This window comes from Paramormyrops kingsleyae, chromosome 24, assembly GCF_048594095.1.
Source record: "Paramormyrops kingsleyae isolate MSU_618 chromosome 24, PKINGS_0.4, whole genome shotgun sequence".
Lineage (NCBI taxonomy): Eukaryota > Metazoa > Chordata > Actinopteri > Osteoglossiformes > Mormyridae > Paramormyrops > Paramormyrops kingsleyae.
The window spans coordinates 6453850-6713047 of NC_132820.1; the positions used below are offsets into that span (position 1 = coordinate 6453850).

General features: G+C 44.8%; 6 protein-coding genes across 19 annotated transcripts; 3 read left to right on the forward strand and 3 right to left on the reverse strand.

Annotated features, from left to right (window-relative positions):
• Positions 1-60249: 60249 nt before the first annotated feature.
• LOC111839564 (leukocyte cell-derived chemotaxin-2-like) lies at positions 60250-75321 on the forward strand. Of its 2 annotated transcripts, none has more exons than XM_023803610.2 (7): positions 60250-60416; positions 67473-67711; positions 68125-68190; positions 69174-69458; positions 69814-69907; positions 70722-70867; positions 72106-75321. In XM_023803610.2, exons 3-7 carry the CDS (start codon positions 68148-68150, stop codon positions 72270-72272), a joined length of 735 nt encoding a protein of 244 aa, XP_023659378.2. In that variant the 5' UTR covers positions 60250-60416; positions 67473-67711; positions 68125-68147; the 3' UTR covers positions 72273-75321. The 2 variants fall into 2 exon arrangements, with proteins under 2 accessions (XP_023659378.2, XP_023659379.2); XM_023803611.2 differs by having other exon boundaries at positions 67473-67587.
• A 908-nt stretch (positions 75322-76229) lies between these two features.
• Positions 76230-114208, forward strand: sh3pxd2b (SH3 and PX domains 2B). 8 transcript variants are annotated; one of them, XM_023803540.2, is made up of 16 exons: positions 76230-77156; positions 81199-81279; positions 88895-88970; positions 94835-94911; positions 98498-98589; positions 103006-103031; positions 103822-103857; positions 104680-104709; positions 104986-105117; positions 105711-105812; positions 106135-106218; positions 108518-108635; positions 108719-108918; positions 109264-109307; positions 109411-109536; positions 110786-114208. In XM_023803540.2, the coding sequence occupies exons 1-16, from the start codon at positions 77085-77087 to the stop codon at positions 112217-112219; spliced, it is 2730 nt and encodes a 909-aa protein (XP_023659308.2). In that variant the 5' UTR covers positions 76230-77084; the 3' UTR covers positions 112220-114208. The 8 variants fall into 8 exon arrangements, with proteins under 8 accessions (XP_023659308.2, XP_023659310.2, XP_023659307.2 ...); XM_023803539.2 differs by having other exon boundaries at positions 76234-77156; positions 109261-109307; XM_023803542.2 differs by lacking the exon at positions 104680-104709 and having other exon boundaries at positions 76231-77156.
• A 1708-nt stretch (positions 114209-115916) lies between these two features.
• On the reverse strand, positions 115917-145627 carry stk10 (serine/threonine kinase 10). The gene is made up of 19 exons (XM_023803569.2): positions 145103-145627; positions 137857-138021; positions 131667-131715; positions 131134-131283; positions 128906-128978; positions 127271-127465; positions 126849-126930; positions 125536-125670; positions 123707-124282; positions 121881-122008; positions 121291-121414; positions 120535-120714; positions 120335-120427; positions 119593-119722; positions 119369-119493; positions 118885-119073; positions 118399-118524; positions 118089-118202; positions 115917-117679 (listed from the first exon to the last, which is right to left on the reverse strand). Exons 1-19 carry the CDS (start codon positions 145256-145258, stop codon positions 117539-117541), a joined length of 2931 nt encoding a protein of 976 aa, XP_023659337.2. The 5' UTR covers positions 145259-145627; the 3' UTR covers positions 115917-117538.
• Positions 145628-149359: 3732 nt separating this feature from the next.
• Positions 149360-188535, forward strand: stk32a (serine/threonine kinase 32A). Of its 3 annotated transcripts, XM_023803462.2 has the most exons (14): positions 149360-149495; positions 149816-150010; positions 150839-150954; positions 153853-153908; positions 155682-155833; positions 168718-168891; positions 178384-178421; positions 180360-180449; positions 181231-181334; positions 181789-181905; positions 182029-182154; positions 182261-182392; positions 186216-186280; positions 186738-188535. In XM_023803462.2, the coding sequence occupies exons 3-14, from the start codon at positions 150903-150905 to the stop codon at positions 186853-186855; spliced, it is 1224 nt and encodes a 407-aa protein (XP_023659230.1). In that variant the 5' UTR covers positions 149360-149495; positions 149816-150010; positions 150839-150902; the 3' UTR covers positions 186856-188535. The 3 variants fall into 3 exon arrangements, with proteins under 3 accessions (XP_023659230.1, XP_023659229.1, XP_023659231.1); XM_023803461.2 differs by lacking the exon at positions 149360-149495 and having other exon boundaries at positions 149762-150010; XM_023803463.2 differs by lacking the exons at positions 149360-149495; positions 149816-150010 and adding an exon at positions 150364-150690.
• Positions 188536-192060: 3525 nt separating this feature from the next.
• dpysl3 (dihydropyrimidinase like 3) lies at positions 192061-222535 on the reverse strand. 4 transcript variants are annotated; one of them, XM_023803524.2, is made up of 14 exons: positions 222069-222535; positions 211040-211128; positions 210175-210359; positions 207236-207400; positions 204846-204907; positions 204440-204520; positions 204272-204340; positions 203897-204017; positions 203329-203485; positions 202293-202434; positions 201480-201650; positions 198416-198595; positions 196035-196197; positions 192061-194349 (listed from the first exon to the last, which is right to left on the reverse strand). In XM_023803524.2, exons 1-14 carry the CDS (start codon positions 222423-222425, stop codon positions 194255-194257), a joined length of 2037 nt encoding a protein of 678 aa, XP_023659292.1. In that variant the 5' UTR covers positions 222426-222535; the 3' UTR covers positions 192061-194254. The 4 variants fall into 4 exon arrangements, with proteins under 4 accessions (XP_023659292.1, XP_023659291.1, XP_023659294.1 ...); XM_023803523.2 differs by having other exon boundaries at positions 196017-196197; positions 222069-222534; XM_023803526.2 differs by lacking the exon at positions 222069-222535 and adding an exon at positions 216822-217044.
• Positions 222536-228457: 5922 nt separating this feature from the next.
• jakmip2 (janus kinase and microtubule interacting protein 2) lies at positions 228458-257835 on the reverse strand. Its single transcript, XM_023803457.2, has 22 exons — positions 257437-257835; positions 245847-246101; positions 244632-245129; positions 243147-243359; positions 242740-242838; positions 242081-242227; positions 241578-241718; positions 241200-241256; positions 240982-241104; positions 240745-240873; positions 239180-239263; positions 239007-239069; positions 238822-238920; positions 237217-237315; positions 236772-236825; positions 235357-235422; positions 235006-235074; positions 233908-233985; positions 233075-233278; positions 231698-231763; positions 230668-230742; positions 228458-230255 (listed from the first exon to the last, which is right to left on the reverse strand). Exons 2-21 carry the CDS (start codon positions 245973-245975, stop codon positions 230692-230694), a joined length of 2469 nt encoding a protein of 822 aa, XP_023659225.1. The 5' UTR covers positions 245976-246101; positions 257437-257835; the 3' UTR covers positions 228458-230255; positions 230668-230691.
• Between the last annotated feature and the right edge of the window lie 1363 nt (positions 257836-259198).

Genomic DNA, 259198 nt, shown 5'->3' on the forward strand with positions numbered 1-259198 from the left:
GAAGTGCCTTCAGATATGGATACTTGCAAGCAGAGGCCTGGAGATTATGGTCAATGCAGTCCTGAAGATCTGTGTCCTACAGTATATTTCACCTGATGGGTCTCGATAGGGCTCTATTTTTTGCTTGGCGGAGTCGTGCCGCGCTGAAGGTCGGACAGATCAACGCAGAGGGAGGTTCTCTACACGCATAACAGGTACCTCAAACATTACCTCAGATCATGGTAGCTCAGATAAAACGCAAGCTTTCAAGTGGAATCCGACGAGTGCAATTAGTTACGGTCGTCTTAAAGTCTGACATCAGTTCTCACCCACTGGTTTACGACGTACAGCTGAGAACGTGACGAAACTCAGAAGCAAAGGTTTGATTTTTTGAGAATGATTTTGATTGGCCCTGAGGCAACACATGACCCTTGCCTAATTGGTTGTCCAGGTCCTTTTGCAATGCTTACCTTGACCGATCTCCTAAATTTTATTTTAAAAAATATATTTTTTTTTTTACGATTTACTGAGGTAAAATTATAATTCCTGTGTCTGTGGTTCTCAATTGCAAGGACAATCACCTCAATAAATCTTTAACGGAAGCTACCTACCTGTAATTCTTCTAAATGTATTCCTTCCCCTGTGACAGTTAATTATATATTTATTGTTTGAAGCCCATTTGAAGAACATCAGGGAAATAAATTAATTATTGGCCTTTGACACATCTGGGCGATGCAACTCATTCAGCTCCATACACTCGTCATTTTAACTCCTACAGGAGTTAGTGTAAAAACTTGTTAGGACATGCTAGTAATGAATGTAACATTTGACGGAGCATACATTTAAAATTCCATTATCTAAATTGCATTTCTTCATCATTTGTGAATTGCCCATTGTACTGCATAAAATTACTCCATCTAAAAGAGCTTTTACTCTGAGTGTCCATAAATGTGGCCATTTGAAATTTAAATTATATTAGAGTCACTTTCTAAAAGCAGGAAAAAACAGATAAATACTCTTTTGAAAAGCCTGCTTTGTAATTTAAACTTGCACTATATTTTTGGCTGGGAAATGACTCAGATGTTTGCATTTATGGCACCAAGAAAGACTGTCAGTCTGAATAAGACTATATTTAAAAGCAAAATTTAGGTAAACATTTTCTCTCTACTGCAAAGTCACGTGCAGGAGTTCGTACTGTACGTTCATTGTGAAGAATCCAGGTTATGAAGTAGATGAAAATTAGACTATTATAAACTGCAGGCAAATTCCACTTTCTTTTTCTGCATTGATTAAATAATAAGCATTTCAACCAGTCCATTCAGGATGGCACATTAGCACCATTTGGGGTCCCAGACCACAGGCTGCTAATTGCATCACTAATTGACCAATATGTGTCGCATCTTCACTGAGTGAAAAACAAATTCTATAAAATCTCATATAGCACAGGCAAAATGTCAAGATATACAATTATGCATAATTCATGCTTATTGCTTTGTGTGCCTAATGCAGGCCCACAGAGTTCCACAGGCACAGAATGACTGAGTCAGGAAACTCAACTGTTTGTTTGGATTGCTGGCAGAAGGCGCGAGGCAGCAGGACCCCAGCCTACGAGATTTAAGAACAGTTTCGACTCCATTGCGGTAACCAGGCTGACCCCGGTACTTAATAAGGACTGTCACACGTAACCACACACACCACACCAGCTCATACTATTTATCCATTCGTACATTTGTACCTATTGTTTATATATCACACGTCTTGTCTTGTTTCTTGCAGCACTCAGGGAGTCCTTAATGCAATCTCATTGTGCTGTCATGTACGATGTCAACAGAGAATTGAGTCTTGAGGTTAATGAGAACATCCACAGATGCTACGTGTCATCAGCGGTGGGGAAGAACTGGTTACGTGTAATGGCGTTGTGCGATTAAATTACAAAATAAATGTAAATGCAATCCATTACAGTTACTAAGAAAAAATATGTAATTCAATAACAGTTACTAGTCAAAATTCTGGTGATTACAAAGGGGTTATATCTGAATATATTCTTTTTGGTAATAAAAAAAAAAAAGCTTATTTGTAAAATATAACATTCATGTTGTTACTTTGCACTTTGCATCTTCCCACCATGCAGAAATACAGTATTCTGGCATATTTTCAGACAACACGGGTCAGCAAAGCCATTATGGCTTTCCCAGTTTATTGCCCAGTTTAAAACATTTGTTAGTAATCAGAAACTAATTAAATGTAATAAGTTATATCACTTTGATAAAGGAATCAAAATAGTCACGTTACTTACAAAATAGTTACATTTTTAACAGGGTAACTATTCCTCTGTAACCTATTACATGTCAAAAGTAACCCTCCCAAAAGCGTGTGTCGTTTTCGATGTGTGACACGTGTATCATCACGTTACTTCCAGCTTCCCGCAATGTTAGCCTGCCCCCATTCTGCTCTATACTCCAGTTCACCTGAATAAAACCATACCCTGCACCCTCCAGTAAGCACAGGGAACCACTGAGACCCACGACGGGCTGTTCTTGTGAGATATAACTGGAACGCAGCGGGTGAGGAGGCGGCCGGGTCGAAAGTTCACTCCATCTCCTAAAGCTCCGTAGACCTAAAAAAAGACCTTTCGCTTCGGGTCACGTAAGTGTGTTATGACAATTATTTTTCGCACAGCTCATCATAACCAGGCCACCAGTGAGATGAACTGCAAGCAAAGAGCACGGGAGAGCCTTCATAAAAAGCTTAGCGATCACAGCCAAAAGGTGCTAACGGAGATTAGCCGGCCGGGCCCCGTCGATGCGATTTCCCAAGGAGCGAAAATGCGACGGCCCGCAGCGAGACGAACAGCTGTCAGAGAGTGAAGGAGCCCCATAGAAGGACAGATCCGTTCTTCCAGAAATAACACGGGTTCACAGCAACGGCGCAAGCTTGCAGGAGGCGTGCCTGGACGGAGACCAGGCGTTAGCTTGGATCGCTAACGGGCGCTCCCTCCAACACCCATAGCGGTCTCCCGAAGACAAAAACAAGGCTCTCGTGCAACAATGTCATTCCTCTCCCTTCTCTTATTCCCCGTATGGGTACGCCGAAGTTCTCTTTGGCAAAGCGATCTGCTGGTTTTCAGCCAGTACTGGGCTGGCGTGCGAAACTCAGTGACTGACACGAGTCTCTTAGAGCACCAGTGCCTTATTACACACATATATAATACATATTGTGGGTATTGAATCATACTGTATGCCATTTAATTTGCACGTTGCACTAATACATGTAAATACATGTACATATATCCATACATCATATTGTTTTGTACCTAGAGTGTATGCATATAAACGTGCAACATATGCGTGCATATAGATAGATAGATAAAATCACAAAAAATCCACTGTGAAAAATCACAGTTACACACACAAATATAATAAGTACTTATTTTATGTGCATTTGCACTGCTGTGACAAGAAAATACCTCGCATTTTAACCTGTATATCGCAAATGAAGCAGAGTTAGCATATAAAGATTAAAATGCATTATATTTTGTTTACATATCAGCACAATTGCACATAAAATAAGTACTTATTTACACTGTTACCACTATTGATTGTCGCACGTAACGTTTTACCATATTATCCTTGGTAATGCTACATTATTTGTGTTACCCAGTCTGCGTATAGAGCTGCATTTTACTGTATACCCTGTAGACATGTGACTCATAAAACTCTTCATTTGACTTAAGCCATAGAAGAAGCAAAAGCATCAACATCAATTAACATTCTCGGGAATTCTTAGCGTCCCGTCATGTTTAGACTTGCTGGGCATGTCGGCTTGGCACCTTCATCCTCCTCCTCCTTATTCCTCGCCGTCATGGCGGCCGCGGAGTTGACGAAACGCAACGCACGGGTTGAGGAACCATGGAGAATGTTTCGCGGGAGAACTAGGCCAGGAAGGGGAAGGAGGGACAGCTTTGTCGGCCTTCGTGGTAGGATGGGACAGAGATGAATCACGCTGCCCACCCCCAGCTGGCCTTCAAGGAGTCACCGTCCTGAAATAAGCCCCGTTTGTCTCATTCATTCCTGCTCCCCATAAAGCATTCTCACCCCGTCCTCGCCGCTGTCAGGCTTGAACATTTCCGCAGCCAGGCATCAGCTGACTTTAAATAGACTCTGATGTTAAGAACGTGAAAAAAAATCAGCTCTATCTATAGATTATTAGACTCAACCGTTATTTATCATGAAGTACTCAAAGTACAAAGCAGCATAACAGAACTTTCAGAAAGGGAAAAACAGGCAGATCTTTGGGTAAAATCGACACTCGCCTGAATCTGATCATGTGACTGCACTATCACTGCATTTCTGCTACCAATACAGAAAATGTGGTCCCCGCAAACTCTTAATCTCAGCTGGCTTCCTGCTTCCTGACCAGGATCACCAAGCATAACAGCCCAGCTGTGGCTCTTTAATGCAACACAGGAAGTAAGGCGGGGCTTGGTGTCATGTGACAGGAAGGAGCACTAGCTTGTCTGCTAGCTTTGTCCACAGACATGCCAAATGTCTGGCTTTTCGCTCATACTTGGTATAGCTAGGGACTGCCCTCAGATAGATGCAAGGGATAAAATGGAGCTTTATCTGCCATTTGTACATTGGAAAGTGTTTTTTTTCCACATCACATTTTGCTCCCCTTTTTTAAAGTTACATATAGAGGTGAGACTGAAGCTAGGGGTCTGAGTGCAGGATCAGTTACCTTCCCAGCACCCCTGGAGTAATTTTCTGGGGGTGTTAAGGGCCCTGCTCGATGGCCCGGCAGAGATGTGGCTACCAGTACACTTCCAATCACAGGCACAGAGGCCTAACAAACACCGCGCTCACAGAAGTGAAAAACGCTAGCATGAAGTGAAAAACTTCAAAGCTCGCTTGTTTAATTCCCAGAAGGGACCATTGTTGGACCCTGAAATTGCTTTAGTAAAATAACCTGCAATTTAAATTGAGAGAATAAAAGGATTACCTTAGAAAATTATTATTAAATGAACAACCTAAGTCAGTCTCTACCATTGTTCTCTGATTCATGATTTCTTTCACTCAAATTAAATTGTATTTTTGGCTTTCTGCTCTCCCATGTTGAAAGCTCTATATAGCACAAAATACAAAATAATCACATAAACTCAGCGGTCAAATAAATCAGAGATTTAATTTCTCAGGGGTTTGATGCATTATTACATTATTACATTTTATAGATTGTTTTATAGATTGTTTCACAGATAAATTATTCATAATGCTTTAGTTTTAGTTGTTTCATACAGTTCTGCGGATAAACCATCGCTGCTTCAGCAAACTTTGTGATTAATTATAATTGATTACTTGGGAATGGTACATCGTACCAGTTTTCATCTATGGAGCCACATCACCATCACCCGCACCAGGAGATGTGGAGCGAAATGCGAATAATACTAATATATTATAAATAATCGCAGAACACTTCAGAGAAACCAGAAATAGCAACGTGTGTACAGAACTCTTCAGCGTTTTATAAAACGATTTATGGCGGAACACTTTCAGCAAAAGGGGAGATTTTAGGGTGAGTTTTCTGTATATATCTGTGACATGGCTGTAACTCACACAGGCCGGCAAGGAGAACCAACTCATCCATGGATTTTGACTTTGACCTTGGTCACAGTTTACACCTTGCTTTTAGCAAGAAGACCCACTCTTTCTATTTCTATAATGTTAGCTTATCTGGGGGGGGGGGGGGGGGGGTTGGACAGCCAGCTGACCTTTGACCCACGGAGGTTCATTTTTCGGTTCCTCTCCACCGTTGTCATCTGGCTTTCTTTACTTCGTTCTTCCTTTCTTTGTCTTTCCTTTCCCCTGTTTTTGCATCATTCTTTGTTTAACGTTGGTCTTATGCCTTGATACCTTGCTGTGATTGAATGATCTATGTCAGGGGTCTCCAACTCCGGTCCTGGAGAGCTACTATCCAGTAGGTTTTCTATCCTACCTGGCTTCTGATGAGCCACACCTGCTCCTGGTATTTACCTGAGAACTAGTGTGGCTCATCAGAAGCCAGGTAGGATAGAAAACCTACTGGATAGTAGCTCTCCAGGACCGGAGTTGGAGACCCTTGATCTATGTAAAGCACTTTGGTCAGCAAGGGCTGTTGTTAAAGTGCTATATGCATAAAGCTGACTTGACGTGACATATTCTGTATAAATAACGTGGTAATGTATTGCCACACACCCATGTAATGCGCCTTGGGACAACTCTATTGTGAAAGGTGCTATATAAAAATAAATTGAATTCAGTTAAATTGAATATATAGCACAATTTTATTATAATTTGTATTAGATTAGATTTTTTTATCAGTACTGCTTCTTCTTCTCCAAATCCCCTGGAGAGCTGAGACGGAGCAAAAATGTCTGGGAGTACCTGGGGGCTGGATTGAGAAACAGTATGTTAGATGTTCAATTTTGCCATGAGAGTTTGAACTGTCTCTGAGCGGTTGTGACGGCTCAAGGCACGCTGGCATCTTGAATCGAAACCACAGGAAGTACCGGATCCAATTTGGGAAGCCCTGTAGTTCATTTAGGCCAGTGCTTCCCAACCCAGTCTTCAGTGACCGCCAGACAGTCCATATTTTTGCTCCCTCCCAGCTCCCAAAATGTGGCTTGGCTGCATGTCCCCGAGGACTGAGTTGAGAAACGCACTCTAAACCAGTGTTTCCCAATCCGGTCCTTGAGGGGACCCACAGCCAGTCCACGTTTTTGCTCTCTTCGAGCCCCCTGCCAGACAGTCCAGATTTTTTGCTCCCTCTACTGGGAGCTGGGAGGGAGCAAAAACGTGGGCCGTCTGTGTGTCGCAGAGGACCGGGTCGGGAAACGGCGCTCTAAACCTTTCAGCAGTGGCACACAGAACAAACTCCAGTGCTGACACGAGTCTGGAGTGATGCGAGAAGCTCCCCGTGGATTTCACGCCTCGCAGCAGGCAAGCAGAACACACTCCTCCCCGATGCCTAGGGATGAGTCCGGAAGGCAGCATCAAACACGCGCTGCAATGTGCTGCATTCCCAGTGCACTAGGAACGGCCCAGAAGCATCTGGAAAACCACCACTGTAACATCGGTGATGCCATTCCACCTCATTACTGTTTCATGCATTGCATTACAAAAATGTCCTATTAAACATGGATGATAGAGTAGAATATAGAATGAATAGAGTAGAATGTGTATGAGTCGTATCTGTTGGCGTAATGTGTGTCTAAAAACAGAGTGCTGTGATTTCACAGCTTTGGCATATTTTAAATATTAATTCTGTGTTATTTTAATTTAAGTTTATGTAACACATATTGAGAAACACTGTTAAGAGTTTTTTTTTAATTCAGTAATAATAACAATAGTTGAAAATCATTCCCTGAACCCTGCAAAGGAAGCAGGAATAGTTTATGGTAAAAAAATAATGTATAAACCTTTATAAACATAGAAATTGCAGATTAAAAATACATTTATAAAGTACTTATACTGTAAAGCTCTTGATAATGATATAAAGCAGTACCTTAGTTCTGAGTGTTTTGCATTATATTAAATATAATGGGCCTTTTTACATATTTCATATCTCATAAGATATATGAGTATGTGAAATATAGCGGTGAGTGCACCATGCCTCTGGCAGGGGGGAAAACAGCATATAATTGTTTTAATATGCAGAATGTGAAGAGTGATGGTAGCAGTTACACCCAGAAAAAAAGGGTAAAAATTTGTACCTTTGTTTGTCACTGGGGCTCAACCCTGATTGGTCTGTCAATTGTACCATAGCGGTAGGTAACTCTACCTATAAGGTACAGAAATGGACTCTGAGGAACATTTCTGTACTATTAATGGCACATTAATGCTGTTTGTACCTTTGGGGTGTTCCTCAGAGTCCATTTTTGTACCTTAAAAGGTACAATTACAAGGTTACAGCCAGAGTTGGGTAATTCAGGTCCAGGGAGTAAAAGTCCAGACCAGGATTTTGTTTCAACAAACCAGTTGAGTACTCTGTGACTGTGACTCTTTATGCTCAATTGGTTGGTTGAAACAAAATCCCAGTCTGGCATTTTACTCTCTGGACCTGAATTACCCAACTCTGGTTATAGTCCAGTGGCAAGCAAAGGTACAAATTTTTACCCTTTTTTTCTGAGAGAGTCATCAGAGTCAATCAGCCATGTCAGTGGCACCTTAAGAATGTGTAGAAGTTCTGTTGAGCTTGGAGTTTGCAGTAATACTGAGCTACGGTTTGCCCATGAAGGCCGCATCTGTTCAGCCTGCGATGGCATGGAAACCTTCAGAAATGCCATACCTTGCTTGAGGTGCGAGCGTAACACACCTGTGTCGCGTGGAACCGCGAGTCTTCACCTTAAGTCCAGCCCGCCATACGCTGTGCTACCCGGCCCAGTAGTCGTGGAGAGTTTATCGTTCAGATCAGACACCCACAAATCAGAATCGATGGCGACCTCAAACCACACCATCAATAATTCAGAACAGGTAGTGCTTTGTGATGGAAGGGCCTGTCACCGGCTTCCTAATGCTGCTTTGGGCCTTGAGAACGTGTCCCCTGAACTCCGCGGTCTTCATTTTGCTCTTGTGCAGGCATTTTATGGCACTTCTGCAGTGGCATACAGGAACCGAGCCATACGGCGATGACACGCTACTTACAGCTCGGTTCCGGCTCACTTTGGTTTTCCACTGAAGGGTCGGCTTGCTAAAGGTAGAGTTGCCATATGTCCAGGTTTGTCTTCTTTCTGGGCCCATGCCTGGACATCCGGGCAGTTTTTGAAAAATTGGCGGTTTGTCCTGGTTTAGCGCCGCAACCCATATGACTCTGTGTTGCAAATTACAGTGGAGAACCGAGTGAAGGAAAAGGCACCAATTTTCAAAACACGGCAGCCGCTCAAGTATCGTCACACGGCGTTTGCAAGGCGCGAGCACATGATCTCTGTAAAAGTGAATTGATATGCACAGCCCTACATGACATGCTGCTCATGAGTGACATCAGCTTCCTGAAACCATTGGCACCCTGACACGTTATATTTGCTTTTGTGTGAACAGTGATTCGTGTTGTTTGCTTGAAGTTTAACCAACGTTAGCTTAGCATTTTATAGCTTGTGTTGAAAAAGACTTGCATACACGTACATTGCGTCAATGGTGTGTAGATATTGTAAGACAAGAGTTAACTGTAGGGTTATCATACATCTGGGTCTCCCCGAACACAAATTCATTTCATAGGGTGGTTCGGGAAAACTCATTAATTCATGGGTATGGGTAGCTTGGGTATGTCTCGGGTACGGCTTGGATAATTTGGATGGTACAGCTCAGATCTTGGTGACCCTTCATCACCAGCACCCTACGGGACAGTACTGCTGGTTCACACCTCCTAGGTGGTGAGCTTGAGTCTGTGTGTGCTGAGTTTGCACGTACAGCCCGTTGCGTGAGGCTCCCTCCTGCAGTTATGAAGGACAGCATCTCGAACTTCCCAGTATGTATGCATGTGCTGTGCCCTGGACCTGCATACCGTCCAGGGTGGTCCCATGCCACGTACCCTTTACTGCCTAAGACATGCCTCCTGTGACCCTGTTCTGGAGAAGTGTTTGGAAGACGGGTAGATCCTCATTAGCTGGTGTGCTGCTGACAGTGAAGTTCTGCCTCGCAGGGTTAGTGCTCCCTCTAAGGCCTCCAGCTCCCACAGAAGAGCCATCCTTACACTGCCCTATCTCTTCCCTCTCATTCCCAGCCATTCTTACACCACAGATTAAATCAGGGGTCTGTTTAATTGTTTTTAAGAAGAGGTCCATCACACCTTATCCTATTTTCATTGGGAAGGACCAGAGCTCTCCGGTTTCTCCACCACCTCGCTACAGCAAAAGGTACAGTATTTGGAACATGGGGAACTGCTGTCACACTGTGTCTTATGGATCTGTACAATGTGCGCTAAGCAATATAGTTGGCACAGAAACACACGTCGGAAGGTTCTAGGTTTTTGCGGCCATGGATTCCAGGTGCTCGTCCGTACAGAAGCACACATGCGTCATATAACACAATTACACAGACGAGGTGAAAATGGTTTTCCATAAACAAGTCACAGGACAGAAATGATTTGTCGGATATTTTAAATTAAGGTGAATGCCATGTGTTTTGGTTTGGTACTAACTGGGACGCTACTGCAGATTTTGGGCTCCATTCATGCGTGTCATATTGGGCCCCCAACACAGACTAGTCCAATTATGTTCCAAATTTTTTTAGGAAACCATCCTAACTCCCGCCCCCCCCCCCCCCTTTACAGCGCCCCAGGGTACTGACTATGCACATACTTGAAAAAGTGGACTGATTCTAAAAATATAATTTTTTCCCTCCTTGTTCTTTATTTTATTGTTAAGCTAATTCTTTTGCTGTCCTTAGGGCATCCTTAACAGAATCAAGAAATTAAGAAACCTAATTCTGAATGTGTTCATGCATCTACTGTCTGCAAACGCGGTTCGTCAAAGATTTTTTTCGCTCAGAAGTTTTGGTCTTCACTGTCAAAGGAAACTTTATTTATTTACGAGGTCAAAAATAAAGGGTTAGTAATATACTATTTTTATGTGGGCTGTAGAACTGATTTTTTCAGTCTGTGACCATCTATTACCCCTCCCCCCCCCCCCCCCATTGAAACTGAAGGATGGAGAGCAACTGAAGTGGTGTCTGTCCTTTAAAATTCGAGCAAATGCAGCCACAGCATCAGAAAATGTAAAAATCAACCTTGTGCAACTCATTTTTTTATATGAGGTGAATTTCAACTATTCTGTATGGTCCGTAAAAGATCAGATATACTCCGCTAAAAATTAACATTGCAAATTCCGTGTTTGGTGACAGCATAACTTTACTACAGCTACATGTTGACAGAATAAAATAGAAGAAATTGTCTGATTAAAAGTGTGCATAAGCATATGTGCATTGGACAGGAACAGCTGTAACAACAATTTTAAAAACATGCAAGGGAGAAGTCCTCGTATTTCACTGCTCACGTATAAGTCACTGATCCCTTTCAGATATTTCAGCAGATGTTAAAATAATTACACAAGGCGTTGCTACAGCACAGCAAATGATATCACTGTTAAAAGAGCTTAAGTCGTATCGCACTTTTTGTAATTACCTCTGTGGAATTAATAATTTACTAACGCATCAGCATTATCCTGAGGCCATTTTGACTGACTGTAGACAAACCTATCCGAACTGCAAGGTTTCATTGTGACTGACACAATTTTTTCCGGGCCAAAAGACCTTCAAAGATCTAGTTAGTTGAATGATTCGCCACTACTTTGTTATCATTTGTAATTATCAGGTACTGAGCCAACCCATTAGGCGACAAAAGGCCACCCAGGGAGCCATATTCTGGGGGGGGGGCTGACTTAGGCGAACGGGAAGCTGAGCTGGGGCACCGTGCGAGATTCTGAACAGGCGCTGACGGGCACTATATCTCAGCTACGTACAACGTTAACGAAATTAACTTTCCATGAATTTTCCATGAACTAGCGGCAGTCTGGCCACAAAGACCTGCCCAGGAATTTGATATTTTGCCACTGACCGGGGGGGCGGTCTCTCTTGGTATATTTACCCCCGATCTCAAAGTGGGGGGGCACCCAAGAGGTCGATTTAGTCCCCCGAGGGTAGGACCCCATGATCAATTTCATATTTCATCACTGACTGGGGGGGGTGGGGGTTCTCCTTGGGTTATTTAGCCACGGATCTTGGGATGGGGGGGGGGGGGGGGTCCACTTTGTAGAGGTAAGAGACAAGTCCCGACCTGAAATTCCCAAAACTTCCCAACGTCCATTGTAATGCGTGTGTCACAAACTGAAATGTTCGGAATTCTCATATTTTGCACAGACATTTAATAATTAATCCTTCACATAAAGAGAAAATGTGAGGTGAATAGTGATGGCAGTTTTATTTGGCCCTGTTGGAGAGCGGTTGCCTGCATCGTCTGGGGAAGAGATCGCTTGTCACCAAACTGCTTTTTCTTGGCATGTCAGCACAGTGTACAATCTCTCCGTTACGGGCCAGCTTGTCAGTAGCTGAAGACGTACGTCCGTCCGTCCGTCCCCCCCCCAAATGTGAAAGCCTTCAAAAGTGTTAGACCTGAATTTCAACATTTTCTCTGCAAGAGACAAAGTTTTGGACTGCGACGGACGTAGGTTTAAGATTCTCGTTCTTCGGGGATCAGCCAATCGGAAGTGCCGCCCGGGTTTAGCGATGATGCGATGGCTCTCAGCCGGTGGCTGAACGACTGGGCCTGCTTCGGTGAGCAGCCCAGAGTCTGACGCTGAAGTATATGGACTGGCATTAACGACACTGGGTCAGGTCTCAGGAGGGAACCTCCTGTCATACCTAATGAGGCATTTAACTTGAAATGATCCAGTAAATTGTGCATAACTGGAAAATAGTGCGCAGTAAAAAAAAAAAAATATCAAAGCTGAAAGCTGCGTCTCCTTGTTCTTGAACTGAAAAGACATCAAATCCATATTTCCATCAAAGTGGGCAGAATCTGGGAAAAAACAGGTAAAAAACCAGAGGCGAGTGGTTTACCTTGCCGGGTCTGATGGAATGCCACAGGGCGTCTGTTCCAGATGTGCGCGGAATCGCCACTGTTAAAGTATTACGTTTATCCAAAAGAGGGGTCATTAGCCATGATCGGTTTAGCCGTGATACTTGATGACATGCCTGAGTGCCATTTTTCCCATGATGCAACAGATCATGGTGTCGCTTAACGTTTCTTTACACGTGCGGAGGGGGGGGGTACAGCTGTTTGACTCTGTGTAAGTGGCTGTGTCAGTACCTGTCATTCAGAAACAATAGTGGCACAGTTTTATAATGAAGACGTCATGGTTGACTGCTTGTGCTTCTCAGGGCATTAATTTAAAGGCTTTTACTTGTTCATTATATAGCATTATCTGCTAGTTGGTGCTTTCAGCGAAACATTAGGACCATTCCGGCAATTTCTCTTTTAGCACGTAGCCTTTGATGGCTTGGGAGTGAGCTCCAACCGAGTGTAACGTTAAAAGTGAAACTGCAGAAGAAAACATACAAGAAACAAGGACAGAGCAGAAGGAGTCAGTCATGACTTAGTTGATCTCCCTCATTCCAGTGATACGTGTCTCATCTTCTCCATTACTTGGTCCATCTTCATAGTGTGAGGAGGCACATCTTTCTCCGTTTATTTTTCCCATCAGTTTTATAATAAAAGCATTATCATCAAAGCTCAAGAACAATGTTTTGATCGATGCACAACAACAGTCCTTTCTATTATCATGGCTTCTGTGTGTTTTATCAAAATACTGTCTTGGGACCAAAAATAGTACTTATAAAATCAGGTCCAACCACATAAAAGTAATTATATGCTGTATGTTGATTTGGTTCTGGCAAAAAAAAAGCAGCAATCCCTCATATCTAACATTGTTTGTTGTTACAACACATCTATGTAAAGCACTTTGGGACGACTCTGTTGTGAAAGGTGCTTTATAAAAATGAATTCAATTGAATTGAACTGAATTGAATTGAATTATTAGTCACAAAGGTTTAATTATGGCTTGTTTTATATCAGCGTTTCCCAATCAGGTCCTTGGGGACCCGCAGCCAGTCCATGTTTTTGCTCCCTCCCAGCTCCCTGCCACACAGCTCACATTTTTGCTCCTTCCCACCTTCTTGGGAGGGAGCATAAACACGGACTGGCTGTGGGTCCCCAAGGACCGGATTGCAAAACTTTTACATGGTTTCCTTCATTTATGAAATATGAATAACAGATATCTAGTTTTGTTATGTTTAACCTATTATAACAGTTGGCATTTACTTGATATAGCAGATATTATTTAAATAATAATACTGCTGAAGATATTTCATGTAAAGTATGAAGTAAACTTAAAATATGTAAATCCAAGAGGCATAATCAGGTTTACCTTGAGAGGATTAGGGATTATTAGGATTAATCATAAATAAATCCTATAACAATACAATAACATATCTATGATCAACTTGTCCTAGAATCATTCTGGTAAACTTTAACACTAAGCCCTCCTGCATCTAAATCATTTATGTTTAAAAGAATTAAATTAAGAAGAATTCAAAGAAACTGAAATTCCATGTGGTTCTATAGTTACTCCAGTAAATCCAGAATTGTGGCACTTAGTAACGTTATTGGATTTGCCCTTATGTATCTCTTCCTGTTTGCAGAACAACCACATGACTTTGAACTATTGACGTGTAACGCTGATGTTTGAAATCAGCCGTTTAAACGATTCAGGAAAATCAAACCATTGTAATTTTAGTAAAATGATCAATAATGTTATATGAAGTTAGGGTGCACATTTTTTGGTTACAATCCCTGGTTATATGAATAGAATTATCAAATATGAAGAAACATTCATTTTCTGTCCTTCAAACAACGTCAATCTACCAGAGAAACACTGGGAATTCTATGTCGCATTCTGTAACCATTATATAATCAAATGCCAAAAATATTGTTGGAAAAGTGTAGTCCGTGGGATTGTGATTTTTCAGAAATGAGTCCTCTGGATGCGCTTAAAATAAAAGGAGAAAGCCATCCAATTCACCGTCCTCAGAGTTAACTTCGGTAGCCAGAAGCTGTCTCTAAAAATACGTCGTAATAAGCAGCAAAATACAAAATGTAATATACGGGTCAGACGGATAACATCTAAATGCACTGCCTGGAAGACTTTATTACAAACTTTAAGCTGTACCAAAAATATTACATTTGGAAAAAAACAAAAGTTTTGGGGGTGATTGAGGTTGCGGTAGGAAAGACAAAACAAGTGAGCAAAATCTTTTATTGCAGACACCCGACGGCCAACTTCACAAAGCCCCCCCCCCCCCCAGAAGCCATATTTGGAAGGAGTTGTGACTATCAGCACCCAGATCTGCATTTCTCCGTTTTCATGTGTCCCTCTTCCTCTCTATCGCCACCCCCTGTTTGCAGCCTACCCTCCATTGGCGTGTAGCAGGCAAACCTGCTGAACAACTTTCTATTCAGATTGTGTACATAATACAGTATGTATTTACTTTATTTATAAAGCACATTTAAAGCGACAATTGTTGATCAAAGTGATGTACACCTCTCAGGGTAATATACCAACAAATAACCCCCCTCCCAAGATCCACAGAAAAATAAGCCAGGATGAACCCCCCTGGTCAGCATCAAAATTGACCATGAGGTCCCGCCCTTGGAGGGACTACCTCTTGGGGAGCCCCCCCCCCCCAGATAAACAGCAAATGTACCAGCCCCAGTCGGTGCCAAAATATCAAACTGGGGCTGCTTGATGGCAAATTCCTGGGCTGGTTTTGTGGCCAGTCCGCCCCCAGTTCATGAAAGATGACCGGTCGTTAAAAGTCAAACTATACATGAGACGGAAATTAACACCAATAATACGTGCAATTACAATCAAACTGAAAGGTCTACAAAACACATAACAACATAGAAACGTAAAGCAAGAAAAATCGTGATGTCGAGCAAAATATTTAGCTACGATCAAAAGCTCGTCTGAAGGAGCTGGTATTCAATCTGGATGTGAAGGTACTGAGGGATCAATCCTGCTAGAGGAACAGATATTAGAAGATTGTTATTGGACCTTAGCTGCCTAGGAGCATTGTGGATATGGAGGACGATTGAGGAGGATTTACCCATAAACCATCCATCCACCCCCCCCCCCCCCCCTGCTTTCAGGGTCACATACTGTAGGCAGAGTTCCCAACTTAAGGTCAGCTGGCTGGAGTGTGGAGTGCACACGCATTTACATGTATGTATCAGTTTTATTTATATATTATTTATGGTAAATAGTCTGTAGGATTTGCAAATTGCCTCAACGCTTTTGATGTAGCTAGTTTTAGGTTTATAATGCAATGATATAGATTTGCCGTAAGATTTCTTGCGTGAGAGTCTGAGAGTGTGAGTCTGAGAGTGTGAGTCTCACGCCGGATGCAGATGAGTTGGCATCCCTACCTTCAGTGCTGAGCACGAGGCTGGGCTGCACCATCACACACACACACACACACACACACACATCAGTTAGCCTGACTGCATGTCTTTGAACTGCAGGAGGAAAGCAGTGGCACCCAGAGGAGGTCTGTGCTAATGGAAGGAACATGCAGACTGCCCATACACAGAGCGGAGGCAGTATGCAAACCCCCACAGGTATGAGTCACCATTCTGCCCATGTAAGAAAAATTAGGTCTATTACAAAATTAGCTCTCCTATAGTACAGAATAAATATGGTTAATGTGAGACTGTGGCCTGATGGTGACTTGGCAAGAATACAAATTAGTGTAGTTATATAATTGTGTATCTAACATATGTTTAGTCCCGTGTGCAATGTTGATCAGCTTTTTCCATGACTGTTTTGCCTTCAACCCCTTTTTCTTCTACGAGGTCTTGGGTTAAAAGAGCTTTTTATAATCTTCAGTAATGCAGTTCGCCAAAAGAACATTATTATTATTATTATTGTAACAATTTCTATAAAGCCCCCTTATATAATGTGTGGTACATACCTTCATAATGCATTATAATGCATTCATAAAGTATTATAAGCACTAGCTACAAATATTTATAAAAGGCATAACACATTATAGCCATGATTATTATGCACTATGAATGCACTATGAAACTTTCATCTGTAATGCACTATAGATACTTTCATAATGCATTATAATGGTTGGTACTGTATAAACATTAAGGATGCTTTGTGCTACATTATAAAGGTATCTATAGTGCATTATAGATGAGAGCTTTATTGAGCATTCATAATGCATAATAAACATGACTATAATGTGTTTTTCGTTATATATATATGTATAATACTTTATTAATGCATTATAATGCATTATGCTGATTGCTCTAAGTAAAATGTTACCATTATCATTTTATCAATCCACAGCATTTAAATTTACGGAGCTTTTAATACGTGACACGGAAGTGTACGAATGACCATATCGTAGCTGGAGGGCTGTTAGTACTGTAAGTCACTGTACGTGACTAATTTACTAAATGGGCCTTGACCTCAGTAGCTTGCTGGCAGGACAGCAAGAATGTCCAGCGAAAACTGTGTGAGTTGAGTTTAATTGGGGAATTCGATGTGGCCTGTTTTGGCATACTTACTTATTCATAACCTTTTAAAATGGTATTTTCAGAAAGTCTCTTAGTCTCTGCTTTCAGCATCACATTTTCAAATTCACGCCAACACCCCTCCCCCACCCCCACCCAGTCTTACATTCCAAGCCTGACAAGTCTCTCTCGCTGGCAGGTCATCTTTTTACGGTTATGACATTTTTTCTTCTTCTATATACCTCCTGTAATTACTGCGAAGGAATGCTCCGAATGTGAAATGTTAAATGTCAGCTTGAATACAGTCATAAAACTTAAAAGGAGGGCAAATCATGGTAATTTTCCTCTGAAGTAACCCTATGTCCAGGAGCACCTGTATGAAAACACCGAGAATATAGTGTGTTCAAAAAGTCCAGCCCATCGAGGTGTTGTGTTCTCTCCTCTGTGTCGTACGTCTTTGCTTAAATCGCCGTGGAGAGTGATCCCCAGGGACTGAGGTAGGTTCTTTTTTCCTGTCAAGAATTTCCAAACGTCTTTATTTACGGAGTTGACATAGGAAGCAAGGTGGTCTTCAGGAGAGTGACTGATGCTCCTTCACCATATTATGAACCATTTCCAGACATTGTCGGCCATATCTGCTTGTTCTGTGCAGGGGCATGCTGGTCCATAGCCTATCCCAGACGCTACAGAGACAAGGCAGGGATTAACCCAGGACCGGGTGACTTGAACCCTGGTCTCCAGAGGTGTGAGGCAACTGCACCAGCCACTATCCCACCCACACCTCCCTTACCACGCTATTAGCTGCGTTTCACAGACGGTGTTCAGAACACAGCAGTCCGTTGTGGTTGACTTGATGAACATCCATGGCGTTTCCCTCAGCCTTAGACTACAGCAGCTTGGCATTGGCTGCTGGAGGGTTTGTTGACGTCCTTCATTTTACGACGTCCTTCAAAAACCTACAGCTGCGGGTCAGGTGGCGCCGTGTCGCACTTCCTAAATTCACATTCCCTCTCCCTGAAGCAGAGTCCTGTACCGGGTCGAGTACCCGACAGGTACCCGCAGATAGTTGCTGAAACGGGCGGATTTTAATGTTCTGGAATTTTATGGCCGGGTAATTCATTACACACGGGCGGGTAGCAGGTCAATCAAAACAGTATTGAAGCCTGCAAAAATAACATATAAGCGAAAATATCTATGTATTAGACTATCATGCACATCACAACTCGGAATTTCCAAGTTCCGAGAGGAAAACGAACGCACCATTGGATAACCGCCTCGACAAACATTCACATACACGTCTGAATCCTTGCTGAAGCGTGTCGTCGTGCTCTCTCTTTCACGCTCGTCACAGTATGGATAGCTTAGATCTATCTGATTTGATTTTGTGTTAAACGGACTTTTTCGGTTCAATTCAAAATTCATGTAGGCCTAGCGCTTGTCACGTTGAGAGGTGCATAGAAAAAATTATTGTGTGTAATTTATCACGGGTACGGGCGGGTAACGGGCGGAATGTTAACGGGCCCGGGCAGGTGTGGTACTGTACTGTGCAGGTGCAGGTCTCCAAAAGTGGACCCGCGCAGGACTCTGCCCTGAAGATATACTGTGCATTTCATTCATTTTCTTCCCTATGTACCCCTGAACTTCTCAAAATGTCTTAAGTTCCTACCCCAGACACCAGATCCTAATGGTCTGTTTGAGGCTTATCCTGTACCTTTTTTCATTGGTAAATATGCTATAGTTACCTGTCTACCTGCTGTTCGATAAAACCTATGATACAAATTGGTCTGGGATAAGATAACACCAAAGCAATGAAGCAGCGTGGTTTTTTTTTGGACACAAAATCTTTGCCGGCCTTAGGGAACAGGTTTTTTATAAGTACAGTACTGGTAGCACCATCATAAGTGGTGAATCCTCTAGATATTTAGTGGTTCCAGATATCTCTAGGTCCCAAACTGGATCCCGTCCCGCTGTTTTAGTAGCGAATTGGATGCCAATTATGACAGCCGTGCAAAGGACACGCAGCATCGTGTTCGTCATAATATCCGGACTCATTAAACCAAACACTCTAGATCCGTGTGAAGTTCAGGTACAAGACAGCAGATTTCCATCACTGAGATATCGGATGCATTTTTTGGGCCGCATTTAGTGAGGATATTGAAAGTGCATGCAAATTTTATGTGGCTTATGTATTACTGCTGACACGACAAGGTAAGATAAAAATATCGGCTGTGTCGTTCTTTCTCCAGTAAAGTATCTCCAAAAAAATAAATAAAAATCAGTCGAAAACATGCATTAATTCAGTTTATCCCTAGAGTGTCTCCAGCTGGTACAGCAAGCAGCCACATAAGTTGTTATTAGGAGAAAAACTGAATTGTGAATGTATTGGACTCGCCCTTGCATTTGATTTCTGTCATATTTAGAAGGGGACATACATACTTTACAGTTTAAAACCCTAAACTGGCTCACACCAAAAGTATATTATTGCAATCTTCTCCCATAAACCACTCCTTTGTAATAAGAATCTGGTTATATTATTGTACACTGGTAGTCAATAGCACAATAGGCTATTGAGAAGATTGAAGCTCTAGTTGTACGAAATGATCTACCTTCTCCTAATAACTATTACAGTTAAACATTTGTTTAGGGCATTCTGTGACTAAGTTGACCAGATGTGGAATGTGTATAGGAAGCTATTACTTCCAGTTCAAGTTCTGTCACTCTGACATCACGCATGATCCTGCGTTTTAGACACACCACAGTGTGGTGTTTACTCTCTCAGGTCCAGCTCTTCACTGCCACATTTATAATTATCTCTCATTGTATCATGGAAGTTCCACAAAGCTGTTTAAAAAAAGACTAAAACATTCAGGCATTTTTTTTGCCCAAATTTTACCCACTGCCCCCACCATTCAAGACTACTGAGAGCATCCATACGTACATCTCGCAATAGTGGTGTTTCGATTAAGTATCCCGATACAGTCCTTACTGTCCAGATGTCAGTTTCCGAAGCCTTCTTAACGCTACGTCGTTCATAAGTTCTATGTTAAACGATAGTACTTACGAACAACGTAGACTTCGGGGCGCTCACCGCAGTTCTCTGACTGAAAACCATTACCTCCAGTGCAGAATCAATTGCCATTGGGTGTTTACAGTTGAATCTCTGGGTTGCGTTTATAGACAGTGTTTTACATTAGTACTATCCAAATGCATTCTTCAAAGAGTATAGGGAATTGAATTCCCCACCAATACTGACAAATCAAAGTTACGACTCCGGGACAGAGTTAGAGAGTATATAGATGAGCATGGCAAAACAGAAAAGGTCTCGTCCCAAACTGCAACACCCCTGTGGGGGGGGGGGGGGGGGGGGGGTCTGCTTCCTGTCAGAATGTATGTAGCTCAGGCGGCTGAGCGGAACTGAAACACAGACTTAAAATGGGTATCGGTGGGGATGAGGTAATAGAGCTAAAGATCAGCCAATCGGCAAACCAGAGCCGAGAAGGTGAGCTGCAAGGGGAGAGCTGACAGAACCAATCCGGAATGCCGGAGACCAGGTCAAGAACCAGACCAAGGTAATCAACCACCGAGCAAGACTGCAATATGAAAAGCAAAATAAGCAATAGTGAAGGGAAAGTCACTGACCAGAGTGAGCAGAAATAGATTAGTACATGGACTGCAAGTATCGGTGATCACAGAGAGAACATCTGGAGGTGGGCGTGGCCATGGATGGTGAGATCATTTGCAGATGTTAACCTGTGTCAGGGTTTCTGGACTGGAGATGGGTGAATACTGGGTATTTTGTAATTTCCAACGAATAATCGACTTTACAGCTGTGAGAACATGCTTGTTTCTATACAACGTAAAAGATATATTATAGGCTGATGTTTTTTGGGGACAAACCCCATTGTTTTTATGAGGATATAATTTTAATTCCTGTGATTTATTTATTTTTAGCTTAAACACACAATTCGATTGTATTCTCAATGCAATAACATTTCAGTTCATCTCCGCAATATTTCAGGCGGTTATGGTATTTTCTGCCACAAAAGTTGGCTGCGTGGCCCACTGAACGGACATTAAATTGAATTAAGACGCAGTCGAAGCTTTCCTGTCCAGACCCCAGGAGGTGCTCTACTGTAATAGCCTTAAGCAAAGAACACAACCTCAATTTCTCTAGAAGAAAATGAGTTTATGCGTAAAAAAAAAACGAGAGCCAAGCTAACTGAACATGTTAATGTACATAAATGAGTTTACATTTAATGGAAAACCAAGCAATACAAAAAGGACCCAAATGCCAACAGGGTCTAAAAGCATTGATATGAGAGACAGTCATCTGAAAGTTTGGGTATAAAGTCACAATCATCACAACGGAACAATGAAAAGGCCACTAATGCAGTGTTTTTAATACAGAAAACAGCGCATGAAGCTTGTCAACCATCTGGATAAATGCGAGCAGTAAACATTTGCAAACCCATTATGAAAGTGCTCAGATGGGCCGCAAATGCGCGCCAGTCAGCGGAGGCCAAGGGCTGATTACCACCTCGCTCGGCGCGGACCAGGAAAGGCATCGGCATCATCGTCACATACTGTAGGATCGACGCGAGGTAATTTGAAACCGATTCAAACGCATAAAGAACGACTCCTAATGGGTCATCGTTTCCAGCTGAGCCACCGAGTATAATTTGAAATTCTTTTTTTTTGTGTGTATTTTTTTCAGGGTACAAATGTGGAGGAAAAAACATAATTAAAATGTAAATTAATGGAACATTACCATTGCACTCAAGGCACTTAAAAAGTCTATTTATTCTAAGATTCTAAACTCTCCTGTTTTGTGGGTAACAGTAATCCAGTTTCTACTAATCTCTTAGTCTCCTGTTGCCCAAGGAATATATTAACAAATGCAGCAATCTTACATTAACGGTGAGATAAGATCAAATAATAACTCATACCACAAACACCATTAGCAACCTTTACTGGCGGATCAGAGACTTTTGTAGATCATATTATATAACACCAGCGTTTTAACTCCGTATTGCTTTGGGAATTTTGGAGAGCTATGAAGTTCAGTTGATGTATCTGTGATGTCATTCCAAAAGTGATTCATGGGATCATAATTTCTAAAACACAATCAACTTCCTGTCAAATAGGTCCTACAAGAATGTTTGCGGTTTTGACTCCGCTCTGTGTCTCGCATCAACTTTACAATTTTTTAATTAATTATATTATTCTTTCAAAGCTGTAGTAATTGTACCTTTGTTTAAGAAGCCCAATGTTGCCCCTCGTGTTCCCAATAAAGACCATTCTCAAGCTTATATTTATCAAGAAAATCCTGCAGAAAATTGCAGAATTCCAACTCAAGACTTATTTAAGTGCCTCAGTATGCCTGACACTGGGTTCTATCCTCTTCTTTATCTGAAGCTTGTGAAGCTGTGGAGATTTGCATCGTCGCCATTCTACACAAAGAAACACATGCTTTTTGTCTATAGTAGATTAAACTACCACAATGGTTTCCTTTCAGAGAGTACAAATGGCACCCAGAACTGTGACCAGGCCCAGAAGTACAACTTTATTACTTCATTGACTTCCCATTAAGATTAATACAGACTATAAGAACTCTTTTTTCCAATATACGACATTGTAAGGTCTTGCCCCTTTCTTATCTAATTGAACTGATTAATAGGTGCAAACGGGAACACATTCTGTACTCTCTGAATGCAGGTATTCTGGTAATCTCTACAAACAACCTTCAGCTGGAGGGTCCCTAATCAGTGAAATGTATTGGAACTGCCCTCAGCCCTTGCAGTGCAAGTGCTGCCACCACAGGCTGACCTAGTTGACCGTTATATAAAGCTCACTTCACAATTCCAGATTACACAACACTAATGTGTTTTTTGATACCGGCATGCGGATGACAGTTTAGTAGGCAGTGGGTCCTGAGTCCCAAGACGTTTTCTCCAGTTTCCCATTTCCAACTTTGTGTCCTAGATTTGCTCTCCGTGCAAAAGTTTGATCTAATGTATCCACTCCGTGCCTGTGTATGAAGTTGACCTTAATTTGTTTGCAATTGACTCGTGTTTTCATTAAACCTTTTTTTAAGCATTTGGGCCATCTGCTGGATATGGCAGCATGTAAAAATTAACCAGACTGAACCTACTTTCAGTGCTAATAAGAAATAAAATGGCCATAAGTTTAAATTTTTTTTTTTGATGTATAATGATATAATGAGTTTGATGTATAACTTAGCTTTACAATAAAGTCACGGAGGTCTTGGAAACATTAGTCAGTTCCTGCTTTGTGTATTTAGCAGGAGGCTGGGATGATTTTAGTCATTTAACAAATTCACATTTAACAAATTCAGATATTTATTATAATTACTGTGTGTACTGAGTGTAAGGCAGGGTTTGAACTAGCAACCTACTGATCGCAGTCACAGAGGCTTAGCTCTTACGAGAACATGAATTACCTCATGCGTATCGGGCTGGACGTCTGGCATCTGCCAAATGAGATCCAGATGCTTGTGGCACCGGCAAACATAAGGTGCTCACATACTTGTCACTTACGGCACTTTCACGCAAAAAGAGGCACGGGAATGGTGCGAAAATCAGTCACCCATTAACCGCCCGGTGTTTTCCATCAGCTCGGAAGAGTCAGAAGCCGCCGCTGATTCCGGGGAGGGAAATTTCAGCTCAGTGCATGACGTATGCGTCATATGTGTCACCGACATGCCGATTGCCCATAAAGCTGTGGAAAGCTGAATGTATTTGTCCTTTATGGAGTGATTTGTGGGAGATGACATCTTTGGAATACACTTCACTGCTCAAGGAAAGGAGATAAAGCTAAATTTTCAGTGTTGCTATATGGGCGCTGTATTCAGGCCCAAGGGCATGATCATGTATACCTTCGAATCTTCGTTATTACGTAAGATTGGGCTCCTCAAAGTACTATCAGTCATCAAGCAACACAAAGATAAAACTCCTTTGCAGATTAGTGTGGAGTGGTCCTGGGTATGTTCGCTTTCATCTCCTGGCGCGTGTGCGCAGTCATCGGGTCCTTCTGGGAATTCACAAGGTGGCTAGGTTTTTTTTCTTCGCGGAATTAGCATGCGGGAATGGTGCCTGAGCTTGACTGTGGAAATGCACGACGTCCTGTTTTCGTGATCTCCAGCGCCGCACGCAGCTCTGAACATTCACGTTAATTTTGCAGACGGCAAAACCGTACACAGGCACCCATACAAATAACAAACGGGCCTGAACTACGAATAACCTGTAATGCATTCCTAAAATCGATGCATTAAAAATATTCCCTGGACCACAGAGGCGACAGATGGTTAAATAACACCCGGATGCTGTCCGCACAGACCATTGGCCTTTCGCAGTCCAAAATGAAGTGCGGGGGGCGGGGGTTGCTTGGAATGCCACACTCATTCCTGATTTCCTACACTGCTGGCTTAGCCTTTTTGGTTTAGCTTTCGCGGGGTAAATTGCACCAGCTCTCATTTCCGCATCAGTGGATGTGGGGCGCTCCGGGGTGCCAGGGGGGGTCAGCCCATAAACAAACGTGGCCCTCGGATCCAGGGCATATTCCCATACGGCGGTCTGGGGAGGCAGAGGGAGAAGTTAATTACAGGTGAATGCAGGCCTGGCGGTTCATAGCTATTCGTCAAAGACGCAATTATCCTGTGCTCTGCATTTGATGGTTTTTTTCTTTCACTTTGTCGATGGAACAGAAACATTTCTCAAAGCAATTAACAAAATCGGGTTAATACATGGAGAATAGACAGTTCCCTATGCATATAGATAGCAGTGAGAAAAGTTAGAGGAGCTTTACTGCATTGGGCATGCTCAGCCATAGCTGGCTTCATTTATTGTTTCTATATATTAGGCTGAAACGCGGTGATTAACTCATAGAATACAGGGAGACCATGCAGAGCTGCTGACAAGCAGGTTGTGTTGCTCCTGGCCAAATTATTGCCCGGAGACACAGTTACTTTTCTGAATGTTAAGCCAGAGTCAGGCTTCAGATGTCTGAATGAAAACGCCGACCTTTCTACACAACTTGAACGTACTAAAGCATTTTGATCAAAGCGAGAAGTGAGATCAAGGAACAAAGGAACAATGTCTTGAATACTTATGAGACACAGGCATGACGTCCTGCATCACTCTCTTGGTTTAAACTGCACAGCTGTCTTATTCCGAGTCTTGAGTGTTGTCGAGAATTTACCGGATTAAAAAAGACTTCAAATGAAATGAAGGATACGGACAAGACCGATGTTTCCAGAAAGTTCTGAAGTCGAGCACGCATGGGGTTGCCCTGAAAGAGGACGGATGTCAGGCGAATGCAATGAAGATTAATGTCATGAGATGAAAACGAAAGCAGCGTCAAGGTCTCCTTGTAACTGGCCGCCCGTTTCCGAGGCTGCAGGTAGATGACAGTTTAAATGAAATGTGTTAGTGCGTAATTGGAGGCAGAGTGGGATTCAACACGCCATTTTTGACACCCTGCCCAGAGGTTGTCTGTTTGCCTCGGAGTCTCACGCCGCGATGTATCAGAGCGGGTATTAGCTGGCGAGAGGAGCTCACTCTTCCTCACCGGCCGCCAGCTCACTTTCGCGGTATTCTTGGCCGAGGCGGCGAAGCAGGTTGTGGCTCGTGGTGCTCGCATATTGTTCTGAATTAGATCCTTGCATCTGACGGAAGCGACCGTGTGACATATTGCCCGGGTTAACGGACTGCGAGATCGATCCCCGGGGCTTACGGTACGGGGATCTGACGATGTATGCTGAGAAATCAACCTGTGAGATGTTTAATGTTTCACCCATCTACTGCCACCCTGCAGAACAGTAACTGAAAACCGAATAATCTTATACCTGGAAATTTTAGCGATTAATCTTCTTCAGCTGATTTAGAGAGCGCTGCTTTACTTCTATGCTAGTTAGCAGTCATCTAGCAGCTAAAAAGTGCGTAACGCACTGAACAGAGCATAGCTTCAGCCACTTACAGTATCTGGTAACCCAAGAGCTATTCTTGCGGTTAAAGGCCTTAATAAGGAGGACAACAGAGGTGTGCCTTCACTTCCAGTCACTGGATTTGAACCAGTGACCTACACAGGTACAGACTGCTACACTGGAGATCAACCCAGTTAGGTACTTATACTGGTATACCTCTCATCCAAATCTGTACAGGAAATTAGTATCTTGACACATTCCAGGCTGCTCCTTATGCAGGCAGAATGTCAGTAGCAGGCTTATAAAAATAACAGGTTTGAACTGCCCCTCCCTGAAAAATTTTATTGCACATAGCCAGGTAGTAAAATTATGAGTCTGAACATCCCTAAAAATGAGCCTCAACGCCCCGATCGCTGAAATGTTCTGAGGGATAATCCCCCCCCGCTCCGCTCGGTACACACAATCACAGTAATCTACCGGGCAGCCCCCCAGTCATTAAAATTCACACTGGGAGACCAATCAGTTGGGTTGTTGAACCACCTATAATTTTTTTTTCTGTCCAAGTCTGTAGCTGAATATCCAGAAAGTATTACTTTCGTTTCTTAAATCAGAGAGAGGAGACCAAAACTATGGATAATTAGACAGTTTTGGATAACTCTGAAAGCAGAGATGTGAGGCCAGCTGTGTATCCGCGTGAAGGTTCTGCAGACTGAAAGACAGAATAATCTTTGTCAGTCTTTCCTCAAACATCTCGACTGAGATCTTATCATGCGGGATCCCGCGTTTAATTGCAATTTTTCCGAGCTGCCGTTTTCTGCGAGATGCGTGGCGGCAAACCGAAGTCATTCATCTGCCGGATCTCGGCAACACATTTCCAGACATGCTGTCCTCTTATGGAATCACAACTGGAGCAGCTGAATGTAGTGTGGGGGGTGGGGTGGAGGGGGGGGGGGGGGGCAATTATCCTGTTAAGAAACAGAACTGCTGGCCTTGCACAGGGGGCTAGTCAATTTCTCTCCCTAAATAAGATAATCACTTGCATTAACTTTTATCCTTAACGAAAGATAAAGGAGTCGTTAAACCGTAACAAACATATTGCCCTTGTCCTGAAAATAAAGGAGATTCACTGCCTTGATTTGCAACTGCTTAACATGTATATTGATGATAATGCATTTAATTCGTGTGCAGGAGGGGACGCTAATTTGAAAAATTACACGCACATGGTATTAGCTAAATTCTGTAAATTCCTTCAATCGAGTGCTTTATAAGGCCGACGTGAAGCAGGGCTCATGGAGCCCGGCCACTCTGTGACATCATAATGGATTCTGGGGATTCTAATATACTTTCAATCAGTCTGGATTTGAGTCTGCTATAGCTCATGCTGTACGGCTGGGAGTCTATTTTCCGTAGCGTCAATTGGCCATTCAGACAATTCCCCAAGGGTAATGCAGGGCTGTTAACCTGATATGCCGCAGTTCTCAAAGATTCAGTGCAACTCGACCTGTGGCACTTTGTTTTAAATTATGGAGAATAATGCCTCGTGGTACCCAATGTCATCTTTCACTGTGTCAGTCCCTGAGTTCCTCGTGGTTCATTGAGATGATTTTAGAACTGGGTGGCACGGTCACCATGGTTTCCTCCCTCAGTCCAAAAACACACAGTCAGGTGTCTCTAAATTGCCCAGTGCATGAGTGTGTGTCCTGCAATGGACCTGTTTGGACTTTTTCTTACTGTCTTTGTCTTTGGGTTCACTGTAGTCCTGGTGCTGCCGTCGTATCCCAAGACGGATACAGAAGCTTCGAAGGACAGTTTCAGGTTTCTCTCAGAGTGACCGATTCTCCCCTTCGTTTTCTCACCTTATGTTTCACCTCAGGGGTCAGAATAGTTGGTAATGCTTTACATTAATACTTTGCGCCTTCATAATGCATTCACAGAACATTCACTGCACCTTCATAATGCATTCACAGAACATTCACTGCACCTTCATAATGCATTCACAGAACATTCACTGCACCTTCATAATGCATTCACAGAACATTCACTGCACCTTCATAATGCATTCATAGAACATTCACTGCACCTTCATAATGCATTCACAGAACATTCACTGCACCTTCATAATGCATTCATAGAACATTCACTGCACCTTCATAATGCATTCATAGAACATTCAGTGTACCTTCATAATGAATTCATAGAACATTCAGTGTACCTTCATAATGAATTCATAGAACATTCACTGCACCTTCATAATGCATTCATAGAACATTCAGTGTACCTTCATAATGAATTCATAGAGCATTCACTGCACCTTCATAATGCCTTCATAGAACAGCCCCTCGCAGTGTGTCTCACCTGAGGAAAACACGTGTCAAACCCGAACGGCCGAGGAAAATAGCGCAATGTCAGAGTGTCCATTTTTCCCCTTGATCCCTTTGGCAATACAACGAGACCCATCTGCCCTGAGTCCCTTCACACACACACACACACACACACACACACACACGCAAGCACACATTTCCTGTCAGAGAAGAACGTTGATCGTTTCTGTGGAACCCTTCCATCTGACCTTGGAGACAGAAAGAAGAAACAACCGTGAAGTAACTGCTTTGTTTTGCCTGCTTTTTCCTGTTGAAAGAGACATTTCATACTGAAATTATAGGCTTGAAATGTAGAGAAAGTCTTTAAATCATGTTATTATTTGACTGGCTCCTTTTGTATCGCCGGTAAGGGGTGTGTCTTAGTTACAATATAAAAGTAGGCATATATACGTACAATGTTGCAAGTGCTGATGGGAAATACCTGAAGAGGAACAACAGGAGAATGAATGGGGGGGGTAGGGAGGTCAGTAGAAAACCAGCTCATTCTCCGGCTATTTGTTTTTGCCCCCGGAGCCAAGGAAATTTGTATGTTTCTCCAGCGGTGAGTGCGGCAGGCATGCGGCAGCGGGCCGCCAGCGGCATCTGCAGAGGCCCGCCTCCGCGAGACGCCTCACTTCCTGTGAGCGGAATGCTAATTGCGCGTTCACGTTCCCATTTGCATTCGCTGCTCGCGAGGCATTTCGACCTTGAAGGGGCTCCTTCTTAACTGTCAAGTCAGCTTAATGAGGAAAAGGCCGCGTCAAGCCTGCACCGAATACAGCAAACATTTGCACAGATCTGACGCTTAGTGGCTTTTAAATGATCGCCGCTCGGCGCTGACGGACGTGCCGGCGGTGGAATTGCACATCACTGACTGCTGCGTCCTTTTTCTCTTTTCGAATCACTAATTTATATATTTGTTTTTTTGTTCCTTTCTTCTCAGATTCAGCCAGCTCTCGTACTCATGTCTTAGCTGAGGAATATTTTTTTGAAAGTGAGGTGTTATTTACTTCAAAATCTGAAATAAGTGTAATTACACAGCTCAAGTTTGAATAAAGGCAGTATTTCCTTTTTGAAAGAAGTGCCGTAATTATCTTCAAGGTGACCCACAAGGTCACCACTCTACTGTTTATCCTGCACTGTCTTGTATTGCATTACTGTTTGTCCTGCACTGTCTTGTCTTATATTGCACTATTGTTTCACCTATCCTAGGTTAGTCTACCCAACTACTGTGGCATAAGAATCTCACTATGTTCCTCAGACCATGTGTGACAATAAAACATGAAACTCGGTAGCCTGAGCAATTTCCAGGTTACCCTGAACTTAATTGGTTACATAACCATTGACATCACTGATGGATTTTATAATACCTTCATTGCTCAACTTCAAAAATAATAACACACAATACACTCACAGTTAGAGGTGTTCTATTCATAGGGTTTAACAGAAACCACTCTCACAAGGCCTGAACTCTGTGTAAAAGCACTGCCCATTCTATCTCAATGCCCGACTTGTTGGCCGAGTCAATCTCCCCATCTCCGAGCTTCATATCTCTTCGCGAAAAACAGTTTCAGACCAGTAGTGACGTGATGTCAGACTGACCGCTGCACAGGTTAACCGTTAATATTCCACGACAACTGACTCACAGAAGGACGTCAAGCAGCTGTAAAGCGTCCGGCAGGACGAGTCAATCTGCCTAAGAGTGTTGCTCGCGCTGATCGGCAGTAATAACCGGAAACAAAAGACCAAAGGGTCACCGTGGCTGAGAGGAAGAGCCCTGGGATCCAGAACGATGGATGCTTAATTACAGATCGTTGCTGGGTATCCAGATCTCAGCAGATACACCCAACAGCTCTTCTGCTGTTCCAAAATAACTATAAATAAATAATAATAATCACTGTTTTATATACACAGTGTTTTTCACACATAGCAATTAAATTTCTTCTTCATAATATTAATAATAATAATTAGAATAATAATAATAATAATCAGAATGAAAACAATAGGGATCCAGCATCGCTGGTGTTTGTGTTGCACCCTGCATTCCTGCCCCCTCGTTCTCTCCCTAGTCGCTCCATAGTAGTTGCTTCTTCGATCTTACCTCTCGTTACAGCCCTCAGGTGCATCACCCCAGGTGTTGTTGTTCGTCCGCTCCCTCACCTGCCCTGTGTAAAGTGTCTGTCAGTCCTGCGCTCCCCAGTGCGGTCATTGGCGTCGCCCTTGCGCCTGCTCCAGTTCGACCCTATGTGGTCTGTTTTGTTGCCCAGTTCCTCGTTTGTTTGCCACAACGCCTGCTCCCACCTCCTTTATTTCTAGACTGCGACAGTTTGGACCCCTAATAATTCATTTTAAATCACTAGTGTGCCCTTAATAATTATTAAAAGATATGTATTGTCATCCCTACATAAATCTTACGCAATGGCTACTTCAAACCCATGATCTCGCATAGCATGCGAAGTTCTGTGATATTTTAGTGTCCTACCATTTTGGACAATCACTTTAAGTAGAAGGTTCCAATAGATGAAACAAAATAGCACAGGAAAAGCTGTTGGGCTCAAGGTGAGATTACCTAACCTGTCATCAACTCCAATTCACACTCCCCTGTAACTTAACTGCAACTGTCACATACTGGCCAGTCGAACAGTACCTCTATCTGGGCGAGTCGGCCATCGCCATGGAAACCAGGGCACGGTTCCTGCATCTATACCGGCTTTTTTGAATCAGATCTCACCCGTCAGGATGGAAATTGGCTCAGAGTTTCCCATGTACGCGACGAGCAGAGATGCGATTGGCTGTTCCTGTGCTCCCCTCACTGCACTCATGTGCAGTCACCGTAACTTCATGAACTTTGGAGACGCTATGGTCAGTGACGGATGCTCCAGTGGTCATCATTTTTAAACTTTGCTTGACTCTGAACTGCGGAAGAGGAGAGTGTATGATGCAAAGAATCTTCATACTCAGCTGTACATTAGAATTCCTGTGTCAATTAAGTAAATCACTGTTTTGTTTTAAGATGCTTGACAGTTTCGACCTGAGGTCCACACCAACACATTTTCCCTCCCTGCAGTCATTCCCTACAGGAACATAAAAGCATATCTATAATGTGAGTCGTGCGTACGTGTGCCAATGTTATTATGCTCATACAGTTTTAATGCCGCAAAGGGGCTGAAATTATAGTCTAACGGAGGGAATGAAGCCTGGTCGACTCCATCGTTTGTAAGGTTAAATATAAACCAGGGATTTCAAACTTGGTCCACGTTCATTACAACTCATTCCCCGGGTCCTCATTGGTCTAACAAGTGGTCAATCATAATTATTACCCCCCCATCGATGTCTTTCCCTAAAATATGGCGAGCATATTGCAAAGTGTGTATAGAGGCCTAGTCATCAGTCAGGCTTTATTATTTCACATAAAATGAGTAACGGGGAACTTACATCGTGGGAGCGGCGTGACTGAAAGCAGGAGGAGAAGATGGGGCAGAGCGAAAAACACTGCAGCATAATGGAAGAGAGATTTACTCGGAGAAGAGAGTAAAATATTGCGAATACAAGTAGCGCAGGCATCTAATCTGAGGTGCCCCCTGCCTCCTCTGTGCCTTCTGGGATGTACTCCGGGTTCATGACTCCGGTTCTAGATAGGCAGTTATGGAAGACAGACAGACTCCGACCAGCGGTGTCCCTTTACAACATGAATGTAATAGTTCCTCATCTTCCGGACGCTTTTCGGTTCATGTCTGTTGGTGATTACAGCTGCCTGGCGCACTCCGTTATGTCTGTAAGCACCATCTCCCCGCAGCGAGTCTGGAGAGCCTTCCAATGACTCTTCTCACCCAGGTCTATGAATCTCTGCTGAAATATTGCACTTTTTCCCCCTTCCTTGTAGCAGATTAGATTCTAGCAATTCTGACTCGGACCACATTCCCGCCACAGCAGGTATCAGTCTGTTCTCTGGGGATCGCTACGGATAACTCGGCATTCCGTGCGCCACGCTGTGTTTTTCCATAATAAAAACCCAAAACGCATAGGTTCTCCTGTAGATGAAGGAGGCTCTTGATTGATTTTTCAAGCCCACGATTTTGCTCTAATCTCGTGAAATTGGGGTCAGGTCTTCTCCTTATTAACAGTATTAGGACAAGTTGCAACAGCAACCCAACAAGCCTACTGTAAACGTAGCGCTTGTTTCACCCGGTTCGGGATTCGCTGGGATCCTATAGGTTTCCACCGATGTGCGTCAGTCACACCATCTTGAGGGGGGTGACGCCACTGTCACGTGCTGTTAGCCACCTGCTTCTTCTACTCGGTGGCCTGCGGGTTTTAATCAAGTGACGTAAAACCACCAGAGATCAGCGCTCCACGATTGCGACCACCCAGCTAAAGGTGGGCACTGCTGATGGACCAGTGAATGAGAGGAGCCAGAATATCTAACCCCCCCTGAGGGACTGTGGGACGTGTCAATGTTTCCTGAGTCTCCTAGGGACAGCTAATGTGACAGAGTGGGGACAGAACCCAGATCCCCATAGTCAATGGTACTTTAGATGTGTGTGTGGCCTGTGAGACACTGGCATCCTGTGACATTGTGCTGGATGAGCAGAATTGGACAGTAAATGAATGAATGTCAGGCCTCATTTTTACATGATATTGTTACAAATATAGTGACTTTCCACAGAGGACAAACACCCTTTCTCTATATATTTTCAGCTCCTTTCGCTCAAGTAAACATATCAGTTTAATTCAAGCAAATTTTACATAATATTATTATTATTTTATATAATACAGCACTTTTTTGCAGCAATTTCCTGGGGGGGGTAAACTCATTGGAAAATGCAGTTAAGCTTTTCTATTCAATCCAAGATGGCAAAGGCAGACTTATTTGCGGGGTATTCTTCGGTGATTTTTTGCCATTGTTGCGAATCCTAGAAATAGACTGTTTCTTTATTGCAAATGCTGGTGTGTCTAATGCATTCTGTGCGTGTGCATGGGTGCGTGGGGGGGGGGGGGTGATCGCCCCCACTTATGTACAAAGCGGGCGAAGGGGAGGGGGGCTCCCGCGTGCCGTGGAGCAGAACACGGATGCCAACCTTGAGCTGATGAGGATCAAGCAGTCGGGGGGGGGGAGGCGTACCAGTGCGCTGCCTGGTCCATTTAATTTTGGCCATAGACCCAGCAGAGACCCAGTTTCCTGACGCGGACCCGATAGCACTCTCAACCCACACCTCAGTCCGTGGTCCATATGGCTGAGCCAACTGGTGTCGCAGGCCGAGGGGGGGTACACCAGTGCGGTCCATGGTTCTGCTTCCAGCACATGGTGCCGACATACGGCCCCGCCGCAGCGACCGAGACTGTGGCCGCAGATGTTGTTCCGAATCGCGGCTCGCGGCGGTACAGTTGGCTTCCCTTCGGACTGCCGCGCTGCCCCAGTTCGTGGATAAAATGCACCTTTGCACATCACCCAGTCACCGCAATTACATGCGAAGCAAAACAAACAAAAAAATGTCCCTTCTCAAGTTATGTCTGTCTTTCAGTTACCCCCCGCGTATCAGAAATCATCTGTTCTCCCTAACGGCCATACAGAGACTGATGGCATCAAAGCTGGTTGAAATCCGACTTGGGATGCTTTGGTCCAATTCCAAGGCTTGCCTCCATAATTGACCAGCTCATTACGTCTTCCACTTGACACAGACATCAATATTGCCACTCCCGGATCGTTGTGAAGCTTCACCCGCTTCGTTCCGGCATAATAAAAGGACAGGAATGGGGAAACCCTGTTCAGTTCCACTGAAAATACAAATGAGCCTGTAACCTTGTTCTAATCCATAACTGTACCCTCATTAAAATGACTTTGGTACCGATCAATTGTCTCACCCATCTGTGTGAGATTGACATCCAGGGATGCACTACATCATCTAGACTGATGCCACTTACTGCTTATTTAATAAACGTAGATTCTATGATTCAACACCCTGTTATCATGTCTTAGTAATTCTGTTAATCACAACGAACTCAGGTTCACAAAACTTTTGCATCGATGGGTAAAATAATAATGAACATCCAGTTTTGGGAATTTAAATGAGCACTTTAAAAAGTGATGGGCTCATATTTATTTAAAAAGCACATCTTCAAGTCAACAAGGAGTCACATCTTGTTTTAAACAGAAAGCAGCAATAGCAGTGCGATTTTTCTTACATGCAGGGGCATAATTAATACAGAGTGGCCAACCTTAACATTAGCCAATAACATGCATCGAATCGGTGAGTGACAAGGGAGGGAGCACTCCCAGGACCAATCAGCTTTCAGCTAGGGCCAGTCTGGGTGACTGTGGGCCAGCCCCTGTACACGCCCTTGTAGGTCACCTAGTAGGTTATTGGTTAATTACCACACAGTGACACCTTGTTTCAGCTGCTCTTCTCCTTCAGCACCATCCAAACAGCCGCCCCCCCCCCCTCCTCCCCAAGGTGTCCCACACGTCACCTCCCTCGGCCCCCACCTTCACGCCCGAAACGTCACTCTGGCATCCCTCCCCGTGACAGCTGTGACAGCAGAAGGCTGTCGGAGTGAAATAAATGACAAACATCTGTACCGAGCAGATTAATTGAGTAAATTACCTGTAAACTAGACCCAGCGGAGTTTGTGTTACCTGTCCGACCGGCACGGAGACGAGTGTCGTCGAGACCCCTTAAGCCGCTAGTTGAAGTGCAGACTGGGAGTCAACTTCTCTGCCGCGGCGTAACAAGCCACATTCTTGTCATTTGTGATGGCGACCAGTGAGACCAGTTCTGGTGATTGAGAGTATGACAATCATGGGATGGCAATAGCAAACAAATCAAATATGCCCAATGCTCACAGGTTTTAAGTGGTATTTTATCAATTATGACAAATGGTTGCTAAGCGATTAACGACGATATAATTATTGTCCGATATTCAGAATAATTTGTCCTGTGAGCAGTGGCAAACACAGAGACACATTTAAGTGGGGCCCCCAAAGTTTAAGGGCCCCCTGTTGACCACAAATGGTCAGTACACTAGGGCGGGCCCCAAAGTGACTTTTTGAGTAGGGAACCAAAAACAACAACAACACCCCCCCTCCCCCCCCCCCCCGCACGTAAGTGCTGTTGTGACTTTCTTTGTTCCATTTTCCAGGACCGTGCTGCCACGATTTGAGTGGCCTAAATCTCAGCTGAACATGCAGGAATGTCTCCAGTCCACCTGCAGCCTGCATGCCAAGCTTCCAAAGTCGCAGTATTCCTTAGAGCTTGCGCTGTTGCATCTGTTAGGCTGGGTTGACTTAACCAAAGCTGGCCGCGAGCTAATGAGGCAAACCCATGGGCCAAACTAAAAAAGGAAGCATGAAAAAAAAAGACAATTACATCTCCCGTCTCTGCACGCCCATCCAGAACTGATGAGATGGTCCCAGCCAAAAGAATGAGGGCATCCTTTAGGAATTAAGAGACTCCTTATATCAAGTCGAATGTGAAAGATGCATCTGGCCGGCAATAAAATAGGTTCTGGCTTAATGTTACTCATTTACTCACCTCCCGTCAGGCTGCCGTACTTTCCAGTGGATTTTAAAGTTGTATAACAAGCTCATCTCAGGATTGGCTTTGATGTTGCGAACATGCGCCGGCAGCGAAGCTAATTCAGGTCATGTTTGAAATGCTAACGACTAAGGTTCGGCACTTCTGCGTTCGTCCGACCGAAGGAAAGATACCCATGCCGCCTTAATGTGATTTATCATTTACTCGGTATAATTTTTTGACTTGAAGATGGTTCTCAGAGCTTGTCAGACCCGCTTACCTTGGCACGGCAGAGTTGCATAACTTGATGTGACTTTGAACACATGCCTTTCGTGTATCGATGGCTTTTTTTTGTCATCCACTTCCCTGAAAAGGCTGCTGACAAGATTTACTTAATTATGCAAGCAACATGATGAGAGGAAAGTGGCACTCTGGGCTCAGGCTTCTTAATGTCAGGTTAAACAATTTGAGATGCTAAAGTAAACATTTTTTTAAAGCTAATCCATTAGCTGTTTGACGGGGGTTGAGCTGCAGATCTTAGGATGCACCTCGCAGGTTACAGTGTTCTCAAATCCGGCTTCGCTCATTGAGCTGAATAGTCTGGTTTGGTTGGGAGGGCGATTTTCCGACTGTCAGTGAGGAGTGTAAAAACCCCAGGATCTCCATTGTGTTGTGATTTAAAAAAAAAAGAAAAAAACATGAGTATGTCACCTTTCCTTAATCTGAAACAAGTCCCTGGAAGAGCTCGTGGGAAAAAAATTTCTTAGGGAAGAACGAAAAATGATTGGTTCAGAGAAATAACCAATAAAGTTGTAGAGGAGGTGGGTTCAAGCAACTAGAGGAGGCGGGGCCAAGACATCTGATTGGTTGGTCCCGCCTCCTCTAGTTACTTGAACCCAGCTCCTCTACCATCTGATTGGTTATCTCTCCGAACCAATAATTTTTCGTTCTGCCCTCAGAACATTTTTGTGTAAGTAAAACTGCCATGAACTTTTGAAGAGGCCCTTCAGTTCTGCTTCAAGGGCATCTTTTTTCATTTTGGGGTTAAGATCCACCACCAACGTGAGGATGTGACTTGTCATCCCACACAGGACTTCCTGTCGAGCCCAGCAGGAAATGCCACAAAAGCATAGGATACGTGCTTTGAGACGATGCTCCACATCCTATTGTGCTTTTATTTTCCTCAGCCACACGTCTTGGCCACATCTCAAGGCTGTTCAGATTCCATTCTTCGGCTATTGATCGCCCGTCCATTACAGTCTACCATATAGTGAAACAGCCCCGTGCTCTCTCTCTCTCTCGCTCTCTCTCCCTCTCTCTCTCTCACACACATCACTGAACTCATCACCACCATTCAGAGGGTGAATCCAGGCCCTCGGCTTCTGGTTGGTTCTGCTTGAAGGGGCACAGGGATTTGCTTTCACCGCATCACCGTCATATACCTTTAGAAATGCCTCAGTGAATTAATTTGAGTTTTGGTACCAGGACCATAGGTACTTACATTACAGCTCTTCACTGACTGGATACTATTCTCAGTGAGTCAACCAATAAAAGTGAAAGTACTATTATTCCATCCATCTACTGTAACCGCTTGTCCTGTTCAGGGTCGTAGGGGGTCTGGAGCGTTTGGGTGCAAGACAGGGAACAACCCAGGATGGGGCGCCAACCCGTCACAAGGCACAATCACACACCATTCATTCATACATGCACACCTATGGGCAATTTGGTAACTCCAATTAACCTCAGCATGTTTTTGGACTGTGGGGGGAAATCAGAGTATCTGGAGGGGAGAACATGCAGACTCCACACACACAGAGCCATGGTGGAGACTCGAACCCTGGCCCCAGAGGTGTGAGGCAACAGTGTTAATCACTGCCCAACCGTGCTGCAATTATTATTATTACTACTACTACTATTCTTTCAGCATTTGTGTCACTTGTATTTAACAGGTCAGCAAATTACATTAGATTCAACTTTATTGTCATTACCAAAATACAAGTACTCAGACAACGAAATGCAGTAGGGGATCTAATCTGAAAGTGCAAAATAGTGCAGAATTCTAACACTGTACAATATATACATGTGTGATAACTGAACAGAAAAATGTGTATATGCAGTGGTATGCATGGTATATGTGCTGTGGTATAAATAAAGAGTATTGGTATCATATTAAACTGGTTATATATGTCAACGTTTCTAAATACATCACCATGTCAAGAAGTGAATTACTTTATGTCGGACAGAAGGTGGTTAAAGCTTTAGATTAAGCTGCTGATTCAGGCCATGGGAGTTACCCTGTTAAAATACACGGTGACATATCCATCTGTTGCAAAAATGCCCCTGTGGGATCGATAAAGTTAATCTAATCAAATCTAAATGGTAAGAATCTAAAGAGGCATTAAACAAAAATGTTGGGGCAGCGGTGGCCTAATGGTTAGGGATGTGTACTTGCAATCAGAAGGTTGCTGGTTTGAATCCTTGACCAGCAAGGTATCACCTCCATACACTGTTCCCCAGGTGCTAAATTATGACTGTCCCCTGTTATGTCACATATGGGTTAAACGCAGAGGACACATTGTGTTGTTGTGTGGTGTGTCAACAATGACAATCACTTTCCGGTCAACAGCGAAATGTCATGTGAATAGCTTGGTTGGACACTCTATTCACCCTCACTTTACCACCTTGATTTGTAATCTGTACTATTTGAGAATCCAGAATGAAAGATTCCTCCATATTGAAGAAACAACTAAGAATGACAAATATGGATTCATCAACTTATTAGCATTGCGAAAATTAAAAGCCTCTTTGTGGTCTTTCTGCTCTCCACTGGTGACATGAGAACATCTCTTAATGATGCACTGTAATAATAGAATATTGATTTCTTTACAGATGGATCTAACACTGGACTATTTAATGGGCAAATGAATGTGTAATGGAAGGTAAATCACTGGGACACATTTGAACGGGGTCTAAATGGTATAATCACCGTTTAGACTCTGCAAATGATTTCATACAACATTAAACCAGAGTAAACGAGATCGGGGCAGGGCTGGCGGCTTTGCCATAATATAGACGCGGCATTTTTAGTTCTGGGAAGCCAACGCGTAGCAAATACAGAAGGGGAATTCCCCCAGAGACGTAAGGCGGGATTTGCGGCCTAACACAAAGATGGAGCACTCAGTTAACACCATTCCTCTTTCCAGAGGGCTGCAAAATCATGTTATAGCAACAAACGACATGGATTTAGGTCATTATTCTGCCTGAATATTATATAAATGAATGAAGGATGCTGCTGTGTTTCGACATCAAAGAAAGTACAGTTCCTTTTTCCTTAATTCTGAGCTCCTGTGCTCTTCCTGGAGCTGAAGGTGCTTTTAGACCTGATCTCCAACCCGCTGACTGAGTCATATCCTTATATGACTTCTACGTCCATTCTCCATCTTCTCAAGTGTTTGCTGCGGCGGTCATGTAATATCTGGTACCAGGCATTCGAGCATGTGATCTATGAGTCTTGTCACAATCGTTTTATTTCTATGTATTCATTCACTAAAGAGTCTCTAAAACTGACAACTGGAAAGAAAACATTTAGTAGTGGACATTTGGATAAAAAACTGATTTTTTTTTTCTGACTGACCCTCTATAGGATTATCCTGTTGTGTGACACATTTATTGCCCCAACTCGATATCTTAATACATTTACTTTCTAACTACACTATTCGAAAATTCTCTCGAAAGCCCTCTATTCTGGCCGCAATTTCCAATCTACTCTGACCTCTGCAGCATCCACACTCCATCATTTGAAGGAACGCTGACTTCATCAGTCGTAGGTTGTTTCTCCAGGTCCCTTGAAAAAACAACAACTGCATTATTTGGAAAGTCATTTCCCGGCCCATTTTCGCAATGATCTGGTAATCTGATTTTTTTTTTCTTTTCTTTTTTTTTCTTTTTTATTTTTTGCTCCGTTTACTCAAACCCAAAGTTAGATTCTCACAAAGGTTGCTACAGTGATGAAGACCACTTCTCACTGAAAGCACCAAGGAAACCCGCCAGTGTCGATGCATGAATAAAGGGTAATGCTTTAGAGCAACTGCCCCTTCATAATGCATTCATAATGCATTCATAGAACATTCAGCGCATTTTCATAATGCATTCACAGAACTTTCAGTGCCCCTTCATAATGCAATCATAGAATATTCAGTTCCCCTTCATAATTCAGTGTACCTTCACAATGCATTCATAGAATACTCAGTGCTCTTTATAATGCTTTCATCATGCATTCATAGAATATTCACTGCACCTTCATAATGCCTTTATAATGCATTCATAGAACAGTGCACCTTCTAATACATTCATAAAACATTCATAAGCAGCATGTAAATGTACCTTAACATCTTAACATACCATAACAACTTTACATTAATATACATAATTAATAAACATTATATGATTATGTGATGTAATGTTTGTTATTACAGTTTTTCTCATTTGCTTTGGCACACACCGATATCTAACGTGAAGACACCGTTATGGGTATGCACCAGCCGAAGGTTCTCAGGAGAAAGGAATCCTCTCGCTCCGACACACAGGCAACGTCCTCGAGGCCTTTTTGAGAATCGTGGCACTGTTTTGTACATTAGCATAAAGCCGTTTGAGCATATTCTTAGCAGGCAGTGATAATCAGAGAGGGGTTTTAGCGCACTCAGTCTCCTCTGCGCATTTAGCCGACGCTGCTTACATGCATACACAATGATGTTTCCATCAGTCACGCCTGGCCGGTCACGCCCATGCCGGCACTTACTACACGGAGCCGAACCGGGCAGAGAACGGAGGCGTCAGCTGGGCCAGCAGATGCGACAGGCGACCGGCGGATCAGGGTTCCACGAGGCGGCGACCCGCTAGAGTCTCTCTGAAGGCTGAGAAGTCAGCATGCGGCGGGTAACTGTCATCACACGTCAGGCTGCCCCCCCCCCCCCCCCCCAGCATCCAGCGCAGAATGTGGGTCTACAGAGACCCGAAATGGCAACGTGTCACATGCGGCAATATTCTCTGACAAAACAAGGATTTTGAGGGATTCCCTGCCAGTATGCATGTCCTTAACAAACCTAAAGTATAGCTTGTCAATGTTATTGTTTGTTTCAATGTTTTATTGTTTTTTATGACGTTTCTTCTCTGAACTTCCTAGATGCAGTACGTCTAGTGCAAATTTATTTTAGGTTTTGGGGATTAATACCATGGAACTACTTAAGGAATACAGTAAAATCAGGAGAGATGCTGGTGGATAAAATTCTCATTTAAATAAAAAAAGTGAAAATTTAATTTATTTTTACTTTAAGGCCTACAGCCTTATAGCATGTATGGTCTGTGCTTGTGTTGCATCTTACTGTATGTTGCTGAATGCAAATGAAAGCATACTCTTCTACAAAACAGGCAGCAGTGTGTGGATCTCCATCCATCTATCCATCAGTCCAAACGCTTATCCCGGTCACATTCAATAGGATGGGTGTGCACATGGGGGGCTGGGGGGGGGGGGGGTGGGTTGGGTGAGAAGCACCATCAATATAGTGTGTGGATTTCCAATGTGTTGAAAAAACAGATTGTTTTGTACAGATATAAAATACTTTCATATGCTTGTTCTTCTATTTAGGAGAGTAATAAATCAGGTTTTTACAGTTTTACCTAAATGAAGCGCAGTGAAATGCAGAGTCGTCCGCATGGCTGCGATCCCTAGTGCACAAGAGTCGGCGCAAGTCAGAGTACAATCAAGAATCTGCAGATGAATCCATTACCACTAAATCATGCATTCATTTGAAGCCTATTAGAAAAGGTGTGTGGATAATATTTTGAGGATTCAGAGTGGAGATGTCTGTAGTGCGTTAAAGAAATGAAAATATACAAATATGGAATGTATAGCATGGAGCGCAGAACATATCTAAACATGGGGGGAGGGGGGCATAAAGTTCCCCCACTTGTCTGTGTGCGTGCGTGTGTGTGTGTATGTGTCTGTGTTTGTGTGTCTGTCTGAGTGTGTATCTGTATCTGTGTGTCTGTCTATGAGTGTGTGCGTGTCTGTCTGAGTGTGTATCTGTGTCTCTGTTAGTGTGTGTGTGTCTGTGTGTTTGTGTGTGTGTGTGTGTCTGTCTGTTTCTGTGTGTGTGTGTGTATGTGTATCTGTATCTGTGTGTCTGTTAGTGTGTGTGTGTGTGTGTGTGTCTGTCTGTTTCTGTGTGTGTGTGTATGTGTATCTGTATCTGTGTGTCTGTTAGTGTGTGTGTGTCTGTCTGTGTGTGCGTGTGTGTCTGTGTGTGTGTGTGTGTGTGCCTGTTAGTGTGTGTCTGTGTGTGTGTGTGTGTGTGTGCGTGTGTGTGTGTGTGCGTGTGTGTCTGTGTGTGTGTGTCCCTGTCGTGCAGCCTTAGGCTCCTGACCCCCCCTGACCCCCCCTGACCCCTGGATAGGACAAGCAGGTACAGAGAAATTTGGCTTTTAATAATAAGGATTTATCACTCTGCATTAAATTATTCATGGGCAGTTTTCCCATGATTGTTCATCACTGATGGTCCAAAAGTTATGCATGCAGCCCCCTCTCACCCCTGGTCCGTGATATATAGCATGCGGCCCCCCTGTCCCCCCCAATCCATGATATATAGCATGTGTATCTTGCCTGTGACTCTCCAGCTGTACAAATGAACATCGAGATTCGGCTGAGAAACGCGTGATCCGGACAGCGGGATCCGGACGCTTCCTCGCCTCCTTCCAGCCCACCGCCTTTGGCGTTGTGGACAGAGATCTTTCAGCTGGAGTGATATTGACCCCCCCCCGCCCCCCCCCCCCAAAGCCTTCTGAGAGCCACCAGGACCCAGATACCGCCCTACCGTGAGGGTTCCCTGGCTGCCCGCCGATGAAGATATCCGGGCTGGGGGCCTGACAGAGTCACGCGCGGTTCAGAGGCCTGCCAGTTAAATACGAAGTTTTTTTCCCCGTAAATCTTCCAAACGAAAACCCCGAAGCCTGACTATGTGCAAGCGTAGCGGGCACCACGAGGGGCCGTGGGGGTGTGGCCCACCCGCTCCTCCACCACCCGTGCATTTCCTGGATCAATTTCATACCCCACTAAGCCCAATCCCCAGTTGGCATGTTGGCACAGAGACAAATTAGTGACTGGGAGGAGAGGGGGGTCGTTAAGGACCCCACATAGTTACAGATGTGGGGGGGGGAGGGCGATCTGGACACCATCAGGTTCAAGTTACGTGGGTAACGGCCCACCAGGAGCCCGGTGGGTGGGATTACTGGGATCTGTGGCACCAAGGGGGATAAGCCAGGCTCTGTAATTGTTCACCATAATAGACTTTAATGGTTATAATGCTGTTAAATTACACATGATATTAACACACAGTATAACTGCAATGCTGATACAAAAGACAGACAGATAGACAGACAGGCAGGCAGGCAGATAGATAGATAGATAGATAGATAGATAGATAGATAGATAGATAGATAGATAGATAGATAGATAGATAGATAGATAGATAGATAGATGGATGGATGGATGGATATTGGACTTTCATTCAGAGGGAATATTACACTGGCCAAAGAAATAAAACTTATGAGTGATACACTGTGATAATGTCAGCCGGCTGTGAGAAGCTCCCTGAACCTGAAAGCAATATATATGCACACAAACACGCACAGACACACATAGAGTCCTGAATTCCTTTATGATCAGTTCATCTTTCTAGTACAAGGATTCCCAACATTCGTATCGTTACAAATCAGAGGTAAATGTCAGCCTCAGCACATCTTCGCAGGAAAATGGATACAAATGCGTTAAATTAACTCAAGCTATGCCTTCTGCAATTTGAATCTGTTCCCATTGTGTTCACTTATTTCATTTCTTCATAATTAAAGTCACCCATCGATCTGAAGGACAGCTAACTTCAGGTAGGAGATAATAAACTTCCGAGCTGCCAGCGCCGTCGTCCGCTTGACCCGGGAGCTCCAATAAAAAGGCATTTTAATAATGTAAACAGCAGCTGGGACAGAGGCAGACGAGCCCTATTAAGTATAGCGAGATCTCTGTATCTAGCGCTTAGGAAGCGTGCAGGTAGTCTGGAGAAGGTCCAGGAGGAACCACAGCAAAGCTGCACATCACCGGGAGGAAGCACAGCCTCCGAAAGCGGGGAGCGGAACCCCGACCCCCAGCCCCGCAGGCGTCCAGCGACAGTGCTGCCCACCGAGCCACCCCCCTGCTAAATACCTCGAGTACGCAGCCGTTCACTTCCCCCCACGGTTACGAATAGACAGCTTAGCTGCCATTTCCGTTATACGCTATATCGGAGCCGTGTGTATTCTTGGAGTCCTTCAGTGCAAAGGCTCATGGGTATTATAGCAATGGCCCAAATGACACTCAAACTGGTCCAGTTACCAGCCCGTGACATTGACCGCTACATTACCTGGGTCCTGAACATTTATTTTTATTTTAAACCACATTCATTTGACCCTGTAGCGATGCATGTTGTCAAACCATGACAGGAAAAACCTATCAAGCATGGTCATATGTAGCAGATGCCTTCTACTCTCACTGTACTATGACCAAAATCACTACTACTTGGTTACTTAGACAATGTCTTTATTCCCCATTGAGAAGACTTACATAATCTGACCCTTCTATAGGACAGGACATTTTACTACAGTCATTGAAAAGATGTCACCACTAGGGTGAGCACCTAATCCATGCCGGGGGGGGGGGGGCACATTAGTGTGTCACTAATGTTAATGCGGAACAGCTGGATGAGTCTTTCAATCAAGGAAACAAACCTGTCAAAGCACATGAAGAACTGAACTATTTCACCGAGCACAGGAACCTCTTAGTTTGTAAGACCTGAAGTAGCTCATAGTGCCCACCCCCGTCATGGATTAAGTAGTCACCCTAGCAGTTACCCATAATTCTCAGCAATGTAAACAAGCACAGATCAGACACAGTTGACCTCATATATTAAGGTCACGACCCCTGGTTGGCGCTCTAGGCATATTGGTGTGCATTTCCAAAATAGGTTACATTGTAACTAATGACAGTACTTCCTGGCTGTTTCCAGCTCCTTAAGCTATAAATAGCTGGGGGAAAAGGTTAATTTCTGTAACGAGTCTGTGCAAAACAAGCACAGTCGTGCTCCATTTCTTAAGCATGCTGTCACGTTAGCTAAAAGCCATGCAGTCAGTCTGTGTGCATTACTGTCCAATGCGGAGTCCTGGAAATGCAGATAAGAGCTATTAGTGCTTTAACACACAATTTTAATCGTAGCATAAATGTGTGCTGTTGTGAGAAAACGTGGGATTTTAAGCCGTGGTCAATTTATTGGTGTATGTGCATGACAAATTCTCAAATCATCCAAAGGCTCTGGGTGTCTCACACTTATACCCAGTAACACAACTGGGACTTTAGTCAAGAAATTGGTTGGGCATGTTGGTTTTAAATATTTACATTTCATTTATTTAACGGGGGGGGGGGGGCTTTTATCCAAAGCATCGTATATTTTTTGTGAGGGAAGGGTCAGTCAGTTAAAGGGGGTTTAAACGGCCTTGCTCAGACGACCAGTGGTGACATCACCCAGCCAATTTGGGGATTTGAACCAATGACCTTCTGATCACATGCACAGCTCCTACAGTACCACAAAATGATTGACCGAAAAATGGGATTTGAACCCAAGGCTCACAGGGAGATTGTATTATAAATGCAGCCACTTAAACTGTTCTGCTATCCCAACTATGGTCCTAAGTCACATGGCTACTTTTTTTCTTTAAGCAGCAGAAAACAACTAAATGAGATAATTAAAATAATTTGAGGGAATTATTAAGGTTGAACAATTGAAACATGTTGATTCAGCCGACAACTTCACCTAAAGTACTCTCACACCTGCCCAATCATTTTTAACTGTCTCACTCCTTCATGTAATACATTGTAACTTTTCATTGCTTCTTTGTGGTACAAACATGTAGGTTCTTCTCTGGCCCTGTGTCCTCAGCAGTCTCACGGCTCAGACGGAGGCACCTTCTGCAGACTGGCCCAGTCACACGCACCGTAAACGGAACCCAGATGGAGCATTTCTGATGTTTCCGCCCGTTAACTAAACCTCGTGGTCTCAAGCAACGCTAAGGCCAGGATTAATTTGCAGCCTGATAATTCAATAGCGAGTAAACATCTCTGGTAAAGACAGCAAGACAAACAAGTTATCAACATGAACACAGGCGGGAGAGAAATATAATAATTTCCTTTTAATAGCTCTCCATCAGTTTTCTGCACAATATGTTTTAAAATGGCTATAAAGTTCCTCAACACATTTCTTTTACAAGCCCTGAAATATCAAAAATATCAAAAAAATATCAAACTAGCCATGAAATGTTAAAATATGGTTGTGGATTATCCAAAAGTGGAAGGCCATCTGTGGTCTAGCCCCGCCCATCCCCGTGTCACATGACTCTGCTCACCAATCCCGGATGGAGTCAGTTTGAAATGTCAGCTTGAACAGCAAAACCTGTCATTAAAGAAATCAGGCACTCATTTGGGGGAATTAGGTGAGTTTAAAAGCAGATTTATGCAACAGTCCCTCCATGAACAACTTCATTAATGAAATGAGTAACGAGTGTGTATTATGTATAGCCTTTGTAACAAGCATTTACTGTATCATCGGGTGTGTAGCTTTTCTTGACAGCAGTTGTCTATATAAGCAGATTGTGGAATTATGAGGTATATAGGGTCAACTAAGCACCAGCTGAACGTCTCAGTTTATGTAAGCAAAACAGAACAGGCTTGCAGTTTGGATCATTTGGAAGGAGCAAAGCAAATATCATTCCCTTAGAAGCTGGTCTTGAATGCCTGTATTAAATTTTCTTTGCGAAATGTGGCTCCACAGAAATCAGATGGAGCTTGGATAATTGTGCCAACAGGAAGCTGATGTCAAATCTGACCATCATTGGCCCAGACGCCTGTTTTGTTTCACTTTCTGATTTGAATTGTAAAGCACTGGATCCCACTAGCCTGGGCGTTTCGATTTATCGACGTTTTCACCCCTTTTAATTTCGTTCAGGTCCACTCATCTCACCCAAACGCGGGGCGACATCGTCCAACGTCTGCACTTTCCTTCTCTAACTTTAATCAGTAATTAAATTCTTAATTCGACCTCAAAAAACTTTTTCATCTACACGTTCTACCGGGTTGCGCATAAAGTAATCATGGCTTGCAGATGTTTATTTAACACTTGCTTTGCGTTTGTATTGTTTTCTTTACCATAAGTTATTTATTGAAGTGCCCTAAAATAACTGTTTTAGAGCTGCTACTTTACTGTTTAAAGTTTTTCTTTCTTTTACTTTTTTATTAATTACTTATAATAATGTGTCTTTTTATAGTTTTTTTCTTAATTGATGTTCTATGTTGTTTGTGATTGTGTGCACCAATACTGCCAAAACAAATTCCGAGTACATGAAGGTGCAATTGGCCAATAAAGTGAATTCCGATTCTGATTCTAATGATACAATGTTGCCATGTATGTATCCCCATCCAATGGACAGCGTGTTACTTCTTAGTAGACAATAAAACATCCATCTTTTCAGATCTTTCCTATGTGGTTACATCAGACAGAGCATACCCAAGCACAGCCTCTTCAGAGAGGAAACCCATGCTTTTCAGTCTGTCAGCAAACAAAGCCGTACTTCCGAAAGCGTTTGATATACTTTTACGGAAAGTCTTTTGTTGTGTGCCTGCATCTTTCTATTTACTTCAGAGGGTCCGGGAACTCCAGAGGGCACGGTGAAAAATGATATACAAGGTAATCAGCATTATGTATCTGCAATAAGTATGTGATGTTTACTTCTCAAGACCTTTCTTCCTAAATTGAAACTAAATTCATGATATATCTACTCACCTTCATATAACCAAAGTAAATGAGGACTGGGCATAATCAGATGGCAAAAAACTTTTCTATTAAATGATAAGAGGAATATTTGAACAGAGAGTGCATTCTAAAGTACTCCGGTGGAAAAAAAAAAGAGAGGCCCATAATCCAATTGCTCAGCGTTGCATCAGTTAAAACAAGCACTCAGTCTGTTGGTTCAGACTATGGGAAAATATCTGCCAGCCAGAAAAATGGATTAATCACAGTGACGTATTTTCCACATTCAAAGAAATATATTTTAGAGAGGGAATGGAAAAATCAAATCCTATTGGTCATCCTCGTGGGAGTGTGTATAAAATATATATACAGCATTTATACACGTTTATGCCAGACTTCAGAAGATTGTTGTGAATATTACTTCAGGCAATGCTAATCCAATGGTCTAGGTATTATGGGTAATTGTCATGTTCTGCTGCTTTTAACGTTTTTGTGTTTTTTCCACACATTGTATCGTTTATCGACTTTCATGGAAGGGTTGCTCATAGCTGGCTGAACACGGCTGAACACACCAGAACAAACCAATCATATGCAACACCCTGATCAGAAAGTAGTTCAATTTTGATTAAAGATTAGACAAGGGTCAGCTTAGGCTGCTAGTCTTTATTATGGGCAGTGCAAACATACTCTGAAATGAGCAGGAGCCGGAAAAGCACTCAGCAGCAGCTTCCGCTCAGTCACACCCGTCAGATCTGAATCAGCTCTAATTTGTCCGCATCTTTGCCTGTACAGACACGTCTTGATCTCGGAGGAGATGCGGCGGAAGATCTCACATCCTTTCATTTTTCATTTCGCCGGGGCCGAATGGCAGCCGAGCGGAAGAACCCAGAGGAACGATTTCATAACAAGCAAACTTCCAAACTCCTTTCATTTTCCCCCACACTGAGTCCGAAGATGGACTGAGGCACACAGACACGTGCATCTCTACCAAGCTCTCACTCTTTCATAGACCTCTTCCGGCCCCCTCCAAGCACACAACTTTAAATTAATTCCACTTTTTTTATAACTCACAAAAAAAGTGGAATTATGTTTCTATGTGCAGACAATATTTCAGTGATTGTCCTCGATTTCCAAAACAAATGATGCCATAGCCTATACTCAGGAATCTTCTGTAATGATTACAGGCTTTCAAAACCACAGTTTCTCTACAGACCCAATTGTTTTTGTTACGTGCCTGGCCATGGCGCATAATAATACAGTCAAGGACAGTTTAAAGTAAAACGGACGTGTTTATTCACAAACAAAAAGTGCACCGATGCACGCGGAGTGGGTCATAAATAAGCCCGGTAAGGATCACCAAGACAACCAAAGTGGGTCGCAAATAAGCCCACTAATTCCAGTACACACATAGGAGTGACCTTCCAAACGTACCTCATTCCAGGTTTAGATGTGATTCACAAGCTCCTGTTGTGTCAGTGGTAGGCGAATGCTTAGGAATGTGTGCTTGTGATTGGAAGGTTGTTGGTTTGAATCCTTGCACTGCTCGTTGGGGGTTGAATTAGCTGTCCAATGCTATGTTGCATGTGGTTTAAATGCAGAGGATACATTTTGTTGTTGTGTGTTGGCAATTAATCACTCTCACTTTTAGAAAGAGGGAGCGTATTACAAGGGAAAAGGGCAGCATGAAAACAGGGAACCGCTCAAAGGTCGTCACACTTTTGTGGGGCCTTTATGTTTCCGTTTTAGAGCCGTTCCTCAGTTTCCAGCCAAACTTTAGATACTCGCTCCAGCCCTTGGACGGTCGACTCAGTCCACGAGGCCTGTTACAGGAGGCCTTCCGCTGTTACAGGAGGCCTTCCGCAGCACAGGAGACACACGAGCAGAGCTTTACCCGTCAGTGACATCTCAGGAGCTCACGGGCAGGTTTAATGTAGAGGACGGACAGCGGTCAAGTTTCCAGCTTTCCTTCAGCAAAACGGAAGGCGGCACAATGAACCCACAACATCTCTGTAAAACCTCCATTTTGACCGTCCTGCTGAAGCAAACAGGAGCATCATTGTTTTTTCTTTGGGGGGTGTTAGCCTGCTGTGGTTTTTTATAAAAACTAAATGTGACAGGAGGGTGTCGTTAGGTACCCTTAGGAAACATCCAGCCGACGTAGTTAATTCTACCCCCATGCTTTTCCAAAAGCGGGGGGGGGGGGGGGGGGGGAGGGGAGAATTTTTATTTTTTGGCACCATGATGGCGTAGTTTGCATCGTCAGCCCCCGCCGCGCTGCTACCGACACCCGAGGCAAGGAGACTCGCGGTTCCACTTCATGCCACAATTATGACAGGACCTGTGGTTTGCCGCCGGACATTTTTCCATCCATCTGACACTAATGGGGTAGGAAAAAACAGGCTGATATCGGGGGCAAGGTCACGTCTGTGGACGGGCTGACGTCGGGCCAGCCTGGGTGCGGAGTCCAGCACGCAACAGAAAGCATCTTTAGATGTTTAAACGGAACCAGTGCGTGCATGACATCCACCTTCCACTCCCTTTAGGTAACATCTTCAATCATATTATCATCATCAGGGCTGGTATATTAAAGATCAAGACAAACTACACGTCACGCTTCATTTTTTTTTTTTAACCGAACTAGCCCACTTGAACTTAAAATTTTTTGCTACTGGCCAAGTCAAAGGCCTGCCTTTTTCTTCACATCCTGTCATGTGTTTCTGCCTGTCTGTCAATCTGATTGGTCGTTATATTCTTTTTTCATGTGTCTGTCTCTTTGTATTTTGATCGAGGCACTATTATGGTGATAGGGTGGGGTGGATGCATTGTGGCTTTACCTAATGCATTGAATTTCAATGGAAATTAAAAATAAAGTTGTCTTAAGTTCCACCCCTGATTATTACTGTTTAGCAAACGCTTTTATCTAAAACATTGTACTTTTTTCGAGAACGCAGGGTCAGGCTGTCCCCTGGGGGTTAGGGGCCTCGCTCAAGGACCCGTCTGTGACATCACCCAGCCAAACCCCATGCCAGTAGCCTGTCACCAAAATAAAATTAAACAATCGCAGAGACGTTTTTTTGAACGTTTCCATCAGGTCTCCCAAATGTCAGCGGGGAGTGAGCCACCAGCACGTATCACGCTCAGATCCCGATGCCCTTTTCACACTACATGTCAAAGGCTTCATTCACCTTAAAATCTAGTGGTGCATCGCAGCACGCACAACAACAGCCGGAGGACACTTGCACTTCGTTGTTATGAAAGTTCAGCGCGAATGACGGCATGGTGCCTTTCTCCCCAGTTCGAGATGGCTGGCTCGGAGGTATGGATGTTGTTTAACAGCACCGACTTAAAGACGTTAGCTGTAAGCCACTCAATTTCCTGTGCATCTGTTTCGGTTGATAATAATGATCAAACGGCGCGCTAATAGATAATGGCTAAATGGGTTCAGTGCTGTAATGGTCGGTCGTGTCTGAGCTCACAGCCATTGCAGTTATTTGTGTCTGTTCAGGCTAATCTCAGATCGCGCGCAGACAGACCCCGCTGCGTTTTAACTGATGATCTCTGGCCGCCGTCTGAATGGTAACGAGAAATCCCTCGCCAGTCACCGAGAGACGCCACGTATACTGGGTTCCCTGATTCGCTTCCTTCTGCGGCGTGAAAGACGAGCATAACTTTTAAATAAAGATTTAAGGCGGCAGCAAACAATAAATTAGACTACAGCGTACCACAGTGCACGATTACGTGCAAGAAAACGAAGAGTGTAAGATAAATTAAAATAGAAAACAGGATCACATAAGTAATTACACAGATAAGTAAAAGGATTTGTAATAAATGTGATGTATAGGTATGACAATGACAATAATGTCTCATCTTTGTGTATTGATGATATATTTTCTGCCACGTTGTGTTCATACTTCATGCATATTAATGTCTGGTCATAAACAAATACAAACAAAACATGGAGCAATCGCACTTTTAATGAAGTATAATATATCAAGCCTTTATAAAGTTTTAAGGTGGCTCCTACTGGTGCAGACATACTTAACTTGATTATAATCTGCACATAATGACCTGGCAGTCGGCATGCAATTATGAAACAGATGTTGAAGTGTTTCAGGGTGAGCTCACTAGGAAAATTTTAATGGAGATAGGCCGGAAATTTTCATGTTCAGCAGAATCAGATATCATTCAGATAAATCGAGAAAAAACCATCTCCTTGTAATATTTTTCATTAATAGCCCGAGTACATCGAGCAAACTAAATGTAGAAGATATTGGAACCTTTTCTGTGACTTATACCGACGCCATAAAGAAATCCCGTTAAGTAAAAATTTATTTTCTTTCTCCATCATCTTCTGTGCCGCTGCGGGATCCCTGTAGAGTATCTTCAGAGGTCGGTGTTCGTAATTTTGTTATTTCATTGTCCATCTCCGAGGACATGCATGACATCAACCCGGGGCCCGTGTGTCTCTGACGGTGGGCGTGGCTTATCAGATAACCCGACTCACTGCGGGTAGGGGTTCTGCAGGGCACCGCATCTGGCTCAGCGGAACCAAATGGGGGGGGTGGGGCATGGTCTCCTGCCACCGCATGCCAGTACAATAAAACAGAGAGGAGGCGCCCCGGCACGGGAGCGGAACGGGAGCGGCAGCGCTGTGTGACTCTGTACAGCTTTTAGCCTTCAGCAGTTAAGTGAAGCCTAATGAAAACGCCAATGCTTTTCACCCTCCTGTCACATGTGCAGGGAGACGGGGAAACAGGGAACCAGGAAGTCACTGACCCACCATTTTTTTTCTGATGCCTTGTTTACTTTCCACTGGTTTTTACCCTGATACGGTACAGTCCAGGGCTGTACTGAAACAGAAATATAGTGTATAGGTTGGAAATAGGGAAGGATTAAACCTTAAATTAAAAAGAGATTAAACAACGAATGTCCTTTCGATGTGATTTATTTACAGATGGCAAAAATCATCAAAACTAGCAAACGTCATACGCCAAAAATCCAAAAGAATGTTACACAGATTGCGAATCACGAAAATGAATGAATACGAATGAATATCTGAGGCCGCACAGGCTGGGCTGCACTGAAAACCGCCGTCTTTTGAAGTCTGCTGGCAAAATAAATCCCCGTCGACTTCGCCGATGAAAATGCGGGCTGAGACGAGCGATGATATCAAGGGGATCCCTGGACCGGAGTTGAACTTCAAACGCGATGACACGTGACCTAAAACAGGCCGACAATACACAAAGTGTATAAAAACACCTAAACACCATAACAACCCACTTATACATACAGATTAGATGTTGGGATTTCCTCCTGGGGACCTCAAAGTTCTTCACAATTAAAATTAATTGATTTGACAGACGCTTTTATCCAAAGCGACGCACAACTGAAACCAGGGTGAGGCAGTCGGGGGTTGGGGGCATGCCAGATGCATTATCCTGATATAATCAGGGGCCCCGGCACTTTTTAGGGGGCCCGAAATCTGCCATCGGGGCCCCCCCTGCTTGGCAAAATCTACCTACCATGGGTGACCTGTATTTCTAACAGGGGGCCCAGGTGACATTTTGAAAGTTTTTCTAGCCACACTCCTGACTGGGGATAAGAGCTGTTTGGGTTAAGGACCCAACTGTGAAATCACTGCAATGACTCTGGGATCTGCGACGATGACCCTCCAGTGACAGGCACTGCATCCTAACCTGCAGTGGCACACACCATAGAGTATAGGGCTCCTATACATTCCCAGTGACTTTATTGATTTGTCTTTTGTAATCCATGATTTATGGCTCCTTGCCCTTTATGCCTGTACAATGTGTCTAGCTACGTTTTCCTTTAAGGATAATGGTTTCTCGTCACTGGCACAGTGATGTTGACAGTACAGTACGTCTATGCCAGGGAAATGTGTAAAATTTTGCATCATAGTATTCAACGCCTCTTGAGAAGCAGGTTGTTTCAGTCCAGGACACAAGAAAACCACCCACAACCATGATGATTTATTTTCTTCAACCAAATGAGATCCCAAGATATTCTGGTCTAATGGGGCGTGGTGACCACCAAGTAGAGATAGGACCAGAGCCGGTTTAAAAGTTGATGATCTTTGAAATAGTCAATAAACACCGCATTCCCAAAAGCATATGTCGAAGTGAAATAGATTTGTCCTCCTCTGACAGTCGCTTTCGCTCTGAGAAGGCAATATTTCTCTCTGGCTTTAAAGTGCGTCAGATTTGATCAAAGGCTTCGGAGACTCGTGATCGTAGGATAGTCACAATGGGTGGGAGTTTAGATGCTGTTTTGGCACTTTCTACGTGGCTTTAATTAGCTGCGGATGGATAAGTGGCGATATCTAAGGGCAAGAGGCAAGAGGTGAGGCAGTAAATATACACAGTGACAATCTGCTCTACGCAGAAATATGGGAAAGAATAGTTACTCTAGGATACGCAAGAGGAAAACTAGACTTAAGGTAAAAGGATTATAACCCTTGTACAGATAAAACCATCTTAGCTTTTCAGACACACTTTACACCACATTTTGCCCACAGTGTTATTGTTCCTGTTTTTACTTGGCTGGTAATGTGGTGGAGCACCAGCGTCAACCAGCAGCCTGTGCAAGCTGTACTCTGCTAGATTTATCGTGTATAAAGCTTGATGAGTCTTGATGTGTCAATGATGTACGACAGACGACCAAAATATAACCCTTCCTACTGAACTAGGAGAGCTACTCAAAGTGCCGTTAGATTTAACTCGAATAGAAATCATCCCACACTGAACTGAATTCAGTTCAATTCAATATATTTTTATATAGCGCCTTTCACAATACATTACAGTATTTATACAGAATAATACAAAAAAGGGAAAACAAGAACGAAAGAAAAACTGGATGATAATGGAGGAGAAGTACAAAAAACTGCCAAGTAGGGAGGAGAAAAAGCTCTGGGGGTCCAAGGTCAACTGGCAGCTTAGCATGTGGCATTGACAGGGACCTAGCGCGTAGCATTGACAGGGACCTAGCGCGTAGCATTGATGGGACCTAGGACGTAACACTGATAGGGACCTAGCGCGGAGCATTGACAGGGACCTAGCATGTAGCATTGATTGGGACCAAGCACGTAGCATTGACACGGACCTAGCGCGTAGCATTGATAGGGACCTAGCACGTAGCATTGATAGGGACCTAGCGCGTACCATTGATTGGGACCTAGCGCATAGCATTGAAAGGGACCTAGCACGTGGCATTGGTGAGGGCTTAGCACGTAGCATTGACAGGGACCTAGCACATAGCATTCATAGGGACCTAGTGCGTAGTATTGAAGCCTAGCACCTCCAGAGCAGTGGGCCTGGATCCTGCCCCAGCCCTGGCTAATGCCTGGGTTTCCACTGGGTTCTCTGGATTCCCCCCATCATCCACAGACGCGTTGTTTTGGCGGATTAGCGTCTCTAAATCACCCATAATGTGGCCTGGAATCCCATCCCAAATGCCTCCTTCTTCATGCTCCGTGCTTCCTGGGAAATACTCCAGGCGTTCTGCAGTCCGGCATTGGCTAAGCGCTCATGGATACTGTATTTCCACAAAATACTTTAGTCAGTTAAGGCTCAGTGGCAGTACCAGTGAGAGGACCACTAAAGAATATGAAATACCAGCTAACAAGTCGATTGTAAACAAACCAGTGCAACTAAATGATGCTCTCCACACAGAGCCAGATCGCAAATTAACTGGTTACCAGCCATATTCATGTGATTTGGGTGCAACTTGCCTCATCAACAGCTAAAAGCTGTAATTATTGCCTGCTTTTCGTAACTTTCTAAACTTACCTTTTTTGGTGCAATTATGACAAGTACAATAACTTTGAATGCTATTGTGACTCCAATATCTACTGCATAATTTACTGCATATTTTAAAATGCAAATAATAATAAATACTAATTATAATAATCATAATAATAATAAGGAACCCTAGACCAGGATGACAATCCATCACATTATAATTATTATTACTATTACTATTATTATTACCCACTTTCAGAAATATAATTATGATGACACAGTTAATTATCATGATAATTATCATGACAAAGATTTGTTTATAGAACTTTTGAAGCCATATTTTATATGTGTATCTTTATAATACACAATGATAGGATGTTGTTGCCATGGTTCTACCATAAGCAAAAAGCAGAGAAGGACTGAGAGCCTTTCACTCAACAGAAATGTTCTCTGTACACAGGAAATGTGGATCGCATTTCCCCCTTTATGTGTGACATCAATCAGAGTCAAATTCCTAAGTCATGTTTCCATCAAAGAAGTGGATCGCTGCCTGCATTCGGCAGATGGTGCTGATGTAGTTGCCGGGAGACGGAGGGGATGTAAAAAGGTAAGACGACACATTACAGCCTGTGGCTTTCAAGCAGCCCACTCGCTTTTTGACGCTAACGCACCGTCAACTGTGGAATTTTCATCTGCGGTGCCGTCGGTCGCTTCTGCCACAAGTGCTGGTACCTGGGAAGTTAAATTTCATACCATGATAATTCCTGGTGGACAGTAAGAGGCCTTGTTTTGACATTTGATGACAGTGGACATGCTTAATAACCCAGTTCCTGGCCTGCAGTGCTGCTTTTACAAACCTATGTTGGGGTTTTGTTGTGGGGATGGGTGTTCCTGTTTTGACCTGCAGGGGGAATATAGGCTAATTCCATCCTGTGCCGATAAAAGGGCTACCTAAAAAGTGTATGACCTCAGTCCTGGGTAAAATGCTTAATTGCAAGGTAGTCTGTCTGAAGTCCTGGAAACACACTTTGTTGTTTGTTTGACTAATAATTGAGCTCTTTGTACATACTAAAAGTTACAGCTGTTGGTCAAATCAGCCTGTCACTCAAAGTTACCAAAAGGAAAAATGCAACTGGAAATAAATCAGCTTTTGTTGCAAATGCACATGTACTGAGGATGTCGGTGTTTGTGGGCTGTTCAGCCATGTTATCACCTGGGGGAAGACAGTTAGGGGCGTATGGGCTTGTAGGCTGTGCCCTTGCAGTAGGTATCGCTACACAATGCTTTAAGTCACTTTAAGAGATGGTAGATGGCAGCGAACAGGCCAATGAACTCGTCATCAGATGTGCGAACACTGAACAATCCCGTCAAAGTAATGGCAATACTGGGATTTTAATTGGTTCTTTGCTGGCCAATTAAATCAGATTAATTTAATGTTTCACCGCTTGTAAACTATTTTTAATTTAGCCTAACCCAATTGACATCTTTCGGCGCCGTTTTCCCTGTTTCCCCTTTTTAATGATAGTGTTCCCTTTTTTACGTTAGTGTTTTTAAGCATTTTCTAAATATAAAAATCAATAATGATCCCAAAAAAAGATGCCAATGGTTCGGGCACGACGGCTTGTTGAATAACCGTAGCCGCTGGTACAGGGATAAACCATTTGGGGTGAGGGAGGGGGGAAACACACTACCTATCTATTGGCCTCCTCAGCGGGAGACACCAGCTTGCCATAGCAACTTTCACTAACCGCGGATGCAACGGGAGTATTATCAGCAATCTCGCATCTTCCTGTTAAAAGTGACCAATGCATTTCACCGAGGGGGAGGGAGAACAGTTTCATTACAGCTGCTTTCGGACACCTTAGTCCGTAGAGACTTTCCCCTCACGCTAAACACGATTAGGGAAGCAGGTGACAGAGCAGTTAAAAGCCCGGACTTGTCGGTGCAAGACTGTTGGGAAATCGCCAGTGTCCACCTATGTGCGGCTCTTAACCTGCGCCGCTTCGCTTAATATGCAGCTGTTTAACTGGGACAAGCCGTACATTTGTAAGCCGTGTAGCATCCCTTGGCACCGTAAGCATTTCCTAAGCAATCTAACCGGGATAGCAAGGCTCCAAGTCCATTAAGATGGATAGACGTTATTTATCACCAATAATGTCCTATTTTGCCTACCGTCCCGGAAAGCCTCCGTCTCAGCGCCTTTATTAGATGAGAAAGGTGTAGGGTTGCATGGATCTGCGTCCAAGCCAACGCTAGAGACTGAGGTCATTACGCCAACCCGCCGGTGCCCTGGGGGCGGCTGCCTTCTGATTGGCTGCCTTGTGGGGAGGGGGGTATCCCGAGGGGGTGCTACGCCAGCAAAGCTGGGCAGATGCGTGCTTCCGCGTGGAAGGAATGGGGGGCGTGGGTGCAGGATGCTGTTTGTCCAAAAATTTCCGTGAGTTTGCAAGTGTTTGGATTACGAGTCGGGCATCTCTCCAGACTTGCTGGGGCCCCTTCAAAAAGAGAAGATATATTCCCAAATTAATATATAATGACGTTTATTTGTTATTGACTCTATGTTAACTGGCCTGATATGATGCAAGCAAAATTAATGAATTATGCTTCGATTACTTACAACATCTGTCAGTGCGTATTATCTACTTGTCGTTGTATTTTACCATAAACATGTGTCGTGTCAGAGTCGAGCGATTTTTCCATAGATTAATGTACAGTCACGCAACGAAAATGTGGCTTCATTCCTGAAATGAGGGTTTGAAATACAGAAAATATTCAACTTTCGAACATATCACGCATGTCATGCAATGTTTTGCATGAAAAATGTGCAAAGCTTTTAATATACGGAATGGGATAATTGAATCAAAATTCTGACTTTTGATGTATTAGAAATGAATCCTTATTGTTAAGCTTTAACTTGAATACTATACAGGTAAAATATGTAGGCACTGACTGTTTTATGGGGGTTTTTAGAGAGATTCGTTACAAACTCTGCTTACTTGATTTTGAAAGAGTACTCATTTTTACTTGAGAGTACTCAATCATTTGTATTTGAGAGCACTCAATAATTTGTAACTAAATTCAAGTTTAAGTTGTGTAGCCATCTCTACCGATGCCATAGTCACTGAGGCACTACTTCTGTAGGGGGGATATGACCTGAAAATATTCATGGAGACTGACTTGAAATGGAGGGGGGGCGGTCTGAAAGCAGATGGAGAAGGGAGGCTTGGTATGCAGGTGCCAGGTAAGAGAAAGGTCTCCCAATGGGGCACCTGTCACATGTCCGCAAGCCTTTACTTCTCCACTACCCCCACATAGGCATGGCAACCCGGCTCGGTCATCGCGTCCTCGGGACGGGAGAGGAAGGACGCTGACACAGAGTCACTGGAGAAGCGTCACATGTGCATATTTGTTGTTTGTAGTTCACGTATGGGGCTGTTAATTTGTCATTTGCGACAGAGTTATTAATCACGGGTGGGGGCGTGCGAGAGGCCTGTGGGGCGGCCCGGCAGGTGGGGCATCTAGAAGATGCTAATGCCCCACACCCCCAGGGCATGGGGAGGGAAACAGCTCCCCTCGCACCCCCTCCATCACTGGCTCGCGTGTTCCACATCCCTGCGAATCTGCTGCTGCCAGTGTTCCCGTTTTCACCATTTTTAACCACCCCCCCCCCCCACATCCCAAACCCTCCACCACTTCCTTGCCGTTTTTTACCCACCAGTTCTGCCGGGTTTGTGAATCTCACGGGGGAAACAGCTGACTGGGCTTGGGTGTTTGAGGGGGTCTCATTAAGTGGGTAAGTCGTAAAGCCCCTGTAGTCACCCCATGGCGTCCATGTACGGCCTATTAACTGTCAGTGTTCAGCATCATTCCTTCCCATTAAAAGATATTGCTGTATGGGCCCCATATATCCACGTTTAATATGCCCATTTGAGTAGTGGTGGTCTAATGGTTAGGGAAGCATGCTTGTGATCCAAAGGTTGAATCCCCAACCAGCAAGGTATCGCCCCCAGGCACTAAAAATATCTGCCTACTGCAATGTCACGTATGAGTTAAATGCAGAGGTCGCACGTCATTGTTGTGCTGTGGCGTGTCAACAATGATTTTTCACTTGACTTAAGTGGTTAAATATGCTAATGCATATCTGCCTAAACATTATTCTCTTTATTTGCGTGACAGTTTTTAGTTTTATGCTCCTATTAATTCCACCTAAACTTAGATGAACTATACGTAACAGAGATTGACCACCAAAGTATCAAACAGTAATGTGTTTTGTGTTGCTGTTCAGTACGACTAATAAATATCTGATTGATATTTAGGCAGAATTTACATTGTTTTTTTGTTTTTTTAAGCAGACGCTCTTTTACCCAAAGCAATGTACATTTTTGAAAAAGCATGAACAGACCCTGGGGCATTAAGGGCATCGCGGAGGGGCTCAACAGTGAAATCACTCTGCCAAACCTGGGATTTGAACTGGCAACCTTCCAATCGCAGGTACAGGGTCCTAACCCACTGAGCCAAGTCTGGAAGAAGGCATCCAGCAGGGGCACAGACAGCGGAACTGGATACGGACGTGTCCGAGTCAGAAAATAAAAGTTTCTTTTTTCGTCTCCGGAGATGGAAGCATTCTGGGACTGCTGGATCTCCGCTCCGAGGAAACTGTGAAAAGATTCCAGCACTTTGTCATTCGGCATCTGGCTTAATTAAAACTGCAAACGGAAAGCCCCGGACCCGCCGAAAAGGGGGCGGGGGCGTCACGGGTTTGAGGCTAGAGCACCCCCCCATCGAGGGGGATGTCGGGCCCCGGCGGCGTGTCGCTGCGTGACTCCCTGAGCATGTGAATGCTGGGATGTGGGAGGATTTATGGCCGCCGGTCACGCGGAGTCAAGGTGAGCAGCCGAGCTGTGTGTGGAGGGCGGCAAACAGCCTGCAGATCCGTGATAAAACACCTATCATAGTCCATAAAAAACACAGCTCTCCATTATGGTCTGCACTGGTGCCCGCCCCCCTACACTCAGCTCCTTTTTAAGAAGTCTTTTATGTCAGAGTGTGGCATGTATGCGGCTGACGTGCAAGGCAATTAGGAGCATCCAGGGGGCGCCCTCCGTCACGTTGGTGCCCATGTGCGCTCTCATCTTTGGGTCCTGCCAGCCAGTTTGCTTGGCATTCGCCAGTGGTAACAGGGCCAGTTACTTAGAGAAAATTCTAGACACAGAAAAGCTTTCTTGTGCTGGCCTCTTTCTGCAGCAAATGAATTTCATCTCAGTAGGTGTGACTGCAGTGATTTTTTTTATTTTTTTGGAAAAAAATACATTCAGCCTGCGCTCTCAAAAGGGACTTCACACATACCTACGATAGGGTTAATCTCTTGGATGGAAAAAAAATGCATGATTTGCTTGTTTTTCATTGAAATGTTTAATATGACTGTTAAGTCTGTTAATGAGCCATCCACGAATTAGTTCAAACGATGCAGGATATGACCTGTAAAGACATGGGTCACTTAGTATTCCACTTACAAAGTATTACAAAGTATTGTAGTACTATATATATCTTAATTCAAGTGCACATACAACATATTCATTGTAAATGACAGTCACTTAAGCATTTTTAACCTGTTGTAGATAAGTTCACAAATTGCACATAAAGTAGGCCTATTTTGTCTATGTAGCCAAGCAATAAATCCTGTAAATCTGTAATCAAAAGATTAGAGAATTTTTTTCATCTTCTCCTCTTCATAGTGAGATGGGAGATGCTGGTTATCTGCAGGAAGAGAGACGTTACGTTTTCATTCAAGTCATGATCGCCTCGACTTGTTTGTTGGACTGAAATTCAATTTAAAGGGAGAAGCAAACAAATACGTAGGAACATCTGGGGGGGAATTGGGGGAGAATTCAAATATTAATAAAGGCATCTTTTTTCTTTATAAGCAAATTTAAATAAGATAGCTCTCTTGTGTGAGAGAGACTCATGGTTAACCTTCGCTTACCAACCTTGCAGCAGAGCGGAGGGCATCGGCTTCTCGTGAATATCGCCTGCCATCTAGTGGCCAACCATGCAATCAGCATTCTAAGTCCGCAGCGTGTGCTCTGTACTGAATAGGGCTTTATGCAAAAGCAAGTTAAATATCAATCGTCTGTTTTGTAACCGCTTATCCCGGTTTGAGTCGCAGGGAAGGAAAACTCCAGCGACCGGCAACCTGCAGTAGACGTGGGGTGTATTAGGCCACGGGTCCAGCGCCACCTGTCTTTCCAACTACACATGACGCTAAAATTATCTCATTAAGAGTGGATGTCATTGTTTGGTGAATTACACCTTCAACAGGGTCATCATCTAAACGCTTTATTATCCCGCAGCAAGTGTCGAAACACTTCATCTGCATCTTGAGTTGATTATGTCTGGGGTTTGTGACCTTTACGCTGTGGATAATTAATAGGCTCTGTTGGAATGAGCTGCATATTTGCTATGATAGTTACGGTGTAAATGGCGGTGATCTCCCGGATCCAGCTGTGCCCCCCCCATCCCCCCCAGCGCTAGACCAGGCTGTCCTCCACAGCAAGACCCACGGATCCTGTCCAACGGCCGGACAAAGAACACTAGGCAGACAATATTGGCGCTTTTCCAAGCCATACCGTGAAGAGAGACTACACTATATAGACAAAAGTATTGGGACACCAGGCCATTACACCTACAGGAACATCACATTCTAAATCCATAGGCATCAATATGGAGCTGGTCCCCACTTTGCAGCTATAACAGCTGCCACTTTTCTGGGGAGGCTTTCCAGAAGATTCTGGAGTGTGTCTGTGGGAATTCAGAAGAGTATTTGTGAGGTCAGGCACTGATGTTGGCTGTGAAGGCCTGGCTCACAATCTCCGTTCTAGTTCATCCCAAAGGTGTTCGATGGGGTTGAGGTCAGGGCTCTGTGTGGGCCAGTAAGGTTCTTCCATATATACCAAACTCACCCAACCATGTCTTTATAGACCTTGCTTTATGCACTGGGGCACAGTCATGCTGGAACAGTAAAGGACCTTCCCCAAACTGTTCCCACAAAGTTGGAAGCATAAAATTGTCCAACATGTCTGGGTTTGCTGAAGCAGTAAGAGTTCTCTTCACTGGAACTAGGGGGCCTAGCGCAACCCTGGAAATACACCCCCATACCATTATCCTTCCTCCACCAAACTGCAGCTCACATTATTCACAGTGAGAAAACATCAGTTCTCAGTATGACTTGGGTACGGCTTGGTTCCCGGTGGCAGTGGAAAACCGGCATAATTTTTTCGGCCCCCTCCCATCAATATCCTGCTTATTCAGCTAAGCATATCATATAGGATACAACCAGACAGTAATCTGTTACTAACCTAGTAGAGTTATCAAAACATTGCTCAATATGATATGGTTTAATTTTTCATTTTGAATTTTGTGTAATTATTCTTATTTATTTTTCTAATGACTTTTGTCTGGCAGCCCTTGCTCCAATCGGGCCCTAGGCCTTGGTTTGCCCCTGCCTGGATCCATCCCCTGAGGGCCTCCTTTCATCCAGGAGTTCGCAGGCTGATCTGTATTGACCCATCACACTCAGACAAGCTGGCAGTAGAGTGATCCATAGACAGCTGATCCTGACACGGCAGTGTATGGAAATCCAGTGGCCTGGGACCACCCTACGCAACTGTGGTAACCTCACGCCTTCCCTGGTCAATCTCATGCCTCATTCAGATTCCATGTTTACTACAGCAAAGTTCAATCGTTTAACGACAGCAGGTAGCAAAATTAGGGTCTGGTGCAATACCTAAAAGGGGCGCATTTCCACTGCCTTACAGGAACCAAGCCGAACCTGAGCCGTACCGCAAAGAGAGACTAGTTACAGTGCAGTTCCAGCTCAATTTGGTTTTTCACTGCAGAAGGGTCAGCTCGGGGTTTCCAGAGCGACAGTGACATAAAACCAAAAAGATGCTTATTTAATGTTCACACAGCGTACATCACGATGTACTGTGTGCTAAATTCCGCTAACGCGTCTAGTAGAATCACTGTGTTACGCTAGGGGAATTAGCATTAGCTTCAGTAAATTTGCTTTAGGAATATTAGGATTTAGGATTTTACTAATATTTAGGATATTACTAATAATGTATAATACATAGAATATGCCCTCTTTTCTGTCAGATAATCCATGCATATCAATGCAGTTCACCAGTATCTCAGTGCATTTCAACCAAACAGATGGTAGCTGACGCGAGCCGCTCGGTTCGGACACGCTTTTGGCCCTGCTAGCAGGGAACGGCTCGGGTACAGCTCGGGTACAGCTCGGGTTCGCTGTTGGCCCTGCTAGCAAGGAACGGCTCGGGTACAGCTCGGGTTCGCTGTTGGCCCTGCTAGCAAGGAACGACTCGGGTACAGCTCGGGTACAGCTCGGGTTCGCTGTTGGCCCTGCTAGCAGGGAACGGCTCGGGTACAGCTCGGGTTCGCTGTTGGCCCTGCTAGCAGGGTACGGCTCGGGTACGTCTAAGATAATTTACAGTGCAAAACTGTCAGTTCTCAGTAAGACTCGGGTACAGCTCAGTTCTTGGTGGCAGTGAGAAACTGCCGAAAGTAACTTTTTTCATTAAAGGCATCAGCTGAGCAATTTGACGCAAATGGCCCCTTAAAGACTTTTCTCTCCTTTATCAGCTGTACTTACAACGCCAAGATAATTAAGAAGTAACAGTGATGTCTGACGTGTTTACCAACAGGGTACCTTACTCTGTACTCTGATAAAGTTCACATGAATTAATTTCCTCTTTTTATTAGCTGATTAGCAATGCAGCATGTGTGCCTCATTTTATTTCTCATTATTTAAAAAATTTACAATAAATAGGAAAATTCAATTTTGCTCAATGAGCTTCCATATCTAGTGTGCGCAGGTATCCTGCAAACAGTGTGACTGATTTTTATTTTTTGATAAGATCGGTGCTGTTGTGGTCCTCTTGATGAGCTTTAATTATGATTAATATAACGCGGTTACGTGCAGCGATTCCTATCGTCTTCTGGTGGAATTTAAGCCACCGTTATTTGTAGGAATTAAAAATGGATTCCTGGGCGGCTGACCTTTCTAACTCCGTGTACGTGAATTTGTGTGTGTGTGTGTGTGTGTGTGTGTGTGTGTGTGCGTGGTCGGCCGCAAGTTTTGCTGCAGGTCAGAATCGGTACAGGGTGGTCACAAAGCCACAGCACACCCACGATCTCAGGAGGGTTCCAAGAGAGGAAAAAAAAGCATAACCAGAATACTTCGCTTGTGCAACGCTGCCCCCTGCTGACAGCTCAGGAGAAACCACACACCCACCCTGCCAGCCCGACAGCGGCCTGACAAATCCCCTTACACAGTCCCCGAAAGATGTTTACAAATAAACCCAGGCCAAGTAGGCATGAATTACTGTCCTGTGGAAGGTACCACCCCGTGCTGGGCCCGGACCGAATCTGTCAGAAATTTTGTTTGTTTTTCTGACAGACTGAGACGCGTCTCATCTTCCAAACAGGGGAAAGTGGCACCTTTCCCAAATACCTGCACAGTTTATAATGCAGTGAAATAGCATAACGTTTCTTTTATCGTTTATCTTTCAGTAGTTCTTGTGGAATTGCTTTGCTTCACCATCAGAGGGTCTCTCTCTCAATCTCTCTCACACTCTCTCTCTCTCTCTCTCTCTCTTTCCCTACCCCCTCCTGCTCTCTGCCCTTTTAAATTTGCGAGCCCTGAATGTCACTTGTCATTGGCTGGTTGTCTGTAAGGGGCGCAGGATGTCGGGAGAATCCGAATGCCTTTCAGCTCCATGGTAAGTGGTGCATTGCTGCAAAACTGCAAACAAGGTGTGGTTAGGGGGTGGGGGGGGGGGGGCGCAACAGCTCCGACTGTTGCTAGGAAACACTTGTGGCATCTTGCCGCTCCCTTACTCTCACTGAACACAGCAGCGCAGAGCTGCATAAGAAAGTGGAAGAGAAGTGAAATGTCATCAGATCCTCGTGGGACTCCTGGAAATGTGCACGCGCCCATTTAAGGGCAAACGAGTCAACACACCCATTTTACCAAAAGGGAAAGATAATATTTCTTTTTTCTCGGTGAAAGTTCCAACTGTGTCCCTTTTTCATGCACATATCTAAGTCCTTGCTCTACGGTTCATCAGTTCAGCAAACATAATCCCTGTAAAAGATGTTCTTTTATCTAAGCTGATGGCTGAAATGTCTGTCTGTCTTTGCCTCCAGACTCGCTCGCACATTAATATTCATAGAGTACCGCATTACCAACCAGTGCCCCGACTTTCCATCCAAACTCCTGGGACTGTAAAAAGCTACACTGTATCCCTGTCAGTTATTCTGTTCACAAACTGCAGGCCAGACCCCTACAAATGGGATTTGTCGATCCACAGCATCTGGCTTCTGTTCCTTACGACGTTTCGAACGGCATCGCTGTCACACTTTGGTGTCATTTCACGTCGCCGTCTGCCCATCGCCATGCTTGCAGTCCGCGGTACACAAAATTGCGTGGACTTAGCCGGCGCTGACACGAACGGGCTCAGAAGCGCAACAGACGAGCACCACATGGTTACCTGAGTGAGAAAACATGGTCTGATGGTGACACTTTTGGGTCACGGTAGGATATTATTAGCGTCGGTTGAATGGTGAGCGATGCTGATTGCCAATCTTTAAAGGTCACTGTAAATTGACAAAACTCAACTCATGCACCCAGCATGAAATCTCTCTAACACAATAGACCAAATTTGATGACTACCTTCCAGTTAGCGCTGACCAGAGAACAGGAACCACAGGTGTGCATGAGTTTAGAACATAAAGAAGACACTTCTTACCATGAACTGTAGGGGTAGGCTTAGGATAATCCCCACAGTCATGGAACTAACACGCAGTCGTTAGGTCCGGCAGTGTTAGATATTTAAACAACGCTTAGATGGTCAGACAGATTTGCTTTACTCATTATGCTGCTGCTGGATTCACGCTGTTGTCCAACAAAAACAAGAACCTGAGTCCGATAAAATTCAAAGTCCTGAGGAAAAGGCAGGTTTTGTCTTGTGCGACGCCCTGTGATTACGGTCAATACCGAGCAAACAGGCTGACATGGCCTGAGAGGAGACAGCCTGCCTCACGCCTGGTTACCAATGTGACAAAAGGGACACACAGACGCCCATCAATTGTCCTTATTGTTCTGTTTTCCTGAGGGTTAGGGTTAGGTTTAGGGTTAGGGTTAGGGTTGCTATTGGAGTTATACAATACAGACGCTCCTCTACTTACGAACGAGATATGTTCTGACCGGCCGTTTGTAACTTGAAATGTTCGTAAGTCATTATTTAACCTCATTTTAAGGGTATACGCAAGTACAAAGAACTAGGATGCTGGGAGTACGCACGCTACGTTGTAGCGCGGCGAGAGTAGCGGCCAGAAGTTGTACTAGGCAGAATTGGTGCGCAGAAAAAAAAATTGATGTTGCGGACAGGAAACGGGAGCCCAATGAACAGAAGTTTGGACTTACAGTCCTCTTCGTTCGTATGTCTGAAAGTTCGTAAGTAGAGGTACTTACATTATGACACTCCTTAGAATGTATGTGCCCTTACAGCGCAATGGCCCATAAAGCATAGCTGCCCTTATAATATAATACTTACAGTATTTAAGTCTTTATAGTTCAGCGATTCTTACAGTATGACTGTCAATACTAAGCATCTATACCATTCTTTTTCAGCTCCATATCACCATTCAGCTTGATTTCAGTTTATCAAGTTGGCGATACATTATTTCACAGTAATTATATTTCTGACGTATCACGTTTCAGTTACACTTAAACAAGAGTACTGTGTGCGCAGAACCAGAATTTTTAGATTTTTTTTTTCTTTTTCTGTGGCCTTTGAAAAGAAGCCTTTTAGTAGAAAACCCTGGATATTTGTCTTGAAACGCCAATATCAATATTGACTCAGGAGAAAGATCCAGCGGCCCAAGGGGGGGGCACATTCAGGCCGGATCGGACCTGGATCCCAACAGCCGGACCATTGTGCTTCTCCACAAGCATTTCTGACTAGACGCTCCGGTCCGGTAAGGAAGCTGTTTCGTTTAACGGCGGCTTTGAAATCGCGGACCGACTGACAGCTCTGTAAGGCCTTGCGACGCTCCCAATCCATCAGCATGCAAATATCTTCTCAGAAATTCTGACATAAAAGCGAGTATTATTAATATTATTACTGCATCATTTTCTAATGCCTATTTGCACTGACATTCCTACCTGTAAGTCAATTTGTATAGTTGCTGAACATATTTATTTAGAATTTCCGCTGCTATTCTCATTTGCATCTTGTGTACACAGCTTTTTCGGGATAATATCTGCACTTTATCCTATAGTCCTGACTTTTTAAGTTTAGCAGTCTTAATATTTTCCTCACTCAGGTTGATGTGATTGACATTCCTGTCTGTCTTTCCATTTCTGTTGCACTGATCATTTCACTGGCACAAGAATTTCCTTCCAGATCAATGAAGCTCTTTCTTATCGTTTTTCTCTCTTTCCTTCTTTCCAGTTGATGGGTAAGCTTTAGGAAGACTGCAAAAAATGTGCCGTTTTGTTTTTACATGTTGCAGGGTGTATCCTTCTGACGGGCAGAATGTCCCTGAAGTTGATTCTAATTTTTATGATTTCAGCCTCCGGTAAGTAAATGTGTCATAGCCAACATTACCATTGTAGGTTTGGTGAATATGCTTATAGTTACATACTAGCTTTACAATGTATAAATGCACCAATTAGTAATATAAACTGGTTATAGTCACAAGTGTGGAAAACTGTATGTAGAAAAAATATTTTAAATGGTTATTAGCAGAGGTGGATGGTCCAGGTCCAGAGAGTATAAATCCAGACCAAGACTTTGTTTCAACTAAACAGTTGAGTACTCTGTGACTTTCACTCTTTATACTCAGCTGGTTAGTTGAAACAAAGTCTTGGTCTGGATTTATACTCTCTGGACCTGGACCATCCACCTCTGTAAGTCTGTAAAGAAATTTGGACAGTTGATGCATGGTAAGTACCGCTCTACCATATTAGCAAATGAACCCTGGTTTTATTTTTTTAAATATCTTGGCTTTGCTTTCAGTTGGGAAAAAAAACGTGCAAGAACGGAATAGCTATCATTATTACAAAGGAGGGCCCTGTGCTGTTGTGTCTACAGAATTTGCTCAGATTAGCCACGCTAAGGTAACTTATTAGGAACAATTCATCCAAATTTTTCGGTCGTCATGGTAATGCAGGTCCCAGGAATAGCCACTGACCGTGAGACGCGATTAATCCACAGTGATACGCAGCTCATTTCAATTATGGCTACCAGCTCCCGGTGAAAAGCACCGTGATTGAAATTCACGAGCCGCACGCGGCGGTAATGTAGTTAATGAAAATCAAACACAACGTTATTTTAGGCAGGACGTGAGCAACCAATCCAAAGCTTATCTAGACCAAGGGGCATGTATGCCCATGTAATTCATACATCCCTCCATCCATACCGCTTAACCAGGTCAGGACAGGAACATGTTTAGATGATTACAGTTCGCCTTATTATTTTAATGGGGTAAATAGATCTTCGTACGCTGCACTTTGCTTAATTTGCCGACACCGAGAGGTGAGACCTTTGGTCTTTCTCCAGCTTTAGGTGTCGCTCTTGAGAGCGAGAGGAAAGACGGCAGCGAACCAAGGAGGCCCCAAAAGGGCAAAGAAGATGAGAAGGTTGGGAAAGAAGTGACCAGGAGCAGCAGTAGCTCCAAGCCGAACCGGGATGGCAGTGGGACATCATCCAGGCAGAGTGGGTGGGGGTATGATGCGGCCTGTACCAGTATCGGAGGAATTTGCCAACTCAGTAGATACATCTGCCAGGGGAGATACCTGAGAAACAAGTGTGCTGGTCCCAGGGTGAGACGTTGCTGTCTGCCAGGTGACGACCTTCAGAGTTCTCCTCTTCGTTGTCCTGTTTTATTGGATGGGAACAGTCTGCATGTGCCTAGATGTCAGTTCTCCCCATTTAGTTCCGTAGCAAGGAGCCTCTGGAACAGGGGTGGAAATTTCAGGTCCAGTAAGTACAAATCCAGACCAATGGTTTTGTTTCAACCAGCCAGTTAAGTATAAAGAGTTACAGTGACAGAGTGCTCAACTGGTTGGTTGGAACAAAATCTTGGTCTGGATTTGTACTTACTGGACCTGAAATTTCCACCTCTGCTCTGGAATCAATTTGCATACATGGGCAGGGTAATCGGCTCTTCGATGTTGACATGTGCCCCCCCCCCACCCAGGTCCCGGTGCCTGGCATCCCCTGTGTGCCAGTCACCATCAGAACAGAATAAGGGGCTGCGACAGGTTCGGCTGTGGAGCTTTCAACTCTGAGAGGTAACCTCCATATACGTGCTGCCCCCTTGTGGGGTGGAGGTCCAAGGTTATATATTTGTCTAGCTAAAAAAGTGCCCCTTTTCTGAGTCTCTAAGTTCCTATTTCCAAAAATTTACCTAGGTGACCCCTCCAAGGTCAGCAAAATTTATCCTCACTGTCCTCAACCCCCCACTTTCAAGCACCTGTCCCTCAAAATGTCTGTGCACAACATTGCCCCTAAAAAGCACTATTCAGAGAGCTGTGCAAGACTCATACATGATTAAGTCCTGGGCATTCTGTCTAAGGACGACTTTATGTTTACAAAAAACATAAGTACTAATATCAGCCTCACTTTCAAGTAAACATACACCACCAGTCAGAAGTGTTTGCACAACACAGGTTTTTAAGCATTTTTCCATTTATTTCATAAACTGCGGATTTTTTATTCTTGTTATGCTTTGTAAAGTTGAGTGAACAACTATAAATGAAAATATAAGTGAAATAAAACAAGTTTCCTTTATAACATGGAAAGAGTATGTAACAGTGCATGTCTGATGTCCTATTAATTTTCTTGCTAATTAAGGTACTCAAATGGAGAACATACCTTAAATTTATTTGTTAGCAAAGAATATTGAGTATATTTTTAGTAAATGTTAAGTGAGTGCCATGCAGGTGTAGGAAATCCCAGTGTGTGCAAAAACTTTTGACTGGTAGCGTACAGGGAGACAGAATGAAGTGTCTGTGATAAGCAGGGAGGCCGGAACATTGTTCCAGGGAGAGGTATGCCCGTCTGCGTCCGGAACACCAGCCGAAACTGCATTCCCCCCTTTCGCAGAGCTGGGAGCACCCACAAGGCCGTGGACGTGGTGTGTGACGACTACGCCGCCATCAACGCCCCCTTCTCTGGCACCCTGGGGGGGCCAGTCAGCCGCAGGCAGGGAGATGCCGTCCACCATGATGGCGTTAAGCTCTATAATTCAGGTCGGAGCTGTGAAATCGGCGCCTGCCATTTGCTCACTGAGCTGTACGGAATAGAGCTTTGCGCTCTTACACTCGCTGTAGCACTTAATAGATTATAGGATATATCTGTTACTTAAAAACCTCACAGCTGTATTCATAGTATTGCCTTTCTATCACTGCTGAATTGGCACTGGGTGGCGTTTAAAGGGATTAAGGTGAATGTATAGGGGAGCGTCGAGGTTAGGATGAACTATGCCAACCACACGTGGACCAAACTGAAGCCGGGCATTTGTCAGGTAGGGCTGTCACTGAGACCATGATCTGCACATTAGCCTCTGTTAGCTTCTGATGTGGACACACGTGAATAAGACAGCATTTGGTAGAGAGCATGCCCAGAACTTTAATGGTGAACCAAGGAGGACCATATGTGGAATCACTAAGCTCCATCTCTGTCTCGGCTTTTAACCTCAAACCGTTAAAAGTTTGAGGTGCCTTGCTGAAGCCAAAGGTTTCGCACCTAAATTAAAAATGCCTTTTCCTTAATGAATAGAGATGGAGCAACAACAAAAAAAGATACAACGGTAGTTATTTGCAGTTTTGGCAAAAGTTTTAATTACTATTTTAATGTGTTGTGAAAAAGTCTCATTAAAAGAAATGCTGCTTGTAGACAGATGTGGCTGTAGAAGGCTTTGAACGGCGTTGTCCTAATTCCACATTCTTATCCACCCCAGCGATGGTCTATTGGGCTCTTTCTTCTCTTATCAGTGTTTTAATGTTCCCTGAAAGCTAAAATATTAGCATATTTCATGCTTATGCCCCTTTGTCATTGTGTCATGTGACTTTTGGTAGGCTAGCGTATAGCCCGACACTTTAAAATACAAAGCAAATTTAACATAAAGTACAAACATTCAGGGTGTTTATCAAGCCGACTTGACCATTCTTGTCTTGTGTCCCTGGATCTCATTCTCGCCCAACCCCAAATATTGAGGATGCATCAGTTGCATCCTTGCCAACAAGAATAATCCCATGATTCATTACGGCCCAAGTTTAGTCTTGGGAGGCAAGTTAGCAAGAACACAAACTGCGTTCTTGGTATTGATAATCACCCTCAGTCTTATGTTCATGACATTAACAAATGATTTCATCCATTTCAAATGATCAGAGATTCCATGTGCAATAAACCACCATAAATACAACTTGTCGTTGACATACCGATGAACGACTAGGTATGTTCTTCCCTGTTTTTCCCTTCACTAAAGAGTCTTGTGTGAAGATCTTCAACATCCGGCCATACCGTTACGTGGGCCACATCTCCAAGGGGGAAGCCATGGGCTACCTACTGCCCCTGCAGGAGCGCTTCTCTGGAATCACCTCCCACCTGGAGCTGCAGATGTGTGACCATTCAAACCCTACACCCTTCATATAGGCCCCTCCCTCACAGCAATGCCCTTACGCTTTAGCTGCGACTCATTGCTGGCTCTCACCTATCAGCTGTGTCCGTCTCCAGTTGCACCAAAGCCTCCAGGAGCCAACCGGGGCTGTAAAATCCGGCCTGAAATTACGGCGCCTGATCGGAATTGCAGCGCTGTACCACAACGTACCACAAGGTGGTGACGGTCCGCAAATTATAAAGCTGGCTTTGTTTGTTAGCTTGAAGGGATGTTCGTCGAACATGTGTTTCCTGTTTATCTGATTACCGTGGCCTGTACTACGAAGGGGGTTTAACCAAATCAGACTTAACCCCGAGGTAATTTGCGAACGCGAGGTTAACAAAATCATGTTGACTCCATCGGGGCTAATCAGTACTACGACACCAGTTAAGAAGTTGATTTGTTAAATCGGTGTTAACTGCATTGGAGTTTGTGCGCGTTAACATATATGGAGCATGTTCGGCAGCGCAAGGCACCGTTTGACTCATAGCGCAACCTCCATATGTTTCACGGAGGAAGACTGCAAGCTAATTATGCAGGGTTATGAGAAGTTTAAATCAACGCTGTAAAGAAAGTCCAATACCACTGCAGCCAACAAAAGCAGGCAGGCTTGTTGGCAACGTATTGACAACGGAGAAAATGCATACGTACATTTTCACGGTCATAAAACGTGGTCTAAAATGTCTCACGACCGAGTATTAGACTATGAAGTACGTGTTTTCTGAAAAGAATTGAAATACTGTTAATAATTACAGAGGCTAATACATGTGACACAATTCAGAAGTTACCTTTTATATGCTGCTAAGTAATGTAATGCTCAGTGAAGTTCCATTACTGTAATGTTACTCATAATGTAAATCTATATGTTAACAATAACTGATCCGATTTCAAATGCAATAGTAAAGCGTACGTGGCAGCAACTCAAGATGAACATCATGTCAAGTGGTAGGGCTATGTATTTATATTTCTACTCATTATGAAAGATTTGTTGTGTCTATAGCCTCCACTTAATAGCGTGTTTCTATGTTTTACAGCTAATAATAAAAAGGTGTCTGTTCATATGACACTTAATAGAAGGTGAGCCACTGTTTAACAAACAATTAAATGATTTACAACAGGACAAAGCAGAAGCAAATGTGTAGTGAGAAAACGACTAGGAACCTGTCACCGCGGTTATGTTAGCCTCATATTCCATATTCAGTTTTCTGGCTTTAATATCTTTACGGAAGTAAAGTCGGCGTTTTTAATGACAGAATTGTGATGTCCAGTACCCAGACATCGATGCACACCGATTATTTTTCCGCTTCAAAACATTTTGTGATTTGTGCCAAATCATGTTAATAGCTAATATAATATAGGTCCTTTCAGCTGTAATGACATGGTGGTTTAGTATTTTGGGCTCATGGCGACTGTTGCACACCCCTTGTTTCCCAGATTGCTTTACATGCGAATTTTAATTATATTTTCAATTTTGAATGTTCGAATGTATCCGTATACTGTGCAGTCGACAATACATGAATGGATTAATAACTTTAAAACTAGACAAGACAGGCACATCTATAGTGAAGTGTGCTTTGATCAGTGGACAACAGGGAACAATGCACACCCCTTGGGTTTTCAGAATAACTTTCTCTGTAACAGTTATTAATTAATACATTGTATGCATATTATATGCCATGGCTCCATTTCATACATATTAACAGAGAGAGCCCCTCGACACGATTCGCGCGCCAATGTCATACGGATCATCCAGGTACGCCGGCATTGTCTTCGGAGAAATTGTAGTTGGAGGGGCGGTGCTCATATAGGGCTGGCTTACGCAGAAACCTCGACTTAACCAAGAACAAAAACTGCTCGGAGCAGTTTTGAGACTTAGCGTAAATTGCCATGGCAACATGCCTCGACTATAACTTACCCACCTTTCGTAGTACGGGTTAATCGCGAAGTTACACCACACGTCATCAAGTTACTCGCAAAGTTACCCCGATAAGCCAGTAAACCCGCTTCGTAGTACAGGCCACCGATTTGTCTTTAGCAGAACCAAACAAAATTAACTAACAAATCTTACTTTCTTCACTTCACAGTATTATCTTTTTCCTTTTACGCTTATGTTCTGACTCATTGAAACTTAGATTATATTGTCATGAAGATCATTCTGCTTCTGGACCCATTAATCAGGCAACCTACTGTTTTATATAAAAATGTTAACCATTATGCGTACACTAGTAACCATCTATCTATCTTCCAATGTCTGATTCTGGACTGGGTTGTGAACGGGAGAGAAGCTGACGCCACGTAGCATTGGGCATAACGCAGAGTCAGACCCTGGATGGGCTGTCAGTTAAAGCAGTGACAATATTAAGCAATAGAAACTTCCAATAAACAGCTTTACGTTACCATAGCATCTGTACAACTAACTAAACATGCGTGTATATTTGTTGTGTGTTGTACTAGCTGTCTTGTTGCTGTTATGCAATTCTTTCTGTAATTAATAAAGATCGACACTTGAAATTTGCCAGAGATTGAAGTTTGAACAATTTGGAGGAATTTTTGTTTTGACTCGCAGTTAATCTGTGATTGAAATTCCTGCAACATTTAATAAACGTATACAATTAAAAACACGACTAAAAATAAATATTTGAAATGGCTTTGTGGGTGGTCTTTTATACGTACGTTAGCATGCAGAAAATCCACATTATTTAATTTAGGATAAAAGCGACAGATTAGTAGTTAAATAATTCAGCGTTTTGTGCATCGGAAGTGAGTCCAAATGGAAAACAAACATTATGAAAATACCAATGAAAAACCATTACAAGCATGTTCAACATTTGCATTTAATTCATCAGAACAAAATACACCTTCTTGTTGTTTTACAAAGGGCCTCTTTCCAAATACCTTTATGACATAATTCCTTTTGTGTACCATTCACTTAAAAGGGGGGTGATGTAATGAATGCTGATAGTTTACCACCCCTCCAGACACAATAATGGGTTGTTCCATGTATGTTATAAATTGTTAATGGTGATTAAACACGGAGTTATATAACACTGTTGTCGCCTCTATCTTATTTTCTTCACAATAAGAACAATAAAGTTTTTTTTGCACTGTATATGTTTGCCAACAGGAGCAAATTCCTTAAAAGGACATTGGTCTATTGCATTATAAATGTGATGGTGGTTTGCTTACAGTCTGGGGGTGAGATAATGGAAGAAGTGGAGATTTACTCCGTCAGGTGAATTATCCCAGAACATCCAGTTAAGGATTCCAGTTACCTGGAAGCATCCAGTACACTAAATGCAGCCACTTCAGTTTCTAATCAAAAATAATATTTTGACACCACTCATCTCCTAAGAGGAGAAATTGTTCTGCATTTTATTGTGCAAAACATCTGTTATTCCCTATATTCCCTAGTCAGTGTTTTCCATTCAGTTTTCCGCCCTTCTGGAAATTTCTGTATGATAGAAGTGATATAAAACCAATCATAAGGAACAGTGGAGTGACTGGAATAAAATCGGCGCAAAGAAACTCATCAAGATAATTAATCACATACAACTTTGGCTCACACAAAAATGTTCAGAGCGGAACGAAAAATGATTGGTTCAGAGAGATAACCAATCAGATTTTAGAATAGCTGGGTCCGAGCGACTAGAGGAGGTGGGGCCAACCAATTACATGTTTTGTTCCCACCTCCTCTACAATCTGATTGGTCATGAACATTTTTGTGTGAGTAAAACTCCCATGATCAAAGGATTGCTGAGCCAGACTGTATGGTTCTAGTATTAGATAAGAAAACAGGAACTACAATGTCCTATCAGATATAGAATACACGGGTGATTTAATACAGCCAGAGGCTATTTGCGGGCGTTTCAGCTGACGGCCAGTATGTCACGCAGAAAAACAAACGGTGGAAGCAGAGCAAACAGATCAACCATTACCACGAGAGGGCTACCTAAACTACTCTTAGTTTAACTGATACCTTGCAGGTCCTCAGAATGGTGTAGAACTGGGCCACATGAAATCAGCATCATTGTGTAAACTGCATGGCTTCTTTGAAGGCTCTGATGGGCTGATGTGCTTGTCGGCAAAGTAACTAACACTTGAAGAGTCACTGGCTGGTCAGGTGGAAACATCCTGAATGAATGACAATCTACTGCAGGGGTCATGCATACAGGAGAGCATATATTATAGGCATTCTAGCCTAACCGCATGCTATTGTAGGATGAAATCGAAGTACCTGGAGGAAACCTAATCGAGCTTAATGAGTATCAAATGCTGAGATTATAAAATCTGGCACCCCCTATCGGTGTTTTAAGGGGGAAAAATAGTTGATCGCACATAACAAAACACAAGATTAAAATTTAATCATTACGTGTTCAAATTAAAAATAGAGTTGACTTCCAGGTTAAAGCGTGACGCATTTCTCGATTGTTGACTTCTGGTTGATTTCGCCGTGCCGCAGTACGTTTCCTTTAAGCCGTCCCGAAATCAGATTTGGAGTCGGTGAGCTGGGATAGGCTGGGAGTTCGGTTCAGGGCAGGCCGATCCACGTACTGCAAAACCGACCTCGGCCGAGGAGAAGAGAAGGAGAAAGAAAAAGGGGGATTCATGTCCGACGCGGACCTCACGGCATGCGCGCGTGCTGACGGGACCATTTCGGGACAGACACTCCGCCGGTACCGATCCAGCCAAGGTCGGACACACCATTGATGACACAGGGGCTGCATGTGCAAAGTTTTGGCAATCGGGCGTGATCTGCGAGAAGCTGGACTCTGGTTTTTAAAGCAGCGAAAGCCCCGAAGGATTGCAGCATGCCCAGGCGGACCGTGCAAGAAGTTACTGTCCAAGATGTCCAAAAGAGACGGACTCCCAACAAGCACTATGTAAGTTTTACTTATTAGTTATGGTAATTAATTAATTAGACCCCAGATGTGTGATCGGCGTGCTTTTCTAACTTATTGTTGCAGTTATTCATGTTCTTGCACTTTCAAATTTCAGCGAAAACGAATGTAATCCATAAAGTCAATGGCATAAAAACAACAAAATGGTAATATTAACAATGTGGACGACGCTTAAAAGATGTATCTACTACATGTAGGCACCAGTGCGATGTAAGACGGAGAATAAAGCGATAAGACGTCGGCGCGCTGTGACACCGCAGAAACAAAGGAAGGTTTAATGTAATAAACGGGATGTTGATTATATAATAAACGGAGCCATGCACTGGTTTTGCTGGCGTGACTGGGGGCGGCTGTTGCCCTAACATGGTGGGGTAGCGTTTTAAGGCATCCATTATCTGGTATCAGGAGGGGCAGGGGGTTAGATGGCGATTTGCTTTGGGCCACATGTGAGTCAACATCTGCAGGGCAAAGCGCCCATGAGGCATTTTATTCTATTTTTCCGGTTTTGGACTTAGTTTTGAAGCAGGAGCAGTATTTGCCTTTGTCATGCAGTGGTTTGGTGGCCAAAACGTTTGTTAAAGTAAATCGGTATTTTTGCTGGGTTTATTAGAATTGATCAAACTAAAAAAATCATCAATCATAATCTAGATTCTAAGCTATTATATTGTAATAGTGGACCCGAGCTGGCCATTTCGACTCAGTGCAGTCTAATAAATCTGTAATTTCAAACAGGATAAATTACTCAAAGTTAAGAAAACTAGGTAAAGTAGTTTCGTGCTGGTTCAGGTTATGGTTGGACAGTACTATTGGGGGGAAAAACTTTTAAGCTAATAAAGAAACTGTAATTTATTACGAACTGAACTGTTATAGGAGTTGTGGAATAATGACCAAACTGTTATATCTTGGCCCACAATGGCAGGGATAGTACCATGCCTGTAAACCTGTACGTATGAAAGTAATCCGCTTCATCTCATGGCGAATCATTAGCTTATGTTAAATGTATTACACTCCGCGATATCGTATTGTAAGATGAGTCTTAGTTAAATGTTTATCCATTAAAGTATTAAGTAAGTTGTGCTGAATTTTTATTTATTGTATTTTATTTTATGGTTAGTGGGCGGCCTGCTCTCCCTGGTTAACAGTGCCGTGTGCTTTTTGAAACTTAGGGTTATTTATCAACACTTCTCACAAACCTCTTTTATGCCCCAGAAATCCCTACGTTTGATGGTACATATTTATTGTATATTTATAATATTGTTACTTTTCACGTCTTTTTTGCTTTCGCTGTTTTTATTATGGCAGTTTACCACCTTGCATTTCACTTTAGGTTATAGTCTGACTCTATGCCTAGCATATGTGATAAATTACACCCTTGAATCCTTGACTGCAGTGCTGTTACTGGTCTGGACGTCTAACCATGTTGACTCGGGAGGGAGAATTCATTTTCGGCTGGCTAGGGTGGTGGTCTACATGGAAGTATAGTCTTTCTATTTAAACTGAAAAATTTTATTTGAGTTAGTTTGACAGTCTCTTCATTTCGCCAAAGAGGTGTGATATAGGGAAGAGAAGGATGTCTTACATTAGCCTCACCATAATCCCAAGGCAGGCCAATGTGTCCAGCTCGTATACACCTCCCCACCCACCCCCCAAAAAAATCCCTGGATGACCTTATTGCCCCCTTCAGCACCGTCTGCCCGGAGCTGGCCGCGATCGGAGACTCGGAAGCCAACAGGAGCTCTCGGCCAGACGCAATCGCCATGCGGTTTCCCGTCGTTCGCTTTTCATCCGCTTCCCTTCTTAACTTTGTGTTTGTCCTACGGCCAGCGGCGCCTAATTTTTTTTTCCAAGACGAGCTGATGAGTTGCTCCCTTTCTGGATCACTGGTGGCTGAAGATTAGGCAAGAGGAAAAGCCGGTATGGAGAGAGAGCCGTGAGATTCAGGGTGGCCTTCGGGATGATGGGCAGTGGCTGTGGGGAACTCCGTCGCCGTAGGCAACTGTGTGAGCTTCCCCGCCTCATCCGTAGCTCTGTGGAAGGACGTCCTCTCCGCCGTCTCCGGTGTCAGAGCGCCTCAAAGAAAAACTGTTAATACTGTTGTCCAGTGATGCAGCCTGCCCGTCGATACATCAATATTGTTTTTAAATGATTGTGGTAAACAATTAATTGTTTATATTTTACAGCAATTCTACCCTTGGAAAAAAGGGCACAGTTTTGTACCCCCAGGTACAAACATTAACATTATTGTACCTCCAATGGTACCAAAACGTTCCTCAGAGTTAATTTCTGTACCTTAAAAGGTACAATTGGTAGACCCTTGAGGGTACAGCCCTAGGGACACACAATTGTACTCCCTAAAGGTACAAATCGGTACTTTTTCTGAAAGTATTTAAAAACATGTTTTGAATATAATTGTTTATTTTTATATAGCGCCTTTCACAACAGTCACCCCAAGGTGCTTGACATGGGTGTGTAATGATACATTATAGCATCATTGAAAGCTTAACCATTTAAATGTGTCTATTTCCTGTGGCTTATTACAGAGTCTTGAAGTTTGTGTTCATTTCCCCTCCCAGCTCAGTGCCCATCTGACTTCTTTGAACAAAGCTGATCGTTTAATTGCACAAGCGGGTTCTACATTTTGTTGAAAGGATCCCATGATTCTGAAGGATGTCTGTCACGGTATCGGGGACAGCGTGACAAGTCTGTATGCACTGATGACACGAGGAGGTCTGCGTTCCGCAGTGATTGACGTTAGAGCTCGTCACATGACCTCCATTTCCTATTTCTGTGCATCAGTGCCACTATTTCGCAACAGTGGTCTTTATAATTTCAAATTGAAATTCCTAGTTCCGTGTTTTGAATATGACAGAAACGTCACTCATTCGTGACATTATAAATAAATATATTTTTGAACAGGAGAATTACTGATACCAGACGCCTGTTTACATCAGAGCTAGTAAAACTAATAATATGTTTGCTTTTATCGTATTTATATCTAAAAGCTCTTGCGTCACCGGTTAAATAATAGCACTTCTTTGAAAACGCAGTGAGGTTGGGTGACAGGGGGGCTGCGCTTGAAGGCGGTCTCTGTGATCTCTGTCCTTTAGCATTCATCACTGTAGCTAAACTGATAGAGGTAAAGAAGGTTTAGACATGCCCTTCCACTTCATCTGGTGATAAATTAGATCGTATGCTACGAGTGTCCTTCTGATGCCAGATTTTTCGGCCTTAATGTGGGAACTCGTTCAGCTGTGACTCGGGTTTCTATCCGATCTCTGAACTGATGTAATTATAATCGTAATTACACTGGAAATTTGTTGTGAAGGCTGTCAGTCTGCCAGGTAAAAATTGGTTAATGTGGGGAAAAAAAAGAATTATTAAGGGGAAAAAAGCAAGTGTATTCCTCAGCTCCTACGTAATGAAGAGCAAGTTTGAAAAACAAAAACTCAGTCCATTTTTTTTTTGTGATCTACAGACCTAGTCAGGCTTCCTCGTCATACAGTGCATCATACAGTTACAGTGCTGGGAACCAAAACTCACTCAGTCCTCCTGTAATCCAAGGAAGAAATTTCATTGAATTTCCAAGAGTGACAGAAGTGCAAGGATATTTTCTTGAAATCATATCCCGTGGACGGAGTGACTTTTGGAAATGTGCTCCTCGTGTAGTCTTAATTACTTCCAACTTGGCGTCCAGTCAGTCTAATGAATAAAATGACTGACAGTTGCCCATTGTCCTACTGGTGTTGCACAGGCCTGGTTGAAACGGAGATGGGAGTTCAGGTTTGGGGCCTGTAATATACATTATCCTTATGGTAGGGTAATGTGACTCCCTGTCTGAGGGTCAGACCAAGTTCTGGAAAGTACGGCGCTGTGCGAACTCGGGCGTCTCACAACCGGCTGTAAATCTCAAACCCCGAAAGGCGTCAGCGGAAACGGCCAGGCCCCGGCACGTTCAGCTACATCCTGCGGCTATTCGCCTCTGGCTTTACCAAACCTAACACTTTGCCCCGCCCACTTTTTCTAGGTTTACATCATCAAGGTCTCCTGGTCCGATGGCAGCACCGAGGTCATCTTCCGCCGTTACAGCAAATTCTTCGACTTGCAGGTGAGCTTTTTGTTTCTGGAAAAACTTAGCGAATAGATCTGGGAAGGTGGGAGGGGAGGGGAGGGGGAAAAAAAAGAAACTTCTGGCACCCCAGGGGAATCCTAAATTCACTTTCCGCTTGCAATTATATTTTAACAAAGGCACTGGCGTAAATGTTCAGCTTGCATTTTTTCGGATCCACATTGTCCCATATGACCTTCTTTTCAGCGAGTAACTGCTGGGATTACGTACGTGGACCCGAACCGCAAGGGCGGAACCGTGGTGACCTTCCTGACATTGAGTTCTAATGCTATAGCTCACTACCACTCCTTTCCTCTTTTAAGATGCAATACGATATCCTATAAGGTAATAAACTCAGAAATGTCACACAGATGTTCTTCTCGGACTTGGGTATATTTGTGCCAGGGAGACACAATGGCAGTTTTAAAGGTATTCTACCTGTTGTATTGTAATTTGGCCAAAGTTGCGAGGCAAGACATACGTTATTCCAAGATGGCGGAAAAGCGTAGCTGCAGCTAGCTAAGCTTCGTATCAGATAGTTGTGCTGTTTCGGCGGTGAGTCGGGCCACGGTTACCTAGTCACACTGACCCATATAAGCGCCGTCCAAAGCTGGATTTTCCTTCTCGTAAATGAAATGCAGGATACCTGCTGGCGCAGCAACTCGTTGGCACCCGAACCTCCGCAGCGGTCCAGCGCGTTCGAGGCTGCCTGCAGCCAGGCTCACATCGTGGCCAGACTCTGATCCCTGGGAGCGAAGCGAGGCCTATGAAAGTCGAACCGGACTGGGAGTTGTTCAGTTTTGGATGCCTTTTGTAACTTGTAATTCCGGGAGAAGCCGGTCGGGCCTCCTGACGGCGCGACCCATTCCGCGGGTGTCGTTTTCCTGTCCGTGGATTTTGGCCCAGTGGCCTAAAGCCGGTGAGATATGAGGTTGCTTCCCCGGACTAGCGCCTCAGATGCTCAGTCGCCCCACACCCCTTCCTGGCAGCTATCCTGAGAGGCAGCCCCCGCTGGGACGACCCAGTCCGACAATTGCGACGGCAGAACTAGCTGTAAACGCAACCCGACACGTCTCACCGTCGCTCCCGGGTCGATACAGGAGCCCTTTTAATCAGTGGATCGAATCTCTTACTGTACCAAATAAATATTTCACATCAGAGGTACTCAGGACGATCTGCTTATTATCGCACATGCATTTTGCTAACGTAGACGTCGCTTGCAGCCTTTGAGACTGGCGTGGTTTAGCGGTAGGCTGGCATATGAAAGGGGGCCTTATTTTGCCTGGTCATGCCGCTAACAGGAATGCGGCTTAAACACTGAGGAAGCTGATGCAGTCTGTTATGTCAATGGCTCCTTGCCAGTGCACATCTTTGCTGACTAAAGATGTTCCCTTTAAGTACATGGAGAGACCGGCACTGTGAACACCACACTGAAAACCACACTTAACATAAGTTCATCTGTTGCCGGTTGTGCTGACGCGTTTTATGCAGTAGGATCCTCCGCCCTGCCCCCCTCGGCTTCAAGAAATGTGTATTTAAGTTTGCCTAAGAGGTCAGTACGAGGGGGGGAACCAAGGAAAATTGGGAGTCAGTGTGTGGCTCAGCATTGTAGCTGTGATCGGAAGGTCGCTGGTTCAAATCCCAGGGTCGGCAGAGTGATGTCACTGCAAGGCCCTTAATTCCCGGTTGTCTGGGGGTTGCCTGACCTTACTTTCTCAAAAGATGTGTCAGTTTAAAGAAAAGCATCTGCTTGATTTAAAAAAAAATGGAAAAAATCAAATGGAAAATTGATTGCTGTAGTGAAGAAAGCAGGTCTGCGTTTGAGAATATTCCAAACTGGAACCTTTGGCTCTCTGACCCTCCTCACGGCTCTGACATACTGTACTTTCCATGTTGGTAATGTTTCCATATTAAGCCTAATAGGCCTAATCCTCGTTATACCGTCCTTAACCGCATTCGAGCGAGCTGGCTATTCATGAGCAGCAGTTTATTTTGATGTGTTAGCAGAATACTGCCCCATATGTTTTTTTATTATTATTTTTTAAATTCTTTTTGTTTCGAAATACACAGCTGTCACATATTTTCCACGTGCAGTAATCGGGGAACGGGGCCCGGATTGAGTATCGCTGGAGGCTGGCTACTGCTTCGGGCTGTTGGGCGCCTCTCTGTATAGGTAAACAAGGCCCAGATCTGGATCCTACGGCCAGCTGCATTGCCTGGCAATATTTTCTGTCTGGAAGCAATTATATATATAATGTACGGCATCTCGAAAAAAGTCTGACTGCCTGCGATCGTGCCGGCAGTGAAGCACGCTTTCCAGGGTGGCGGGACGTGCCCGACACTGGCAGGGATTTTGGGGGTCACTGTTGGGAATTTCGGTGTTCCCCTTTGGGGGCCATCTCAGACCCCGGCGGTGAGTCCGGCGGCCGTCGTCGTCTTTGTGCTTCTCGGCTATTAGAGTAATGTCTGACACCGGCGAACGGAAAGGAATGCTCAGAATTCCCCCGGGGGGGGAGGGTCATAAGTGCTGCCTTCTGTTTTTATAGCCGTCTGCAGAGCCACCAAAGAAAACAACACAAAACATCTCAAACTGATGCATTTTGAACCAGGGGAAGAACTCAAGATTCAGGAGATCATTATTGTTAGTCCATCAACATGCATATATATTTCCCTGGTCCTCGTGGTACTGAACAATATGCCACAACAAAATGTACTAAATTTACACATTATCTAGACATATACATCACACACTACATTCACATGGTCAGGGACGCCACTAGAGATATTGAACCCCATGAAAGCATATTTTATTAGGCCCCCAACCCAAACCAATGCAATTAGGGGCCCTTGGAATTGTCCTAAATCTACCCCTCCCCCCATGGAGCCACTACTCAAAGTAACTAGAAACCATGCTTTACATAATACATTTACACAGTGACTAGGCGATATGCTGGATACGACCCCTGACTCCAGGTGTCATCTGACGGCATGTGAGGATGGGGCATGCAAATAATGGGGACCCCCCCCCCCCTCCCCAGCATCCTGCTGTCTCCAGCCCTTGTTTAGTATCACTGGATGCAATTTCTAGGCATCAGACCCTCACCATAGCTAGGCGACCCATACGTCCCGGTTTGCCAGCACACGTCCTCTCTTTGTGGCCCCGTCTGGGTGGCTTTTCAAAAATCGCCGGTTTGTCCGGGTTTAGCGCTGCAAGCCGTACGTCACGGCGGAGTCCAAAGGCACCAATTTTCAATAGGCAGCAGCGTTTACGAGGCTCGTACACGCGTTTACTTTAAAAATTAAACGTTACACGCATCCCTACGTGTCATGCTGCTCACGAGTGACGTCAACGAGTGACGTGAGCGACAGAGCCTCCTCCTCGCTCTCTCCCCAAATATGGTAACCCCAGCCATGGCGGAGTTAAACAGCAAGGTCAGTTTTCCTTCGCTGCCCCCCCTGTTTGAAAATCAGCTATTTTAAATGCCCCCGCTGACGGGCCACAGAGGTGGCAGAAAGTTCCTGTTCTTAGCTAGTTTATTTTTGGTCCTTATGGTAATCCTTATTGTGTATAACATCATTCGCTCATTGCCAATGGTTTTGTTTGGCAGTTATGTGTAATACATGGTAGAAATCCCCTTTAACCATTAGGCACTTCCAGATAAACTAAAAGCTATTCATAGTATGGGTTGTTTTTAAACAACTCCAGTGAGGGTTGTTGGGTGCGAGCAGTTTTGCGATGGTTTGGTGGCTTGTACATCCTGTGCGCCCTCCCCACCCCCAAACCCAAACCCCTGCTGGAAGCAGCCTTGATATGAGACTGAGTTTTGCAATAACAGCCGTGTGGTTCCCCTGAATTCCTCTAGACTTGCAGTAAAATTGCTGCGTCTTCCCAGAATTCCCCTGGGGTGGGCTATTCATGCATTGTAAGCATGATGGCGCTCTGTGGGTGACACTGTCTGTCCTGGGGGTGAGGTTCGACAGGTCATGTGCAGAAGACTTGACCTTCCTCATTCGCAGAGTAACATTCCCAGATAAGAGCTTTTGGATTCGTTTGTCGGACTCCTTTGCAGTTTTAGTCTCTTGTAAAACGACACCGATATAATTGTCACTTCAGACACGTCTGTCCATACCCGGTACACCGAACTCCAAGGCCTTGGCACACCTTCACTTAAACAAAAGAATCTGTCTGTCTGAAAGAGTTGCTTTTCACAAGGACAGTGGACATAACAGGCATGATTGTGTCTCCGATCCATTCCGCGATGCGATCCAGTTTTTAAAATTCTTGTGGTTTGTCTAGTGTCATCGTTAAGTAATACAGTTCCATTTAAGTTTTAGTGATACAGATACAGTGTCGTAACTACAAGGTTTAATTGTTAAATTAATTGTATGCAGAGTGACAGATTCGTTTCTACGTCTTTTATCAAGGAAAACACATTGTTTTGTATTGTTTCAATTATTTTGTCTGGAACAGCTTATTGTTTTATACACATGGTCTTCCTTAGATATGACTTCATATGTTTTATAAAAACGTGTAGTGCTCTTCAAGCTGGAATTCCATCCGTCCATTTACTTCCGAAGCTGGAATTCCCTTTCTGTAAACAGTCTTAACACACATAAGTGCCCATAGTCCTGTCCTACAATCCTTCATCTATGCAGGATTGGCAAATAATCAGATAGAGTCCCAATGGAAAACCTATGGCTTTTGTTTTGTTTTGTTTTGTTTTGTTTTGTTTTGTTTGTTTTTATATTGCATGTCTGAGAAATAATGTTTGACACATGGACAGGACACAATGGAGGATACAAATGTCAGATTGACAGTAGGCAATAATGAGATTGTTTATGGGCTTTAGAGTAAGTTGGGTTGTTTACTGGTCTGCTCAGACAAAAGGCAGACGGGTCAGCTATAATTAAGAGGCAGGCTTCTAATTTTTTTTCTCTCTGGCACATTGACAGTAAACACTTGGGTATCATTTAGCTTTTATTTAACCCAGTTCTGTAGGAAACAGTTGGCCTCAATTCAAACTTCAAACCAGGTAGATGTGGAGCACTGGTGGGGCGGCGCATAGCAGGCATGTGAGGAGGCTGGATGGGGGATGAGCGGAAGTTGCAGCAATGGATTCTGGGAGCCAGAGGCCAGAGGGAAGCACACTGAGCTCACATTTGCCATAAGCAAAGGGAATACCGTGTGCTCAGCATCTGACTGTAGTTCTCAGGCCTGAGGTGGTATTAGCTAAATGTATATTTTGCGTTCATGTAAGCGCATAGACTTTGAACAGTTGTTACATCTATTATGTGCCCATGAACTGGAATTTTTTTGTTGCTCACCATGGAGACGAACATTTTCGTAACCGGCCACCCCCAAGCCCTTCACCTCATCCCCAGCCTGTGTTAGTGCAGTAGTTTGGGGGGGTTGGTAATGGCATGGAAGTAGGGAAGAAGGCGCCAAAGGCAGTGCTCCCAGTCTCCGGGCCGAATCGCTAAGCAACCGGAGGCCATTTATAGCTCGTAGATGAAATCACTTCCACTCCCCGCTGACTGGCCTTGTGCTCTCTAGCGACGACGACGGCAGCAGCCTCCTTCCTGGCCGCCACACCTCTCGCCTCTGCCTTCTGCTTTTGCGTCGTCCGCAGAGTCACATGGTGGTTGCCACCCTGCCCCTCCTAGCCCCGCCCCTCCCAGCTCCGCCCACACCACCGGCTCCGCCCACCTGGCTCCGGCAAAGTTTTTTTAAGGAGTAAGGCGCACTCGTGCCGCAACCACAGCTGCAGACTCTGCAGTCCCCCCCCCATGCGGATTGCCAGAAACGCCGAGGGGAGAGATCGGCTTTCCACTGGAAGCTCCTCCTTTGTCTACGGCCGGCATTCCCTCGGAATGTTACTACGAATTCTCCCGGGCAGTTTTCCACGCCGGATGGTCATCCTGCTCTTTGACAGCTACCCGCCTTCTGTCTTGTGCCATAGTCACTGCCTCGTAAGCGGGCCACTTCCGACGGAAATCTTTCAAGAACCATAAAACGTATTTGCGTCGCATTTGAAGTTGGAACAATGACACGGCACGGCGGGTTTCGTTTTCCCCGTCAAGATATGTCCTCAAATGTTTTTTGCTATCGCAAGTGATGCGAGTAGAGATTTTTCGGAAGAGTTTCGCCCCCTAATGTCAGCAGGAGGGATTTCTGTTCCGATCTGCACTATACGCCCACGGACAGAGATTTGAGTTCCCTGCAAGTCATTAGCGGACCCCTCTGCGAATGTTCTTGGAATGGTCTCCTCCATCCAGTTCATATTATGATTTTTTTTTTCAGTGAGCACCACCCTCTTTCCGGTCTGTAATTTAATTGCATCCCCTGAGTTCTCCAAGGTATCTTGAGTCCTATGATGGTAAAATTCCGTAGAACCTGCCAGTTAGCAATTTACACAGACAAGAAAATGAAACCAAAGCCATTTCCTGAAGTTGAATGACAACATGATCCCTGTAGCCACACAACAAAATGTTAGTTATTCGTTTTCTAACCACATACTCTAGTTGGGGTGTGGGGGGAGGCCTGGAAATGACCCCAGTTAACTTGGGGCACACACTAGATGGGATGCCATTCCATTGCAAGGCACGCACACCTATGCACTAAGGGCAATTTTGATTGACCTGTTAGCCAAACTGCATTTCTTTGGACTGCAGGATGAGGCCCATCTGACACGGGGAGAACATGCAAACCCCACATGCAGACGAGATTCAAACCAGCAGCCCTAGTGCTGTGACTCAGAAGTGTTAGCCACTGCGCCACCTAGTGGCAGCAATGCCTTTATACAAATTCGGTAAACCCCTGGTTTTCAAAACTGGCCTGCACAGAGCCCTGACCTCAACCTGATAGGACTTTTGGACCTCTTCATATCAAACCAAAGCAGATAAGTACCATACAGGTGGGGAAAAAAAAAATCCGATACCTCAATCACGGTAACAGATTACCACGTTTGTACCACCTGGGAGACAGAGCGCTCTGAGTACCACAGATGGTGCACGTGTCTCCTTTAGAGAACCTCTGCAATAAACCATTAATTAATCAATGTGTTTACAGTTAAAAAGTATATGAATTATTTGCAGATTCTTTGTTCTGTGTCATATTTTGTTAAACTTGCACACTGTATGACATCATACTATGGCCTGGGGGTTATGAATCATTTCTTGGAAGTTTTTCCGACATCCCATACTAAACCCCAACATGCAGAATCCTGAGTGCTGAACATCATTGGCCCTATTAGAGCTTCAGGTTGCGTACTGACAGGTGCGGGTATCTGTTTTGTGCGGGTGGTACGCTTTAGAGATGTGCTTTATAAGTCTGGGCATAGTAAAATAAGCTATGGTGCATTGTGGGACAGCTGCAACCTGGGCTCTGGGAATGAGCTTTTCCACTATGCAAACATTCCTGCAAAAAAAAAATGCTGGTTTGCACATGGACCAGGAATTCCATCTGCAATGTACATTTTTGAATAATTCTTATTATCCACAGCAGATTTTCAAGTGGAACATTTTTAACGGGAGAATGTGACTCGTTGCAGGAGTCTCAGATGAGTCTGGGGGACGTTAGGCTGACCTTTGAACCTTCATCTCTCCCCAATTTCAGATGGAGCTTCTGGATAAGTTCCCCGTGGAAGGAGGACAGAAGGATCCAAAGCGGCGGATAATCCCCTTCCTGCCAGGTACCGAGGAGGGACAAAATGGGGAAAGATGTGAAAAGTTGACTTTTGATTCGATTGCCCGAAAGGTCACAGGTCACTGCTCGCCAATGCGGTTTGGAGGAGAGCTGAGGCTGCTGAGGTCACGGTTAATCGAGCGAGAGCTCTCCGCTGGAACCTCCCGAAGTCGTGATCTCACCGTTTCCAGCGCCCCGGGCCTCCAACGCCGGACCACTGCCAGCTTGGCCCTTCGAGCCGGACTCCTCGCTAGAATGGGCCGCCAGACCTCCTCCTCCTAGGAGACATTTTGAAATGAAATCCGGCAGATATGCGTATCCGTTTCGGCCATGTTTCGGTGAAAATTGATTGTTTTGAAAGCCGTTTTTTATTTCAGAGGTCTCCCCGGTGGATGCTGATCAGTTTTTGAGGTTGTGGAAAAAATGGTTGTGTGTGTGTGTGTGTTTGTGTTTTTGCGTGTGTGTGTGTGTGTGTGTGTGTGTGTGAGAGAGAGAGAGAGAGAGAGAGAGAGAGAGGGAGAGAGAGAGAATCATATTCATTTTTTGACTTGTATGGATGATGCTGATATTTCTTTCAAGCAAAGACGCCCCCCCCCCCCACTCCTGTAACATTGCCTGTTATTGGAGAGTGGATAACCAATAAGGTTGTGAGGTTTTTGGGGGGTGCCATGGGGGTGGATGAGGGGTGCAGGACTGGCAGAACAAGTGGAAAAGGAGGGGGGGTAGGAGGGGTTATTTTTGTGGCGCCGCATGCCAGTATGGTTTGCCAGAGCTCATTAGGGATTATCCCAGTTTGTGCTCCTGGGGCGGCGCAGTGCTTAGCACTGCTGCCTCACTGCAGGAAGGTCCTGGGTTCGGTCCCGGGTGCGGGATAGGTCGATTGGTGAGTCTACATTGGCGCTGTACTTGTGTGAGTGTGCGCCCTTCGGTGTGTTGCCGACTGCCCAGGGTTGGTTCCCGCCTGCGCCCCTTGTTCCCGAGATAGGCTCCGGTCCCCCCCCCCCCCCGCAACCCCAGTTGGGATTAAGCAGTTTCAGAAGATGGATGGACTTCTGCTCAGTGAAAAATGTTCCAAAAAAAAAAAAAAGTACCAGTGAAGAACACTGTGTACATGTTGCTTCACTGGCAGGCTTTAAAGGGCTTAAGTCATTTATGTAGTGAGATGGTGCACAGTCACTGGAAGTCTGACAGCTGGTCACATGTCCTATAACCTCCAATCAGATTTGCTCTTAAGGTCATTGGCTTCCACTACTGATGTACGTCACTTAAATAATTTCTGTTGCAGTGGATTGACTTCATTTTTAAGAATTTCCACTGAAATGCAGTTAATTGAATTGCATTAAATTCTAATACATAATTGATTTTTTTTTGGAATAGAAGATTGCCTCTTTGCAAAGCATCTTTAACAGCTTTCAGTCAGTATTTAAGATCTTCTCTGGAAGAATGTGACCCCACCCTAAAGACCATGTTGTTCTTCAAAGGAGTTAGTGTGGGTGAGGTGCGGGGGGGGGGGTAATGTAGGTGACATTCCTGAGGGGGACCCCGCTCTCAATGTGTGTCTCGTTTTGCTGTTTTTCACTCGGCTGAGACAATGGAAGCCACCTTAAATCTTTTCCTCCAATATTTCCAGTGAGAAGGATCCGGAAGGTCTCACTGGTAGAAATAAAAAATAAATAAATAACCCGAGCTGATTTGGGACTAAAGTTGAGCACACTGGGCACGATTTAAACCTGGTTCATTTCCTTCATACTCACCATACACTGACGCAGTGTCTTGGATAGATGTCAATCAGACGCTGCTTAAGCTCAGTCTATGCAAGAATGACTCACCTGAAATTCAGATCCTTAAATGTAGGCCTTACCTCTTCTACAGCCTATTGCAAACGCAGTGTCAGCTGAAAAAAACTCATCTCTACATTTGAGCCTTTTTTCTTTTTTAATTTGTTGCACATCATGTTTCGCCCATCGTGTGCTTGCAGATCTGCTTAGTTTGCGGCAAAAACTCAATCCGATCCAGTGCCTTGTCTTGTCAGTTGTTGGCCAGCATCTCCCATCGAATGCAGTAATTTTGCCCCGGTCCCTAAAAGAGGCCTGAGCGGTTGTTACTCGCCAGCTACGTAAGTGGGGCTTCGCAAGCGAGTTTAATGAGTGTCCGTAAGTTAATGAGTCAGCAGCCCGACAGCAATTTGAACCGAATCCCTCGTAATTAAAGAAATAATGCCTACTTTCATCCTACGCTTTCCCTCCGTTCGCCGCTAAATTTATTAGCTTAGTTATGGACACAGCAGGGGCACATTAAGTAATGGCAGATGTTCAGTTTAATAAAATGTAACCTGTAAATTTAATTAGTAAGCGGTTAATAATTCCATGACCCTGTACTTGGTTAGGGGGATAGATGGAAGATCATCGCAATCATTCTTAGTTATATTTGACCGTGGAAGTCATCAAAGCTAAAATCTTCCTTTAGGAGAAACTCCAGTGAATTGGCAAAGTCTGATGTGAAGAAACCTGCAGTGATACTGCGTACAGTTTAAGGATGATGAAATCCAGTGCTGTTTTAGTCCGAGATGCACACAGCAGATCAGAATCCAGCATGTATGGATGCTACATGTGAGGATAGCATCTATAAACTTAACGCCATTTTTACCGACTGGCCGTTTTCATTTTGCAAATGGAATCGAGTCGTATTCCACTAGACTGTCGGCTAGTGTCGTGTTTTTCTTCTTGCATTCTGAAAGTGCTTCTTGGACGTCTGTATTCATTACAGCCGGTCGGAACGTTTCGTGACTGGAATGGATGTGGAAAAAAATCGGCCTCAAGTGCTTTCGAAAGCACCGTCAAGAAAATTAGCCCCTCAAAATGATAGCCGTATTAAAGATGAGTTTCCAAATGTTGTAATAAACTTTCTGCTTAAAAATAAGTGCTCTCAGACTCAAATTGACCGATGTTCAGTACAAATACAACATCTTCTTATGCTTTTTAAATTTGTATATTTATTTAAATAGGTATGGTCCTGCCAGGATGCAAGGCGTCTCAACTAAACTCAAGTGAAATGCTATGGAGACAAAATAAACCTAGATATGATGACCATGCCGTGAGAATTTATAACTCTGACGTAATACAGACGCTCCCCGTGTTACAATGATCCGTTTTACGATATTTCGCTAAATGTTTTTCACTTTCAGTATATTATTCAGTAAATCACATGAGATACTTTATTATAAAATAGGCCTTTTCTTAATGAATTTGCTCAACTGCTAATGTATGTGTTCTAATCCTGTTTAAAGTAGGCTAGGCTATGATGTTTCTTAGGTTAGGTGTACTGTATTAAAATGCATTTTTCCAAAGCGATATTTTCACTTTACGATAGGTTTATCGGAACGTAAATCCATCGTAACCTCTGGTGGACTTCCTGTTGAATTAGGGCAGTGCATGGCTCTGTGATCGAAAGGTTGTTGGTTCAAATCCCATAGTCAGCAGGCTGATTCCACCTTTGGGCCCCTGAGCGAGGCCCTTAAAACCCGATTGGCCCAGAGACTGGCTGACACTGCTTTCCCGCTTATACGTCACTGGGTAAAAGCCTCTGCTCAGTAATTAAGTGTAATTTATGGTCAGTTGTATAGCTTTTTTTTCCCCCTAAAGCAAATGATCTGTTATTATTTATTTGTTTTTGGTTGGCTCAAGTAGATTGCTATGGGAAAGGAATCATCTTCTGAGGCTGGAGACTAATCTTCTGATCACTACTCCTTTGTCCTGTAGCTGACATCAGGATCAAATGCAAGTGTGCAGATCATGGTGGCTTTTCAGAGACTGAGAGGTGTTGAGTTAGAGTTTGTTGCAGTGAATTTTAACAATCAATTGTGTCTATATAACAAAAATGCTTAAAATTTGGCAACTGTGTTTCCAAGGCAAAGCGTAGCCCTTGGGCCTTTAAACTTTATCTTTGAGGTGACTGTAACTCAGGCTGTATATTAGTCGACCACTCAGCTCTTGAATGTGTTCAGCCTGGTCTGTCAGACCCACATTTCTGCGTTTTCCAGACCAGCCGAGCTGTCGACTGGAGGCCGAAACGGCGCTGCTCATATGTAGAAAAGCGAAAGGAAACTCTGACAGGATGAGAGAGCACACTGCCGATTTGTGCAGGGCAGCTGATCGACGATGGTGGCTGTGTGGGCAACTGGAGCCTGAACGTGTCGGGCCTCTTGGGGGAGTCTGGTTGTCATCACACTTATCTGGAAAAAATTCCGCCTCAGTTGTCATCCCCTCCTTGCTTTCATTCTCATGCACCCTCCACCCCCAGAGCCCGGCCCGGCCCAGCCCCGCCCAGCCCACCCCCCGGGTTACCATAGTGACCACTGGAAACTGCACTGAAGGATGTCCAGGAAATGAAATCTGTCTTGTAATGTGGGAAATGTAAGCCTTGTGGGTCCTTCACATCTGGAATCGGGGGTGTTTTATGAAGCCTGTAGCTGCATTTGGAGGGGGCAGTGTCCATTCAGCAGTGGGGTGGGGGGGGGGGGGAACTACACATCTTTTTACTGTTTTACTCAATTCTGTAAGCCCCCGATGAGGACACAGTTTTGAATGTATTCCATATCTGGATTGAGTTAGCATTATGTTGGATGAAATTCTATACTCTCTCACTGTCTGCGTTCACTTAAGCTCTTCTGAAACATCATAAAAATCGAGGTTTTAAATATCTCAGAATCCACAGCTGGTTTATTGTAGTTTTAATATCTGTGCATCTGTTTCTTGGCGTTTGGAAGCACCAGAAGCTTCCTCATGTGGCTAAACATACGGCCTTTTGTTTGGTTGAAGTGGTCACCGTTTTTAAACTGATGAACTATTTTCTCATTATTTCCGTAACGATCCCCCAGATGAGCAGCCCACTGACTCATACAGATGGTCACACTGTTTGGGTGTTTTTCTTGACCTCTGCAGTATAATTGTTGGTAAAGTAAACTGCGTTTATTACCATAGAGAAAAGTGTTGCTAATGCTAAATTGCATGCTGCCATCTATTCATGTTATTTCACCAAAACTAGAGATGCAGCAATCCGATATTCGGATCGGTGTCGGCACCGATCGAGTATTATTTGACGGATTGGGTATCGGCCATACGTGACCGATCCATGTCCGATACTTACTTATTTACTTTGGCAGTCTCTAAAAACATAGCTCTTATTTCGTTGTTAAATCTATTTCCACAATCAATCGCACTATAGCTCTTTCCCGTTTTAGATGTGTGTTTGCGGCATTCAAGCTTGAACGCAAACGCTGCCACTCGGTTTTTTTGCCACTCAGTGGGCGTGAGCGCAGTGGCTTCCGCTTCCTGTGATGTCATGCGCAAAGCCTCCGCAGCAGGGGGAGCATAAGAAGATCAGATAAGAGGGCGACGATCTAGAAGTATGTCACACTTGAAACGACAAATAGTAGCACAGCTATTTACAGTCTTTGTAAAAGCAAAACCTTCAGGGGTGGAAGTAGCGTTTAGCGGAAAATCCCAGTAAACAAGGCGCATGCAATTGTGCGAGACACCGCGAGTAATATGAAAAAGGCAAATGCATTCACTACAGCTTGTGATATGGTGGTGGGGGGGGCATAATCAAATTGAACTGCAAAATGCCTCAAAAACGCTTAAAACAAAATGTACTAACGAGGTGGTTCAGTATGTTATGTATGTTACCAGTAGCCTAATTAATGATTCTTAGGTGTACATTATTTTGTATTACATTTTAATGCAAATTTGTCAAGCTAAATCATTTATCTGTTTGGTTTAAATGTCACCTTTTGTTACTCTTGCTACTGTGTCGCCATGGTGACTCGGACATTATGACCTCACATCCTGTGTGTCCCTTTTTGTTCCCTTTTAGGGAAGATCTTGTTCAGAAGGAGCCACGTCAGGGACGTGGCCATGAAGCGTCTGCGGCCCATTAACGACTACTGCAGGGTGAGTCGATGGGGGGGGGTGGGGCTGTCTGAGAAATGACGAGTCATCCTGGGGGGGGGGGGGTTCAACCCCACGGTCGTCCGCTCATTATTTGAAATGGCATTGATATGCTACGTCTCTGAGGCAGTCCAGGTGTTCCTGCTTCCCGCAAAGATGGGCAGATCTCACAGCACTGCTTGGTTAAAGCCCCCCCCCCCCCCCACCCCCCCAGCTATAACCAAGCTCTTTTCAGACTTTCATGTCTGGATTCGGTTTTGGGACCTTGCTGAATAGCTCAGACGGTCCGTCCTGTGAAAATACCATGTTTGTGTGTCTTTCACCGGGCTGTCCTCAGAAACGTCAGTTCTTTGTTTGTCTTGAGCTGGAAAAGGGGCTGAGTGAGCCGTGGGGGTGGGGTGGGGGGGGGGTAAAGCCCACAGCCTGGATTCCTTCGGGGAGCCTCGTTGAGGTTTAAGGAATTTTTGAAGTGCTTACAAGCCTTTTAAATTAAAAGATGCATCCCATGTGAACTGCAGCACCTCTGACACTCGAACCCGGCCGACCCCGACCCTGCGGGCCGACCTCGTATGCTTGACAGTACCTGATGACCTCAAGGCCGGTCACTGGGCTGAAACATTTGGCTCGACGAAAACAGACTCTGCAGATTTCTGCCGCATCACTTGGAACATCCAGCCAGACGGCGGGTGGCCAGAATCAACTTTGCCTCCATTTTTGAAAACTATTTGTTTTTTTTTTTTTGGGGGGGGGTTGGTCACGTTGGAGGTCAAGGATGGTCTGAGCAGTAACCTGGCATCCATTCATTCTCACGTCGTCTTTAATACTGGCCTGGCAGGGGAGATACCGTGATGACAAAGGTGGTCCACTGAGGGCGAGGCTCAGCGGGTGGGACCCTGCGCCTGTGATCGGATGGTCGCCAGTTCGAATCCCAGGTCCCTGAGTGATGTCACTGTTGGACCTTTGAGCGGGGCCCCTAGCCCTAATTGCTGCAGGGACTGGCGTTCCCCCGCCTTCTAAAAAAAATCTATGTGTTTCCAAATGAAAGTGTCTGCTAAATAAATTAAACTCCGTGTTAAGTGCGGTGGTGGGGGGGGGGTAGTTCCTTCTGCATTTTTTCGGGTTCCTATTTATGGAGTGTGTGGGTCATGAATTTATAACATTGTGGAGACCAGATGTCTCCACAAATTTTATATTTAATATTCTACGCACCATGGGGGGGGGGGGGGGCTGGGCAAAACAGCATTTCAATACACTGTATACTATGTATATTATTGTACTGACAATAAATCCCTCTTGAATCTTATGTCCCCTCAATGTGATGAAACCCTGTAATTTTGACATTATGGGGACCATGTTGTTTCCCACAATGGGAAATTCAATTTTAAATTAATGTGTGACTGTGATCAAAAAATCTAAACATACCAAAAGTCTCGTATTTTGTTTGGTTACTTATGGTTAAGGTTAGGGCTGGGTAGGGGTTTAGGTCGTCGTGTTGGGATTAGAGTTATGCCCACAGGAATGAATGCATGGTCCCCACAAAGATACAAAATTTGTGTGTGTGTGTGTATGGCACTCACCAGCCCTTTGAACTCCTAGAGAGCAACTTTTATGGTGGGATCAAAGGCCCAGGTGGTGGGGGGGGTGGCTGTGGACACTTAAAGATGACTCAGCACCGCCCTCCCGTTCCTGAGAAAGCTGTCCTAAGAAAGGCCTGATTTTAAAATAAATATACATTTTGCTTATATGTGTGAAACCCTTTGACCACCAAAGCATCACATCCTGAGTCATCGTTTTTTTCCTGTATGTGGCTGACTCTCTTCCTCTGGACACTGCCTTCTGGTAAACGTGCCTTATTCGGGGGGGGGGGGGAGGGGAACCAGGTGGTTTAACTTATTTTTACTTTGTTACAAAAACACCGGGAGGGGGTAATGACACGCTCTCAGCTCTTTCACTAGCCCTGTAATCTCTGCAATGGAAACTTTCAAGCTGCTATTCATAAGTAAGAGCATGAGCTTCCGGCAAAGGAAGTCCCCCGTGACATCACTTCCTGTGACATCACTTCCTGTGGCCTGTCTAACATGTCCTTGTCTCCTCTTCCTCCTCCTCCACCAGCTTGAATACAATTAGGTTAATGCCTCGCCTTGCAAGGAACGCCAATGAAGTCAATTTGCCGTAATGTGGCTCCTAGCTTTTTGGACATCCGGGGGAATGCTAATGAGTGAAGAGGTTGCTGGCTGCTCCGAGGGGAGCGGGAGGGGCAGAGTTATAAATCTCAGACAAAGCAGCGGCGTCCTGACAGGGCTGTGGCTGCAGCGCTGAAATACAAATGAACTTCTCCAGCCTTTTGACTTTAAAGTCATTCTGTCCTTCACTGCCTTTCCATTTGTTTTTGGTGTCATCAGAAAGGACATTTAGGAAAGCTCCGGAAAGTTTTTGACCCATAGTAGTTTTTTTTCTTTTCTTTTTTTTTTTTTTACATTAAAAAGAATCCATATGTTGATGTACATCTTGAATAAACACAGATATCCTTGCCCATCACTTGTGTATTTAACACTTCAGCTATGAGTGCTGAATGTATCACAGCCATAGACTTGTCAGTTTTACACTATAGTCCGTTCTATTCACTTCATGTAGGGGTAACGTAACAATGTAACAATGGCATATGATGTCATAATGTAACAATGGCATATGATGTCATAATGTAACAATGGCATATAATGTCATAATGTAACAATGTTTTTGGCTCATCAGTGTGTGTCATATATATATATGTGTGTGTGTGTGTGTGTGTGTGTGTGTATATATACATACACACACACTTTATTAGACGATACACATAGTCTGATCTTCCAGAAGGGTAATTGGTGGCTTTTCACTTAGGCTGGGTAAAAAACATTAAAACTAATGAAGGTGTGTGTGTGTTTTGTCATGTATAATGTATCACGCATGCACTGAAATGTTCCACTGTCCTGTCAGACTGGCTCACTGTCGTGATCGCCCCTCTGCCAGCTGTGAGTCTCAGCGTCTGGCATGAAGGCCGGAGCATAATACAAGCCGCCTCTCTGCCACGGGTCACCTTCATCCCCTCCCCCATGTTCGGCTACAATGCCAGTCAGGTTTTATGACATTATTCACTCGGGGGGGGGGGGGGGGTGGATAGATCTGTGCAAGGACGCCACTGGTGCACTTAACCGTATTAGAGGCAGAGTCTCGAAATAGATGGGCGTGAGGAATGGCGCACGTCGCGTCCCTGGGTGCCCGTTTTGCCGCAAAGTGGCACCAATTGCCCCCGCACCTTGATGACATCATTTGCATTCTGTGAGTGGGATTTGTTCCACACCCCCTCTTTAGACGATACAGACACTGATCTCCCAGAAGGGTCATCAATGGTTTTTCAATTAGGGGAAAAACACATTCAAATTAATTAAGATGTGCAGTTCACCTCTCTTGCATGTCTCTGTGAACACAAGAGTCTCCTAAATGGAACATTATCATTTTAATAGGTTTTTGCATTTCTGGGTTGTTGTCTGTGTGCTGCTCTGGTGCAGTGGATCCTGACATTTTTTTCCTGTGTCGTGTTTAAACCCAGGCTCTGATCCAGCTGCCTGTGTACATATCCCAGTGCGAGGAGGTCCGCGTCTTCTTCGAGACCCGTCCCGAGGATCTGAACCCGCCCACAGAGTAAGTCTCAGTCCATTTTCTTCAGCAGAACCAACGCAAAACTCCTGACAGCAGTAAATATCGATCTGGTTGGCTCACAGTTTTCCATTAGTAATCCGGAACAATCCGTCAGGCATTGAAGTGGCTGCCAGACGAGGGGCTGCAGCCTCACAGCAGACTGGGGGCTGCGGCCTCACAGCAGACTGGGACCCGGGTGGCTGGTGTGAGCTTTTGCCAAGGTGCCTCTTTTAGCAGGATTATGGCTCCAAGCGCACCTGGCCTGTTAAGCCTTCTGAGACCGCATGTCACCTCACTTTCACTCCCCCAGTGGTTTCAGCTGCTCCAGTTTGACAGTAGTTAAGCTGTCCTTTACATTTGTCTGCGGTGTCACATCTCCTCGGCTGGGGGTTCGAATCCTACTCCCTGCTCTGTTCGCGGAGTGGCCATGAGTTTTTGCCGGGTACTCCGCTTTCCTCCCACAGTCCAAAAAATCATGATTAGGTGGAGCAGCATCTCTAAATCACCCTTCATCTCTGAGGTATCCCGTCCAGGGAGTCCCCTGCGCTTCCTGTGATTGGCTGAATTGGCTGACAGGTATCCCGTCCAGGGAGTCCCCTGCCTTGCACCCTGCGCTTCCTGTGATTGGCTGAATTGGCTGACAGGTATCCCGTCCAGGGAGTCCCCTTGTCTTGCACCCTGCGCTTCCTGTGATTGGCTGAATTGGCTGACAGGTATCCCGTCCAGGGAGTCCCCTTGTCTTGCACCCTGCGCTTCCTGTGATTGGCTGAATTGGCTGACAGGTATCCCGTCCAGGGAGTCCCCTTGTCTTGCACCCTGTGCTTCCTGTGATTGGCTGAATTGGCTGACAGGTATCCCGTCCAGGGAGTCCCCTTGTCTTGCACCCTGTGCTTCCTGTGATTGGCTGAATTGGCTGACAGGTATCCCGTCCAGGGAGTCCCCTTGTCTTGCACCCTGTGCTTCCTGTGATTGGCTGAATTGGCTGACAGGTATCCCATCCAGGGAGTCCCCTGCCTTGCACCCTGCGCTTCCTGTGATTGGCTGAACTGGCTGACAGGTATCCCGTCCAGGGAGTCCCCTGCCTTGCACCCTGCGCTTCCTGTGATTGGCTGAACTGGCTGACAGGTATCCCGTCCAGGGAGTCCCCTGCCTTGCACCCTGTGTTTCCTGTGATTGGCTGACAGGTGTCCTGTACTCGAATAGTGCCGGAATATGGAAGGCTGAAAGTTGATTTGATGTGTTTATCCTAAGAGGTGTTTAATTTCTACTCTTTTCCGCTGCCAGACATTTCACTGCTGGGCATTGTTCCTAAAAGTGTGCCACTTGGGATTTGAGCCTGGAACCTTTTGGGATTTGAGCCAGGAACCTTTTGAGTTTGCCTTTACAACCTTAACCTCTCCACCACCTGGTAGCCTGGCCAGCCTGCCTAATCCCCCCCCCAGCCTCTCTACACTCAGTCTGCCTAATCCCCCGAGCCCCCGCGGTAATCGACAGAAACGCCCGGTAGGCATTTCCTGACCTCGTCGATTTGGGTGTTGGCCAGACCCCAAGATCCCGGGACGGACCCCGATCTTACGTTAGGTAACACATGAGGTGGACAGACGGTGGACGCCGCCGAGGAAGGGGGGAGGAAGGGACCAGCCCGCCGCTGGGGGCCCAGCATTGAGCTGGGGCTGCCGGTCCCCCCCCCATCTCTCTAGAAGGAGAGGTTTTCTTCTGGCAGCAACCAAGGACAAATTCCTTATTACCTTTTCTCAACATATCCCAAGCATCTGCTGCTTGTCAGAAGTGGGAGATTAATGTGGAAAGGACCTTGGTTTGTTCTTTATTAAAATTGGATTACTGCTTTCTCTTATTTGGGCTTTTTGTGATTTGACGTGGCGCCAGAGGCCCGTTCCGGGCCGTGATAAAGGATGACGTACCGTAAATCCAAGAGGCAAGCAGGGACATCAAGCAGTATGGAGTGAGGGATTGAATTGGCAGGCGAAGGGAGGGGAGGCACCCCCCCCCCCCCCCCCCAGAGGACTGTCCTGTGTACTGGGGGGTCACACTGCATGACAGTGCTTCGGGGCCTGGTCATCTTCAATAAGGGGTCCTCAGTCTCCGCTTCCAGCTGGAGATAGTTATCAACTGGCTGGGCATCTATCGTGAATCCTACTAGATATCAACTAGGTGAACTTTTACGGTGAATCCTACTAGTTATGTACTGGGTGGACTCCTACCATGAATCCTACTAGTTATGAACTGGGTGGACTCCTACCATGAATCCTACTAGTTATGTACTGGGTGGACTCCTACCATGAATCCTACTACTTATGTACTGGGTGGACTCCTACCATGAATCCTACTAGTTATGTACTGGGTGGACTCCTACCATGAATCCTACTAGTTATGAACTGGGTGGACTCCTACCATGAATCCTACTAGTTATGTACTGGGTGGACTCCTACCATGAATCCTACTAGTTATGAACTGGGTGGACTCCTACCATGAATCCTACTAGTTATGTACTGGGTGGACTCCTACCATGAATCCTACTAGTTATGTACTGGGTGGACTCCTACCATGAATCCTACTAGTTATGAACTGGGTGGACTCCTACCATGAATCCTACTAGTTATGTACTGGGTGGACTCCTACCATGAATCCTACTAGTTATGTACTGGGTGGACTCCTACCATGAATCCTACTAGTTATGAACTGGGTGGACTCCTACCATGAATCCTACTAGTTATGAACTGGGTGGACTCCTACCATGAATCCTACTAGTTATGAACTGGGTGGACTCCTACCATGAATCCTACTAGTTATGTACTGGGTCCTTTCTGTGTGTTCTGTCTAGTCACAAGCTCCTTCCAGAACTTCCAGATCTCTCATTATCCTCTAGATACTGTGATGTTTGCTCTTTCTCTGGTAACATTTTCTGCTGCATGGGAGAATAGCGGAAAACCACAATTTGCCATAAAATTTTAAACATGCAATTGTATGAAAATGAAACTGGAGTACACAAGGTCAGCTGTAATGGCGAGTTATAGTCTTATATTAGCGGAACTTAAAGCCGTTTTCTCCAACTTCTCATCCTGATTGGTTGACTATTATTGTTAGGCCTATTGAAACTATGGAGGCTGCATGATGACACACAGTTGGCTCATGATCATGATGTCGGACCAAGGGGAGTGGTGATTGGTCGAGGACAGACGGATTAAGCTGGCCCATTGGCCCTTTAGCCCTTCACAGTGAACAAGAGCATCTGGCTGCTGGATTGACCCAGGCCAATGAAGACTAATGTAGTACTGTAGCCTAAATGAATGCAACGGATCACGGGATTGGCTGCCTGCTTTGTCCATTCATTTCTGTGCCTTTGTATGTCTCTGAGGTCCAGTTTAAAGAAACCAGGTCTTTTCTGGATTCATTTAAGGTGAAGAAGAACAGGAAAGAAAAATTGCAGGAGTACTGAAATCATACTTTATTTGAAGCACATTCACCAGGGTTTGGTGATGCTGGGTGTTTTATCACTTTTGACTTTATCTTCGTCATATTTGTCAGAAAGGCCTCATTTCCTGTTCCTGTGCTTCCCCATGCCCCCTCTGGGTTTCCATGGCATCCCTAAATGCCCATTCACACGACGTCCGGGACACGGTGCTCATGCCGTCTTTCCATATCGGTCATTAATGGGTCTACCCCCTGTACCAGAGGCGGGAATGTTTCTGCCCTCCATCTGTCTGGGTCCTCCGTGGTTCAGGTCACCTCTGCGGTTCAGGTCACCTCCGTGGTTCAGGTCACCTCTGCGGTTCAGGTCACCTCTGCGGTTCAGGTCACTTCTGCACAGAGACCTCACCTGCAGCACTCATTTTGCTTTATAGACAAGGATGTGTACACAGGGGGGTGGGGCTACTGCAGCACCCCCCGCAGCTGAAAGCTGATTGGGCCCCAGAGTTCCCCTTCCCTGTCAATCACAGATTTAAAACATATCATTGGCTCTTGATAAGGCTGGCCCCTCTTCTGCCCCTACCTTAAAAAAAAATCCTAGAATCGTCCGTTTCCTGACCAGGTGTGGAGCCGCAGCATTTTAATCCAATAAAGTAAAATACTGATTTAGGTTAAAGGGACTGACAGTATACCATAATCATCTGTTACTGGCACAAAGAGATATCACTGTGTTTGGCGATTTAAATAAGCCTTTCATTTTTCCTGCGGCCCTGGTACTTGCTGGGGCGCTAGGATGTAGCCAGAGAGCCCTTAGGATTTTTGTTTCAACTGGCTGGCTGAACTGGTCCGGACTTGCACTTTCTGAACCTGAACTTTCCACCTCTGCCAGTGAAATCTATATGCCAAGCAAGTAAGGGAGGTGTGACCTTCTCAAATGTTGTACATCCTGAAATCTGTTTTTACTGACTGTCGTCTGTTTTGTTTTCACAGGGACCCAATCGGAAAGAAGAGATTAGGTAAGTTTTATTACTCTTAAACTAATAACGATTCAGGGTAAGTTCCAAGTGACCTTTGGAGTGTTACATGTCTGTATACATGCCTAGTATTCTTGGGAATTTTGGAATATTTAACATTTTTAAAAATGCTTGTAAGTTACAAGGTCCCTTTGTCCTTACAGGCCAAGTGAAATTTCCAAAGTTAAATCAGGCAGTGGCATCCATCACAGCTGAAATGCTGAGATTGCGTGCTGACGCGAAAGTTAGAGCTCCCTCTAGTGACGGGTCTTCTCACCGACTGCTGTAATTCATGTCTACAAACATGCCGATGCTGTTAGGGTGAATTTAAAAAAAAAAAAAAAAATCGCAGAGAAAGTCCCTAAGCACAGAAAATAACTTAAAGAACTTAGATTAATTTGAGATGTGAATGTTTTCATAAATTGCGCGCAATTTCTTTTAGTGTTTGGTGTCTGAGGTAGGGTCAGCCTTATTTATCTGGACCAGTGAGCATATATTACTAAATTTGCCCACCATATTTCTTATTTAGGAACCTAAACAAATTCATGCAGTTGCCCTCGAATGACTCAGCTTAAATATTGTCTGTTCTTGTGTTCATTCTCCTTTGCAATCTGGAAATAAGTAGAACAGAATTGTGAAGTTTCTAACAGGTATGTGTTAACAGAAAATGGCTACAGGAAACTTGATGCAGCTGCAGTCCTCTTTGACCTCTGTTTGACCTCTGACCTTTGTCTGGCCACGCCCACCTGTTGCACTTCCCTCACTACTGCTTTCATTCATTTTCCTTCATCAGGATTTGTGGACAGAGCGACTTCTTTCCTAAAGAGAGGTAGTAACTCGCTTGGTCCTGCTGTGTGTGTGATCTCAGGGTGGCTAACAATCAGTCTCCATCCGATTCAGTGGGTCGGGGGCTCGAGGCAGGGGTGGGTGGGGCAAGCTTGGCGCTCACTCTCGGTGTGGTGTGACTTCACGCACGGCCGTGTGACAGGGGACCTGGACGGCGTCCTGCCTTTGTGCAAAATCACTGGGAACCTTTTGGCCTGGGGTTAATTTTCACTGGGAGAAATTTTGCATGTTACACCGCCCATTGTTTAATTCCACTTTCATTCCATTTCAGCTGTAAAAGAAATTTAAATGAAACGATGCAACCAAATGTTGAAGATTCATTTCAGTATTTCAATTGCATTTGGGCTGTAAAAAACTGTACAAAAAACCACATCCTAGAACCTAAAATTCTAATATTAATATTGACATTTTCTTTTTTTTTTTTGTATGGTAGCAGTAAAATCAAGGGATAATGGTCCTAGGATTGGCTGGTTAGATATTTTACTACAATGGCTGCCTTTTAATGGGGGCCCAAGGTGCTGGACGGATTGATATGTTGTGGTATATAATTATGTACAGAGCACAGGAAGTGGATTTTACACATACATACATGCATACACACACACACACACACACACATATATATATATATATATATATATATATATATATATATATATAAAAAAATAAAAATATTATATAATATATTAAATGAATCCCATTCCACTTCCTGTGCACTGTAATGTTTATATAACATGTTATATAATATGCTTAAAGCAATACAGACTGAGTTGCTTAATCATGGGTTCTGTGCATATCTTCATAGGGGCTGGTTCACGGCCTCAGCAGGCAGTGGGTGGGTTCCATGGTTTTCACTGTCATTTCATCCTGCCATCTTGGTGATTGCAGAACTTCAATCGGCCCTTTTCCACCTTTTTACGTGTTTTTTTTTTTTTCTTGTGATATGGAAAGTCTTCTTCCTCCCTTCGCCGTCAGCTCTGTCCAATCACTCTCGCTTACTCCCCCATTGCCCCGCCCACCACCCTAATGGCTCCGCCCCCCAGTACATCCATGCTCTGCTGACCCTGCCGGCCCTCCCCCTCTCTCTCCCCCCCCCCCCCCCCCCCAACAGGGGACTCCGCGTCCGCTGACCCCCTGCTGCTTGACCAGTACGTGGCCGTCACCGATTACGAGAAGCAGGAGAGCTCGGAGATCAGCCTGCACGTGGGCCAGATGGTGGAGGTCATCGAGAAGAACGAGTCCGGTATGGGAGCCTAAAAGCCGGGGGCGAGTGTGTGTGGGGGGGGGGGTCACGTGACAGGGGAGCTGAGAAATGCTGTCCGGACGATGGGGTTTCATCGGAAAGCAAAGCACACGCTGACAGTCATCATTAAAAAAGCCACTTTGTTTCCACATCTCTGTAAGGGTGACTGATACTCAGGCATCATGTGACACAGGCAACACACTGCGTCGTGTTCCAGGGCATGTCAGTGGCTGTCAGCAGTACTGATCTTTTATTTGTTTTCTTCCTTATAATATGTCTGTAGTCGGGTGGGGGGGGGGGGGGGTTTACTAGTCAGCATGTAGTGCTGCACGATATCACGATATCCATGAGTAACGCTGCGATATTTATAAAGCAGAAAATGGAGATGAAAATTACCTGAAATAAACTACTTCCAAATACAACTGCAACAAATACCAGAAGAATTGAACTATTTAGCCAAGCACAGGAGCTTTTCAGTTTTAAAGTACTTTTTTGTCCTCCTTGACATGGATTATCTGGGCACCCCTGGTCTGGGACTTGCACTGAAATGCGTCACGTACCAAGTCAGCGATGTTGACGCTGTCGGTCCGCAGGCTGGTGGTTCGTCAGCTCTGATGATGCACAGGGTTGGGTTCCCGCCACATGTCTGGAGGCCCAAGACGATCCTGACGACTTCTCCCTGCCGGCAGAAGAAGGTAGGGGCCTGCAGCATCTGCCTCACACCCAGGGTGCCCCCCCCAGTCCAGATTAAATCCAGTCGCACTGTATAATGGAATGACTCGGCATATAAATATCGCCTGGTCTCGATTAATGATGGATTGGGAGAGGGGACGATACCTGAAGTCACTGTACATATTTCACAGAAATGGCATCCGTCGTTTTACTTTGATAAAGCGGAAACGATGAGTGATTTCCCCGTCTCTTCATGCAGTCGTTAGCCTGTGTGTTCCGTCACTGGTTACAGTCTCAGTGCTCACTTCCTGTTTGTTTACTTCCTGCCGCCCACTCTGCCGTCAGTGCCTCGGAGGTTCTGGTCCCTACCGAGGCACGTGGGTCGCCGACGCACTTTAGGGGATCTGTTCAGCACAGGTTTTGGGCAAGGTGGAGAGCACACCTCATTTACCCCCCCCCCCCCCCCCAATACCTATTCCCCTGCATCCCATGTGAATCATCCTCGTTCTGCATGCGGGACTGCAGCATGGTGTGAAGCTCGCATGTGGCATGCGTGTGGCATGTCTGTGACATGCGTGTTACATGCGTGTGGCATGCAGATGGGGAGGGGGGGGTCTGTCTGCCTCTTACTAATGCATGCACTTAGGCATGGGGAGAGGAAATTATTTTTCCAGTCAGAATGTGGGATTTGTATGTTTAAATTGTGTTTTAATCCAGCGTGTCTGATCTTGTCCAGGAGACCGAGTCCTCTGTGGATGAGTTATTTACAAATTTACAAATACAATTGTATACAGAAACTTTTATTAGAGTTAGTAGCAGTTTAACATCATGCGGAAATCACGCGTGTGCTGTGTGCCGATTTCTAACAACTGTTTTATTTCATTTTTTTGTCTGTCGAGGGTATGAGTTTAGTGTTAAGTGTCGCATGAGTTCCACACTTACTGAACACACACACACACACACACATATAACTCTGCCCCGGACTGTGAACAAAAGCAAGGACCCACTGTTAGGAGAGAGTTGGGAGTTTTAAATCAGGCCGCCGTGGTCTTATGGATCTGTTCTCAAAATGCAGTCGCCTCTGGACTGTGCTTCGCCCCGCAGAGAAGGGGGGAGAGAGAGAGCATCACACTGTGTACTAGGGATGTAACCGTACGCAGAATTCACAATTCGGTACAAATCTTTGTTTTGGGCTCACGGTTCGGTGCAGTTTTGGTACAGCAAGGGAAACAGGATTTGTTTCTGAGTTGTTTATTTTTACAACGGCAAAAACAATTAGAAACGGTTGTAAACTGAACGCAAAGAAACGTGTCTTTGTAACAAAATCTCAGAGATTCTTGTTTGCGCGTAGTAAAAATAAACGTGTAACATAAATAAAGGCTGAGAATTAAGACAGCATCATAACAATGGTAATGATCTAAATCCCTTATTCTCTACTGCCAAGTTATGAGGAACGCCCATATAGCCTTACATATTTTTTAGCCTGGTCTGAATTTCCTGGCAAATGCCACAGGGAGATTAACTTGCAGAGGCTGTTTCTGCCTCGTTTCAGTCCTGCGCACACTCCCATGATCCCGTCCCAAATGAGTTGGCCTCCTGGATCTGCTTCCAGGATCATTCCCAAGTTTGGTATAGCAGAGCCAACAGCAGTCTTGGTCTTATCAACTACTCTTTCTCCGATGTTGGTGTCATTTTTTGGGAAAACCAAAATGTTCCCAAATTACTCATTTAACTGACGTAGGAGGGCCTTCGGTTTCTCGTCGCTATGGCTGACTGTGACCGACTGACAGCCGCAATTAGATCAATGTTTTCCGTGTCGAACATTGACTTGTGAAGTTAGGTCCCGTCTATGTCAAGATATGTATTAATTTGTTTCACCGCGCGTTCCGAACCATTGTAGCACTACTCTGTACAGTGAGGACGGGTATGAATGCAGCGCAGGTTTGAGATGTCATCCCATCACTGTGGTCTGCATTACAGACCACCGTGAACTGCAGGATTCGCAAACGTCTGCGTTCAGTCTTAATAAGGATGCAATGGCTAATGTCTCGTAGAGTAAGATGTGAATTAAAGAGTTAGAGTAGATAATGTATAGGGGATTTTGATCTATTGCAGGCCTTTTAATTTGCTCTGCTTAACTAATTAATTATAAACTGTGTATAACATTTCTCTTTGGCGAAGACTTATACTGTATATATAATACTGTAAGTATTAGTACTTACAGTGCTCACAGAAAGTCTTGAGATACTTGCTTTATTCAGTAAAAATAATGAAGATTTATTGGTTTTATAACAAAAATCATTACTTTTATTTACAAAAAAATATATATCACATTATAAACAACCAGAAGTTTTAAGTAAAACATTAATTTCAAGTAGTAATAAATTGAAACCCAAATTATAGTTCTAAAAGAGTTGTTCGGAGTTAAAAAGTTCGTTGACAAGCATTATTGGGGGCTTTTAAATTAGTTTTTTTATTTAATTTGGGAGCCAATGAGTGCAATTGAAATTAATAGCGAAATGGGAAGAACAGAAAAGAATGATTTGGTAAAAAAAAATTGACCCTTGATAAAAAGAAAATGTCTGTGCGGAAGATATTTGTGGGTGAAACCAGTTAATCTGCAGTATTGTTACAGGACTAAGCAAGCGTCCCCTGACTTTCTGTGAGCGTTGTATATCGGGAACGGTGGTTAAGATGCTAATATAGTCCCTGTTCTCCCGCCCTACAGAGGAGAAATACACAGTGATCTACCCATACACAGCCCGTGACAAGGATGAGATAGACCTGGAGAAGGGCATGACCGTGGAGGTCATCCAGAGAAACCTGGAGGGCTGGTGGAAGATCAGGTAAAATCAGGGGAGCATCGCTGTTGAGGAGAACCCCTAACTCCTGCTTCCTGGCCCTTCAGCGTCCTCCCCCCACCCCGCAGGTACCAGGGACAGGAAGGCTGGGCTCCGGCCTCCTACTTGAAGAAGACCGACATCCTGAGTCAGAAGCTGGCAGCGGGTGGAGCGGCGCACGCCAGCACCAACGACCTGGACGGCCTCTCCAGGCAGCAGAACGCCACCAAGGAGAACCGGGAGGGGCAGAGGGAGGCGCGGCCGGGGCCCTTCGCTGACGGCAAGCGCAGTGAGTGGGTTTAACATATCCGCACGGCATGCTGGGTACCGGCAGGCGTCCTCTGGGGAGAAGCACGGGCCTGCCGCCCACAATTGCTTCATCTGTCTTAAGTGCTCGCGTCGTCACGGAAACGTGCGTCCCTTCCGTAAATGTAAGGTAGTGATCATTCTAGGATCTGAATCCTAGGAGATGGGACGTCACTTCCTGCGTTGGGGACAAAAATGTGGGTTTAAGAAAGAGAAATTTACCAGGTGGGACGACAAAAAGTACCCCCCCCCCCCAAACAAAAAGAGTCTAGACCTGCCTCTGACTTAAAATACCGTAATGGCACACTCACCACTCTGTTTACAGAAGACGGGGCCAGACAAAGACCACCTCCTCGCCGCGACCTCACCATTGTAAGTGGATTACTCACCGCCGAGCCTGCGCCTTTAAGAAGATGCCGTTCATATCGTTGAGTCATGCTCATTTTTTTCCTCCCTGTTTCCCGCATGTGCTCAGCCCCGGGGGGTGAACCTGCCCAAGCCCCCCACCCCTCCCCAGGTGGAGGAAGAATACTATACCATTGCAGACTTCCAGACCACCATTCCAGATGGCATCAGCTTCCAGGCTGGGGTTAAAGTAGAGGTGAGATCAGGGACGGTCGCGGATCAAAAGGCTCCCTGTTGCCACGACAACGTGACAAGCCCGCAGAGCTCTCCCAGTTCGGGTCTCATGTGTGAATGGAGCTCAGATGTCACGGATTCCTTTCTGTACCCCTTACATCATGCCATCAGTACTACACCATACTGCAGACTGAGTATAGTGCCTATTGTATTGATTTGTTAGAAATTCATTAGCATTGTTAGCTCAGTCGCTACATCACCTAATTAATTTAGTAATAGCTTAAATGCATTTACAGAAAGCGATGCTGCTGTTTACAGTTACATCTGCAGAGTATGGATAATTTAGCCTAAGAACACAGGAAGTCTTTGTTGCAAATACTCTGCAGCTAACCATAATTTACTAAGTCGCATTCTATAAATGTACGTAGGCCCCTATTAATGGCCATAAGGTTCTGCTGCAGGAAGACGGCTAATCCGGTGTTGAGATGCTTAAACGGATTGGACTGTAAGCAGGACGAAAGCGTGGAATCATCTCATATTACTTTTTATTGATTCTGTTTGTGGATGGAAATGATGGAATAATGCGAGCAGTTATGTTCTAAAGCAGGTGACGAGGTAGTGAGGAACACGTATGCGTTACTTACGTAACATCATGGGTGCCGCCTTCAATCTGCCAACTCTGGCTGGCATGGAGAACCGACTCATCGATGGGTTTTCACTTTTGACCTTTGACCTTGCTTGTAGTAAGACGGCCCATTCTATCTTTCTCGATAATGCTAACGGAGGGGTGCAACAGCCAATTGACCCATTTGGGAGTTTTTGGTTCCTCTCCGCTGTTGTCATCTGGCTTTCTTTCATTTCTTTGTCTTTCCTTTTCCTTGTTTTTGAACTATTCTGTGTAAATGACGTAGGAATGTATCACGACACACCCATGAAAAATGCCTTGGGGCGACTCTGTTGCGTCTATATAAAAATAAATTGATTTAATAGTCCTTTATTGGCCATTGCACAAGTATGAGTGCAGGTACATTGGAATTCTTCTCTTCGCCGCCCCCATCTTGCTCTTCATAGCCCGGGGGTCACAGCACAGGGTAAAACATCGTGCAGAGCCCCCGAAGATGGGGGTTAAGGGCCTTGCTCAAAGGCCCATAGACATGTGACTGCTCTGTCAAGGCCAGTTGAATTGAATTATGTGTACACTGTCATTATACTACAAAATTACCGTACTAAAACAATCTCGGAATCTGATAGCTCGTGCTTTGCGTTTTTAGGTCATCGAGAAGAATTCTAGTGGCTGGTGGTACATCCAGATCGAAGACAAGGAAGGATGGGCCCCTATTACATTCATAGACAAGTATAAGAAGACCAGCAACGCCTCACGGCCCAACTTCCTGGCACCGCTGCCCAACGAAATGGCCCAGTTGAAGCTGGAGGATGAGGTTGCTAACAGCCTGGGCTCTGATGACAACTGGTCCAAACCGCTACCCGAGGAGCCGTCGAGCAACAACGATTCTGCGGCCCGGCCCAAGCTGAGAGACTGGAAGACAAATGCCGGCAAGAGCAATGTTTTCTCAGGACCGCTGCCTCCAGCTCCAGCCACGCCCCCATCTGAGGAGAAACCAGCACTGCCTCCACGGAGGGAGTCCATAAACAAGAGTCTGGAGGTGGAAGTTGCAGAGAAACCCAGGATGGAGCTGTCCAAAGCTCTCCCCCCAAAGCCCCCTGCGCCAGGGGTCATTATGCCCCTGGTCCCCCCCAAGGTGGCTCCTTTCAAGCCAGATAAGCCCCCCGAGCCCAAAAAAGAGGATAAGAACAAACCGTTACACCTCCGGAATGAGATGGGCCTAGAGTGCGGTCACAAGGTGTCCGCCAAGGAAGTCAAGAAGTTTAACCTTAAGCCCGTTCCCAAACCGCCAAAGCCCAAGCCCGAGTCGCCGGAGGAGAAGCCCGAAGCCTCCCCGAGTCCGGCGGCCTTCGTGAAGCCGAAGCCGGTCCTTAGGCCCAAGCCGATCCCGACGGCCAAGCCGGACGTACCGCAAGAGAACAAGGTGGATATCAGCAACCTGCGGAGCAAGCTGCGGCCACCGAAGCCGATGGAAGCGGGGGCGAGCTCTGAGGGCGCCCAGCTGGACGGCTTGGTCAACAACAGCAGCCCTGCTAAGGAAGAGAATGGCCACGGCCAAGATGCGACAGAAGCTCTAAAGGTCGTTGCATCCTCCCAGAAGGAACCTCCACAGAGACCTTTGGTGGCACCCAGGAGACCACCTCCTCCCAAAAAGGCTGCCAGTCCTTCGAGTCCCACGGAAACCAAATTCCCAGTGAAAGATTTTACCGAACCGAAGCCCGTCGCCCCACAGAACAGACCTCCTCCCCCAAAACCGAAGGCTTCTGGACCACTGCCGCCCAAGGACAAGGACAAAGATGAATCCAAATTAAAAATAGCTCCGAAGCAATTTAACAAGATCGAGAAACCAGAGCCGCCGAAAGAGAAACTCCCTCCACTCATAAAAGACGCATCCAAAGAGGAGCTGTTCATTGCCGTGGCCGATTTTGAGGGTGATGAGCAGACCCCGGGGTTTAAGGAGGGAACACTGTTTGAAGTTCTGGAGAAGAACACTAGCGGCTGGTGGTTCTGTAAGAACATAAGCGGCGGTCTAATGAAAGAGGGCTGGATCCCCTCCAATTACCTGGCCAAGAAACCATAGTTTTCAATCAAGAGGCCATGTTTTTTGTTTGTTTTTTCCCCCCCCCCAATATATTTAAAGTGCTTTTTATTTATAGCTGGTACTTTAATAGTAGCATTTTAATACATTCCATTCATTTCAAGTCCAAGCAAGTTAATAATGAAGGAGCAACCATCTAGAACAGGCTTCACTGGACCTGTTTTCTTTAATAGTGTTATGCAAGACTAAAGAGGAGTAGATACTAGAATAACAATGCACTGTTTCATGTGAGGGGGGAAATCCACCCCCCCCTCCCATTTTCGCTCATGCTGTACACCTTTTGAGCCATATATTACCCAAGCCTATAATATTGTTTTTATAATATGTATCAAAAAGCCGCGGTAATTACGCAAGATATGTACGTCTTTCCTGCCATGATAGTTTTTCTTATTACGGTAAGTGCGTGCTCAAAGCTTTATACATGCAGGATAGCTAAGGTGGTCCTCGGACACGCAGTATGAACAAAGGAAGACTGGATTGAGAGCTGGGGACGGGTTGGAATTGGACCATCTGATGGAAGCGTGCGGAACTGCCGAAGACGACTCAAGCCAGACGCTCAAGCAAAAGCTGCCTGCTTAGGTTCCCATAAATCTACGGGTGCCAATTCTTCTATATTAGTGTAGTATCAATGTGATAATATTAATGTAGTTCTGTTTTTTTTTGTGTGCTAACTTTTTGGCTTCAGCCATTTTTTTTTTTAATACATGCCAATTGTTGCGGCTCATGTCCGAGAGTACGGTGCACTTTTTCTTAAGAAAAAAAAAAACAAAAAACAAAAAATCATTCTGTCAGCAGTTCAGGTTCTTGCACTGTGGCTTTATATTTTTTAATTTTATAATGTAATTTTTTGAAGTATTTTAAGATGTGAAGTGCGCTCGTAAAAAGCGCATTGTGTGCAACCGACACCTGCGCAAGATGTTTACAGGAAGTTGTAGGCAGTATTTGAAATACGAGAGCAGAATTTCTCTCAAACTTGTCATTGGCAGTGTGTCCCCCCCCCAACACTCTTCAGTTATGACATCATGATATTATAATGGGCGTGGCTCTCTCCCCCTCATATATACACCTTTCATATTCATTAATTTCATTTTATCAAACGAGACTGAGGTGAGTTAGTAAACAAAAAACCATTTGCGTACACTGAATCTCGAGAAGGTGCTCTTTTTCTTTATATAAATGCAGGCGTGACTGGTTTCAAGCCTGCAATTAGCAACTTTAAAACAAAAACAAAGCGATGTTAGTCTCTTTTTTTCCCTCCTTTACCTCATCGTGCCATATGGAATGAGGGCTTTTCTGGGAAGTTGTTCACGGGCTGTTAAACTTGGACGGGATCAAGGCAACGACAGGCTCGATCAGACCGTAGGGTTACACATCTCGGTGAAAATGAGCGACAAGGCTGGGAGAGACCACATGGACCCCTGAAGGCTTTGTGACTCCCGGTTGCTAAGGAACCATTACCTACCGCTATCCTTCATCCTGTTTCCTCATCTCTCCGGCCAAGTCCATTGCATATTCATTTTCATGGAGCTTCAAAATGTCTATCTATGCAATTTCATTATTATTATTTTTTTTAAAAACACACTAGAAGTTGCACAGTGCAAATCAAATGGCATGACCGACGCTCCATGAAGTTGTAGGGACTTTTGTGCTGGAAAGCTCAGCTTTTGACACATGCAGCAAAGTTGAAAACTGAAAAGGAAAAAAAAAAAACACTATCCCGCCCCACCCTGAACTTTTCACTCTGAAAAACAATGTTTCTGTGTTATATACAGTCAGGACGCAGATTACAGGAGTACCTTTGAAATATCGTATGCTGGTCATTTTGTCATGTTTCCCTATACGTCATAGTACTGTAATTGGCCATTGTTTTTTTTGTTTTTTTAAGTTGTAGAGTAAGAAATTTCACACTTCACTAACTTTGGGATTTTTTTTTTGTTTTTATATTGTGTTAATAAACATTAAAAAGCTCAAGGCTCTTTCTGCCTGTGTTCAAATCGACGCACTACAAATATTTGCAATAGCTAAACCGCTAATACAATCATGAAACACATATATGATAGTTTTCAATATGAAGAAATTACCGTAGTGGAAGTAGGCAGGAAAGGTTACAGTGTATATGTGAACCGTAATCGCCACTCAAAGGCTGTAATTTCGTGTTATTCCTTGTTTTAGGAAACTACTGCGAAATAACTACTATTTAGCTTCCATAAGTAATAAAATTACTGTTTTCATAGTTGGTTTCCTGGCATGTACAGGAAAGTCAGTCTTTTCATGTGATGCCCAGTGAGAATTTAGTGCTAAAATAGATCAGACTTCAGCCTTTAAGTAGTTTTATGCCAGAATTTTGATTCATTAGCAATGAAATTAAAGTGGCTATGCTACTTTATAACTTTAATGCTGCTCTTGTCCAGCAGGATTAAAAAGAATAATTTCGAGCAAAGTACCCCCGCCAAAAAAAAAATTCTATGTTCACTATAAAAAGAACTGAAGGTACGTGACTGCCCTTAAAGATGAGTTATACTAACTGGCAGAAGTGTAAAGCTTGCGAACCCTGATAAAATATGAAATGCACTTTGTCTCCCCCAAAATTCACGGGCCTTGAAAAGGGGAGAACACCCCCCCCATTAGGGTTTCAGCTAGCTGACTGTACATGACAAATTCACCTTCCGGCTGTTCAGGTTGAGTCTTCCGGCGATTTGCAGAAGGTATGAACTCAGCTCTCCACAAAGTTCTTTAAAGCGAATACAACAAACTTGCCGACAAGCTTAAAATAAACTCAAGTTCCTTAAGATAATTACCAGATCTCACTCTCTGGGCCAAAAGCATGTAATACCCATAGATTAATTAAATAAATTATACACGTGTATAATCTGCCATCTACGCCTCCAGAACCCTGAAGTGGGGGGGGAAAAGATTGCGGCCAATCCCTCCCGTCCTGGACTGTTAAAAAAATTACCCTCCGGCAAGAGATGCAGGTCTATCAAGACCTGAACCGCAAGCCACAAAAACTGCTGCTTCTCTTCATCCACTGAACTTATCAACAAGCCCCCTGACCCCTGCTGACACAGTCCCTGCCTGTCACCTCCCCCCCTCACTCTCTACCAGACATCGTACATGTTCATACCTTTATATTACAGTACTCAAATATCTCTTGTCCCCTGAAAGTCCTTATAATTACATTGCACAGCTTGGTCTCAATTCTTTTATTCTATTATTTTAATTCTAATTAGCTATTTTTCTTAACACAGAAGACCGCGAGCATAAGTTATCTGTGAAAGTAAGCAGCAATACTGCCAAAACAAATTCCTAGCACAAGGAGTTGTACCTGGCCAATCAGAATTCTGATTCTGAAAAAAAGTGATTCCAGTTGTAGAAAAGACGTAACCACAATGGCGGAGAGTATGCATGAAAAGATGAGTAAATATATTACCGGCCATACTATGCAATAACTGAACACTCTACCTGAGCAGATATGGTGGACGGCAGTGTTCATTATAAAGGGACTCAATTTAACTTACCTCTGTATGGCTGCAGGAGCCAAAGTCACTGTCTGACTCACTGGTCAACATCTCAGCGGGATACTCTGGCCTGTAGAAGCTTTTCTGGGAAAGACACCAAGACCTAATGAATCATTTCCATTAAAAATGAAAAAAAAAAAATCCACACTGTTTAGACCAAGTTACTGAAAGAATTTTTATTTATTACCAAAAAAACAGCAAATTGCACTTCTGTTATTTGGCAGTGCAATAATACAATAAAATATCAATTAACTTAAAAATACACAAATCAATTGTGAATATAATCCTAAATGTCCTTCAAATAAACTTTATTTGTATTTAAATACCCTAAGTCATATTTAACAGTATCAAACTTGGCTCCTGTGGGTAGTTTTACAATGCCAATCCACCAATACACCAATCCAGTGTTCAAAGTCCGTTACAGTAAGATCCCTATTACATGGCAGATATATTAATATATTTTATCGAGCATTCTCAAGATGATTATAAAGATTTATTCCTTAATTATCACGAGCGGCAGGAACATTCCTTGGTGGGAAAATTAGCTATGAGTATATATAGAAACTGGTGAAATTAAACAAAACTTGCTTCAGTGTCAGTGTGCAAATGACCTGCTTGTAGCTGGAAAAAGCAATACTAGAGTTGTTTAACCAGCATACAAAGCGGAATTATTTAAAATTTATAGACGTGTAACCGACGGCTCTGTTGTTAATATTTGCAGTGCAAAACTTTTAAACAAATAAAACATTTTACGGTGCACGTTTTGGGAAAATCCGCAGATACTGATTCGATGACTTTGAACATGTAAACAAAACTCTCTTTGTGGGTTACTTATTTTAAGAAAAAGGTTCCCTCTATGGTTTTTTTTGCATTACTATATTTGGCTATGACCCTCCCATCACACTCATGAGCTGGATAAGAGTTTTACTTACAGAAAAATGTGCTGAGGGCAGAACAAGAAATGACTAATTGGTTCTCTCTCTAAATCAGATTGTGGAGGTGGGTCCAAGCAACTAGAGGAGGCGGGACCAAGAAATCTGATTGGCTGGCCCCGCCTCCTTTAGGTTATTTCTCTGAACCAATCATTTTTCATTCAGCCCTCAGAACATTTTTGTGTACAGACTTTCAAACTAAGGCACATAACAGGTGCATTTACAGTGATGCACTCAGTGGAGAAACACCGATTTTTTTAGAAATAAAAAGGCAAATTGGGTAAAGCTTGCAAGAGGGCATCCATAAATCGCCCACAAAACTAAGCCTTGAGGGAGATTTTCCCCACTTTGGTCCCTGTACCACACACGATACTTTTGGTCACATCCTGCAGGTTCCTCCGTGAGCTGGTCTGACAGGGTGGGCTGTTACGCAAGAAGAAATCGCAATATAACAAATACATAAACGATAATATGATCCTCTCGTCATGAAAATGATCGCACCTATTTCAAGACTCAAGGTCAAAAAGGATGGACAGAATAAGTGTTCTCTGAATTAAAAAAAAAAAATTAAAAACATAAAATAAGCTTCCTCCTAAACAGCGTTGAAAGAGTTCATGCACTGTAAAGTAAAAAAAAAAAACCTAAAACTTCGATGACCCGATATTTTCCGGATGAACAAGAGAATCACTCGTTAAAGCAAATTAAAATAAGCTTAACATACAGACATATATAAATATAAATATTAAAAACTCTTTAAAAGGGAATCATCGCTTCGGCCAATGACGGCTTGGCTGTTTGTGCCTTGTATCACGCAGCGGTCCTCAGGGTGACAGCGAACCGCTCCAGGCCTGTTACGTGTTAGAGCACTCGGAGTACGGCAGGAACTTGGCGATTTTGGTGGGCAAGCTGGGATTGTCGCATTCAGAGTCCATGCTCGTCTTAAAAAACAGCTCCTGTTCCCTCTTCTTCCTATTCAGCTCTTCCTCCAGGTCCTAGAAGAAAACATGGAGCATAAAATACTGTAGGCTAAACCTTCACTAAGTCCACCCTCACCACATGGATACTCAGCTGAAGAGCAAATTTCCAAAACTCAGTCAATTTTGTGTTTTTGGGACGAGATCGTCATTGAACTGAAGTCAGACTTCCTCATCATATGTTTCAGTACTGGGAACCAAAACTCACTTAAATTTTCGAAACGCCACAAAAGTCCACTTAAGTTTTCGCAAAATCATATCCCGTGGACTGAGTGAGCTTTGGAAATTTGCTTTGCGATTCTGGACGGCCCCTTGCCAAAGTACAGCTGTACTCTATTCATCCCCGTGGGATGTAATTGGCTGTGCGTCTGCCAATCAGAGGTGGAGTAGCGGGGTACAAGACGAGCATGCAGCCCGTGAAACTCACCATCTTCCTGAACTTGAGCTGCTCCTTCCATTCCCTCAGATACTGGTTATGTTTGTCCTCGAAGTCCTTCAGCTTCATCGTCTCGTTCTCCACCAGCAGGTGGCACTTCTCATTCTGCAGGAAGCGGGAGCTTAATTAACGGTCAAATTTTTTACAAGATATGTTTGCATATCAGAGCACATTTAGTAATGGTTAAGGTTGTCATTGTTGGGATTAGGGTTTTTCCCCCTTAGAAATGAATGGATGGTTCCCACAAAGACACACATTCAAATATGAGGGGGTGTGTGCGTGTCCATGAGCAGAACCCCACCTGAAGCTGCTGTAGCTCCCTCACGTTGCTGTCACACTCTTCCAACATCTCGCGCATCTGGTTCTCATGCTTTTGCTGCTGGTGGAGCCTTTCCGCTTTCTGCCGCTTGTCCTCCTGCTGGGAAAACTGGGAGACCGGGTGGGGGGGGGGGTCACACCACTGGTGGAGGAGGACCTGCCCCATGCAGAAGCTACCAGCTCGCAAGGAGGACATTTTTAGATCGAATCTAGTGCTCATTGCTGCTATACCACAGGTAGGGGGCGCTCCAAGGCATTTCACAGGAGAAGAGGTTCGCATGCGAGTCAGTTTATAGACCACAGGAAGACAGAAGGTTCACTTTTATTCTACCAAGACAGCCAAAAGTTAGAAGCTTAAGGGTATCGCTGTGAGGAACATAGCTTGAGCTGGTTGAAAAGACCATGAACGCAGACCAAAGCAGGTGGCACCGCAAGGTTCAATACGGCACTTCAAGGCCACGGCGCTCACCTGCTTGATCTTCTCGCGGTCCTCGGCGGCGTTGCCGCTGTGGGCGATGCGCAGGCTCTTCTTGTACATGGTCATGCGAGTCTTGCCCTCGCTCCTCTGGATCTTGGGCAGACGGGCCTTCTCCTGCTGCTGCCGGGCTTTCAGGCGCTCCACCATGCGATGGTTGTAGCACTGCATCTGCTCCAGCTCCTGCGGGTGCCACACGCAAAAGGGGACGCCCCCCACGGACAAAATGGTGTCACTCCAACAAACACATTACATTTTGTCGATGGGGCAAAATACAGAGAAGTTTTTACCAGAAAGTTAGCCAATGATATGCTTTGAATCAATGAGTGACAGGCGAGGGGGCATTGCAGGGACCAATCAGCTTTTAGCTGGGGCCAGTATCCCAGTGGCCCCGCCCCTGTACAGGTCCATTTATTGTAAGAAGTAAGGGGTGTTTAAGGACCCCGTTGGGCGACACCCTGGGACACACAGACTGTACCTTCTCATGCTTCTTGAGTAACTGGTGCCTTTGGAGGAAGTACTGGTCCTTAAGCTGCTGCTTAGCCAGCTGAAATGTCTCCTGCATGTTCTGTTCCTCCATTTCCCAGAGGATTCCTTCCCTATCTAGGGTGGGGGGGGGAGGTACAGTGTCAGCGTTATGGCTATAACAGGTGGGGGGGTCAGAGCATTCCAACTGGGTCCAGTTCCGTGGGGCAGCCTCACCTCGGAGGAGGTTTTGCTTCTTGTCCAGACACTGCCGCTCCATCTCGCAGGTCTCCCGCTTGTTTTCGACGATGATGCTCTTCAGCTGGGTGTCCAGGTAGTTCTTCTGGCCAGCGAAGAACTCCTCCTCCTGAAAGATGGAGTGAACGAACTTTGGATCATGCTGGGGGGGGGGGGGGACGACGACGACGAACTACCACAAAATACTTCTGAGGACACACAAGACACAACTGGAGGCTGAGACACAATTGGAAGGAGATGCCCTAAAAGAACGAGAATAACTAATCAAGAGTTTCTCAGTCAGAAAATCCCAGTCCATATTTTTTCTCCCTCCCAGCTCCCAACACACCTATACCAGGCATTCAGTAGTTCTGATTGTTTGCGTCAGGTATGCTGGGAGGTCATGGGGGGTCCTAGTGGACTGGGCTGAGAAACGCTGAACTGTGAATTGTCTTGCACTGTCTTGTCTTTGTTGCACTGCAGTTTGTCCTGTATTGCACTGCAGCTTGTCCCGTATTGCACTGCAGCTTGTCCCGTATTGCACTGCAGCTTGTCCCGTATTGCACTGCAGTTTGTTCCATTATCCCCACCCCCCACATCTGTGGCACAGGAATTTAACTGTGTTCCTCGATACACGCGTGACAATAAACATCTAAACTTGAAACCTGAAGCCCGACTGCATGGCCCGACACCCCCCTCTCACCAATCGTCTTGGCGTTTGGTGTCTTTCATTGCTACATACCTCCGTCTCCTTCGCGTACTGGAACTCGGCCATGCGCTGCTTCATGCTATCCTTTCGCTGGTTTCGAGGCAGCTTTTCCACCTCATGCTTCACCTACAGAAGAATAAATCATTAGGACAAGTCGGATCCCAACTCTCATTTCATTCACACGTCCTTCAACGTAAGAAGGTCACTGTCCCTCCCCATTTCCACAAGCCCACCTCCTTCTTCCTCTGCTTGACTTGCTCGTGGAACTTGCTCAGCTCCTTGTCCTGCTCGCCCCGGATACGCTTGGTCTCGTCCCGCAGACGCACCGTGTGGTCCGTCTCCATCTTCTCAATGGTCTGCTTCTGGTGTCTCTCTAGGTTTTCCAGCTCTGTGTCGTAGAACTTTTTCCTGGCCTGAAAGGATGGAGCAGTTCATCAAGATACGCCTCAGGAATGTATACTGGGAGCTCAAGTCAAGGGACAAACATGGCCATCATGAAACTGCAGACAAGGCAAATCTAGTGATTTATTCTATCGGCTCACAATTCCAACCACACCCCAAGAAGGACAAGGAGATAACGGTGGTCACCAGACCCAGACCCAGACCTATCCTGTCCTGTCAAGCCCCCATCAATCTAGTGGGTTACTGACAAACCAGTTCCTTAATACAATATAAATGCTGAGGTAGGTAGAACTCAGTGATATAGAATTAAACTTTTGGTTCCCAAAACCTCTTGTTACCTCGTAATGCAATCACATCAAAATGGGCACTAAAGGTCACATAATACGTTAAGGGACTCTCTGGCTCCATGGGTGGCGACTGGTGGAGTGGACAGAAGGGGGCAGTGTTGTAGTACTAACTTGAAATACCAAACTGTACCAGTAGGGGGAGTCAGCTCCCTCAAAAATCGACCTTGTAAGAAGGATTTTCTGTGTGGGGAAGTGATGTGTGAGTGTATGAAGTAGGAAGGGGCAGGAGAAGAAGCTCACATGCATCTCCTGGTCAAGGCGACGCTGCAGCTGTTCTCGCTGCATGTGCAGCTTGGCATTCAGCTGGGTCTGAGCACGGTGCTCCTCCTTCTGTAGGAAGCGCAGCTCTCTCAGTTCTTGACGCCTGAGGACGCACACGCGGAGTTAAAATTAAATGAAAGTGGACAACAAATTTTAGAAAGTATAAGTATAAATCTTATGGGGGAAAAAAACAGTTCAGACATTCTTCTCATCCAAGGTTTGTGGGAAAGCCACACCTCTTTAATCATATACTAGGCATTATTCTCGGACGTATGAGCAATTGCCAGTTGCTGACACCCAGCACAGGGTGTAGTAACAGCCCCTCACCATTAGATGGCAGCAGACCAAAACTATTGGCATCCCAACTCTAACATCTTCAAAACCTTTAAACGCTCTCAACACCTTTAAAACTAGTCTGTCAATGCATGATAAACACAGAAGTTCTTGTTATTCTCTGATCTGGGAAAATCTACTGTTATATGCTCGAGTTAACATTTATTCTTAAAAGCAAGTTTTTTTTCCTCTGTTGTTAAATGGCTGTTCCCAGGATTCCCCTTGCTTTTACTCGCCTGAGGAATCGCATCTCTTCATCTTTCTTTTCATCGTCGCCGATGATCTTAGATGTGGTCACGCTGACCTCCACGCCGTCGATCAAAAACTTCCTGGTGCGTTTCAGAGTCTTGCTGGAGAATCCGTTCTGGAGGGAAACAGGGTGAGATCTGGTATTGGGGGGGCCCACTGGTATTGGGGGGGGCTCACTGGGTCAGGGTGTGGACCAACAAAGCGAGTCTCCCACGAACAGCCCAAGTTTTGGACCAGACCCAACCAGGCCAGTTCCTTCCCTCATGATAGCTCTGTTCATATCTATACCCCCGTGAGTCATATCAAGAGACTCCAACATAAGACACCCAAGAACTTCCCTCCAGAAGAACCAGGCCCGCAGTGAAATCTTACTCATCGCTTGATGTGTCACTAATACTGGAATCATTCGCAAAGTCTGGTAAAGATTCACAGCTTTATGCGGGACAACTTTAAGAGATACTATAAAGTAAGACGAGTGAAAATGAAGTGTCAATAAAACCAGAAGCAGCTGAATAAACATCCGTGCAGGCAAGTATTTCCCGTGGGCCAATATTCCGCATACTAGGGATACCGCTTGGCTAGTCTCACAGAGATGCTGCCCGGAGACAACGCACTGGTGTCTTTACAAGTGAACAAGTGTGTAAACACTCGCAGTGTACACGTGCCCCAGGAGCCTCACTACTCTGCTGCTACTTCACAGGGTGATCGCTTCACGGAAGGACCACCATCTGCCATTTGCACACGCATGAGTACAAGTACATTGGAATGTTTTTTTTTTTGCATATCCCATCTTGCTCTCCTTTAAAACATGTACATAAAGAGTTGAGAGCGAAGCATGAGGTCTGGATCGCGTTTTTTGTTTGGGGGGGGGGTGGGGGTGGGTGGATTAAGGACCTTGTTCATGGGCCCAACAAAGATGTGGCTACTCTGCTGAGCACGGGATTCAAACCAACGCCCTTCCGATCACTGGCATAGAAGCCTAACCCGCTGAGCAACACAAGGCCCCCAGACGAGCCCCCTCATTAAACCCGCCCGTTTTTGAGTAATGCGTCGCATATTGTACTCCTGCGACCTGAACCCTTATTAACCATGCGAGTTTGACATGATTGAGTGAACCGGCGAATGATCTGCTCTAGATTAACGAATGAAAGAATTTAGCTACACGCTGTGATTGGAATGCCAAAGATGGCGGCCCATAACTGACCAGAAACGGCCAATCACAATGGCAGTATAGAAAACTAACAACAATGAAAAATAAAGGTCAAGACAAAACATCTACTGGCCCAGATGAATGGAGAACATTGTATTAATTCAAAGAGGGCGTCGACACTGTGAAAGCGACACAACCAAAGACTCTTATGGAAGGAATGATCCACACATTACAGCTTATGTACTATGAGCAATTTCACAACACTGCATTTCCTGTTCTGGACGGAACGTAAAGGACGGCTTGTTTCTTGAGTCCTGCCGCATGACTACTGAAAACAGAAATGAAATCCTCACTTTTTTTTCCCCTCCCCATGAAAGCTGAAGACAGGGCTTTCTTTGTCAGATGTTTCCACCCAACTCAAGCTTCAGAACGTGTCTTTTCCTGGTCTCCTTGCCCGGGCCCAAGCCCATGTGCCCATTTCTCCCTCCTTAAGTTCCCTCAACAAGGTGGCTTTTGACGGAGCTGGCTCGGAACGTGGGAAGGCCTGGTAAATACTGTGGCCTCAAAGGGCGGTGCCCTGATGTTTACCACCCCCTCCCAGGGAGTACCCACACACCAGCCAAACCCCCTAGGACAAGATTTCCTAAGACGATGTGCCCTCACCTTGATAGATATGGAGCCGCTCTCCTTGTTAACGCAAATGTCCCCCGAGAGGTTGAGGTTCATGTCCATATTCTCACACAGGCTGCCCGTGTCCGAGTAGCGCTTGGAGCCGCTGCTGCTGCCTCGCATGCGCCTGTTATCCAAGTACTCCAGGATCCCGCCGCCCCCCGAGTTCCGGACCTGCTCGGGATGAGGTTGGACCTCGTAGGCCTGAGGATGGTCAAGAGGGCGCTGTGTATCATGCAACTCTTCCTTGCCTCCTGCAGGGGGCGATGGCGAGGACGGTAGCTCCGCTTCGGGCAGCACTACCAATTTGCCCTCCTCAGATGTTGGGGTGCTCTTCCCGTCCTCGATCCCCGAGTCGGAGTTGGCGGTCTTCTCCGAGGAGTCGCTCTCGGGTTTGTCGGGGTCTCCGCTCCCGACCTCCTCATCGGGGAGGCCATTCTCCAGCTTGTTAGGCAGGTCGCTCAGGTCCGGGGCCTTCGTCCCGTCCTCTGGCAGCTTGACGGGCACGCCAGCGGTGCGGTCACCCTCCAGACTGGTTTGACTGGTTTCCGAAGGATCTTTGCAAGGAGCCTGGATAAAAACAACAAGCAGCCGTCGACACCAGGTTCACCACCGTATCAGCATTCAACTAATTGGCATATCTTTAGCAGATTAACACAAAAGCGTGAAATAACAGAAACTAATCCAATAGACATGCAGAATAACTTCTTGTGCTGTGGCCAAACTTCTCCATTACATGTGGCCACCTAGATGGGGGGAGGGAATGTGGCCCGGCTAGTCTGAATCAGCCTTTCATTCATATCGCACTTCGGATAAACACACTTAACTCGTCTCGAGGGAGGTAATGGGACAAATTAAAGCAATGGCCTTCCGCCACGAAACGTTTCCCTCTCCGGGTATCAGCTTTGGCCCCCGGGACGGACCATGTGCCTATGTGTGTGTGGGGGGGTGGGATTAGCGTCATAGGCGTGTGACTGGGCCTACCAGCGTTTTTGTTCCCTGTCACCCAGGTCCGACTAACGTGTCAGATGCCTGGAGTGCCTTTTTTTTGGGGGGGGGGGATCTGCTCAACTTTCCAAGTGTCAGCAGTCAGGCCAGAATGGCAGACCACTGGCTGACAGGGATAAACCAGACTGATTTGGAAACTAGTTCAGGACAACAAGCGCTCGCTGAAAGCCTCGATTTAGCCTCGGGCACGGGGGGGTAGTTTGTGCCAACATTTCCAACCTGAATGAAAGTCTAAAAATAAACCCAGGTTTTCCTGATGGCCTTCAAAGTGGTCCCTTCCTACAGTATATTGACCATCACTGCTCCTGACACGAACTCGAGGTTCTGGTACATTATGTGCGCACTGTGATAGTGAAATAATTACACATAGTACAATAAGCATGTTCCAGTGTTATCTGGGAGGAGCACGTGACACGCCATGGGTATGAACAGCAATGTTGCAGGCCACTCCCACACAGGCCACTCCCACACAGGCCACTCCCACACAGGCCACTCCCACAAGTGGCGGCCGAATCACAGGACCGAAAACCAGTGTTGTTTCAGGTGAGATGCAAAACCCCATAGACTGGTTGATTCATTTTTAAAAGGACAGGGCGGAGTTCAATGAAGCTCAGAGTAAAAACACATTTACGGAGCTCCGAAGAAGACTAGCACATAAATCAGAGCTGGGTGTATTGCCAGTAAGGTGGACCCCGGCGGCACTGATGCTCCTTACTGATCCACATGGAAATACAGGATGTTTAATTAAAAGGGAGTGATAGAGAGGTCCAAGAAGACAAAGATGGAGTGAGGTGGAGAGGGGAGCCTCTACTTACAGGGGTGACCTCCGCCGGGTCGTCATCCTCGGCCTCCTCCCTGTCGTCTTCGATTTCCTCCATGACTTCTGCCTTCGCTTCGGCGACCAGGTCACGCAACGGCCGGTTGGTCTTCACCGGGGACACGAAGGGGTGCTGGGACAAAGAGGGTTAACATCAGCACCAAACTGGGATCGCTGGGGTACCAGCCGGGAAAGTGGCGGGCACTTTCACTGGAGGAAAACCGCCGGCAGGAACAAATAAATATTCATGCCGACATGCTACTAGCTACCTTAGAAATGGAAACTGGCACAGGCCGGTTACAGAAAGCAGACGAGCGCTGCCGCATTGTGGACAGGTAATACAGGGCCCATGCATTATTCAGGAAACTGACACTGCTGGCAGCTTGACTGCTCACAGCTGGCACGCGTGACCCTCCCGTAAATGGATCGAGCGTGAAGAGAACAGACTTCTAGCGCATCGGCGCGGAAAACGCCGGCGAGGCCTTTCACTTCTCCGGTGACTGCAATTAATTAACTGAATAATAAAGACGCACTTAATCAACAAAACGAACCCATTCGAATGATGCGTAACTTGCAGTTGGCGTCGAGCTACAATATCTTATTGCAGAAGGGGGCCCGCATTTAAAATATCAGAAGACTTCATGCGCTAGCTAACATGCACGTAACCGTGGCAAAGTGCCGCTAAACTGCGCGGTGTGTCAGACTAGGTGGCTCAGTGTGAAACTTTAGGTTTTGAGCACTAATTTCTGTAGCCTGTCGAAGGTTCCTGTTTACATGCTTCAGTTCGCTACAGGAAATCCCACTAGACTCGCATGTTAAAGCAAAAACTGCTGTCAAGGCAGGATATTTAACACACCCCCTCCCAAAAACCTCCTCACCCACCTGATCATCTAGGTCAGGGGTGCCCGACTGCAGTCCTGGGGGGCCGGAGCCCTGCACATTTTTGGGTTGCCCCTCGTTTAACACACCTGATTCAATTCCTCGTGCTAATTACCACACAGCTCTTGAGCTGAATCATTTATGGTGGAACAGGGAAAGAACTAAGCTACACAGGGCTCCAGCCCCCCAGGACTGGAGTTGGGCACCCCTGATCTAGGAGTTCAGCTGACCCCCAACCGCCCCCCCCCCCCCAGGTTTGAGTCTGACTCCTAGTATGGCCACTTACGTAGCACCAGATACAGAAAGATCATCCCCTTTATGATATGCAACGACTGACAAAACCAGACAAACCTGTCAATTGTGCAAAAAGGAAGACCACTTAAAAATCCTAATAAAAATTCTACAGTTTGGTCTTAAATAACACCCCCATACCTGAAGCAGTTGGGCTGCAGTGGGCCGACTCTCTGGGTTCTTTTCTAAAGACTTTCTCAGGAAATCCTTGAATTCCTGTGACCTTTAAAACACAATCGCTGGCACATTAATCCGGGTGGAAAAGCAGCATTTTGTCTAGATAAGTCTGCCATTATATCCTGCACAGATTTTAGCATCTAAGGCTAGTAGAAAACAAGTACTTAAGTGGACTTGCAGGAATGACACAATTTTTCCACATCAAAGTCGGTTCAGCTTCCCCATCTGTGTTCATCTACACATGAACATTTCTGTGGCTGTCTAGTTTCTCCACATGTGTTCAGTGTCATTTTCCCCCACAGATCCCCATCCCAAAGCTTCTTTAGTTTTCATTCTCCATCCACGTGTCCGCCTGGTTGTTTGGGTCTCCGCGTGTCCACGCTCACCATTTGGTCGGCTGCTCCAGCATGGGCGGGTCAGACTTGGCGATCTTCAGCAGGACTCTCATGGGGTTCAGCTCATGGTGGGGGGGCTCAATCTGCGCCAGCTCAATCAGCGTGATGCCCAGCGACCAGATGTCCGCCTTGTAGTCGTACGGGGAATCCTTCATCGTCTCACACATCACCACCTCAGGTGCCATCCTGAACACGTGGACATAGATATGGCAAAACTTAGGACCCATCAAAGCCTAACTCAGAAGCTCTGGGTTTACACCTCACCTTCAGTTACGCTTCGGACATACCGATAAGGTGACATCACAATGTACATTTGCTTCTGGGAGCAAAAACATTTACAATACATCATTTAGCAGAAGCCATTATCCATTTATTTAGCAGAGGCTAAAGGCTTTATCCATAGGAACAAGGCTTGGGTAATACGGCAGGGGTGGACAATCTTATCCAGAAAAGGCCGCTGTGTGTGCGGGTTTTCAGTGCAACTCCCTATTTAGATGACCGATTAGAGGACTGATTGGCTGAAGAGTCCTCACACCAGGGTTTGAACAACTGACCTGAAGGTCATTAGTTTTGGGCATGAATTTCGCCATTAGTTGCTTTTGAAAACTGTATCAAAATACCGCTGCATAATGTCAGGACAGTCTGATAGCGTAAAAAAAACTCAGATATCGCCCAACTGAATAGCAACATGCTTTTTTTTTTTTTTTTTTTTTTTTGCTTTTGCAAAAGCAGGGTCAGATAACCCCCAGTTACTCCAGTGACTAAGGGCCTCGGCTCAAGGGCCCAAGTCGTTTGACCAATCCAGGAATTTGAACTGCCGACCCTCCAATCACAAGCCAGCCTCCTATCCTGCTGAGCCACATGCCAACCCGTTTAAACCAATGATTCTTTCAGACCTACATCCAAATCTACACCCTATATGAGTACTGAGTACTATCCAATTCTGAGTAGGGACTAGGCAGAGCAATAGTAGGTGTCTCTTGCTCAACATCACCAAACAGAGCATCTGTTCAGAGCCTCTCTAATCAGGTGAAATATTATCAAGAAAAGTATGTTCCCACAAAAAATACATTTAAAGCAATAAATACGATTATAATAAAACTTGAAAATTATCTGTCAAGAGGTGCCATAATCTGCATCTATTATGAATACAAGTACTATTTATGATTCAGATGCAAAAAAACGCTTACTAAGCAAATAAACCCATTGATAGGGGGTTTCGGACATTTAAAACTCCTTTCCCTTGGCAGCAGAATATATTTTGCAGGAATACAGTTCAACATTAAGTCGGGAGGCTGCTAGCCAATGATTAATCTGCACTATGATCGCAGAGAAAAAAAACCTGACCCACATCGTGAAACATCAGGGGACAAGGTCCAACAACATACTGTACCACAGATGACAGGGCTAAGAGATGACAGACCGACTCGGTGAAGTCATACACATGAGCCAAAATGATCCGAGACAAAGGAATGGTACCAAGTCACCGACAAGTAACACGATGTCGGAAACCTGAAACCATTTCTCAAAGGCCTCCGAGAAATGAGGTTACAGAGAAGTAACAGCTGGTAAACAAGGGATACTGTATATGCATTGATGTTCTAATATTCAAATGATTTCACTCACCAGTATGGCGTTCCTATGAATGAATCTCTTCTTTGCAAAGTTTTGGTGTTTTTTGCCGACACCCCGAAATCCGCTATGAGGAGAGAAACGGTAGCCATTTAAGGAAAAGGACAGTTCTCTGTAGTGCAAGAAGAGCTTTTGATATCATTACCGACAAAATTATTTAATTTGCATAGGAATCACATCTTGTTCTCGGAGGTGGTGATTTCAGGCCCAGAGAGAACAAATCCAGACCAAGATTCAACCGACCAGGGGTACGTTTCCCAAACGACGACGGAAGTTAGCATTAACGATGCGTCGTACTATGGTAGTTCAAACTAACCATTTTTTATTATTTCTCTATTTTTTTTATTGTATGTGGTGAAATGACCACTGGGTACACAGCATCCTTTACCAAGCAATGCACACTAACTGCATATGGTACTACAGGGGTAGGCAATCTTATCCAGAAAGGGCCGGTGTGTTTGCAGGTTTTTTTGGGATAACCATTCGATCGGTTGTGTGCGAACTCTTCAGTCGATCAGTCCTCTGTGCACTACTCTAAGTACGGAGTTGCAGAGAAAAGCTGCATACCAAACGGCCCTTTCTGGATAAAATTAGCCATCCCTGTGCTAATACAATACTTTGCAGTCCGCCGGCGTCTCCTTATTGCTCACTACAGACAGTTGCCAATTTGGTCGATCTAATGTACAATCATACCGTACTTATGACCAGAGACTCACACAACAATTACATTTCAAACTACATTTTCAGGCCACTTCGTATTATATGTGATCGTACAGCTAAATTATTCCTTATTAGGTATTAAAGATTATTACATTTCTTACTTACACAGGGAGTATACCCTTCTTAGACTGCATTTTCCATCATCCCTGACGTATTTACCCAGAACTAAGCTTCTAACTACAGCTCGAGAACTGTAGTTTGAAACACCTACGCCGTACTTACATAGTTCGAACCATGTAAGTTGCTAACATTAGCAACTATGGTTTTGGGAAATGCTCCCCAGGTGTGTACTCTGTGACTGTGACTCTTTATACTCAACCTGTTGGTTGAAACAAAATCTTGGTCTGGATTTGTCTGGATCTGAAATCTCCACCTCTGCTTGTTTTGTTTTAAAGCTGTGATGCTATTAGGTCATTTGTTGGTTGAAGCAAATGAGCTCTGTGTCTTTGGAACATTCTGGAATCTTTACAGCATGGAGGGCCTCCAGTAACTTACTTTGGAGATCAATTCCATTACTTCCTCCAATGGCATAGAAGAGAGTTTGATATTATGGGGGGGGGGAGAGAGAGACAACTAAATCATTTAAATACAAGGATCTATTTATTAGGGAGGATGAATAAACCCTAATTAAATATTAGGGGGAACACATCTCTCCCCCTGCTCCCATCGCCATGGTTCCTACACCCCTGCCTTTATCGCCATCCACCTCGAACATCCACCTCGTTTGCCCTTATATGGTGAGATGACAATAAAGAACGTTGAATCTTGACAGCCGATTGGGCAATGAAAAGGACAAGCCCATAAGGCATCAACAGAGTATACGGCAATGTCCACAGGTAGGTTTGGATGGTCTCAACCAGCTACAGTATATAGCCAGCTCATGTTATTTTAGGTTGGAGTTGTACAAATACAAGGCTACACAAGGAAACTGCTAACCTGGAGGGCGGGGCATGACCGGAGAGCCTGGCTAACACCGCTAACCGAAAGCAGACACTTTGAGCACTGAGTGCGATTAAACGGACGACCTGAAAGAATAGCTTTTCTCCCCATGCCTCAAATCCCAGCCTCTACCTCCCACTAGGCCTGACATTTTGGAGAGCTATTATGGGACACACAATGCGGCCGTGTTCGGGAGGTAGAGGCTAAGGCAAGGCTGTCGTAGGGTGCTCCGTCCAGGGTCCTGAGAGCAGCCAAAGAATGTGGCGAGGACTGGGGGGGGGGGGCATCCAATCAGAAGAAAGGCTTCTGATGTGTTGGCACACATCTTGCTTGAACGTTTTGAGATGTTTACTTTGTCTTTCCTTTGTGGGGCAGCATGGCATTAAAAAGGGGAATAATCGATTTTTGCTGGTGGTGAACTGAAGCATCTGACCAAAATGAACTGGCCTTTAAAGGGGAGGTCACAGCTTCTCATTTGTGTGATAAATACTGCAATAACTAGAGAGACCGGGCAGAGGTTACGGGTAACGGGGCCATGGCCAAAGCTCGACGACCCCACCCACCGAGCCTGATGTCCCCCTCCAGGGTGAGCAGGATGTTTCCGGCCTTCAGGTCTCGGTGGATGATCTTCATGCCGTGCAGATAGTCCAGGGCCTCCAGCATCTGCCAGCAGATCACCTGGATCTGAGGCTCCGTAAGCCCCCGGTCCAGCTCTGTGGGTGAAGGCCAATCCGCAGATGAAAAATTAGACAAAGCACAAAAAAATGCCGCAAGTAACTTCTAGTATCTCAATTTCTATGCAAAATGGCTTCCTCCCTAAACATTTTTCATACAGTCACAAGTTCATTTATTCGCGAGTTCATTTATTTCAGAAGTAAAAGTGCACCTCAGTCACAGGCTTAAACACATAGATGTATTCACTCCAGAAGACGCATCAGACCAAATCCAGTTATACTTCAGTGTCAGAGAGAGAATTCATGCCGGCCTAATCAGCCAATCAACACTCGCACTTTTGTACCACATGTACACAGAAGATACACCTGCCCAGTGAGAGGCGACCTGATCAGACAGTGACGATGAAGATGAAGCAGCTTACCTAACATGATGGCATCCGCAGCTCCCCCGGGACAGAACTCTATCATGATCTGCAGGGGACAAAACAAAAGTCCATAAGCACTATTAAAAAAAAGCAGGAATTCCACACTGATACATCATACCAGCCTGGGGCAATAAAGTCTGAACAGCATCATAACTCAAACACAAAAGGAGAAGATGTCAGCTACTTTCATGCTGCCTTTTAAAGTTTATCACGCTGCTAAAGTTTATCCCAATATACCTTCACTACAGGCCATGCTACTTTTATTTATTAGTATTTCTACCTCCAGCTGTGGCTTATGTCTCGAACCCGTTGCCTTTGTACAGACTTCGCAGTTCTTCACCTTCCCAGATGAGCCATTTATCATGGCGATCTCCACATGCATCACGCTCACTGATCATAACTGACACAACTAATTCAGACATCAGTTTGTTTAGTGTCTCACGCCTGCTACAATCATACTGTAAGGCAGTGTTCCTCAACCCGGTCCGCGGGGACCACCCAGACGGTCCATGTTTTTGATCCCGCCCAGCTCCCTGCCAGACAGTCCACATTTTTCGCTCCCGGTAGCAAAAACGTGCTCTGTCTGGGGATCCCCGAGCCACTGGGATTCACCAGAAGGTGCAGAAATCAGCCCTGAAGGACCCAACCAGCTTCAGATGGGTCCTTGTTTTTAGACACACGCTGGCTTGTTCCCTCTCTGATGAGGTCCGTGGTGAGCGGGAGGGGGAGTTAGGGGTGGGCAAAATGCCAACACTACGCTAAAGGAAACGAGAGGGTTTTGTGTGGGCACCTCCTAGGAGATCAGAGGTTTCTGCAAAAAGAGAAAAAAAAAAGACACTTGAAATGTCACTGGCAAACTTCGGTTACACTGCAGCTCTTTAGAGGGTCAGAAACACGGGGTGGGGGGGTTTCAGAGTCACCTGGGTGCGCGAGAGCCTGAAAGGAGCCGCGACTGCAACGTCGTATGGCTCAACAAAGACGAAATGGTGGAAGCACGCGTCCTGATCTCACTGAACGCACCACGGCATGTATCTCGCGACCAAAACACACCACACCCATGAAGATTACATCTGAAACAATGCAGGATGTTTAAAAAAAAAAAAATAAGGTCATAGCAGAACTTGTAAAATCCCCTTCTTGCCCGAGCTCATAATTTCGCCATCCGACACCTCGCGATTTCAACGTTTACTTCCTCCTCCGTGTTAATTATGCTGCCTTAGAGGTATGTATTTGCATAGCTTGATATATTTCTCTTTCAACCACGTTTACTCGGGGGAAAGATGTCTTGCTTTTTGAGTGGCACAGCAGGACTCTTCCTGGGAAATCTGATCAAGAAGCATAGAGATAGTAACATGCTGCCTGAGGTTTAGGAGGCTAGAGGGCTGAAGGTAGTAAAAATATAAAGCACTGGAGCCCCAGTCATCCACTGGAGCAGCTCAGTCATTCCTTACAGCATCAGAATAAGGGTTTTTTGGCCAAGTAGCATCTCAGCTGTCAATGGCTCTCATACATACAGTTAATGCAAGATGAGGCAACAGTCATACACAGTCCGGTTGGTACAAGCTACCAGTCAAAGGTCTGGACACCTGCTTTTAATGCATTTGTGTCTGTTTTAGCTCCGTTATTCACCTTATAGTAAAAGGCCTTGAGGCAACGAAGTAATACATATCGAATACTGTAAGAGAAGTGTTCAGCTTCTCAAAGTTTTTGTAAAATTTTATACTCTTCAAAACAGCCCCCTTTTGCTTCGACGGCAGCGCTGCAGACTCTTGTCATTCATTCACCCAGCTTCCAGATGCAGCCACCTGGGATGCTTCTCCTACAGGCCTGAAGGAGTTTCCACAAGTTCTGGGCACAAGTCGGCTACCTTGCTCTGACTCTTTGATCCAACTCATCCCAAACCAGCTGTATAGGGTTCAGGTGGGGGGATTGTAGGGGGGGGGGGGGGGGACGGCAGGTCATCTGTCACAGCACTCTGTCTCTTTTACTGTTCACAAGATAATGCAATGCTTACATAACCTAGACGTGTGCTTAGGGACGGTATCTTGTTGAAGACCAAATGATTTTCCGTAGGTGTGTCCAGATTGCACATGTGTGGTTAGTGAATGTACACTGCGCACATGAATGCATTTCTCTGTAAGGGATGCGGGAATGAATACAGGATTTGTAATACATTGCAATCAAGGAGAGTGAGATATTTACAAATTACTTCTGCTCCACCACCAGGTACTATAATGAGCTAATTGCCAATCCATGATTAGCCGACTCTGGTAGGGTGGAGGTGAGATAGAAGCATTTGGGGACAGTAAAGGGACACTTTTGGGATCAGCTTGCATGATCCATTTTTCTGGGAAAGTCGTAGTGACTTGAATCACGCATGAATTTAGATTTCAGATGCAACAAATGGGGTCCTTTTCACAGACTGACCGCCGCTCGCGTACGGTCGTCCACCAGGTGCCTGACTTCTGACCACCTGCTCAGACGACCGGCGCCGTTGCACCGTGTTGCCATGACGAGCGCCCCCCCCCCCCCACGGAGATGCCTCCGGCACCGACAACAGAGCAGGCAATTAGCACCCGCTAAGGCTTCGCACAAACACAGCTCTCTCAGGAGCTCGTTATCCCGGCATAGGAAGTAAACCGCACCCCCAGAATCTTTACAGGTCAGACTTTTACAGACCTTGCAGCGGACAGGACATTTTTGAGGCATAATCACATTACAATGAACATAAATAAGCAGGTGCAATGTTATGAGTTGGGTCAGAATGTATTAATATTATAACTGTATTGAATATACATAAGTCTCATTTAAATATAAGGTGCTATTTTTATTAAGAATAAAAATGCTCAGGAAGGTTTTCAAAGACACTCCAAAACAGGAGGATATTAAGTACCTTGTTAGGAACTCAGATTCTGAGATTCTTAGAATATTCCAGATGTCACCACTCATTATTGCATGTCACTGAGGTGAGGCGGCTCAGCAGGTCGGGCCGCATGCCTGGCACAATGGCGCGACCCGGGGCCCGGTGACACTCGGTGACTCCTCTCTCTCCTCCGTCCGTCACACCTCCAGCACTGCGGGCGTTGGTTTGCTTTTAAAGACGGAGGCTTAGGAGATGAGACGTACAGTACAGCGGCCGATCGGTGACATCACTCTCGGCGTCACACGTCTGTTTATCACTCAGACTATTATTATCATAACTACCTGATGAAAACGCCAACTGTCCTGCTGTCACACTCCTGACATAGATGTTGCAAATACTAGAGTAGCAACCCCAGTCACTGGAGTTATACAATGCAAGCTATGCATTTTGTGTTTGTTCCAAACAGTGAAGGTTCTCTTATCCAATATCTGTGCCTGTGATCAGAAGGTCATCAGTTCAAATCCCATGGTTGGCGGAATGATTTCACTATAGGACCCCTAAGTAAGGCCTTTAACCAGTCGCTCCTGGGACGTACGTTGATTTGGATGAAAGTTGACAGCTGAAGGCTGGTTTAATAAGCCGCCTCTTGATATCGGGGCTTTATTCCAATCTTCCATTTTACACTAGTAGATTTTCTTTTGTGCTCTTCTTACGGCCTCGTGACTGTGGGGTTCTTATACGCATCATTTCCAGACGCTGTAGACGACGATATGCATTTCTGCCTGCTGAAGAGGCGTGTCAATCTGACCGCGGTGAAAAACAACAGGGATGAGAGCTGATCTTTAGATAGCATTGAAAGCAATAAGAGGTTTTACTTCTGGCGAGACATGGGTCACCTCTACTAGGCATCAAACAAACCCAAAAAAAAACACCAGCTGTATATCTAACAGCTTCGGTTACAATAAACAGAGTAGAGCGACAGAAAATTAACAGGCGAGAACATACGTGTGTATTTCATTACCCTGGAAGAGACGGAGTGACGACTGCTTCATCGTCAACGTTTCGGAGCTAGTTTTGCGTAGTCAACCGACTTGTAAACGCTGCTGAAAAAAATACACATCACCACGTTTAAATAAGAAGTTACCAGGCAAACATTCATGCCATAGTGCCTTCTCCGCCAAGTTCCCTACGCTCGCTTTCCATCGCCGACTGAACTATCACGTAGTCGGTTTTACGAGCCACTCGAAATGGCAAAATCCAAAAGTACGTGGTATTTCGGTGCTTCCGGTGCACACTGTTGTCAAACGAGGACAAAAATTCCCTCTCCAGGGCACGGTCGGGTGCAAGAATGTGCAATCTCTGCCAAAAGACGACTCGCAAACATGCCCGCCTCGTCGCCGTTTATTACAGAGACAGATGGCAGGCTAGCATTGTCTCACGTGGCCCACGATCCCGTCTCGTTGGCGCGCCACCTCGCCCAGAGCGTCGCTAAAGACGCTACTCGCGCATTATTTTCATACGGTTTCTTGGTGCCCGTTTAATCCACAGAGACGCCAAAACGATAAGCTTACGAAGCCCCCTGCGGTGACGCCCAAAGCAGACAGATGACCGGCGTGGCCCTATGCCACCGGACCTACGGCCAGGTTGTCACGAGGTTTCGAGGCGCCTTGGGGAAGCTGCAGTGAAGTTCAAACACGCCAGATCGCTTTACAGTGTGCAAACGAAAACCCAACGAAGGCTGGGGTCTCAAAACAAACAAAAAAAACCCTTTGGTTTGAAAGTCTAAACCGTATTTGTACAAGCCGCTTCTCGTTTATCGGGAATAAACTTCCTAATACCAGGAATTCTGTTCATCTTTCACAGAGTCGTTCATAGTTATGAAAACCATGCCTTCTTAACATATAAACAGGGTAAAAAAAAAAAAAACGGAATCAAGCACTGCACCACATGTCTTATTTAGGTTTTGCGTAAAGCAAAAAAAATGTGTTGCTTGCATACCAGGGACTTGTAAGATCTGTACATTGTGAATTTATGACTTTGCACATAAGTTCCAAAGCGCAGGTTCAGAGTGATATACAGCCTGCGGTTCATTCCGGGGGGGGGTAATCGCTCAGAGTTTTGTGGAGAAAGGCTCTTCATTCATTTTCTCCCACATCATCGTAGCAGCAATGCTAAAAGCATGAACTCACTGGTTTGCTTTGGCAATGACATAACATGGCAGTGCATAACAAGAGTAAAGTTTACACTGTTTAATACGTGTACCACTAATCCAGAGCAAAACCACATTCATTAAAACAGGCATTAACAACTGGAATAATTTTCCAATCTGAAGAGGAACAGGGACATTGTGTAATTTCACTTTTCCAGGATGTGTTGCCTTGTTTTTACCATGGTAAAAAAAAAGCATGCAAGCATAGTAAAAGGGAGACATCTTTACTGTAGGGCAAGAACACTCATACGGTGTAAGTGATCCAGACGTGCCCATCCTGAGTAAGGGCTCAGGCTCGCTGGCAATGGGCCGCAATCGTGGGCAATGCCAGTGGACATGTGGCGAGGGCCATCGCTCTTGGCATATCACTATCGGGGCGGCATTTTGCGGTTCCGTGGACAACAAACAGGGTGATTCATCATGTGGGGTCCTGTCCTGTGATGGCCGGCCGTTGGCCCAGAATGTTCTATGACTCAAGGAGAAGGGAGGCCTGCGCTTCCCCCCCCAAAAACGAAAGACACAAGGGGGCGTGAGGGGGCGGGGGTTCCCTATAATGTAGGAAGAGTAATGATTAATCTGACCACCTAGAGCACGTTTCCCAACCCAGTGCTCAGGGGCCACCAGACCGTCCACATTTTTGCTCCCTCCCAGCTCCCAGCCAATCAAGAACACAGAACACCTGGTACAGGGAGCTGGGAGGGAGCAAAAATGTGGACGGTCTGGGGGTTCCTGAGGACCAGGTTGAGGAACACTGACCCAGTATATCATTTTTCGCCAGAGTGGGTTGGTGCAAAAGAGTGTGACAAAGGGCTTTAACAAATAAACAATATTTTGAGAAATGAAACATTCAGTACTGCCTAAGCAATCCAGTTCTCAAACTTTTTTGACCAAGTACCACTTTGGATCAAACCAAGTACCACATAAGTGAAACAGGATCACGGGTAACAAATTACCACAGTCTTACATACCACTGGGGGGGGGGGGGGGGGGGCGCTCCGGGTACAACTGGTGGGGCATGTGCGACATTTTGAGAACCACTGGTACAACCAACAAATCGGAACTCGCTAACCAGGCTCTCAGCTACCGGAACAGTCCCTCCCGCGTCGCCGACTCACCCATAGCTTGTTATCGTGGTAGAAGGCGTCCAGTAGCTTGACGATGTACCGGTGATCGCAGGATGCCAGGATGTCGATTTCTACCATGTAGTCCTCCAGTTCATCCTCGTTATTGGTATCGATCACCTTGGCGGCAGCCAGCACCCCCGTCTCCTTGTTCTTGGCCTGATGAGAGAGGTCACATGGTCATTAAAGGCGGCCGATCGGCTTTGTGGGAACGGCAGGGCGGCACCGGCACGACCGGTGACTCGATCGACGCTGATCGGGCCCGCCTGTTCGGCGATGCTGCCATTTTCCGGTTCAACAGGGAGATGAGGAACATCGAGCATGTTGGCCGTGAATGAACAATTGTTCAGCTTAGCAATCTGAACAAGCTGAGCTCATACAATGGGGGAGGGGTGACATTAAGTCATGTGCTCATGCTTTTGGAAAAGTCAGATAACCTTTTGTTTAATAAAATGCTATATTAATTAATATATCATTAATAAAGTTTTTTCGGTGTGCATTCGGTTATTTGTAGGTCGTTCTTAACGATGCACTCTTAAAGACGCTCCAAAAGTTACCCATGGTTTCCACGACCGGTGCACCAGCGAATGTTTCGACATTTTTTGCAGAACAACCACAGACGTGACGTGACCTCAGTACACGACCCGCGCCCTCATTGGTGACGACGACAAACAGACTCTCTTCACACTTCCGTTTCTCGGGGGTCTAAAATGAACGATGTGAACTGCAACTGGCACATGAGAGAAGGACTGACATCAGCGTAAAAATTCACAACAACCTCCAGGTTCTGGAAGCCATCGGAGTTTAACGCATTGCTCCGAGGGGCCAGCGCCCAGTGGAAACAAGAGCTGAGAGTCTTGCGCCACAAAAGTAATCTAATTAACATCTCGCTTAGCCACATTTTAAGAGCACAACAGGAGAGGAAACGCACACCCTACCACAGCCAAGGAGGAACCCCAGCGAGGCGAAGACGAAATATTAACAAAAAAAACAGCAGCTGAAGACTTAGTTCCCGATTCCTCATTTCAGTCGCTTCATCAGGACTAGGAAAGTGAATCGCTGGTTTGAACACGACGAGACAGGAAATCCTCCACGGCCTCTCAGTCTGGAGGCTTTGGAAAAAAAATGCCCGGAACATTCTCCCAGAAAGGGTGCATGGTTTACACTTACATTTGTTTTTATTTAGCAGGCGATTCTGGCCAAAGCGACGCGCGAGTGAGAAAAAGCAAATCACATGCGCATGCGATACGAAAGCAGCTAGGTGCCCCAAATCGCTCAGGAGGCCAGAGTCTAAATAGCGGACCACAGTTTGGGTGAGATATGATCTAATATCGGGGGGGTGGGGGGTCATGGTGTCTGAGGGTTTGAAAGAAGGATGGGAAAGGGACAGAAGGAGGAACGTTGCAGGAACAGTTCGGTCTCAGACTAAACAGTCCCGTGGGAAAGCATCTGGATAAACATAGTGGTCGGCATGTGCAGGTCCGTCCTCCACCAACCCAGAGAGACAACCCAGGAAGTCCCTCCCATCACCGGCCGCCGCCGACGTTGGTCAGCTGGCTGGAGTGAGATTTTAAGCACACACCCGCACACGCATTTACATGTATGTAAGAGTTTTTATTACCTTGCAAATAGTCTGTATGGTTTGGAAACTGCTCCAACGCTTTTGATGTGGCTAATTTTAGGTTTGTCATGGAATAATATAGATTTGCCATAAGATTTCTTGTGTGAGAGGCATAGAGCGCGAGTGTCACGCGTGAGAGCTGCCCCCCCCCCCCCCCCCGCAGAAGGCATGCGGCGTGCGTGTCAATGAGCTACTCGATACTTCCTCCAACCCCCAGTAAGTGTCAGTCTCCAGCCTGCAACCCGCAGGCATATTCCTCCACTACCCCGTCTACATTCTCAGGCAATCCTGCTTCACACCTTTGACCCCATCCTGACACCATGACTAGCTTCCAACTTTGCCCCCCCACCCTGGGCCGCCCACTTTAGAAAAGTACCACCCAGACGCAAGTGCCGACCATCAAGGTTCAGAAATAACATCACCCGCCCCAAGGGACTGTGTGAAAAAACCAGACAGCTCTCCCGTAATAAGACCAGGATGGAACCTCCCGGAAATGAGACTGAGGAAGATCACTGTTCCCACATGGGGATAAAGACCGCCCACCCGGATAACGTTAAAAACCACTGAACGCCACTGGCTATACGCGGATGTCATCCAATTATGCCATCTTGATGACACACACATAAATTGCCTCTCAGAAGCATTATCAAATAACGGCTAAATGACCATTAGCGTACACTCGACCATTTTTAAGATGCAAAAAGAAAAAAAAAAAAAACAGATTTCACCAAAACACATAAAAGGCTCTGCTTTTTTTTACCCCACTGATATTTAATGATTAGAATACATTAGTTCAGTCAACTGCTTAAATATTAGAGAAGTAACCTATTTACATAAATATAGACAGGAAATATTGCTCTGGATCCACTACACATTACTGGATTAATAAACTAGCCCCAGATAAAGCAAACTTTAACATTTACTGTCATGAATAATCACCATGATATCACTCTGAGGCCAGGAAAGTTTATGTAAGGCTGATGTACCGTGAATGAGTTTATAGTGCAACTCATGCTAAACATTTATTGAAATTCTTCCATAAAAAGTGTTTGTAGGCTTGTTCCTGCCGAAGAATAACGACGGTAAGAATTTCAAGGTTTGTCAGGGCTCAGGTTTTATTACCATTAAAATCTGGAACTCGGTCAGGGGGCCAGTAAGACTCTTTGAACATGCCAAAAAAAAAAAGCTAACAACTTCTCAGAAGATGCTAATAAAAATGGCAATCATGTTATTCCTATGCTGAATTCGCGGAGTGTCTAAGGACGAGAATGAAACACCTGCAGTCCCAGAATTCCAGTTCTGGAACTTTGAATAATGGGGCAAAACAGTAAGACCCAGCAGGACTGCTGCAGTCACTAATAGGCCCATCTAAGGCAGAGGTTTATATGCAGCTGTGACAGAGCATGACCTGCAGTCCGTCCATTTCCGTTCACGGTTGGCCGCCTCGAGACGCACCTTCACCAGTCTTTCCCAGAATACCCCAGGCTCGGCTCAGATCGAACAGCAGCGGCTGTATCGCATCTGGAGGTCAGGAAAATGGCATTAAGAGTCCTGTGACTTGCAAGAAGTTTCCATTGCTGACAATATAGTCCTGCCCCTCCCCCTCCGACCCACTCACACTGAACCCACACCCATTTTCCCAAGTTCATTTCATCTTACGTAACCGAGGGCAACTTCTGAGAAAAGGCTAACCGTTAGACTTTCGCCACAAAAGAAAAGTATATTGCAATAAATAAAACATCGAAAGCATTCATTAAGACTTCAGAAGTAGACTTAGTTCAAGAGAAATGGTGCCCATTGCATTTAAGGTATTTTTGGCACGAGCACAGTGTGTTACAGGGTTGCCAGGATGCCATTTTGGGGTGGGTATTTGGGTATGCTGGGTGAGTCTGAAATCGTGTGGAATCCCTTGATTGGCAGCTGCTGGCTGGGGAGAGGAGAGACACCTGGCAATGGCCGAAGTTGAACCAAGCCTTCTTCGAATGTCTCGCTGGACGCGCTCTACAGCCAACAGTTGCATGTACGGTTGCAAAATACAAACCACGTGCATTAGAGGAACCCAGCAAGCCTCTAGACTCAGAGCTGCGGAAAATAAACTCTACATCTGACACGTGCCGGCATGTTGGGGCCTGCCACAGGCCGGCGGTGATCTGGACGGGGCGTGAAGCCTGTCGCGTCCTGTCCGCCCCCACCCAAGGCGCCTCTTATCAAAATGCCCCCGGGTGCAACTGGGGACCGTGATTAGAGGCACGACCCTGGGGGGCTGAATCTGCAAGGCAGTGTGGGAGCGCAGAGCCTGAGTCACGGCACTATACACGATTAAGGCACATGGTAGGCTTAGCTTAAGCTAGAAGTCATGATTGTCCAATAAGAGTCTAGCTAAGGCAATTAATTCCTATTGGATAATTATGACTTCTAGCTTAAGCAACGGAGAAATCCAGTTTAGCGGATCCCCACCCGAAACTAGTACGCAGTAGCTCACCGATTAGCATCTGTTCAACAATCATAACAGCAGCCCAGTATTAGACAGCGAATTTGCAGCACAAAATAATTTTAATTAACGGCATTTCTCTGTAATAAAAGTGTGCCTGTGGTTAGATGGTCGGACCCTTGCTGGCCTCTCATACGAGTTGCTTTGTCGGGCTACTTTAACTGCTTAATATCGACTGCAGCAGGACCGCGATTCTCAGAGACTCCAGAGGGACTTTAAATACTGCTGCATGATGCATACACGTCACCCCGTCTCTCAGAGGACGAATTATAAATCTCGCTGTGTCTAAACACCACAAATTCCCTTTTAGACTGTACAGAGCGGGTCTGTAACCACCAACCTCAACTCAGGGAATCCTTTATTTCATAATGCGAGTCAACCCAAGAACAGGAATAAACTTGGCTGTGAAACACCACCGAAAGGCATTCTGGGTGTGCCGACCTAGAAATGCCAATTTTACGCCACGATAAAGACCATGAGAGCAGAACATAGGGGTGAAGTTTCTCTTTACTCACTTTTAAGCAGAATCAGCAAAAGAGAAAAAAAAAAAAGTATATTACTGGTGTAGGAGAGGATTGTGCTGTTGGAAGACTCTCCAACATGGTGTGGAAAATCCTGACACAGAGCAACTGCACATCTCAGTGCAACAGTCAGCAAAGATATCCTACAGAAATTCATATTCCTTGATGGTTGAGACTCTCTCAACCAAAGCCATTGAATACTTAAAAAATCCATTAATACAACCAAAACTGTATTGCAACAGCTTGCTTTAAAGTCCAGTCGCAAAGGTACAATGGCCTGATCTTTGAACCTAAAACGGTCTTTTTAAAATGCCCCCATTCTGTAAAGAACATTGGCAAGGTTTTATTTTCGCTTTATGTTATTCTCTTAGCAGAAGTAACCTGTTCCAGAAGGGCGTTCCACGTGTGAACCGCAACCATAAACACACCACAACGTCAACGTGGTTCTTCAGACGACAAAAAAAGCCAGCCAGCCCTTTGTAAGATGTATAATGTGAAATACTGAGAAGTAAAAGCACGATGCTGTCACTGCTGCCTCAAATTTAGACAGTGTCCTCTAATAAGTAATTTCATGATGTTCTCAGGCCTTCGCACTGCGCTGAAGTGAATCACATCCTTCTCGATTCAGAGGAACCGGAATTGGGCACAGCAGACCTTAACCACACTGGCACCAAGCGTGACCAGAATACAGACCCAGGCAGAATATCTTTGCCCCACCCCCAGCATGCAAAATTACTGCTTTAACTGTACGTCCACAAAGCTAAAACAATACGCCATTAAAAAAACTGTGACACACCATGATCTGCAAGTTTAGAGAGCCCAAAACAAAAAAAAAGGTCTAATGGCATGCAGAGTATTAGGGGTGTGTTACTTTTGGGTCTGTCCATGTCATTGTGCTCCTCTGCCGGCAGATGTTTAGGGGAAAGAATCAGATCTCATCTCTGATCTCATGACACATGTCGAAATTAAAGATTCCTTTCCCTTTCCTCACCCCCGTCCCCTCCCAGTTTATGAATTCTTAGGGTGGGGTCTTCCTGATGGGTCTCGCCCACGACAAAACCCCGAGATCACTGATGACGGACTGGTCTGAAGGATCACGCCTTGCATTCCTGCTAGGATGCAATTTCAACAAATCTGTGTAAAGTCAATCCCAGCACTGAAGGAATGGTGTATATAACAGGTGTATAGTTGGATTAGATTATCCTATCCTATTATCTTATAGATTATCCTATTTATCTATAAACACGGCACCAAATATCAAAAGAAAGTCTAAATGTTTCTTTTCTTCAAAGTTCATTATTCTATTGCCATGCCGATAAGTACCAAATAAACACAAACACATTTACTGTGATGAACGCGTTTCAAGGACAAACCAGTTTTACTTAACGTAATACATCAATCAATTATTCAAAACATGTTTTTCAAGCTTGGATGACTTAGTTAACAAGGAGAGTGCGCAAGCAAGGAGGAATTAATTTCCAATATTTCAGCAAATGAAACAATGAGTAATACCATTTGCGTCTAGATACCATTACGGTATTCATCAAGAATAGCCCTCCGTATTTAACTCTTCCATATTATGGTTAGAATATGTGTGACACATTCATTAAAATAATCATTGATTAAATGTTGGTATTAGTCTACTGAATAAAGTAATAGTTCAGTACTACTGAAGTTTAGAATTTCTACACTCGGTCTAGAAAAAATCGTGTCACACGTGCCACCTAGATGACTTTTAGTTGTTATAATCGACAAGGCGATTAATAGAAAGGCGCTTAATTGCCAGCTATTGATCCCCATTTAAAACGCCTAGAACAGGTGCAAGAAGATACGGACGCCAGACGCAGGTGTTATGCCGAAAAAGGCATCCCTGCCGTAGAATGCATGCCTGTTGTCTCTAAATGACCGATTGGTCGCTTATCTGAAACGAGTTGAACTACTTTGTCGAGTAAGGCTAGCGTAGTGCTAATCAATAGCCCCCAAAAAACCGTAAAACTCTAACCCTAACCCCCAAAAAACCTCTAAAACCCTAACCCCCAAAACACCCTTAAAACCCTAGTCCTAACCCCCAAAACACCCCTAAAACCCTAACCCCTAAAAAAGACCCTTAAAAGCTCAACTCGTCGGAACACCGGCATGCATTCTAAGGCAGGGATGCGTTTTTTGGCATAACACCTTCAGTAAGTCTCGGCTGACCATGCCCTACATCCCCAAAATAACGTAACGGTACACTAACAGCGTTTAACAACGATCTTATTCATTTATGCTTTTTTTATATATACTTAAGTACGGTAGTTTGCTTCCCATTTTCGACCCCGATTAACCCCAAAATACCCGCTGTGTTAATAGATCTCCACGGGACTTGTGTTTTGACAGCAGCGGTAAGTCGCTTTCAGGTGCGCATTTAGTACAATAAACTAAAACAGGCAGCATAACCAGCGCCAAGATCTTAAGTTTATAATGGGCAATTCTGATGTGTTCATCTTAAAATTACGTCTATCTGACAAAGGCGTGAAATTACGAGATACAGCTTTGCGTGTTATATCCAGAAAGTAGTTAAATCAGCCGGTCAAGTCCCACATTCAGACATTCAAACCGCTTTCTTACCTTGTAAACTTTCCCAAAAGCTCCATCGCCGAGTTCTCCCACGATTTCCCAAATATCATTAGGATTTATGTCCCGGCGAACGTGCTCATATTGCTTTGCTTTCTTTTTATCGTTATTAGACAGTCGAAGTATTTTGCTGAATTTAGCAAAAGCCATGCCGACGCCTTGAAACTTAAAAAAAAACTTTCCACTGTGAACTTTCCAATGACTACCCAAACTCCAGCCTTTGACTGCCTTTCATTCACTACGAACAACTTGTATCAAGCTCACTTTCAATATTTAGAAATATTCTAATGGCAATAATGGTAAATTATATAAAAGTACAGCAAAATAACTTTAAATCTTTTCACTTAACACAGCTCGCGTTATTCTGCATTGTTTCACCGTACAGAGCTCTTCTTTTTCGCAAAATAAAAGCTGACCTCTGGATTGACTCCCTTTCTTAAAGCTCCTTACTGTTTCTACCTGCTACAAACTGATCTCAGCTAAAGCTCTTGGTCCGACTCAGCGCACAACAGACAAGCCCCACCCTACGGTTAACAGCCAGCCCCGTAGCCATGTTGAATTTGTAGTTTTTCCTCCATAGGTTATTATGTAGTTTCCCGAAAATAGGACTACATTTCCCGTCGTCGGTAATGGGCGCATCTGTGTAGGTGTTTTTTTTTTCTCCATTAAATTGGTCAAAGTGCTTTCAAAGGCTCTTCCACAAAATTATTACCCGCAGTTTGTGTGGTTAATCAGATGCTAGAGCGCTTTAAGTGTGAAAAGAAAAACAACTGTGTGCAAGGCAATGTATCTTTACAGTTGACATTATTGCAAGATTTTTTATGCTCTTGTTTTAAATAGGCCTACAATTTATGTTTAAAAGTTGAATGTAAATGTATGAAATAATGGCGTCGAATGGTTGCATATAAATATATTTATAACTTATCTATATAACAAATTTATTGTGGTATAAAACCACAGATTTTCAGAGAAGTGGTAAGGATCGCAATATGTCATATTATTACAAAGCGTTAATACTCCTTTATTTTATATTAGTACTGTGTAAAGTTTTTTTTCCCCACACCTGCCACCTGGTGGTGATTGTGCGTGTCTGTCACTGAATTATATTTAGTTGCTTCACTGACAGTTCAATTCACATACATTTACTTTTTCAAAACTAACATTACGACAAGATTCTTCCTGGAGCTTGAACTGGAACTTGAAACACTGCTTTTCTAACTTATTTCCTTCCGGATCATAAAGTACGTTTTATCACTCTGATTTCATTGCTGCAGTACAAACTACTTTCCGCTGACAAGAGCTCCGGATGTGGTCACACGTTTTAATGTTATCGTTTCTCTTTCATTCTTGATTAGACTATGTTTCTTCTATATAATTACGACATTTTACGGTACTTGAGGATTAACTTGTATTAAAAGTTGCGTTTGCATTCTGTAGCTAAATATGATAAAGTTAACATTATGAGTGTGCATAGATTAATATATCCATTTTCTGTACCTGCTTGTCCTATTCAGCATCAGTACAGAGCCTATCCTGGGGCCTGTTTCACAAAGCAGGATTTCTTGCTTAGCCAGATTACTTGCCAGATTTAAGGTAGTCTGGGCTAAATGTAAGTTGATGAAAATAAGGTCTATTTAGCCCAGACTACCTTAAATCTGGCAAGTTATCTGGCTAAGCAAGAAATCCTGCTTTGTGAAACAGGCCCCTGGAGGCTACAGACACAAGACAGGGAACAACCTAGGATAGGGTGCCAACCCATCGCAGGGCGTAGACACACACCACGTTCACACGTTCACACCTTCTGATAACACATTCATACAATTTGGTAACTTCAAAATTTCCCTCGGAGGAAACGGGGAGAATATCCAAACTCCATAAAAGGAGCCAAGGAGGAGACTCGGACGTCTGAGGTCCCAGAGGTGTGAGACGGCTCGTACGCTCGTAACTGAATACGTTTTCTAATAATTCTTTGGTTCACGCTAAAGGATATTAAGAGAATAACAGTGAAATAACGTGGTTCTATCAAAGACAATCGATACATACAAGCTGCATATTAATACACATAATCCTGACACAAACTGTTTCCATTTCATTATTTATATAGTGGCACGTTATCCCAGAAAATTATTGTAGATGTTATTGTGTTGTAGATATGCAGCAAAGGGAGGTATTGCCTTAAGTCACTGTGCTGTCTTGGTGGTCCAACGCCTTCGTTATCCACAGTAATGACCTGATCCTACAGGACAAGAAATTAGTTTCGCGAGGTTTGTGAAAAAGACAATACATACAGACACAACTAATTTCACGCTACCTGTAGTTTAAATAGAAACAACCCACAAATTAGCCACGTTTGGAAAAATGATGCCAGCCACCAAATGAGCATAATCCAGGACACACACGCCTTTCACAACAGAAAATGTACATTTGCAAGTCACTCCCAAATGTGGCTGTATCCCTCTAACACTGCGAGCATAAGTCCAGTTATTGCATGGAGTATGCACTGATTTGTTCTCCTAAATAAAACGGAGGTTACTGATCACACCCCTTACCTCCTGAAACTTGTGGGCCGAGCTGTAGCATCTGCGCACTCCGGTTGTGGGCGCAATATTTTCATGTGGCCTGTAGGGGGTGCAATTGCACCCTGGTAAAGTCGTCTGTGACTAAAGTCCCGCTAGGGTTGGATTCAGACTGTCATCCCCTCACATATTTAATACTATTTCAGACTTTAACTCAGTTACCTCTAGTCAGCAATACTGAAAACTCATAACTGATGAGAGGAAGGAAGAAATATTCAGGCATTTCATACAATCTGCGCCCAGAGACACCATTTTTCAAAAGAATGTACTTTAAAAATGCTAGCGACGTTTGGCCACGAATGTCTTTAGCTTCGTCCTCCGCAAAGAATGTTCCCAATTTTCCACGAATCTGAGACATAAACACTTAAGTCTGAGAAAGTAATTTCTTCCGCTATAAATACGAAATTGGAACCAGAATAAGCACTTGGAAGATAGATTGATGGAGGATGCAAGTCTGATAATGTAATACCTTTATATTATGTTGATTATTTAATTGTGCGATATGTATAATGTTAATTTTCCTCCTGTTTGGGTAAATATTCCTGATAATATTAGCATTGTTCGTCCACTAGGTGGCAGAAGTTCCATTCCGTGCTATTCATATGAACTTTTTAAGTTTTATGTTGACGTGAAAAAGTGAAAATTACGATTCTTTCAGGGAATGGATTATTTTCAAATAAATGATTCCTAAGCGGTGCCTTTTATTTTTTTATAAAATTTGCATTTTATTGTAATTGCGCTTAATTATACATGACTAGGCCTATATAATCACGAATGCTGCATATTTATTGTATGTTGTTAGGCCTATATATTTCATGATTTTCTTTATTTACTTATTGTACTCTATATTGAACTTAATGACATTAATTGCCCATGCTTACTCCTTCAGATATGCATAGGTCACTATACCAGTGTGTGGCGAAAGAGAGAGTTTCTCGGTCATCATCCTGATCTTGCTCGTGTTCGAAATGAACGATGATTTACTCATTGAACAAACTGACCGAAATGCATGAATCAGCGCAGTAAACGAGGTCATTCCTTTCACTTAAAAAAATCATTCAATGACGGCTTACAACTTGGTAGAAATATATACAAAGCTAAAAGTAGAAATCGCGTTAAATGCAAAAAGCGTTATTAAAAGTAGGTTTTAATACCTTCACGCTCCGCCTGTACTACACGTAAGTTGCCTTCCTTTATTAAAGGTGAGATCCGTTTCAGTGGAACTTTTTGAGTGTATAGAATAAAATCGTTTTTGGATGGTTCGAGGGCAGCGTGCACAGTAAGCAAAAACCGTGCCACGGTCACACAACCTTGACCTGTGCAATTAAGAGCTGCCGGGCAGTTTGCAATAGATGAATGCACTTTATGGAGATTACATAGCAATGTTCCTCGTCTTCTTTATTTGATATACAAGCCTTGGGGACTGCGCAGTGTTGGGTGAGTCGCAGGCTGACTTTAATGAGCTTTATGTTCTTTTGAACCACGCCTATTAGTTTCGTCATCGGGAAAAAAACTGACATTTATTTAAGACGTTTTATTTGTCACATGCATAGTTATACACGTACATCATGCATTAAAACGTAACCCTGAATCACTCCTGAGATTTTGCATTGGTTTATGTAAAACCAGTTAAGTAAAAACAAAAAATATACTATCTTAAATCTAACAAATATATAAATAAGCAATATGTACACACATAATATGCACTACCAATTAATGATATGTATGTGTATATATATATATATGGGTGGAAACTTTTAAAAATCGAAGCATATCCAGTGCCATCCTCATAATATCGCGTTATTGCTCTGGTACGTTGCATCGACTGTTTTTCTGTCGATTAACTGTCGTTCTTTAAAATCTCACCTATGTTTTGCTTTTTTTGTGTGAAAAAAATACGGGCTTCTGCTTAATGTTCTTTAAATGCCAAATATACTGTAGGTGCTGAGGTTATTGTAAGTTCCCCCATCGATGATTGGCGACACACTACAGCACAGCGTGACATAGTCCGATAAATATTCTGTGGCAGCCTGTGTGCTGATCACGTTTATCAGTGTTTCAGTCGGTTGTTGTTATTGTGATATTGCTGGATCCCAGTTACCCGGTGCCAGAGCTCACGTCTCTCTTGCAGTTCGCCCAAGTTACAGAGAAAGCGGAGCCACATCCCAAGGGACTCGTCAGCGTATCTCCCACCAGGCACGCGAGTTCAGCTGCTCCTCGCGCCAAAGGGGGGGGTCTGGATGATGCTCGGGAGAACGAGTCGCTTCTCGGGTTGTATTTATTTGGATATATGTGTTTACTGTGACAAACCAGTGCGCCAGTACAGGTACGTATAATACACGTATGTTCTGTATTGTTATATAAAGGGATATTGTCCTTCAGCATTCATTCATCAGTGCGGTTTTAATCTGTTCTATCCATTGAAATTTGGGGAGTTCCTCTGATTAAATAACGAAAGGTGCATGAGAGATGTTTATGACCTCCGCAAGGTTATATGGAAATAGCTTTTAAAATCGGTCAGCCGGTAACTTTGCATAAAGTTTTGTGTGCATTGCATGCATGGTGTAGGTATGGAGGGGGGATGCTTTTATCCCCGTAGTTATGATTGCGCCTCTTGCGTGTCTCGCGCTCTAGTGTAGCGCGTGCGGAGGCGCGTCCCTCTCGCCGCAATATCAAATTCATCTCGGGAAGGACGCAACTTAACCAGCGCAAATAATGTTCATGGAACTTCGGCAGCGAGGCGAGCGGTTGTAAAAAAAAAATAAAAAATCATTGACTTGGATATTCGTGTCCTGCATATTTATGGAGCTTCGTGCAAGCGGATGAAGTTCCAGTTTTTGTGGCGGTATCGTTAATTTAGTGCCATACAGTATATTGGGGGTTAGTTGCGGTAGGGCGTTTGTTTTGGGAGGGCAAAATGCAAATAAGAACATTAAGGTTTGCGCTAACCCCTATCCTATTTCACATCTCATTGCTCTGTCGGAGCCTCCACGCCTTGATGGGCAGGTGAGGAAGTTTTCGTATGGAAGCTGCGGGCGATAGGAGACACAACACGTGTTATTTGACCAGCATTTTGAATATAAACCGTAATGTAGCTGGGGTAACATGTTTATCCTGATTTTCCGTGTCTTGAAAGTCGCATTCATCTGTGCAGGTAGGATTGCAGGTCTGCGGCTCCGTATCGTAGCAGATGAGCTGGGGGATCGGCACAGAGCAGCATGGGTCTCGGACAGTCCAGCAAGTCCGCAGCCGTCAGTGACAGCGATGAGGGTGAGTCTCATCCTAGTATGCAGCTGTTTTACCAGCTTTTACGTGTTTTCTCGTAAATACGCCGATTAAATATTTTGCTAAGACTTTACTTGAGGGGGCACAAATAATGTACGTTTATGCTATTACTAATGTATTAATTAACCACAATCTAAATCTTAGTTATATATTGATATTATGTTTATTCATCATTAATGAATTTTCACTATTCTTTTATCTCAAGCAAGTACTATATTTACTATATCTTTTAATTGCGTAAACCTTTGTGAACTGCTAAGGAACTACTGAAGGAACACGAATAACACATGTAAAATACTGATCTCATGTTTGTTAATCGTTAATGAATTGTGACGCATCTTTTATCCCAAGCAGTTGATAGATTGGTTACTATAACTGTTAATTCTGTAAATCTTAGTGGACCATTGAAGTAACTACTGAAGGAACAAGTCATGAATAACGCAAGTGAAGTACTCATCTCGTCTTTGTTCGTATTAATGAAATATCGATGCATCGTTTATCTAAAGTGTGACTATAGTTGTTTATGATTTGTGCTTTAGTAGTAATTGAGTTACTAGTAAGTATTTATGCCCCCTCAAGTAAAGCTTTAGCAGTATTTTGAATACTAAAAAAAACTGGTATACCTTACTTGGTACTGTATTTATAATCTTCACTTTTAATATATGAGGCACACTTCAGAAGAAACATGTTCATTCTGGAAGGCAGAATACCCTTGGAGTTACAAAAAACTTTTCAAGAATCTTCAGAAGTTTTTAGAAGATGCAAAGTTCTGCTGTAACTTGACAGGGCAAAATCCATCTCAGCGACTTTCAAGTCTTGCGCATCATGTCATTAAGGCACTGAAACACCCAAGGCGTTTTCTCCCTTTGTGGGATTTTGTAGCTAAAAATTCTTTTTAGAGATATTGTATTTTGTTTAATTCTTTGATAAATGATGTGTCTGTTCACATTTTTCTTCTGGCTACTTCGAAATCGGAGATGAACGGCCACTGAAGCTCATTTATCCGAAGCTGGTTTAAAATAGGGGTTTCAAAATAGGGACGTAATTAATTTGCAACACTGTTTTGTTGCCGTTCTTATCAATGGACCTCAGACACGAAATTCATTAGTGACCTGTACTTAAGACCGTGAGCATGATCCCTTGGTAAAAAAAGAAAAACTTGTATGTACTGTGACATTGCAGTTCCCTCTCTGCCATTACAGTACAGCTTCACAGTGATGACCTACATCTTCAGGAAGGTTACTGCAGTGAGTTCATTAGTGGTCTGATTGAATAAAGTTGGAGGGACCATTTATGGGGATGTTTAATATACAGGTTATTGCATCGCTGTTACAGTACCGACCGTTTGCCGTGCAATGAACTAGCATCCTGTTCAGGGCGTACCCCAGTCCTCCGTGGAACCCTGACCAGGATTAGTGGCTGAAAGATGAACGGATTGATGGAGTATGTTCTGTTTTGATGGAAAGATTGAGTTGATATATAGTCAACGTTGTACGATGATGTCATGAGGTATAATGAATGTAGTAACGATATTTCTTAGCAAAATGCAAATTTCCTGGTTAATTTTTTCATCCACAGTATTAATACATCAGCTGAGGATTTTCATGATTGTATGATGTCAGATTCAGATTCAAATAGTCCCAGAGCAGTATATAATCAGAAGTCTAATCTTCTCTAGTTTATGTGAGTCTGTCTGCTCATCATGGTTTATTAACAGCTAGATAGCAGAACCAATGGACTGCGTGTCTGTTACCACAGCAACAAGATAAATTCCTCTCTAATAGCTGTCGTGACTAAGTTACCATCAAGAAGCAACGCAGGCGACATTTTCCGTTGTTCCCTCTTGGGTGAAAACGTAGCTTTTTTGTTTTTTATTTATGTTTAGTTATGAATTCCTCTGAAGGGTGGAAAATCCATTATGTTCTCATGTAGCCAGGAGAGCAGGTTCAGTTCACAAATGAGGAAGCAAGCAAACGGGGCTTAATAAAGTGCATCATGATGTGTCAGGTCAGATCCGTCCCCTTCGAGAGGAAGCGAGGTGTCAGCTGACACTGGGGACAGCGTGGTCATGTGACCTCACCCCTAGAGACAAGCCCGTAACGCGATGAGTCAGTCCACGTTTGGTGTTCGTGGCACATACTAAGGCACAAGACGAGATGATGCGAGCGTCCACTTTCTGGTCTGAACTCCTCACCCTTCAGCGATGCTGTTAAGCATCAGTGTGTTACAGAAGCTTACTAGAGCTTTTTAGAAGTTGGTCCCAGCTCATTGTGTGTGGAGTTTTCCCTGTTCTTCCATATGCTTTCTCCTGAAATCCAAAAACAAGGAGACAGGTGACTCTACCTATATTGTGTGATCGTTTGTATAAGTCACGTGAGAGCGTGCCCTGTGATGGATTGGCCGGGGCTCAAACCGGCAACCTTCCGGTCACAGAGACGGAGACTTAGCCCACTGGGCCACTTACACTGTACGCCCACCTTGTGCCATGTGCTCCCTGGAATACTCTCCGGGGGTCCCACATTTATACAGGACCAATGGACTCGATGGATGGATGGATGGATGGATGGATGGACATTTTGGAAGTGTGTTTGACACTCTGTAAATTTTCAGCAGACATCAAGGAAGCAGCTAAGCAGCCTTAAGTAGAAGGTTGGAGAAATGCCAAGTAACTGGCTTGCTGTGCAAAGGCAACTATTTAGTATTTCATTTATCTGTTTAGTTAGATGATGGATGGAGACAATGACATCACTTTGTTTTACATCTGGTTATTAAAAACTGGCTAATTGTCACCCACTGTCTGCAAATGGTCTTCGAAAAGTATTCATAGCGAAATGTGTCCAGCGCACAGTAGACGAGAATAATATGTCTCTCTTCTTTCCGCAGTCAATTTTGATCACTTCCAGATCTTGAGAGCTATTGGGAAAGGTACTTTCGGAAAGGTGAGACCCTCGAACGTCATCATTCACTAAAGCCTCGTCTCGGTTTTTAATACTTAGTAACACTTTACTCGGTGGGGCACAAATACTTAGTTAAACTCAGCTACTGCTGAAGTACAAATCATGAACAAATGTCGTAGCTACTTAAGATAAAATATGCATCATGATTCATTAATGATGATCAAACATGAGATCAGTATGTAACTAAGACTTCATTTAGTGGTCTAATGTCTGTGAGCAGGGCAAATATCCAATATTGTCTAATTTTAACCATGGTTGTACCCTTTACATAACAAATTTTACTTTCAATTAAGGACAGGCAGGCTGTTTTGTCCCCCAAATATTGTCTTCATTTTATTTTGCATTTTGATACCTGATTAGGTACTTGATTACCTTTCAGTGAGTAATCGATTTAACCCGAGTACAGAAGGTGAGGTGCTGTAGTCCAGTGATTTTCATTAGGCTGCTTTTTCGATCTCTCAGTCACATTTAATAAATGATCCTTAATGAACATTTCTTTATTCTTTATTATTGGATTACACTTCATGCAAAGGTGTCTCTCAAAATAAATGCATTTTTCAAAAGCACATCAGAACAGGACACAACTTCTTTTTTTACTTGAGGTGGCACAAATAGTACAGTAGTAGTATGCTCTTATTTAGTAACTAATGATAGTAATAGTAATAGTCCCCTCAAGTAAAGTGTTACCCAATACTGTGAAATATGAGTACAAGCTTTATTGTCACCATGACAGAGTCGTAATTATTGATATTGTACTCATGTAATGTAAATACTGCAAGTACTGCACGCAACTAAGTACTTCATCCCATGAAGAGGCAGAATGAATTTCATTATCAGTGACACAAACTCAGGAAGTGCTTTAGTGAAGCATAAACATTCAGTCTGAAGCATACCTGCAGTGATTCTCGGTACAAACCGACGTTAAATGACATGAAGCATAGTGTAAACAGACGGAAATGAATACTCAATCGAGCTGAATAACCTCAGAAGCGTAAACTAGTCAGAAATAAACAGGAAATAATTCATTTATTACTGAAGTCCTATTACAGTCAGATTACAAATTTTCATCAACATTATAGCTTGTGTGTTCCTTGTAGCTGTAGACAAAATATCGTTATTGGCTCTGAATGTTGCCTGAATATTTTACATGCTGTTTGAAAACGGGAAGCGAATACGCATGATTAGGGGAAGGATTGATAACCTACACAAAAAAAGGTAAAAATTTGTACCTTTGTTTGTCACAGGGGCTGTACCCTGAAGGGTCTGTCAATTGTACCCTTAGCTGTACGTAATTGTACCTATAAGGTACAGAAATGGACTTTGAGGAATATTTCTGTACCATTGATGGTACATTAATGCTGTTTGTACCTTTGGGATGTTCCTCTGAGTTCATTTCTATACTTTAAAAGGTACAATTACGAGGGCACAACCCCAGTGACACGCGAAGGTACAATTTTTTACCCTTCTTTCTGAGTGTAGTAGAAAACTGTTTTTGTGTTCTGTATGTTATTTTTATAAAATTTCGTGTCCATCTCTGTTTATTTTTGTGCCTACCGTGTCTGACATTTAAATATTGTGTGCAGGCGATTCTCAGTGACTCCCTGTTTCACAAAGCAGACGACAGTTGTGAGCGTTATAGTAAATAATCTGAAAATGAAAATGACTTTTCAAGACTAGATCCCTCCAGTTCTAGTGGACAACAAAATGCGTGCCGTCCGGTTGTTGTGTCAATGACTCAGCTAAAGGTCTTCGTAGGTGTGTATCGTGCAGAAGAAAGACACCAAGAAGATGTACGCCATGAAGTACATGAACAAGCTGAAGTGTGTGGAACGCAATGAGGTCCGGAACGTCTTCAAGGAGCTGCAGATCATGCAAAACCTGGAGCACCCCTTCCTGGTCAACTTCTGGTAGGTTTGAATCTCTTTCTGGAAATATCCAACAGTGGGGCATTGAACTGCATTGGAAATTTATGTCACGATTAAATTTCAGACCCGGCGGGCTTCAGTCTACTGTGCAGAAGAGCTTAATGTGCTTGAACGTGGCTTGTAGCATGAATTGTACTAAAGCACAATCTTATGTTATGCATCTGATCTTGGGAAACTGAAAAAAGCAACTTTCCTGACACAAAAACTGATGTTTGGACCTGCGTAGCTAATAGCTAATAGCAGTGTTTTCTGAGTATAAGTCACAGTAGATACAGGGGGTGCTGGGTTGCATCCAAGTAGAATAATCCGAAGGGACTAGAAAGGTTACTCCTTTTAGTAGCACTTTAAGGCTTGGAGCTAGCCAGCTGTTTTCGGGGAGAGGTGGCAGGCAGCTGGGCACCGAGTCAGATGGCGGGGCTGAGCAAGACGCCCAAGGTCGGCGATAGCAGAGATTAGCTGCCCGGCTGGCGTGGGGCGCGCCACTGCGAGGCCTGCCCTCATTCTGCCTCTGCACTCCAACTGCAGCATCCAGTGGCTTCATTATATCGGGCTAGACGAAGAGCGAGAACCCACTGGCGGATTTAGGGATCATGGGCAGGCAACCGGGAATGTTTGCCGGGGGGGGGGGCACGGGGCGTCCGCACGAGAAAATAAAAAATAATAGGAATGGTGACGTTTGCGTGACCGGTTTTCTGTCGCTCATTTGCACGTCACGTTAATGATATCACGTAAACATGTGGGTCAGTTAATCTTGTTGGAGTAGGCGCCCTGATTTTAGTTTGTGGGCTAGGAAGGCGACGACTCCGAAGTACGAGATTGTGAGGGGGGCGGAGCCGGGCTGACCTCAGGTCGCCCCGCTGGAAGTACGAGGTAGGGGGAGCAGGGGAAATTTGTGTGGTACTAATTCAATTAGTAAAATCAGTTTTTAATTTTATCATTATTTATTTGTATCGTTCCAAATGAGAGTTAGTGCCGAATGGTGTTTTTCTTTCTTGGCGGGGTGGAACGGGTGCTGAAAGAGGAGTATCATACAAGCTAGAACTTGTCTGTTAAAGAAAGGACCAAAGCTATCATCTGAAAGCCACTTGTAGGCCACCCCTAGTTAGGGCTAGTTAGGGCTAAGTGAGAGACACGAATGTCGAGGAAACGTTGTCCCAGTCACCAAGTGACCACATATCTGATTTTGTGCGTGTATGAAAGGGGGAAAAAATCATTTCATTTTTCATTTGATGTTATTTTTTCATTTCATTTTCATTTCATTTTTCATTTCATTTCATGATCACGTCTTGTATTCTGTGTGTTCATGTATGGCTGTATATCGGCATTCATTACCTGTATAGTATACAGTAAGTGGGGAGGGGTGTGGATGTCCCTGGGTGGGGCAGCGTCAGGTAACAAGCCATTCCTTCATCCGGTCTTAATTGTCAATGACATAAAATAGCCTGCTGTTCTGTCTCAGAACCCATGCGTATATTGGGTTGCCAGATCCTGTTTCTTCATCCCACTACCTTTTTCATCTCTTTGTGTATTTCCCCTGTGCTGAACCTCAAACACTTTCCTCTGTTCTCATCGCTCTCCATCATTCTCTACCCAAATTCTTCTCATCCCCCTGGGTACGAGGATCCACTCTCCGTCCCACCTGGTGCAAGTCTGGCATACGGTGACTACAGTTATTTTCGTTATCAGTTGGAATGATGATCGTTTAGGAGTATAGCAGCTATGAGAGGGGGCTCAGATGCAGGTCCGATAGTGATTGGTAAGCATGGGGGTAGGCAACGGGGCTTCATGACTCACAGCACAGCATGTAAGTGGAGCCCCCTACAGGGCCGTGGCGCAAACAGCACCTTCTCCAGCAAAAAAGCCCTTGGTCTCTCCAGGGAACACCCCCCCCCAGGGGCCTTGTGATGAAGCAGAGCTGCTTCTGATCTGGGAAACTTGCCAATATGCTGGAGTAACACACACACACACACACAGGCAGGTCCCCAGGTTACGAACGAGATCCTTTCACTAAGTCTGTCTTTATGTTGAATTTGTAGGTAAGTTGAAAAAGTAGCAATACAATACATAATAATTTCAATTATACAGGAAAAATAAAAGTTACTGCATGCAGTACTGTACTGGGCCTCGAGCCAACAAAGCACTGAAGCCACACAAGCGTAGTAGTATATTAACCCATTGGATTTAAGCCAAAAAATTTTATATAATAGGTTTTATGGCAGTCCGTTTGTGATTAGGAGTTGTCTGTAAGTTAACAAATAATGATGTTATGTATTTCTTCCTATATAGTATAGTGTAGTGTGCTTATTTGACTGTGTATGTGATTCTGTCCTTGAAGGTTAAGTTACCCCTTTTTAATTCTATCAGGTATAGATTTACTTGCTTTTCTCTTTAACTGTGCGTGTAAAATGCAAGCGCATGCTTCATTATCACTTTAAGGTGCTGAAATTGAAGGGAAATGAAATGATTTTTATGCATTGCTTGTTACTGCTTTTTTATCGGCTGTAAGTGTATTGAAATGAGCTTTGCTTTGGCTCGGGATCAGACATTCAAGTCATTTAGTCATGATGACTAATTAGCTTTATTTATAAACAGAGTAGTTAGCAGATACAAACAGAATGTGGCCGTGTTTTTATGGTAGATGTTTAAGCACTAGTGCTGAAAATGAAAAGCCGGCATCGGGCATTAAACAGTGCTTTCCAGTCTGGTTTCACGCTAATATCTCTGTCCACTGGTTTACTGATGTTAATTAATTACTCTTGTCTGAGCCTATCATTGGATGAGTCACAGAGATCAAATCACATTAAGCCAGACTCACTGCATTTAGTTCTGGATATGGCCATGATCGCCAGACCATAATTATCACTGAGCAGATGTGTGATGCGGACACTATGGCCGCGGGATGGGCGTCTGCGCGCTTTTATTAAATTTACAATACCTGTCAAGCTCGGTTTGAACGGTGGCGGCAAAGCAGCTGGAATTGTGCCCGTAGCAATTTTTCAGATGTCAAGCGTTTAATTAGTAATAGAGCTGTTGGCTCGCCGGACCGCGTATCGCGAAGCTCAGCTTGGCTGCCCCAAAGTCGATACGGCGACCCCTCGCCGGAGCCCTCAGTTTTTTCCCTTAATTACAGAAATGAAAGGCGAAGCTGAGAAGCATTCTTCTCTTTATTACTGGGCGACATCCAGCTGAATCGCCGTGCAGAACAGCCATTGAGACGTTCTTTTAAGGAAGCACAACAGATAAAGCCGGACAACGCGCCGATTGAGCCACAGACCACAAAAGTGGTCTGATCACGTGTTCACAGCGAAGGTTATCCTTACAGAAATGCGTGGTTTGTTTTCCCCGTCTGGCCCTAATCCCCGATAGACTAAACACTGAATTTGTTTTATCACAATAAAAGATACACTGTTTCCTTTAATAGCTACCGCATATGAGGGGTAACTTATAGTAACTACTAGTAAAGTACAAATCATGAACAAATAGGCTATAGTAACTGCATGAAATATCCGAACCATTCTGATTGATTTATGATGAACAAACATGGAATCAGTACATAACTAACACTTAGTTTGTGATTGATTAATGCACTAAGACTGTTCAACTACATTATTCATGCTCCCGTCAAGTAAAGTGTTGCCAGATTATACAATACAATTTGACCTAGATAGTGTATTCTGTTTGCGTTTCAGAAATAATACATTTTCAGTCAATCAGACCTGTACGTTTTTTGTTTTGCTCGATAGTACTCCTTGAAATTCTCGTCTCGACTCCCTGTCTCGCAGGAATTCCCTCTTTGTTGTGCGATGGCCTCAGCTGAACGCAGACTGTAGGTGAGGTCATGCAGTTCCCAGGCTCTGAGTTCTGAAGACTCCTGAAATAGCTCAGTACGGTAGCCCTGCTTCACTTCTCGGCAGCTGGGCTGTGATGAAACAGGGCAGGGGGGATCGAGGTATCTGTTCAAGCTCCATTGTCATTCTTAAGAGAAACTGCTGTGATCTCTCAGCCTCCTAGTACAACAATGTGACACGTGACATCACTTCCTCCATAGTCACTTACACTGCATTACACTGCATTCAACTGTCCTGCTCCTGTTTCGGGGGATGCTAGTGAATCTTTTGTTTTCTGCCCAGTTTCTGCTATGACACTTAACACCTAAAGGTGACCATTTAAAATAGAATAGTGACACTTTATTAATTCCCATGAGGAAATTCTTTGTCTGCTTTTGGCCCATCTTGCCGTCCATACAGGTGAGGGTGGGCTCACAGTGAAGGGGCAGCCTCCTTGTGACACCCAGGGCGTTATGGACATTGTCCAAGGGTTCAGAAACATGTGAGTAGTTTACTAAGACCAGGCTTGAACCAACAACCTTCTGGTACAGGGACGTAGCCCACTGAGCTACACACCACCCCCAATTTAAGACGATACTCAGACAAAAACACCATATTAAATTTTTGTTGACCCTTCTGAATTGATACTACTATTTTACCCCCTTTCCATATGGTGTGGCTCAGCAGGATAACATTCTGTATCTGTGATCAGATGGTTGCTGGTTCAAAGCCCAGGGTCGGCAAAGTGATTTCATCTTTGGGCCCATGAACAAGGCCCTTAGCCCTCAATTACCCCAAGGACTGGCCGATCCCACCTTCTGAAAACGTATATCGCTTTGGATAATATAAATAAATAAAATAATATATTAATATTGTAGAATTAAATCAGATGTACATTGATTTTTTGCAAAAACAATACATCAGTACTGTTAAATATCCTTGGTACTGCTCTGCTAACAAGGTAGCCTCTGGTAGCGGTGTCTGCTTTGAAAAAGCGCACATTCATTATTCACAAAATGCCTCTGGGCCTCTTTTAATGTCTGACAACATTTACGTCTTTCTCTGACAAGCTGCCTCACTGATGCCTCCCCCTTTCTTCCAGGGTCTTTTTCTCTGTAACTGTCTTTGTAGATCAGGTGACAGTGACCCAGTCGCATGTTTGGCATATTCCGGAACGTCCAATGACAAGCCAAGCCAAGCCAAGCACACAGGCATTATACAAAATGCAGAATGTTTTTTACGAGAGCATTGAAAAACTATTAAATGGAATAGTAATGGTATATTTAGTGTAGTAATAGTATAGTAAATGGTATATTTCCTGAGCAATTCTGCCTCTCTCTTGCAGGAGGCACTATTTTGGAACACCTTTAGCTATCGTCTTATTCCACCACTGTGTTTAAAAACAGATAATGACACCGTATGTAACTACAGACACTCCCCAGGTTATGATGATACAGTATTTCGACTTTGCGATGGGTAAATGTTTTTTCACTTTCAGTGCATTGTTCAATAAATGACATGAGATATTTAACACTTCATTATAAAATAGGCTTTGTGTTAATGATTTTGCCCAACTGTAGGTTAATGTAAGTGTTCTAAGCATGTTTAAGGTAGGCTAGGCTATGATGTTTGTTACGTTTAGGTGTACTGTATTAAAATGCATTTTCATCTTACGAAATTTTGTGTCACCTTACGATAGGTTTATTGGAACGTAACCCCATTGTAACCAGGCTGTATATGACTTTGTAACTGTTCAGCCTTTGTGAATGCATCCTGGCTAATGTCCGCTATTCCTTTTAACAGCGATTGCTGAAACTCCGGAACCCTGTTGCCAACCGTGGCCGATTCCAGCTTGGTAACAGGCGTTACCTTTTGACTGATGGCATCCTGTCAGTCAGGCAGAAACCTGAAAATCGACCTGACGTTTCAAATCGGGGGGGATTCAGCCGTATCCGCTCTAGAGACACAGGATTCTGTTTGGCCTTGGAAATGCACCATGCTCCCTGTTTTGTTTTGACTGTCTGGGTGCAGAAAATTGAATTATCCCCATCACGCTCAAGGCTGAATTTATACCTTTAAAGACCAAGCATTTGTTTACCTCTTATTTATTTGTTTACTTAACTAGGATGCAGTTCATATGATATAAGCTTAAGACGTTGCTTATATAGCTTTGTATAACATAAGGTATAGGATATTTACTGCAAACATAATGACTCATTTATCTTTCTGAGATTAAATATGCCCACATAATGAAAATGGATGTTAGACCATATTCACTATGTTTTTATTGGTCTTTTCAACGCAAGCGCTGATTTTGTTTAAACGTTCAAAAGATCTGGTCTAGTTCTCATTACTCGAGGTGCATCTTAACACTCGCATCGATCTGGAAGAGACGGTGCGTGCTAAACCAAATTACAAATAATTCCAGATTCTCCTGGGCTCCGCTGTGCCAACAGGTCTTAGAAACGTGGCAGGCGGGGGGCCGGGGGGGGGGGGGAGCTTGAACTTAGACTGCTTTTTTAAACTAAAAATCCGACCGACCATTAGTCGCAGAAAAGAATTTACAATAATGAACATAACAAAATATGGCACTGTTGACAATGACCTTGTGCATGATCAAAAAAAGATTTTTTTTACCCCTTTGGGCTTTCAGGAGTTTCTGCCAAATTGAATTGCTTGTCAGGGCCTTACCCTCCAGGGGGGGCCTCGTGCACTTTACTAATTGACCATAGAAGACATCAGTTTCCTTTTTCTCTGCATAAGGTCTTTCCTTATATCCGATTCTCCATCATAGTCTCACTCTTGTCTGACGCATCTTATTCGCAGTTCGAATGTAACCCCAGCCGTCTGCCTTTGTGGGGATATTAACTTTAGCGTTCAGATACTATATCGATAACAGTTAAAGTGAACTGTTGCATTGCGTGTTCGCGGAGTGACCTTCATCGCTTTGTCAGAAGGCACAGTCACAGTTTATTTACCTGCCGTCAGCCCATCTGCTGTGAATCTGTCTGAGCTGGGTGGGGTCACAGGGCCATTGGCTCCTGGCCCCAGCCGAAAGCTGATTGGTCCCCGGAGTAACCCCTCACCTGTCACTCACCGACTTGAAACATACAATTGGCTTATGATAAGGTTTGCCCCTCTGTATGAATTTTGTCCCCCTACCAGCTTAACAAATCCTAGAATCACGACTGTTTCAGAGTAACACCAGCACCGAGTGGCCATGACGGAAGGTTACGGGTCTTCTGTGAGGTAATCGGCACGTACTGCTGGAATATCGTTGAGTAAACTGTGCAATCAGGGTTACAGCAGGAGTAACTGAGCATGTTGAATCTTTAACCAAGGACAATGACCCACGGTATTTCAGACTTTTCCAGCAGTAGTTTGATTCTGAACATCTTGAGGTTAGGTCTCTGTCAGGTCAGCACAGCTGTTGTCATTACCTGGGTATGTCCTGAGGGAAAGATGTGGTATTTAAGTAATGTCACCTAAATATTACAGAATGATTAAAACACAGCCTTAATATGTCATCTTAAGGTATGACAAGCAGTTCATTTACAGTGAAATTACAGCTAGTGTATTTTCTAGAGTAGATGAGGTTGGGCAGGATTGACTAACTCAACACAGAGACACACATACACACATTTCTCGGTCTTTGTGGGGACTTTCCATTAATTTCTATGGACATAACTCTAATCCCAACTATGACAACTTTAATCCCTACCCAGCCCTAACCTTAACCATAAGTAACCAAACTAAATGCAAGTCTTTTGGCATTTTTAGTTTTGCATTCACAGATATTTGTGGGGACCTGAAAAATGGTCCCCACAATGTCAAAATAACAGGTTTTTAATGCACAGTGAGGATACTTGGTCCCCACAATGTAACATAAACCTAATCATACACACACACGCACACACAAACAAGGAACTGGGTTGACAAAGGACTCTGTAAGACACACCTGACCAAATCTGGTCCATGCAGCTATTTTTACTGGCCCGCATGATCATTACAATCATTTTTAAGAACGATGATGTTTTACGTAACTCCCATGAATAATCTCAACTGCTAATTCCATTCCGGCACATAATAATGAGCCTTTTCAAAAACAGAGAAATTGATTCAGAATGTTGGATATGAACATAATCAGCCCTGCTGACGTGGTGAAGCTGGGATTTGGCCGTCCACAGAAATCAATCAGCTGATGCCGCTCTGTGTCGTGTTACTCATGTTTACTCCTGAACCCACACGGTGTACAGCTGTGTCTCTGTCAACCCAGTCCTTGAGGGTCACAGAAAGTCCACATTTTTCCCTCCCAGCTCATGGCACATCTGACCCAGGTATTCCGTGGCCTTGATTCTTGGTTCAAATGTACTGCGAGCTGGGAGGGAGGGGAAATGTGTCCCGTCTGGGGCCCCCTGAGGACTGGGTTTTGAAACATCGGTGTGCAGCGTGTATGTTTTTGGGAGAGCAAGAGATGGATGAAATTAATCAAGACGCAAAACCTGCTCGCCTGACATTTCTTCCAGAAATATCCACAGGCTCTGTCACCGCCCACAGTCATGCATCTATCATATAACTTTCTGTTCTGTCAGACCTTAAAATAAGACATATTAAAAATTATAAATAATGCTTATCCTCCTCAATAAACACAAGAAATTCAGTGTCTTCACGGTGCAGTATTTTCTATTCAGCATCATGCTTTCCAGAGAAGAAAGGTTTTCATGTCTTATTTACAAATGTTAGTCTGTGCTGTTAGTCTGTCCCTCAGAGTCTATAGGTAGGTCTGCATCTTCGTGCTTCAGGCCCTGAGCTTTACTGCACTGCCTCATTTGCTCCAACTCTGCCAAGTTAGATGAAGAGCATTGGTGTGCGATAATTTTCAGGTCATAGTACAGGTTTGCAATGGGATTTAAATCTGGGCTGGAACATTCCAGAATATTGACCTTCTTTTTTTTTTAATTTGCTCTTTTGTGGTGTTTGCAGTTTGTTTTAGGTCATTACCCCGTCGAAAGCGGGTCCTCCAGCTAACTGAACTAATTCTCCTGAAGGATCATCCCATATTTGGTTCCTTGCCCTTGACAGCAAGATTCTTCCACGTCCCTCCTGCTGAAAAACAAACCCGTAGCATGATGCTGCTTGACGGTCCTGATGGTGTTACCGTGGTGATTTCTTCCGGTAATTTACATATGAATTATGAATTATCAAGGGTAGCTCCTGCTGCTCATCCAAAGCATTGAATTAAACAAACTAAAGAAAAAATTAGGCATCAACCTCACCTGATTATATGAGGCTCTGGTTTATACTCTGCAGCAGGGATTCTGCACAGCAGAGTGAGGCAGCAAGCGTTTAACAGGGACAGTGAATGCGGTCTTGTCATCTTGCCAGTCGTCAGTACAGAATCATCTTCAGCATTTACTACAACGTCCAAGCATGGAAGAGAACATCTGAAAGGTTGACTAGTTTACGAAAAGTGTCCGTTCTCTGCATATGATCCATTAATGAGACCCTCTTCAGCTGTGATTTTGTCCTATTGTGTACACGTTTATCAAGTTCATGGTGCAGAGTCTTTCAGATCGTTTTAATGCACGATTGGGCTCTGTGAAGGTGTCAACAAGCAAAGGAGCTATTTTCATTTTATCCATCTTTTTTTGTTTAGTAAATGATGTCGAGCAATTTCGCTTCTAGCCCAGACCAGCTGAGTCTCTGGCTATTCTTTGCTTAATTGGAGCCGGATGTTACTGAGATGGCAAACAGCTTCCGCATGAGATCACTGTTCATTTTGTGGAAAAGACCAAATGATAATTGGAAAATGCGCTTTAGACGTTGCATTGTTACCGCTTGTGTGGGATTGAGCAGTTTTTTATTTACGTCCGTGCTGGTTGCCAAGAAGCTTAGCTAATATTATACTATAAACCGAGGAACGACTAGTGTTGCACACTTTGTGGAATTTCATTAACCCAGATCATGCTCCAAAAATCATCGATAACACTTTACTTGATGGGGCACGGATAATATAGTATTGTGCTATTATTTAAATCTATAATTTAAGTCTGAATTACATACTGATCTCATGTTTGATCATCATTAATGAATGGTGACGCATCTTTTATCTCAAGCAGTTACTATATTTGTTCATGATTTGTTCATGATTTGTTCATGATTTGTACTTCATGTAGTAACTGAGTTATTACTAAGTATTTGTGCCCCACAAGTAAAGTGTTACCAAATGGTCTCTATGACTATAAGCTGTTTATAACCAGGATCCCCCGTACCCCACATCTTCAGTATCGCATTCACAAGGTCATACCATAAAGAGGGCAGCAAATAAAAACATTTGCGCTCTCTCGACAGGCCCCGGCGGAGGAAACGGGAATGATTTTCCCTCCTGCTGGGGCAAGCAGCAATTAAAGTGATTTTTCAACCAGAGAGCTGCTGACAGCTCACACTCTCCGGAACCTTCCGGGATCCCACCGAGCTCGGCGAATCCGTGACTCCGTCTGAGGTGGGCCGGGAGTGTCCTCTGTGTCCTGTCTATGTTTAACCCTGCGGTGGGGTCTCTCTAGGTGACATCTGGGCGTGTCATTTTGAGTAATACTGAAATTCATATAGGTAGAAACTCACCCCCATACACTATAATCCCATTTGGCTGCCGCTACCAAATCAATTCCACTCAAACATTAAGGCTTAAATGAAGATACATTTGGGTCGTTGCCAAACCAAGAAGATCACTGACAAATTCCCAGCATGTTTATGCTTAAGGAATCTAGAATGTAGAATCATCTTTCTCAGTGTAAAGAGATGCATGATAAAAATTTAACAATGTCATTGTGTGTGTAGCATTGTGCAAAAGTCTTAGGCATTCAAAGAAAATGATGTTTAAATGATCTTCACGTTGGTGAAAAACTGTGATGTTATGTCTGTAAAAGTGTGTTGGAGTAACCATATCAAATCCTCTACTGTAATCACCCCAGTGTTTGCAGCAGCTATCGAATACACCCGTGTATTTTTTTGACACGACCACTAGCACACCTTATTATGGCTAATCAACACCCCACAGGCTTTTAAAAGTAGTTTAATCAATTTTATTAAGTGAGCTGGTGGTGAAATCTGTGACTTTTTAGGAAACAGAAGAAATTCAGGTTAATTTGTATTGTGTTATTCTTAATTTTCATATGTTCTAATGGTATTGTCATTTTCTGAGCAAATATACACTTACTACCCAGATAAACAGCCTTAAACATTGTCTTTGACTGCTTTTGCACAGTATTGTATATAATTGATAGATAATTACAGGATGGCAGTTTCCCTCGCGCTGCAGTCCTTTTGGGGAAATTAACTGCTTATTTCAGCCAGAGACACACAAGGGCAGGGATGCAATTAAGGGCCCGACGCGCCAGCGCTATCTCAGTTCCAATCCCCCCAAACTCCTTACCTGTTTTAGATACGAATCAGCCAAACTGAACTCTTTTAAATTTGTTGCTGACTGCAGCTTTTTTTGTTTTCACTCAAATGCCGCTACAATAGCTTGAGAGCTTCTCTGCTCTTGTAGCTCCTTTGTAATCCACAAAAGAGTCCATTGTAGCCCCCATGATAGCTTGGGATTTTTGACCTTTCGCCCAGCTTTTAAAGACGCTTTTCCCACAATGCACCTGGAAGACAGAACATGACGTCAAGGTGCTTTATTGAGATATTCAGGGAGGGCGATCACCCATCACTAAATCGCTACATGTAGTAATTGAGTTATGTAGCAAAGTACATAAATAGCAGAGGTGGACATTTCAGGTCCAGAAAGTAAAAATCCAGACCAAGATTTTGTTTCAACCAACCAACTGAGTACTCTGTGACTGTGACTCTTTATACTCAACTGGGTGGTTGAAACAAAACCTTGGCCTGGATTTTTACTTTCTGGACCTGAAATGTCCACCTCTGATAAATACTAGTGCAAAGTGAAAAGGTCAGCCAGGCCAGCAGCGTTCTTCACAGAGTGATCCGTTCTTCACAGAATGATCCGTTCTTCACAGAGTGATCTGTTCTTCACAGAGATTACTAGGTTGTGGCCTGGCTGGTCCAGGTGACACGGTATTATAAATAGCAGCTCTGTCGCGGGCCTTCAAACCGTATCAGTCTGATTTAATTGTGGTGTAACCTATTAACGTGTCCTGTGGGCACAAGGTCAGTGAGCACAGGCAGTTCATTGACCTTGAGAGTGTGCTTGTTATTTTCGCTGCAGGGTCTCGCGTAGGTAGTATGTCCTTGCGTTAGTTGGTATGCTGGATCTAGGCCTGGACGGTTACTGGGGTAATACGGCATGCCGTGGGATTTAGAAATCTTGGCGACAGAATTAGCCAAGCAGGCAGGGGTGACCATTGATAAAATTTTGCTAGCTGGATCTATCAAATTCATTGTCTAAAGACTGTGCAGGCTAATTTTTGGGCAGGCTGGTTTTACGGAATTGGACTGAGATGGGCTTCCTGCTGACACCAGCCTCTCACACTCCCTGATTGGCTGATTGAGTGATAGACGAGCGAACTGGGAAGACGAGGATTTGCAAGCTCCCCGGCCTGCCAGCTCGCGTGACTGAGTGCTTCTCCATGGATCCATGCATCCTGCGTGCTTGAGGGTTTCTGTAGGTTCAACAGAAGGAGCTATGTGGCCAGACGCTACGTTTTTGTTGGCTTTACAGTTCTCGTGCAAGGGTTTCACTTTGGCTGCAGTCATGTGACCAGGTGCCCCTGTCCCGTTCCTTCAGTTGGAGTGGTCTCTCTGCGTAATCATTTAACGATTAGCCTTTCAGAGTGGCACCCTCAAACCGCAATCATCTGAACTTTTCTCCTGTGAGGAATGAAGACATTCCGCTGATTTGGTTCCTTTTTTTACGTACTTAAGGCAATCTCAAATCTGAGTGGGCTGCTTTTTCTCAATTACGCATCTTAATCGATTAGCTAGCCGAGTTGTTTAGACGCTGTGTCTCCCTAGAACCTTAGTTGCACCCTCTGGTCCACAATACACAAGCTTAACGTGTCCTTCCTTTCACCCCAGGTACTCCTTCCAGGATGAGGAGGACATGTTCATGGTGGTGGACCTTCTCCTGGGTGGGGATCTGCGGTACCATCTGCAGCAGAACGTCCGCTTCTCGGAGAGTACCGTGAAGCTGTACATCTGCGAGGTCGCACTGGCCCTGCACTACCTGCGGAGCAAACGCATCATCCACAGGTACGACCTGCTACCGCGTTATTATTGTCAGGGATGATGCTATGCTTGTGTGCTACGATGCACATGTTCGGATACAAATACATGTATATTGTATGTTTCCAGGTCCAGAAGCTACAAATCCAGACCAAGGTTTTGTTTCTACCAACCACCTGAGCATAAAGAGTTACAGTCACAGAGTAACTCAACTGGTCAGTAGAAACAAAATCTTGGTCTGGATTTGTAGTTTCTGGACCTGAAATGCCCAACACTGAGTATATTTCATCCATCTTGCAACCATTTATCATGGTCATAGTTACTGGGGACCTGGATCCTATCCCAGGCAGCACAAGCAGGGGTACATTTATGCAAGGGGGACCGGGGGTGTCCAGGTCCAGTCCAGCACAGCTTGGCTCTCTCCCTGATCGACCGCACCTGATTCAGCTCAAGAAATGAGTGGTAATTAGCAGAGAAGTGAAATCAGGTGTGTTAAATGAGAAGAAACCCAAAAATGTCCAGGGCTGGGGGCTTGGAGACACAGGGTTAGACAGCAATAGTCACTCTGCCAACCCTGGGACTTAAACCAGCAACCTTATGATCACAAACAAAAAATGCCTGTACCCACCGAGCTACACTGGGCCGATAAGGTGTATTTTTTATTAATAACTAAAACTCATGTTATGGATTTGGCCTAAAGTTCGAAGGCTTCTGCTGAAAATATTTCCATCCAATCATAAAATCTGACTCAAAATGAAAAAGTAGCTTGCATGGAACTCAAGAATGAAAACCAGCGTGAAACAGACGGACAGCTAAAGGGGTAAGACGCTCCCCCACTCACCGGTGGTGCACAGAGAGTGATACGGCTCCCCGTCTCCCGTGTTCAGGCAGTTTGAACCAGCCTGAACAGCCCCCCCCCCCCCTGCTGGTCCCACTAGCTGCTACTTCTGATTAGGATGGCAACGCCCGCGGGCAGGTTAACAAAGGCGCCGAACCCTTATTACAGACCGACATCAAAGGGAGCCCTCAATTTGGCAGAAGGGCCTAATTAATCAGAAACACTATAGCAGATTACTCGGTCTGCTGTGTACACTTCCTATTGTCCAGGGATAGCACCTGTGGAAGGGAACAGCGAAATTCCAAGCCATTCATTTGACTTCAGCGCTCCGTCTTCCTTACGATGGATCGTATGTGTTCTGCAGTAGGAGATCATTTTTATTTTTTTGGTCGACATTTGTCTTTTTTGCTCTAGATTTATGCTTTGTTTTTCGGCTATGATTTAACACAGCAATACAGCAATAGGCCATTGTAAAATAGGGTGGGGTGGGGGGGGGCAGGGATGTAGTCAGGTGACGATCCTCGCCGTTTACTCGCTTCGCCCTTGGCCCCAGAACACGAGCACAGATCCTGATCCCGTTCTTACACCTGGGGGGGGGGGATCACTGCACAGGCCAGGGGTCCCCAAAGGGCCAGATTCCGTCTGCAACACGAAACCAAGGTCCAGTACATCCAGCGAAAAATGATTCTGTGCAGTGCCGCACTGGTGCCGTGCAGTGGGGGAAGGCTATTCGGCCCACTGAGCTGGCTTGGAGGGAATTAAACTAATAATTTAAAGTTGGCAGGGTCCAGAACACAGCGAGGCGGATCGGAGTTCGCCAGTTGGTGACCACTGGCATAGACTATTCTAGACTATAGCCTGGGGGGGGGGGGGGCACCCTATGGAAATATGGAGAGGTTAAACAAACTAAATGGCCGATTGATACCCCCCCCCCCCCCCCAGACTGGAAAGTCATCTCAGCCTTGTTTTTCAATGCGTCCCATTCACTGCGGTGAGGGAGACCAGTGGTTTTTTACGTACGCCCCCCCCCAGTCCCAGAAGCCTTTGCGGGAAGGGGGTGGAGGGGTTAAATCACCACGGCGATCCAGTAGTTAACTCTGTTACAAGGCACTGCATGTGAGGTATACTTAAAAGGCAGATCGCACGGGTGATATTATTTGTGGTGAATTTCCCGAATTCACCGTCCCACGTGGATTTTCTCAGTACACCCTTAGTCCTCTGAAGACACCAATGCCACAATGTCGTGATACAAAATTTATAACCTTGTTCCGCGTTCAGTTTTTTTTCTAAGCCCAGTTGGGCTTCCCCAACGTGATTTGCAGTGATGATCCTAGCAGAGTATGAATAGCTGTTTTCATTTTAATTTGTTTTAAATTTTTTCAGATTAATGCGCCCTTCATATAGGCCAGATTTGTGTCATTATTTAGCTACTGCTGAGTGCCTTACCGTGAGATATCGCTGGTCCCTGAGGGTTGGTTTGGTCCCTTAGAAGCCATTGCTCAGTGTGGGTAGTTTATTTGTTTTCCAGAACTTGGGAGTTGATTTAGTGACACTCCCTGGGATGCTCAGTACCTTTGGAAGCTTTTTATATCCGCCTGGCTTGTGTCTGCTGGGGAAAATTCTTCATGTCGCTGTTTCATCATAGGCAAAGTCTAGTGGTTGGACGGATCAGTAACAGGTGTATCTAGGCTGCGCTCAATCAACACATTTCTTGCTGGAAGTACCTTTTAGGGCTGCTTATTTATGAGCATTTTTATAGTCTACAGTTTTCAAGAATTTAGTTTTTAATTCATTTTCATGGCTCAAAGCTTCTAAACACATTCACTACAATTCAATTTATTTTTATATAGCGCCTTTCAAAACAGAGTCACCCCAAGGCACATTACAAGGGTGTGTTGTGATACATTCCTAAATCATTTATACAGAATAATGAAAAACAGGTATCATTTTAATAGAAGAGGAGTGCCTGTATTTTTTACAGTGTTAAAAATAATACCTTCGGGATTTCTAAATACCGGGGTATACCGTAATACCGCGATATTGCCTGAACCTATTGCATAGGCCAAGCAATATAAAGAAACTGTGTGCCTGATTTCCAGGACAGGGCATTGTCTATGACGTAATAGATGTAGCATCGACGCTAAGCTAATTCATACCGCAACAGCGTATGTAGCTAATGAGGCACATGTGGGGACTGAAACACGCTAGAGTCTCCAAGTCACGGACTCAGTCCAACCCTTGCTTCAGCCTTAGGGATGAACTTCCACGGGCAGGGAAATCTCCACGTGTCATTCGTCGAGCTCTGCATGTGATCGTATTATAAACAGCGAGAAACGATTGCTTTCGGCTGACAGGAGTTTCCATCAAAGGCAGTACAGCTAGGGGTGTAATAAAGCTTAGCGACGAGCCGGGCGCTGTAAATAATGCAGAAGGTGTTTGTGAATCCACCCGTACGCTCTGACAGACGCAGCCCTGCTGTGCCTGAAAAGCGTGCCTCTTGATTTGAAGTCTCCGAGTTCCCGACTTGAATTCAAAGAGTCGAGTTTAGGGGGCTCTGAATGTGCTGTGTAATGCTCTGTAATTCTGCCTTATCATTGCAACTATCTTACCCATTGGACTGTTCCCTGTGAATTCCAGAAGCTGACAGCTCAGTGTTTATAAGGGCTGGGAACCATGCTCCTACATGTACAAGTGCAACAATGTGACAGTAAAGGGTGATGAAAAGCAACGACAGAAAGTCTGAAATATATGTATTATATAATCCGTGCTGTTCGATTTCGCAGTTCAAATGATGGAGTCACAGCATATCTGTGACACACACAAATATGCTGACGAGGTATTATAATGACATTAAATACCCATTACAGGTCCCTAATTCACCTTCTTTCAGATATAATTCCTAAAACTGTGCCAATTCATAGTAATTTTCCTAACATATAGGTACGACGCCCCTCCCCACAGTGCGCAAAATCCTTTAGCTAGATCCTTTTTTGTTTTTCTTTTCGTATTTTTTTTATGAAATTCCCTTGGTCTGTTTTTCCACAAAGTCTCCCATGACATGACATGTTGGATGAGCACATAGTCACATTTGCTTTTAATTATCCCTGTCCTTTCACACCTCTAATTAGGATTGCTGTTGGCATGAAACGGCGCTAAGAAATGTCAACGATCTAGATGTCAAAATTTGCGGTAATTATGCCTGACGTAGCTATTGCTGTCGTCACACGTGAACAGCTCGTAAATACGGCGCCATTTCAAAGCACTTTTTCAGACTTTATGAATTGCCAAATCACGGGCCAAAAGATTGATGGAGAGGAAGGTGTGGTTGTTTCATCACAGTTTACATTTCATCAACCTGTCATGCTTTGTCGGGTGTACAGATTGGTGTTTTTTTATTTATTTGTGCTCAATAGCCTGGATACCAGTTGACATGAGACCCAAAACCTGTAATCTGCACTCCTGAAGTCGTTTCCCTTTTTCAGCCTCGAGACACGTCTGGTTTTGTCTTTCCTCGACGTTTTGGCATCTGTTTGGGTTGTTTTAGTTTCAGTCACTGTTTTTACACTTCAGAAATTATTTTTAGCCTAACCCTCCCCATCAAGCAGCTGAATTCAGATCCAGGTTCCGCTTGAGCTCCTCATTTTAAAGCCAAATGTTTCCCGCAGGAAACAACTCAATGCTTCAGTCAACACACCGTCAGATGTGTGAAACCTACGTCTCTTAGAAGAATAGCTGAAGACTTGCCCTACAGTACAAAAGACTTTAACAAGCAACACCATCTTTCACACCAAGGTATAAGGCTTGTTATTGACCTCATTGGGCCAAACAAAGACTGTTTTGTACAGCTTGCTTTTGTTGGTGCAGGTCATTGTATCATCAAAGGTTCCCCCATTACCCAAACACTTCCAAAACCATACCAGATAAGCATAACGAGCGTAGGCACCCAAAAGCATTCCAGATAGCATCCGTGAGGGTCATGAGGTGTTATCTCAGTAGGGCAGGTGCACAACAGCATATAGTCGACCAGAGCTGGTACACAGGGGGAGTCGCACAAAAGACCTATTGAGATCCCCACTCACATTCACAGTCCTCCAGTCCACGGGTGCCAGGAGGATCGGGTGACTGGCCGGCTGTCTCAGTTACCCTGCTCATCGGGATAAGTGATGTAATGAGGCCATTAGATCCAGCTAATAGGTTGTCGGACTAGTCAAGCGAGAGAAGAACCAAGAGGATCAGTTGAACTGGACCCCCCCACTCCCCATCTCCTCTCCCACACAAACAACACACACTACCTACTGCCTGTCTCCAGAAGGTGTTTACAAGCAAAAATCAAATTTTATGGCACAGTAAGCAGGGAAATGGATAGCCAGTCTCTTTTTGTTTTCCGGATTGCTCCTTCCTTAGAGTTGCCATTGCCTCACTAGTCACAAGTTAGTTTGATCACACGAAGAGCATCATGAGAAGCTGCTTTTCACCTGGAGAGTTGTTTTTAGCATTGTTAAAACCATGGGGTTCAACAAACAGCTAACAGGATATCGCCCAGAAGCACATCTTGCATCTCTAGAGGCTATAAACATAGCAGGTCCCATCAGTGCAATGGAAACTTGGAGCAGAGAGACAATGAGAGAAGCACAGAAAGGGATGCAAAAACACGGGACCTCATCAAGGATCCATTTCAGCTCCCGTGTGTCCAGCGCTTCACCCACGGTTGCTGCTTATCACGCATTCATCATACAAACCAAATCTGGGCTTTTCCGTCGAGTTGCAAAGAAATAACAGTCTTTAAGTTGTTCAGCATGAATTTTCCCCATCACTTTTAAAAGACTCATTTTGGTAGCACAATGCTATACTAAACATAAATTTGGTACGTGTCCAGCCCATTTGCATGATAATTCATGGGGTTCTTGTGCAAATCTAGTTTTAGGGAAGCGGTAATATTGCTGCAAATTCAGCAAGCTGGCGGAAGTTTCTTGAATGTCACTGCAAACCGCCTCGAGGGTTAGGTCACTTTGAGAAAAACCAAAAGATGTTTATCACCGAGGATCAGCCATGGGTGAAAACAGATACACACTGGGACCTCAAGGAACACAGCGTGAAAGCAGGACGGGAGACGTGGTCTGTGGGCCGTCAGTATCCGTGACAACCACATCTCCTCATCGTTGGGGAAAAAAAAGAAAACAAAGCAGAGTGCATGCTGTCCTGCTGATAAAAAATTGTTACACTTGCTTGGCTAGTTGACACTTTTGTCCAAAAGCAGCTTCCAACAATTTTATTAGAAGCAGTGATCTAATCCTTTGTTTCTGTCAGATGTTGTATTAGAGCTATCCACGGTAAGCACGTTGAGTACTGTCCTAGAACTTGTAGTGGCGATTCTTGATTTATGAGTCCATGTCGCTAATTCCTGCATTAGCCGCATGACAAATCCCGACTTATTAACCAAGTTAACACGTGTAGGGAGGGACAGGACCACTTGATACAGTGAAGATGGGAAAGTACCAACCAGATTATTATGGGTGTTTCATTTTTTCATTGCAACCCGGGGAAGTCACTCTCGGGGATGAACAAGAATGAGAGACCTTCTGTCACTGAGGATGAGACGAATTGACCCCCAGCTCACGGCTTTGCCAACTGGGACCAGGACAATTCCCATCCTGGGTTACTAGTCGTCGAGAAATTAACGGACTTACCTTTGGGTCGACAAGGATCAGATGGGGGAAAACAGGAGAAAAATACCTGTGTAGACCCTTATCATCTCCCCCTGGATGGTGATCCTGCCCCCCACCCCCACACAAAAAGCACACACCTGTTTAACGGCACCGCTGATGCAAGCAGCATAGAACAGGAGCTTAAATGACACTGTTTCCAAGACAGGTGAAGTCTGGGTTGAGTAACAGCAAGGTTTACTTTCTCGATTATTACATCACGACTGTCACGAAGTCTGCAGGGGAACCAGAAGTTCTGTTTACTTTACTTTTGTACTTTTCAACCAGATGGCACCAGCGAGCAGAATAAAGACGGCACTGATCATATTCCAGAGTAATTCAATTTTTTTGTTCACTGACTGTCTATTCAGTTATTCACAGTGTACGATGGGGGGGGGGGTGCAGGAAGAGGATGAAAGGGAACGAGACGTCTCAGCTGTAGTTCAGAACAACAGGGAATAAAACCTTGGTCGTGGCAGGCATATTTTTCAATTGCTAATCGATAGTGGTAGTCTTTTCACTGATTAATGATTATGATACCCTTAACTTATGATTCCCGGGTGACACATAATAGATTTAGAAATGCCAGACAACAGCTGCATTATTCAGCAAAATTAAAAGGCGGAATTTGACTCACTACTTTCTAGTCATTATAATAGCAAAGGGAGTCATTCCTTGGTGAGTCTGTAAATAAATAGTATGTAAATAAACCATATAAAATGCTTGAATCATTTTTCCGTCATTGATTCGCAGCCTTGTGCGACCTTAGCTAGCTGCTGCTGCTTTGATAGGTTGCGGTTTCATGCTTTTATGTTTTTAATGCGTTTTATGGGTTTGTGCTTTTAGTGCTGCGCAAAAAAATGTTGAGTGCTATACCTTTATAGTCTTATTAAAATAATAATTAAACACTTCAAATAGTGGGTCAGCATACATCCGAAAATGAAACTGTACATTTGTCCTTGTTTGAAAATACTCTTTCATCAAGAGCTGTTTTCATCTTGTGTTTCATTGTATTTTTAGTCATTTGTTGTGATTGTGACAGAACAATTCAATTCATGCCTTACGTCTTCATTGACATGCAGCGCACTTCTTTTCGAAAACTGGAAATGGGGCAAAAAAACTATGTGTAGGAAATGGGAAGAATAATAATGCAGGCATTTCTCTTTCCTGTTACAATGTTATAATTCATGGAAGTTCTCGCGATTTTCTGCCCGCTGAAATCATGGCTCATCTTCATAAAGCGTGGAGGTGTGATAGCCCATCAGTATATTCCATCTGTTCTTAGGCATAGTCTTATGGTCTGGAAGCAGCGATGCATGTGCTTAGCGGTCGCGAATTATCCAGACTGTCTATCAGACCTGAAAGACCGGAACCTTTCGCTCCTAATCACCCCGACTTGGGAGATTTCAGCATGTCCTCACGCTGGATTTATTGGGCAATGGCCTTTAAAGTTAAAGTGTGTTTTTTTTCTCCCACTGCCTTTGAAGGAAATGTCACCTCATTAAGTGCAACAAGACTGACCTTTTTCTCGTACTCTCTGACCAAGACCGCCGAGACCGCATGTCAGGGTCTCCTGCATGGACGTTTGGAAAGAATCGGGCTGTGAATCTTTCCTCAACACTCCAAGCAAGATGTGCACGGGCAGCATTCGTGTCGTGGGGCATCCTCCACCTCGTGAGGTGGCCCTTCTCTGTGGAACGATTTTGGCTACCACCTTGGTGTTGTGGGCCGTCATGTGTCTCAGCTGTGTAGGATCTGAATGGATACCTTCAGTTTTGTGAACACACAAGCTATCAATGAATCAAAATCCGTTTTCACTAAATACAGGATAATTAGAAAAATATCACGTTTTTGTTGTGCCTAAGTGTAAGCTCCAAAAATGAAGAGCGATAGAACAAGCTTAATCTTCAACAACACTGGGCATTTTTTTGGCTACAGACAAGGGCGTAACTTTGATTTCAACATTGATAGGGACTCCAAACCCCTCCCCCTCAACACACACTCAACTCCCACAACATTGGTAGGGACATGTCCCTAACGTCATTACCCAAATCTACGCTCTCTGTGTTTTTAATGCTCATCGCCATTTCCTCAGCTAAGAAGCACAACTCGCTATGCTAGGCTGTCGCCATGGAAACGGGCAGGTCTGGGCTCATCCCACCGCGACGCCATTCCCCTGGCAGCGTCCCTCGCAGGTTCATAGCAAAAACACCTGCCGCTGCCGCTGGGTGCTGCTCCGGTCTGGAGGGAAGGAACGTCTTCATTACGGAAAGTTTGAGGGCCGGGTCATACATCGAATCACCTGGGTTCGGTTACCCGGCAAATGCCGAGCTGGTGACTTTGACAAACCCGAAGTTCCAGTACACAAGCACACCAGGCACAGTCTCTAAGGAGATGTATTCTGAGAGACGCAGGGATGGGCAGGTGCTTAAATTCTGGAGTGTTGGGTTTTAAGCGCGGAGAAAACTGAGTCAATTCCAACAGCCACAGTTAAGTAACTGGTTTTCCTAACAATACACACGTCCATTGATGCGTCGGATGGCGCCTAATTCTAGGAGACTTCAGGCTGTTTGTATAAAAGTTCACTTAAAGTTCTAAAGTGCACAGTTCACTGGTGTTAAAAAGCATTGTCGTTTTAAGGGCTGCTCTGTTATAACCAAAATAAATGTAATTTGAATGTTTCATAACAGTCACGACACCATAAAAACACTTAAGCAATTAATTTTGCGCCCTTGATTCTTTTGCAGCATTTGTCATCCCAATGAGCCTAAGCTAATTTGACTTAGCTGTGCTGTTGTGTAGTGTGTGCATGCATGTAGGTACCAGTCCACGATATATCCCGGTTTCAATGGGAATGGCAAGAGGCTTCTCGTCATCCTGGCCAGGATGAACGTTTAGAAGATGGATCAATGGATGGATCGTTGAGTGTTATGATGCATGTAGCCCACATAACATAAGTGCTCTTGTGTGTCTTCACAGGGATATCAAACCAGACAATATTCTTCTGGACGAACACGGTAAGTTTTTGTGAATCAACCTCTTTCAAGCCCTCTGCGGGGCTGCCGTCTTGAGTGAGGAGCAAGCTCAATTTGTTTAGCGTCCTTCTAGACAGCCAATGGGACGAGGGCAGGGTTCCGCCACCTGCGCGAGTGTCGTCGCGGTAACAAGACTGATCCGTCACTACGTCCTTCGTAGCGGAACCCCACGGCACTCTCTTGTTATACAAATGGGGCCCGTGGGAATGTTAACGAAGGCAGTTAGGAGTGCCTCACGAAGCTCTCTTCACTTCCAGGGCCGGGTGATGGAGATAAAAAACAGACCGAGTGATGCTGCAGAGGGGGTTGCAGGATGGGATGAAATAAAAGAGAGAAGAAAAGCCTCCCTTTGTTTCATGCAGACTGGTAGCCCCGGGGCTGCAGGCTTTATTCTTCTTGCAGAGCTTGCGTGCGTTTGTACGCCTGCCCTGAGGCATTGGTCGGGAAAGCCCTGTTGATGTTCTTACAGAATTATAATTTCCAACAGCAATGAATGCCCCAAGATCTTTTAGGTGTTGAAGTCACATCCTGTTGAGCTGTGCCGCTTTGAAGTGAAGCGGGGAGCCAACGCTTCAGCCACGCCTTCGGCTGTGCTCAGGTCCATCACTGAGCACACCGCTGCTTCCCGATTCCAAACAGACTAGCCGAGCCTGAACGCGGAGACCCACGTGGGTCTGCCGGGGATGCCGAACTGATCCCTTCAGCACAGATGGCCTGCTTTTCTGCCTAATGTCACATGGGGTAGAAAGCGGGTCGCATTTGAAAATGAATCCGCCTATCAGAGTAACTAGCGTCCAGGGGGGATGGGTCCCTCATGAACTGGCACATGCAAGGAGGAGAGAAAATGCCAATCAGTGCGGTAGGCTGGGGTGTTTCCACGAATTTAGCTCAGTCTTCCAAAGAGAAAGAAGTAAAAAAATAGTTTTATCACAGTGATGAATCAAACAAGGCGTTAAGCTCAAAGCACAGACAGTGCGTCTTGGGTCTGGTGACTGAACAAAATGTACACAGTTAGAATCTCTTTCACGGTCGAGGTAGAGACAAAGTGTGCAGACACACAGCCTTCATCTGCCCCTACCTCCCACCGGGCTGCATTTCACTCTGCAGGAGAGCAGCTCCGGGTCAGAGGCTTCAGCAGTCATGGTCCTGCAGTATGTTCAGTCAGCAGCTACTGAAATGGGCCCGGTCACATGCCATGGCGATTTGGTGGCTTTGACGAAACCGAAGTGCACCGTTGCCCGTAGAAACTGTCCGAGTGATATTCCCAGCCTCATGGCACGAATTTGGCTTAAATGCTTAGGAAATATTATATCTTTTCGGTAACACTCTACTGGACAGGGCACAAATAATATAGTATTATAGTATTACGTATTTATTAATTAGCCGCAAACTAAGTCTTAGTTACATACTGATCTCATGTTAGTTCATCATTAATGAATCATCCCAATCAGTTACAATATTTGTTATATCTGTTCACTCTGTAATCCTTTGAGAACTACTGAAGGAACAAGTAAATAATAACACAAGTGAAATATTGATCTCATGTTTAATTATTTATGAATCGTGGCGCAACGTTTCTCTGAAGTAGCAACTGTATCTGTTCATGATTTGTTCATGATTTTTACTTCAGTAGTAACTGAGTTATTATTAAGTATTTGTGCCCCGTTAAGTAAAGGGATATCATTTTTTCGTTATAATGTCGCACCCAGGAAATGCCAGAATGCTAGCAGCAGATGAACTAGTGTGCCATAGTAGTAGTTTGGGCATCTAAGTCTTATATTTCAGAAGTTGAAGTGCCTGTCATCTGATTGCCTAGGCGTTAAATCACCTGTCGTTCCCCGTCATACTTTCTGAGGCAGCAGCACTTTTGCCGAGGTGTTCCAGCCGCACTTGTGAACTTCTCACGCGATTTTGTCGTAGGGCACGCCCACCTGACGGACTTCAACATTGCCGCCGTTGTAAAGGACGACCTGAGGGCCAGGTCACTCGCGGGGACGAAACCATACATGGGTAAACAAGTCGATGGCACAGCTTCAATTTCCTGCTTTAAATTTCAACCAATAGCATCACCCATAACTTTCTGGGGACATCCAGCTTGTATTTCTCCTCGGGTTTGCACCTCTAAGCTTGGGGGAACAGATCCATAACCTCTAGATTCCCGTTAAGATCTCACCTGGGTCTTTTTGACAAGGCCTTTGTGTTTCCATAGGATAATGGCTCATCTTTGATTATGCTTCACTTAATGATTTGGATCAATGCCTGTCTGCTTCCAAGGCATCGGATCCACAGCAGGCAAACTGAATTATATATGCATTCTAATTCAGAGTAAATTGACCCCTGCTAGCCTACGTCTCTCATCGAACATCATTAAATGTGATGAACGATGCCAGTTTTTGGCGGGCCAGACAGAGAACATGCTACAGAGAGGGAAGGGGGAGGTTACACATTTTGTAATTTCTTTTCCTTTTATGCTGTTTGTTGAATGAACAAACACTGATGAATGAACATGACAGCTGACAAACAGCATCTGTTGACATTTTTAGGGCAAGAGTCAACGTTGAAAGCAAAAATATTCGGTAGTGAATTATCTTGTTTTTGTAAAGAAAGGAAGTCTATATTCAGTGTAGCGTACCTGGGTAAATTATCAATTTTCTCCTTTTTCCTAATTATTCATCAGTTTACCTTAAAATAGGACATTCCACAGATATGGCTTGTGAGTTATGTTTACATGCGTTGTACACAGGATGTGCCCTTGACCTCTGACCCTTCGTGTCATATGATGCAATTCCAGCTCCAGAGTTGTTCCAGCCCTTTGACGCAAGCCATCCCGGTTACTCCTTCGCTGTGGACTGGTGGTCCCTTGGCATCACCTCCTACGAGCTCCTACGTGGACAGGTACCTTGGCCAAACATCGCCAGCCCCCATTCCAACCGCCTACCAGGATACAGTTTGCCATCGTTCATTCATGCACTAGTACACTCCTGGTTCACTGGGCTTGCCAACGGCCAGGTGGAGTGGCTGTTAACATCACAGCCATGTGTCGGAACTGTGATACCAGAAGCCGGTGTTCTCCGACCCAGTCATCAAGGACCCCCAGACAATCCATGGTCTGGCTCCCTCCCAGCTCCCAGCAAACCGGAAGCGAACAATCAATTCATCACTTGCTGGTAGCTCGGAGGGAGCCAAAATATGGACTGTCTCAGAGCCCCCAAGCACTGGGTTGAAAGACTGCCATAAACTACCGGAAGTGACCGTGACGATGGTGACGGCACAGCACCGAGCAGAGGAATTTACCCGAACGGATGTCTGGCTCAAAATTCCATCGCATACCCATGTGTCCGTGTTGCAGAGGCCTTACGTCATGCGGACCAGCATGTCGTCCAGCGACATCCTGCAGGCTTTCCGCAGCCACCCCATTTGCTACTCCCCTACTTGGTCCACAGAGATGAAATCCCTGCTCAGAAAGGTACAGTAAGGCCTGAGAGGCCTCACCCAATCATCGGAAGGGCCCGGGTGGGTCAAAATGCACTGTTCTCTTACCTAAGTGTGTTTCCTCAATGCCTGGTCCTCAAACTCCATCTTCCCACAGCTGCTGTGTCTCGACATGGATCGACGACTCTCCTGCCTGTCTGACCTGCAGGAGCTGGACTACCTGTCTGACATCAACTGGGATGCCGTACTCAGCAAACAGATCACCCCAAGTTTCCTTCCCAATGCAAGTCTGGTCACTGTTTTCGTAGGACTGGCTGATGTTCGTCGGCTGTAAGCAGAGCCTTGATCTGACCTGTGCTCTTTTGACCCTTCCCCTCCGACCCCTGCAGAGGAGGCGGCTGAACTGTGACCCCACCTTCGAGCTGGAGGAGATGATCCTGGAGTCAAAGCCCCTTCATAAGAAGAAGAAGAGGCTGGCGAGGAGGATGCGCGACCAGCAAGGGGCCGAGAACTCCCCCCAGGTCAGGTTGTCCTCAACAGCGCCACCCAATGGCCACCTTCTTCCCGCCTCTGTGTGTGGCTGGCGGTACTGGGAGGCAGGCTGCCATGGCAACCAGAATTCCCGAGATACCTTAACGAATTAAAGACACATTAGCGAATGCTGAAAACGCGTTAAAAATATACAAAAGTACCTGCTCGCAACCTCTTCCAGAATAAATTAGAAGACTTTAGACTAAAACAAAACTGTGATATCGAAGATTTATTTAACTCTTATATAAGTTAGCAACCATTTTACTGCCAGCAGAAAAATAAAAGTTAATCTGGTGTGAGATTGCGGAAACTGATGGACACGGACTCCACGACAAGCAGTACTGGAGAGATCAGGGGGAGGGAGAGTTCGGCAGGGCAAGGGTTTGTCAAGTGTCTCTGTTACCCTCGAGGCCCCAGAAAGTGGAGTAGATTCATCTGTGAGCTGACTTTGGCTGCCTCGCAGCGGTCAGGCAGGAGGCTTGGGTTCTGTACCTCCTGTGCTTGGAATTGCTTTGATAGGCAGAAATTTGGCGAATCCTTGTATTTTCCTTTCTGTCCAGAAGATGTGAAAAATAGTGAGAAGCACTGGGGAGCAAAGTTGTTTATCAGAAGTCAAAAATCTTCTGAAGTAGTTTCACTGGGACAAAAGCAAAAAAGAAATTCTGACAGAACGCAACATACACAGATGCTTATGAGTCAGGAAACTTATGAATAAAACATAATGTAAATATTTTTTCCTTCAGTTAGCGACGATGAGGGGAAACCGAATTACATCACTGTGACGGTTGCAGCCAGCTGGTGTTTTTTGTGACGCTGTACTCAAGAGCCTCCCCTGGTGGCCAAATGTTTGATAGCCGCATGTCGTTACCCAAACGAAGCAGTTTCCATCCGAATGGTTCGCAAACATCACTTTCTGCACCGTTGCATCCCACAGCCCCTTATTTCACTCTCTGGAAATCTGATTATAAAGGAATCAGCTAATGTTCAGGGCCATAATTACCGTAATTAGAGTCAGGTGTGCTGGAACGGAAATATAACGATTTTGTGCATTTAAACACATGCGGTAATAGATGCACAGATGCATGCAGCAAGGATAGGGGCGGTGCTTCTGCTGCATCAGTATCTCTGGAAAATCTCTGTATGCCAGGACCAAGGAGTTGTGACACCATTCAGTATTGGCCACCCTGAAAGTCAGACACAATCGAATCAGCCAGTCTTTAAAGGGGCAGTACACCCCAAAACTGAAAACAAACAACATATATTTTAGAGGGGCTTTAGTGCTACCTTGCTTGTATCTTCTACGCAGTGTTACGATTGGTGCGTGGGGTTTGGTAGAAGAAAATAGTTCCTATATTAAACTGCTCATTGCAAAGTCTGTGGATTATCTTGAGTAACCGGGTCATGATTTCTGGTAAGAGACATGCATATTGGATTTTTCAAATGTATTGTTTTGGTGCTTTAATCGCCACGAAAAGAACTCCACTGACCCCCATTATATTCGAGAGAAGCCTGACATTTCTACAGCCGATATCTCCAAAGCTAGGCATCTCCCAGCAGAACAACCTAGATGGAGAGATCGCACTAAAGCCCATCTAAAACATATCTTATTTCAGTTTTGGGGTGAACTGTTCCGTTAAAGTTCTTTTAAGAAGTATATATTTTTATTATATTATACAAAATGATATTGTTGAATCTGTTCCGATCAGATCACAATTTAAGCCCGGGTCTTGCATCCATTATTGTTACTTTTTAAAATTTTATCGTTGTTTTCTGAGTTTGCAACTTTTTTCAAGACAACTGTTGTACTGTGTTTCAGAGGCAGGCTATTTGCATAACCAATCGACAAGCATTTTCAAGTCCCACCCAAAGTACCAAAAAAAATACCCTCACTGTTTTGGTACTTAAGGTACTGCAACTTTTGGTACTGGTACTCGACCGGAAGTCAACAGAAAAAGACTACTTCAGAGCCTGCCGTGGAAGAAGTTGGCTTTGTCTGAAAGTACTGAAAGTACAGTACCACACGAGGTACTGTACTATTGGTATGGTACTTTCAGTACTTTCTATTGGTATAATAGAAAGTACTGAAAGTACCATACCAACAGTACAGTACCTGGTGTGGTGGAAAACGCTTGTGGAACAGGAAATGGATCGACCCATTCTGGGAGGGGGGAATAGAGTAAGCACTATATGCAGTACTTCTAAGAGCATGCCAGATCAATACCTAATGTCTGGCCCGGCTCATTATTCTGGGCTGTGCTGTTTCCTTGGCCAGCTGCAGAGTGCCCCCACCCTCCAAGCCCATACGCCACGCTTTTAAAACCTTCATTGACAGGGGAATTAGCTGGGATACCTCATAGGTAATCGAGTCATAAATTGGTTTAGTGAGGTGGGGAGGAAGAAGGAGATGTGGGCATCTTGTTTGCTCATGGGAGTTAGACAAAAAATGTTCTGAGGGCAAAACGAAAAATGATTGGTCCAGAGAGATAACCAATCAGATTGTATAGGAGGTGAGTCCAAACAGCTAGAGGAGGCGGGACCAATCAATCAAATGTCTTGGTCCCGCCTCCTGTAGTTACTTGGATCTTGTGTTGTTTGGTGAATGTGTTCCATTCTGATTAGGAGGAAATTAAGTACAACATGAACTTCTTTGGTCTTTGGTGCCCCGGTATCCTGTTAGAGCCGAGCATCTCAGAACCACTGCCCTGAGTAAATAACGAGTCAAACATCCCCAGAGCTCTAATCAGTAAGTCAACGTACCATTTGTAGTAGAACGTGACAGCCTCTCACTATAAACCAACTATGGCACACCTCCGCATGTTCAGAGTGCGACTGATCATGATCATAATATCCCAAAAGTCATCTTATCTGTCAGCTCCTCTTACCGTTTGCTGTCACATTGTCACCTGCGGTTGCTGGCGGTTTGAAGCAGGATTGGGTTATGGCGTTGCTGGTGGAAATAGGCTACTCAGTGTGTGTCTCGGCTGCACCTGTTTGTACAGGTTAAGTGTGTCGCTCACGGGTACAACAGCAGGGCCTCTTGGGCACCAGGGACCTCCTGTGTCCTTGATCTACATTCTAAAAAATGTACCCTCTACACCAGTACCAGCTGGTTCTCTTGGCAAAAATGAGTGTTCGCCAAATAGCGGATGAGCAGTGTAATGAAGTTAAAGTACTGATATTGTAAAGTATTTGATATTGTTTGTGTACAGTCACCTACTATAGGGTTTCCTGTTATTTTTGATAGATGTTCTACTCAGGGATTCAGGTGGAGAACCATCAAAAGCTTCTGAGACGTAACGAGAGCACCTTTCTCTCGGGAACTGCTGCGGCGTCTGAGTGCTTCGGGCGACCTTTCATCTCGTCGGTTCATTTCTGGACAGATACCAGCACGGGAAATTCTAGGTTGTCCAATTAACGCCACCACACAGCGGTTGCTAGGGGACGTGTCCAGAGGGGGGGGGGGGGACCAGAGTCGTGTTCGTTGTCATGAGAAGCAGGAGGATCTGTTGGATCGCGGGTCCGCAGTAAGGTGACCCCCTGAACTGCCGTGTGATGATCGCTGGCCTGTTTGCTTCTGTCAGAGTGAGTTAGTCACCATTGTTAGCTTCTTGAAAAGATATTCTGGGTCGTCAGATCAGCTTTTGATTAAGTGACCCCCTTCTTTCTTCACATTCTCTCCCAAAATGTCCTTCAAAGCCTCTGACGCCTCTCCGCTGCCCCTTCAGTACCACGCCGTTGCCGCTCCTGTGACAGACCTCGACAGCCCTCGGTGGGGCGAACGCTCTGACTTTCTTCTCTGCTTCAATACCACAGAGCAACCAGCTTCAACAGCGGCTGGAGAACATTCAGAGGGACTTCATCATCTTCAACAGAGAGAAGTCAGTCTGTGCATAATTTGTAGCTACAAAAAAATATTGCCAGTTCTTAAGATACTATTGATGCAATTCCTGTTTCTGATAGACTTAATGGTGATTGATATTCAAGAGCATTTTATTGTTGTTTGTTTGCTACCTTTCTCTCAGTCTGCAACACTAAAACCTCGAGGTTTCAATTCACAGTTTAGTATTAAGGAGACTCTTTCAGGAGGTAACTATTTCAATTCAACTTTCATAACTCGCCGCTATAAATGTTTTCCTGTTAGAATGTGGTAACAGTCCCGTTCTATGACTGAAGAAACAGTTTCGTACAGAGGGCAGCCCGTCTTCCCACGGCATACGGGAAATAAGCGCTCATGTCAGTGACTCATCGCCGTCAGCTGACACCTGCTTCTCTTGCAGAATCCTTCGTGCTTGTTTTGCAAACCGGGAAATGTAAGCGGCGATGCGTTCCCTACAGGTTAAGAAGAGTCACAGTGGACACAGACGTGAAGGACGTCATCAGTAATGAGAGGTACAAGGACACAGAAGACGGACAGAACAATAACGTGGTCCCTGCTACCTTCAAGTCGGGGTAACGGCTCGCATGCGGCCCATAGCAACACCGGTCCCAACAACCCAGGATTGCACGGCCGTGCATCGAGGCAAGACACCACGACGCCTCTCACCCTCCCAGAGACCCTTTCCCTCCCCAGGCTCCTGGGGTTACCAGAGTCACTCCCCCAGGGGGGCTCAAGCCAAAAAACAATTGTTAGGGGATAAGGGGTCTGATTGGTCCTAGCAAGACATCAGAGAAGATACTGGGGCCTACCAGATCACCAATGGCAATCTGGCGCAAGGTGCAGTGTGCTGGAGCTGCTCTGCTATTGGCTGGCTGTTCTGCTGCGGCGTTCATCACAAGCTGCCAGGAGGACAATTGTAGGGTCGGCCTCCGACGGGAGGTTTCTCAACAGGAACTTAAAGGAACGGCGCGTGTGACACCGGACACCAGACTCAGGGTGTTCCCTGGCTCTGAGTATATGTAGTTCTGCGAATATTTGCCGCTAGCACCTGCCTCGCGGGAAATCAATCGACAGCGGCGCTGGACGTGTTTATGTGGTTCTCCACCTCCGCGGCTGAACGCCAGCTTCCATTCCAGGCCAGTTTCCTGAAGACAGCTGTCTGGATTCAGGAGCCGATTACACAGCTGCATATAAAAATCCGAGTGAATGAGTTATTGAACAAAGACTGGGTGGATTTAGAAATTTAGACAAAGCCAACTTCCTCCACGGCAGGCTCTGAAGTAGTCTTTTTTTCCCGCTCTGCCATTAAGGGCTATATGTCTGTGTGGCTTCTGCTTCACCTCGAAGCTGGAAGAGAATCAGGTTTGACCTCTTGACCACGTCTGGACGTTGTTTTGACGTTTGCTGGTTGCGTTTCTCGTCGGTGAATTCGCACCCAACAGGCGCGTGATCAACACCCTGAACCGATGAGACAATGGAACAGTAGTGAACACGTGACCATGAATAACAGTATACCTGAACATCTCACCATACGTTAGCTGAGGATGCCGAGGTACATGAATGAAATCCAGCTAAGAAAACTGCAGGTTACAGAGCCTGCAGTGTATGAATGTTAAGTTTACAGATATTAATAATATGTACTGTGAATGAAAACAAATGTTGGAACAGAAGGGAACATTACTATGTGCAGTGCTGATACTTGCTATTCTAAGGTGTACTTTTCCTGTCACAGAGCTAAAACAATCTGTTTATAATCATTAGCATCCGGTTTTTGGTAGGACACTTTCATATATGGGGCACCATACTGGCATTGAGCCGTGCAGCTTCTGTTGGCTATTTGACTGGCTGTCCCCTGGTGTGGACCCCTCAAAAGCAATCACGAAATGCAGGGATGCTGCGAAGGCCTTTATAGCATAGCCGTTCTGAGGTGTGTCTGTGCTCAGGGGTGCCCTCGATACACTAATGTCTATTAGGCCACGTTGCGGCTTATGGTCTGAATGCATTTGTTGACGGTTGATGATATGAATGAATTTTTTAGGACCACTGAGACATTTCTGGGTAACACTTTACTTAAGGCCATGCTTTCAGATAATGTAATGGTGTGAAAATGTGCTATACAAATAAAACTGAATTGAATTGAATTAAATTGAATTGAATTAATTAGTAATTTATAAATATAGCTATAAATATTTATAAAAAGGCATAGCACATTATAGCCGTGTTTATAATGCATTATGAATGCTCTATGAAGCTCTCAGCTATAATGCACTATATATACCTCCATAATGCATTATAATGGTCAATATAACCATTAAGGATGCTTTGTACTACATTATGAAGGTATCTATAGTGCATTATAGATCAGAGCTTCATAAAGCATCTCATAGTGCATAGTAAACGTAGCTATAATGTGTTATGCCTTTGATAAATATTAAAGTCATGATTATAAAGCTTTATCAATGCATTATTATTTGTTATGAATGTGTTTATGAATTACTAACAACATTACGTGAAGTGTTACCAGTTTTGTGAAATAAAACAGTGAGATGGGTGACCTCAGTGATGGTGTACAGGTAGCTATTCAAAAATCCGCTTAGCAGTGACGTTGCAGTTTAGAAGGTGGAGGTGGGACTCTTCGTGATCAGATCCTTCGGGCCAGATAATACAGCTTAATATGTAAGCTGTGATTATTAGAGGACATATGGCACAGATACTGATATGGATACCCCACAGTAACAGCCACAATGAAATAAAAAAGAGCTCTTTATGCGATTTCACTGGGTTATTCTGCATGTTTTCCTTTTTGCGATCAGGCCTGTTTCTAAATGTAAGCAAATACTGCCACCTGGTGACCGCACAAGGCATTGCTTTACGTCAGAACACATTTCTGTAATACACAAATACGTAGTAGTACAATTAGCAGCCGTTATTAATAAAAACTGAGGTAAGATATTGTTTTTTTTTTTACCTTCACTGTTCCCTAACTGTATCTGGTAATGACTTCTGTTCGTAGGACTCTGGATTAGTAACAAGTTTAGATATTTACCAAGACTAACGTCTGAATTATGTGGAGCAAAAAAGCAAGAATACTACAGGAAAAGCATAAGCATCCTGACGCCAAGAGCCTCTCAGACTTAAGCAGCCGCTGGCCCAGGCTGTTCTTTTGCAGATTAGATAATATCTCTCAAAGTGATTCGGTCAGCATTCAAGTCAGGGGGTGCTGATGAGGCTGTTCAGTGATGCGTGAGGACACGGGTCTGATGTTTACTGGGGCAGAAGAGGTTCGAGAACACGAGATGTGGACTTTAACCTAAGGTACGGACGTTTTGTGCAACAGCTGCAAAACGCAACCTCAAAATATATTTCACCAAACATAATGGTATGAGTCGCTCTGAAGTGTGCCTGCCTCTTTAAATAAGCTCTCAAAAAATGAATCACAAAGTTTTCCCGGGCCTCTGTTGCTGAGAACTTGAAAGCACATCAATCATTTGTTCTTGTTCAGATACTTAAAGGAGCAGCGTGCAAAAAATAGCAGCCAATCATGGGCACCCTTGCTTGGGTGGGTACTTACACAGAAAACAATTCTGCGGGGTGATGTTGCGGTGGATAAACAGTCTAAATATAGTCCTCTTTTGTACCAGAACCAATTGACCGTTAACTGGAAACAGGAAGCTGGTTTAAATTTGGTTTGTTTGCCTTGATTTTAAAAGGAATGTTGTACACTCCAATTCAGGAAAAGCGGTTTTGTTTTACAATGTGGTAGAGGTAGGTGGTGATGGGAATGAGACAGGCCACAATAACTTTGGTTTCCAAACACTAGGGAACACAACACGTTATTCCCCCTCCCGTTTTAGTAAATAATAGTTTTTAAGTAATAATAGTTCTCTAAGGGGCCAGAATGGTGGTGCAGTGGTTTGCGCTGTCGCCCCAGAAGGTGAGAGTCTCCGCCATAGCTCTGTGTGTGTGGAGTTTGCAGGTTCTCCCCGTGTCGTCGTGGGGTTCCCTCTGGGTACTCCGGTTTCCCCCCCACAGTCCAAAAACATGCTGAGGTTAACTGGAGTGACTAAATTGCCCTTAGGTGTGCATATGTGAGTGAATGGTGTGTGACTGTGCCCTGCGACGGGTTGGCGCCCCATCCTAGGTTATTTCCTGCCGTGTGCCCGTAGCTGTCCGGGATAGGCTCCGGACCCCCCCTGACAGGTGGGGTATAGAAATAGTTTAAGTTTTTTAATTGTGAGACCGCTTTTCTCACTTTCTGCCAGGAAGTTGCCCCTTTTCTGCTAGAGAATAGGAAAGAAGGTCGTTGGCAGAGATCTAGGTCATAGGATTTAAATATCTCACCTGTTTTTTTTTCCCCGGGTAACACATGGACGTGTCAACATACGGGGTGGCGCTCGGAGCAGCTAAGGACACTGCTAGTCTGGAGGCCGGTGCTTTTAAATCACACCGCTGAACTATTGAACGGGTGACACCACGTGGCACGAATCCCAAGCCTCGCATGAGCTCCGGCTAATAGCAGCGCCTGGCCGTCGTGGGGACTCTGGGCAGGGAGCGGGAACCGTCGATTAAATCCCAGTTTCTCCAGCGGCATGACAGGTGTGGATATAAGATGGTGTATCTGTGATCGGAAGGTCACAGTTCAAATCCCAGGGGAGCCAGTCTGATGTCACTGTTGGGCCCCTCAGCAAGATCCTTAACCCAGGGACTGGCTGTCAATTCCTTCTCAAAAATGTCCTTTGGAATAAAATCATCTGCTAAAATAAAGATACATAAGCCTAGCCATTATCTGGACTGCCCATTAATTCCTGTGCTTCGGTCTAGACAGTATAGACAAGCTGAACATCGATACCCGAGCAGAACCCATGCATCGATTATCGTAATGCGACTCCCATTTAAACGGGGTCGGTAGACTGGTGTAGCCAGCTGGTCTGCTGCAAATGCTGATGACATCTGCTGGTAATGGTGTCCCAGAGAGGGAGGATGGCAGGAACACAGGGCTGAGAAGACTATGGATGTTATTTAATTCCAAGAATGCAAAGACCGTACTTGGGGTCTTGGCAGGACCGGTCGTAGAGCGAAGTTGGGCCGCAATGAATCATGGGATTGGTCTCCTTCTGCAAGGATGCAACCAATGTGTCCTTGATATTTGGGGAAGGGCAAGAACAACATCCGGGTATTTTTACTGTTCACTGGTACTTCTGTCCTTGAGTATTGGAACTGGTCTTCGGCGATGGAAGATGACGTAAAGCGGGTACGTGAGAACACAAGTGCGGTCAAATACGCATATTGAGAAACACCTCATGAGAGCTTCCGGCAGATTCTCACAAGTCACCAGGAAGGTGGGTCTGAGTTATGGCGACACTGGTGTGGAAACCCTGTTAGGGTTAAACGCACCATCACCAAAGTGCTCAGGCACCTGTTTACACTGATAATTTCCAAACTAAACGTCACATATCACCTTTAAGTCCTTCTTGACACTGTGGTGACATGTTGGGGGGGGGAAAAAGCACTCAGGATCGCTGACAGATGTTGATTTACTGGGCTGTTAAAAATGTGAACCCACAGCTTTCGTCTGCACGTCGGGGTGAATTATAAGGGGGGGAGACGTAAAGTCTTTCGTTCACAAATGGTGCCGACAGAAGCACAAAGGTTGTGAGGCGTGAATCTACGCATAAATGTCCTGTGTGGAGTGAAAAGTGCAGTGTGGGGGATGGGGGGGGGGGGGGCGATAGGGGGGCAGTGTGGCTCCCACCAGACCCCTCCATTAAAGCAGAGAAGTGATTTAGATTGCAACTCGTTTATTTCGGAAAAAATTCGTACAACCACAAATCACGTCATTGTTTTTTTTTTTTTACCTGCTTTTACTGGGTTCTTGATACAACAGTAAAAAAGAACATTAAAAAAAAAACCAAAACAGTCAAAGTAACATAAATATTAAAAACCGACTGTTTGTTTTCTTTCTCACATCATTCAGTGATTGTAGCTCCTATGCTCTTACTACTGCAAAATTGATTAATACTGTAAAGAAAAAAAACAACAAACAAACAAAAGAACATCCTTTGGGTTTGGAGAACCTTCCTCCCATGACTGCAGCGCAAACGCTTACAAAATCCTGACTGACTTCTCTCCTGGTGTGACACACAGATTAGAAACATCCAGACTGTATGTTGAATCAGACAGTCTTTCCCACGTTGCCTGTTGCCAAAAATAAAGCTTCTCCTAACCTTGTCTGTTCGTCTCCATGGACTCATTGGTGTAAAAGTTCTGACAGCAGAGGTCGACTCAGGGAAAGAGAGCCAAGTGGAGCGCGGCTCGTGCCCGAGGAGCTGATCGACTAGCATGGAGGCATGAGCTAAGGTGGCCGGAGCATATTCCCAGGATCCCAGAGCGCCCCCTGCTGGGGATAGGACATCCACTGGCCTCGCTCAGCCACACCAGAGTCTGACCTCAGCACACCTGGGTCCCAGAAGCCCGAACTAAATTAAACGCCCATTGCTGGGGAAAAAATCCACCGGATAATTTTGGATCGACGTCTGCATTTCCCAGCCAATAACTTTTCCATCAGGGATGGGAGTTTTATGGGAAGTGACAGAAGCTGACTGCCCATGTTGGCAACGGAACAAAAATCAAAATGGCCGCAGGTTAACGTTGTTATTCCGAAGCAGGTTGTTCCACTTAGTGTGGGTCTTCATCTTTTCTTAATACCAAACGCTTGGCCAGAGTTATCTTTGCAGGCAAATTAAGCTATGTCTTACTATGTTCTACTTTCTCTTCTGAAACCCATGTTATTTTTTTTTCCCCAAATTATCCGCTAAATGTGTAATTAGGACAGGCAAAAAAGCTGCAGATTGACAAGCGAATGCAAATGACAGTTAAAACGAACAGCCAGGACAAAGCGCTCAGGAGGAAGGGTAAAAATGTGGCCCTTTTCTACCGAACGAGTTCTTGCGTGTTTACAAAATCTGCGTACCAGATACATGTTTTTCTTTCAATTTCTTTTTTTATTTTTTTTTATTTTTCACGCTATCAAATATTCCTGGTTCAATAACCGAAGGATACAGCAACTGCACCATTCACAAAGCTACAGGACATCTACCAGAACTCACACTGCCACCTATGAGGCGATTTATGGAACTGCGTAACTCTACTGCGCGGGTGAAAGTAACGTTAAAAAGGGAAAAAAAATAATAAAATAAAATAAAAAAAGGAAAAAGCAACATTCTGAAACGGGCAGTATTCCTTTTCCTAGAGAGCAGGCAAAAGAGAAAGCGAGTGAATTTCTGTGGAAAGGTATTCAGCGGTAGATCCTTTATTTTTGAAGCACCGTTATAGGGAATTGCGTTATGAAGGAATATTGTGCTCACATCACGCAAAAAAAGCAATTTTATAACCACTTGTTACTGTACTCTAAATAGCTGAAGTAAGCCGCTAATTAAAATGGAAATGAAGATGTATTTAAACATACAGAATTATGGGTTTATGCAATATACAAAGAGTGGGATAAACTTCAAATTATATTTAGAACAGAATTGTATGAAGCTTACATAACATGGATTTGGAACTGTAATTTAAAGATACATGTATTGGGAATGAGTGAATTTTAATGCTACATGATGACCAATCAATGGAGACTATCTAGATAGATAGATACTTTATTGATTCTGTAACATGACATTATCTGTTCCTCAGGTTAATAGTTACCGCTAAAAACGATGTGTGGAAAAGCTAGCTGTTTCTGTGTCTGTGTCTCGGGATCTGATAAGTGTAATTCTTCAGCCTGTTCCTCTGCATTTTTTTTCACTTTAATGGTTTTTACTTTCTCTGTTGGCGATCCAAGGCTTTCTGAGGAGAAGGAATACTATCCTCTTAAAGCTATAGCAGGTAGCGATCGTGATCGGTAAGGCATGAGGATTCAGTGTTTAGCTTGACTTGAACTTTAACCAATTATATCTCCTTCGTCAGGGCCTCTAATTCTTTAGCTCAGAGATGTGATGTTGGAGCGACCACCAGGGGGCACTACAATACGCCGGCCCGCTGGCCGGATTGGAGTTTCCTCTGTGGTTGGAGCACCTGTGGGATAAAAAAAAATGGGGGGGGGGGGATTTAAGCACAAACTGTATTGTACAGCATTTTACAAGCAAGTGTTCACCTGTACTTTCTTTAACCCTCTGAAAAAGTAAAGTTTAGAATTAGACAGGTTCAGAAAGGCAAAAGAAAACAGAAAAAATTAACGCAACTGAGGCTACGGGGTGGTGTGGCCCAAGACAAATGATGTCACGCACCAAATGATGTCACGCACCAAATGATGTCACGCACCAAAGGAAGCCAATTTAGTGCCGCTAGTCAGTTTAAGAACGTGCTTCGCAAAGGGAAACGTCAGGTCTACCCCCTTATCGAGCCCTGCAGCATGGTGGCCAGTTTGACCCAATGCTTCAGTTCAAGGCCCCGGCTGTCACAGAAAAATGTCTAATGCTCAAAAAGCCCCCAGATTTTGGCTAATATACAAATTGGACTCTATGGCTGGATGCTGTGACAAAGTACTGCAGCACTGTTGCACCACTAAGAGGGCCGGAGTATGAGGATTTATAGAGAAGATCAAAAACTGGAAAAAACAGCGTCTATTACAAATAATGCTCTCTAGAATGTTGAAGCAGTGTGATGACTCACATACTTTCTGCCGGAACTGATTACTGCACATTATTGGGCAGAAACCAGTACACTGTTACCATAACCGTACTGTTTCTATCCGACCGTGGACATCTTAATATCATAAAACCCATTTTATTAGATTACGTCTTCCCCTTTAAACAGAGGTTCCGCTTCAGGAGCAGCACATTGAAATGATTATCTGTAAGCACTTAGGACACTGCATCACTGACACTCAGTTTAATAAGTCTCAGTTTAACGAGTACCTGTAAATGGCGTATGTTTTAAAGCGCTTTGGCCAGAAAAGAGGCCCTCGCGCTGTCTGATTGCTTTGTCAGTGTGCAAAACGAGTTGCGTAAGAGCGAGTGAACTGGGGAGGGACGGGGACAGGTCCCCCACCCGACCTTCGAACCCGAAAACAAGCGAAAGCAGGTGATAGGAGATCGGGGGGAATGAGCGCATAAAAATAAAACACGGCGCAGCAAGTGCAGAAAACAACACACCGTGAAAACACATGAGGCAAATCGACACTGGTGAGAAAGCATCAGGATTAGCATGCCGTTTAGCACAAGGCAGGTCTCACTAGATCAGGTTGTTGGTTCATATCCCATGATCAGAAGGTTGCTCGGTCAAATCTCATGGTCAGCAGAGTAATTTCACAGCTGGGACCCTGAGCAAGGCCCTTAACCCGCAACTGTGCCAGGGACTGTCTGATCCTGCTTTCTGAATTATATGTATCTTTGAATACATATAAATGAGTGAATGAGAGCCAGATCACTCATTGTAGATGATTGGCAAACTGTAAGTTCCCCAAGCAGCCTTTAGGGGGTGCTATTTCAACACCAGGCAAAGAAACCCTGCTGGAAATTAAACTAGCTTTCTCCTGCGTGGGATATAAGCTTTCTTAATTCCCACAGGCACTTTTAATGAAGGCAGTAGCCATGCAACAGTCCGAATTTCAATGGATTCTGAAGCTTAACATGGTTTAGCCTGTTAGCCAACGTCATTATTTCAAAGGCATGTCCCAGTGCTTCCTTGACCAATGGGAGGCGGTGGAATGAACAGTAGGGGGAGGGGCGTGATGAGCTCACCGCGTTGTGCAGGGTTACCTGCTAAACTGAATCCAGAGTGGTGCAGGTTCCGTACAGGCGGTGTCTGCTTGGTGGGGGAGGTGCGGGCAGAGGCCGACGGGGTGCCCCCCCGAGACATGGGTGAGAACTCGGACACCGGCCCATCATACATTCCCCTGGGCACGGGCCTCAGAACCGCCAGCTTGTGTAGAGGATGGATGGAGAGAAGGAGAGAGAGAGAGAGAGATTGAGCGGTTATTCATGTACAAAAACTCCCTTGATGTCTGCAACAGTATAACACGCGTGGCACCAAAATAAATGCATAAAGCTGTTCCTGCTTATGTAAAAATGTGCACCCCAACTGGAATGTTGGAAGGAATTTCCTGATTGGCTGGCAGGGTGAGGGGGCGTGGCGAGAAGGGGGGAAGGCTCAGAAGCAGCCGATCTGATTAGACAGCTGGCCCTCGCCTGTGGTCATGTGCCACTCACGGGCTTTTAAGCGTCGCTATGTAAACAATCCAAGAACAACACACTTGCCCTGTGGCAAAAACAAGATAATATCGCCAGCATTTTCTCCATCAAACAACGGTTCGGGAGGTTTCTAATCCATCGCTATACTCTTCTCCCTAAACTAGCAGTAACAAGTCAAGAACAACCCCAAAGAGAATCTGTTGACTGTTTATCCCATGCTTGGTCACCATCATGGCAGTAGCTATGCTAGTCTGGGCCTGAAGTCGTGAGGATCTCTCAACACCATCATAGATATAAGTTTGAGAAACAGGCACCAGAGAGATCAGCATATCATCATTCCATGGCAGAGCCAAGGCTGGGGTTCAACCAAATGCTTCCTTAACCAGCTCACAGGTTTGCAGTTGGTACTTTCCTCCCTACACCCATCCTCCCCTCCCCCTGATAAATCGGCCTCCCCGCTGAGGCAGTTAGAGACTTCTTGCATTTTCTGGAAGCTTCTATTTGCCTCACACACTTTGATTGCTATTCTTACTCTTGCGTAAGTCGATTGTGAAAACGGTCCAACTCTTACGATAACTACGGTACATTTATTGTCCGCCATAATAGTTTTACCGGTCTGGGAATAAAGGGAACAGAAAAGATGATAAAACTAATACACACTTGGGGGAATCACTGGAGAGTGCAGAGGTATTCAAAACAAGGACGTCTTTCCCGTAGTTTACTGTTCTCGAGCCAGCTGTTTGGGGAAATGCCGGCAATCTATGACAAAATCAAATAGACTCGTTCAAATTAAAAAAATGCATTCAGCGATGCAGGGTCTGGTTTGAATTACGCCAGGGTGTGAGTCTGCTTGCCGACTGACTGTTTCCCGAGAAACGCAAGTAAATAAGGGTACTTATTCAGACCGCTAATGGTTCATCCAGGGCACAGCGCGACCGAGTAGGGGTATTGTAAAACCCGTGCCATGTCCAGTGAGGATGGAGGACAGCAAAGAGACAAGAGTGACATTTAGTCCCTCTGCCTGGCCCATGTTCATGTCTCTGACAGCGACAGAGTGACCTTAAAATGCTTAGCATTCTCCCGAGGGCATTTCAGATTCGGTGTACTGCCCACAGGTGTAAAGAGTGCACCAGCCATTTTTTTTTTGGAAACTCTTGGATTGTTTGTAAAGTCCAAAAACGTCTGGCACAGAAACATGTACAAAGTCTCTCCAGAGCCACTTTAACATGCTGAATACTATGGTGATCGCACGCAAAACGAGGGATGTGGCCGCCCAGCGTCCCAGATGTCCATCTACGCTACTTCATGACATCACTGGCCTAATGACTGCTAATGACTATCAGAAGAGTGCGGGAGCCAGGATGTAAAAATAACCACATACAGCTGCTGAGCGAACATGTTTATAGGAGGTCATTTACAATTCCCACCCATCTATACAGATGGAATTTACAAGTCGCCTTTAGGTTAACTTGTATCTTATCCAAGGTGTTCCCCAGTGGTTCCGCAGGCTCCGGTTACCATAACACTGTACCGGATGAGTGCATATGGAAGATGTACAGATGGACAGTTACGTAATCCTGTCAAATGTATTCCAACAGATCTCATCCAGGGACTTAAACCAGAAGGTCACCAGTTCAGATCCCAGGGTTTGCTAAGTGATTTTTACTGTTGGGCCCTTGAGCGAGGCCTTTAACCCCCAATTAATCCAGGGATAGTCTGACCCTGCTTTGGGTACCTGTAGCTCAGAAAGTAGAGCCTTGTATTAATGATGCAAAGGTTGTGGGTTCAAATCCTAGGGAGCAGACAAGTCACTTTGGATAAAAGTGTCAGGTAAATGGCTACATTTTTCAGCAGTTAAAGCACCTCCCAGTTTAAACAGACTGTTTGATTAGCAGACATGATGTTACCGGGCCCTGGTTAGGCTGGTCAATAGTACTGGGCATGCTCACCTGTTTCCTGGCCTTGATCCGCTTGTAAGCAAAGTCGGGGAAGGGAGAGCAGGGAATGAAGCGGCCGGTGCCCGACGTGACGTGCAGATTCCCATCCTCCAGGACGATCTTGCCCTGGCAGATGACCACTAGGGGGCCGCCGCGGAACTCCATGCCCTCAAACACATTGTACTCGGCGGCCTGTGGCATAGGTAACATGAGAAATGGGGTTACTGTCCGTCACACAGCCGGGCTCTCGTAGAGTGGACGTCACGACAGACCGAAGGACACCGCGATTTCACCATCGGTTGGTGTAGCGATTCAACAAACAGCTTTTAATAAGAATGAGTTCACAATGGAACAACGGAAACTTTCCAACGTGTAAATACAACTGATCTGACTGTCAGTCAATGACTACTATTTGGGCTACTTTACAATTGGTTTCTCGGTAACAGACAGAATAAGGTACTAATTTACCTTTACGAAATAACCCAATGTAAATTAAAAGAGTGGCAACCTATAATGTGTAATCCTGCAGTACTCCAGGGAGTGTTGTTATTATAATAATACCCCAGTACTTAATTTAGCTACATGATTCAGCTTCTTAACGTAACGTTAAAAACCACACTTTTCATTTTTAGAGTTCGCCACATCTACTATATTATATCTATATTTCAACTATGTCATACTGCTCTGTTAAGACATGCTGATAAATGCTACCCACTGGAAACTGACTGCAATAATTCATCAGCTCACCGCCTGGGGGTTGAAACGCGGCTGACCCCAAACTGACAGGATTCAGACGTGTTCTTTGTGCCCTAAATTAGCCGTACGGCCACCTAAGTCGGCTTATCAATCATGCAGGCTTGAGCAACCTTGCTCTTCACGTTACCTATCAATGCAAAACTTTCCCAGGAACCCCCCCCAGGATATTAAGACTTTCAGATAATACCGAAATTTAACAGACTGTCATGGCATCCACACGCCTGTGTTTTTCCTAAGTAATGGAGGTATTATGTTTCATGATTCTCTGTGAAAATGAGCTGATTGCAACCTCTCCAATGTCACTAATTGTGTGGTTAGTTAACAGGGTGGATACTTTGGGGTTTTTAAAGGCGCCCAGAGGCACCTTCATTTCTGCTGGATTCTGGGACGTGAACCACCGTGAACCGGCGTAGCCTGTGCCTCACACTGCATGGCAGTTTCCCCAGAAACAATGCCATTGTTTTTCACCACAGATAAACAAACGTCAGCTTCAAGTCCAAGGGATTTGTTGCCCTCGTCCTTTACTTCTATAGGACGTAACTAAGGTGAGATTAATTATTAAATACCTGGTTAGTTTTTGGAAACTGGCTTTGGGGAAATTCAGTCAATCACTTGATTAACAAACTTTTGAAGTGCAAACACTATCCAAGCCCGTACAGTAGAATCCTTTATGCACGGGGTGTCCAACCAAACTCTTTCCCTGGGTTTATTGTCCTTCCGGAGTCCTTCTAAGGGCCAGCCGTTCGGAACAGCATGGAAGTTCCTCGATGAAAAGACAAAAGAGCTTTTCAGGGTCTACTGTGCGGCAACTGAGACGCAGGACTCGACGCTGGGTGGGAGACTGAAGCAGGGAGTTTCTGAGGAGATGGGACTAAGGTTCGCTGTTAATTAACCACATGTGTGGGAGAAGTTAACTTGATACACCCCCGTCTGGCCGCTTGGCGTATGAAGGCTAGCAGCTGCCATCACACAGCAGGACTGAACAGTGCTAAACATGCTCTCTCTTTCTCTCTCTCTCTCTCTCTCTCTCTCTATCTCCCCCTTTTCTCTCACTCCCTCTCTCCGACTCTCCCCTCTGCACACTCTGTTCACTGTGCGCCTTCCCGGACAGGATGCAGTGAGCGCTGTCTGCCAACCATGATGTCACGGCCCAGTCCCACTGAAATAAACACGAACCAGGGCGACAGAAAAAAAAAAAAACCCTTTAAGATAAACTGCATTGTTGTGTGCATTCTGGGGAACGGTGCGGGACCCGGAGCAGTATTCCCCTATTTTGCCGGGGGGTTAATTCTGGGTTTCGTGCAGTACGTATGGCAGAGGGCTGCGTGTTGTGAGGAAACAGGAAGGTGACATCACCGCTTAAGAACCTGGATCTCGCTGGATCTTTCCCACATATGGGAAAGCCATCGAGGGCTCTCTCTACCGTCTGCGCAACCCGTGCTCATTCTCACTTCCCCTTATCTGCATCTCTTCACCTTCCTCTCCTCCGTTCCTCTTCTCGCGCATCCTCTCCCTTCTCCTTCTCTCTTTACATACAGGAAGTATGCCCCATGATCCTGTCCTTGACCTCCTGTGGCGACACTTCCCCCCCCGCCCCGACCCCTGCTCCCACGTAATTGGCGCTCGTCTTCCTCTCGCAAACCCCCACCCCTGACGGACAGCAGAGGCGAAGGTCGACACTCAGCAGTGGCTTCTCTGGCCGATGACACAGGCGGGCGCTGGAGGTATAAACGGGGTCGCAGTAGGGGCCCCAACACTTAGCAGGGGCCCTCGAATACATAAAATTATGTATAAAACTGGGCAGGGGGCCCCAAGGCAACATTTTGCCAGGGGGACCAGTATTACTAGCCATTCCCCTGGGTATAAACTCCCCTCAGTGACCCCTTTGCCCCCAGAGTTGTGATTTTGAGAGGTTATGCACTGTATCTAAGGCCATGCTAAAGAGAATGAAGCACAAATAAGTTGAACTGGAAGGGGAGTCCATAGACAAGCCTGCGAGCCTGGCTGCTTCGTGTCCCGTACCGTCTGTGGTATTCGCTCCCTCACATTCCACCTCCTACGTGCAGATCTGCTTTCACAAAACATACCGTGCTGAGGAATCTGGATAAAGTAATCCACTAAATGCTGGGAGACTCAGCCGACGCATCTTATTGGCTATGATCGCCCGCAGGGAGTTCGTTTCCTTTCTGGGGAGTGGAGAGGCTGGCTGGATGCAGGCCATCGCACCCCCCCCCCCAGGAAAAGCGTACAGCACTCCTGGCTGTGTGCCCATAATGAGCAAGCTAACCCCCCCCCAACATGTACAGCCCGTCTGACATACCGAGTTGTGTGTCTTGGCCGTGATGGTCCGGACGGCATCGGCATCCCAGATGACCAGGTCGCTGTCAGAGCCCACGGCTATCCGACCCTTCCGGGGATACAGGTTCAGGATCTTGGCGGCATTGGTGCTCGTCACGGCGACAAATGTGTTCTCGTCCATCTTGCCTGTGACCTGGGGTAGACCAGACAAGGAGCACTGAATTTCTTGCATACAGTTATTGGGGTTGGGGAGCTGACTAGCCTAATTACATTGTGTTTATTTTTAATTACGTTTTCATGATTATTGACCAGTTTCTGTGAGAAGGATAAACATTACATGACAGTGGGCATTTCCTGTTTATGTCAAGCATGGGTTCTGCCTGAAGAGAGTGAAATGCAGGAAGGGAACGCTAACGAACGAGGGAAAGGAGGACTGAGACAGGGAAACGCGGGACGGGAAAGCTAAGGAACGAGGGAAAGGAGGACTGAGACAGGGAAACGCAGGACGGGAAAGCTAAGGAACGAGGGAAATGAGGACTGAGACAGGGAAACGCGGGACGGGAAAGCTAAGGAACGAGGGAAAGGAGGACTGAGACTGAGAGAGCGAAACACATTAAGGGAAAGCTAACAAACCAGGGAAAGGAGGACTGAGACTGAGACAGCGAAATGCAGGAAGGAAAAGCTAACAAACCAGGGAAAGGAGGAGCTTGAGCAGGAGGAGGCAGACAGATATCGATGGTAAACGTCAAGTTACAGAGCCTGGGTGCAGGGGGGATGACAGAATGGGGGTAGAAGCAGAAAGTGGCCAGAAGGGGGAGCCGGCATGCCCACTCACCACCGCCTTGTCCCAGATGAGCGCCATCCGCTCCTCCACACCGTTAATGCCCTCGGGGATCTGGGTGAAGTCGTCCTTGCCAATAGCCTTCTGGGCCACACTGAAGGTGCAGTGGGCGCTTCCTGTCACAGTCAGGTCACCGCTGGGGGGGGGGGGGAGTATGAGTGACCGACAAAGATGTATGCGCCACTGCAGTCAGTGACATTAACATACACCCCCCCCCCCTGCTGCCAGCCCACCCACCCTGAAGTGGAATGTGCTTAACAGAACCCTCCAATTTAAATACACCCCCCACCCCCAACATTTAACCTACGGAACTGACTAATGGGTATGACCACAACAGCCTTCCTATATCACTAGTGCCCCACATTAACCATTTTGCCAAATGCATCCCCCTGCCAACCAAACCACAAATGCCTGGGGTGGTCTCCACCTATCACGGATCGCGGTAAAGCAGCGCCGACCCTCCTGTTCAGGATTATGCCTTCAGTCTGGCGGACTGAACCATTCCCCGGGCACCGAAAGGAAAATGAAAAATAGGAATCCGTCCGTCGGAATCCTTCAGTCCTGGCCGCACTCGTGGTCCCATGGAGACAAACAGGAAAGGCGAGGATTGGGGACCTCGAAGCTCAGAAAAGCGCGAGAATTACAGGCCGCGTGCCGAGTCCTGGAACCAGGTTCCTCGGCCCCCATTTCCATTTTCCATATGGAAAAACACAGTGGGGAAGGTTAGCAGCGACGGGGCTTATTCCAGTCAAACGACGGCAGCTAAAACGGATGAAAAATTATACTTTAATGAGAAGATACAGGTGACGATGGTAGCGTGGCGGTTAGGGACTCGATTTAGAAGCTGAAAATTGCCTGAGTGCCCAGTTTAGCTCTGCTGTTGTTCAGTTCTGTAAGGACCTTGGAATAAATTATTCAATCCCAATGGGTGAAAATGTCGCCTAAAAAGCAATGTCATTACAAACTGTCTTTTTGGCTTAGCCTAAATCCTGAGAGATTACCTCTGTTGTCAGCAGGGGGCGCTCTTTACCTGGCTAGCAAGGTGTTCAGGTAGTCGGGGGTAGTGGGGTCCGGGCTGAGGGGAGGCGATGTCACGAAGGAAGCGGCCTTCGCCCAGTTCTTGCTCCAGTAATGCGTCCCGTCTGTCCCAAGGCTGGCACTGATTGGCTCGCCGAAAACGACATTACCTGGGAGAGAGCAACAATTGGCTGGCCGAAAGCATGCAGGTGTCCCGCAGCACTCTGAAGTCGCCAGGCGGTGTTCAATAAGAACAGATGCCTCATACATAACCAGGCAGCCAATCTAGCTAAGAGGCCGATCGGTCGGAAATCTGCCTGACGGGTTTCCCGTCGATTTCCTGCTGATATCTGCAAGGCCTGCCTACCGGCATGAGATGCAATAAATCGAACTGCGGGTCCGGAGAAGGAGAGGCGCAATGCGACAGAAACAGGAAAACGTCCCTGCGCAGTGGCTCCCGCATCCAGCCCTTAAAGGGGAAGTACCGCCCGTAAAGCATGTCTGAATACACAGCTGCGCTGCCCATGGCTATAGGGCCTGTATCGTGCGTGGGGGTGGGCGATTAGCGGGGCTGTGCTGACCTTTCTTCCGGGCCTGGGATATGATGTCAGCGGCACTCTTGCTCATCACCTTGGTGACGTACAGGGGGCAGCTGGTCTGGCTGGCGATGGTGATTGCCCGGAACACGGCCTCGGCCTCCAGCTGCAGGGACGATGGTGGTGGGGGGGCAAAGTCAGAAATGCCCCGGTTGGGTCGGGGTTGATTCCCCCCCCCCATGTCCTGCCTGAACACATTCCTATCCTTCTCTTTCCAGACTGCATCAGGCGCAATGCCGATAACATTATCCACTCAGATACACCCCCCCCCGGCCATTACCAGCAAAAGCTCAGTACAGCCAAATCACCCCCACCCACCCCACCTTCCCTTCAAAGGTCAAAGGTCACAGCTCTCCTCACCTCTTCCGGCCTGCTCAGCACGTGACCTTCCGGGCCGGTGATACCCATCTGCAGCATGCGGGCTTGTTCCTGGGGGGGGGGGCAAATTGCTCGATCAGTCACACCATTTCTGGCTAACAGGGGGCCAGTGCGAGGGAGTTAATTTGTTGTGCTCTGTTTTTGTTGTACCTCCGCGATGATCTCGCCGTTCTCGGCGTGGACCTGCACGACGCCGCCCATCTCCCCCAGGAAGCTGAAGACCTCGTACAGCTGGAAAGGCGAGGAGATGCCCCAGCAAATGTTAGCGCCAAGCTAACGCCGGAGCCCTGCCCTGCCCTGCCTCGCGGCGTCAGGTGACCTAATTCGCTGTCATGCTCTTAAATTACCAGGCTGCCATTAAACGACACAATTGCCTTCACAAGGAAATGGGAGGATTTCTCCATCTTTATCTTTTTTTACATTTTTAGGGCATCGTCCCTTAGTGCGCCGGCTGAAATGGCATTCTCCCCGTCCAACGCGAAACAGCTGGCCTGAAACAGGCAGGAGAGACAACTTGGGCGCCCCATGATGCCTTTGGGGGGGGGGGGAGACATACCTCGCTGTTGCTCATCTGGTAGAGGTCCTTGTATGCCATATAGACCTGGAAGGAGTTCACTCCTGGGGAGACAAGGGTTGGAATTAAAAACACACTGGGAAGACAACCCAGGGGGTAGGGGCGTCATGATTGTAGAGCATTAATGGACCGCGGGGGAGGGGGTGTTCCCGCAGATGAACATTTTCCATTCCGACGCAGACAATCTGTGGGACCACTCAATGAATCCGGAATGACCCAGTAGTTTCTGGAAGCTTGTGCTTTTCATTAGAGGCTCCCTCGCAATGTAAACGGGTCTGATCACACTACCCAAGGGCCGCCAGACCACACCCACCCTCGAACGGGGTCATTGCATTTGGGCCGAATCCAGGAACTCCAGATGGGAAGAAGCAGAATTCTCACAGGGGGTTGAAGGTAAAGACCCGAAATGGTGCCAGACAGTTATGGGACGCCTCACATTATACTTCACCCTAGAATCTGAAAGCCTGCGGGCAGCACTGCTGGTCTGAGAACAAGGGGAACAATCCCTGACATTATTTATGACTCAACGATGGATCAGACCTTCTGGGGGTGAATTCAGAAGGGCCATTCGCTCTTTGGAGCACAGGTGTAAAGTTTAAAAGATGCTATTTATACCAGTGACGTCCTGAGCATAACCCCAGTGCCTCTAGTCATGCCCGTGATGGATTGGTTTGGGACGTCCACCAGTTTTTAAGAGGATCTGCGGCAGACACATCGACTAATAACTTTCCCACCCCCGTGAAACAACCCAGTTCTCTTTGCCCCTTTGCTGAATTCCCACAATGCACTGTGCCTGCCTGCACTTTGACCCTCCCACCAGCAGGTGTCACACTGAGCTATGCCGGAGACCCTGAATTGTTGCTATAGAAACCCCGGTGCCTCTGGCATTCCCACATACCAACACCTGTGCTACATAAAGTTTAGACTCTCCATTGAGGTGCAAAGGGGACAGAAAATAAAATGGATTTTAAAACCTCCTTCAAACAATCCGTTTTCCCCAACACAGTGAATTTTATTACTGTTTTAAAAGTTGATAAATTATCGCTCCACTTATAGGAAACAAATCAACTTTACGATGTTGAGTGAGCTTTAAATAAGGCCTGAACATCAGCAATCCTCTGTGAGGCATTAGCCTGAAAATCTGCAATATTTTTTTTGAGTGTGATTTTTTTTGTTTAGTGTCGGTTTATAAGCGGCCAGAAGTATTTCAGATTTTTATTGTGACAAACTGCAACATTATACAACCCAAGTCAATGTATTTTGTGGAAGCTGTTCATTGTTCATTAGGTAATTAGCTAATTAGTGGTCACACCTATTGAGTGGGAGCTTAAATGCAGCAGGAGCTCAGGAGGGGTTGGGAGTGTCTATCAGGTCAGAGATTTTAGGAGTTAGAGGTTTGAGATTGAGAGAGTGCCTTAGTGCCTAAATGTTGCTCTGTGTGCCTGTATTTGTGGAGTGTGTGCATGCATGTATATATACCAAATGTCCCCACAATGTGATTAAAAAGCTGTTATTTTGACTAGGTAGGGATGCTTTTTCGGTCCTCACTAGGGGAACCTCAATTTTTTTGAAGATCCGTGAAAAGAGAGAGAGAGAGCGAGAGAGACAGAGAAAAACTCTGAACTTTGTTTTATTTTCAAAGCTTTTAATTAGAGTCAGCCGGTCTACAATTCCCCTCTACTTCCTACTGTGACTTATTTTATTATTCTGCATACAAGGGGGAACATATTATTCTGCTCATTGAAAACTGTGCTGTCAGAACAACAATATCACCCCCTGTCCCCATCCAATCCCTTCTCCTCATACATCCCCAACCTCTATAATCACTAGGCCCCCTACAAACTCTCAACAGCAGTAGCTCTTTCCTTTCATGTCACTAAGCGGCACTGCTTGAATTTTGGTGTGTTTTTGTCTCAAAATTCATTCGATCCCATATCGTCACTGTTCCTGGGAAGTTTGAAGTATATCCATCAAACACTCTTAGAGTTATTTTGTTCACAAGATCAAGTATCTTCTGCAGCTGCCCTTTTCTTCCTTTACTGCCACCTAGATCTTCTTTATAAAATGTTTTTGCAAAGTAGTAAGATCAAATACTTTTTTTTCCCCACACTAACAGGATCAAGTGTGTAAGGTTGCTCTTCTGTTTGCTGACACTAAGTGGTGTTGTGTTAACTTTGGTGTGATTTGTCTCCATTTCACATTTTCACCCATACAATGTATCTGCAAAGTTTGGAAATGATCTGTCAAATACTTTTTCAGTTATCACACTAACAAAGTGTCGGCGAAAGTGGAGTAGTCTCTAAACCATATACATTCCACATCCGAGGAATATAGTAAGGTTCGCTGTGAGAATCTGAAAGATTATTGCCTACCTTTCTCCTTGAGCAAGGTCTCCACCTCCTGCTTGACGCTATCATTCCAGTGGGTGATGTCCACGTGCAGCGAGTAATCACAGCAGGCCTTCTCATCTGCCCACTGCTTCCACTGCTCGAAGGCTTCGATCAGGCTGCTGCCTGGATCGGGGATCACATGATCCACTGTGGGGAAGAGATCAATCTTAGGGTCATGCAGGGGACTACTAAAGTTTAGTATATACCCAGAAAGACAAGGGGGTGTTTTTACTGATGACTTCCTTCAGTGGAACAATTGCAGCCCCTCCCATTAAGTCACGTGTTAATAACCAGCTCTGTTTATTGATTCTGCACATTCACTACATATTATAGAAGTTCTGCCATTATTGAGCTTTGTGTCATTGTAACATTGTATCGGAAATGGTAATTGGCTATTAGGGAGGTGGAGGGTGAATCTCAATACGAAGAATGCAAAGATCGTACTCGTGGTCTTGGCAAGAGCGGTCTTGCTAACCTGCCTAACAAAACCGAACTTCGCCGCAATGAATCATGGGATTGGTCATGTTCGGCGAGGATGCAGCCGATGGATCCTTGATATTTGAGGCGGAGCAAGACCAACATCTGGGGACTTTTTACTGTCCTCCATACCTCTGTCCTTGAGTATTGGAACTGGTCTTCGGCGATGGAAGATGACATAAAACGGGTACACGAGAACACAAGTACAGTTAAGTACCTATATTGAGAAACACCCGGAGACCTTTTTTTTTGGCAAACCCACTGGCCAACTGACAGTGACTGATGGGTTTTTTTGTTTTTGTTTCCCTGCTTCTACACAGTGATCGAGCTTCCAGTCTGGAGTCAGTCACCGCATTCGGTTCTCATTTAGCACGGAGAGAAGCCCAGACGTTGGGGCAAACAGCTCCCATACAGTTACGACGCTGCTTCAGTCGGTTCGCCCCCTCAATGCTCACAGATCGCTCCCCACCCCGAAATGCCATCCAAAGCTGGCACCGTAACACAGAAAAATAGAAAAATCATCTGTGTTTCTAATTTGGTGAGAACCATAAATAGAACATCGCTTCCAGTTTGAGCTCTTCGTAAAACAACCCTTTGTGATGCATGATGGGAGTTAAGTAGCTTGAGTCTTGGAACGAGACTCAATAACCACAGTGGAGCTTGGGGGGGGGGAGCTCTGAAGCGGAGATCGTTTATCCGCCGGGCGACGGGGAACCGGTCATGTGAGGGAGTCACCTTCCAGGCAAGAGGGCCAAAGGTGACGGCGAGCCGGTCGCGTGTCTCGAATTCCCCTCCCCCGACATCCTGTGCTGCCACTTTCATGTGGTTTTAATGCAAAGACCAAGACTTAAAGACCAAGACTTAAAAAGCTTTTGCAGAGAAGCAGAGGGACTGCACCCCATTCCTTAAAAAGGGCTGCGCATGATTCAGTGGCTTAGGCCTCTGTGCCTGTGATTGGAAGGACGCTGGTTCAAATCCCATTCTCAGCAGAATAGTCATATGTCCTGTAGGCCCCTGAGTAAGGCCAATACCCCCCCCCCCCCCCCGGAAATGGCCCAGAGGTGTCAGATAAATCGACTGACCCTTTGCTTGGACCTCAGGCTTCAGTCCCAAAGAAGAGCATGATGGGATATGTAAATTGAGGCCAATGTACCGCATTTCACTTTTTTTCCTCCCAACTGTGACCTACACCCCAGAAAATTCTACAGCTGTGCCGAATTCAGCACTGATAAACTGCCCCCGCTCACATGACGCCCTTTAATACACCCGCCGCAGCTGAGGTCGCACAGCGTAGCCTCTGTTTACGCCCGTACAGCGCTCCTGTTGTCCCAAGCCTGCACGCTCCCCCTCCGCACCGATTCCGGAATCCTCTTTGTGAGTCCGCGCAGACTGCGTCTCCTTAATGGTTAAAACCGTAATAAACACGCAATCCGCTGGCCAGCTGTCCTTCCGGCTGCCCGTGTCCCAGAGAGCCCATGGTGGATCTTGTCTTTCAGCCGGCCCCTCTCCCCGGCCCCCCCCCCCCCGGAAGGCGGCCCACCCACGACCCGCCGCAGCTGCTCCCACGTGGCAGATGTCTCTTTGTTGCAGGTACCAGCATCGCCTACTTGCTATTTCTGCCTTTTGTGTAACCGTGGGTAAGACCGACGCCCCTAACGACATGCACCCGTATTCTTAGTAAAAGCTGAGCACCCCGAAATTTTACACTTTGTTGGCCGCGGAGACAATTTCTGATGCGACCCCAAATTAAAAAAGAAAACCTCTTGAAGCGAATACTTAAGTTTTAAGTTAAACTTAAACTGCAAGACTCTCTCAACAACCACAATCTAACTGCAGAGCAATTTTTTAAAACTCATTCAATCCATGAGATACGTTTTCAAGAATTTCTGTGAGTCTGGAAATTTAACAAAAGTTTTTTGCTGGATTACACGGGGTCTGAGTGAGTTATTTTTCCTAAAACTGTAACATACGACGAGGAAACCTGCCTCTAGGTCATTGGCAGTCTTGGAAATTTTGCTCTTCCGTTACTTGACTATGGATAGAATATGCTTTACTGAGAGCATGCCATATTACAAAGTGTGAAGGAGTATCTGCTGAGTAGCTAAAGCCGATGCTTAATTCGTAAATCAGAAGGTTCTGAAAGGTGAAAGACGCATGATAGCTGAGGGGTGACAAGGTAGCCGCAGGTCCCGGAAGGTATACAAAACATGCTCTGTATTTTTAAGAAAAAATCGAAACTGATAAAGGACGTCAAATTGCATAGAAATTGGTTTGTAAATTAAAATGCATATTTATTTTATGTAATAGTTTTTTGTTTTTTTTAACCAGAGAGCTGCCAGATCTATGCAAATAGGTGCCAGAACACAGACAGTCAAAAACTGAGCGGTTCTGGAACGCATTCCGGCACTGGCGTGCGTTTTCACAGAGGAAAGCGAGTTCCTCACCAATCATGGTGGTCCCTCCCGCCAGAGCCGCCTTGGAACCCTGGGAGAAGTCATCCACGGTGGTGGTGCCCCTGTAGGGCATCTGGAAGTGTGTGTGGATGTCTATCCCCCCAGGAATGACCATCTTCCCATTGGCCTCGATAGTCTTCACCCCTCCTGGGACGATCAGGTTGTCTCCAAGTTGCCTTGTCAGGGAAGGGAAACTAGGTTAACTTCTCTCAAACATCTTTAAACACAGAGTAGCATAAAGTCATGTGAAATGCTACCTAGCTACCAGCTTTTTATTGAAATGCTTATTTTAACAAGACATAATAATAAATATTGATAATCATCTAACTAGTGGAGCTAGTGAGGATTTATGAACTGCTCTGGGTGTTAAGCTGTTAAAGTAGCCTTTGTTGTTTTATACGAGGATTCAAGACGCACATTCTCCCGCCCCAGTACTCAGTCATAGCTGTGAATAACTGTGTTTCATTTTGGAAAACTCATGTTCGCCGTGCTGTAGACTGTTAGACTGTGATACCGCCGTGTCTAAAGGTCGTTTTACTACAGAGGAAACTACGAGCGGTCCGAAACAGTCAAGCACTGCCCTGGGTAACCGGCATGCGGCACTAATGTCTCTGGGAACTCTTCCCAGCTTTTGCGGTCGTCGTCCCCCCCGCCCCCCCCCCCCCCAAAGGACATAACAGAAGACAAAGGGATCCGCTAAGGGAAAAGCCAACAATGCCCAATAATGTTTTGAGAACAGGCCGGAGCTCAAACATCACGATGCCTCACATCTGGAAGTGGTGTTATGCAGCCGGCCGGGTGCCAGTTGCGGACGCCAAGCCCAAAACCATGACCGCGCGGGTGACGGGACGCTTACTTAATGAGGCCGTCCTCCATGTAAATGTCGGCGTAAAAGGACTGGTCATCGTTCACGATCCTGCCGCCCTTGATCAGCAGCCTGTCGCTCTGGAAGGAGAGGAGACACGGCGTGTTAGGGTCAAATGGCACATCGACACTACTCCATAGCGCCGCCCTGGTGGCTGTGCAGTTTTCTCATAAAAATTTCTCTCATGAAAGGTGAAGATTATGGGGAGTGTGGGGCCACCCACAAGACCCCCCCCCCCCCGCATGGTCCTGTGTGACCACCACAGCCACCTCTGTCGGTGTAGCCTGAGCGGGCACCGTACCCTAATTCGCCCACCAGCAAGGGATCCAGGAGCATCCTGAGTTGAAACCGCCAAGAGCGTATGGGAGAGAACTAGGATAAGCTATGAACACTAAGGAACATGTCTCCAAGTGCAAAGGGGGGGGGGGTGGAGGGGAGGTGGCCCCGTTGGCATGGAAACAAGACTTCATTTGGAACTGGGAGGAGACTGTGTCTTAGTACAAGCTAAGCTTCCTCCGGCCTTTAAACGAGAACTATCAGGTGTTAAGAAACCACACAGCGGGGAAAACATGACTTTTAGGTCAGAGAGGAATGGGGGGGCCGGGTACCGAGGGAGACATTACATATTCATGTATTCATATAGTGCAACATGTTGAAATCTTGATATCCATAAAAAGCTTGACATTACTTCATGGTCCCACAGAAATCAAGTATTGTTTTCCTTATTTTTTCCCCCCCCATCGGTGAACATTTTAATGCGATTTGTCTGTCCGCTCTGGAACAGTGTGCTGACAGCTGCAGACCTCAAGCTACCCAAGCCATATCCCGGAGGATCACAGAAAATTATTCAGGGGAGAGTGTTTGGCAGATAAAGGGGTACAGCCTCGTGGCTGATATCACAGAGGACGACCCCCGTGCCAATCAAAATGGTAAATATATGCTCGTGGGAGTTTTACTTACATAAAAATGTTCTGTGTAAGAGGAGGTGGGACCAAGACTTCTGATTGGTTGGTCCCACCTGCTGTAGTTGCTTGGGCCCACCTCCGCTACAATCTGATTGGTTATCTCTCTGAACCAGTCATTTTTCATTCTGCCCTCAGAACTTGTTTGTGTAAATGAAACTCCCATGAGCTGAATATACGCACTGCTCTAAATAAGATGCCTTAAACCAAAAGATTTATAGGTTTAGGGGAAATTCCAGGATTTTTTTTCCCCTAAAGTTGACCATAATGCCTACGATTGGCCAACCTTTTTCATTAGCCAATAACAAGCTTGAAACTGATGAGTCATAGGGGAGGGGATACTCTACTGGCCAATCAGCTTTCAGGTGGGGCCAGTGGACCGGGAGTCCCGCCCTATTCAGATCTTCAGATTACTTGACCATCTTCTAACCATTAATCCTGGTCATTAAACCCTCCCAGGCAGCAGAGGGCACTATGGATGGGATGCCAGTCCCCTGTGAGGATCTGTGATTATGTGGATGCATTTTCCATGTGTACAACCCTTAATATCCACACAATGAATGAACCCACCTTCTTCACACACAGTAACCCAGTCCCCCACTGAGAGGCACCCCCTTAAGGAGCAGACCGCAGCCATCTGCCCACCCCCCTTGCACTGGTGGGTAGCGAGAGGAACCATTCGACCAATCAGAAGCGGGCAAGCCACACTGGCCCCTTTTGTTATGCTAATGCTAAGGAGCTTGTTCAGGGCGTGACAATGGGCAGCGTCTGGCCCTAAAACAAAAACATAAAATATGCGTCTACACTCCTCATCCCGTGCCGACAGCACCTGAGTGGATCACGTGCACCTCCAGGTTCTGTCCCAGCAGAGTGTCGACACAGATGAAGCACAGAAATCTCCCGGACAGATGGGGCACTTTGGCACGATGTGCTACTCATCCGAAGCTCGGTGGAAATCTCCACACTGCTGCAGGCTCCTCTTATCCCCGATCTTCCCTCCACCCTCTCCTCTAGATAGCATTTTACATGCTATGTGGTCTGGTTTAAAAGTCTGGAACTATCAAAATCTATTTTTATTTGATAAAGTTTAGTAGGTTAATGCATTTCTATAAATTTCTTAATGGGCGGAGTTAAGTGAAAAGGAAGTTTTAAGGGAAAAAAACGCAAGCCTTCGGAACCTCTGTAATTGTTTCACAAGGTTAAATTCCAAATTACAGATTAAATTACCATCATGTATTTATCGAGTGATTTTTAAGTTTATTTATTTTTTTGGCTGCTGGAAAACGTCCGGTGCCGTCACAGGGCAGAGATACAGGATGCACGACGGACAAAATCAAATCATGATCGTTTTTAATGACTCAAGTCTGAAAAGGTGCATCTGTTTTGAAATTCGAGGGCAAAGTTGGCCACTCTAATTTTACCGGAGACCGCCGGAACCTTCTGAGTGCTCCGAGACCCTGATAATTCCCTACAATGAGGCACCGCAGCCCGATCCAACGGGAACAGTGACATTCCCTTCCGTCTCTCCGCAACCCGAGGGATGTAACTGCCGCTCACTCCGGCCGCCACTGCAACCGCAACCCAGCAAACAAACAAGTCAGCACTCCTCAACGAGGATACCTATTGGACAGTTCCTGGGAAAAGAAGGTGGGCCTTGCTGGAGGCCTAACCAATCATTTCGAGCACGGAACCTGACCTTTGACCCTGTGCTCTTATCTGGTGGAAGAGGACCATGGAGACAAAAAACTGCTGGATGAATATAAGAGGATATCAAGTTGTTTCACAATCATGGTCACCCTCAGCTTGCATAAAAGACGTGTATTCAGACATGACCAATACTCCTGCTCCGCTGGGATTATTAGAAGCTTTAAATGTGGTTAAGTGATCATCTGGCATTAAACCACAGATGATCCATGATCAGTTGTACTGACCTCAGCCAAGCACAACATACTTCACATGCAGATGGTTCCCAAAGCCCATTAAGCTCAAAACAGCTTAATGTGTGATATATCAGCAGGCCAGCCCTACCACGGGAACTGTGCACCATGCATTAGAAAACCATTAATGCACGCTGCACTTTTAATTTTAACCTGCAATGTACAAATTTTGCAACTGATTTGGAAAAAAAATAGTACATTCTAATTTAATGACTCCTTCTGTCACGTTTCCGGATACAATTCCACTGCAGAAAAAAAAATTAAATGCACATTTTAATTTTAAAACCACAGTTTAAATTTGTCTTCAGTGGTATTTGCTTGTTTTTACCAAAGGTCATTAAAACGCTATCAAACCCTAACTGGGGAAGGCAGTCATTGTTCTACTACAGGACTTCTTTAATTAAGTTTATTTAACGTTGATTTCAAGCCCTGAATAATATAACATGTTTTGGGGTTGTTGGTGGGGAGGGAAATGGTCGCCTTTAATTCTTTGGTTTGTAAGCGAGGACATGCACTAGGATGCGGTCATACAACGCACCATTTTTATAGACTGGAAGGCGACATGAATGAAGACTTTTGTTGTTGCTAGCAGGAAAGCACAACAGCCAAAAAATACAGCCAACAGAACATTACAGAGGACACCGGTTCTGATGCCAAGATGTGTAAGTTGGGCGCGGAGAGACGGATGGAAGGAGAAAATCACTCTGCATGCGAGCCAGCCACTTGGTTTCAAGCGCGTTGCCTAGCAACAAAAATATTTACTTTCTCTTCAAAGACAGATTAGACTTTTTTTCTGTGGAAATGTCAAAACTGCATAGCTTACCAATCAAAATAAGTTCCTCACTTCTCACACTTGCCCAGAGATCGTTATGCTGAAATTGTTATCGCTTATGATGACATCGTCAATTGATTGATTTATTTATTTTACTATCTTTTATTTGTTCGGGAAATTCTCATTGGGATGAATCGTTTGAAAAAAATCGATTTTCCCTAATGACTTAAATCTCGTTCGCGCAGCTCTGCGGAAAAGGTGCAGTCATTTGTGTGCATTACCGCGGAAAAGGGGGGGATCTGCCCTGCATACAGTTACCCCCCCCCGCCAGCAAAACTCAGTTTTCTTGACAGTGTCCCGACAGCCCACCCTGCCCCGCCGCGAAAAATGCGAGCGTTTTTTAATTACCATTTATTTAGCTGCTGTCACTGCACCTCTAACGTGCAGGATACAGCTGGAGGGGATTATTCAATTGATGACATGAAAACCTCACCGAGCTGCTGTGAGTGGATGGGAAAAAACGATGCCACGCCTAAAAACCTGATGAAATATTTTTATTTCTGCTTTCCTATTAAACTGACTTTTTTCCCCGCCGGAGGAATTTTTTTTTCATTAAAAAAAACATAATCCAACTTGATTGATTTATGCTTAAAACATGTGCACAGTGTATAAATACATATATTTGCTTACAAATCTATTTTGCCCTACGATGTTCACTCAAAAGCAAATAATGTTCTCTATTATGTTATCATGATTTATGTAATACAAGTGCTCTGAGGTGTCTTACGAAATAACATACTTGAGTTTAAACACCTTAAATGTTAACGCAAAACGTGCAATTTTTTGCATGCATAGCCTATCAGCTAACACAAGATGAGAGAATGAAAGGGGGCACAGACCGTATTAAATAAGTATTACATAAATTTCCATATTTGACTAGATTTCCCACAGTGCTGCTTGAGGAAAACATCAATCTCTATTATTTCCGCAGCTATAGCGTAACAGTCCAAGCAGGTGTCCATGCATCCGCCCTCCATTAAATTATATGCTGGCCATGGACATGCCCGTCCAGCGCAACCCGGAGCCATTTGCGAATAGGGCGGAAACAAAGGGCGACTCTCCCGGGTCCTGAGCGACACCCAGCAACGCTCAGACACCGGCGCAAAGAGCGTCTCACTGCGGGCAGCAATCCGCCCTAACCGCCCCCCCCCCCACCAAGCCGGTTTCGTTATTTATTATTACTGCATACTTGCAGAAAATAAAACGCCACACTGCCGGTCTTGTGTTAATCTCGGATGGGCGTGGGGATTTCGATGGGGGGGGGTTTTCCCAGCAGCGGCACGACAGACAGGCGGAGTTTTAGTCGCACATGAAGACGCATTAATACTTTATGACCGAAATAAACGTATCTCTATATGAAATTCTAGCTAAATCGTGTATCTATCGTTTGTGACCGTTTGTATGTATATCTGTAGGCATACACACAACCGCGATCTCTTTCTGTATAAATTTTGCATATATATACTACTAGAAATATATTTCGTAGATACGGATTACAATTTATATACCACAGACCTGTCTATTCGTGTAATTAGATGAAAATAAGAAAATACTGAATTTATACATACAATGGTATCTACTTCTACAAGGGTTCTCTGCGTTGCAATTAAAGAATCACGTTTCCCTGCATATTACAAAGACATTTTTAATAGTTTGATAGTTAACAGCTGATACGTCTCGTCGCCTGTGCCCAGCCCCAATGCAATGTCTGGGATATAAAACGTAGCATAGCCAATATGATCACTGCCGTTGTACTTACAGAGCATGGAAATGATAGCACCCAACAAAGAAGATGCAAGTCACCTTTAAGAAAACGCCTCGTTTCACTCACAATGAGAATCACCCCCTTGCTGTAATTTTATACGATTCCAACTGGCTTTCACAAATGCATAACAGACGGTTATATTAACCTTTGCAGGAAACAGCGCGAATACACAATTTTAAAAACTCTAAACGCCACACACAAAGCAGAAACGTTAAATGACACCTGGCTTTCTGCATGTTCCACAATCGTATTAAACGTTAAATTCATTCTGACTTACAGTGATCTTTGGGATATTCTTTTTTCCTTGGTAAGACATATTTGTTCACGGCTAAATACTACGAGGATGCAAAAATCCGTGCTTTGTATGTATATATTTTTCCCGGATGGTGTCTCTGCTGCTGGTGCGTAGATGAGAAATAGAGAATGGGCGCCTCCTCTCTCTCTATGCAGCGCTAAAACCCCTTTCGCCGCTAGCGTGAAAAAGCGTCTATCCTCAGCATGAGCGCTGATCCGCGGGGCTCCTCCCTCGCCGCACACCGCTCCGGAATTCCCGCAATGCGCCGACCGCCCCACAAGAGGGCGATATAGCAACGGGGCTCCTGCAGCCTTGCAAGACAAAGGCGTGTAAATAAACGATATTTTGCTATTTTAATTTCGGGAACAATATATGATCGCTGCAACATAAATAATTTACCGTTATCACCTGTAAGTACAAACTTTCTGCATTCATGGTGACATCATCCCAGGTAGTTCTCGAATGCATAGACATAGTACTTAGGAAGAGGCAGGATATTACAGAATACATGTTGAATAGCCATTAAAATGTTCTTTATCCTATTATTACAGTAACATGCAACTGTTGGAACGTTCCTTTACAGAAGGCTTTAACGTGTCTCCGGATGTATATGAAAACCGATACACACACCGCTAACATAGTGAATCAAAAGTTCACGGTATGCGCGAGGCCCATCGACTGACTGCAGTCTAACCCATAACCAGGTTTTCCCAGATTCTTCACTTGATTCCCCCCCCCCCCCCCAACTCGTAAAAAAAAAACAAGTGCACTCTGAGGGTTCATTTGTTGTGTACAGTGTCCTTGAGTGTCTTGAAAGGCGCTTTTAAATAAAATGTATTATTATTATTATTATTATAATGTAACTTATATTTTTTCAGTCCTCATGAATACAGTACTTGATTCGTAAGTCATTCATTGGATAATTTATTATCATTATTATTATTATTACTACTGTTATTAAAAATGGAAGAAGAAACGTAAGGAAATACAGAAGTGTATTTATTTAAAACTGTAAGTTAAGAACTACTTTACAGTATATTAACAGCCTGAATATTAATGGTACAATTTTCATAGGAAACACTTGGCTATATGACTTCACATAAAAAAACTAACAAAAAAATCAGCCTACAAATTACCTACAGTCAGCTTTTTCCTTTTTCCTGCCCCAAGTGGCTTGCTGCAAAAATAATGTACATAAATGTAGACCACCGAGCAATTTTTGTTGGCCGTCATCATGTTTATACCGGCATGTAATGGAAGAGAAGCATCGTAAAATTCTACGTATTTGGAATTCTGTGTTTTTTTTATGGCCTCAGGTATTAAACATTTGCAGAAGGACACTTCAATGGAACAAAGAGGAAATACGGGACATTAGCTTGCCGGCGACAGCTGTTGGGGTTTGGCTCTTCACAGAACTTCCATGTGTGTCTATTGTCTAAGAAGATCCCTCCCCCTCCCCACAGCCCCAATGCCATCCCCTACCCCCCTCCAAGCCCCTTATTGCTTAATGAGGTAACTATTCTTTTGGTCCAAGCAGCATTGTTGTGTATATTACAGTGTAACCAGAAGAGTGACATCATCAAAGTTCAAGAAGCACTTTTATGGGTGAAGCTGTAGATCCAACCAGCCGTAATGTGGTCTGATTCAGCCAGGAGCAGCCGGTCATGTAGGCAACAAAGGTCATTGAGGAGCAAACCCCCAACATGACCCACAGATGGGACGGCTCCCGACTTTTTCCACAATGCATTGTTCTTTTTACCCTTCATGGTGGATGGATTGGTGGATGTTGGGTGCAGATGGACCGTGACTTCGAAATTTCCACCACCGGGGAATGTATCAACAATAGACCTGGAATATTTAGGACTGGTAGAGGCCTGTGTACATCTGTGCATTACGGCCGTGAGTGTGTGTATATCAGTGTGTGCAGGGGCGGATTAACACACAGGCTAGATATGGCTTAAGCCTAGGGGCCCCACGTGTGCCAGCCTGCAAGGGGGCCCCCATTGGCGCGGAGGGGGTGGGGTTGGGGGGGCCCGCAGACTACTGTAGCCTAGGGGCCTCTGTACACCTTAATCCGCCCCTGAGTGTGTGGTAGATGGAACTTTAGGTAGCAGCTCCTTGCACCCAGCTCCTTCCAATCCTCCTGGTGCGGCCTTCAGCCTGTACAGATTTCAGGAGGTTTGCAGTGTATGTATGTAACAGTGTAAATGTGGCATCCCTCAGAGAACTACCCAGCCCCCCGAGACCAAAGCCTTCCAGGCTCTCCTGTTGCTTTAATTTTGCCGTTTTACAATCAAGAAAGAAAGAGAATATTTTGGCTTGATACCATAATCATGAGGTTAGGGAAAGTAGCATCTGATGCTATTGAACTTGGTAAAACATCCAAGTCAAAAACTAATGGAAGGGGAAAAAACAAGTTTATGCACATATGGAACAAATATGATTAAGTCTGATATTCCGAGTATTCATCTGATGATGACACAGCTGCCGATCATTTTTAAATAAGTAGGGTTGCGTGCGGATTCCTGCAGAGAGGAGCACATACGCCGACAGAGCGGGAGAGTGAGGCTGAACAGAACCCAGACGCGCGGAGGAGATACACTTACTGTAATTAGAAGCAGTTGGCACTGTCTGGCTTCGGGAATGCCACGGCAATGTCAGGAAATAGTGATAGAGAGCTGGCGCGCTAACGGCAGACCTTAGCACGACACCGCACGGAAACCAGTGGAAGAGGCTCAGTCGAGGCGAGAATAATGCAGCACTTAGCCAAAATTAGCAGGCGCCGTGAACCGTGGTAGAGTGCAGACTGTGTTATTTTAACTCCGGTGGTGTCTTAGGAAAGCCTCTGTTTTCTGCAGAATCAGCGTTCAAGGCGACCGGCGCCTATGACACGCAAAGATCTTCGTTCTCCCACATTGGTAGCTTGAGCGCAGATTTAATACATTGTGACATTAAGAAACACAGGATAAGAAACCCAACGTGTGGAAGAAAGAAGGTCGGCTCGAAAAAAAAAAAGTCAAACAAAACAAGACTTTCAAAATGTGTTTATTATAAAATATTGCAATTATAAGCCTGACCACATGGCGGCTGAGCAGCCCCATTACATAGCGTAAGAGCAAGGGCAACGTACAAAAAGATGCATAATAACGTCTGTAGTTGGACAGGGCGCAGCTTTGTTTCTTAATATTCGCTCTGCTTATTGCTAAGGATGCGACAAAAATGAGGTCCACCAATCAGAGCGCGTGCTGCTTATCGAGCGAGGCCCCGATTCCTTGGAAGGCTGTCAGACGCTGAGTGGCTCTGGATCTGTCATTGCACAATCATCCTCAGGTCCCTTTAATGCACTTCCTTGTTCTGGAGCAACGAGGTCAGTGACTATAAATCATCCCTGCGTGCTTTACTTTGGCTTGCGGGAGGCTGACATAATTGCAATGTTTTGTGAGTCAGACGACTCGGTTCCGCCACAGAAAGGACCGCAGGCCGAATTGCTAAGGATGATATTAAATCTGAGTGTAAGAAGCAAACTTAACCACTTACTGGTGGCTTAGCAAATCCTTACAGACGTTTTGAAACTGTCCTTTGATACTGCTATAAAATGAATGCATTTATAGGCCTAGGTCAAACATTTATAATATATTTCTATCACCAGTAAAAACAAATGCAAGAAGTCTTCATAGACTATTCACTAAGCCAGAGAATAAGAGCGGAACGATTCTACATAGTCATGCTTTAGAAAGGGGAGGGGCTATTCCAGTGTGTAATTTAAAGCTTTGCTATTTGCATTTGGAATCCACAACGCCTGGTACACATGTTAACAACAAAACAAGTGTTAATCGACCACCTTAACGCGCCAAAGTTACACAGAATCCAATCTACAATGCAAAACAGCTAGACTAAAAGATCACAGGTATAGATCACATTTAGGCTATAGGTGACCTGGAAAGATTTTGTTTCTAGTGAAAGGGATAATTATGAAATGATATCAAAATATCTCAGCGTGGTCAATCGGGAAACGCGAGCTGTACAGTACAGACATGCCCCTGAATATGTCCACAGTCCTGTAGACCTTGTTGTGCAATTAAACAGGGCAAATGTGCAATGGTGTTCAGGAACAATACCCTTCATATTAGCGCCATATTTTAGTGGATGTTTTCTAAATGAAAACTTCCTTATTAAAAATTGCGCCTTTAGTCTTTGGTAGAACGTTAAGATAGCGATTAATTGTTGTTTTACAGAAAACTGCATGGTGTCTCTTTATATTTAAGTGAAAGACTTAAAAACACTTCATGATTTCTATATGCCTTTATTGCAAATATCCTATTGAAACCATCTTTTAGTTTGAAGCTTTGAGAAAATGACATTCCTTCCATCTGAGCAGAGGAAATTGTGGGTGAATGACACGTCATTTTTCAATTTTCTAAGGCATTACGTTATAGGGAAGATGCCCAAAACCTTCCTAGGAACACACTCAATATGGTCATTAATACATCAAACAGTCTTATTAGGTTATTTCGGATAGGTTGAACATTCCACCCCTTTTATACTGGTTGAAAAAAGTATGCAATTTACAATGAGTCAGAGGCACTTTGTTCGAAATGTTTTTACCCTTAAATGTTAAAACTCTTGGTCCACGGTGTATTATTTATAAGTGAATCAAATGACTTCATGTGACCGTACGTTGCCCGAGCATCTGGAAGCCGTTGGGGCACAGGGCTCAGCGCCCCCCCTCCCCCCCCCTCCCTCTCCCGTAATACAGAGTAGCAGCTGTCACTGTCTGAGCTGCAGGCATCACTGCTGTTGATTCTCACTCAAATCATTTCCCATATTTCGTTTGAAATACCTGCAACTAGGAGAAATCCTCATTCACTTCCGGCAGGAGCATCTTGACAACATTCAGCCACCAAACGCTCGCGCTTGTTAAACCACGCCGGGTCCGCGGTGGCGTCACACAATTTACCTCAAATAGTCCGATAAACCAGGCAGGTGTTTTCACACTTCATGACATGGCTGTAAACTTAAATCTCTGGTATAAAATGTTTCAAATGCATTGGCTAATTGGAATTAAAAAGTGGTCAGAGCAGAATTAGAGAACACATTTTAATGAGAGCCACAAAGCTGAACGCTTTTATTTAGCGCATTTGACTAAGTCCATGAAATGTGGCTTGTGAATACGCAATTTTTCCACTTAATGTGATGACGATTAAAACTCTTAAATGTAGATGAACTTACGTTTAGGTCATCCAGATTCTGCAGGATTTCCTTTCCTCCGGTAGTTTTTATTTCGATGCCCGAATCCCTCGGCTGACGCTCCCCAGAGCGCCCCTCTGTACCGGGGCTGCATCTCTCACTATCTGGACTCGTCCCTTCTTTGGATCCCTCCTTTTTATCTGCGGCTTTGGCGGCCCGGGAACTTCGCTGGCCGACGCTCAGCGCATCGAAATCGATGGTCTTGCTTTCATAGGCTCCCTCGACGTTGCAGAACATGCCACCGTATTTTTGCCGGGGTACCTGGTCCGTCGTTCCCGGTCGGGCGAGATAAACCGGCAGGTCATCCTCCTTGTCCCAGTTCCGCTTGCGCTCGGCCATGATCTTAGTGTGAGATGCGAGTGGAAAAATAGGCAAAAAAGAGATGGAGGAAAGAAGACGAAAGTCTCCAAATTGTGCCGAGCGAAGTGTCCTGCTGTAGCACTCGCAGCGGCACCAGGAGGAAATTTAATACCGGAGGTGGCAGTGCTGCCTGTTATCCCAAGACAAGCAAAGGATATTACCGGTGCATCACACTCTCTCACTTATTCATCTCCCATCTGGGGGGGATCTGAACGTATAGGCAGCCTTCAACAACTAAAGCAACTAACTAACCTATAGGCAGCGATCAATATGTAAGGTATCCCTTAAAAACTGGGTTAGAACTTGCTGTAGAACTACTATTTATAAGGAACACGTTGGATTTACCTCAAGGAGGCAAAGCTTATTTGTGCAGTAGCTAAATATACTGTTTTTAATAATTGCCTCATGTCCAAGTAGGAGACTAGTAATATTCGATTTTTGTAAGGTGGGAGAAAGTAGGCTATATACCATTTCACTTTGTAATAACAGTGTGTTTAAACCCGCTTAAGAGTTCGCTCAACTTTTTTTTTTAGTAAATTATTGTGAATAAGTCGTGCAGACCCGTGTCTACAAGAGTGACCACGGGTGCTGTATCGCACCCTCAGCTGGAAGTCAATGTTCAGCATTTGATCGGCATCTTAGCTTGTAATCGTTCTTAAATGTGAAATTAAAAGCGCATATTTTGAGTCCAAGATAGTTTTAAGCAGGTACGTGCGAAAACAGGGGGGCGTGGCCGAGGATGTTCCCTTGGTAATTTTTTAGTGATGGGGAGGGAGGGTGAGCCTTCGATTAACTATCAGGCACCCCCAACTCCACCTCACCCCACACGTGTCTGATTATTCGTATGGTTGTTTGTTTCAAAAATGTATATTTAGCAAATTGACAACGGAACATTATTGCGCGTTATAATTGCGCACAGACTATAACTGAATGTGCGCAACCCGTATCATTAAAATACTTTTCACAGCACCAAGCGCCTCAGCTTAGTAGCTGTCCTTCCAGAACCCTTAATTGCCCGGATCCTATGCGTGGGCCTTTTACTTTGCAGCCATTAAGGAAGCGCTGTGTCTTTAAGATCAGGTTGCGTTACTGACGCTAAACCGGCCGCCGGTGCTCTAGCGCTGCAAAAAGACACGGAGGTCCGGTCAGCATAAACTAAGCGATCGGCCGGTCCCGACCTGACAGACTGAACCTCATCAGCCCGCTGGGATGGAAACCCTATATAACAGCATAGCATTAAATGGATAGGCCTTCTGACATCTATGGTACTGTTTATTTTTGAGCCGGCACGTTTCCTAAAAACCAGCCTACAAAACTTGGACATTAAATGGAGGATGAAATTCACGCAGATCAAAGCAGAACTGTCTGTCAGATACAAATCCATCAAAAAAACATATCTCGTTTTCAGTGGGATCAGTCGATTTAATCGAGTCAAAACACGTTTTTATGAAATCTCATTTAGGGTTTAAGTGAAAACTTATTTACATAACCCATTGATTCGAGGATTTGGATAGTGGACCTAATGTACGTTGATTTATAGGTCTAATTGCTCCAGAATGCGTTTGCATTTCGCCTTTGTAAGGTGGTTCACTTTTCTAAATGTACCGTGCAGTAAAGTTCACTAAGTGAGAATTGGCGCTCATATAGACTATAGCAGGGATGTTGCAGCTACTCCTTGTCATGCTACTCGTTTCCTTCGCGTACAGCCTGTCCCTCCGCAGGGTCACAGAGAGGATTTCATGGCAGCTTAGAAACACGCATATGCTGCGCAGATCTGAACGCTCTCCAGGGTCCCTCCCGCAAGTCAGGGCTGCTTTGTAGTGCAAATGAACACCAAAGAATAACGTGATGCGATAGGCCTAATAAAACTGAAGTGGGGATGAGGAGGTGTAGTGCCAAATAGGAGGGTTCCAAGAAAGAAGATGCACCGACACGAGAGCATTGTTAAAACAACCTTTATTTTTATGGGAACGTTTGCTGCGGAAAAATGAAGAGGGACAGGTTATGAGAATGTGCGAAGATTCGTCACTGTAATATGAAATAAAACTGAATTTTGTTTAGAGTTAGAGGGTACACAGGACTGGCGTATAAACATGAAATTTAAGTTAAACTATACTCTGAAATCATTAAAAAAAAATCCCATATCACATCAAAAAGTTTTATATACTGTGAGAATATTAAATATAAATGCAGATTTCCGGAGTCGTCGTAATAGGCCTGACTTTGCCCATCGATAATATCGTGGGGTCACCGAAAGAAATTAAATTACTTTTTTGGGAGTTTTGCGAAAGCCGCGGACAACATGCAAAAGTTTAGTGGAAGGGTCGACTGTAAACATTTTGTTTATGAGAAAAGAGCCTAAGTTAGGCCTATACGGAGCCTTTACAAATATCACTTGCAGAGGACAGACTGCTCATCCACGGCACAGACTGTCAGATAGAAGCGGCATGAGATCACGGCAAGTGGAAACTGCCACGATGTCAGGAAACGCACCTCCCCGCTAAATCCGGCCATATGGACGCAAATCTGCGGTATAAGGCAGGCATTTTCCTATCAAGATGCAGAAAATGGATCAAGAAACATTCTAACCAAAATATTTATCACGCGCAGGCTTTAAATAGCAGGGATTCGGGGCAGCAGTGTCGTTTGGCTCCGTATTGCTTTTTTCCTGCAAAACAAGCCTCGCATTAAGTTAACATTAAAGCACAAGTAAGTCCCTTGTCTGCTGCTTTGGACATAGCAACGTGCTTAGCATTTTTGTCCGATTTAGGAAGATTTAATTTTCTGAAAGAAAGAGGGAAGAGAAGATCGTGTTTAGTAAGGCTTTTAATGTATATTTTCATTATATATATATATATATGTTTGCAGTTAAACGTCCAGCTCTTTCATCACTACTCGGCTGATTTGTGTAGTTCACGCGCTTCCTTTGTTTTGTTGCCTTGGAAACATTCTGATAAACACGCGCTACTGTAAGGACAAAGACTCCATTCCCACAAGCGATTGCACACCATCTCTGGCATGACACGTGTTTGAACAATCTTCCCATATGCCAGCTAACTTGTTTTTTCTTCTCTTCTCTCTCTCCTTTTGTAGATCTTTGATTTTGGGAAAATATTCACAAAGCTGCGGGAAAAAAATCTACATTTGAAAGAGATGCTATTTAAAATCGGACGCGCAACTTTACACGCTGACTCAAACTGAAATAACTTGCCTATTCTGAGCTCTCCCTTGCATGCACGTAATACAGTATTTTATGCTACATGTTACAATTCCCAGTAGGCAATGCATAAGTACCCAGGAAACTATTAGTGAACGCTCCATGTCAATGGATCTGGTGCCATCACGTGTCATTACAGAAGTGCGTGTGTCAGACTCCATAAATCCTGATTTTAGTGTACTGGTTGAAATTGTCCATTACAATGTCATTAAAATGGTTGCAGTAATAGCTTGTCATAAGACAAGGATGTACTGTCACTGGTAGTGCTGGGAAGTACAATGATCCATGCATCTAAAACTTAACTTGGCTATGTTCATTATTAGCCAAATTTTTTATGCGACAAATATATTTTGTCTGTTACTGTATCTACAAAAATACCCGAAAACCCCATTGAAGATAAACATTGGATGAACCTACATGACAAGTGCTGAAGTATAATTAAGCACAAACAAACACTTTTCACAATAACTATTAGGCATTTTTATTTTGTTAGCATTTCATAAAAAATTAAGTACATAAGTGATGACCATAAAACTGATATCGAAAAGTGAACTGTGTTCCAGACAATAGATCCACGGGCACGCTGGCAGTTAACATCTCGCGATCCGTTCTCACGAGGCATTCTTCAGCAGGAAACTGGAGAGCGCGGGATCGGGTGTGTAACTGGTGACTGACGGGGAGCCATGCTTGAATCTGGGGGAGAGATGAATAAATAACAGCCCACCATTCCCTGCGCAAAGCATCAAACCAGTCGCTTCCGCCCAAGACGAAACACAGGGCCCTGTAATCCAGTTAGGGCCTGAAATTACATTAGAGCCCTGAACTTGGGTGTCTGGGACTTCAGAGATGATCCCACAGCCTGGTCTGAGGTAACCCTCCCCACCACAACTCCAGAATGTAACAGATCATTCCGGAACCCTCATTTCCTGCTTGATGACTTTGTGGGTCAATATTTATTGGTGCGTTTTCCGTTTAATAACGCTGTTGACCCACTCGTCAGAGTCAACAAGGCGTCTGCTTTTGGCTCCATCTCGCCGTGTCACCGCGCTCAGTGACATCACAGGCTGTCACTTGCCACGTAGCATTCGTCCTCTAAAGTGGCGTGTTGTGGAGTTTCAAATGTGCCGTTTTGCTCGCGGCTGTCGCATTAAAAGGAGCGGTGTCATCGACGCTCGACGGCACCGTGATACAAGGCTGTGGAGGAATTCCGCCTTTTTCTTCTCTCGCTGGGAACGTCAACCTCACATCTTTCCATCGTTGACAAAGCGGAACACAGCCAGCAAAACGGCCGTCTCTGAAATGTCTCTTGTCGGAACCGAGGCAACACTAAACCACAAGAAACGCGTTTAAATGGGAGCTCCTTCTGTCCCGCTGATCTCGAGGGCCTGGGGGAGGGTTCAGACTGGCATTCGGCAGCGAAAACACAAAAGTCTGCTCTGCCTGACATCAGCTGGACGAAGAAAAGGAACCGCATTGGAAATCAATGACCTAATTAACCTCGTCCCGAGTGCTCTGGCCATGATGTCATCCTTCCTGTTTCACCCATACTGGGAGGCACACTGGGAGTGCTGTGTATAGGCTGTTAAATATCTACAGTGGTTTATACCATATTATCACTAGTGAGATATGCAACCTAATCAAAAGTGTATATGAATTTGTTCTGTATTAACCGATATACCACTCATAGTAAAATGATGATTATAGTGTTTGCACAATTGTAGTAGCGAAATGACGTCATCAGTGCACGTCATCACGGCGGACGATGGAAAGATGTCGTAATCAGACAAACTGAATAAAAAAGCCAAACACATGGCACGGAAAGACGAAAACATATGTCCCAGTCCAGCTGGCTGAAGTCTTCCATCATCCAAATGAGAAGCTATCCAGCTAGGCTGTCCTTGCCTTTTGAAGCGGAAATCTGTGCCCCATGGCTTGGGAGGTCTTGGTGGTCTTAGAGCCTATTATGAGGGGGGGGGGGGATCGCAAACACACTCTCGGGGTGTCACCAAAGTCGGCATACATCCCAGATGTCGCATCTGATGTATACAATGGGACCAGACTTCTAACCTAGAAATTTTGCAGAGAAAGTTTCAGTGAAATATAACAGGATGCAGAATATGTGTAATCTAGAAAAGGAACTCGTTAAAATTTTCATTAACAACTGCAGCCTCTCTTAACAAACACAAAATCTGAAACTTCAGTCTACCAGTATTTACCATTTGAAAAATGTAAACAAAATGCCATTAACGAACATAATCGAATGGGTTGACAGTATACTGTATATTACATACATGTACAGGAAATCAACAGAAATGTCAAGTGTTACCTAAATTAAAAGTTGGCCCACTGGAACTGAGAAAGTACAGAGGTGTGAAATATTAGGAATTGAAAAGTCTACGACGACAAATCAGCTCAAGGTTCCACTAACTACTTGGACGCAGATTAATTGCATATATTAGAAGATTGTATTGCTTTCACGGTGTTTATTGAAACAGGTTTTCATCAAGGCTGAATTTAGTTAGAAAGTGCCAGACAAAATATTCTGCAAAATCATTCATTCCGTACTCTGATGAAAGACACAAATTTAAGCAATGTCGAGATGAAGGCGGTTGCACTGTTCACTTTGGCCCAACGCTCGTACGACGATCATGGAAAGTGACCAAGAATCACTAGTCTTTTCATGGTTTATCCTGGCACAAGACACTTATGGAAAAACAATATTCACACTGACAGTTCAAGACTCATAATGAGACCTAATTAATCAGTGAGTGAACCAGAGTACAAACAAACAAAATAAGTTATGATCAGGAATCTTTTTTATTAGTAGTTATTTTTTACTGTATATACTACAAAGAAGATGAGTTAGAAGTAATAATTTTTTCGGAAGACAAAATTTAAGGGCTTGTAAAAAAAGGTCCAATTGTGAACTAATGACATCACAGATGTACAATTGCACATTCAGAGGACAAATCATGCGAAAGTTAAACTCGATGAATGGGCCAATCAGATGAGCGGAACGTGTCGTTTTTAAGGCAATTTCTAGCATATCCAGAGTTAATTCAGTGAAAATCCAACATTGATGTCATTCACCCCCTTTAAAAAACGTTGACCAATGAGACTGTATGATTTTTATTGGTTAAGCTTGGGGGGGAAAATGAGATGCAAATGAGGAGTACGGCTTATGTGGCTCGTTAATATTGCAAAAGCGAACAGGCTACCCCTTCGAAAGGCTAGATTTAGATCAGATATCCATTACAACTTTCTCTTATTTCAGGGCCAAAAAAAAACCTTATTTAATAGAGTGTCACAAATGATCGCAGGGACTGGCAACCAAAAAAGTATATAAAACAGAGTAAATACAGTTCATAAATACAGTGGCATATCATTCTCCTTCACTCACATGACGGCGGTAGAAGACCAGGCGTATTTACAAGCGGATAGGGGAGACGCGGGTGATTGGATGAGCTGCTGGTAAAGAATTATTTAATTGCTAAAGGAGGAGAAAGGAAACTTCCCACTTGGGTCTTGTATACATTCCGGACAGCGGGCAGCCATCATCACAACACGCAGCGATTCACGTTTCCTGATGCCCGTAAACTGCTGTGTGGGTCTACCGTTCAAGCTGCGTAAGGGAGGGGGTGGGGTATTCACAGCAAGGCAGGAAAAGACGCTATACATCATAACCAGACACAGAATAAATGTATATCTTACAGCAGTTTTTCAGTTGCTTCTTATGGCTTACGGTATGGCGATTTATATACAGCATGTGTTTGTAAAAAACAAGAGTGGCATTAAATTGATCCTTTAGGTCCAATTCGTTCTAAAAAATACACAAAGGGGAGCTAGGTCTGTTCTCTAGCTTTTGGCGGAAAAGGTTACTCGATCAAACTGGAGTCTGTCGGGAAACGGAGACGCATATTATCTCGGTCTCTGGTCTCGCGCTCCTCTTCCCTTTCTCGCCATCACACATCAGCTGATCTGTTTATGGGGGGGGCGTGGCCACGCTGTCCATGCAGTCACGTGACCCACGGTGGTACCATCCATCACCTTACTTGCCGGGTCCCAAGGTCCTTTTACTGTGGGCGACTGCGCGTCAGGGCTGTGTGGCAGGTGGCGTGTGTGTGTATGTGAGAGGAAAGAGGAGAGGAAAATGGGCTTGCCCGACGCAAACGGCTCTGAAGGTGGACCTGTGGATGGGGGTGCAGCATCTCCACTAGGGGGCGCTCTATTCCTGTGTTCTCAAGCCCTCCGACGGGTGGAGGTGGCGTCGCATTCCCCCTGCACGGCAGAGATAAGGTCTCCGTGGCTTTGGTTTGCTTTGATATCTGAGATGGAATTCGCTCATGGGTTAGCCGGAAGGTTCCGGAGGAGGGGGGGGGGGGAACGCAGTACCAAACAGTCGCTGATGCATTTACGATCCAGTGCCGCCCCTTTTTCAGGCCATAGGTCCATTTTTTTGGCCACTCAGTAAACAGGGAGGGGTCCATTTCAGGTCACGCGTTATGAATCTGGCTGTTCCGTGAGTTTGGTTCATCGCCGGAGACGGTCGTCGCTGCTGACGTTCACGCCGTCTGCACACACCGCCACGGTGTCTGCGGAGAGGGAGGAACGGAGCGGATTTAGGCCGGGACACGTGTGCGATACAGACTCCTCCATGCTGGAAGGGTGACAAACCACAGATAAGCAAACACACAAGGCTTTCTGGCCGAAGAAACGCGAATGCATGGCAAACATGCTTCGTCCAATTCATAAGCAAACCCTGAAGTACTATTATGGAGAAGTACTACATGTGTTAAATGCTTACAAGCCTGTTATGCACCGAAACATGTTTTTCACAAAGGCACAGGACTGGTTTCGGTATTGGTAGGGACACGTTCGTACCGTTCATAGCAAATCTGCACCCTTTCTATATATTTTTTTTTTGGTGGTCGCACGTTTTAGGGAAAACGTGGGACCGACCACAAGACACCGGTTTCCCCCGGCAACCGGCAGGGAATCACTCACCTCCGCAGGGGATGTCAGGGGACATCAAGGCCAAAGGATGAAGGCGAGAGAGAAGAAGAGGAACAGAAAGAGAAACTGCGGAGCCAGGAGAGACAAACGCACGTTAGAGGCGGGGGCCCATTTAAAAGAGAGATTAATGAAGACAGTTCTACTTTATTTGTTAGCATGTGAGGCTAAATAATCGGCTAACATTTAGCACAGTGTCAAACTCGAAACAAGAGAAAGTGTTCAGGAAGCGAGAGGGGAGATTTGAGGGGGGGGGGGTGTCTGTTTTTCTGTTCAACAACTGGAATCCTAAGTTCCTGACAGTTGGGATAATAGCAAAAGCAGCCCCATCCTAAGTGGTAGTCGGCGAGACCGGGGGCAGTCGGGGGTGACCACGGATCTCTCAGCTGTGGGACTGCATCCCGGTGCCCGAGGGGGGGGTCCCTGAGGGAGCCATGGGGGGGGGTCTATTTCCCATAGGTCTCCTCCTCGCATTTTACTCCACCAGTCAAGGGTTTTAACCACTTTTCCATTTATTTCATAAACTGCAGATTTTTTACTCTTGTTAAGCTTTGGAATGTTGAGCGAACAACTATAAATGAAAATATAAGTCAAATAAAATAAGTTTCCTTTATAACATGGAAAGAGTATGTAACAGTGCATGTCTGACACCCTATTAACTGGCTGTGTGGTGATGGCAGATTCCAGGCCGTCCTTTAACTTTAAATACACTAGTTTCCTGTTTCGTCCCACGAAACAGAGCAGTATTTAATGTCCCTTGTAGGAAGAATGCCTCGAATTTTCTCTGCTGTTATAACTGCTATAGGGGGTTACTTTGATGAATCAAAGATATGACATTTTCTTGCTAATAAAGGTACTCAAATGGTGAACATACTGCAAATGTATTTGTTGGCAAAGAATATTGAGTTTATTTTTAGTAAATGTTAAGTGAGTAAAATGCAGATGTAGAAAATCTCCGTGTGTGCAAAAACTGGGCAGTGTACGTGCGATCAGGGATAGGGGGCGCTAACTCGGGCTATCTTACCTTTTCTTCCAGGTCTTTGATCTGTCGCTTCTGAATATCCGTTTTGTCCTCCAGGTCTCGAATTCGCTGAATGGAAAACAGGCACATAAATTTCCCCGCTGCATATTAAAGCTATTTGATGTCAGTCCCGAAGCCGGCCGATTGTACTGGTATTGCTAAATTCTGTCCAGAACATATTTCGTATTAGACGCATGAAAATGCAACATGATATTGCATCAAGGACATTTTTATAGAAAACAGAGTGATGAATTAAACATTCTGTCCATGTTAATTTTATGGTCAGATGAGCTTTAGAAGTAAAAGCTTTGATAGCAGAACAACATCGCCCCCCTATGGTAAACTGTACAAACTGCAAAAACTTCTTACAGCAGAACTGAAATCCACTCCCAGTTTGCAGCATTCAAGCTCCAAACATATTTCAAAAATACATGAAAACTCTTTCAGGGACAATAAGCTGTGATCATTGAAATCAATATTCTAAATGTGTATCATTATGCAAAAAATGTAGTAATCCCAAATCCATGCCTAATCATGTCCAATCCTTGATTCAAAAATATGTCATACATCAAACAATTTTTCATAATATTTTGTTGTATATTTACACGGTAAAGCAAGGATTGTGACCACATTGTCTTTTCAATCTTGCCTTATCGTAATTACTGCCAGGTGAAGTTTATTTATTTCTAAATAAGTTAGCCACAAAATGAAGTAACGTTTAACGCAAGACACTGAACATCGCCTATATTAATGGCTCTGACAATCGGTGAATGTGTGCGTGAAGTTGAACGGCTAATTCCGTGATGTGCAGATATTCTGGTGAAGAAACTGAAAGTGCGGATCGCTACATGACTTTCTGAGCTGGACCACAAATCCCTCTTTAGATGAGACATAGAGATGATCATCAGCAGTACACGCCTGCGGTATACGCCTGCGGTATACGCCTGTGGTACACGTCTGTGGTACACGCCTGCGGTATACGCCTGCGGTACACGTCTGTGGTACACGCCTGTGGTACACGCCTGCGGTACACGTCTGTGGTACACGCCTGCGGTACACGTCTGCAATGTCAGGAAATGCGGGAATAGGGGCTTGGATATTTAAGTGCTAATTAGCAGGTCTACTGGCTTATACACTCTTATCCACTGAAAACCGTGAATACTGCTTATTTGCAGGGGTTAACAGGCACATAATCTGGGAGACACTTGGAAGGGGTGTCGTGTGGAGTGTGTTGTGTGGGAGACACAAATCTTCCTGATTTGCACGTGTCGGTGTGTACAGGTGAATACAAAGAACACCCAGGTAACAGATGTTTACGCCCGTTGCATGCATCCCCGCCCTCAGCTGCGCAGCTCTGCGCAGTGCTGCGCCCACTCCTACCTGGTGGGCCTGGTGCAGCAGCTCCATCCTCTCCTGCAGCACCTGGCAGTCATACTCGCGGCTCTTCCTCAGCATCTGCCTGCGCAGGCGCTCCACGGCGGAGCGCAGCTCATCGCGCTGCTTGTCGCTCAGCGACTCGCCGTGCCGGATGGAGGGGCCCTGCTGCAGCGCGTTGTACAGCGTCGCCTCCAGCTCCTGGATTTGCTGCGGGGCGGGAGGAGCGAGAGATGGGGGCCTTGCAGCGGCTTTCCCATGTGCCGAACGCAGAGACACGGCAGGGCTTCAAATTAAAAGTCCTGGCTCGCTGCCTGGATAGACTCCAGGTTCACATCGATCCCATATAAAAGGGATGAATGGATGCATGCAAGGAATGATGATATACAATATAGCACTGTTGACTGGAAATGGGGGAAGTAGTTGTGCATTTTTTTGCAGGGTATTGGTCCTTTTCAACTGAATCCCAAGCTGAAATCCTATTTCCTATACAGAGGTGTTTAATAATCTGTAACAGTCACATTGCTTTATTCCAGAATCACCAAGAACAAAAAGGCTTATGGGATTTTTACTTACACAAAAATGTTCTGAGGGCAGAATGAAAAATTATTGGTTGAGAGAGAGAGAACCAATCAGATTGTAGAGGAGGTGAGTCTCAGCAACAGGAGGCGGGACCAACGAATCGGATGTCTTGGTTCAGTCTCCTTTACTTGCTTGGACCCACCCCCTCTACAGTCTGATTGGTTGTCTCTATGAACCAATCATTTTTCATCTTGCCCTCAGGACATTGTTGTGTATGTAATCACAAACAAAAGCCACGGCAGTGGGTCTTCACTCACCATGTAGGCCTGATCGAGGGCCTGCTTTCTGTAATCCAGTTCCTCCTCCAGGTACCCCTTCTGCTTGCAGAACATCTCCTGCAAAGGCAACCGCGACCATGAGGTTCCTCACCGGAAAATCCTTCGCTCTGAGCTTCAACTGCATCCAAGCTAAGAGGTTCAAGGAGCTTGCGACCCAGTCACCAAAGTGGTGACTGAGGGTTGCTAGTTTGAATCCCATCCTCAGCAGAACAGGCACATGTCCATTCGGCTCCTGAGCAAGGCCCCGAACCCCCTAAAATGCCCCAGGGGTGCTTAGTAAATGACTCAAACCCCCAACCATCACTCGCACCTGGATATGTGTGTGTGTCTCAAAGGAGAGTCAGATGGGATATGTGAGAAGAAGCCCTCCGGTGTGCCTGTACCCGGCGAATAAAGAGTCATCTAATTAAAAAAATAATTTCTTACATACTGGAGGAGAAAAGCCCATTTTAATACCCCCCGAGATGTAAAATAGTCCAGATTTTTCTGTGTCTTTCATGCATCTGGGCTGTAGTGAGTCTCTCGTCTTCTGTCAAATGTGTAATTCGTCTACCTCCTGGATTTATTTAAACAAATTGTGAAAGACTAACAGAGAGGGAGGTAACTGCTGATGAAGCATAAAGGAGTGCAGGACCTGTAACTTAGGACAAGGTGTGTAATTTATTATCATTACTATTATTATTATTATTATTATTATTTGGAAGGTGCACTTATGAATCTAGAGCTCAGATGCATCCAGGTGATGTAACAGAAAAAAAGTCAGAATAGGCTTAAGAGTCAAACACAAGTACGACGAGAGACATTGTTAATACACCCTGCCTGCCATTTATATTTAGAATATAAAAACACTTCCATTGTTTACAATTTCCTACAATTAACCATTTCTGTTCTGTGTCCCAGTCACTGTTAAACACCATAACCTCATAAGATACTTCTTATTTCATAAATCCACTCATTATCATGCGCTGGCTTAATTTCTAAATCTAGGGCACTGGTGCTGTAATTAATTATTAACCGCTACTTCTTAATTATTTATCAGCACGATTTAGATTGAATTAGTTACGGCTGCTCACGAACCATCTCAAGCTCCAGGTCCATCATCTTCTGGTGTAAGGCGGCCTCCGTGCCCTCGATCTGCTGGATCCACTAGAGGGCGACAGACACAATGGAAGACGGCGTGACGGGCGAACATGAATGAGCTTCCCGTAGAAGTACATTCTCAGGGGGTATTATGGGAAAAATGCCAGATTTTAAGAGCTGAGGAGGGAGAAAGGAAATGTATTCCTTTCACTTGCATTAAGAAAAACACCTGTCGTATAGATATATTCCGACAAGATGGATGGACATTTTTGGCGTATATATAGATACATGTCTGTATATGCGTTACATAAATAACACGGATCATAACTTATTATTCTATTTACATACCTTTTCTGCTAGCGAGAGGACAGTGCTTGCTTGAATAATGGCTACTTGCTCTTCATTGCGCAGGTTCTGCAGATAAGAAACACGGTAAATGTGGTTATGTTGAAGAGCCTGTATCTCAGATCACCTGGATTACATGAACAATATCCCGTTTTATATTATCTCTGCCAGCTGCTAGCATACAAAAATGAGAGCTCAAGCAAAAAAAATTTTTAAAAACTGGAAAAATACTTTGAATATCGTGTGATCCAAGGTTTTAACAACTTGTGATGCAATGGCATCTCAAAATGGCATCTGTTTGCTTGCTCTCCATGAGATAGACATGTAGGTGAAGGCAAGCTTGGGGAGGGTCACAGTTAAGAGGCACCCTAGGGAGCTGGGGGTTAGGGGTCTTGCTCAAGGGCCCGTGGACATCCCTGCTGAATAAAAACCAACTTGACCAGGTTAAACTGGTTGACCAACTTATAATAGTTGACCGGTTTAAGGTATGTTTCAGGTTGATGGTTTAGCTGGTCATACCAGCTTATGATGGTCATTCTAACTGGATTAGCTGGTCATACCAGCATGCCCAGCTTGAAAGACTGGCCACACCAGCTGGTGACCCACCCAGCTAAACCATCAAAGAGTAGCAAGAGCTGGGACATGACCATCTTGGATAAGCTGGTGTCAAACTGTTTTTTTTTCATCAGGGATGTGACTGATCTGCGGAGGCTGGACTTGATCCAGCAACCTTCCTTACACAGGCATAGAAGCATACTCCACTGAGCCACACACTACCCCTCAATTAGTATTGTAAGTCTAGGAATAGTATAGTATAGTTCAGTATAGTATACTATATTGTGGCATGGTGTAGTATAGTATAGTGTGGCGTGGGGTAGTATAGTATGACATCGTATAGTATTGTCACGGCCATTTGTCCTATTTTTCCCTGTGTCCCATTCCATCGGTGCACTTAAACCTTCTTTTACAGCAGCACAAGACTGATTATAGCCCTGTGATAATATTGATCTTTATTACAGAAGCCGGAGTCTGTCATTCCAACACGTTGGCGACGCCGCGTTCTGCAGCTGGGCGACGTGCCAACATCAACCTTATCTGCACCAGAGATAAGGGTGCGGAACGTGTCATGTTGGTACCGCATAACTACCAGAAGACCTCCTGGGAACCAGTAGGATAAACGACCGTGACAAATTACAAACTAGCATTAACCACATTCAGATAAGCGTTTGTGACGTGGCAGTAGGGGTGTCACGCATAGGAGGGGTCAGATTTGGAAGAACCCAGGATGTCGAATCGTGAAGATAACCTTGTCGAAAAGGTATTTTTGTGTGGATTCAGCAGGGTGGGCGTATCTGCACCAGGATCTGGACACGACAAGTGGAAGAGACATTCTTACGTCTGGGCAGTGCTGAACCTACCCCGTTATCGCCCAGAATGTCAAGGAGTTTGATGAGATCAGGAATACAGACGTCCTGGCGGAGAAAAAAGAGGAGACAGAGTAAACTGAGTGGCAGAATCTGTAGGGCTAAGGCCTGAACTCCTCACTGAAGAAAAACAAATGACTCCATTTGTGCTTGGGCTGCTTCCCGTGATATCGATCGGAGCATTAGAGAAACACAGCTTTGATTTCATTCCTAGAGAAGTCGATCACATCTACAGTAGTTGACACTTTGCCTCTGTTTTTGTAAACCCCCCCCCCCAGTAATCAAAACCAGCCAATAAAATTCCCTGGACCCCCCTAAATGGGTGGAGACCTCACCCCCCTTAGTGCTCAACCCAAAGTCCCTTCTCTTATGAGTAATGTTCTTCAGCTGGGGGGGGTGGGGGCTGTACTGAGCGGTATTGGACTCATGTAGGGCTTACCTTGACTCCCTCCTTCATGCAGTATATCTGTAGGGCACTGACCCCCTCGGTGAAGGGGTGAATCTGGAGATTAAATGGGGGAGACCTTCGCTCACGCTCCTGCAAGATGTAGGAAATACAATGGCGTGTTAAACTGAAGCGAAGCGAGTTCACAGTCACGCTATCGCTATGCGCCGCGTGCATTCAGCCGCTATTAGACCCGAGTCTGGATCTGAACCCCGGCAAGTGTCTGCTAAAGCTTCTGAACAGCAGAAGAAATTCTGACACCTTACTGAAAGCTCTTCTGTAACCCGCCGGCAATTACAACTCGAATAACCCCAGGGAACACAAGTGACTTTTTTTTTATCGTAAAAAGCATTTTTTTTGTTGTTGAAGGTTTCAAAATAATAAGCAAAGGAACAAAACACAGACATGCACTTCCAGCAGAACGGTCCTCCTGGGCTATGAGGATGCGAAATGCGGGTGGCTGCGTCAGTCAACGTCTGGTGGGATCGTGCTCCTCGTTTGAGCCAAATGGCACAGCTAGACAACCAAATCCAAGGCTAATCTCACTGACTGAACCCACACGCAAATGACCCTGGTGACGGGAGACAACAGGATGAGGTCTGCATATGACGATCTCAATGTCGATCTCAAATTTCCAGCCGTAAACACACTGTACATGAGGATAAAGTCTGCAACATTCCAAGCGACGCCATATTGATATTCGGCTAACCTGTCAAATGAATTCAGAGATCTGTACAAATACGTGTGCATCCACTCAGGTAAACCACTAACATGAATCAGCCAGCTGCAGCTGAATACCTACAGCATGCAGGCAGAGTTATACGTTTACATTCATTTTATTTGTATTTATGTAGAGCATCGTAGGCAGCCCAAGTCCAATGGTATTCCAATGCACCGCGAACTTGTTTGTGGCTTTGCTGACAATAAAGGACCCTTGAGTATTGGGGTTCCCTTGTTTCGTTAAGCACCTATTTTATTTGGTTAAACCTCAGAACTGCTAAGGTGTGTGATTTATAAAAGTGGTGTGAGTGTTGGTGCCAGATGTTTCAGTCCCAGTATCTCAACAAACAACCAACAAACAATCCTGGGATTTTCACACAGTCTGTAGTTTGCAGAGAACTGTGTGATCAACAGAACAAAACTGTCAGCGGTGGTTCTGCGGGCCAAAACCTCTTTTTACTGAGAGGTGAGCAGAGAATGGCCTGATTCCTTAAACCAAACAGGAAGTCCAGAAGTGGTTCTAGAGGTAAATGTGGGTCATTTCCCATCTAGTTTTGTGTAACTAAATAGGTGACCACTGGGAGTACAGTAAACAATACTCTGGTCTCTTCACTGTAGCCACTGAGAGTACAGTCAACGATACTCTGACCGCAATACTCTAGCCACTGAGAGTACAGTAAACAATACTCTGGCTGCAATACTCTAGCCACTGAGAGTACAGTAAACAATACTCTGGCCGCAATACTCTAGCCACTGAGAGTACAGTAAATGATACTCTGGCAGCAATTCTCTAGCCACTGAGAGTACAGTCAACGACACTCTGGCCGCAATACTCTAGCCACTGAGAGTACAGTAAACAGCACAGGTTGCAGAGGTCACCTCCAGCTCATGGATTCGGAATTCCATGAGCTCGTTCTGGTCCTTGGAGTCCTGGAGCTCCTGCTCAATCCGACTGATATCCGACTTCAGTTTCTGCCCCTGCGAATCGAGGTAGAGTAAACTTATGCGAGCATTCAATGGGAGCAGCCACTTTACATATTAACCGCCTTTCCGTGACCACACACCTTTTCACGAAGCTCCTGATTTTGTCTGAGGAACAGTTGTTTTTCCTCCACCCATTTTGAGTCCTGAGGCGAGAACAAAACACGGTGATCTCACCGAGAAGATCTTTCTGGAGAACATATTCTTCACACATTCCCATCCCGGTTGGGCTGCATTCACCATCGGTGTGCCTCACCTGTCCCCTTTGCGTGAGTTCCTTTTCAAGGTCTTCAATCTTGGCTTGGTACCTGAGGACATCTGCTTGGAGCTGCTCGTGAACCTGCGAGGGTGGAGAATGTAATGTAAGAATATGACGAGCGTGGAGGTTCTTAAAGGGGATGTCATTTGGCACACAAAGTCCTAAAATAATGGAATCTAACATACACTCCTTAGGAGACTTTTATTGTGAAATATTACCCCCCTCAATCACTCTCCGTTGAAATGGAATGGTTAAAGATGTATTACGTAGAAAAAAAATTGAGAACCTTTGGTGATTCTAGTCATAAAATAGATCCAACCCATATCGCTGGGCAAAGATACAATACCAGTCTGTTAGAATGAAAATGTAAATTTCTTATCATATTAATTGTGTGAATGTAGGCAAATAGTTTATCAACTTTGACGTAGAGACCTGTTAGAACAGGACATCTTCTGTAACTCTGTAAGATTGTGAAAAAGGAACAATCACCCTGGGAGTGGAAATAGACTCTGTCGATACATCGAGGGGGCCCACTCTGAGGAATGCAAGGTCCTGTGTTTTAACCCCTTCGCAAGAAGCACAAACAGCAGTATAGCTTTAGGATACTCCCCATTGTAACCACTCCCCTCCTGTATAAATAAAGAAGCCAAGGGACTGCCCTGTGTGACACTGAACTGAGGCGCAGATACTGTCTGTTGCATCTAAGTGAGTGGGCACCCTTGCGCAAGTAAAAGAATTAGAAGTGTGCTGTCTCATTATTATTATTCCTGAGTCCTAGAAGTGCAAAGTGTGGAGTGAGAAGCCAGTACGCTTTCTCCACATAGGTATTGCAGGGGTCAAAGCTTCGGCGCTTTCCCCAACACAGTCAAAGGTTTGGACACGACAAGCCGCCTACAAAGGAGAGCGATAGTGTCACATCACATGACCTGGCCACCTGACCTAAACATGGTAGAAATGGGAGGAGTTTGAAGGAAAAGCAGCCAGTGAGTGCTCAGCATATATGTGGGACCTCCTTCAGGACAGCTGAAGCATCCCAGGAGGCCACCTCATGGAACTGGCGTAGAGGAGACAGTAGGGTCAGTCAGTCCCTGGAGCAATTGGGGTTAAGGGCCCTGCTCAGGAGCCCAATGATGGGATCACTCTGCAGACTGGGATTTGAACCGACAACCTTCTGTGTCCCAACCCACAGAGCTGCCCTCCCAACAAATTATTACTTTTTGCTTAATACTTTTTTGGTCAGTGGAAAATTCCATAAATGTTATTTTATAGTTTTGATGTCTTCATAATTATTCTAAAATTTAGAAAATATTACAAATAAACATTTCTATGGTTAGGTGTGTCTAAACTTTTGGCTGGTACTGTATATCAAGCTATATAACTGGCCAGTAATATATCAATATAAAAAGATACATCTTAATTTAATAGGAGCAACTTATTCCAGACAGATTATATTTTGTTGTCAAAGAATATATCTTAAGATGGTTATGTTATAATTTTGGCAAACTGAGAGCAGCAGATTATCGGATTGATTAGCCTTGGTTCCTGTAGCTCCGTCACTTTACCTTAGCCTCCATCTCCGCATCCAGAACACCTCCCTTCTGCTCCTGCAGGAGAGCGTATGCTCGCTGCAAGGCCTGGTACTCCCGCGTCAACTGACGGAAGCGCAGTTCCGACTCCTCATTGGCTAGGCCCTGGTGGAATAAGGACAGTGATGTCATTCAGTTTTTTGCATTCCAGGAAGTCCCGCCCACCCCTAATACGGTGGCGGGTCGGCCATTTTTAATGCAGACGGACTTCACCTCGTCCAGATCTTCATCCGGAGTTGCCGGAGTTCGGTCCATCCGGAAGGAGGCCACTGAGGAGGATTCGGAGTCCATGGACTCCTCGTCATACCCGAAAAAGGTGTCCACCACGATATGTCTCTGCAGTGAAGATCGGGTGACGTGATCAGAATGTCGCTGAAACATTTGCAGAACGGATGAGATGACATGGCGGAAACTGAACCGAAGATTCCTACCTTGATGGGTCGAGAGCTTCGTTTGTGTCGCCTCTTACGCAATAGTTTTTCCCGATCCTGCGCAAGAAAGTGTCAGAACAAGAAAAATCAGCATAAATCAAATGTTTGCCATAAATAAGTCAATGTGCAAAACTTGGTTCTGGTTGCCAGTCAAAAACCCAAATTCCAATGGATGCATCAGCTCAATAGTAACACTTAATCAACTATATGCACGATATTTAAGAAATCCAAACACTACTCAAATAACAATTTCTCAGATATTAAAGCCAATTAGAGAAGAAATTCTAGTCTTGCGGGATTGACTTTGACGTTATTTTCTTTTGAAGCTTGACTGTAATATCCGCTCGTCTCTATGTGCCCCCGTCGATGCAAACTCACTCTCGTCAAGTCGTCGATCATGTTCTGCTGCTCGAGAACTTGCAGCTTCAGGAATTCTATCTCCTGGTCGTCCTGGGCCTGGTCCAGATCATTCAGAGACCGGAGCTTCTTCAGCGGTGGATGGGAACCTATCTTCTCCTTCTGCGAGCAGACAACAGCCACCACTAGTCAGGGATTTTGATACTCTGTCTACTTATAACCCACGTTCACAAGATCCCAAATGAACACATTTTGCCCTTTGAAGCGGAAGAAGAGTCATATCTTGGTTAATTTCAATAAACCCAATGTAAACTGTAGGTCAGTGTTTGAATTACACACTTTTACCCGCCCCAATCAACAACTTCTTTGGGTAGTGACTTACAACCTACAGGGCTGAGTCAGTATTTCTAACAGGACAATCAAACCAGCAGTATGTATGACTTCTGCTTCATAATACAGTGATATGATGTTTGTCCATCTACAGCTAGTAATTGTTGGCCTACCAATTGCTTAAAACATCTCACCATCTCAGTGTTCTCCTTCAAAAGCGCCTTGATCTTCTCCTCCTGGCGCTGAATGGACTGCGTCAGCTCCTCGTTCCTCTTGTTGAGGAGCTTGTTCTTCTCCAGCATGGGCTTGCACTGCTTCTCAGACTCCCGCACACGCTTGAGCTAAGGGGTGAGGCACGGAAGACCAAACCCGTTGCAGGCAAACCAGTTCCCGGCAAGCACGCCTTTGCTAACATCAATAGCTAGCGGCGGCTAGCAGCCAAAACATGCCGACCTGCAGGTGCTTGCATGTTTAATGGTTTCTGCCAGCTATATCTCTACCGTTTATATTGTTTTTAGTTTTTTTTTTGCTTAAAATAGCAAAGCGAACAATAAAGTCCCTGATATGCAGATCTATCGAGCCGATGATTGACCGTGATGTCATGCTGGCTGTAAAGATGCGGGTGTCAGATGAGATAAGGAGGCATATCTATGACAGGGCAACGTCAAGGTGAAAGGGGGGGGGGCCCAAGATGAGCACAGCGACGAGCCAAAAATCTGCACCGCCAATGAGGCTGGAAACGGTAAATTCTACAGGGTATGTTAATTCAACTCTGATTGGATTACCCCAGCTAATGATATTCTGGCCCACTGATGGCTCTTTATGCTATTGGCTAAGCCCTCGGAGGCTGTACCAGCTCGTTCCGCTCCTCCCCCAGAAGCGTGTTGCGGTCCTCCAGCTTGCGGATGTTGGAGTTGAGCTCCGCCATGCGCCTCTGGTTCCTGCGCATGTCCTGGGTCACAAACACAAGGAGTCAGTGGGGAACCAACATGCATTTTGATCAGAGGTAGGCAGTTCAGGCCCAGAATGTTAAAATCCAGTCCACGATTTTGTTTCAACCACTCGGCTGAGTGCTCTGTGACAGGGACTCTTTATACTCAACTGGTCGGTTGAAACAAAATCTTGGTCTGGAGTTTAACATTCTGGACCCATCTCTGATTTTGATACAGTGTGGCCCCAGTACTTGTTAGCATTGCGGCTAAGGACCCTGGAACCTTCAAAGCCATCAGCTCGATCTACTCCCACCCCCCCCCGTCGTACCGGGCTGCCACAGTGCTCCGAGCCGTCCGCTCCGGCGCGCCCCGGCACCTCCCTCTTCGGGCTGCCCAGGTTGCACTCCGCCTCCTTCACCAGGAAGAGCTGCTCATCCAGCGCGTCCTTCTGTAGCTGCAGCTTCTGCAGGAAGCCCGTCGCCGACTCCAGCTCCTTCTCCAAGGAGAAGATGGTCCTATCCTTGGCCTTGATCTCGTCCACCTGAGCATAGAGGTTCACATGCAGTCGAAATCCAACCGAGAATCCGGGATACAGAACCTGGCCGGAACAAGCCTGGACACACCTGCTTTTAAAGCATTTGTCTCTATTTTAGCTTAATTATTCACATTATAGTCAAAGACCTCAAAGCGATGAAATAAATACATATCAAATATCGCAATGACCAAGGGAAGTGCTCAACATCTCAATTTTCTCGAATTTTACACTCTTCAAAACAGCCCCCTTTTGCTTCGACAGCAGCGCTGCAGACTCTCAGCATTCATTCACCCAGCTTCCAGATGCAGCCACCTGGGATGCTTCTCCTACAGGCCTGAAGGAGTTTCCACAAGTTCTGGGCACAAGTCGGCTACCTTGCTCTGACTCTTTGATCCAACTAATCCCAAACCAGCTCTATAGGGTTCAGGTGGGGGGATTGTGGGGGGGGACAGGTCATCTGTCACAGCACTCTGTCTCTTTCATTGTTCACAAGAAAATACCGAGCTTACATACAATCAGTGTGCTTAAGCTCTTTATCTGGTTGAAATACAAATGATTTTCGGTAGCTGTGTCCAGACTTTTGCCTTGTACTATACAGAATGAACGCTTACTGGGAATAATGCAGAAAATGCTTTACTGATATCTCTCAGTATGATACAGACTATACTTAATATCAGTATCTACCAGCTTAGATCGAAGACCAGTTATGTATATATTGTTTACTACAGGAAGCTCTTAATTTGAAATGCTAACAGCGAAGCACATTGACTGTCTATACAGAGTAAGAGCTCAGTGTAGGAAGTCCGTAACAGTCCTTTCTAGCATGAAAATCTGTCTAATCTCCCTCATTGCAGTATCTCAGACAGTCTCACTGTTTACCTGTTATTCTCTACTGACATGTCATGTGTTGTCTGGGACATACCTATAATTAAGCTCCGCCCCCTTTCCTTTTATAAATTGTGCTTATTTTGGTGCAACGGAGAAGTGTAATCTATAGAATATCAGTCCATGAGGAAATGTCGCACTGCACTGCACATGGCTAAAAAAAAATTGACATATTTTCTTTCCTCAAAACCAGGGGCGTGGCTACGGGAGGGCAGGGGGAGGGCCAAAATGAACCAATCACGGAGTGGCTAAATTATTAATGACTAATACCGTCCCCCCAACATGGTAACTTGGTAACTACTCTAGAATGATCGCTAACATGCTAATGCCACTGGCGACATAACAGTGTGGACAGTGCCCTGCGGCACGGCTCCCCCTGTCTGTCCTCCTCACCAGCCTCCGGATGTCCCTCTCGCAGTCCCACTTGATCTTAGAGATTTGCTCCTGGTGCATCTGGTGCTCTGAGCGCAGGTCCCCGGCCTTGATCTTGTCGGCCTGGATCATGGTGCTGAGCGCCTCGTCCGTCTGCTTCTTAGACGACTTCAGCTCGGTGATCTCCTGCAGCAGCTTGACGCGTTCCTGGTCGAAGAAGCGGCGCGCCTCCTCGCGGGCCTCCAGCGCCAGCGCCGTGCGCACCTTCTCGCCGCTGCCCTCGCGCAGCGCCCCCAGTGCCGCCTTGAGGCGCTGCGTCTCGCCGTCGCGGATCTTGGTGACGCGCGCCAGCTCCTGCTCGTGCTGCCGCGCCAGCGACTCGCGCAGCGCCTGCAGCTCCTTCTGCTTCTCCTCGTGCCAGCGGGCGCGCTGCTCCGTCAGCGCCGCCGTGTGCCGGTGCTGCTCCTGCTCGCGGATGCGCTTCGCCTCCTGCACCTTCTCCCGCTCCAGCTTGTTCACCTGCAGGGGGCGCCAAGGTTCATAAGCCCAAGGTTATATGTTAATGGTCTTTGGAATGGTCGGCAGCTCAGTTGGTTTGGATGCTCTGCCTGAAACCAAAAGGCTGTTGGTTCAAATCCCAGAGTCTATAGCAGGGCTATTCCAAATCCAGGCTCTGTTTTCAGTTACCCCAGTTAGTTGGCTGGAGGCTTCGCACCCGGCTCACAAGTAAAGGAAGGCTGGAAAATCAGCAGGGCTTGGACCTTCGAATAGCCCTGGTCTACAGAATGATTTCACAGTTGGGCTCCACACCCCCAATTACCCCTGGGATTTTCTGACCTTGCTTTTCCAAAATAATGTATGTTGCTTTGAATAAAAGTGTCTACTAAATAAAAATTTAAATGTAAAATGAAGGACTGTTAGCTCACAGCGGGGCCAGAAGGTGGGGATATGATTAACACTCTTAACCTAAAGATTGGCAGTTCGAGCCCCAAGAAAGACTGAGTTATATAAATTAGTCAAACTGTAAGTGATGTAGCTCATATGAATCGATGGTTCAGGCTCAATTAAGTCCATCAGCAGGACAGGGGTGCTCATTAAGAGAGCACTTAATTATATTAATTGATAAAATAGAAGCAGGATGAGTGTTCCCCCAACGTCCGCACACTTCGTACAGCGTCCTGACAGCATGCCTCAGACCTTTGACCCGGGGGTCACAAGTGGAGACCCGCAACTCACCTTGCATTTCTCCTGGTGCAGCTCTATCTGGATATCCGTCAGCTTCGACCTGAGGTCTTCGTTGGCCGCCTGTAAGGCGGATATTAGGGCTTCGGGCTTCTCGCCCTTAGAGCGTCCTTTTTTCGCCATGGGATCAAATGCTGAAGCTCTTAAAATGCTTTAATTCAGAAATGTCCATCGCCTCGGAGAAGTGAACTAAGGTCCTCCAATGCTTCCAGTCCCTCTTCTTCCTCATTGTCCTAAGAGTCAGAAGACCTGCGAGGAGAAATAACGGTGAAGAACGTCTCTCAAGAGCATCAGCTTTAATTACCTCAGCGATACTCCAGGGTGAAATTCCCCTTTCTGGTCCATCCTGTCGGAGTAGGACCGTAAACCGAAACATCCGTATACAGCCGTGTTTCCTCAAGGACCCACAGACAGACCACAGTTTTGCTCCTACTGGGGGCTGGGAGGGAGCAAATATGTGGACTGTCTAGCAGGGAGCTCGGGGGCACGAAAAACATGGACCGACTGAGGATCCCCGAGGACCGGACTGGGAAACGCTGGTATACAGTAATAAAAAGAGCAATTCTCATATTTAATATCTTTGCGTATGAATCTGCATCATAACGTGTATTACAAGCTATAATCTAGATTACTGTTTATCTTGGTATCTGGAATACATGGGAACCTGTGGATTAAAACTATTTTAATGCAAATATGAAAACAAGATTTTATTCTAAAAGTACGAGAATTAATTGGTAGAAGAGAGAATTGCACTTATGCACACTGCAGGTGCAGTGCTGAGTGCAGTGTTTCCCATACACTGACAGTGCAAACAGCAACAGTGTGCGGTTCAGTTGGTTAGGATCGGAAGGCCAGAAGGTCGCTGGTTCAAATCCCACAGTCAGCAGAATGACTTCACCTCTGAGTCCCAGAGTAAGTCCCTAAACACCAAATGTTCCAGAAACTAGCTGACCCTGCTTTCTCAAAAATGAACATCGCTTTGAATGAAATCTGCTAAAGGAATAATTGTAAATGCTGTCATCGAGAAACAGATGGCAACTATGCATTTATGGTCTAATGATGAACAACACAAATTTTTTCAGTTGTATATTTGAAGTTCATGAAGACGACTGGGTTGGCAAATCGTCCATAGGTATGAATGTCGGTGTTGATGGTGTGGGAGAGGGCCCTGCGATGGGTTGATGCCCAGTCCTGGGTTATTCCCTGCCTTGTGCCCAGTATAGGTTCTGGAAACCTGTGAAACTGCATAGGACAAGCTTGTATAGTGGATGGATGGATACTGGAGAGGGTTTATTTGGATAAGAATAATATTTAATATTTCTTCCCATTGTCTGGAAATGCCTCATTTAGTGCCAGAGAGATTAGCACAAATGTAAACACAGTAGGGGCAACTCTGTGCCTCAGTGGGGCAACACTGTATCCTCAAACCCCCTGGGTTTTACTCTCTGCCCGGTTCTCAGTGCAGACTTCCCCATAGCCGTACGGGTTTCCACTAGGTCCTCTCTTTTTCTCCAGTGACACACAGCTTAGGTAGATTAGTGTCTATAAAGTGTCTGTCTTTTTCTCTGTGTGTGTGTGTGGGTCCTGTGATGGACCGGTAACTCTGCCTCTTAACTGCGCTTCCAGGCTCCCCGGAACTCACCGGAACACCGGATGAGCAGCTGTGGGAGATGGATGTGAAAGTAGAGGCATATATTTCGAGACGGCGGCAGCATTTCACCTTACACAACCAGGGCGGCAGGTTTGCTCATGGGAGTTACACTTACACAAAAATGTTCTGAGGGCAGAACGAGCAATGATTGGTTCAGAGGGATGGCCAATCAGATTGTAGAGGGTAGTGGGTGCACGCAACTAGTGGAGGTGGGACTAACCAATCAGATGTCTGCTCTGACTGGATAAGCGCTTTTTGTGGAAGGATGTCCATCACGCTTTTCATTAAGTGTGCAACTCATTAGGTTAGGCTGTTGGGCCAGCAATCAGAAGTTTGTCGGTTCAAATCCCAGGGTTGGCAAGGTGATTTTACTACTGGGCCCCTGAACAAAGTCCTTGACCTCCAATTGCTCCAGAAACTGTCTGGCCCAGCTTTCACAATGAATGAAATGTAAATGTGGGGGTGATTCTTAAGGGGGCTCTGAGACAAATCTATGCAGGATGAAACTTCTTAATGGATTTACAATAACAGTTTTGCAGAGGGGTCCGTCTGCAGGGTGGCTGAAGAATATTTCTATATTTCTTGCTGGCTTGGACCCTTCTCTATTGGACAGGACTGAATCACATTGTGGGGGGTGCACATACCAACCCCCCCCACACACTCACTCCTCCCACCGGCCACCGCTGCTCCCTGGACCCAGAAGCGGCGTGTTTGCTGATGTTTATATGCAGGCAGAGGTGACAGCCAATCAGCAGTGAGACGCTGCAGTTCCTGCTCGGCCTTGTTCAGGCAGCCTGTGCGCTCGCATTCTCTGCGTCTTCGGTATTCCGGGCCAATCAGGGTCAACGATCCTGAATCCTTACGGCTGGGTTCTCAAACCACCAGGAGCTGTAACGTGGTCCGTCGCGTGTTTTTAATTCATTCTTAAATGTGGCCCACAGGCCGATCTCTCGTTTTCCACTTGGTGATTTTTTTTTTCACTTAACCAAGCCTATGCTGATTGTTTTTTATGTGCATTCACAAAATACTGACATTACATTTTGCCTGCTGTCATTTCTCTTTTGTCTCATAAAAAGCTCATAATGGTTCATAAATAAGACAATGGGTCCCAGGAACTGAGCTTGAGACCACTGTCATACGGCTTTTGCGATGTAATTAATTGCTATTAATTCTGAGAAGCTAGCGTGTTAGGCTACTAACCTGTGTTGACGCTACAAATGCCCCAATTAAAGTGAAACATCTAAATCAGGGGTGTCAAACTCCAGTCCTGGGGGGCCGGAGCCCTGTGTAGCTTAGTTCTTTCCCTGTTCCACCATAAATGATTTAGCTTATGAGCTGAGTGGTAATTAGCACAAGGAGTTGAATCAGGTGTGTTAAACGAGGGTAATCCAAAAACTGTGAAGGGCTCCAGACCCCCAGGACTGGAGTCTTACACCCCTGATCTACATCATCTTTAAATCCACCCTTTGATCACATGTCTGCAGCACCTGTCTGCGATTGGCAGTAACCCGCTTACAGGTGTGACACGCCTTTCTCACAGAGAAACCGAGTTAAACACTTCCTATACTGGCTGGAATTTCGTGTCATGTGACACACCGGTAATTAATCTCCACACCACTTATTCACTTATTTTGGTGCAGTAGTGAAGCACAGTCTGTAACGTAGCTGCACATTGGGAAATAGATACATTTTCTAGAGTAAAATATTTTCCTTATCGCTAAATTGACGCTAACACGCTAATGCTAATAGAAACATTCCTTTCCCTCATCCGCAGCTGAGCTCTGCAGCCACATTCGCTCCTCTACAGGAAACCCTCCTCCAGGGAGGGGGGCTATCATGGCAGAATGATGCAGCGGGAAGGGGGCGGAGCCTCGCCGCTGAGCGGTGCGCTCGCATGAGGAGACCGGGCCCCCGGCGCCCGTGATTGGCCGGCACCGATGGCATGCCTACCACTGCCGGCGGGATGCAGCTTTAAGGGAATCCATTGACAACATGGCCGGGCGTCTCCATGGCAACATGTTCACTGCAGCGTTCCCTACATAATGCAGCTCTTCCATGGGGAGGGGAAACGGGATACGGAGGCGCATACCATTCGCCAGCCATTTCGAACTGGGAACGGGCAGAGTTCAGCCTAGGCTGTTAGCATTCTTCACAAACACACAATAATAGATGCTATTTTTTCATTATCTAACAGGTACAAGACGCTAATAGAATTGGCTCATTAGACCGACATTATGAAGGTCGGCTGAAACATTGTATCTTAAAGCTGCAGATGAAAAAACCTGAGAGAGTAGTTAAGAGGCAGCATATTTATGGTCTTTTACATAATAGGAAAGTAACATAATTTAAAAAAAAAAACAATTAAATAGATCAAGTCAATCCAAAGATGCAGGACACAAAAATCCTGGAATTACCGTCATACACTTAATAAACCAACCAAATGGAAATATTACACATTTCTTGTAGCTGCTCAGAAAAAGAAAATGTAGAAAGATACTTTTGCGGCTCAGTCAGACAAAGGTAACACTACTATGTATTCAGTCTGAAAATATTTGCCAAGAACCATATTCACCTGAATGAACAATACAGTTAGTCTGATCTGATTATCTCGCGACGGCGTTCCCACAACTCCACGGATCAACTACCAGCTACTGTTTATGATGGAGAGTAACGTTCAAAGCCCAAGTGATGGGCTTTAGTTTGCAAAGGGAAAGACATCTAAGCTCTGAAAATTCAATATGTGTATTAAAACAGGATCAGAAGCGCACACTGACAGCACATTGACAACGAACGTAAAACAATTAGCCTAATAACCATATGAACACGCAACACTTACATAGTAACAACATATTTATATATGTTTAAAATATAAATGCTACATATTTTAATACATGAATAGTTATTCATACAAATTTTGAATATGAACAGCGCCCCCTGTCTTCCTCCCCCCCAGGGAATCTGAGAATTCCTTCACAAAATCCCTCTCGAACCCGCTCTCATGCGTGAAGGGTGCTGAGACGGCTGTTCTCGATTTCCCTGCCTCCTCATGCGTGACTGGCTCTACCACAAGTCTGCCGCCCCCCTCCCTCCCTCCCTCCCCGCCCCTCCCCCCGCTATGACTTCCTGTGTCTGAACTGGTAATTGTAATGTAAAATCCAGTCATTTATTTCCAAACAACCCCCAGGGCCATGGAGCAACACCAACCCAACTCTCACCCCCACTGTCACAAACCCCCCCCCCCCCCCCCCGAAAAAAAAAAAAAACAAAACTGGCAGAAACGGACAGAGTGATGCATGACTGTCTTTGATAAGGAAAGCTCATTATAAGAAGTGGGTAAAAAAAAAATCTTAATCCATTCAAAGCTCACAAAGAACACAGCGTGACAACAATGAGCAGGAGCGGGACAGAGTGTGTGGATTCTGCCTGTTAAAAGCCTACATTAAACCCAGAAAGGCCAATTTGACACCTGGTGTCCGAATTCATTCCGAAACCCTCATACTTATTTACAATGCATTCCGGTTTTAGCATCTGCTACAATTTGACCTTTTCTACATTCAATCACATTTTCCGCTAACTGGTCCTTGCAGATTCCAATGGACGGAATTTCTCCATGAATAGCAACCCAAACTTGACGGAAAACTGACCACAACCCAATATTGTTATATCCTGTTGTTTTTCTTTATTCTTGTTTTTCTGGGAGGATGGTTGAGACCGGTTTGTTCATAGCAACCATCTATAACTATAACCATTCTTGCATAAACCACAAAAACTAATTTTTCACAAACACTGTGATTACAAGACAGTTTACTAAAGTTATGCACGATGAACTCATTCAGTCCTACATACGTTTTGTCAAAAAAAAATCATGTTTTTTGTTTTCCCAGCAAACGAATCAAACCAGCAGTTTATATTATTCGTGCAATTCATCAAAATGGTATGGAGGAGGTGCATTGGGACAAAACCCAAACCCCTTCAGCCTCAGAAGCTAGGTGTTAGCTAATTCCTCTTGCTGGACAGACCCATTGTCTCATGTCTTTGCAGACTGGAGCTGTGGGCGTGTCAGAAGGTGGGCGTGTCAGAATGTTTGTGGGCGTGCCAGAAGGTTTGTGGGCGTGTCAGAAGGTTTATGAGCATGTCAGAAGATTTGTGGGCGTGTCAGAAGGTTTGTGGGTGTGTCAGAAGGTGGGAGTGTCAGAAGGTTTGTGGGCGTGGCAGATGGTTTGTGGGCGTGTCAGAAGGTTTATGGGCGTGTCAGAAGATTTGTGGGCGTATCAACAGGAATGAAGTGTGGTGAAGTGGCTGGAACCACACACACAATTTCCTTCACACAGTAACTGTTCACAAGCATAGTAAATGTCTTACATTATATGATCAAATATGAAACGGACATTTAATCATTGCCTGACCTATATGTCTGGTAAATGTCTGGTCTCTTTCTGAAACAACGGGTCAATCTCTATACCAAGAACACAAAGATCGTACTTGTGGTCTTGGCAAGACTGGTCTTGCTAACTTGCCTTCCAAGAACAAACTTGGGGCGCAATGACTCATGTGACTGGTCTCGTTCGGCGAGGATGCAATCGATGTATCCTTGATATTTGGGACGGAGCACAACAAACATCCGGGCATTTTTACTGTCCTCTATACTTCTGCTCTTAGTCTTGGAACTGGTCTTCAGCAATGGAAGATGATGTAAAACGGGTCAAGTACGCATGTTGGAAAAACCCCCAATGTTTATTGACAGCATTTCCGACCAATAGAAATAACCATTTGGCACACCTGCTATAGTGTACGGGTCACCTTTTAACACGCCCACTAATCTTTTGACACGCCCACTACTACATCCTGCAGAGACTCACGACTTCCTGCTCTCAGGACATCATGAGACTTCATGTGGGATTCTAGTTGTCTATAGAATGTTTACTGCCCCAAATATAGCCCTGCAGAGCTATCGCTGCATGACACATGCATTATTCACGAAACAAGGCTTACGATTTTTTTCCCTCTATCTGCTCCTTTTTGATTATTTTTATCCTGAGAACCTTATCCAGATTCGGACTAACAGGCAAACATTTTTACCACGAGCTTCTACCAGAATCTGCTGTATCTCAAAGTCGAAGCCCGTCCCGAACCTAAGGCAGCTTATATGTCTGATTTTTTCCATCCTCACAACCAGTTTTGTAGCTTCAAAGACAACAGAGGGAGATGAATGAAAATGACAAATGTCTCTGGAAAACGTTTCATTGTGTCATCAGTGCAAAGAAACTGCCGGAACTCGACATCCAGTTCTAAATCGTTTGAGAACAAAGATGCGGCAAACGTCTCTAAAAGTAAAAGTGAAATGTCCCACTGTTTCTTGTACATGATTTACTTGCTGCCACAATTAACTCCCTTTATTCTTTACTGGGATTCATAATAGCTGCGCCAGTCAACCAGAGGATATGGTGCCTGGCAGTGACATTGAAGGTGACCATTCTTTACCCGCCAACAAAATTAATTCCGCACTGGGATTATTAATAACTGGGTCATTTGGAAAAGTGGGGCTGACCAGAATCTTAAGAGGCAAAGTTGAAAGCCTCTGTATGGAATCACATCTGGCCAGATGCGTAGCTAATTCCGCTGCACAGCTAAAGGCCTGCTAAAGCTAGATTAACCCAAAAATCACAAAAAAATGAGCTAAAACACATACACACAATAACCGCGAGCAGGAACCAACTGTAATAGGCTAAATCCATCATTTTGTCTGCGAAAGAACCTATGCATCTTCCTCCTTGTGCAACTTATGCCTTTGGCTGGCTTCCAGAAGAGTTCTTTGTGATCCCAGCAGTGTGAGGTCACTGGGACAAAGCTGGATGCCTGATATTACTTGTGTGACTGACGACCTGTTTATTTTTAGACCCAAACGCCTGCCACCGTGCCGTGACTCAATTGGCTAAATTTGGAGAAGGATTCTGAGCAGCCTTAAGATCTCCTGCAGCCTCACCAGTTCGGGGGAATCCAGATTTTGAGTTTTGCTGCATCTTGTTGGCGGAAAACGATACAAACGGTACTGTACAAACCAATTACCCATAATCCATCAGCTGCATCAAGGTTTACTACGTTTTTATGTGTCTTTCATTAGAATCAAGGCTCTCATTCCAAATGCAGTATCATGCCAGAATCTTTAATCCTTAGCTACAAACCTTTGGTGAAGGTGCAATTTAATTAAGAAACCGCCTCTCAAAGCAAAGTGAAAATATATGGCTATATAATCATGCCATATGTACTGACTACAGCAAAAAAAATGGCTACATTTTCTTCAAATGTATACAGAAATGGGAACATCATCTGCACAAAGCATTGACCGAGGTGCATTATGGGGGAAATATTGTTGATATTATTTAGTAAAGGAATTAATCTTTTACAGTAATTGTCGCATCGTGCATTGTCTGGAGGTCGAATGTGAAGAGTCTGAAGTCACACATGTGACACAGAGTCCGAAGTCACACATGTGACACACAGAAGGGCTTTTTATGCAAAGTCCTGCAGCCATTCCCAGCTGTAAGCGAGACAAGGAACAAAGACGCCGTGAGACAGACTGACAGATGAGGGCTACATGCTATCAGCTCAGGTGCACTTTCTGTTTATCTACGAGTGAAACGGGTGGTAATAGCAGTGATCTTGTGACCCAGTTTCATTTTCACAGAGAGTCCTGCGCTCACAGATAGTCACAAGAGGGCTGAATGCATACATGCTTAGCATCCAGTCCCTAAGGTCAGACCGTCCAACAGAACACAGAATAAAGCCACAGCAGGAGTGACCAATCTATCCCAGAAAGGGCCGCTGTGTGTGCGGGTTTTCACTGCAACTCCCTAATTATATTACTAATTAGATGACTGACTGGCTGAAGAGTCCTCACTCCTGGGTTTGTACAGCTGACTGAAAGGTTCTCCCTCTCTACAAGCACAACGGCCTACTGTGCCGAGAACACATGGTCATGTTTACCTGTAGTCCTGTCACCTGTGCAGTGTTACACCCCCTGGATAGCACTGACATCTTATATATGCCAATAAGAAATCAAAATAGTTCTTTCTTTCTTATCAAGGACTGGATGGAGGGGATTTGTTCTTTTCACAACCTGGGAAGTGCTATATTACACAAACAAATATCTCAATAGCCAAGGCCCCCAACCCCAAACCCCAGGGGTGTTTCCTGCAGGCTGGGAGACCCTGAATTGTCTCCCACAAGGTTTCCTCTCACCTGTATAGGTGTGTATGTCCCAAAGGAGGACAAGATGGACTATAGAAAACAGGTCATATATCTTTTCTCTTAAAGAGTTTAAATTGTAGTTGGATAGCTATTAATCTTATTTAATTTTTGTTGTCCATCCATAGTGTTCATCATGTCCAATGTCTAAATGTCATCATGTCAATGTCTAAATTCTAATAAAGTTTTTTTTTTCTGATTCTGATACACTTTTAAAAATGGCCAATGAAATATTTAATTTTGTATATGTGTGCATCCTAAAAGTGGGCAGGATTGGGATATACGTCTACAAATGGGCAATAAAAAGGTCATTTTATTTCATGAGAACAGTTTCTGTTTTATGTTAAAACCCAAAACCTTTGAGAAATATGCAGAAATTCAGGAAAGTTGGTAAAAATTTTTGTGACATCCACTACAGATTGATTCAGGTGACTGTGACTGTATCTCACCTGATCAGCTAAGAAGGTCAAAGGACACAGAAGATGGAGAGCATCAAGCTTACTGAACATCTCTATGGAAGAGCAGATGATGAACGTTATATATATGGCAACTGGACCAACAAGGAGGTGCTGTGTTCACACGCTATAAATTCTAGCAAAAAAAAAAAAAAGTGATTATTTGAGGATTAAATTGTAAGTTAGAGACACAAATGTCACATATGAGTGCAAATCATGAGAAAAGCGCTCAGAACTAATATATTGCAGGGAAATAACAAATTAACTGCAGTGAGCTAATAAATGAACTGTTCAAGCAAGCTTGTCCCATATTCAACATTTTTACATGTCGCCCATTTTAATCGCTTTAACATGCATGTTTTATATACAGTTTGGTCATGACATGCAATATGTGTTTAGAAATATATGCCTACAAAATATCATTTTAAGGTATTTCATATATATCGCTTAATATGTCCACTCAATATTTCTTCATGTAATATTTTACACAGTAAAATTATACTTTTCATTGTGCACAAATACTGTCGACTAAAATAAATGCTTATGTGAAAATTTTATAATAAGATTCACCCACAGTGACATCCTTATAAATATAAGTATTATACAGAGCTGTCATATCCCCATCTCTCTTATGATTGTCAGTGTTAAGCAGCCGTAAAATTAAGCATGTCTGTAGAACCGGCCTACAGAGGTGGGCGGTTCTTCTGTCCACGTCTCCATAGTTACAATTATGCGAAATGAAGCAGGATGAATGAAAAACGCCGTGCGTCAGCCCGCAAACGCTGGGATGCAGGCTGTTAGAACCCTCTCCGTCCCCCAAAGGAGGTGGGGGGCGGGGACCCGGGATCGCCGAGGTCTGAGCGGCAATGTCAAAGTTACATGGCTCACAGCCTCCACTTCTTCAACTCGCATTATAAAAGCACTAAAGCATGCCATTACAGTTATACGCTTAGCTGAGAATAATACTATAAACATTTTACCGTAATCTACCGATTTGACTCACCCGGATACCTTTCTGAATGGGCCCAAAGCACATGCCCTTAATCCGTCTGCCACTATATTCTCTGCTGCCATCTTCAATAAATTCCACAATCCGAAGCTAGACAACTATCTGCAAATACAGAGCAAAGGTGCTGTACATAGACTATATGATATATATACTATTGTACGTATCACGTGATACCAATGAGCTCGCTTCTACTACCTATAACCCTTGACACCTGTCACTGCTCACCCTAGGTACGTTTTATTCCAAAAGGTTGATAAGCTGATAAGAATAAATATGATGAAAGACCTATAAAATCAAAGGGATAAAATATAGCTTTGAAACCTTTAGTTTCCAGCATTCACGTTCGTGCTATATATCCCCTATAATAGTGATAAGCATGAACAGTATTTCTGATCATAATTAAAACTATTTTGTATTGTAGCGCGGAGGTAGAATATTATAATATTAAAACGTATATACATTTTACTATATGAGACGGAGTAAATTAATTAAGCCTTAGCACTTAGCGGATATTTCAGTCTATAAAAACAGACCTAGCCTATTATTATCGGAGGTTATTTTGTATTTTTATTAATCTGCAGGGCGTCACCAAATAGCACCATACAGACAAACGTACTCCAGCATTGGCATAACGTAAATATATAGACAGCTATAACATTGAGGAGGTCATAAGCAGACCGACTTAACGGGAATCCGCAGATCGCATCGCGAGCGTGGGAAGACCGGCACCGGTCCACGTTAGGCCGAGATCACGGGAAGCGGCAATGTCGGCCGTGCACTCTAACACAGCGTATTATGTTAGATGTATTATTACTTTTTCTGCTAATGGACCCCACGATGTCGTTCAGAGGTCATGATTAACTGTCACCAATGGCCTCGCCAGCGCATCCTCCCGAATCGTGCATCCAGTGCACTTGTCATCCTCGATCATCCTCGAGCATCCTAATGTACAGGCCACCCCGTATAATTCCCGTAATAATATTCGTGACTCCTTCGAACAACAATACATGATTATAATCCAATATTCCGGCTTGTTTTACCATGACGCATAGTCGCTGATACGGCCAGCATCCCCCTAATACAGATCGCTTAGTCAATGCACGAATAATAACTGACAGCGCAACTGATCCCGACTGTCTTACGAGAAGCACTATAAACGACAAGCCGTATAAGAGATTCAAGGTATCCCTCGGTGAAAAGAAGGAAATCCGGCGCGCTTCTTACCGTGCGATTAATCTCCGCGATGTACGAAGGCCTCCGGGATGTGTTTCCATAGCTCGGCTTTTCTCCTCTCCTCTCCCCACCGCCGCTCAGCATCAGCAGCCGCACAAAGCGACGGAGAGGCCAGACCCCGCCCTCATCTCTATGAATGGCCGAGATCCGCAGACCCCCCGATCTGCTCCCGGCTTCGCTCTTTCGGCTATCGGATCGCTACCCCGGCTACCCTCCCGTCATCAAAGCGCTTTGGGGGCAGCACATATTACACAAAAGGGTGTTAGAAGTCTTAAAAAGGAGTAGTGAGCTATTATTACTCACTTCCCACCGCATCCAATCCCAGCTGCCTTATTTGTATAAATGGTAATTCGGCATTCTGTGATTATGGACATACAGGCGAATGAAAACGTGCTGCAAAAGAGAAATCTAAAACGAATTATTAATGTTGTGGATTCTAACTCTAGCACAGTTCCCTTTGATAGGATGATTGTTAAAACAGGTGGCCTGTTTTAGATTTATTGACTACAGACAACATTGATTGTTTTAGAGCAGAAATACGTTTAAGGTGCTTATATTGTAATTTTACATAGACACATGAATTAATTGGGAACTGGCAATCATCAAAAGGCATATAACACAAGAATCTTGATAAATATGTCATTTGGAAATCACCAGAATGCCTGGTCGACTTCCATCTAGCGGTAGGAAAAACTGAGAATACTCTACTCTAGGTTACTGCAAGAAAAGTCATTGATCTACAATCACATGACCTGAAAGACTAGCAATAGCTGATATGTCACAATAAATGACTAGCAAATACTGTACTTATTTTACACATTTATTATCTTGAAAAGGATTAATTGTCTTTCCTGACACACTGCACACAACAATGAAATGTGTTCTCTGCATTTAACCCATATGCGACATTGTGACATAGCAGGGGGCAGCTAATTCAGCCCCTGGGGAGCAGCGTTTGGGGGGGCGGTGGTAACTTGCTGGTCGGGGATTCGAACCGACAACCTTTCAATCACAAGCACGCTTACCTAACCATTAGGGAAGCTTTCATATTTAAATATAAAAATAGTACAATTCAGTACGTCAAATGGCTTCACTTGCAAGATGCACATTAGTATTGAAGAGCAGTTAAGAGCGTATTTGGTGTGAGTGTATTGACGGATACCACATATGGGACTTTTACTTTCTTTATTCAACATTTACATATTTTCTCCCTAGTACACAACAAACCATTAAGGAATCTGTTAGCTCCACACAACACAGAAAACCATCAAACAGTTAAGAACGCCGTGAGCAGATTTCACCCCACGCCGTCTCGCAAAGACGGATCCGCCGTCAGGCTTCTCCAGAAACACTATCCGTGACATCAGATCCTAAGCACGATATTGCACGGGAGTCCAGAACTCATGGCAGCGTTTCCTTAACTGCTGGGCGACCGGCGTACAACCCTACAATGTGTACAGAGATCCATCGTTGTTCTGTTGCTCAATAACAAGAGGCCTAAAATTCAGCGTTGAGGAAACGCCTGTTAGGTTGACATGAAATCAGTTCCGCAGATCAGTACCAAGAACCTTTTGCGCTTTGATCAACACAACTGACCATTTTGCTATTCCATATGTAATGCATGTTACCTTTGGAATAATCATTCATTTACACCTTATTTAGAAATACTGTCTGCATGTAGATATTTCATATAAAACCCTATTGGAACGGGATGGACTAAAACTATCATTTGAAAGGGCCCCCAAAGTCTGGG

What these genes read in the sequence shown, in the direction of transcription:
- LOC111839564 (XM_023803610.2), top strand. Translation starts at nt 68,148, where the DNA reads ATGTCCCTGAAGTTGATTCTAATTTTTATGATTTCAGCCTCCG. An exon ending in TTTTATGATTTCAGCCTCCG is followed by an intron (nt 68,191 to 69,173) that starts GTAAGTAAATGT and finishes GTCTTTCTCCAG; the next exon opens with CTTTAGGTGTCGCTCTTGAG. An exon ending in CGTTAAGCTCTATAATTCAG is followed by an intron (nt 70,868 to 72,105) that starts GTCGGAGCTGTG and finishes CCTTCACTAAAG; the next exon opens with AGTCTTGTGTGAAGATCTTC.
- sh3pxd2b (XM_023803539.2), top strand. Translation starts at nt 77,085, where the DNA reads ATGCCCAGGCGGACCGTGCAAGAAGTTACTGTCCAAGATGTCCAAAAG. An exon ending in CAGCACAGGTTTTGGGCAAG is followed by an intron (nt 106,219 to 108,517) that starts GTGGAGAGCACA and finishes CCCGCCCTACAG; the next exon opens with AGGAGAAATACACAGTGATC. An exon ending in CTCGCCGCGACCTCACCATT is followed by an intron (nt 109,308 to 109,410) that starts GTAAGTGGATTA and finishes GCATGTGCTCAG; the next exon opens with CCCCGGGGGGTGAACCTGCC.
- stk10 (XM_023803569.2), bottom strand. Translation starts at nt 145,258, where the DNA reads ATGGCTTTTGCTAAATTCAGCAAAATACTTCGACTGTCTAATAACGAT. An exon ending in ACCGCGAGAAGATCAAGCAG is followed by an intron (nt 118,525 to 118,884) that starts GTGAGCGCCGTG and finishes CCGGTCTCCCAG; the next exon opens with TTTTCCCAGCAGGAGGACAA. An exon ending in GGGAGCTACAGCAGCTTCAG is followed by an intron (nt 118,203 to 118,398) that starts GTGGGGTTCTGC and finishes CGCTTCCTGCAG; the next exon opens with AATGAGAAGTGCCACCTGCT.
- stk32a (XM_023803462.2), top strand. Translation starts at nt 150,903, where the DNA reads ATGGGTCTCGGACAGTCCAGCAAGTCCGCAGCCGTCAGTGACAGCGAT. An exon ending in TGAAATCCCTGCTCAGAAAG is followed by an intron (nt 181,906 to 182,028) that starts GTACAGTAAGGC and finishes ATCTTCCCACAG; the next exon opens with CTGCTGTGTCTCGACATGGA. An exon ending in ATCATCTTCAACAGAGAGAA is followed by an intron (nt 186,281 to 186,737) that starts GTCAGTCTGTGC and finishes CGTTCCCTACAG; the next exon opens with GTTAAGAAGAGTCACAGTGG.
- dpysl3 (XM_023803523.2), bottom strand. Translation starts at nt 222,425, where the DNA reads ATGGCCGAGCGCAAGCGGAACTGGGACAAGGAGGATGACCTGCCGGTT. An exon ending in ATGGAGGACGGCCTCATTAA is followed by an intron (nt 210,360 to 211,039) that starts GTAAGCGTCCCG and finishes TTCCCTGACAAG; the next exon opens with GCAACTTGGAGACAACCTGA. An exon ending in AGGTAACCCTGCACAACGCG is followed by an intron (nt 194,350 to 196,016) that starts GTGAGCTCATCA and finishes TTTATCCCACAG; the next exon opens with GTGCTCCAACCACAGAGGAA.
- jakmip2 (XM_023803457.2), bottom strand. Translation starts at nt 245,975, where the DNA reads ATGGCGAAAAAAGGACGCTCTAAGGGCGAGAAGCCCGAAGCCCTAATA. An exon ending in TGGACCTGGAGCTTGAGATG is followed by an intron (nt 233,986 to 235,005) that starts GTTCGTGAGCAG and finishes TTGCCTTTGCAG; the next exon opens with GAGATGTTCTGCAAGCAGAA. An exon ending in TGCTGCACCAGGCCCACCAG is followed by an intron (nt 231,764 to 233,074) that starts GTAGGAGTGGGC and finishes TTTTCCATTCAG; the next exon opens with CGAATTCGAGACCTGGAGGA.